The sequence below is a fragment of the Rattus norvegicus genome, chromosome 14 (genome assembly GCF_021556685.1).
Source record: "Rattus norvegicus strain SHRSP/BbbUtx chromosome 14, alternate assembly SHRSP_T2T, whole genome shotgun sequence".
NCBI classification, from domain to species: Eukaryota; Metazoa; Chordata; class Mammalia; order Rodentia; family Muridae; genus Rattus; species Rattus norvegicus.
In genome coordinates, this window is record NC_141547.1 from 93,520,752 (window position 1) to 93,809,109 (window position 288,358).

The 288,358-nt window shown below is 36.7% G+C and overlaps 2 pseudogenes; both read left to right on the forward strand.

Moving 5' to 3' along the window:
- The first annotated feature begins 176,256 nt into the window (after nt 1–176,256).
- LOC148001458 (E3 ubiquitin-protein ligase RNF115 pseudogene) lies at nt 176,257–183,601 on the forward strand (annotated as a pseudogene).
- A 23,229-nt stretch (nt 183,602–206,830) lies between these two features.
- On the forward strand, nt 206,831–206,936 carry LOC120096789 (small nucleolar RNA SNORA44; annotated as a pseudogene).
- The last annotated feature ends 81,422 nt before the right edge of the window (nt 206,937–288,358 follow it).

A 288,358-nucleotide genomic window follows, 5' to 3' on the forward strand; every position in this document is an offset into this window, starting at 1 on the left:
AATCAAGTGACCATAGGTGTGTGGGTTCAATTCTGGGTCTTCAATTCTATTCCATTGGTCTATCTGTCTGTCTCTGTACCAATACCATGCAGTTTTTATCACTATTGCTCTGTAATACTGCTTGAGTTCAGGGATAGTGATTCCCCCTGAAGTCCTTTTATTGTTGAGGATAGTTTTAGCTATCCTGGGTTTTTTGTTATTCCAGATGAATTTGCCAATTGTTCTGTCTAACTCTTTGAAGAATTGGATTGGTATTTTGATGGGGATTGCGTTGAATCTGTAGATTGCTTTTGGTAAAATGGCCATTTTTACTATATTAATCCTGCCAATCCATGAGCATGGGAGAACTTTCCATCTTCTGAGGTCTTCTTCAATTTCTTTCTTCAGTGTCTTGACGTTCTTATTGTACAAATCTTTTACTTGCTTGGTTAAAGTCACACCGAGGTACTATATATTATTTGGGTCTATTATGAAGGGTGTTGTTTCCCTAATTTCTTCCTCGGCTTGTTTCTCTTTTGTGTAGAGGAAGGCTACTGATTTATTCGAGTTAATTTTATACCCAGCCACTTTGCTGAAGTTGATTATCAGCTTTAGTAGTTCTCTGGTGGAACTTTTCGATCACTTAAATAAACTATCATATCATCTGCAAATAGTGATATTTTGACTTCTTCTTTTCCGATCTGTATCCCCTTGACCTCCTTTTGTTGTCTGATTGCTCTGGCTAGAACTTCAAGAACTATATTGAATAAATAGGGAGAAAGTGGGCAGCCTTGTGTAGTCCCTGATTTTAGTGGGATTGCTTCAAGTTTCTCTCCATTTAGTTTAATGTTAGCAACTGGTTTGCTGTATATGGCTTTTACTATGTTTAGGTATGGGCCTTGAATTCCTATTCTTTCCAGGACTTTTATCATGAAGGGGTTTGAATTTTGTCAAATGCTTTCTCAACATCTAATGAAATGATCATGTGGTTTTGTTCTTTCAGTTTGTTTATATAATGGATCATGTTGATGGTTTTCCATAAATTAAACCATCCCTGCATGCCTGGGATGAAGGGTACTTAATCATGGTGGATTATTGTTTTGATGTGCTCTTGGATTCGGTTTGCCAGACTTTATTGAGTATTTTTGCGTCGATATTCATAAGGGAAATTGGTCTGAAGTTCTCTTTCTTTGATTGGTCTTTGTGTGGTTTAGGTATAAGAGTAATTGTGGCTTCATAGAAGGAATTCGGTGGTGCTCCATCTGTTTCAATTTTGTGGAATAGTTTGGATAATATTGGTAAGAGGTCTTCAATGAAGGTCTGATAGAATTCTGCAATAATCCCATTTGGACCTGGGCTCTTTTTGGTTGGGAGACCTTTAATGACTGCTTCTATTTCCTTAGGAGTTATGGGGTTGTTTAACTGGTTTATCTGTTCGTGATTCAACTTTGGTACCTGGTATCTGTCCAGGAAATTGTCCATTTCCTGCAGATTTTCAAGATTTGTTGAATATAGGCTTTTGTAGTAAGATCTGATGATTTTTTGAATTTCCTCTGAATCTGTAGTTATGTCTCCCTTTTCATTTCTGATTTTGTTAATTTGGACACACTCTTTGTGTCCTCTCGTTAGTCTGGCTATGGGTTTATCTATCTTGTTGATTTTCTCAAAGAACCAACTTTTGGTTCTGTTGATTCTTTCTATGGTCCTTTTTGTTTCTACTTGGTTGATTTCAGCTCTGAGTTTGATTATTTCCTGCCTTCTACTTTTCCTGGGTGTGTTTGCTTCTTTTTGTTCTAGAGATTTTAGGTGTGCTGTCAAGCTGCTGACATATGTTCTTTCCTGTTTCTTTCTGCAGGCACTCAGCACTATGAGTTTTCCTCTTAGCACAGCTTTCATTGTGTCCCATAAGTTTGGGTATGTTGTACCTTCATTTTCATTAAATTCTAAAAAGTTTTTAATTTCTTTCTTTATTTCTTCCTTGACCAGGTTATCATTGAGTAGAGCATTGTTCAATTTCCACGTATATGTGGGGATTCTTCCCTTATTTTTATTGAAGACCAGTTTTAGGCCGTGGTGGTCTGATAACACGCATGGGATTATTTCTATCTTTCTGTACCTGTTGAGGCCCTTTTTTTGACCAATTATATGGTCAATTTTGGAGAAAGTACCAAGAGGAGCTGAGAAGAATGTATATCCTTTTGCTTTAGGATAGAATGTTGTATAAATATCTGTTAAGTCCATTTGGCTCATGACTTCTCTTAGTCTGTCTACGTCTCTGTTTAATTTCTGTTTCCATGATCTGTCCATTGATGAGAGTGGGGTGTTGAAATCTTCTACTATTATTGTGTGAGGTGCAATGTGTGTTTTGAGCTTTAGTAAGGTTTCTTTTACGTATGTAGGTGCCCTTGTATTTGGGGCATAGATATTAAGGATTGAGAGTTCATCTTGGTGGATTTTTCCTTTGATGAATATGAAGTGTCCTTCCTTATTTTTTGATGACTTTTAGTTGAAAATTGATTTTATTTGATATTAGAATGGCTACTCCAGCTTGCTACTTCCGATCATTTGCTTGGAAAGTTGTTTTCCAGCCTTTCACTCTGAGGTAGTGTCTGTCTTTGTCTCTGAGGTGTGTTTCCTGTAGGCAGCAGAATGCAGGGTCCTCGTTGCATATCCAGTTTGTTAATCTATATCTTTTTATTGGGGAGTTGAGGCCATTGATGTTGAGAGATATTAAGGAATAGTGATTATTGCTTCCTGTTATATTCATATTTGGATATGAAGTTATGTTTGTGTGCTTTTCTTCTCTTTGTTTTGTTGCCAAGACGATTAGTTTCTTGCTTCTTCTAGGGTATAGCTTGCCTCCTTATGTTGGGCTTTACCCTTTATTATCCTTTGTAGTGCTGGATTTGTAGAAAGATATTGTGTAAATTTGGTTTTGTCATGGAATATCTTGGTTTCTTTATCTATGTTAATTGAGAGTTTTGCAGGATACAGTAACCTGGGCTGGTATTTGTGTTCTCTTATGGTCTGTATGACATCTGTCCAGGATCTTCTGGCCTTCATAGTTTCTGGCGAAAAGTCTGGTGTGATTCTGATAGGTCTGCCTTTATATGTTACTTGACCTTTTTCCCTTACTGCTTTTAATATTCTTTCTTTATTTTGTGCATTTGCTGTTTTGACTATTATGTGACGGGAGGTGTTTCTTTTCTGGTCCAATCTCTTTGGAGTTCTGTAGGCTTCTTGTATGTCTCTGGGTATCTCTTTTTTTAGGTTAGGGAAGTTTTCTTCTATGATTTTGTTGAAGATATTTACTGGTCCTTTGAGCTGGGAGTCTTCACTCTCTTCTATACCTATTATCCTTAGGTTTGATCTTCTCATTGAGTCCTGCATTTCCTGTATGTTTTGGACCAGTAGCTTTTTCCACTTTACATTATCTTTGACAGTTGAGTCAATGATTTCTATGGAATCTTCTGCTCCTGATATTCTCTCTTCCATCTCTTGTATTCTGTTGGTGAAGCTCGTATCTACAGCTCATTGTCTCTTCTTTTGGTTTTCTATATCCAGGGTTGTTTCCATGTGTTCTTTTTTGATTGCTTCTATTTCCATTTTTAATTCCTTCAAATGTTTGATTGTGTTTTCTTGGAATTCTTTCAGGGATTTTTGCGACTCCTCTCTATGGGCTTCTACTTGTTTATTTATGATTTCCTGGATTTCTTTCAGGGATTTTTGTGACTCCTCTCTATGGGCTTCTCTTGTTTATATGATTTCCTGGAATTCTTTCAGGGATTTTTGCGATTCCTCTCTGTAGGCTTCTACTTGTTCTCTAAGGGAGTTCTTCACGTCTTTCTTGAAGTCCTCCAGCATCATGATCAAATATGATTTTGAAACTAGATCTTGCTTTTCTGGTGTGTTTGGATATTCCTTGTTTGTTTTGATGGGAGAATTGGGCTCCGATGGTGCCATGTAGTCTTGGTTTCTGTTACTTGGGTTCCTGCGCTTGCCTCTCATCTTCAGATTATCTCTAGTGTTACTTTGTTCTGCTATTTCTGACAGTGGCTAGACTGTCCTATAAGCCTGTGTGTCAGGAGTGCAGTTGACCTGTTTTCCTGTTTTCTTTCAGCCAGTTATGGGGACAGAGTGTTCTGCTTTCAGGCGTGTAGTTTTTCCTCACTACAAGTCTTCAGCTGTTCCTGTGGGCCTGTGTCTTGAGTTCACCAGGCAGGTCACTTGCTGCAGAAAAGTTGGTCTTACCTGTGGTTCCGAGGCTCAAGTTCGCTCGCGGAGTGATGCCCTCGAGCTCTCTGCGGCGGCAGCAACCTGGAAGATGAGCTTCAGTGCACCAGGTTTCCAGATGGTGTTTCGTGTTTTCCTCTGGCGTCCGATATGTGTGCAGAGTGCAGTCTCTTCTTTTTTCCGAGGTGTGTCTGCCTCTCTGAAGGTTTAGCTCTCCCTCCCATGGGATTTGGGTGCAGAGAACTGTTTATCTGGTCTGTTCCTTCAGGTTCCGGCAGTGTCTCAGGCGCAGGGGTCCTGCTGCCCCTGGGCCCTCCTCTGCGGGAACCCAGAGGCCTTATACAGTTTCTTCTTGGGCCAGGGATGTGGGCAGGGTGGGCAGTGTTGGTGGTCTCTTCCGCTCTGCAGCCTCACTAGTGCCCACCTGACCAGGTGGTGAGGTCTCTCTCCCATGGGGTCTGGGAGCAGAGAGCTGCTGCGGGCTGGGATCCGCGGGTGTGGGACTCCCGGTAAACACAGGAAGTGCCGGGTCCTAGAGGAATTCTGCCTCTGTGTGTCCGGAGTTCACCAGGCAGATCTCTTGCAGCAGAAAAGTTGGTCTTACATGTGGTCCCGAGGCTCAAGTTTGCTTGTGGGGTGCTGCCCACGAGCTCTCCGTGGCGGCAGCAACCAGGAAGCTGAACTCCATTTTTTAATAGGGTTGTTTGTCTCCCTGCAGTCTAACTTCTTGAGTTCTTTACATATTTTGGATATAAGCCCTCTATCAGTTGTAGGATTGGTAAAGATCTTTCCCCAATGTGTTGGTTGCCATTTTGTCCTAACAACAGTGTCCTTTGCCTTACAGAAGTTTGCAGTTCTATGAGGTCCCATTTGTTGATTCATGATCTTAGAGCATAAGTCATTGGTGTTTTGTTCAGGAAATTTTCCCCAGTGCCCATGTGTTTGAGACTCTTCCCCACTTTTTCTTCTATTAGTTTGAGTGTATCTGGTTCGATTTGGAGTTCTTGATCCACTTGGACTTATTATGCTTTGTACATGGTGATAAGAATGGATCGATTTGCATTCTTCTACATGCTGACCTTCAGTTGAACCAGCACCATTTGGTGAAAATGCCATCTTTCTTCCATTAGATGGTTTTAGCTCCTTTGTCAAAGATCAAGTGACTATAGGTGTGCAGGTTCATTTCTGGGTCTTCATTTCTATTCCACTGTTCTAACTGCCTGTCTCTGTACCAATACCATACAGTTTTTATGACTATTGCTCTGTAACACTGTTTGAAGTCAGGGATGGTGATTGTTCCAGAAGTTCTTTTATTGTTGAGTATATTTTTTGCTATCCTAGGCTTTTTGTTATTCCATATGAATTTGTAATTTGCTTTTTCTATCTTTATAAAGAATTGAGTAGGCATTTTGATGGGGATTGCATTGAACCTTTAGATTGCTTTTGGCAAAATGACCATCTTTACTATATTAATCCTGCCAATCCATGAACATGGGCGATCTTTCCATATACTGAGATTTTCCTAAATTTCTTTCCTCAGAGACTTGAAGTTCTTGTCACACCTATCTTTCACTTGCGTGGTTAAAGTCACACCAAGATATTTTATATTATTTGATACTATTTTTAAGGGTGTCGTTTCCCTAATTTCTTTCTCAGCCTTTTTATCCTTTGAGTAGAGGAAGGCTACTGATTTGTTTGAGTTAATTCTATTCCGGACACTTTGCTGAAGTTGTTTATCAGGTTAAGTAGTTCTGTGGTAGAACTTTTTATTGTTTGACTCTCTTTTGGTTTCATTGCAAGGAAATTATATTCTGGCTTTCTGTATGGTGTAGTTTCTCTTCTTGTGTTGTAGTTTTCCATCAATTATTTTTGTAGAGCTGGATTTGTAGAAAGATATTGTGTAAATTTGGTTTTGTCATGGAATATCTTGGATTCTCCATCTATGTTAATTGAGAGTTTTGCTGGATACAGTAAGTTGTGCTGGCATTTGTGTTCTCTTAGAGTCTGTATGACATCTATCCGGCATCTTCTGGCTTTCATAGTCTCTGATGAGAAGTCTGGTGTAATTCTTGTAGTTCTGCATTTATATGTCACTTGACCTTTTTCCCTTACTGCTTTAAATATTATTTCTTTGCTTTGTGCATTTAGTGTTTTAACTATTATGTGACGGGAGGAATTTTTGGGCATCTCTTTCTTTAGGTTAGGGAAGTTTTCCTCTATGATTTTGTTGAATATATTCACTTAACCTTTAAGTTGGGAGTCTTCACTTTCTTCTCTACTTATTATCCTTAGGTTTGATCTTCTCATTTTGTCCTGGATTTCCTGTATGTTTTGGAGCTTTTTTCATTTTACATTATCTTTTACAGTTATGTCGATGTTTTTATGGTATCTTCTGCCCCTGAGATTTTTCTCTTCTATATCTTGTATTCTGTTGGTGATGCTTGTTTCTATGGCTTCTTTTCTCTTCTTTAGGTTTTCTATATCCAGGGTTGTCTCCCTTTGTGCTTTCTTTATTGTTTCTATTTCCATTTTCAATTCCTTCACTTGTTTACTTGTGTTTTCCTGCATTTCTTTAAGGGAGTTCTTTATGTCTTTCTTAAAGTCCTCCAACATTATCAAAAAATGTGACTTTAAATCTAAATCTTGCTTTTCTGATGTGTTTTGATATCCAGTATTTTCTTTGGTGGGAAAACTGGGCTCTGATGATGCCAAGTAGTCTTAGTTTCTGTTGTTTAGTTTCCTGCGCTTGCCTCTAGCCATTGGGTTGTCTCTGTTGTTGGCTGGTCTTGCTGATTCTGAGAGTGACTTGATCCTGCTGTAGGCCTCTGTGTCAGCACTCCTTTAGAACTGTTTTACTCTTTCTTTCAGCCTTTTCTGAGAACAGGTGCTCTCATTTCAGGTGTATCAGTGCTCCTGGAGACTGTCTTTCAGCTCCAGACATGGGCAGGAATCAGAAGGGTCCTGTCCCTGATTGCTCGTAGGTCTTTGCACCCAGTGGGCACATTTGGCACTATGAGTTTCCCTCTTAGGTCTGGACTGTGGGCATAAGATAATCTCCTCTGACTTCTCAGGAGTATCCACACTTCTGAGGGTCCAGCTCTCTCCTCATTGGGATTTGGGTGCAGGGATCTGTTTGGCCAGTTCAGTTTGGTTCTGGGCACAGACCAGGACCACAGGTACTGCCAGATGTCTGTTCCTATATCCCTATGTCCAAAGGCACTGTGCAGTTTCCCCTTATACCAGGGATATGGGCAGAGTTGTGCAGAGTTGGCAGTCTGTCCTGCAGTCTCAGGATGTCTGAACTCTTTGGTGTTCAGCTCTCTTCCCCATGGGATTTGGGTCTACTTACTTATTTCAATGTTATATCTTAGTTACTCATAACCCATTTGTGCATCCCACTGTGACCTGCTTTCTTGGCCAAGAGCACAGGGCAAACTTTTTGTCACACTCCAAGGTGGCCTCTGTCTACTCTCTCTATGCTCTTCTAAACACTGGGCATCTCCTCCTTCCTCTCTTTACAGTCCCAAACCTGGGAACGCTAAAATACCAACTCTGTCCTTTGCAGCCATTAGCTTCTTGCATCTTTATTTACTAATCAGAACCAACTGCTGGCCAGTTCCCAGAAGCTACATGCAGATCCTTTCTTGCAAACAGTTTTTTTTTTTTTTTTTTGGATGGGGGGCGTAATTACCATTTGTAATACAAGCAGCTACAGATGATAAGACTCAAAGGCACACTTTATGGAGCAGCCAGTTACTTTTACTATTCACAGAGGTTCCACAACCTTCAGAACAGCATCACAAACAATCAAACACTCACAATACAAATCTATGAAAGACATTGAATATTGACACCATGACAATATTGACATATCAAAAATCAGAACACATATTTCTCATTAAAAGTAATTACAATTTTGTTAGCTCAAGTTCTCATTCACTGGTATGTAGTATATGAAATCTATTCATGCTCTTTTTTTCCTTTTGGGTTCTCTTTTTTTTTTCTTTTTTTCGGAGCTGGGGACCGAACCCAGGGCCTTGCGTTTGCTAGGCAAGCGCTCTACCACTGAGCTAAATCCCCAGCCCTCATGCTCTTTTTTTCAAAATTCCACACTATTGGTTATAATTTGTATGTAAATTGACAATAATTCCCTTTGTATTGCATTGGCATATCATTATATGCAATTATTTTCAATAGAAATGATAATAAGTTATACATCTCAATGTTCTGTCCTAACCATCACATTTAAAAATACTTTATTAATATGATCATATAGTTTGGGTTGATATACTGTGAAGTTGTGACTCTCAGAACTGACAGGAAGTTTTCATCCATACTTGTCTTAACAATATGGCTGTTTACAAAAAAAACCTGAACAAGAACAACAACAATAAGCATACTAATATGGAAGGAGGAACTCTCATGGGGCTCCATCCCTAGACAAAGAGCTATGGCTGCTAAAGATTGAGAAGAGCAGAAGTTATAGGCTCCTACAGGGATGAGTCCTCTATTTGGTTATGTAATATAAAATGGCCATCCCTGAAATCAAATACTTATGAGATGAGTCACACTAAATAGGTTGGGCAAGTTTTGTGTGTGTGTGTGTGTGTGTGTGTGTGTGTGTGTGTGTGTGTGTGTGTGTGTGTATGTGTATTTGAGTAGTGATGGGGTTTGTGAATGTAATATTTTAAAAAAGCCATGAGTTAGAGGGAGAATAAGATGGTTTATGAAAAGGATTTAAGGGAAAAAAAGGTGAGGGAAATTATGGATTATATTTTAATTTCCAAACATAAAAAAGTAAAGAAAGCAAATATTAGCCTATTAAGTAAATGACATTAAATATTAAAGAAAAAATAATCATTTATTTTTAAATATTTGTTTGTAATATGATTTTGTTCTAGTGTGCTCTTTTTCCCTTCCAGATTCACAGATTCTTTTCTAGGTTAACAGATTCCACTTAGTGCTGCCTGTATGTGTGTGGGCATAAGACCATCTACAGAATCATGGGAAGGGTTTCAGGGCTGCATGTATATCAGAGAGAATGTTATTAGATTTGTTCATGTATTCTTTTATTGATTAGTTGAGATCTTAATACCATCTACAATAAATTTAACTCTAGGCATTCATTATCTAGAGATGATAAAATAATCTTTTTCTTTACCAATTAAAATCCAAATGATGAAGAAAACTTAGCAAATCAGAAAACTGATCGTTTTTAGAAATTGGTATGCAAGTATTCTAACATTGCTTTGACACAAAAAGTAAACAGTAAAAAAAGCATAGAGAAATAAAAAGTAGGAAAAGAAAGATGAAGTTTGTCACAATATAGTCAGTAATATAAAGTTTCAATAATCCATCACTATGTCACTTATAACTGTTTAACAGCAGGATTCCCTGAAGACTAGCGAGGAGTTGTCTATTTGCTTAAATGTGTTCAGTACTCTTCTGAATAGCAGGGCACAGATGTTTTCAGATCTTCTGAACTTGTGTTTTTGTTCTGTAATGGCAAGTTTAAGTTGATCATATTCTTTGAAGGAGAGGAGTAATGAGGAAAACAAAAGCACATTCTGGGGACATGGATTCTCATTAATTTTACACGTTGGTAATGATAGAAATTGTCAGATAGTTTTCACTTCTCCTACTAAGCAATTAAGCTGCCAGAAGGAATGACAGTAATGTTTAAAACAGTCGCCCTATTTCTTCTTCTACTTCCTTCTCTTCTTCTTTTCCTCATCAGGGACTTTTTTCCACAGACAAAGTGGGATTAAAGCACCCGTTTAACCTCAAAAATGGGGACACACACAAAAAAATCGTAAGTAAACATCTGAAACAATATGTAAATCACATGCTTTTAAAATATATTCAATTATCTGACATATTTATTAAGTTAGTTCATGGTAAGAGTAACAAACATTTGCATATTCATAGGCTTTTATATAGAGGAAATGTAAAGAAAAGTGATGGGGACTGAGTATATTAAGGCATTTACCCTCAGTGGAAAAAAAATTAAGACTTCATTACACCAAAAGGATATATTTTACAAAGCATGATTTTGTGTAAATAAAAAGTTCCCATTGCAAAGATTGAAAATGTGTTTTCAGTAAAGCCAAGTGAATGGCAGTAAGAGCAGTTGAGAACCAAACTTCTAATTCAGATCATTGTAAAAACTGTATGTACTTTTCTACTTGTTTAGATAAGAGGAAAATAAAAAAAAACATTCTTTTTCTCATATTCACTTAAAAGACAATTGGGATCGTCTTACATAGACTTTGGAAAAGATGCATTATATTGTAAAAGAAGTTGGGAACAATTAAGAAGAGCGAGCACCGAGTGTGGAAAACACGGGAGACTATGTTGTAGTAGGTGCACACTGGTTAGCAGGAATCATGCAATATAGGAAAAAAAAAAAGGATGATGACATATCTAAAAGAAGAAAGCCACAAATTCACCAAAATTTATTTTCTTCTTACTTTTCTTCAAAATCACCATCACAAAAGCATGAACCTTAAGTATCGCTCAGAAAATACCATGTTACAATCAATAAAAAGAATGAGTAATAGTTAGTAGGTATCAAATAAACATTGCTTGATTTACCTAACTCAGTTTTTCAACTTTAAGTATTAAACATAAGTATACAAATGTATGTATTTAAGATATAGTATGATATAAGATAGACATTTCATCTGAATTATTGTTAACTACTTCAATTTTTATTCAATCATATTCATTTGACACTCTCTGTATAAAATATAATTATCATTAATAACTGCATTTTTGGTGACATTTATTTTAATAATGCTTATGCATAACTCTATTATTCAAACTAATTTCCCCAATTTAGAAAATATACATTGAGGAGATGACATTTTGAATATAATGGTGAGACTGGGCCACGGTTAGGGGACTTTTGCTACTCTTTCAGTAAAATAGATTCTGGTTTTCGGGAATCCAATGACATCAGACAGCTCATTATAGCCTATTATTCTAGTAACATGCCCTCTTCATAATGCAAATATACACATTTATACACATTTATACATATGTGTATACTTATGTGTATATGTATATATACATATATGTATGCATGTATATGTATTTCTGTATATGTATGCATATATACACATATATACATATATATGTGAGTAATCACACATAAACAATGAAAAATAAGTCTTTAACATGTTCTTGGTAGGAATTATTAATGAAAGGAGAAATGACAGGGCCTCCTTAAATTTCTTTTTCCTTGTTCTAGTTTTTGACTTCTTACTATTTTGTATATGATTCATGGAGTAAGCTAAGGCTAAAATATAGTGAAATTCCAATTAAGACTCAACAGTATGATCCATCTGGCATGCCTCACTGGCTTGTGAAGGCTGTTTTAATGTAACATTCCTTAATTAAACCATCAAAGATGGTATGTAAAATAGTCCCTAGTTGGAAATTTTACTTTAGAGAAATTGACAAATCCATAAATAAGAGGTTACTTTTACTTTTATAGAAATATTTGTTACGAATTGGGCATTATATTTCTGTACATCAGCCCACATTTAACTGGTATAGTCATACAGAAATTGAATTAGGATGGATTACCCACCCTCTGTGATTGTCAGTTTACATCTCCAAATGAGGCCAAGCAGTAGCTGTTCTTAAGGAGTTTACTAGATGAGATACCTGTAAAGCGTTTACCACATTAATAATTGTGACAGTATTAGGGCCATCATCTATATTGCACTTCCTTAACTGTGCATATAAGACAGCACTCAAGCAGGTCTTGCTTCTTTTTACATCCTGACAATTACCCGCTAGAACCAAGAGTATGAAGGTCTTATATACTGAGTGTTTTTCCTTATACGCTTATGTTACCTTGGAAAAGACATGTAACTGATGACTTCTTAGAGCAACTTTCTGGTCCTCTGTGGTCTGTTAAACATTGAGAACAGCTGGTACAAGAAATGATTTATAGAAGAGAATGAAGCAATGCTCTAGGAGTCTCAGGATTTGGGTTTGCGTAATGAAGAAATGCATTAGATTCTCATCATGTATTTTTTAAACCTATTTTTCCAGTAAGATTTGATGTGTTTTGTGAACAGTTATATTTTTATATTACAAAGGGTAAGACTTACATACTTTGCTTAGCTATGTTTTTATCCACAAATCTATACTTTAGCAATAATCTTTTAAATGTAATATACAAATTCCTAAATATGTTTTAGCTACTAAATCATGGATATTTTTAAAATAAGACACAGAAACTTTAAAATTTGGACCTAAACATTGAACACTTATTTTTTTATGAGGTTTAATTTTACATTTAATTTTAAATATGTATGAAAATAAACTTTGTAAGATTGTCCCAATCACATGCTGGTTCATTATATTCATAAAGTTGTTCATTGTCCCTGAGACCTTCAATTGTTTCTTGGAGACAAACTTGACATGGCCCCTTTGCTCTAGTGCTAAAGGCTTGAGATGCATAGAAGGAAGTAAAGTAATGAAAGAACAAAGTTTTCTATGACTCTTATATTTGAACCATGCTTTTTCATTCTAAGAAAGTGTTTCCTGGCAGATAAGAGCAATTCTTTGTCTTGTATTCTCAGAAGACCTATATTCTCTGCAGCAGATGGGAGTACCAAGCTCATTTACTTAACCAGGGCATTGTAGCAAAATTATAATATGTGATATTTAAGTGGAATATAGTTGATCATATATCTTACCATAAGATTTGATAAGGCACATCAGCAATCTATCCATAGCTGCATAATAGCAGCTACTATAACTTAGTCCTTTTATTCAAACAGAGGTGAAATATCCTATCTATGCTCTTCAGTAATAATTCTGTCAGTAATAGGATGTCTTTCCCCATGACCTTACATTCTCCAATATGAGATTTGATTATCACAGTTTGAGGACGGAAAGCTAAACCACAACTGTCATAAAATTAGCATCACTTTTAGTTTCATGTTCAACAATGGCTACATTTTTGTAATCACCAGCTTCAGAAAGTGGTTCATTGAGCATGGATATCAACATCATAATTCTAATAAACCTGCAAAATAATAGAATATCACTTTTCTTATCTGAGAATAACAATTTAACAGTGTTCTTTAACTGTACGTTAAGGTTCATTGGTGGACCATTTGTGCTTTTCTAATGTAGAGAAAATTTTAGTTCTTCTTTATTGTATAGGTCTTGAAATACGTAAGAAGCAAACAGCATGGAATGGGTGGAGACCGGATGGATGGCAAGTGCCTTCTGTAATGGGGACAATCACATGTTCATTTCTAGTCTCTTGACTATACTGATAACTATCCTGTGGTTTGGAAGGACAGAAATGAAACTGGTGTCTATGCACATGCAGTGCTCTAGCTTGGGACTCTATGTTCTTAAATCACATATTGCTATGGAGGGCACACAATCACAATGCAGGATTTAAAATATGAGCTTTACTACTCATATCTTGCTTCTCCTAGCCACGCTGTTTGCATTAATATCATGCATTTTTTTAAAAAAATACAATAGGATAGAAACTCTGGAATACATGTCAACTGTCAAATCTTCATTTTTTTCATGCCTAGTCAATTACAATGTTGTTTCTCTCCTTCAAAAAGCAGGCCCATGTTAGCTTTTCACATTTCCATCTTTTCTGCCTTGCTCTATGTCTTCCCACTGATGCCTGCTATCTCCTTTTTTATAATCCATCATAAACATGGTTGTAATAAAGTTCCTTCTATATACAACTTTGATCTGTCAGTAACTGTAAACAAAACAACAACAAAAACAAAAGAAAACACACACTACCTGAAATTTCCACATTTTCTGTATTATAAAGTCTATATTCTTGAATGTTCCTTAAGATTCTTGTAATTAACCACATGTAAATCTACCACCCTCATGTAGCATGGGAATAATGCACTATAAGTCCTTGCTTTCTATCCTGCAGCTTCCACATTCCTTTTGTTATTTGTTTCCAAACAAATCTTTTATGTCTTGTAAACTTTGTCATAAGATCCCTTGTGCCTCAGAAGTGTTATTTCTCAGTCAAGTGGGAATAGTCAGTCTTTCAAGTTCCGTGACATTAATTTCTTTACTAGTTTTATATTTAAGTCCTTAGGGTATGTATGTACCTTTCTACAGCTTCCTGTTTCTACCTAGAGAATCAGGTTTTCAACTCGTTTTTTCTTGTATTTCTTAGTGCCTCACAGTATATTTTGTTCATAAAAAACTACAGAAAAAAAAGTAGTTTTGGAAAGAAAAAAAATCACTTACTACCAAATAAATACTACCTTGCAAGTCATTTTTGTAGAAATTACAGATATATTCACGTGGTCAATTTAGTTTGCTTTCTAAATCCCTACTTCAGAATTTTATTGCTATAATTTCCTTCACTGTAGAGTCTGAATAAACTACTTCAAGATGCTCCCTTGTTGATTTTCACGCATATTAAAATTGGAGGACCACTTGTGCACTTTGGCATTTTTCAGAGACTTATTTTATAAACTAATTAAAATATTAACAGAGATGGTGTATCACAGAAGATATCATCACTAGGCCAGCTGACATTCTAATTGACATTTCCTGCCCCTACCCTCATTTGCACATATGAAGCATGTGGATAAGGCTGAATTATGAATGTGCAGTGCAGGAAAGGCTTTTCCAAAGTTATTTTATTAGGCTACTGAAATAAGTCCATTAAAATGCTAGGAAACTCCAGAATATTGCAATATGCCTTAGGAACTAAAAAATACTTCATTCTGTGACTTAAAATTGTGTGTGTGTGTGTGTGTGTGTGTGTGTGTGTGTGTGTGTGTTTGATGTCTGTCTTGGTCTTTATATATAGTTTTTACCTTTTTTTTTTTACAGATTTTAATCATGTTGATAACTTTACACAAATGAATAAATTCTTTACTGCTCTACAACCCAATGCCAAGCATGGGTAGATGTTTCACAATTTTACATCTTTTACTTATATCTAAATCTGGTAGAAATAATACATACTGTAGTCCTAAGTATACAGCAAGAGAATGAGGTTCTCTCCAGTGAGGGGAAAATGCTGGGCAAGTGCTCTCCCAGATTTGTTACTTTGCTTAATATCCCCATGAGCCCAGCTAATCCATAGAGAGTTTGAAACCACCCGACCGTGAATGACTCCATGCTTTACTTATCTTTAATAATTGAAATGTGTCCCCTTAGTCTAATAATTATGAAAAGCACTTAAGTGATTTTATTCATGAAATGCAGATTGGGCTTGGATATGAGAATATAATGTATATTTCATGATTAACCAGTTTATGGAAATAATGGCAAGTTATTTTCTCCTTTTGATTTGACAGATAACCCTGCTATTTTCTATCCTGTGAGAATGATCCTTGGAGGCCAAAAATGCAAACAGTACAGTCTTCTTTATATAGGTGACACTGAATTGCTCCTAACCTTTCTCCAGATTTTCCTGAAGTTATGACATGCTTTGTTGATTATGATGGCCAGATGAAGTAGACATTTGCTTGGCTTTCTTGGCTATCAAAAGAAATAGGTGAACAAGATTAAGATGCAAAGTAGTTCTTCCTTTCCTGACTGTATTTTAGCTTTAGAACTTTCATTTTAACTTCCTTTTTCTTCATCACCTTTGTTTTTAACTTTCTATGTACATTTATTTATTGATAAATATGCTACCTTTATAACTCCTATATACTATATACTATAAATACCTATATAACTTCATATGTATATATATGTATATACACATATATATGAAGTTAAAGAAAAGTAATATATTTCATATATATATGAAATTTCATATATAGTATATATAGTATTATATATTTCAGTGTCTTTACTAAAAACATCATTTCTGAGCAGCAAATATTGGGTGAGGAATCTGCATGAGGATTCCATGGGATAATGGGAAATGCTTACGATATAGCTGGCTTCTTAAAGGGATTTGTACTTCAGGATAATTAGCTACTCAGGTGATCTATGCACTCCAGTGTGCCGTCTAAAAATTTACAAAATCACATTCTAATCATCAACACCTGTAAATTAGGTTACCTCTGCTTTCTAATGTGACATTAAAAGGCAAATGTACTTTGCCAATCCTTGGTCCTATGTTGGACACCAATAGCTTGCTGCTCTAGCATTTGGTACTAGAAATTTTATCTATTTAACTTTGAATTATTTTATTTATTGTCAACTACTCCTACAGTAGCAAAATAAAAGTATGCTCATCCAATTTGATTTCATTAGACTTTGTGTACTTTTTACTGCCAAACCATGTACCAAGATCAGCATGCTTACATTTGGTAAGAGAACTTTAGAGTCTCCACTACAATATTGAAGATATTTTCAATATAAATTAACAATAAAACACAACTAATTAGGACTTATGCTGTCATAGTAACTAGACTAATTTAGAGCATTTACTCAGTTCATTAATTCTAAAAATGAAGCCGTAAGTCTTAGTATTTTTTATGAAATGATTGTTGTGCTCATTCACTCAGACAAACAACTTCTGAAAATACATTGTTACTGACTCCATATAAGCAACACAAATAAGACTTTTATTAAAAGAAACATTTTTGGACGGTAGATGTGTTACAGACTGGTATTCTGATTATGTATAAATTGTCTGTGAAATTTGGATATAATTTCATTTTTTTCTGTTTACAATTCTATACAGAAGTGGAATAACTTTTGTGTATTTTGATTTGCAATTTCGCTTACGTAAATCTTGAAGAGAAACAGCATCTTAAAGGACAGGATGCAGATGAAGATACTGCTTCTCAAACTCTGGAGCCTGAAGTATGTGAAATGCAGTGAAGAGTAGTTGGGAAAACACTGGCTGTGACAGAGAGCTTGCTGAAGTGACTATAGAGTAGCAATAGAAAGGTGCTCTTCTTAACCCCTCAAGTATGACAAGTTTCTGACACATTTATTAATATGCTAAGCTACATATCTAGCGATTGATCGATTTATCTATCTACCTACCTACCGTCTATCTATTTCTATCGTCTGTAGATCTCTTTCTCTCTCTAATCTGTCTTTCTATCATCGATGTACCATCTTTTTCTTTTTGAGCCAGTGAGTTTATGGAGGCATTTCCTTATAGTGGTGGCACCTGGCTCAGAACAGGAAGAGGGAATGGGTATTCCCCACACTGCCCAGATCTCTCAGAGTGGAGGTAATTTTTAGAAACAAGAATTCCTCTAACTTCTCTATAGGGCTTACATTTTCAAAATCTATTTTACTAAGGGTTCTCAAATATTTCGACCTTTCTTCTAGCCTCCCTTCTAAAGGTAAGGGAGGAAGGATGGTAAATAGGACAAAGGGATGTGGACTTGTTTAGAAATAATTCGTTGGGGCTATTCCAATCTATCTATCAAGATACCAGCACTCCAGTTCATTAGTGTCAGTATACCAACAGTCCAGTACAATACAAATCCGAAATAACCATGATCCTGAAAAAACCTCCAAGCCTATGCTGAATCAGCCCGAGTCAAAGAAAGGAAACAGGTACAGTCAGAATGCCAGGAGTTCTCTGCCGTGTGTCACTCAATGAAGTGAAGTTCAACATAGTTAGTAACACAGCTAGCTATGCAAGCATGTCATTACTGTTTATCAAATCCTACTTATATTCTCTCCAAGCATCATGTGTCCCCTACTGGATCTTGTCCCCGCAAAACATCATGTGCCTCTGCATCACATGAAATAACCAAAAACTTCCACTTCAATTCTACAATGCTATGCTACTTTGAAATGAGAAACCAAGTGACTCAAAGATGCCCTATCCTGAGCAATGCGTTTTGTCACACAGACCTTGACTAAGCATCTCAATGGCGAGTTAAACTTTCTCTACTGCTATTTCCTAATACAGAAACTAAGCCACACTGACCCTGACATATTAGGAGACCAAACCATGTTATGATCTGTGGGATGATTTCAAAATTTTTATTCTTTCCATTTTTTTCACTCCATCTCTTATTGATCATGATTTTGAGTAGTTATGGAATCTAGTATATCTTCATACTATTATGATTGTAGGTCCAGAGATCAAGTACAGGACCTTTAAATAAAAAAACATATTTTTATATCCATCATGCTCATAGAGTTCAGAACTAAATCTGGGCTAGTTTTAATTCACAGTGGCATTAATACCATTGTGTCATTATTTTTTCCTGCTTCTGATGAATGTGTTCTCCTAATAACACTCATTGTATTTTAGCAGAGTTCACAGATCATAAAAGTAATGCAGGTTATATAAAATTTGAAACATTCATTTCTTCTTGCCAGCATTGAAATATCTCCCTGTTAAAGTCTCTGAAGACATTATTGCAGTGATTAATCTTGATTTTTAACTTAATGCATTATAAAGTCACCATGGAAACAAAGCTTGAGTTTGTCTGTTGGAGATTATCTTGACTAGGTTATCTGGAGTGGGATAAACTGCTCATAGTGTGCATGCTATCATTGCATGGGCTTGGTTCCTCAACTAAATGAAAATGAGAAAATAAACTAAGCACAATCATTCAGTGTTTCATGCTTTCATGTGGGTGCCATGGGTCAACCAGGATAAAACCTTCTTTCATCAAAGGATTTTTGTCAGGTACTGTATTGAAGCAATGAGACAAGCACCTGATCTATTTATGTAATTGAAAGTCCATTTATTTTGCTTTTAAAATATATTTTTATTTTATATGCATTGTTGTCTTGCTTGCATTTATGTCCTTAAGAGGGTGTCAGATTTTAGAGGTACAGACAGTTGTGAGCTGCCATGTGGGTTCTGAGAATTGAACCTGGGTCTTCTAGACAGAATAGTCAGTGTTCTTAACTGCTGAGCCATCATTCCAGTCCCTTTTAGCTTTAATGAAAATATTTATTCATTAATGTAAATGGTGTTTTGTTAACATGTACATTTTCACAGCAGAAGAATGTCCTGGATCCTATGGAATTACAATTACAGACAGTAGTGAGCTACCACATGGGTGCTGGTAGTTCAACTGAGCACCTCTGCAAGAACAGCCAGTGCTCTTAACTGCTGAGACATCACTTAAGCTCTTATATATTTTAATTAAGATATATGAATTGCATCATTTACCCTCCTCTTTTCCATCCTATATCTCATGTAGCCACACCTCCCACATTAACATACCTCTTACCTCCAGTTTTTATTATTACTTATGCATGTAAAATAAAGTGAAACAAATACCTCGTGTACTGAGTCCCTTCAATGTTGCTATGTGCTTACATTTTTAGAAGTGATCACTCTTTCTTTAGGTTTTCTCTTTTATCAGTTGTGTCACCTATAGCTCTTCCGCCAGGGGTTGGGCCTCATGATATTCTCTCACGTGCATTACCATATCACTGTTTTTTGGAATTATTTCAGTCTTGTTTAGACTGCCATACTGTTAAGATTTCATGTGAATTGCTTCTTTGTCATACCTAAAAGGAACAACCTCCCAGCAGATTTTCTGATGTTCCTTCTCTTACGACCCCCTCACACCCTCTTCAATGGATGCTAAAGACTTGGGTATCAGAGCTACGTTGTAGATATGTCAATTTGAATTAAACATCCCACTCCATAATTTTCACAAGTTATGATTTCATGTAATGGTCTCCTAATGCTGTAAAAAAGAGAGAGAGAAGAGTTTTGAATGAGGGATGAATGTACAATTATCTCTGTGTATTAAGACAAGTATTTAGAATACAATTAGGAAAGATGTTTGTTTAAGAAATTGGCAGAAATTTCTCTAGATCCTCCAACCCACTAGCCATGTATAGTTGACTGAGTTTACAAACCATGCATGTTTTCATTCTTGTCAAGCAGTGCCTTGAGTTCAGTTCAAGAGCCAATGTTTTCACCAAAGTGTCAATAGTTCACCTTTACAGATAAAATGTTCATAGGCATCACAACCAAGAAAGACAAAAATATTTTCTTCCCTTAGCATCTTGGTATCTCGTTGTGATATTATGAAAGCTAGTTTTTAGAGAAGAGGCATTCAATTCAGTTCCAGCTCAAAATCTTGAAGTTAATATCTAAAGTGCAAAAATGTCTCAATAACAGGGACTTACGTTCATAGAGTGAAATTTCCATTTATATGTTCAACATGCAATGATCTAATCTAATGTCCATTCTTTCTCTTCTTTTCAAAAACTTTCATAATTATTATTAAATTAGTGTAATAGTTAAGGAAAACATTGTAGAGTTCCTCATGGAAAAAATAGATCTGTTACATTATCCAGATATGCCACACTCAAGTATATATCCAAAAGTAAAAATGAAATTATTATACTAAAACATGTCCTGTTCACCTTTGTTTATATGGGCACTAAATATTATTCTGTTATAAAAATAAAAATCTGTCCCTTAAGTGGATGCTATGTGAATGGAAATGGAGGCCATCATATTACCTGAAATAAGTCAGACATAGAAAAACATCCTACAAGTTAAAAAACAAAGTCAATAATCAGTCAGTAGTTTCTCTCTCTCTTCCCTTCTCTCTCTCTCTCTCTCTCTCTCTCTCTCTCTCTCTCTCTCGCTCTCTCTCTCTCTCTCTCTGGATACCTATCTCTCTCTCTAAACCTAAACCTATCTCTACTTCCCTCATACCATTTTGGTTTAGGAAAATATACCTATCAATATGAAACAAACAAAAATTCCAGAAAATCAGAGATTCAGCAATTTTAAAGAAAGTTACAACATAACAGAACACCACTTGAATAGGACTTGGGAATGTTGTAATTGTCAACTAAAGAGTCAGGGGATTATACAGAAAATACGTGGACAGAAATTGCCATGGAAGAGGTTCAAAATTTTATTTACAAAATAATTATTTTAAAATAAATGACTTACCTATGAAAAATATCCCCAGCCCTAAAGGAATACATACAGACAGAACTACAGGAAAGTAAAAGGATAGTAAATGATAAGAGGATGTTGGGTACACTGCTATAGAGTTATGTGTTACACCCACCACTGCACAGCACCCTGGATTAAAACAGTGGAAAGAATGTCATGTGTAAATGTTAGGTAGAAGAGAAAATAAGAAAAAGCATTTGAAAATATAAATATTTCATACATATATACACACTTACATGTATATGGCAGTGTGTACAGTATTTTTTCTAAGGCAGCTCAAAATCAAATTACAAAATGATTATGAATCTATTTTTATTATATGTATTTTATCATATGCATTATAAATACAAAGTATGAAGATCCATTTCGTCATACAAGTGACATAAAGAAAAGAAAAACTATACTGAGGAAAATATTTTTATGCAATTGAAGTGAAATGGACACAAATTCAGGTTAGCTCAAGGTAGTTACTATATTTGACGTGACATAGAAAGTAGTTGTAGGTTACATAGAAAAGAAATGAGTAGCGACTCATAATGTGCTATTAAACACCAATAGCTAAAAATAATGCAGAGGCAATGTAAAGAAGAAACAAAAATCCCATCAAGGAATCTGGAAATAATTGACGAAAATGTCAGCAGCAAGATGTGCCCATGTAAGAGCATCTGAGATTGGAGCACAGTTTAGAGAGGGGTTGGGGATATATTCTTAACCCACACAGCTCTGTAGGAGATCCACTTTAAGGGAATTTTAAACTTCACTAAAAATGAAAGGACTATAATCCATAAAAACAATAACCAGAGAAAGCAGGTTCAACTTTACCAAATCGAAAAAAAAATGGAGACTATATCCCAAAAATACTTTATAACCAATTGAAAAATGTACACTGTCAGATTGGTTAGATTTCAGACCACAAACTGAATAACAGAAGAAAGACCACTGAGTTGCAAACTCAAGTTATGTTTTCCTGAGTTTGATAGGGAGGAACAAAGGAAGATGAGTGGGAAAAAAAGAGAAAAAAATATTCTGAGGGAAAAAAGAAAAGCTAGGAAAGGAAGGAGGACTGAGTGGGCCCTCTGGCTGCAAACCCAGAGTAATGCACAGCAGATGCCATGGCACCCATTCCTAATGATGTCTCATTCTTGGGCCTGTAGTACCTCTCCATACAAAAACTGGTCCCTCCCACCTTAACTTTGAATTGTAAATACATAAAATATTTAATCAAAAACAAATAAAAAGTAAACATATGACTAGTAACCTATGTATTTGCCTTGAAATATGTAGTGAGCTCATTATTTGTTACTTCAATTTTGAAGACTTAGCAGATAGCCTTTTTGCCTCGGAATGAATTACAGCTTGATACTCACCATCAGTTGACTTACACAATTTAAATAACTTGGCAGATTAAGTGATATTTTAAACTGTAAATGGATTATCCTTTTAAGGAGATTGGGTGTATTTCTCTTAAAGGGTATATGTAAGTTGGTTCAATCATTGTATGTTCCAGAGTAACATATAATACTCCTCTTTCAACAGGTGAGACCCTTTTGCCCCAAATCTGTTCACAGATAAGTACATAAATTAATGGCATTTATCTGGTTGGATAAAACTAAAGATCTGAGAGTATGAGAGGAGGAAATTGTTTGGATTATCTGTGATGATCTGAAAAATTATAGCAGAGAGAGATAAGGGGGAGAGAGAGAGAGAGAGAGAGAGAGAGAGAGAGAGAGAGAGAGAGAGAGAGAGAGAGGAAGAAGGAGGAGGAGGAGAAGGAGGAGGAGGAAGAGGAGGAGGAGAAGGAGGAGGAAGAGGAGGAGAGGGAGAGAGGAAGGGGATCAGTGTCAGAGACAAGCAAGACCAATGACTTGAGATCTGGAGGCAATAAATGAGAAAATTGTGGAGAAATTAGAAACATGGTGAATTATTCTGTAAAGCAAGAACTTGTGACAGTTTTAATATGACCAATTGAAAATCAGTACAAAGTACATAAGAATTTACTATCATCTAATCTACAGTGTGATACGTATCTGAAATACATAGCATGCATGTTCATACAGATACTCGTGCATACATGTCTGTCATACCTGTATTTGCAGTGTTTTTAGTATTAAGTGATACTTAGTCTCGTAATTAAAGTGATTAGTTAAAGTAGACAAATATAGTGGAGTACTTTGTTGCAGAATATAATTGAAAAGAGGGTATAATAGTAAGAGTTAATTCTACTAATGATATAGAATCCTAAAGATGTTACAAAATAACAATGCAAATATTATAAACAGATTTTCATAATAAACACCATATCAAAATGTTGAAATAATAATAATAATAATAATAATAATAATAATAAGCATGATTGGCTATTTCAATATTAGGAAAGTGTCATAAACAGGGAGAAATAAAACACTAATTAAGAATACTAGCAGCTCTTCCAGAGGAATCAAGTCCAATTCCCAGCATGTATTGTAGGCTAACAACCATCTGTAATTCCAGCACCACAGGGATACAATTCTCTTTTCTGCCCTCTGAGAATACTTTATGTATGAATGCACAGATACTGATTGAAGCAAAAGGACAGACACATAAAATTAAGAAAAACAATCCTGTCATAATATATTTATAATAATATATATTTCATATCTATATCTATCTATCTATCTATCTATCTATCTATCTATCTATCTATCTATCTATCTATATCTATCTATATACATAAGTTCTGTTATCATTGTCCATAATTAAAAAATAATATTAAAGTTTTAGTTAGTTATAGATAAATTTATCTCTAGTATGGAGAACATGTACTAAATTGAATGACCACTGCTTATAATACTTGGAGGCAACAGAATTAGGAAAAGAAAAAATTTGTTATATGAAATTAAGAAGAGTTATTCAACTCAATCTTCAATAACTTAGTGAAGAGAATAGTGTATTTAAATCCATAGCTAACTTTGCAAAAATTAGTATGTATATAAAACTGTAATTTAAGAAAATATTAACATAAACATATAAAATTGAAATGTTATGTTTTGGCATATATTAGCCAAAATAAATATTCTAAAAATTTAGTGAAAAAATGAGTATTGATAAATGATTTTTTTTAATTACAAACAGAAGGCTTAAGCATAGCATTTATATGGAAATGTGTGCAAATTATTATTGTAAGAAATATTGCACAATGGATCAGCATGTGACAATAAGCCTAAGAGCTTGAGTATAGCAGTAAACAATGAACCGAAGAATTGTGGCCCATGAAAAATGACATAAACACAGCCAATTATATTAGGAACTCCAGAAGCAGACAGAGGTATGTTTAGAAATTGAGAGCATGTTGAGAATGGCACGGAAAACATAGCCCAGTTTATGTTGACAAACAGCAGAATAGTGATTTGAAAGTGAAACAGGCTCCTTCACATTGCTTCATATTGTTTCTAAATAATGACTTTATTTTTATTTTGTTATTGATTTTGTTTAGAATATAGAGTTATGTCTTCATGAAGGTGTTTTCATACATATGAATCCTTATACTATGTTCTCATTCACTGATCTCACTTAAAGCAGTCTCCTACAGCTGGTCCCTTTCCTTCCACTCCTCTCCCTCTTTCTTATTGCATATATTCCATTAACTTATTTCATTTTCTTCGTCCCTCACAATCCTAACTTTCGTTTTATCACACTGACAAGCATATCCAGAAACATACAGGCATGCATATACGCAAACACAAAGACATGCAGATGCAAATGCATATACACACGTGTGGTCATATGTATTTCAAATCTGGGTGTTCATATAAAAGAACATATGCAATATTTTTAATTCTTAATTTAAACTAAGGATTATTTACTTTATAAACTTTTCTGCCTAAGTCCTTAATTACAATTTTTCTTGGTAGCTGAATAAAATTCCATTGTGAATATGTACCCTATTTTCTTTATACATTTATCTTGCAACAGGCTGTTTTTTTTCTCCTGATATAGACGTGGAAGCATTGTGGTTGTTTGTTGAATTGGAGTCTTCTGGTAACAGATAAAAGTAGCAAACCAGGGGTTGGGAATTTAGCTCAGTGGTAGAGCGCTTGCCTAGGAAGCGCAAGGCCCTGGGTTCAGTCCCCAGCTCCGGAAAAAAAGGAAAAAAAAAGTAGCAAACCAGGGATAACAAGTCTCTAGGCAACATTCCTCCATGGCCTATGTTTCAGTTCCTGCCGCCAGGATCCTGCCTTGTGTTTCCATACTGACTTCCCTTCATAATACATTAACATTAAACAAAAATCACAAAAATATAAAAATTGTTTTACCCAATTATAATTTTGTCATGACACTTATCATAAAAGAGAAATCCATCTAGAGTAACCCCTACACTTATATAAGTAGTGACTTCACCAGTTGCACTCTCAGAAGCTGTGAGGATATGAGTTATCCTCTCTTATCACATATGCACCAGCGTTTATTTTCAGTTTTCAATTGATAATACTAACTAAAATAAAGTGAAATATCAAATATGTTTTCATTATCCAATGTCTTAAAATTTTGAATAGTTTTCATTAATTTGGTACCATTTATTTTTCTTTTTGGTGTTTAAGTTTTTCAATTCTTTGTATATCAAGGCTATCACTCCCCAGACCTAACTGGAAGTAATGTCATCTAGATTCTTTCTTTATTTTTTTTTATATTTTTATTGGATGCTTTTAATTTACATTTCAAAGTTATCCCCTTTTTCCCACCCAACCATCTGATCCTTACTGCCTCCCCACCCTGATATTCCCCTATGTAGGGGAGTCCAGCCTTGGAAGACCATGGGCTTCTCCTCCCATTGGTGCCCAATGAGCCCATCCTCTACTACATATGCAGTGGGAGACATAGGTCTCTCCATGTTTACTCGTTGGGTGGTGGTTTAGTCCCTGGAAGCTCTGATTGGTTGGTATTTTTGTTCTTATGGGGTTGCAAACCCCTTCAGCTCCTTCTCTAACTCCTCCAACCGTGACCCAGTTCTCAGTTCAATGGTTGGTTGATTGCATTCACCTCTGTATTTGTCATGCTCTGACAGAGCTTCTCAAGAGAAAGCTATATCAGGCTCCTGTCAGCATGCACCTCTTGGCATTAGCAATACTGTCTGGGTTTGGTGGCTGCCTGTATATGGGTTGGATCCTTAGGTATGGCAGGCCCTGAATGGCCATTCCTTCAGACTGTGCTCCAAATTTTGTCTCTGTCCTATGAATATTTTTGTTCTGCCTTCTAAGAAGGACAGAAGCATCCGCACTTTAGTAGCTCTTCTTCTTGAGCTTCATGGAGTCTGTAGATTGTATCTTGGGTAATCTGAGATTTTTGGCTATTTTCCACTTATCTGTGAGTGCATATGATGTATTTTTGTGTGACTGGGTTATCTCACTCAAGATGATATTTTCTAGTTCTATTCATTGGCTTATGATTTTCAAGAAGTCATTGTTTTTGTTAATTGAGTAGTACTCCATTGTGTAAATGTACCACATTTTCTGTATCCATTACTCTGTTGAAGGATATCTGGGATCTTTCCAGCATCTGGCTATTATAAATGAGGCTGATATGACATAGTGGAGCATGTGTCCTTATTATATGTTGGAACATCTTTTGTGTATGTGCCCAGCAGGTGTATAGCTGGGTCCTCAGGTAGTACTACACCCAATTATCTGAGGTACCTCCAGGCTGATTTCCAGAGTGTTTGTACCAGCTTACAATACTAGTAACAATGGAGGATTGTTCCTCTTGCTCCATATCCACACCAGCATCTGTCATCACCTGAACTTTTGATTTTAACCATTCTGACTGGGGAGAGGTGAAATCTCTGGGTCATTTTGACTTGCATTTCAATGATGACTAAGGATGTTGAACATTTCTTTAGGTACTTCTCAGCCTTTCGATATTCCTCAGCTGGGAATGCTTTGTTTAGCTCTGTATCTCATTTTATAATAGGGTTATTAGGGTCTCTGGAGTCTAAATTCTTAAGCTCTATGTATATATTGCATATTAGCCCTATATTGGATGTATGATTGGTAAAGATCTTTTCTAATCTGTTGGTGGCCATTTTGTTTTAATGACAGTTTCCTTTGCCTTACAGAAGATTTGCAATTTTATGAGGTTCCATTTGTCGATTATTGATTTTAGAGCATAAGCTATTGATATTCTGTTCAGGAAATTTTCCTCAGTGCCCATGTGTTCGAGGGTCTTCCCACTTTTTCTTTTATTAGTTTGAGTAGATCTGACTTTCTGGGGAGGTCCTTGATCCACTTGTATGTGAGCTTTGTACAGGGAGGTAAGAGTGCATGCTGACCTCCAGTTGAAACAGCACGATTTGTTGAAAATGTTATCTTTTTTCCATTGGATGGTTTTGACTCCTTTGTCAAAACTCAAGTGACCAAAGGTGTGCAGGTTCATTTCTGGTTTTTCAATTCTACTCCACTGGTCGATCTGCCTGTCTCTGATTATACCATACAGTTTTTATCACTATTGCTATATAATATTGATTGAGGTCCAGGATTGTGATTCCCCTAGAAGTTCTTTTATTGTTGTGGATAGATTTAGCTATCCTGTGTTTTTTGTTTTTATAAATGAATTTGCAAATTGTTCTTCCTAACTTCAAGAATAATTGATTTGGAATTTTGATAGGGATTGCATTGAATCTGTAGTTTGCTTTGGCAAAATGGCCATTTTTATTATATTAATCCTGCCAGTTCATGAGCATGGAAGGTCTTTCCATCTTCTGAGATCTTCTTCAATTTCTTTCTTTAGAGACTTGGAGTTCTTGTCATACAGATATTTCACTTGCTTTGTTAGAGTCACACCGAGGTATTTTATATTATTTGTGATTATTTTGAAGGGTGTCTTTTCACTAATTTATTTCTTAGTCTTTTTATTTCTTGAGTAGAGGAAGGATACTGATTTTTTGTATTAATTTTATACCCAGCCAATTTGCTGAAGTTGTTTTTCAGGCTTTGTAATTCTCTGATGGAACTTTGGGTCACTTAAGTATACTACCATATCACCTGACAATCAGTGATATTTTGACTTCATTTTCAATTTGTATCCCTTGAGCTCATTTCATTGTCTAACTGTTGTGTATAGGACTTCATATCCTATATTGAATAAGTAGGGAGAGAGTGGGCAACCTTGTCTACTCCCTGAATTTAGTGGGATTGTTTCAAGTTTCTCTCCAGTTAGTTTGGTGTTGACTACTTGTTTCTTGTATATTATTTTTACTATGTTTGAGTATGGGAAATGATTCCTTCATCTTTCCAAGACTTTTTGCATGAAGGGATGTTGAATTTTGTCCAATGCTTTCTCAGCATCTAATGAGAATATCGTATTTTATTTTTTCTTAGAGTTTGTTTATATAGTGGATTACCTTGATGGATTTCCATATATTGAACACTCCCTGCATCACTGGGATGAAGCCTACTTGATCATGATGGATGATTGTTTTTATTTGTACTTTGATTTGGTTTGCAAGAATTTTATTGAGTAGCTTGTGTTGATATACCTAAGGGAAATTCGTCTGAAGTTCTCTTTCTTTTAGGGGCCTTTGTGTAGCTTATGTATAAATACAATTGTTGCTTCATAGAAGGAATTAGGTAGTGTTCCTTCTGTTTTATTTTGTGTAATGGTTTGTACAGTATTAGTATTATATCTTCTATTAAGGTCTGATAGAATTCTCCACTAGACCTATCTGTTCTTGGGCTTTTCTTGGTTGAGAGACTTTTAATAATTTCTTCTATTTCTTTAGGAGTCATGGAACTATTTATATGGTTTATCTGGTTCTGATTTAAATTTGGTACCTGGTATCTGTCTAGTAAATTGTTCATTCATCCAGATTTTCCAGTTTTTTTAATATAGACTTTTGTAGTAGGATATGATGATATTGTAAATTTCCTGAGATTCTGGTGTTATGTCTGCCTTATCATTTCTGATTCTGTTAATTTGAATACTCTTTCTGTGGCCTCTGATTAGTCTGGCTAAGTGTTTATCTATCTTGTTGATTTTCTCAAAGAACCAACTTTGAATCTTTGTATAGTTCTTTTTGTTTCTACTTGGTTGATTTCAGCCCTGAGTTTAATTATTTCCTGCTGCCTACTCTTGGGTGTATTAGCTCCTTTTTGCCTGTAGAGCTTTTAAGTGCTCTGTCAATCTTCTAATGTATGCTCTTTCCAGTTTCTTTTTCAAGGCACTCAGAGCTATGAGTTTTTCTCTTAGCCTTGCTTTCATTGCATTCGATAATTTTGTGTATGTCATGGCTTCATTTTAAAGACTTTAATTTTTTCCTTATTTCTTCCTTGGTCAAGTTATCATTTTGTAGGGTGCTGTGATCTACCGGGTTTTTTTGTTTTGTTTTGTTTTTTTGCTTTGTTTTTTTTTATTATTATTATTGAATACCAGCCTCAGTCCATGTTGCATTGAAGCATGGGATTACTTTAATCTTCTTGTTTCTGTTGAGGCCTGTTTTGTGACCAATTATATGATTAATTTTGAAGAAGGTGCTATGTGGTGCTAAGAAGAAGGTATATTCTATTTTTTTAAGGATGAAATGTTCTATAGATATCTGTTAAATCCATTTGGTTAAAAACTTCTGTTAGTTTCTGTGTATCTTTGTTTAGTTATTGTTTCCATGATCTGTTCATTGCTGAAATCTGAGTGTTTAAGTCTCCCAGGATTTTTTTTTCCTTTTTCTTTTTTTTGGAGCTGGGGACCGAACCCAGGGCCTTGCACTTGCTAGGCAAGCGCTCTACCACTGAGCTAAATCCCCAACCCCAAGTCTCCCACTATTATTGTGTAAAGTGCAATGTGTACTTTGAGCTTAATAAGGTTTCTTTTATTAATGTAGATGCCTTACATTTGGAGCATAGATATTCAGGATTGAGATTTCATCTTTGTATATTTTTTTCTTTGATGTATATGAAGTGTCTTTCTTTACCTTTTCTCATAATTTTTAGTTTCAAGTCGATTTAATTTGATATTAGAATGGCTACTTCAGTTTGTTTTTAGGGACCATTTGCTTGGAAAATTGTTTTCCAGACTTTTACTCGGAGGTGGTTTCTGTATGCACTGAAGTGTGTTTCCTGTATGCAGCAAAATGCTGGATCTTTTTATGTATCCAGTCTGTTAGTCTATGATTTTATTGGGGACTTGAGTCCATTGATGGTAAGAAATATTAAGGAATAGTGATTGTTGTTTCCTGTTATTTTTGCTGTTAGAGGTAGAATTATGTTTGTGGGGATCTCTTCTTTTTGCTTTTGTTGCAAGGAGATTACTTTCTTGTTTTTTCTAGAGTGTAGTTTCCCTCCTTATGCTGGAGTTTTCCATTTATTATTCTTGGCAGGACTGGGTTTGTGGAAAGATATTGTCTAAGTTTTGTTTTGTCATGGAATATCTTGGTTTCTCCATCTATGTTAATTGAGAGTTTTGCTGGATACTATATTCTGAGCTGGCATTTGTGTTCTCTTTGGGTCTGTATGACATCTGCCAAGTATCTTTTGGCTTTCATAGTCTCTGGTGAGAAGTCTGGTGTAATTCTGACAGGTTTGCTTTTATTTGTTACTTGTCCTTTTCCCCTTACTGCTTTTGATAATCTTTTTGTTGTTGTTGTTGTTGTTGTCGTTTGTTTTGTTTTGTGCATTTGGTGTTTTGACTATTATGTGGCAGGAGAAATTTCTTTTCTGGTCCAATCTATGTGAAGTTCTGTAGACTTCTTGAATGCTTATGGGCATCTCCTTTTTAGGTTAGGGAAGTTTTCCTCTATAATTTTGTTGAAGATATTTCCTGGCTTTTTAAGTTGGGAATCTTCACTCTTCTATACCTATTATCCTTAGGTTTGATCTTCTCATTGTATTTTGCATTTACTGAATGTTTTGGATTAGAGCTTTTTGTGTTTTACATTTTCTTTGAGAGTTGTGTCAATGTTTTCTATGGTGTCTTCTGCTCCTGATATTTTCTCTTCTATCTCTTGTATTCTGTTGGTAATGCTTGCACCTATGATTCCAGATCTGTTTCCTAGGTTTTTCTATCTCCAGGGTTGTCTCCCTTTTTGATTTCTTTATTTTTTTTTTACTCCCATTTTTACATCCTGGATTGTTTTGTTCAATTTTTTCACCTGTTTGACTCTGTTTTCCTGAAATTCTTTAAGGGATTTTTGTGTTTACTCTTTACGTGCTTCTACTTGTTTGCCTGTATTGTCCTGTATTTTTTTTACGAGAATTATTTATGTCATTCTTAAAGTCCTCTATCCTCATCATGAGATGTGATTTTAAGTCAAAATCTTGCTTTTCCTGTGTGTTGCAATAACAAGTATTTTCTTTGGTAGGAGAACTGGGTTCTGATGATATCAGTTAGTTTTGGTTTACGTTGCTTAGGCCTCTTGCCATCTGGTTGTCTATGATATTTATTTACTTGTTACTATTTCTTTTGCTGAGCAGATTTTCTTTTATTTCATGTAATACCAATCACGAAATCTTGATGTTAATTCCATTGCAGACTTCATAAAACATTATAGATCATGCCCATATCTCCAAAAATTTCCTCTACAGATTTCAAATTTCTGAGGTTATTTAAAGTTCTAAACTCATTTGCAATGTTATTTTGTGCAATGTGAGAGGTACAAGTCTAGTTTCACTCTTTTATACGGTGTAACCTTATTTTCCCAGTGCCTTTTCTTAAGATATTGGCTTTTCTACAATGACTTTTGACTGTTTTGTCAACATGTAAATGGTTATAATTGTGCAAGCTAATTTCTAGGTCCTCTATTCTATTCCTCTGGTCAACAAGTCTATTTTTGTAACAATATCATGATATATTTGTTAGAATGATTCTGTAATATTATTTTGATCAAGTATTTTGATATCTATAACAGTATTTTTCTGCCTAGTTAAGATATCTATATCTATATCTCTCTCTATATATGGTGTTTTTCATTTCCACATGAATTTTTGAATTATCTAATTTTAGTACAGTGAATCACATCATTTGGGAGTTTATTTCTATATATACCACAATGAAAATCTTGGTAATAACCAGTGTTTGAAACATGAGTTATGCCTATTCAAATCATGAGGAGCTTTTTTATTGTCTAGTGTCTTCTTCAAATTATTTCTTCAATATATTAAGTTTCCTTCTATTCCTCTTTGCTTTCTTGGTTATCTTTATCTGTAAATACTTTTTGACAGTATAGTAAGTGGGGTTTCTTTGTAAGCAAGTTCATTAGTAGTACAGAGAAATACTATTGACTTTATAATATGATTTTGTATCATGCTATTTGCTTAAAATGTTTGTCAGTTCTAAAATTTTTCTGTTGGAGTATTTATGTCCTTTAAGTACATGATCATGTCATGTAAATTCAGAATAACTATATTTCTCTTTTTTATAATTTCATCATTTTTGTTCCATTCTCTTACATTATTGCTCTTGCTAAGTAGTCACATATTCAATTGGATAAGAATAGAAAGAAATGGATATGGCTACCTAAATTTTATTTTAAAATGTCCTCATATCTCCCATATTTTATAATCATTGGCTACAGGTTGTCATTCACAGCCTTTTTATCCTGAGATCTGCTTCTGCTCCTAGATTATTCAGGGATTTTTTTTAGAAAGATATGATGACATTTGTCAGAAGCCTTTTCTGTGTCATTTATACTCATGACATGTTTTATTTTTTAACTCTGCTCATAATGGTACATCTTATTTGCTAATTCATTTATATTGAACTAAACTTGGATCCCTGAGATGAAATCCATTTAGCCATAGCACATAGTCTTCTCAATGTATTCTTCAATTCAGTTTATGTGAATTCCATTGTGAATTTTGATGTCTCTATTCAATAACATAATTCTCTATTTTATCTTGTGCTTTTTTGTTCATGTGTTTGTGTGTAGTCATCTGCTTTTGGCACTTATAGAAGGTTATGTGGGAAGACTTGGAGAAGAGGACCCTCTACTTTTCTTTACGTTTCTCTTTAGCAACAGGAGACTTGAAAGTTAATAGCAAGCAAGTTTAGAGTTAGAAATATGGGTGAAGAACTCAGCACTCAGTCATATAAATATACTCTTCAAATCTAGTGCATTCTGAAGTCAATATTTGTTATTTCCAATAGCACCATTTTAAAATTGAGCTAACTGTAAAAATATTCTGATATTAACATTAAAAGCCATAAGGTTCATTTTATTCTTACTTCACAAGCTAACATGTATAGGTGTTTAGCTTGCCGAATCCAACAATTCCAATCAATCTTTCATTCTCTAATTCCATTGGATCTCAGCTTTTTCAAGTTGCTTATTGGTGTGTGCTAAGCAAAAAGAGCTGTCAGTAAAAGTTTGATACTTATATCAAATAATTAAATGTATGATTTATTATTTATTTATTTATTTATTTATTTATTTTTACACTTCAGATTTTTTTCCCCTTCTGGTCCACCCTCTGACTGTTCCAAATCCTATACCTCCTCCCCGTACCCCCTGTCTTCACAAGGATTTCCCCACCCCACCCACCCCACCAGAACTCTAAGCTTCCTGGGGCATCCAGTCTCTTGAAGTTAGGTGCATCTTCTCCGATTGAACCCAGACCTGGGAGTCCTCCACTATATATGTATTGGAGGCCTCATCTCAGCTGGTGTATGCTGCCTGGTTGGTGACCCAGTATGTGGGAGATCTCAGGAGTCCTGGTTAATCGAGACTGCTGTTTCTCTTACAGGGTTGCTCTCCTGTTCAGCTTTCTCCGGTTTTTCCCTAATTCAAGCAGAGGGGTCAGCAGCTTCTGTTATTGGCTGAGTTCACATATCTGCATCTGACTATTTCAGCTGCTTGTTGGGTCTTTTGGAGGGCAGTCACGATAGGTCTATTTCAGGATGATTACCGATAGTTCATTTCAAGGCAAAGACAGAACAACTGAGCTTAAAGTTATTGTCTTTAGAACAGTTTTTGAAAATATAGTATAAAGCTCTTATTTTCTATAACTTTAGGTAATTCTATAAATTAGATTAATGCATTTTTGAAAACACTTAAAATTTCCAAAGTTTTTCCATTAAATTTATGAAAAATGCATCATCATTATATCAAGACATTGGCTTTTTATTTAATTTTGTATATTTCTTTTAAAATAAATACTGATTTGATTCAACTAAATTAATATTCTTGTGTAATAATATTCGGTACATAAACAGTAAGTTTGTTGAAGACAATTTTTCATGCTTGGAATTTGGGTGATTGTTGTGAGGTATTTTTTAGCTCTGCTCTGTACAAGGGTTGTGCAAACCACTCTCAGACTATAGTGCAGAAAGAGAATCTCGAACTGAGTGTGTACTTTATACTACATTTTTGGTTTTGCTTTAAGAAAAGATACACTATGAAATGTTTTAAAAATCTAACTTTTTCTATTTATTTATTTCTTTAATTTGTAACTGTGAGTGCTTTACTTGTATTATGTCTGTACACCATATGTGTGCACAGGCTGAGCTGATAGAAGAGAATACTGAGTCCCTGGGTCTGCAGAAACAAAGTTGCTAGGAATTGAGCCCAGTTTATTTGTAAGAAAAAAAATACTCCTCTGTTCCATCTCCCAACACATGGAGATGCTAATGTGATGGGACTCAAAAGCAAACAAAATAAACAGAAGAAAATAAATATGGAGTTTTCCTAGAGTACTGTCTCCAATTCCAGCTCACAATTTGGGGCTTAAATTTTTTAATTATATATTTTTCTCTGTCAAGGCTCTATAGTCAATTGAGCCTTGGTCCTAGCTTTGTTAAATATTACAGTAATGAAAGAAATTGGGAGTAAATGTTTTAAATGATACCCTGAGAAAGTGATATTTCAATTGTTCACAACATAGTCATCATTACAGTCTGTGTCTCAAATATGTTATTAGAAAGGTGAAAATAAGTTGGATGAATTTGATTACATGATCTGTCAAAAACCTCATTAAAGCTTTCAACTGGTACTACCTTTGATACAATTTATTTCAGTTATCACCAAACAGGAAATATTCTTTTAAAAATATTTCTGTCAAGATGTCCTACTCTTTCTCTTCTCAAAGACTTATCCAGCCTTTGCTAGGAGTCACTGTGAAGAAAAATAAGGCAAAGGCCAGATCAAACCCAGACTCAATGAAAAGTCAAGAATTAGCCTAAAGACTCTTTGCTCTACTATTAGGTTTACAAAAGCTTACTAATCCTACCTGTTTACTTGACTTTATACAATTAGAGAAATAATTTAAAAGAGCAAAAAATTTAAATACTTATTTAAAAGCAGAGATAAAGAATACAGCTAAGAGTTGACAAAGAAAGAAATTATAAGAGAGTAAATGGCCAAGGGAGAACGAGGCCCCTGCTAACTGCATCAATAGCCCAGCTTCACTGATGGGTGAACACAAATTTGTCCTTTAACTTCAGTTAGTTCCTGAGCTGCTCAAAAATCAACCTTTTCAACTACAAAATGAGACAGGTAATGAATAGTAGTTCTGAGTTTTAAATAACTTAGATTATAAAGAGATCAGCATTACATCATGGAAAAAAATCTCTGAATAAAATATTGATTTACTTTCTAAACTCTAGATTCCATCTAATGTCTAATATAAATCTGATTATTCAGACACTATTTCAGAAATTGATCAATTTCCACTTTGCAAAAACATTGGCAAGAACTGTTCAAAACCACAGGTATCAATGAGGATGCAAATTCCACGAGAAGAGGGCATTTGGCCTGTGTCATATCCCTAATCAATGAGTAATAGCAAATATTGAAAGATGTTTGTAGGACATAAAAGAATTCACCTATGCTGTGGAACATACAAAAAATATCATCTATGTGAAAGATTCCTGCCAACTTGAATTTGGCATGGATCTGGGCTGGAACAAGATAATTTTCAGAGACAAATTCAGCACATGCTTAGATTTAGTACTAAGAACTCTGCCAAGGCGGGGACTAACCCAATCCATAGGGATGGCCAAGTGGAGTGCGGTAGAGAATATGTGCCACAGAAAGGAAGTCTCAGCAATACCCCACAGACACTTAGGCCAGATGTTGTTCTTGGCTGTAACAAGAAACGGTGCATCCTCCTCCATCACAAGCTGGGCAGCAGCCCGTCTTCCCTTCTGTATCTCCTTATCACTCATCCATTCTCATTGCTTTTTTCCCTCACCTTTACTCTTACATCATTACTCCTTCATTGCCCCACCCTTCTTCTTGTGTTTCCTTTCTTTCCTTTCTGGGCCTTATCTATTAACCATCTTTAAATAGAACATTAGAAAGAAAACTACTTGAGAAGAATTTTTAGCTGGTTTCATTGAGACAGATATATTTATGATTTCTATCTATTACTTCAATGAAATAGCATGACCAAAGCAACTTAGGGAGAAAGGGGAATATTTGACTCATGTTTCTATATAATAGTTCATCATTGAAGGCGGTCAGAACAGGAACTAAAACAGGGCAGGAATCTAAATGTAGGAGTTAATGCAGAAGCTATGAAAGGCTGCTGCTTACTGCTTAGCTCAGCCTCCTTATTTTATATATGGAACCCAGGATCTGCAGTGGCATCATCCACAATAAACTATACATTGCCCCTCAATCACTAAGTAAGAAAATGCCTGACAGATTTGTCTATATACTGACATTATGGAAAAATAGAATTTTTTTCTTTTAGAGTTTCAGAATCTTGAATGATTAATCCAAACGTTTAGGGTGGCACACCTAGATCTTTTAATATGGTCTATGTGTTTGTAAGTTCTTTTGTTTTTCAAAGACACTTTTTTTTTATTAACTTGAGTATTTCTTATTTACATTTTGAGTGTTATTCCCTTTCCCGGTTTCCGGGCAATCATCCCCCTAATCCCTCCCCCTCCCCTCTTTATGGGTGTTCCCCTCCCCATCGTCCCCCCATTACTGCCTTTCCCCCAACAATCTAGTTCACTGGGGGTTCAGTCTTAGCAGGACCCAGGGCTTCCCCTTCCACTGGTGCTCTTACTAGGATATTCATAGCTACCTATGAGGTCAGAGTCCAGGGTCAGTCCATGTATAGTCTTTGGGTAGTGGCTTAGTCCCTGGAAGCTCTGGTTGCTTGGCATTGTTGTACATATGGGGTCTCGAGCCCCTTCAAGCTCTTCAAGATCTTACTGGGGAGACGTGAATACATTTCTTTCTGCCCCAGGTAGATGGTTTCTTAGTTAAGATTTTAAATGCTCTGAATAGATGTTAAGGCAACTTTTTGAAAAACATTTAATTGGGGCCAACTTACAGTTTCAGAGGTTCAGTTCATTATCACCATGGTGGGAAGCATGTGACTTGCAGGCAGACATGGTGCTGAAGGAGCTGAAAGCTTCGCATTTTGAGCCAAAGACATTCAAAGGGGACTCTGTTCTGAAGGCAGCCAGGAGGAGGCTCTCTCTTCTGCAATGAACAGAGCGTGAAAATAGAACCTTAAAGCCCAGTCCAGACACTTACTTTTGCCAATAAGACCACAGCTACTCCAACAAAGCTACACTTCTTAATAGTGTCACTTCCCTTGGACCACGCATAATCAAACTGCCACTGTCCACCCCAGTTCCCAAAAGTAATTCAAAAAAATCTAGCATTGTGAACCAGTTAGTTTATTGAGGATACTTAGAGTAGTATGGGCAGCGGTTTACATCAATGAACATAGGTGACACAAAGGAAGTTTTATCAGCAGAAATCTTACACAGCATGAGGTCTGAAAGAGACTGAACACTACGTGTCTCAAGAATCTGATGTAACTGCAATCTTTTCCACCTGTCCTCTTTGTTCCCATAATAACAGTTCTGAAGTTTCATTATTTATGAACAAATGCTTAGGCCATAAACTTTGTTTCTCTCCCTGAATAGCTTGTAGCTTACACAACCTGTTTACTCTTGTCAATGTCTGCCACATCATTGGTCACCTTTCCTCAGTTTCATACGTCCAACTTCCTCAGAGTTGGGTGAATCTCCACTCTTTGATTCCCAGAACCCCAATCATTCTGTGAGAACTCCCCACCTTTTATTTCCTAACTCAGCTAGTAAGTCATCAAATGTTACTTGACAGGTAATGCTTCCACATAGTACAAAAGAGTTTCCTTCTACATGGAGGGTAACTTAGAGTGAGCTCTATGGGCTGATCTTCTCACCCTAGCAATAATTTTTATAACCTTAGGAAGGGGCATAATTAATATTGAAAATTTCTTTACAGAGGTCTATGAATTCAACATTAGCCAACTGAGTCTTTGGAGTGTTGTTCTTCCATCCAGCTGAGAATGTTTCAACTCAGAGGAAATAGTAATCCCGTATTCACATACAAACTCATCTGATGGGAGAATAATGATGCTATTAACTTTACACTAGCCATTGAGACCCGATTCAAGTCCTGGATGCATCACAAACATCAAACTCATGACATTTTATTGATCTGTTCTCTGAAGAAACATGGCTTGAGCAAACTGGAGAAGTTATTCTTAGAAATATTTCCAATAAGTTTACAGGTACAGGCTTCAAATCAATCAATCTATCATCTATCTATCTATCTCTCTATCTCTCTATCTATCTACCTATATATCTATATATCTATCCTCTATCTATCTATCTATCATCTACCTGTCTGTCTGTCTATCTATCATCTATCTATCTATTATTCATTCATTCATTCATTCACTTATTTGATTATTTATTTGGCTGCTACTGTACTTATAAGACCCTTCCAAACCTTCTCTTTCACATAGATAAATAACTATATTACCAAAACTATATATGAAAGCAAATCCAGAATTATAAATGTTGGGAGGATCATGAGCATGAGGCTCCTGCATCTGTCCTGGTGTCATTGAAACTAAAGCATGGAAGAGAAGATCCCAAATGTTATTCTGTAAGTAAGGTAGGAGAGAGGGGGCAGTGAAGAGGGGTGTTGATTGAATAAGTTTTTCATTGAGGAGTCCTCCAAATCTCACCACAGGAAAAGGGACTGCAGAACAATTTTCTTTTGGTATGAGAGTTGTCATCAGAATGGCAGCCTTTCTTTTGTATAGAAATTTTAAATATGAACTGTAAAACAGCAGTAGACCAAGCTCAAGACCTAAATTTTTTGGAGAGACCTTCCTTACTCTCTGTGCTATCTCTGAATTAAACTGGAAACTTGTTTATAGTGACAATATCCTTAGTTTCTCTTGCCTGTGATCTAGAAATTCTTGTCTCAATGTAATCCAGCCAGTGAGGCCCACCTTAGGAACCACCAAGTAATCTCATTTAAATTTCTTAAGAAGCCTTTACAGAAAACAGCTTGACAACTCATCCAATTTTATATTAAGTCTTGGTAAGCCATCTTCCCCTTCCTTTAAATGTCTGTTAACTTTCCATGCTTAAAATTCATTGTTCAAATTTCCTTTAATAACTCCAACTCTCATATTGACTAATCCTAACACTCATTTTCACAGTGAGGTCAAGGATCAGGAGTCACACAAAGGCATCAAGAAAAGAATCCCAAGTTGCTCCAGGTGACATGTGCAGCATTGTCCTTGTCTCTGCCTCTTCTCTTCGCCCAAGCCCATTCGAAAATTTCTGCATTGGAGTAGTATACCAACATGCTAGCTCATGACAATCTCACCCATGTCTTCTAGGATACATTTTTCCAAATGAAAAGATAATATAACCAAACACTAACAAGAAGAGGAAGTCTTTCTTCAGGGAAAATGTATAAAGGAGTCACAGTCACTTGCAAAAAGGAACCCAAGCAAACGATCCTTCTGGTATGGCTTCTGAGTAATAAGCTTCAGAATTTTCCATTTAGCCTGTGCTTACAATTTCTGAAGCAGGTCAGTTTCTTTGGAACTTAATAATAATGATTATGTTTTCTAAGTGCATATATATTTCATTTAAACACAGGTTTTATAGCTAAATATATATATCAATCAAAATGTTTAATCTTAATTGAATAGTTACTGATTTAGTGCTAAGTCAAAATCCAAGAAAACATACCCAATACTTTTATACCTCTCCCTTAGGGGTCACAAAATCCAGTGATTTACTTTTCCTGGTTTAATGGGATCGAGTAACTCAACACCTGGCTTTCAGACCTTTAATTGTTCACCATTTAACACAGAATCTATTGTTAGCATCATTAGAAGTGGCTTGCTTTGGTTAATAAGTTTACATTAATATCAGATTACTAGAACTTCAAGATATTTTACTTGTGAAACAGCTAATTTTTAAGCTGAAAAATAAATAATTGACTACACAGACAATGAAACAAGTATCAAGAGGGAAAAGGCAGTATACATTTTACAGTCTAAAGTGTTTAAAATGCCTAATGTTGGCAAAGGTTCTTTATTCTCTCATCAGTTATAGATGTTTATTGTTGTATCTTACTTTTGGTTTTCTTTTACAGTTAATGTCAGTCTTTTAAAATAAAATGAGATTCGTTATTTTCTGATCAAAACTATGGATTTCATATCATTTTCTTGAAAATTGTGATTAATTTAATTCGTCTATACTAATAGATTAAAAACAACTTCCACAGCACTAGAGCCAAGGTTTGAAGCATTCTTTAGATAGAAATTAGTGAAATTATATTTATCTGAAGACTTGAAGAAAGTACAGAAAGAGAATGTCAATTCCTCTGTTTCTACAGGGCAACAAGTCTTGGTATTTAACACATAATCAAAGGAAACACTTAAATAATCTCTCTGGTCCAATTAAAAGTTAGATAGAAAAAAAATAATGACCTTCACTAGTGAAGTTTTATAAAGACACATTTTTATAGATAGGCTTTGGTTTTGAAAAACAACACAAGGTAAATTAGTATAGTTTAGTAACAATGTTATTGTCATTGCTTCGAGGACAGTTTTCTTGCCATTGCAATTTCCAAAAAAAAGCATAAGGGTGCTGTTGCTAGACAGGCTGTAAGCAAGCTCCAGCAGGAAATCTCATACTAGCTTTTTCTATAGGGTGATAATCTACCTTCTGTTTATTGATTCTACTCTGTCCTACAAAGGACTGTCTGATGTGGGACAGCTTTCGTGTTTTGCCACTGAAATTAAAACCCAAATTGTAACAGAGGATGGGGGGGGGAAGCTGAGAGAGAGAGAGAGAGAGAGAGAGAGAGAGAGAGAGAGAGAGAGAAAGAAAGAGAGAGAGAGAGAACATATTCCTCCATGGAAGACTTTACAGACAGACAGTATCCTTCCTGGAGTGATGTCTTATTTTAATTCTCACATTATTTCCAGAATCTACAGAGAATTATTGAGGTTAACGTGCAAATGAATATAAGCACTACAAGCAACCCAACCTTCAACGAGGAATGTTAAGCCTTTCCTGTTGCAACTTAAAGTGAATTAAAAACAAGGACCAGACTTTCTCAACATGTGCCTTTCTTTCTGCTACAGAAACTGCATCTTATTATGAGTCGCTGAAGTATGTTCTCTAATAGGCTCCTTTTTCACAGTTCAGACTTTATCCCCCTCCAGGTCCAACCTCTGACTGTTCTGTATCCCATAACTTCTCACCCCCTTCTCCAAGAGGATGTTCCCACCCCCCCACACCCTCCCCACCAGACCTCTCTACTTCCTGGGACCTCAACTGACTTGACATCTTCTCTCACTAAGTCAAGACCCAGCAGTCCTCTGTTGTATATGCGTTGGGGACTTTATATGAGCCAGTTGGTGTATGCTGCCTGGTTGGTGTCTCAGGGTCTGAGCAATCTCGGGATTCAGATTATTTGAGACTGCTAGTCATCCAATAGGCCAACCCTCCTCCTCCTCAGCTTCTTCCAGCTTTTCTCTGATTCAACCACAAGGGTCACCAGCATCTATCCATATACTGGTTGGGTGTAAGTATCTGCATCTGATTCTTTCAGATGCTTGTTGTGCCATTTGGAGGGCAGTCATGATAAGCCCTAGTTTGTAAGCACACCATCCCATTAGTAATAGTGTGAGACCTTGAGGCCTGCCCTTGAGCAGGATCCCAATTTGGCCCTGTCATTGGACCTCCTTTTCCTCGGGCTTGAGTGAGGTAACTCAGACCCAAAAGGAGATGCATGGTATATACTTTCTAATAAGTGTATATTAGCCAAAAAAAGTACAGAATACCGAGGAGGATACAGTCCATAGAAGTCAAAAAGGTTGACAGGCTTACACAAGTCAGACTAATCACTGACATGTAGAGAGAGGGCTGGCAGCACATAACCACCTGGTCTGAGAGTTATTATGACTGTCTCAGTACATGCAGATGTGTAGAGGCAATATTTTCATACCACTCAAAAACTGTTCAAAATTATTTGATGTTTGCAATTTTGCCAAATTTGGGTATTATATGATTTTTCTCTATAGAGTATATAATTTGCTTTTTCCCCTTTCTTCCATGGTTTTCTCATGTACTTATTTAACTTTACTTTTCTCAAATTTATTGATATTACCTTTCTTAATTTTCCCTTCAGTTAAGGAAAAAATAAGTGAGAAAAATAGAAAGGGTGGGAGGGTCATGGCAACTTTGGGCTGTATGCCTTGAAGAAGTTGAGTGAGCCTTTGCACTGTATGTGTTATATGCACTATATGAAGGAGGTTAATTTTCACTTTAATTCTCTTAAGTATAAGATAATAATTTAATTACTAATAATCTGTTAAGTATATTTGAGATACATTTTATATACAAATCTGCTTTTTATAATTATTTAGCATATAATGTGATATTTATACGGACTTTTTAACAGCACAGCATAGACTCTTAAAGGCATCAAAACATTAATTTCTTATGTTTCACTCTACTTTTTTATATGCTTAAATTATATGTTTATTCATCTACATTCATATAAGGAGTAAAAGAAAACATATGTTTTATTCTCACAATGCTTTCAATATGTTGTAAGCCTTCTAAGTATAAGAGTGTACTAAAGGAGGACATTCATATTCTAAGAGTCGATAAAATTTTCAAATGTAACTCACAAAAAAATAAGAATTTTTCAGATGTAAGCTACAACAGATGAAAAACAATTACTAAGGAACCCAGAAAGTTGATATTTTATACTAATAAGTACTTATTAATTCTTGTGCAACCTGTGATGAAAATTTTTACAATTTTTGAAGAAGTCACAGTTTAACAATGCTGAAATCAAATGTTGCTATTAGGGAATAATATTGAACATTATAAAACCTTCTTTCTTTCTTTCTATCCCTTTTTTCCTTCTTTCTTTCTTTTCTTTCTTTCTTTTTCTCTCTCTCTCTTTCTTTCTCTCTTTTCCTTCTTTCTTTCTCTCTCTCCCTCTCTTTCTTTCTTTCTTTCTTTCTTTCTTTCTTTCTTTCCTTCTCTTTATAACCTGATCACTACCTCCCCACCCCCACAGTCACTTTCTTTTTTTTTTCCAAGCAAGCTCCAACAACTTTATTTTTTTCTCTTAGCCTTCTTTTTTTTTTTTTTTATTATTAACTTGAGTATTTCTTATATACATTTCGAGTGTTATTCCCTTTCCCAGTTTCCGGGCAAACATCCCCCTCCCCCCTCCCCTTTCTTATCGGTGTTCCCCTCCCCACCCTCCCCCCATTGTCCCCCTCCCCCCAACAGTCTAGTTCACTGGGGGTTCAGTCTTAGCAGGACCCAGGGCTTCCCCTTCCACTGGTGCTCTTACTAGGATATTCATTGCTACCTATGAGGTCAGAGTCCAGGGTCAGTCCATGTATAGTCTTTAGGTAGTGGCTTAGTCCCTGGAAGCTCTGGTTGCTTGGCATTGTTGTACATATGGGGTCTCGAGCCCCTTCAAGCTCTTCCAGTTCTTTCTCTGATTCCTTCAACGGGGGTCCTATTCTCAGTTCAGTGGTTTGCTGCTGGTATTCGCCTCTGTATTTGCTGTATTCTGGCTGTCTCTCAGGAGTGATCTACATCCGGCTCCTGTCGGTCTGCACTTCTTTGCTTCATCCATCTTGTCTAATTGGATGGCTGTATATGCATGGGCCACATGTGGGGCAGACCCTGAATGGGTGTTCCTTCCGTCTCTGTTTTAATCTTTGCCTCTCTCTTCCCTGCCAAGGGTATTCTTGTTCCCCTTTTAAAGAAGGAGTGAACCATTCACATTTTGATCATCTGTCTTGAGTTTCATTTGTTCTAGGCATTTAGGGTAATTCAAGCATTTGGGCTAATAGCAACTTATCAGTGAGTGCATACCATGTATGTCTTTCTGTGTTTGGGTTAGCTCACTCAGGATGATATTTTCCAGTTCCAGCCATTTGCCTACGAATTTCATAAAGTCGTTGTTTTTGATAGCTGAGTAATATTCCATTGTGTAGATGTACCACATTTTCTGTATCCATTCCTCTGTTGAAGGGCATCTGGGTTCTTTCCAGCTTCTGGCTATTATAAATAAGGCTGCAATGAACATAGTGGAGCACGTGTCTTTTTGATATGTTGGGGCATCTTTTGGGTATATGCCCAAGAGAGGTATAGCTGGATCCTCAGGCAGTTCAATGTCCAATTTTCTGAGGATCCTCCACACTGATTTCCAGAATGGTTGTACCAGTTTGCAATCCCACCAACAATGGAGGAGTGTTCCTCTTTCTCCACATCCTCGCCAGCATCTGTTGTCCCCTGAGTTTTTGATCTTAGCCATTCTCACTGGTGTGAGGTGAAATCTCAGGGTTGTTTTGATTTGCATTTCCCTTATGACTAAAGATGTTGAACATTTCTTTAGGTGTTTCTCCGCCATTCGGCATTCCTCAGCTGTGAATTCTTTGTTTAGCTCTGAGCCCCATTTTTTAATAGGGTTATTTGTTTCCCTGTGGTCTAACTTCTTGAGTTCTTTGTATATTTTGGATATAAGGCCTCTATCTGTTGTAGGATTGGTAAAGATCTTTTCCCAATCTGTTGGTTGCCGTTTTGTCCTAAACACAGTGTCCTTTGCCTTACAGAAGCTTTGCAGTTTTATGAGATCCCATTTGTCAATTCTTGATCTTAGAGCGTAAGCCATTGGTGTTTTGTTCAGGAATTTTTTTTTTCCAGTGCCCATGTGTTCCAGATGCTTCCCTAGTTTTTCTTCTATTAGTTTGAGTGTGTCTGCTTTGATGTGGAGATCCTTGATCCACTTGGACTTAAGCTTTGTACAGGGTGATAAGCATGGATCGATCTGCATTCTTCTACATGTTGACCTCCAGTTGAACCAGCACCATTTGCTGAAAATGCTATCTTTTTTCCATTGGATGGTTTTGGCTCCTTTGTCAAAAATCAAGTGACCATATGTGTGTGGGTTCATTTCTGGGTCTTCAATTCTATTCCATTGGTCTATCTGTCTGTCTCTGTACCAATACCATGCAGTTTTTATCACTATTGCTCTGTAATACTGCTTGAGTTCAGGGATAGTGATTCCCCCTGAAGTCCTTTCATTGTTGAGGATAGCTTTAGCTATCCTGGGTTTTTTGTTATTCCAGATGAATTTGCAAATTGTTCTGTCTAACTCTTTGAAGAATTGGATTGGTATTTTGATGGGGGATGGCATTGAATCTGTAGATCGCTTTTGGTAAAATGGCCATTTTTACTATATTAATCCTGCCAATCCATGAGCATGGGAGATCTTTCCATCTTCTGAGATCTTCTTCAATTTCCTTCTTCAGTGTCTTGAAGTTCTTATTGTACAGATCTTTTACTTGCTTTGTTAAAGTCACTCCGAGGTACTTTATATTATTTGGGTCTATTATGAAGGGTGTCGTTTCCCTAATTTCTTTCTCGGCTTAAGGTCAAGTAACATATAAAGGCAGACCTATCAGAATCACACCAGACTTCTCGCCAGAAACTATGAAGGCCAGAAGATCCTGGACTGATGTCATACAGACCCTAAGAGAACACAAATGCCAGCCCAGGTTACTGTATCCAGCAAAACTCTCAATTAACATAGATGGAGAAACCAAGATATTCCATGACAAAACCAAATTTACACAATATCTTTCTACAAATCCAGCACTACAAAGGATAATAAATGGTAAAGCCCAACATAAGGAGGCAAGCTATACCCTAGAAGAAGCAAGAAACTAATCGTCTTGGCAACAAAACAAAGAGAATGAAAGCACACAAACATAACCTCACATCCAAATATGAATATAACGGGAAGCAATAACCACTATTCCTTAATATCTCTCAACATCAATGGCCTCAACTCCCCAATAAAAAGAAATAGATTAACAAACTGGATACGCAATGAGGACCCTGCATTCTGCTGCCTACAGGAAACACACCTCAGAGACAAAGACAGACACTACCTCAGAGTGAAAGGCTGGAAAAAACTTTCCAAGCAAATGGTCAGAAGAAGCACAGTCACTTTCTTATCTCGTCTCTCCTTTCCTCTGAGAGGGTTGGGAGATCCCTACAGATTCTCCTCCCACCTTGGCACTTCAAGTTTCTGCGGGCTAGATGCATCCTCTTCCACTGAGGCAGAACAGGGCAACCCATTTAGGAATCAGAAACTCCAGAAAGGCAACAGCCTTAGGGACAGCCCTGCTCCAGTTGTTAGGGTACACGCATGAAAAAAGAGATGAACATCTGCTGCCTGAGATGCTGCACGTGAGCCAGAGTCCTACGTCTAGCCTGTGTGTGCCCTTTAGCTGGTGGTTAAGTCTCTGAGAGTTACTCTAGTGTCCAAATTAGTTGACTCTATTGGTCTCCCTACAGAGTTCCTATCTCCTTAGGAGCTCTCAATCTTTTCTCCAGTTACTCAATAAGACGTCCCTAGCTCAGTCCAAGGTTTGGGTGACAGTATCTGCATCTGTTTCAGTCAGCTGCTGGATGGAGCCTCTCAGAGGGCCTTCATGCTAGGCTCTGATCTAGAAGCATAACAAACTATTATTAGCAATGCCCGTGATTGGTGCTTTCTCATGGGCTGTGTCTCAAGTCAGTTATTAGTCGCCCATTCTTTTAGTCTCTGCTCCATCTTTGTCCCTGCATTTCTTATAGACAAGACAAATTTTGGATCAAAGGCTTTGTGGATACGTTGGTGTCCTTATTCCCCATTTTAAACTGTTCTTACTATAAAACTTAAAAGTACATGAGTGGAATAAGATCTTTCACATTATTTTTCCATTGGGATGAGCTAAAGAGAAAGAACTGTATGTGCTAGCAAGTATCATCAACATGTACAATTAATCATTTCTGATTCTATTTTGCTTGTTACTTTGAATTTCACATTGACTGTAAGTTCTTCATCTCTGTCTCTATTTGGAAATATTTTAAAGAAAACGCTGACAGAACTGTCCCACAGATGTCAGGCTGGGTATTCTGCTTCCTCTGATTCTGTTTATTTTAAAATATTCATTGTCACATTGATTAAATGGCTTTTGTTAGGATGCACACACCTCTGATTCCTATACTGACTCATATCCAAAATCCTGTGGTGACAGTGGAGTATGGCCGCTAGTCACAACAATAACACGCTTTTGGATATGGTTTTTGCTCAAATTTCTCAAAAGAACCTGGCAGGGCCACAAAGTTTTGATACTTCATCTCTAATAAGATATTTATGTAGTTTAGTGTATGCTGCTAATATTGTAAGAGATATAAACAAAGTATGTGTTTTGTAGTGATGGTCCATTGTTGTTAATGCTGTAGATAAAAGTACATTAACAAGACTGCTTCAAAACTGTGATGTATACAGGCCGAGCCTGGTGGACTGAATCACAATTTCCAGCATGATTCCTCCTAATGCCTTACTAACACGAGACCCAGTAGAATGAGAATTAATTATCCACACCTGAATTCACAGAGTAGAGAGAGTAAATTTTACTATGTTTATTTGGATTTTTTAATGTTAAGGGAATAGTTTTATTTCTGAATAAATGAGAAAACCTCGCCCTTAAACAATTCTTTGGGACACAATGACTTTAGTGCACCTTGATTAATAAACTAATTTTTTTTAAATGAGACCAGATTCACACTAATGTCCAGAAGAAAAATTTCTTTCTAAGATTACCTGTGTTGGTGGTAATGAGTTATAAGAGTGCCATTTGAAATATGCTATCCTTTTTGTGGGATACATTTAATAATACCTAGCAAAAACTTACTTCAAGGCAAAGGTTAAGTCTGAGGGCCACTGGAGGGATCGAGTTGACCTCTCTATAGTCAATGAGTTGTCTTCCTGTTACATTCAGCAATGGCAGCTTAAAGTCTGTTCTGTGAGACCATCTATTGTCCTGGCAACAGTTTGAGTGTTTGGGGGATTTCCATGAAACTTCTGACAACATCTCAACTTGATGTAACCCACTCTTATTGGAAGCTTCATTTGGGGACAAGTGATGGCCAACTGGGTCTCAGTCTCATTCAGTAGTTGGAGACCAAAGGGATTGCCTTCATATGTTCCAGTGAACTGAGTTTCCAAACCATCACTCAAATTCCTTTCAGTTCTAGCTCCCTGAATTTTCCCCAATCCTCTTCCCAACCTTCCGCTTACCTGGGAAGCTATAAACTAGGACTTCTTTGCTTAAAGATATATGTTGGCATCTATTCTATAAGTAGCATCTTCATTGGTCTCTTTAAAGTGACAAATATTAAAGACTCAGGGGTCTTCAGACTTTAAGTTGGCCCTGATGTGAGTTCATATGGGACCTTGGAACACATACCTCTAAATGGGACACCTCCAACAAATGCCTTCCCTGAGAGCCCAAGGAATCTCAGGGAAGAGAAGTCAGAAGGAGCATAAGAGCCAGAGGGAATGGAGGACACAAAGAAAAGAAAGTCCTCTAAACTAAATGAGCAAAATTCATATGAAATCAGAGAGACTAAAGCAGCAAGCACAGGTTCTTCAGGATTCTGCCCCAGATCATATACATACATACATACATACATACATACATACATACATACATACATACACGTGCACACACACACAAACATATATATATATATATAATTGCTTTTAGTTTATTATATTTATGGGTCTCCTGAGTTTGTGACTCGGTGGGTCTTTGATGCTTGTGCCTGCCCTTGGGATTCTTTTTCTCCTGTTGGTTTGCCTGTGTGACTTTGATATGTTGGTTTTTGTTTTTTCTATTGTATTTCATTCCGTTATGTTTTGTTATTGTCTCTGAAAACCCTGTTCTTTTCTAATGAGAGACAGAAAGGGAGTAGATCAAGATAGGAGGGAAGATGGAGTTCTATAAAGTAAAAATCTTTTTTAAAAGTTACAGATATTAAAGGAAAATAAATACCGAGGAAAATTCTGAGCTTAGTTAAATAAATTTTAAATAAAAGTAATAGAAATATTTTAATGTCCTAAAGTTTCTTACAGAAACACAAGTGTTGCTTGGATAGTTTGTTATTCAACATTAGGTTATGTTGATATGTGGAGGAGTCAAGGGACTGCTGTTTTAATTAGCTCTCCCTAGACTTGTGGAAGTTACTCTGTGCACTCTAATGAGACAAGTTCTATGTGTGATAGTGAAGGCCACTTTATTCTAAGCTCTAAAGACCATCACACATACCTTCAAAGGATTGAGATATCAAACATAAGAAAGAGCCAATTCAGTAGTAGATTCTGTGCTGCTTCCACAGTTTAACGGCTTCCACCTGACAGGAAGCAGTTAAACTGTCCTATCACTTAGGCAGGGAAACGTGTTCTGAGGGGTAGGCCCTAAACAGAAAGGTCTGACAAACACACACTGTGTCTCACTGCCATTTGGACTGTGCACCGCACTTTAAACTTTTTACCTTCTTTAAAACCAAATAGTATCCAAAACATGGTCTTGTTTCTCACAATTTTCCAGCCTAAGAATTTTAAGCTCCATACAAAAGCTTTTGTGGAACAGAATATAAGAACATATAAGATGAACTGTGATGTTTTGAAAAAGACTGTCTCTTAATACTGTATGAAGTTAAAATTGAAATTTCATATAGAAACAGTATATATATATATATATATATATATATATATTAGCTACTTTTTTCATGCTGTATCAAAACACTCTGCGAAAGTAACTTAAGAATGGTAGTATATATTTAAAGTATGCTTGAAAGAACAAGATTGTATAGTTCTAGGTCCCTTGTACGCACAGTCAGGAAGCAGTCCTCAAGAAATGTTTGTTCTCAGTTTGTTTCCCCCTTTTTTTGTCACTTCCAACTTAATACAAAGATTGAAGCTTGCTGCAGTAAAAAAATGAAAAGGGGCAGAATCAGTTCCTGCGCATACCCTGGTGGTTGTGTTTTTGCTAATTCCAGTTCCATCAGGTTAGTGGAACAAGTGATAATTTCTCTCAGCTGCTCCATGCTGCCCCCAATACTTTCTGACCCGCTGTCTGCCAGCCATTCAAACGCAGCAGCCTGTCAGGACAAGCCACCCTTACCCAAAGCTCTCTTGGCTGGTTTCCACCACATCAGGCATACACATCTCAATTCCCTGGAGGGTCCTGGGTATGTCCTGCCACCATATTCTCTTTTGTACTGAATTAAGTCACCATATGAAAGAACACATCACTCAATAACTAATCCAATTGATAAGATATAATTTGCCCATCTAGACAACACAAAATCCTGTACACATCCATCCCTTAAGAATAGTCATAACAACCTGTAACTATGCACAGAGAAGAATCTGCCGACATGCTCTCTCAGCTGCTTTTCTTCTTTGCTAAGTCCTCTTCTTCCTCTCTAAAACTTTTTTCCCACCCATCCTTCCTTCTCATACAATAACAGACCTCGTTCTATCCTGTACCTGCCTTCCTTCACCTGAATAATGCCATCAAACTACAAAACCTACTTCCTCTAAGATGGGTTATCCAGATTTAATTACACAGCATAGCTCATCTCTCACATGTATACTCAGAAGATGCTCTCTCCTGTGGTTCTAGATCCTATTAACCTTGAATACTGAAAATATCACTGGATGATCATGAGTTGGCAAATTTAAATATGGGAAGTCAAGGGAATGTGAACCTTACACATATGCCTCTGCCTAATAGACTGTATATGATTGTAAATGCTTAAATATGAATGAAGTCAAAATATCACTATTTGCAGATAATATGATGTAATTAAGTGACCCCAAACATCCCACCAGAGAAATCTTAAACTTGATAAACAATGTCAGCAATGTGGCTGGATATATAATTAACTCAAACAAATCAGTAGCCTTCCTCTACTCAAAGGATAAACAAGCTTAGAAAGAAATTAGGGAAACAATGCTCTTCACGATAGTCACAAGTAATATAAAATACATTGGTATGACTTTAATCAAGCAAGTGAAAAATCTCTACGACAAGAATTGCAAGTCACTGAAGAAGATATCAGAAGATGGAAAGACCTCCCATGCTCATGGATTGGTAGGATTACTGTTGTAAAAATGGCCATATTGCTGAAAGCAATCTACAAATTCAAGGTAATCCCAATCAAAATTTCAAGTCAATACTTCATAGACATAGAAAGACCAATTTGCAAATTCATTTGGAATATCAATAAATCCCAGGATAGTGAAAACTATTCTCAACAATAAAAGAATTTCTGGGGGAATAAGTATCCCTGATCTCAAGCTGTATTACAGAGCAAATGTGATAAAAACTGCATGGAATTAAAACAGACAGGCAGGTAGATCAATGGAATAGAATTGAAGACCCAGAAATGAACTTACACAACTATGATCACATGATCATTGCCAAAGGAGCTAAAACCATCCAGTGCAAAATAGACAGCCTTTTCAATTAATGGTGCTGGTTCAACTGGAGGTCAGGGTATAGAAGAATGCAAATTGTCCCATTCTAATCTCCTCATACAAACCTCATGTTCAAGCAAATCAAGGATCTACACATAAAACCAGATACACTGAAACTAAGAGAAGAGAGTGTGGGGAAGAGCCTCAAACACCATAGGCACAGGGTAAAATTCCCTGAACATAATACCTATGATATATGTTCTAATATCAACAATAGACAAATTGCAAAGCTTTGCAAATAAAATTGTAAAGCTTCTGTAAGGCAAAGGACATTGTCAATAAAACCAAAGAGCAACCAACTGACTGGGAAGAAATCTTTACCAATCCTACATCCGGTAGAGAGTTAATATCTAAAATATGCAAAGAATGCAAGAAGTTAGACTCCAGAAAACCAAATAACCCTATTAAAAATGGAGTACAAAGAATTCTAAGCTGAGGAATATCAAATGAATGAGATGTATGTAAAGAAATGTTCAACATCCTTAGTCACTAGGGAAATGCAAATCAAAACAACCCTGAGATTTCATCTTACACGAGTCAGAATGGCTAAGATCTAAAACTCAGGTGACAGCAGAGGCTGGTGAGGATGGAGACAAAAGACAACAGTCCTCCTTTTTTGGTAGAACTGCAAGCTGGTGCATCCACTCTGGAAATCACTCTGATGGTTCCTCAGAAAAACGGACATAGTACTACCTGATGACCCATATATCCTACTCATGAGCATATAGCCAAAAGATGCTCCAACATACAACAAAGACAGATGCTCCACTATGTTCATAGCAGCCTTATTTATAATAGCCAGAAGCTGGAAAGAACCCAGATGCCCTTCAACAGAGGAATGGATACAGAAAATGTGGTACATCTACACAATGGAGTAATACTCAGCTAACAAAAACAATGACTTCATGAAATTCATGGGCAAATGGAATGAACTAGAAAATATCATCCTGAGTGAGGTAACTCAATCACAGAAAAAAAGCACACTTAGTATGCACTCATTGATAAGTAGATATGAGCCAAATAGCTCAAATTACCCAAGATGCAATCCACAGACCACAGGAAGCTCAAGAAGGATGACCAAAATGTGGATGCTCCCACTTTTTCTTAAAAGGGGAAAAATATCCATAGGAGGGGGTGTGGAAGCAAAGTTTAGAGTAGTGTCTCAAAGAATGGCCATTCAGAGCCTGCTCCACATGTGACCCATATATATATATATATATATATATATATATATATATATATATATATATATATATATATATATATATGTATGTATGTATGTATATGTATATACACATACAGCCACCAAATCTAGATAAGATTGATGAAGCTTAAAAATGCATGCTGAAAGGGACTGGATAAAGATCTCTCCTGAGAGACACATCCAGAGGATGTCTAATACAGAGGTCAATGCTAGCAGCAAACCACTGAACCGAGAACAGGACCCCCTTGGGGGAAATTAGAGGAAAGATTGAAGGAGTTGAAGGAGCTTGCAAACCCATAAAAACAACAATGTCAACCAGCCAGAGCTTCCAGGGACTAAACCACTACTGGAAGACTATACTCGGACTGAATCATGGCTCCAAATGCATATGTAGCAGAGAAGAGCCTTGTTGAGGCACCAGTGGAAGGGGAAACCCCTTCCCCTGGGTTGGACCCCCAGCGCAGGGGAATATGGGAAGGGTGGCAGTAAAGGAGATGTATAGGGGGAATACCTGAATGGGAGAGGGGTAGGGGGAGAGGGAGGGAAGGGAATAGGGGTTTATGGACAGGAAACTGGGAAGGGGAAGACCATTTGAAATGTAAGTAAATAAATATATCTAATAAAAAATTAAAAATAAAAACCTTCCAATTCTCAAAAACCATGCTCCTGACCTTCGTGAAAATGAACTAAACCTCTGAAACTATAAACAAGGCCCAATTAAATGTTTTCTTTTCTAAGAATTGCTGTGATCATGGTGTCTCTTCACAGAAATAAATCACTAAGACAATGATTTGTGTGTGGGTGTAAATACATACATATATATACACATATATATGTGTGTGTATTTATATGTGAATATGTAAATATGTACATATATATGTACGTATCCATATGTGTGCATTTTATGTGTATCTATATGGTGTGTTGGAATATTTATATGATATATATATATGTATATATATATATATATATATCTTTTAGATAGAGTCTCATTATCTTACTTTGCCTTGCCTATGGCTCACTATATATAGACCAGGCTGACCTTGAGTTACAGAGATTCACTTTCTTATCCTCCTTGATTTTTGTTGTTATAGAAGTCAGGACTGAGCAGTGGGTAGTCTCTGAGATCCAGCAAGTCCCTTTTGTGAGATGGAATGGATCCTAGAATAATAACCAAGGGGAAGTAAGAGAAAGTGACAGAATCAAGATCTTGGAAAATACAGATCAGATGCCTCATAAGCAAAACTGGAAGGCAGGAAGGAATGAAAAAGACCAGCAGAGAAACTGAAAACCTCACCTTTTGAAGAAGGGATACACACACAGACACACACAGACACACACACACAGACACACACACACACACACATACACATCCACGTATGCACACATATACACACACACGTTTAGACACATAGACACACTCTAATTGGGGAGGAGTTAAAAGAGAAGGAAATGGAAAGAATATATCTTTACTGGACTAGGTATCCCTCCGTGTGTAACGGGACAGGGATAGAGCAGAACTGGCAGTATGCCTGTGCTTACCTGGGGGCTATGAGTCAGTTGTTTTGTATAATCTCAAGCTACTCACATTCCCGACACTGTCCCCTCTTTCCTCACTGTCCAAGCTGTGACATCTGCACCTAGGTGGGCTCTTCTTCATATCTGCACGTTTTGCTTGTTTGCTTTCTTCCCAGGCTGTTCTTTCTCAGTGCATTGAAGTTTCAAAGTCCAGCGAGGGGATGGACTTGAACTTTTCCAGGCTGAAATATCTACAAGCTGTTCTTCATTTTCTTCAGCATACCTTGCAGATGATAATGAGGCTTGCATAGAGTACAATAGAACATCAAGGAGAATATCAAGGAAACAGTGACCTGGCATTACAGAACAGCAAGGAAACCATCACGGGTTCACTTTTCTATTCTATCTGACTCAGTGAGAACTAAACATTCCTCAGTGGTGTATACATCACTCAGGACTAATATAACAGTCATAGTACTGGACTTTGTTCTCTAGTATCTAACTCACAATTTAGTGAGATGATTTGTATTAAAATAGAGGGCAACAATGCATTGTTTATAGCTAATACATAGGTTAAATGACATGTTGAATGTGCCATCCATATTATTCACTAAGCTCACTCAGAGCCCTTTAATGACAAAGCCAAGGCGTGAGACAGGAACAGGTGATATTAGAACTCTTAGGGGTTACACTCTACAACAATTAAAGTTAATAAACTTCTTAGAGAACTTAAATATCCCCATCCATATAGTAACACAACTTGCTTAAAAATGTCTACAAGTGAAAATTTCTCCATAAAAGCATAGGATTATGTCGGTGTCTTTACTGGCAAAGCACTACATTATCATACAAATAGACAAGCAAACCAGTGAGAAATCATTTTGGTGTGGATACTTCTTGTTTTGTGTTGTGTGTTTTGTTTTGTTAGAAGTTGCAATATACAGCACAGTTAAAAATAGAATATAAAATAAATTACTTTGGGGAAATATTATTTCTTGAGTGCCATGCAAGTTAATCCAACATCTTATACTTCAGCAAAAAATAAAATAAAATAAATGGAAACATTATAGCCTCGTAAATCAGTTAAATATTGGAGCAATGTTTTGGTTAATAGAAGATGATGTTACAGAAAGCCATTGTAATCAAAGATATTATTCATTACCAGAGAGGATAAAACAATTTTACAGATATTTTCAAAGAAAGCCAAGTAGTCATTTGCCATCTGGAAGGATGCTCCAACAATGGGAACGGAAGGTGCAACCACACCCAAGAACACACTGCTGACTGACAGTGAGGAGTGCAGAACAGATGGAGAGAGACAGAAATACATTTGTCTCGTTGACAGGACTAAGGTCTGGCAGAAAAGTGCAGGAGACATTCAAAGCCAGTTCATACTTGCTAGGATTGGAGAACTCTCAACCTTATCTTTCAGTTTTAGCGATACATTCATACATACGTACATACATACATACATACATACATACATACATACATACTACACATTAACTATTAATGCTGAGATGTTGGATAACATATATTGAAACAACACATGCTATGACACAAGTGTATGCAAACTTATCAGTCAAAGTAAAATATGGCAATGTAATAGCATAAGACAACAAACTGCCTTAACACCTGTCATCTGTGCTCGCTTGAAAATATGATCATGAAAATGTTTCTCAGCATCGTTATGCTGTGACATCACTTAGAGAGTGTGGTAACCACATACCACACTGCTATACCCATCTCCTTATTCATCACATCTGGAGGAAAGTATTTACACACTCAGGCTGCCATTTAGCAACCAAGTAAAATAGTTTTGTACTTCTAGGTAGATTCACCAAGATTATTATTCAGCATTTATCATAGAATGCTGAAATAGGAATGAATCTGGAGAAGAGAGGAAAAAATTATTGCATATATTCATTATGCCTTGCTTATCAGTCATCTGATATATACATATATTACATAAGTATGTATGTGCATGCATATAGGACTTTGCATAATATTTATGGTTTTAAATAGTTTTGTTTATGTGAGTACCATAGACACACACACTCATATACACCATACACAGAATACACAGAATGACCTTTGATATGTTTTTACATAGTATGTATGTGTACACACACATGTACACAAATTGTTCTGAACAAACACAAGAATATAAACAAACATGCTCATTGTATTTTATTATATATAATTTTTATACTAAAGGAAATTAATATAAGCTTCTGAGCTTGTGTAGCTTAAATATACTTAAAAAGAAACTATTTTAGTTATGCATTGTGACACCTACCCTAAATGTCAGGAAGTTGAGACAGGATGATAGTATGAGGCCAATGTCAGCAACATAATAAGATCTTATCTCACAAATAATAACAAAAAATAGGGGAAAAAGGCAAAGTCTGCAATTTTTGAAGATGTTATTCATCCGCTCCCTGACAACTCACATGATTTAGATGGTTGGTTTTGGAAAAGATATGAGTACACTTAGAATATATATATTTTTTTTCAGAAAAGAACAAACACAATAACTGATGGGAATTTAAATTTCTTGGTTATGCCTCAAACTTATCAAAGAAACCTAAATGGTGTGTGCTCTTTGAGAGATTCAGTTCTGGTCATGAGCACTGAAAAGAAGTATCCTAGTTCGTATGTGTAAAATAGTTTTCCTGGGATAATAATTTTTATCTGATTTTATTCCACACTAGCAGGCAAGTATTTTTCTTTTAAGTTGTGGTTGCATTCTGATGTAAATGTAGCCCATATGGTTGTAGAGACAGGAGAAACATTACCAATATCAAGATATCAAAAAAGGGAGGGGCTAACTAATACATATTCTTTCTCCCAAAAGGCTACGTGTGTACATTGTTATAGCACTTGTGCTCAGGCAGTTGATTCGGGATGATTGCCAGTTCCAGGAATCACTAGGCTACATCATGAGACTCTTAGACAGTACATCAAACCAAACAAGAAGCAAAGAGGGATTCAAACACAAACACACACACACACACACACACACACACTCACACACAAACACACACACACACACACCAATGTATATGTACACAAAGAGTTTAACCACATCTACCCCATGATTTCAAACTCATTTCAGTCTTTAGGATCTCAATTTAACTGTAAGTAATTACCCAGTGGGTTGCTAGGATGATACAGTGGATTAATTTGCTAAAATACTGGAACATTAGGCAGTGTCCATTGTTAGTCTGCATTTCTTAATGATATATGATTTCTACTACTTAAATAATCTTTTGAATCACAAAAGTAGAAAGATTTAAAGCAAGAAACATGCAGGCAACAATCGTACACAGAGGAAAGTAATTCCCACAGGGTAACAAAAGGGTAAAGGGGTAGACTTCTCTAACAAGAAGGAAATTAACTTCAGCTTGGCCATTCTAACAGAGTTTCAAGCATTTCTTTGTTTCTCTGTTACTAAGGAGGAGAGCTTTCTGGAATGACAAGGCGTACAAGGAAACATCAGCTACACAGTGGCAAGAGAATCTCAATGTTCTAACAGTGTGAAAAGCAACACCCTCCAGGCTTAGTGCATGTCAGGCTGTTGTGCACTAAATTGGAACTAATTCACACCTTTAGCAAATATTTAACAGGCACCTCATCCTAAGAAGCTGTGTTCAAAGAGCTAGGAAACAGAAATAAACAAGTAATATTCCCTCGGCTAATTATCACATCTTAAGGACCAGCAATGAAAGGGTTAGAAGACAATGAAGTGTGCCTGTGTTGACACATTCAGGGAAACACCTGATTTGAACCCAGAGGACATCTGAGTAAAGGGACAGATGTAGGACAGCACAAGATTCCCAGACAGGACAGATATAATATTTGTTAAGAAAATCAAATATAAGTATCCCCAGGGCAGCTTTGTCCCTAGACAATGTCAAATATTAAAGCATCTAAGGTAGTTGAAGACCAGAGAAGTGACTAACAGAGGTGAGAACATCAGCTCAAGTTGAAAGGAGTTGAGAACACTTGCAATATTTTTGACTTTCATTTGTATTGTGAAGGAAAGATCTTATAAGTTTTGGATGATTTTATACAAAAATTATGGAAAACAATACAATCTGCTATGTAGTTTTAAAAGAAACATTGACTGCTATATAGAGGATATAAGGGACTTGTATGTATATGTGTTTACACTCATATCTGCACATGTTGATGTACATGTGTTTAATATATGCTTAGCTATGTATGCATGCATGTGTGTACACATGTGTGTATGTTTATTCATGTGTGTCTGTGTGCATGCTTGTGAATGAATGCTTATATTTATATGTGTATTGGCATGTATGACAATTCATGTATCTGTTATTGATGTGTACGTCTTTTATCATGATAATGTCCAAGCTAAGACAAGGTTGTCTGCAGGAATAGTCTTCATTGGAATAAGTATGAATCGTGTACAGGTGGTATAATGGAGAAAAGAAAAATGATTAAAATTAAAAATAAAGATGATTTTGAAGCACAACATACCTTCTTCAAAACCACTGAATAATTCAGGAGAGCCTGAAACAACTGCCTAAGTAATAGTAAGCATGACAGCTATAGCATAAGAATTCCTGAAGGCAGTACAAATTTTGATGATGAACAGAACAAAAAATCACCTCTCTGCATATTTTCTATACCAAGGATATAACTGCATTGGTGTTGGTAATGCCAAGCTGTTTTTCTTTTTCTATATTAATCATTCCTTTACATCTCAAAAGATTTCCCACATCCTGGATACCCCTCTACAAACCCCCCATTCCACATCCGCCCTCTTTGCCCTCCCCTTTGCCTCTACCCACCCACCTATCCCCTTCTGCCAAACCACTCCAGTATCCACTACTGGGGCGTCAAACTTCCAAAGGACCAAGGGCCTCCACTCCCAATGATATCAGACAAGGCCGCCCTCTGCTACATATGTAATTGGAGCCATTGATCCCTCCCTGTAAAATCCTTGTTTGGTAGTCTAGTCCCTCTGAGTACTGGGTGGTCTGGTCAGCCAATATTGTTCTTTTGATGGGGTTGTAATCCCCCTCCACTTCTCCAGTTCTTCTGCCATTCCCCCACTGGGATCCATGAGCTCAATCTGATGGTTGGCTCCAAGCAACCACATCTGCATGGGTCAGGTGCTGGCAGAACCTCTCAAGGAATAGCCAGCCACACTAGGTCCTTTTATTAGTGTATTAAAAGTTTTTTATTGTGGATGTCTTTTCTTTCCATCATGCATCATATTCATAATTTATTTTTGCATTCCTAGCTTTATTACTTTTTCATTGGTTACTTTGTCTATTTACTTTTCACATGTTATCCCCTTTCTCGGTTTCATACTTTTTTTGTTGTTTTTGTTTGTTTGTTTGTTTGTTTGTTTGTTTTTAGGGAGTGGGATAATAATTTCTTGCTCAGCAAGTTTATTAGTGGCAGTTAGTAAACCTCCTGATCTCAGTGGTCCTCCTGCCTCAGTATGCTAAGTATGAGGATTACTGCTCTGAGCCACTATGCCTGAATATTTTTCCTTCCTTGTCTCTTTTCTGTTTCTCCCACTCAATGTATTGCAGTATTTTCTATCCCTTTTAAACATTACTTATAAGGAAGGAGAACTGTCTTACGTAAGTCTTATTGTTAGTCTCTGTACCATGAGAAGAACCCAATACAATAATTAGCTATTGGAAGGGAGGAAGGCAGAAGAACCATCATCTATAGAACTATCTTGAATATTGATAAAAGGCTATGAAAACAAAGCCAAATGCACTCTCAAGGGCTATGCTTAATAGTTCTCTACTACTTTAACAAATACTGGAGATCTAGTCTGTAAAGAGGCCATTTCTATTTTCTTTGAGTTTTGGAATTCCAGCCTATCGTTAGCCAGGTTCCTCAAGTTTTCTACACATAGGCAGGACAGCACATCTTAATGAGTGCCTATGGTGGTAGAGAACTGATACCGCTAAGTTGGACAATGAAGAGACTTTTTCTTAATATTGTAGACTATTTACCCAGTGTCCTTTGTGTCATCTAGTCATTAAATGAGCCATAATGCCTCAGTAGCTCTAAGTTACAGTTAGTAACTGTAAAAGGAATGAGAAAAAAATAGGAATAAAAATCCTCTTAAGAATTTTGTCAAAGTAATGAAGATATTAAGCCCCAATGTGTGTGTATATATATATATATATATATATATATATATATATATATATACATGTATATATATACATATATATATAATTTTCAGTTCATGTTATATGTTCATGCAATTAAGTAAAGATATAATATAATTAAAATTGAGGAACATTCGAACAACATTTTAGAAGGGCAATATTAACATTAGACCCTCTAGAATTCAGAACAGAAAATGTCATTAAAGGAGGAGAAATTATTTTTAAAACTATTTCATTAATTCATAGAGAATTTCACATAACATATTCTGGTCAAAATCACTCCCTTTATCTCCTACAACCCATCCCAGGATCCATCAACCCTCACCCTATTCCTGCACAATTCATGTCCTCTTTATTTTAATTTTAATTATTTTTTTTTAAATGTTTATTGGAAATTCATTTTTCACATAATATATCCTGATCATAGTTTTCTAAACCTTTTTCACCTCCCAGTTCCTTTCTACTGAACACTCTTCCTTTCTTTCTTTCATCAGAAAACAAATGGATAATAAATATATAATATAACACTTTAAAGTATACTAAGATAAAACAAAAACTAACACATTGCATTTACACAAGACAAACAAGCAGAATAAATAGAGACCAAGAGAAGGTCCTCATAAGAATCAGAGAGCTCCTCATAAGCACACTCAGGAATACCATTAAATCAGTAAACTGAAAGTCATAATATATACAGGGAGGACCTGGTTCAAGCCTGTGTAGGCCTTGTACATGTCTCAGTCTCTTTGATTTCATCATCAATCACCTTTATTTATAGGACCTTGTTCTCTTCGTGGTCTCCATCATTTCTTGCCCTTACATTCTTTCAGCCTCCTTTTCATATGGGTCAGTTTAACAGAGACATCTAATTTGGCTGTTATTCCATGGTTTCTTAATTCCATTGTAACCTGTTTGCCCAACAACTTACCAACAACTTAATTAGATATAACACAACCCAGGATGAGAAGTTTTATTTGGTGACAAGATATGGACAGTTGGGACTCTGTCTCCTCCAACCCCATTATTTGGTTATTTCATTTAAATTGTTTTTATATATGTTCATATGCATATATTTTAGGAAACTTTTAATGTATTAACTTTCCATACTAAATCTTAAATGGTCCTTAATCTTAGATCTTTCCCTGTATTCCCTTCCACCTTCCACTCTTACTCCTCTTACCAACTTGATCATCTTCTTTGAGCCATCCCCAATGACCTAAAACTATCCATTCCTTTTTCTGTTCCTAACAAGATGTTCTCTGCCCTCTAGTCCCTTACATTATGCCTGCCCTCTTTGATTCTATATATTTTAGATTGGTTATTTTTGACTTAACAACTATTATCCACTTATAAGCAACTTCATAGCATTTCTGGGTGTGGGTTACCTCACTTTGATGATGTTTTTGTAATTCCATTTATTTACCTGTGAATTTAAAATTTTCATTTTTGTTTCTATGGCTGAGTCCATCGCTTAAATGTACTATATTTTCTTTATTCATTCTTCTTGTCAGAAACATCTAAGTTGTTTCCAATTTCTAGCTATTTTAAATACAGCAGCAATGAATATGGTTGGGCAAACATCTCTGTGGAAGGAAGAAGTGTGTTAGGAGTATATGCTCAAGAGTTGTATAGCTAGATCTTGGAGCAGTTTGAGTCCCACCTCCCTTGGAAAACACCATGCTCATTTTCACAGAAGCTGTACCAGTTTGATCTTCCTCTTGCAGTTGAGGACATTCCCCCCCACTTCACATACTTGTTGGAGTGGACAGTCACTTGATTAATGTTCTTAGGCATTCTAACAGGGGTAGGATGAAATCTCAAAATAGTTTCTTTGCGTTATCCTAATAGTGATATTAACATAAGATATAACTGAGCTTAGAACAGGGGATATTCTCACAGGGTAGAGGAATATTTTAAAAAATGATTAATTATTTTTAAAAATTATTAATTAATAGAGACTTTTGATCAAATTTACTTTCTACTCCTCTCCTCAACTCCTCCCAGTTCTACCAACACTTCAATACGTCATGTTCCATTGAATTTTCTTTTCTATTTTATTTTAATGCATTTTCTATTTTAGTAATATTATTTTTTGTTAAATAAAACTGTTTCACTTTCCTGTATTGCTTAAAATTTTTGAGTAGACATGAGCTAATAATCATCAATGAACAAAGACTATTTAGCTGATGTCAAGTCCAAACATCAAGGCTTTGTTTTCACTTATGGACTTCATGAGCATTCATCATCTGCAGATGATGCGAGTTGGGAAAACATGGATCTTTTAAACATAATAGATATAAAATTATATATATATATATATATATATATATAATTTGATATGAACTGTATCAATACAGTTGTATTTGATATCAATTGTAAAGCATCTCTAATTCTTTCACTGTATGTAGCTTTCTGTGTTGTTCAATTAACAGAGAGAGGGGAGATACAGCAAAGTATACAGGGTGGGAGAAATAAAAAATTCAAATCTAAGTTCACTCAGTTAAATTACATCAACAGAAAATGTTTTAAAATTATTTTCCATAATAGGACACTGATACAATATTGACAACTTTGTAATCTGATGCATTTTGTTTTGACTGTGAGGAAACAATGTGTTAAATCTACCTATTTGGGTTGCTCTTATGAGGAACTGTTAATGCACAGAGGAAATATTTTCAATCACTCAATGGGAGGAAAAGATGGGCTGAACTAATGTGAGTGTATCAGGAAGTTCCTTCCTTTGGGAATGAATCTTGAGTGCTTAGTCATCAAAACTAATAAGAACTTGAGAATTGCACAATACCTCCCTGTCATCAGCCCGTGGTAGTGAAGAGGTCTTGAGGAATAGGAAAATTTCAAGATCTCTAGTAGGTTGAGCTGGGAGGTCGATCTTCAACTCCTTTATTTCCTTCTTTTCTTTATCAAGTACATCTTGGTTATACTTCAAGTTATGTCACAAGGAAAGCATGACAACATTGTCTACATTTCTACTTTTGACATACAACCAAAAATAGAACTTAGACATATGAAATAAATCAAGAGAGATATGAAATATGAAATAATATCTTGGGAGATCTCATTATATGTCAGTAAATGGCAAATGTAGGCACAAACTCAGTGAGGATATTGAGTAAATGCAAAATAATGCTCTGCAAGGCACCCAGTCACAGAAAGCAAACGCATGGCCCTACCTAGTCCTAACATGTTTAAGGCTGTCTATGTGTTCCCTGAATACATCTTTCTCACATCTAGCTGCCTATTTTTTTTCCTTTTTTGTTATTGGATTTTTTAAATTTACATTTCAAATGATATTCCCCTTCCCAATTTCCCTGACATTAGATCTATCCCATCCTCCTGCCCCTTCTAAAAGGGTGTTCACCTACCCATCAACCCTCCTCCTTCTCATCCTACCAACAGTCCCCTACACTGGGGGTCCAGGCTTGGCAGGAACAAGGGCTTCTCCTTCCATTGATGCCCAACAAAGCCATTCTCTGCTACATATGCAGTCCTGTACAGTCTTTGGGTAGAGGTTTAGTCCCTGGGAGCTCTGGTTGGTTGGCATTGTTGTTCTTGTGGGGTTGTAAGCCCCTTTGGCTCTTTCAATTATTTCTCTAATTCCTCCAACAGGGGTCCCGTTCTCAGTTCAGTGGTTTACTGCTAGCATTCGCCTCTGTATTTGACATGCTCTGGCTGTCTCTCTTAGGAGACATCTATATCCGGTTCCTGTCAGCATGCACTTCTTAGCTTTATCAAACCTATCTACTTTTGGGGGCTGTATATATATATGGTCCACATGTGGGGAAGATTCTGAGTGACCATTCCTCCAGTCTCTGCTCCAAACTGTGCTTCCACATCCCCTCCTATGGATAGTTTTGTTCCCTCTTTTAAGAAGGAATGAAGCAAATGGATTTTGGTCATCCTTCTTGAGGTTCATGTGGTCTGTGGATTGTCTTGGGTAATTCAAGCTTTTGGGGTAATAGCCACTTGTCAGTGAATGCATACTATGTGTGTTTTTCTGTGATTGTGTTACCTAACTCAGGATGATATTTTCTAGTTCATTCGATTTGCCTATGAATTTCACGAAGTCATTGTTTTTGATTGCTGAGTAGTATTCCATTGTGTAGATGCAACACGTTTTCTGTATCCATTCCTCTGTTGAAGGGCATCTGAGCTCTTTCCAGCTTCTGGCTATTACAATTAAGGCTGCTATGAACATAGTGGAGCATGTGTCTTTGTTGTATGTTGGAGCATCTTTTGGGTATATGCCCAGTAGAGGTGTAGCTGGTTCCTCAGGTAGTGGAATGTCCAATTGTCTGAATAACCTCCAGACTGATTTCCAGAGTGTTTTTACCAGTTTGGAATCCCACCAACAATGGAGGAGTGTTCCTCTTTCTCCACATCCTCGCCAGCATCTGCCATCACCTGAGTTTTTGCTCTTAGCCATTCTGACTGATGTAAGGTGGAATCTCAGGGTTGTTTTGATTTGCATTTGCCTGATGATTAAGGATGTTGAATATTTCTTTAGGTACTTCTCAGCCACTCAGTTTTCCTCAGCTGAGAATTATTTGTTTAGTTCTGTGCCCCCTTTTTTAATAGGGTTATTTGGCTCTCTGGAGTCCAACTTCTTGTGTTCTTAGTATATTTTTTATATTATCTCTCTAACAGATGTAGGATTGGTAAAGATCTTTTCCCCATTTGTTGGTTGCCATTTTGTCCTAATGACAGTGTCCTTTGCTTCACAGAAGCTTTGCAGTTTTATGAGGTCCCACTTGTCAATTCTTGATCTTAGAGCATAAGCCATTGGTGTTTTGTTCAGGAAAATTTCCCCAGTGTCCATGTGACTGAGACTTTTCCCCACTTTTTCTTCTATCAGTTTGAGTGTATCTGGTTTGATATGGAAGTCCATGATCCACTTGGACTTAAGCTTTGTACAGGGTGATAAGAATGGATTGATGTGCATTCTTCTACATGCTGACCTCCAGTTGAACCAGCAGTATTTGTTGAAAATGCTATCTGTTTTCCATTGAATGGTTTTAGTTCCTTTGTCAAAAATCAATTGACCATAGGTGTGTGGATTCATTTCTGGGTCTTTAATTCTATCCCATTGATCTGCCTGCCTGTCTCTGTACTAATACCATACAGTTTCTATCACTATTGCTCTGTAATAATGCTTAAGGTCAGGGATGGTGATTTCCCCAGAAGTTCTTTTATTGTTGAGGATAGTTTTTGCTATCCTGGGTTTTTTTCTTATTCCAAATGAATTTGCAAATTGTTCTAACTCTATGGAGAAATTAATTGGAATTTTGATGGGATTACATTGAATATGTAGATTGCTTTAGCAAGATGACCATTTTTACTATATTAATCCTGCTAATCCATGATCATGGGAGGTCTTTCCATCTTCTGAGACCTTTTGCAATTTCTTTTTCAGAGACTTGAAGTTCTTGTCCTACAGATCTTTCATTTGCTTGGTTAGAGTCACACAGAGGTATCTTACATTATCTGGAACTGTTGTGAAGTGTCTTTTCCCTAATTTCTTTTTCTTTCTTTCTTTTTTTTTTTTTTTTTGAGCAAGGGATCGAACCCAGGGCCTTGCTTGCGCTTCCTAGGCAAGCGCTCTACCACTGAGCTAAATCCCCAACCCCCTAATTTCTTTCTCAGCCTGTTTATCCTTTGAGTGGAGGAAGGCTACTGATTTGTTTGCATTAATTTTATACCCTGCCACTTTGCTGAAGTTGTTTATCAGGGTTAGTAGTTCTCTGGTAGAACTTTTGTGGTCACTTAAATGTACTATCATATCATCTGCAGATAGTGGTATTTTGACTTCTTCCTTTCCAATATGTATCCCTTTGACCTCGTTTTGTTGTCTGTTTGCTCTGGCTAGGACTTCAAGTTCTATATTGAATAAGTAGGCAGAGAGTGGGCAGTCTTTTCTAGTCCCTGATTTTAGCGGGATTGCTCCAAGTTTCTCTCCATTTACTTTTGTCTGTGTCATTCTGAAGACTGAATGAATGATTGAGATCAAGAAAAATAATAATGAACATTTTAATCCTCAGAAAGTAGACTGTGTCTGAACCATTCAAAAATAGTCACTAGAAAACTTTCCAGAATCTCCAGATCAAATATTATGACACCAGCAAATTACTCAATGAAATAATAAATTTGCTTATAAGTAAAATGAAAATAAGAAGAGAGATGGAAACTTGAGAAATACTCAGTCTAACATTGCCTACATTAAATAGAACCTAGGTTGTCTGAGAGATCAGCCAGTACTCTTAAATATTGAGCCCCCTATAAGCTAGAAAATGAATTAGCAAAAAGGCTAAATACTAAAAGATCAAAGGTTGATTCTCTGACTTGAGCTCCAGAATGAAAGGATAAGGTAGGATGAAAATCGGATTTTACATTTATAAGTCCTGTTTCATGCTTTTAAACTCTAGAAATAAAATAAAATCAGTTTATCTCACTGTTTATGATAACTTGTTATATAGAATTATGATGTGTACATGTTCATTTATCATAATTTGTCACCACCACCCCAACTTTGGTGCTAGAAATAGCATGTAGACCTTTGTATATGCTGAGCACAGGCTTTACCATGGAGATAAATTTCAGCCACTAGGACTGGTTTTAGCATTACCAGCTGCCTCTGTCCTCAGATATTTGAAAATATGGGCCTGCACAGGTATAGGTCTACATGTGAAGGAAGAGTTGAAGAAAATTAAAGGCAAAGAACATAGATACAAAATCAAAATGCACCCTTACATTCAATTTTATCTCTGAAAACTAAGTGAAATTCAAATATTATTAAATAATTGAATAGGAGACTATCTTTCCATTTTCATTTACTTGTCTGTAAGGAAATATTAATGAAAAAAAAAAGACAAGGAAGGTGTTGGTGATGATGTAGAAACCTACAAGAATTGCTTACACTACAGAACTATGTGTAAATAGTGAGCACTTAAAGACACTGACTGATGAACTAGATAACTTTGTGCTTAGTAATACCATACAGTGAGAGCAGCAGAAGTTTATCGATCTTAAATCTTGTGTATACAAAGAGAAAAAGACTTCTCAGCATAATAAGATTAATCCATTAATAAGCCAAACCTTGATCCATTTATCCTCATAATTCAAAAGTGAATTCAGATACTCTTGCGATGTACTTTGCTAACAGCAACTGCTGATTATCATGACATACCTGACATCTGAAATATTCATCCTAGATCTATTTGAAGGCCAATTTAAGGTAATTTTAAATGAAGATATGTTTCCTGCTAGTGCATTTGTGATGGTGAAAAGCATGGAGAAACTAAGTCATTATTCCTGAGAATTCTTATTAAACAGGCTTTATTTTGGGTATTAACACTTTTAAGTCAAGTGCTTTAACACATTAGTTTTCCTAAATATTCTCCCCTCCCATGTGCATATACATTATTTACTTCTCCCCATGTATTTTAGCACGTAATTTGCTGTTTTATAGGCGTAATTCAGCTTTTCACTAAATGAACTAAATGTTGATTGCTATAACAGTGGACTATGTGAAAATGAGAAATGGTAGTTTTTCATAGGCAGGAAGTTATCCTCAAAATGAACAGTTGTTAGCTCTGTAATTATCTGGTTAGATTTCATGACTGTGTAATAATTATAGTCTACTGTTTTCATCTCTAGCAATGATTTATAGCCTATTTTTCACTTTATTTACTTATTTATTGATATAAAGAGAAAGAATGGTGTATTCATTATGGAAAAATAGTTTTGTGGAAATAATGAGAATGGAACAAAGAGAATTATTCACAAAACTGAGATGGGTCTAGTATGATGAAAGCTCTATCATAACATGGCTTAATGATCTCATTGACTTGAAAAGCTTTAGTTTACATCCAACTAATGGACACAAGCTGGTGATCCCTATGGTTGAATTAGGGGAAAGTTGAAAGAAGCTGAGGAGGAGGGCGACCCTACAGCAAGACCAGTAGTGTCAACTAATCTGGATCCAAGGATCTCTCAGACATTGAGCCACCAGTCAGGCAGTTGATATACCAGTTGATATGAGGCCCCCAACACAAATACAGCAGAGGAATTCTGTGTCTGGACTCAGAGAAGATGCATGCAAACCTTGAGAGACTTGGATCCCCAGGGGGTTGGGAGGTCTGATGAGTGGGGCCCGGGGTGGAGACATCCTCTTAGAGACAGTGAATGTGTGTGGGATATAAACCAGGACGGAGATAAAGCCTGGACTGTAAAAAAAAATGAAACAATAAAATATAAAAAGAAAAAATCTATTGAGCATAAAAAATAAATATACTTGTTATCCTATAACAGGTCCAAATTTATCATTGGAATTGTTTTATCTTTCTACATACTGAGGGTATTCTACTCACAGTATACTTCCACATAAAACAATCTGTCTGTCGCCTTGTGTCCATTTGATTGTTTAATTGTTCCTATTGCAGCTACACATAAAATAATGCAATGAATGCATCCTTTAATTTAAAAAATATTTGTGTGTCTGTTTTGCCTGTGAGTGTGTGTGTGTGTGTGTGTGTGTGTGTGTCTGTCAGTGCCACAGATGTATATCTGGTGCCAATGGAAGCCAGAAAGCCCTATGAAAATGGAATTAGAGAGGAGTATGAACTTCCGTATGGATACTGGGAGTGGAAGCTAGGTCTTTGGGGAGAACAGGCAATGATCATGACCACTGATTCATCTGTCTAGTCCCCCAAAGCCCTCTCCCTCAAATATTGCATTCTTGACATTAGAAGTATTTCTTTGCATGTACTTCTTTGCATTTTTATCTTGAATTTTAGTAGATTGAAGAATGTGAGACATAATCTATATTAATAAACTGTGATAGTTTATTAGATCTTAAATAGAAAACAGCTAGGAGAAATACTTTAAGTATTAAACATATTTAGAAAAGACAAATCCAATGGTGAAATATATATACTACATAGCGGTATTTGTGGTCTTCAAACAACATGAGTAGAGGTGGGTGTGGTAAACAAAGAGCCCAACTGTTAATTCATCAAATATAGCCAATGCTTCTTAACCATTTCTTATAACAATAGCCATATCGTTTATAGTATTAGACAATTTATGGAGCTTATTTGTAAATTAAATGCAAGAATATCACTAACATGTCCTGATCAACTGAGACTGGACATGCAGCACAGCTGTGATACAATGCTTTCCACCAGGACATTTTCCAAGAAGGAAATATAAAACCGATATATTTTGTAATGACGTACACTCAAACAGCAGCAGAAACATTAAAGTATTAATAAAATCCTATGAAGTATTAATAAATCCAAAATATTTTAATGATATTTCAGAATACAAACCTTTTGTTTTAATGTAAGTGTATTTATATTTTTAATGACTGTGGTATCTTGTATCCCTGTCTCATTGGTCATGGCACACACATTTCATAGACATAAGCTTAAGCACATCTGATAATTTAGATAAAAAATGGTATTCTACTCACAGTGTACTTCCACATAAAACAATGTGTCTGTTGCCCTGTGTCCATTTGATTATTTATTGTTCCTATTGCAGAGCCTCTTTCTCTATCACCTCTCTTTCCTCAAAGTAATGGAACCAGGAATCTACCTACACAAATAGCTGTTGAACGCTTCTCAGTGTGTCAGTTGGATTTAACCCGTGTGACTTGCCTCCACTGTCTTTTTTTTTTTATTGGATATTTTATGTATGTTTTAAAATTTTTCAATAGATATATTTCTTTACTTACATTTCAAACGTTATTCCCTTTCCTGGTTTCCTGTCCACAAGCCCCCATTCCTGCCCTTCCCCCTCTCCCATACGGATATTCCCCCTATACATCCCCCTTATCCCTGCCCCCAATATTCCACTGCACTGGGAGTCCAACCTTGGCAGGACCAAGGTCTTTCCCTTTCCCTGGTGCCCCAACAAGGCCATCCTCTCCTACATATGCAGCAGGAGCCATGGGTCAGTCCATATGTAGTCTTTCGGTAGTGGTTTAGTCACTGGAAGCTCTGGTTGGTTGGCATTGTTGTTCATATGGGGTTATAAGCTCCTTCAACTCTTTCAGTCCTTCCTCTAATTCCACACAAGGGGTCCTGTTCTCAGGTTGGTGGTTTGCTGCTAGCATTGACCTCTGTATTGGAAATGATCTGGATGTGTCACTCAGGAGAGATCTATATCCGGTCCCATTCAGCATGCATTTTCTGGCTTCATCAATCTTATCTAGTTTTGGTGGCTGTATATATATATATATATATATATATATATATATATATATATATATATATATGTATGTATGTATGTATGTATGGGCCACATGTGGGTCAGGCTCTGAATGGCCATTCCTTGTGTCGCTGCTTTAAACTTTGCTTCCATATCCCCTCCTATGGATATTTTTTTCACCTTTTAAGAAGGAGTGGGAACATTGAAATTTTGGTCATCCTTCTTGAGCTTCCTGTGGTTTGTGGATTGCATCTTAGGTAATTCGAGCTTTTCTTTTTTTTTTTCCACTTATCAGTGAGTGCATACAAGGTGTGTTTTTCTGTGATTCGGTTACCTCACTCAGGATGATATTTTCTAGTTCATTCCATTTGCCTATGAATTTCATGAAGTCATTGTTTTTGATAGCTGAGTAGTACACTATTGTGTAGATGTATCACATTTTCTGTATCCATTCCTCTGTTGAAGGGCATCTGGGTTCTTTCAAGCAGCTGGCTATTATAAATAAGGCTGCGATGAACATAGGGGAGCACGTGTCTTTATTATATGTTGGGGCATCTTTTGGGTATATGCCCAAGAGATGTATACCTGGATCCTCATGCAGTTCAATGTCCAATTTTCTGAGGAACCTCCAGAATGATTTCCAGAATGGTTCAACCAGTCTGCAATCCCACCAACAATGGAGGAGTGTTCCTCTTTCTCATCATCCTCGCCAGCATCTGCTGTCACCTGAGATTTGATTGTAGTCATTCTCACTGGTGTGAGATGAAATCTCAGGGTTGTTTTGATTTGCATTTCCCTTATGACTAAAGATGTTGAACATTTCTTTAGGTGTTTCTCAGCCATTTGGCATTCCTCAGCTGTGAATTCTTTGTTTAGCTCTGAACCCCATTTTTAATAGGGTTATTTGTTTCCCTGCGGTCTAACTTCTTGAGTTCTTTGTATATTTTGGATATAAGGCCTCTATCTGTTGTAGGATTGGTAAAGATCTTTTCCCAATCTGTTGGTTGCTGTTTTGTCCTAACCACAGTGTCCTTTGCCTTACAGAAGCTTTGCAGTTTTATGAGATCCCATTTGTCGATTCTTGATCTTAGAGCGTAAGCCATTGGTGTTTTGTTCAGGAAATTTTTTCCAGTGCCCATGTGTTCCAGATGTTTCCCTAGTTTTTCTTCTATTAGTTTGAGTGTGTCTGGTTTGATGTGGAGGTCCTTGATCCACTTGGACTTAAGCTTTGTACAGGGTGATAAGCACGGATCGATCTGCATTCTTCTACATGTTGACCTCCAGTTGAACAAGCACCATTTGCTGAAAATGCTATCTCTTTTCCATTGGATGGTTTTGGCTCCTTTGTCAAAAATCAAGTGACCATAGGTGTGTGGGTTCATTTCTGGGTCTTCAATTATATTCCATTGGTCTATCTGTCTGTCTCTGTACCAATACCATGCAGTTTTTAATCACTATTGCTCTGGAATACTGCTTGAGTTCAGGGATAGTGATTCCCCCTGTAGTCCTTTTATTGTTGAGGATAGCTTTAGCTAACCTGGGTTTTTTGTTATTCCAGATGAATTTGCAAATTTTTCTGTCTAACTCTTTGAAGAATTGGATTGGTATTTTGATGGGGATTGCATTGAATCTGTAGATTGCTTTTGGTAAAATGGCCATTTTTACTATATTAATCCTGCCAATCCATGAGCATGGGAGATCTTTCCATCTTCTGAGGTCTTCTTCAATTTCTTTCCTCAGTGTCTTGAAGTTCTTATTGTACAGATCATTTACTTGCTTGGTTAAAGTCACACCGAGGTACTTTATATTATTTGGGTCTATTATGAAGGGTGTCATTTCCCTAATTTCTTTCTCGGCTTGTTTCTCTTTTGTATAGAGGAAGGCAACAGATTTATTTGAGTTAATTTTATACCCAGCCACTTTGCTGAAGTTGTTTATCAGCTTTAGTAGTTCTCTGGTGGAACTTTTGGGATCACTTAAATATACTATCATATCATCTGCAAATAGTGATATTTTGACCTCTTCTTTTCTGATCTGTATCCCCTTGATCTCCTTTTGTTGTCTGATTGCTCTGGCTAGAACTTCAAGAACTATATTGAATAAGTAGGGAGAGAGTGGGCAGCCTCGTCTAGTCCCTGATTTTAGTGGGATTGCTTCAAGTTTCTCTCCATTTAGTTTAATGTTAGCAACTCGTTTCCTGTATATGGCTTTTACTATGTTTAGGTATGGGCCTTGAATTCCTATTCTTTCCAGGACTTTTATCATGAAGGGGTGTTGAATTTTGTCAAATGCTTTCTCAGCATCTAATGAAATGATCATGTGGTTTTGTTCTTTCAGTTTGTTTATATAATGGATCACATTGATGGTTTTCCATATATTAAACCATCCCTGCATGCCTGGGATGAAGCCTACTTGATCATGGTGGATGACTGTTTGATGTGCTCTTGAATTTGGTTTGCCAGAATTTTATTGAGTATTTTTGCGTCGATATTCATAAGGGAAATTGGTCTGTAGTTCTCTTTCTTTGTTGTGTCTTTGTGTGATTTAGGTATAAGAGTAATTGTGGCTTCGTAGAAGGTATTCGGTAGTGATCCATCTGTTTCAATTTTTTGGAATAGTTTGGATAATATTGGTAAGAGGTCTTCTATGAAGGTTTGATAGAATTCTGCACTAAACCTGTCTGGAACTGGGCTCTTTTTGGTTGGGAGACCTTTAATGACTGCTTCTATTTCCTTAGGAGTTATGGGGTTGTTTAACTGGTTTATCTGTTCCTGATTTAACCTCAGTACCTGGTATCTGTCTAGGAAATTGTCCATTTCCTGAAGATTTTCAAGTTTTGTTGAATATAGGTTTTTATAGTAAGATCTGGTGATTTTTGGAATTTCCTCTGAATCTGTAGTTATGTCTCCCTTTTCATTTCCTATTTTGTTAATTTGGACGCACTCTCTGTGTCCTCTCGTTAGTCTGGCTAAGGGTTTATCTATCTTGTTGATTTTCTCAAGGAACCAACTTTTGGTTCTGTTGATTCTTTCTATGGTCCTTTTTGTTTCTACTTGGTTGATTTCAGCTCTGAGTTTGATTATTTCCTGCCTTCTACTCCTCCTGGGTGTATTTTGTTCTAGAGCTTTTAGGTGTGCTGTCAAGCTGCTGACATATGCTCTTTCCTGTTTCTTTCTGCAGGCACTCAGCGCTATGTGTTTTCCTCTTAGCACAGCTTTCATTGTGTCCCATAAGTTTGGGTATGTTGTACCTACATTTTCATTGAATACTAAAAAGTCTTTAATTGCTTTCTTTATTTCTTCATTGACCACGTTATCATTGAGTAGAGCATTGTTCAATTTCCAAGTATATGTGGGCATTCTTCCCTTATTGTTATTGAAGACCAGTTTTAGGCCGTGGTGGTCCGATAGCACGCATGGGATGATTTCTATCTTTCTGTACCTGTTGAGGCCCGTTTTTTGACCAATTATATGGTCAATTTTGGAGAAAGTACCATGAGGAGCTGAGAAGAAGGTATATCCTTTTGCTTTAGGATAGAATGTTCTATAAATATCCGTTAAGTCCATTTGGCTCATGACTTCTCTTAGTCTGTCTACATCTCTGTTTAATTTCTGTTTCCATGATCTGTCCATTGATGAGAGTGGGGTGTTGAAATCTCCCACTATTATTGTGTGAGGTGCAATGTGTGTTTTGAGCTTTAGTAAGGTTTCTTTTACGTATGTAGGTGCCCTTGTATTTGGGGCATAGATATTTAGGGTTGAGAGTTCATCTTGGTGGATTTTTCCTTTGATGAATATGAAGTGTCCTTCCTTATCTTTTTTGATGACTTTTAGTTGAAAATTGATTTTATTTGATATTAGAATGGCTACTCCAGCTTGCTTCTTCTGACCATTTGCTTGGAAAGTTGTTTTCCAGCCTTTCACTCTGAGGTAGTGTCTGTCTTGTCTCTGAGGTGTGTTTCCTGTAGGCAGCAGAATGCAGGGTCCTCGTTGCGTATCTAGTTTGTTAATTTATTTCTTTTTATTGGGGAGTTGAGGCCATTGATGTTGAGAGATATTAAGGAATAGTGATTATTGCTTCCCGTTATATTCATATTTGGATGTGAAGTTATGTTTGTGTGCTTTCATTCGCTTTGTTTTGTTGCCAAGACGATTAGTTTCTTGCTTCTTTTAGGGTATAGCTTGCCTCCTTATGTTGGGCTTTACCATTTATTATCCTTTGTAGTGCTGGATTTGTAGAAAGATATTGTGTAAATTTGGTTTTGTCATAGAATATCTTGGTTTCTCCATCTATGTTAATTGAGAGTTTTGCAGGATACAGTAACCTGGGCTGGCATTTGTGTTCTCTTAGGGTCTGTATGACATCAGTCCAGGATCTTCTGGCCTTCATAGTTTCTGGCGAGAAGTCTGGTGTGATTCTGATAGGTCTGCCTTTATATGTTACTTGACCGTTTTCCCTTACTGCTTTTAATAATCTTTCTTTATTTTGTGCGTTTTGTGTTTTGACAATTATGTGACGGGAGGTGTTTCTTTTCTGGTCCAATCTATTTGGAGTTCTGTAGGCTTCTTGTATGTCTATGGGTATCTCTTTTTTTAGGTTAGGGAAGTTTTCTTCTATGATTTTGTTGAAGATATTTACTGGTCCTTTGAGCTGGGAGTCTTCACTCTCTTCTATACCTATTATCCTTAGGTTTGATCTGCTCATTGAGTCCTGGATTTCCTGTATGTTTTGGACCAGTAGCTTTTTCCGCTTTACATTATCTTTGACAGTTGAGTCAACGAATACTATGGAATCTTCTGCTCCTGAGATTCTCTCTTCCATCTCTTGTATTCTGTTGGTGAAGCTTGTATCTACAGCTCCTTGTCTCGTCTTTTGGTTTTCTATATCCAGGGTTGTTTCCATGTGTTCTTTCTTGATTGCTTCTATTTCCATTTTTAATTCCTTCAACTGTTTGATTGTGTTTTCCTGGAATTCTTTCAGGGATTTTTGTGTCTCCTCTCTATGGGCTTCTACTTGTTTATTTATGTTTTCCTGGAATTCTTTCAGGGATTTTTGTGTCTCCTCTCTATGGGCTTCTACTTGTTTATGTTTTCCTGTGTTTCTCTAAGGGAGTTCTTCACGTCTTTCTTGAAGTCCTCCAGCATCATGATCAAATATGATTTTGAAACTAGATCTTGCTTTTCTGGTGTGTTTGGATATTCCATGTTTGTTTTGGTGGGAGAATTGGGCTCCGATGATGGCATGTAGTCCTGGTTTCTGTTGCTTGGGTTCCTGCGCTTGCCTCTTGCCATCAGATTATCTCTAGTGTTACTTTGTTCTGCTATTTCTGACAGTGGCTAGACTGTCCTATAAGCCTGTGTGTCAGGAGTGCTGTAGACCTGTTTTCCTCTCTTTCAGTCAGTTATGGGGACAGAGTGTTCTGCTTTCGGGCGTGTAGTTTTTCCTCTCTACAGGTCTTCAGCTGTTCCTGTGGGCCTGTGTCTTGAGGTCACCAGGCAGGTCACTTGCAGCAGAAAAGTTGGTCTTACCTGTGGTCCTGAGGCTCAAGTTCTCTCGCGGGGTGCTGCCCTCGGGCTCTCTGTGGCTGCAGCAACCAGGAAGATCTGCGCCGCCCTCTCCGGGAGCTTCAGTGCATCAGGGTTCCTGATGGCCTTTGGTGTTTTCCTCTGGCGTCCAAGATGTATGTGCAGAGAGCAGTCTCTTCTGGTTTCCCAGGCTTGTCTGCCTCTCTGAAGGTTTAGCTCTCCCTCCCACGGGATTTGGGTGCAGAGAACTGTTTATCGGGTCTGTTTCCTTCTGGTTCTGGTGGTGTCTCAGGCAGGGGTCCTGCCGCTCCTGGGCCCTCCCCCACGTGAGCCCAGAGGCCTTATACTGTTTCCTCTTGGGCCAGGGATGTGGGCAGGGGTGGGCAGTGTTGGTGGTCTCTTCCGCTCTGCAGCCTCAGGAGTGCCCACCTGACCAGGCGGTTGGGTCTCTCTCTCACGGGGTCTGGGAGCAGAGAGCCAAGTTTATATTAATCTTGACTTTTATTTTACACAACTCAAATATTTAAACCTTTACCAATTATCTTCTTCATTTCTTTTTTATTTTACTTTCCTCATTTTTTTTTGTTCAGTTTTGTTTTTCAGACTGGTTTTCACTTTGAATATAGGTTGATATGAATTTGGGGCAGTCCTCATACCTCATTGTCAGATAGACCGAGATAAGAAGTTTGAGTCATTACACACAGTTTAAACCAATTTTTGAAAACCTTATATTTATAACTTTGTATTAAAATATATTATTAAACTACTCTTATAATTGTCAGTAGATGTTACTATACCTTAAAAATTTGAATTGCAGCATTAGTTTATCATTGATATTTATTTTATTTCCTTTATGTAACACAATGAACTTTAAATTTTTCTCTTTGCCTATGCTAATGAGCATATCTAGTTTATGTAGCTGAACCAAAGACACTTGTTTCTCTGTGTAGTTTAGCCATAGATATAAGATTAAATTATTATGGGTTTTAGACATGGATTTGAGGGCATGGCTATGCTCTCTTAACAAAAATGTTTCTTCTTGTTCAATGGCCCACATTGATTTCTTTTTGTTTAAACTCATTACTATTCTTGTTTATATTACTGAATCACTTTCAGCACAATGGCTACTGCCTAATTTAAAACAAACAAAAGAAAAAGATAGTAGCTTTCTTATATACCAATGACCATCATAATGAAACACAAGTCAAAAAACCCCTTTCATAATTGTCTCAAGAATATTTTAAATAAATTTAATACAGGAAATGAAATTATTCTATAATAAAATGTAAAAGGATAAAACAATTTTTGATATAGACATCACATGATGAAAAATAATTTCCTATGTTCATGTATTCATAGAATTATTAATATTACAAACATTTTCCCTATACCAAAAACAATGCTCAGATTCAATGTAATCCCCAACAAAATTCCAATGCAGCTTTTACAGAAATTGAAAACAATCTTAAAATTCATATTGAAGTACAAAAATGAAGACATTCAAAATAATCCTGAAAATTATAGACACTTCTGAATTCCTATGATTTCAAGTTACAACACTGAACCATAGTACTAAAGAGGAATGATGCAAGAGTAAATATTGATAGGTTAGTTAGTGGAACAGGATCCAGTTTTCTGATATTAGCCCATCTTCCTATAGCCGACAAAAATGCATGCTTCTCTAAGAAATTACATCACTTTCAACAAATCCTGCCGAGGAACCAGAATATTTACCAGTGGAATAATGGGACAAGATCTTTATCTTTTTTCGCCACTGATCTCAGCTCTAAATGCATTAAGAACCTCAGCATAGGGCATAACATCCTGAATCTGCTAAATGCCAAAGTACAGATTGTGCACCAACTCACTAGCCTGAAGCATAGTGAAGTGTGAATTGCTGGTTTTCTTAGAGATTGAATTGTGACAATTGATATTTTACTGGAAGGTGTCTTATGAGAGTATGTTTTGTTGAAGCTGGTATGTGAGAGCAGGTTTGGCTGAAGCAGACTTGGGATAGGTTTTGCTGAGAGCAGTCATGTCGTATATATTTTTAAAGCTGTCTGTTGAGAGAGCGTGTAATGTTTTGCTGGAGCAGACACTTGAGAGGACATGTAAAGTTTAGAAAGAGTATAAGTATAACCCAACAGACAGTGAACAATGTTGTGGCATTGGTTCACCTTCCTTTTTTTTTCTGATATTTGTTGCAACTTTGTAAAAAGAAGCACACTAAAGGGCTTGGAATACCCATGGTAAAACTCATGGATCACATGACACTCAAGAGGAAGGAAGACCAAAGAGTGGATGCTTCAGTCTTACTTAGAAGGGAGAACAAAATAATCACGAGAAGTAGAGTGTGGGAGAGACATGGGAGGAAGAAAGGAGATGGAGATTTGCAGAGGGTCAGGAAATTGAAAAAGGTGGGTAGCAATGGGTGATGGGAAACTGGGGGTAGTACCCAGAAAGTACCAGATGCTAGGAAAGCAGTAACTTCCTGGGTAACTACGGAGATACCAGTTGAAATACCTCACAAAGGGGAGGGAGAACCTGTTAAGACCATATACAGAGGTTAGGCATAGACCTCCTGGGTTGAGGTATGGGCCACCTACTCATCTCCAAAATTTTAACCCAGAATTACTCCTGTCTAAAGGAACAGGGACTAAGAGTGGAGCAGAGACTGAGGGAAGGCTGTCTAGAGACTGCCCCACCTGGGGACTCATCACACATGCAACCACCAAACCCAGTCACTATTGCTGATGCTAAGAATTGCTTAGAGACAGGAGGCTGATACAGCTGTGTCCTGAGAGGCTCTGCTAGATCCTAACCAACACAGATGCAGATGCTCGAAGCCAACCATCGAATGATCACAGGAATCCCAATGGAGGACTTAGGGGAAAGACTAAAGGAGCTGAAAGGGCCTTATCTGGCATCAAGGGGAGAGGAGGCCATTGATCCAGTGAAGGTTTGATGCCTGGCGTAGGAGAATGTTAGGGCAGTGAGGCAGGAGTGGGTGGGTGGGTCAAGGAGCACCCTCATAGAAGCAGGATAAGGGGGGGGACAGGATAGCGGTTTGCAGAGGGGAAATCGGGGAAAGGGAGATAACATTTGAAATGTAAATAAATATATTATCAAAAAATAGAATTTCTGGTGGTACTTTGGCTATTTTTCCACTTTAGTATACTCCTGTCAAACCACTGCTATTGATTTACACTTAGTATTTTGCTAGTGGACTGGATTGCGAAACAAAGAAGATTGGAATCTCACAAAGGACTACTTCTAAACAGGTTCACATCGCCCTTGTCTCCTTAGCTACATCTCTCCCCTACAGATGGTCAGAAGACTATAGTGGAGGTTGCAGGATTTAAGAGCCCTTATTAAAGTAGGTTTTGAAAAATGCAAACCTACATGTTAGGACTCCAGTAGCACAGGAGATCAAATCATCAATAAGAAATGGAGCTTCAAGGAATTAAAATACATCTAAACAGAGAAGGAAACTCTCATTCAAGTAAAGACACACCCTGTAGAATAGGAAAATGTCTCCAGTCATATATTTCCCATGGGCTTAAGCTGTAGAACGAACTGAAATATTTAAGAAACCAAACACACAAAAAAATAGATAACTCAATTAAAATAGGTCAAGGGACTGAGCAAAGTCGTCATAAAAGACTAAGAAATATATATATATAAATTAGGGTCTGTCATTCTTTTACATCTTAGGAGTACAATATTCTCTTTTCTGCAGATAGTTTATTAAAAACACTTTGACATTTTATTGTACTCCATTCAGGTCAGCCAATCAAATGACAAGAAACATCTAATAGCATACAATATATTGTGAGACAGATTAGCCAATATACCAGTGTGTAATATTTCAGATCAGTTATTAGGAACCAAATATCAGATCTTTTCTCAGAAAGTAACGATATACTAATTTAAAATGGATTCTTATGAAACACAATTGCTACAAATATAGATAATCATTTCTGTAGGATTACAAATTCCATCAGATTGTGTATCCACATGCAGATAAAAGGGATGGGCAAATAAATAAATGAAGTATAATAGCTATTACTATAGCAGTGAAATGAAAATAATTACATTGTGTTCACATGTACAAATGATGCAGAAAACATTTTATAGTATGAAAAGATGATTTATTCATTGCTAATGAGAAATATCTGGTGTTCAGATACACACATACACACACAAATACTCACACAAGCACGCACACAAATATTAACAAAGGGCAATGTGCTTAAATAAAATCTGAACATGTTCAAACATGCTTGAACCCATACTATTTATTTCTCACAAAATATTTAAATGTAAAATTGTGGGATCATTATTAAAGGCATACATTTCTGTACCCCAAATGCTAGTGTAGAATGTAAATTGCTGAAACCCTCATAAAGGAGCCTCATTTTATAGAGAACAATAAACAGTTACCAGTCTAATTATAAAAATTATCTTCAAATAAACTAACTATATGAGATTTGAAAATAATGGTAAACTCCTTAGTAGCTTTTTTCTCTTTGTTATTCTAACCAACTGCCTAATATGGATAAATAAGAATTCAGCTACTTTTAAAATCTCATCATTTTTAACAGATCAGTTAAATAAGGCAAATACCATTTTTCACTTTCTTTTTAAATTTGCAGAATGGTTCTTTTCTACAGATGGTTTATCCTAGCAAATTTCATGTTCACACTGTGCTGTGTGTTTATGAGTTCCAGCTGTTAACTGGTAATATTATACTGCTACATCTATCGTGTGAAATATAATTGCTCATTATGTTCCCTAAAACATCAGCAATGTAGTTATTTTCAGCTTGAAACAAATTAAAATCTTATCAGCATCTTAAATTTCTACAGTTGTCTTCTTTTGATTAATGATAGAAAAGTGGTGATTTTTTTTCTGTGTAATTTTTTACTGATTTATCAAGAAAAAAAATCCTCAAGCTGATTAATCTTTTATTTTTCCTCATGTAACTCGCAGGTGTGTTAACAGTTCTGTCTCTGTGGAAATGTTGCTTTGTAACTGTTATACAAGGTGAGAAGACAGGATGCAATGAGGCAGTAGCAAAACTTCTGCTTTCCCACATTGGTGGTACGTATTCTGATTGAGCTGACCGAGGAGAGGGCAGTGGGATGGATTTACTGTGCACACAAGGGAGTACCAATGCTGATGACTGGTCCTCTGAGGTAGGGGAAGTTAGAGCTTTTGGTATATTTCTGGACAGTTTATGAATGTTTCCCATTCTGTTGGAAAGGGGAATTGATAATCTAGTTTTTCATTCCATAAAGACACTAAAGCTGGTTTCTCACATTATGTCTCTCAGCCTAAGTAATAAGCACATTACAAGTTAAATTATTTTATTTTTCTCTGATGGACAGGTAGACTCAGCCAATCACAGCAAACAGGGAATCACTGATGACCAAATGATCAGATTATGTCCATGGAAGGCTAGTGAAAGCTGCAACTGCTCAAGGGGCATGCAACATGCTCAATATACATGATGATATTTCTTTCTGTCTGTCCCCAGAATTGCTGACCAGAGGTCAATTTCCTTCTATGTCCAGAGGGTGGTTGTATTATTGAGATTTTCTTCAAATAAGCTCTGCTAACACAGTCAGATTTAATTATTGTTATTTTTCTTTTAACAATTATCTCAATAAACCAAATTTTAATATTAAGATAAGGTAAATGATAAACATTGATCAAAGCAATCAATAATTATTCTATAATCGTTAACTAGTAAAATAGATGATAATTTTATCTCTCAAAATCCCTATATGTATCCTGTGTGTCAAATACCTCTTGGTTTAGTTCTAAGTATAATTAAAAAAGAAAGGTTGGTAAAACAATGATAGAAAGAGTAAAAGGGAAAAAATGCTCAGTGAGGCAGGGTGTTGCAATAAGGTAGAGGGGAGGGGAGTACAGAGATTGACTACTGAAAAATGCTTGATATATATCAGATGAAAATTACTACTCTAGAATAGAGAAGCTTCCTGAATACATACACACACACACACACACACACACACACACACACACACACACACACATACAAAACACACAAACACAAACACACACTTATTTATGTATAAATACATATATTAAAATACCTTCGTGTGCAAACACAACACTGTTGAGGTGGTCAAGGGGTGCTTGTTGAAAGGAACCTAGTTTGCTAGGTCCTTAGGAAGAAGTCTTTCCAGCAACTGACCAATGCAGATATGGATGCTTGGAGCCAACCATCAGATGGAGCTCAGGGAGGCTGGTGGAGGGGCTGGCATAAGGACTGGAGGAACAGAGGAGGATTCCAACCCCATTATAAGAACAATGTAGGTTGCCCTAACCACCGGATCCTCCCAGTCTAGACCACCAACCAAGGAGTGTACCTGGAGAGATCCATGACTCCATATACATATGTAGAAGAGGATGACCTTGCCTGACAGCAATTAGAGGTGAGGCCCTCAGTCCCAGGAAGATTTGATACCCCAGAGTAGGGAGATGCAGGAGTGGTGGGGCAAGAGTGTGAGTGTGTGGTGGAGCACTCTCATACAGGCAGAGTGGAGGGATGAGGGATGGTGGCTGTGGGACAGGGGGCTGGTGGAGGGGTAACAAGAGAGGGGGATATCATTTGAGACTCAAACAAATGGAATAATTAATATAAAAAAGCTGTATAACTCTCGAAAACAAAAACAAAAACAAGCAAACAAAAACAAAACCCAATTCGGTGTGATTCTAACCAAGCAAGTGAATGATCTATATAACAAGAACTTCAAGTCTCTGAACAGAGAAATGAAAGAAGATCTCAAAAGATGGAAAGATCTCCCATGTTCATGGATTGGCAGGATTAATATAGTAAAAATGGTCATCTTGCCTAAAGCAATCTACAGATTCAATGCAATCCCCATCAAAATTCTAACTCAATTCTTTATGTATTTAAAAAAAGCAAAATTCATTTGGAATAACCAATAACCCAGGATAGCTTAAACTATCCTCAACAATAAAAGAACTTCTGGGGGAATCACCATCCCCAACCTCCAGCTGTATTACAGAGATAAAAACTATATGGTATCAGTACAGAAACAGGTGGGTAGAGCAATGGAATTAACCCACATACTTATGGTAACTTGATATTTGATAAAGGAGTTAAAACCATCCAGTAGGGGCAGGGAGGGCATTTTCAACACATGGTGCTGGTTCAATTGGAGGTGAGCAAGTAGAAGAATGGAAATCAATTGATTCTTATCACCTTGTACAAAGCTCAAGTCCAAGTGGATCAAGAACCTCCACATAAAACCAGATACACTGGAACTAACAGAAGAGAAAGAAGGGAAGAGCCTCAAACACATGGAAACTTGGGAAATTTTCCTGAAAAGAACACAAATGGCTTATGCTCTAAGATCAACAATAAACAAATGGGACATTATCAAATTGCAAAGCTTCTGTATGGCAAAGGAAACTGTCAATAGGACAAAAGGGCAACCAACAGATTTGGAGAAGATCTTTACAAATTCTACATCCAATAGAGGGCTAATGTCCAATACATACAAAAAACTCAAGAAGTTAGACTTTGGAGAATCAAGCAACTGTATTAAAATATCAGGTACAGAAGTGAACAAAGAATTCTCAAGTGAGGAATATCGAGTGGCCAGGAGCACCTAAAGAAATGTTTAACATTCTTAGTCATCAGAGAAATGCAAATCAAAACAACCCTGAGACTCTATCTCACACCAGTCAGAATGGCTAAGATCAAAAAACCAGGTGAAAAGCAGATGCTGGCAAGGATGTGGAGAAAGAGGAACACTCCTTCATTGTTGGTGGGATTACAAACTGGTACAACCACTGTAGAAATCAGTCTGGAGGTTCCTCAGAGAATTGAACATAGTATTATCTGAGGAACCAGCTATACAACTCCTGGACATACACCCAAAAGATGCTCTAACACATAACAAGGGCACACGCTCCACTGTGTTCATAGCAGCCTTATTTATAATAGCCAGAAGCTAGAAAGAACCCAGATATCCTTCAACAGAGGAATGGATACAGAACATGTGGTACATCTACACAATGCCCTTGTACTCAGCTGTGAAAAACAATGACTTTATGAAATTCTTAGGTAAATGGATGGAACTAGAAAATATCATCCCAAGTGAGGTAAACCAATCACAAAAGAGCACACATGGTATTCACTCATTGATAAGTGGATATTAGCCCAAAAGCTCAGTGTACCCAAGAAACAATTCAGAGAACACATGAAACTCAAAGAGATGGAAGACCAAAGTGTGGATCCTTCGGTCCTTAGAATTGGGAACAAAATACTCACAGAAGAAAGTCCAGAAACAAAGTGTAGCAGAGACTGAAGGAAAGGCCATCCAGAGATTGCCCCACCTCGGAATCCATCCCACATAAATACACCAAACCCAGACAATATTGCTGATGCCAAGAAGTGCATGCTAATAGTAGCCTGATATAGCTGTCTCCTGAGAGGCTATGCCAGAGCCTGACAAATACAGAGACAGATGCTCACAGCCATCTATTGGATTGAGAATAGGTTCCTCAATGGAGGAGTTAGAGAATGGACTGGAGTAGCTGAAGGGGTTTTCAATCCCATTGGGAAAAACAATAATACTGACCAACCAGACCCCCATGAGCTCTCAGGGAATAAAAAAAAACAACCAAAATGTACACATGGAGTAACCCTTGGCTCCAGCTGCATATGCAGCAGAGAATGACCTTGTTGGGCTTTAATTGGAGGACAGGTCTTTGTTCGTGTGAATGCTTTATGCTGCTGTGTAGGGGAATACCAGAGTGGGGAGGCAGGAATGAGTGAGTGGGGGAAATCATAGAATCAGGGGGAAAGGGTATGCGTTAGGGAAAACTGGGAGACGGAATAACATTTAAAATATAAATAAAAATATCCAATAAAAGAAAAGAAGAGCTCTGGTTCCTCAAATACACCTCTTGTTCATTACATCAAAAAAAAAAAAGAAAAGAAAAAAGAAAAGAAGAAAACAGTTTAAATGGAGGAACCCTGTAACAGAGCAGCAAACTAGACACTAAATCCTAACAAGTAAGGAGCACAGTGCCAGTACCAGGAATAGGTTGTCTCCTATGCATTGTTTGCTAATTAGTTTCCTTACTCCACCAGCCCTCACAAGCTATTCACAGTGCTATTGGTTAACTCCCAGAACTTTGTGGATTAGCCCCATTGCAGAAGATATCACCTATCTGGTTCATATGGAGAAAAAAAAATATTCCTGATTTGGAAAGTTCATCTATACTTGTAAGTGTTTATAGTACTGGCGGAGAAGAAAAGTCTTTCTAGCTATGAACCCTATCCGCTACGTTTACTACTAGTCTAGGAAGACTTGCTCGCTGGTGAAATAATAGCATGAGTGTCCTAGAATTAACCAACCACTTTCTGATCGGATTTTAGGCACCACATTAGGAAACTAAACTAATACCTGCTATCGTTAACATAACCAGGAACCTGTAGCTAGAACCTAATACCTATATTTTCTTAAATAGATATACCATTAAATGAACTCCCAATGAATCATTGCTATATCCATAGTTTAGGATTTCTATCAACCCTCATCAGAGAAGCTTCATTGTTCAGTAAATAGCAATTAAGTCAGAGACATAATACTAATCAAGATTCTGCATTGTTTATTTCTAAATCTACATCTACATTATAACCCCTCAAGCCAAGGCTCAGGGTCCATTGTTGAAGAGAGGAAAGAAATACTGAAATAGTCAGGGGCAGTGGATAGCTACAAGGAAACTCTGTTTTCTGAACACAGCAGGAAATTTGCACATAGGAACTCTGAGTAATCAATGCAACACTCAAGACTGCAACAAACTATAGCCAGGAAAGTCTCCAGCGTGGAGAAGGGAATTATGCCCAGATGCTATTGATAATTAATGCTTTCAGAAATAAGTCAGTGTCCTCTAAGGATGGGGTCCCTGCAAGGTAAACCATGCTCCAAAGGGTGGCTACAAACCTAAGAGCGTATGAACAATGAAAAGTTGACTGGAAGAAAAATGTAGAGAGCCATGAACTGAATAGAAAATGTGGAGGGAGTGAATATGATCAAATGCCATTTTTAAGGAACAATTTAAAATGTAATCTATGTTGCATTCTTAATACAATGGAAGAAATATCTATCAAGACATTGAAAGACTAGAAACAGTATTAGGTTTCCTCTATGGGGATATTAAATAAGTTTCCTGATTGGCAACAACAATATTATCACTATTCTTGTGATCAGTCAAGGAATTTCACTAAGTGCCCATATTATCTGGTTATCTGGGAGAAAACTGGCTCGTTACAAGTAAGAATAAGTGTTGTACTCCATAGATTTTTTTTAGGTGTTTGCTGTATCTTTTTCTGACTAATTTTCTGTCCATTGTTCATCTTTTACTAAAATACGAAATATTTAAAACAGGAATTTTGTGTCTTACTTTGTAGTCCCTTAAACTAGACACCCATCATAGAAGCAACAAATAGTTTTTCACCACAAATTGTCTCAAAAAGGAAAATAAATTATTTTCTCCAAAATCAATGGGAGCTATATTTCCCCATAACACTTTCTCTGTTCATACTCTACATAGTATTCATCATGTGTGTTCTCATTGTGTATTTTCAGATCTTTTACTCACTTAGACATAATATTATAAATATACATATATATTTATAGGATACACATACATAAATATGCATGTACATACCTTTATATGATACACATACATATATCTATGATCTTACTGTTTTTCCCTCACTATATAATATTTCATATTTAATCATCCTACAATTGCTCACAAATACAGAAATTAATCATTCCTTTAGACCTACTGAATAGAAATGTTTCAAAAATCTGTATTTTGTCACTTATTAACTGCCATGGTTTTCTTTCTATATGTAAAAAGATCATTTTATACACATAAATACACACACATAGATTATCACAGCTCTTACTTCCAGTGATCAGAAACCCTTAGTAGTTAAAATTAAAAAGTGCTTTTTAAAATAATTTTTCTTCACACTGACTGCACATGGAGAAATGCAACCTTTACCACAGGCACGACTGACTTTCTCATAATCATTTGACAAACTCCAAAGGAAAAGTATTGCATTACCAGTACCTTAGTAATTCAGGGTATTAATGTATATCAGAAATGCTAACTAAAGTACAAGAATGAACTTGAATGTTCTCTGTTAAAACAGTTCATTTCAGAACACTGAATATATTCATTAAGCCTCTTGTTCAATTAACTTCTGCATGAATTGCCAAGACCCTGTAATTACAGAGTGTTTGCTAAACTTGCTGCTAGCTCATGCCTAGAAAGACCAGGTGCCTCAAGTCAGCACTTCTGGGCCACCAATCAACCCTTCCTACCTGAAAGGCCATTTCAGATTTTCTCTAATTCTGCTGTGAGGTTATGTGACTTCTCTCAAAGGGACATATGCCTTAGGACAAGAAGCAAGAAGAAAAATGTCAGAAGCTGCTGGATTCTTGCACTACCTAACGCTTGGTTAGTGTTTCTGCAAAGTGCATAATGAGAAAGTAGAGAGAAACATTTCACTCTCCTGACCTTTTTAAACATTGTGTGAGATAAAGTGAATACACTTGGGGTGTGGGATTGTGCATTTTGTAAATTACATGCCCTTTTGCGCTATCAGACTGATGATTAAAATTCTAGGTCAACATAAATTGTTGCTTTTTAAACAGAGGCCTCTCTCTCTGTCTCTCTGTCTCTCTCTCTGTCTCTGTCTCTCTCTCTCTCTCTCTCTCTCTCTGTGTGTGTGTGTGTGTGTGTGTAGGTCTATGCACATGAGTACAGACATCCACAACTACCAGACATGAGCTATGGATCCCCAAAACTGGAATTGGGGTTATAGGTAATTTTACCCTGTTGGATGTAGATTCTGGGAAGCTAACTCTGTGCTCTGTAAAAGCTGTATATGCTTTTAACTTCTGAGTCATTTCTCCCATTCCTCTATTTTTTTAAATTAATACTCTTTGCTGTAAGATAGAATTGTTATAAAAGTTGTAAAGTGCACACAGCTCCTCCCTAAGCTTATTGTGTCACTTTTCCTTTTCAGAGTTGAGAATTGAACCCAAGTTTCTTTGCTCTAAATATGGATTCTACCACAGAGCTTTATGCAACCTTTCCCACTTAAACTTGCCTTAAAGCATCATTGGTGGAAGACCTCTGTTACTGGCATTGACCTTATTCTCCTCAGTCTCGAGGTTAGAGACAGAAGCACAAACCAAGTGTCCATAATACATGTTAGAAGATCTGTCGCTGGATATCAAACTGATAGATCACCTTTTAATCATTGAACTTGCTGAAAACATTAGCCTATTAACAACCTTAGTTGCATTTTTTTTTGTTGGAAGCTTTCATGAAGATTGCCAATATATACTTTTAGTGTCTGGTTATTCTCAGGTCTAGCCTGCTTGAGTTTTTTGAACCTCTTGGTCTTCTCGATTTATTTGTTTCTCAAATTTGGAATTTATTTGTGGGGATGTGATTTTCTCCTTTTTATTCTTTATATGATACATAAATTAAATGTGAAATATTTCTGGATATAATTTTCATTTGATTCTAATATTGTTGTATCCATTTCCATCTGAATGTTCTTGTAATAGCATGTGATCAATTTTAGATTGATGTGGTGCTTCAGAACAATGTGAATTTTTTCTTATTTTGTATTTGTTTGCTCTTTGCTAAAGGAAAAATGGTAAATATTCCTCTCTAATGAAAGACTAAAGCATTGCAAAACTAATTTATTTTAGATTCTGCATAACCTGATCTGTTTTCTGCTTACTTTTCTTTACAGACCAACTGGTTTGTAAACTTCAACATAAAGTAAAGCTTGAAATTACCCCTTTTGCCAAAGTCATTAACTTATATAACCTATGCACTCCCTTCTTATTTGTATCTTTGTTTAAATCTCTGAGCATATCTGATCTCAGAACAATAAAAGTCCATGATACTGGGTAAATTGTAAACCATAATCCTTAATTATCTTGTATGTCATCTATTTATCCTATGGAATGTGTTAATTTTTATCTCATGTTCTTCCTTCTAATGGCTTCCAGAATACATTATTAAAGTGTCTTTATTTTGTTTAGTAACTTAATAGAGTGAATCTTTCAGCTGTCTCCAAGTTTTTAAGAAAGGAACTTGGTATATGATAAGCAGAATAACTTTTCTTCTCTCTGTGTTGTGAAGGGAAATGAGTACCCAACAAAAGAAGTGCCATTTCCCTAAGTTGAAAACATATATTAGTGGCTCTTTGTAAGTGTAGACTCAGTAGAGTAAGCTATGTGTGTTTTCTCATGACATTTGTATCATGGCCATTATAGGACATGTGTCTTCTATTATAATTCAGAGAAAAAGTGAAGAATGCTTCAAGGGATGAAGTAAATGTTTCCCAATTATCTGTACTCAAAACTAGTCTAGTCTTGCTGCACTCATTTTGTGAACCCCAAAAGACCACTAAGGAGCCAATTTTGATGCAGTCTCACAAGGATCTTTATTACAGGCTTGAGCTTGGGCCAAACCACCACCTCTGATGCAGCAGAACAGGAGGGTAAGGCCCATAACTTTCAGTGGGACAAGGTTGTCTAGGAAATGACAAGCAAGCAAGATGTTTTCTAGCCTGGCACACATCTGATAGGGGGCTAGTATGGAGTTGTGGTGTTCTTTAACATAAATGGCTAGTGCTGGGAGCCAAACCATAAATTTCACTTCTGTGTTAATCCTAATTGGTAATTGCTAGGAATCAAAGTGTCAGCGGCAGGCTTGTAATCTGGAGGCACAGGTTTGTTGAAAAGTAACCAGGAAACTGGTGCTAGGGACCACCTTGTTGGATAAATCTAGTTCAACCTTAGGTCAGGTTCTCTAAGATGGAGACTGAACCCAAGATCTGGACCCTTTTCCCACCTTTCTCTGGTAACTAGAGGGCCCAATCATGGGGCTTCCTGGAGCTTGCCAGAGTCTAGGTATTGGAGGGACTGTTAGTGACTCTTCATGACTTAAAGCTGAACAGGCTAAGTCTCTCTATTGTTTAGCCAGGTCCTCTCTAACTTTGGCTATTGATTCTCCGACTACCCCTGAATGGTCAACATATAAACAATATTCTTCTTTGAAGGCTATATGTAGTCCTCCTGGTTAGATGTAGGCCCCTTTTGTTTTGTACCACCTCTGTCATGCAGGCTAGAGACTCTTGGATGAGAGAAATGTTATCTCATAACATAACCAGTATGATTCAGCTATTTTAGGCCTTGATGCATTTGGTGAGAAGAAAAGACTAGACCATCATATTCTAGAGGATTTCAGGGTTGTCATCCCCCTGTCTTTTTGGTGCCTCTGGGGCTTGTGTAGGGTTCCCATCAATGCATGGCAAGAGAGAATGTTGCATTTTCTCCTGCTGGTCTGGGTTGTCTTTAACTGCAAATGGGTCTGCAATTTTGGCATATGTGATGAATTCACATTGTATTCTCATTGACCTTCAGGGTAGTGAGTGTGGTCAAGATGAGAACATATGATTTTTTTTTAAATGTGGCTTAAATTATCTCTGGCTGGAGGGGGATCTGTTTCATAGAGCACACAGAGTTTAGGCCAAATGTGTTTATAATTCCATTGGACACCTTTGAGATCATCTAACAACGGGCAATCCTTAGACTAAGACACTGCCTGTATTTTAAGAACAATGGGGTGATGGTATCTTAAAAACGATTTCAAAAGGGGTGAGTCCCATCGAGGAAGGAGAATTTCATACCTGGTAAAGAGCAAAGGGTAGAAGAGTTACCAAGTCATGGCCAGTCTCTAAGGTCAACAAAGTTAAGGGCTCCTTTAGGGTTTTGCTTATTCTCTCTACCTATCCTGAACTCTGGGGTTTGTATGCACAACAAAGTTTCTGATCAATCCCCAAAATATTTGCTAAGCCCCTTTACCTGGGACAGAAAGGCTGGTGCATTGTCTGCCCATATCATCTGGAGAAACCCATAACTTGGCAGTATCTCCTCTAACAGCTTCTTGGTCACCTTGGATACAGTTTCATGCTTGCTGGGGAAAGTCTCAGTCCATCTTGAAAAGATATCTATAAATACCATTGAATACCTCTATCTACATTTTCCTGGTTTTACCTCTATGAAATTTGTCTCCCAGTGGGCTCTAGGTTTTGTGACTCTGAACCTACTTTTTCCATTGGTTCTTTCTCAAGAGGGCATATTCTTGGTCCTTAGCCCCCCGACCCTATTTCTCCTTCTCTGGAAGCCATCTCTTTTAGGCATCTCTCTGGTCCTCTGGTTTAGCCATGGCTGTTCTATTTAGCCTTGTCAGAATGGGAGTCTGCTGTTTCCACTCTTTTATTTGTCTTTATTCTCCTTTTCTGTCACTATCATTAAATCTCTTAAACCTCTGGGGTATTCTCTTAATATTTGGTGCTACCTGATTAATAAAGGCTAAAGGCTAGAGTTACTGATGCTTTTGCTTCTGGTAAATGCCTTGGCTAAATTATTGGGCTGTCATGTAGCTAGATGCCTTGAGATCTGCCAATAGAGCCTGTTAGTAAACCAAGAATCTTTTCAAACCTTCAATGATGTAGAAGTTCCAGTCTGGATGGGGTAAGAAAGCCAGCATCAATAGTTGCCTGGTTATTGCTGGGTTCTCCCAGGGAGCCAGGAGCCAGCTTCCTGGTCTCTCTCTGGATTCTGTCCCTCTTTTGTGTGGTGAAGAGAATCTGTAAAAACTATTGCAGTGGATTAATGGTTAAAGAGAACTGGCTCTAAGAGCCTAATTAAATCTGGGGGTTTTCTGAAGAGGAGTAGTTCTGGGTTTTCTAGTTGCTCTTCTTGTGATAAATCCACACCTTCCCCCACGGTGACACCGGAATCTGAAGTTGAAGCTGTGTTGTCATATAGGGGTTGATCACATGGTGAAGGTCAATCTCATCTGTACTCTAATCTTTGGGCAGAGGGGCTGGAGGGCAGATCCTGGAAGGATTTAGTCTAAAGCCCTCCTGGGTTGCCTGACACCCTAGCACAGCATATTGTCCTGTTTACTCTAGCTCTAAGTAAGATATGACACTGAATGCTTCAAAGCACATGGAAGGGAATAGCTGCTCTTCTCACTGTTCCTCTAGTTTAGTCATGGCTCTTCTTACTCCCTTTTGTCCCAAGTCCCGCCATGGCAGCTGTGGAAATTCTGTGCAAATCTTAACTGGCACTGCCCACTGCACAACCCTGCAGCAGGCCAAGAGGCTCCTGGAGGCCTAGGAACCAGCCTCAGCTTACCCACCCTTGTGGTCCTGGGACTCCTAGGCTTCTTCACGCATGAGGGAGAAAGTGTCAAGTCCTCTAGTACCAACATCATCAGTCAAAATCAAAGTTGCCCAGAAACAAGAAACATAAGAGTTAATAACAAACATGAACATAAGAGGATTAATAACCAAATTATAAGAGCCAAAGTGCTCAACCCTGAATGAAACGCTTAAGGTTTTCCAGTCCCTGACTGGTGAGGACATTTTGGCACACCTGCCCAGCTTCATCTGACCACAAAATACATTTTTTAGATTTCTTTCGAGAACAGAATTACAGAGCAGATTTCTTGCAGGCACCACACAGACCGATACACAGAATCACCATACCATTTGGACACAGGGACAGATTTACTGCAGCATCACATAAACATATCATCAGACTCAGATAGAAATTACCATTTATTGAGACTGCCTGGATCAAGAGTCCTGGAAGTCATAGGGAAAGGAATTCGTTCCTAGCCAGTGAACAATAGGAATTCTTTCCTAGCCAGTGAACAATAATGTTTTCCTGTTTCATGAATCCCAAAAGACAACCAAGGAACAGATTCCTATGCATCACACTAGGGTCTTAATTACAAGTTCAAGATTGGGCCCTACACATAGTAGAATGGGAGGGTGAAGCCCCAAGGTTCAGTGGTTTTACAGGGAATGGCAAGAAAGCAAGGGGTTTCTAGCCTGATACACATCTGTCTGGGGATCTATTATGCAATTTTGTTGACCCTTACCTCAATTGCTCTCTGCTCTGAGCCAAATCATAAACTTCTGTTTTCTTCCTGATTGGTAGTTGTTAGGAAGCGAAGTGCCAGGGAAAGGCTTATAACATGGAGGCAAGGATTGGTGGGAAGTAACCTATGCAGGCCTGTTAGTGAACAAGAATTCAATCTTAGGTCAGATTATCTATGATGGAGTCTAAACCCAAGATCTGATCTCTCAGTCTCACTTATCTTTCTCCTTATTTTATTTTGTTGTGTAGCAATAGCATTTGACATCAAAATTTTGGATCCAGCAGGTAAACTCATTAAGAAATGAGGTAAAGAACTCAAATTAGCTTCAGAATCTCAGGATTCCTTAAGCCAGGTCCGTTCTTCTCGATAGTACAAAAACAGCAAAAAGACTACCAAGAGTCACTTTCAGATCATCCAAGAAGCCTGCAAGGATCAAAGACAGCAAGACTGTTAAGAAGATACAAAGGTCAGCTGAGTTACCAGGAAAAGTTTCAGACCAACTAAGCCACTTAGACTGGACACTCTATAATAAGTTGAGGTACCTGCCTATAGGTTGTACAGTAAGGTTTATGCTTCCAGCTCTTTTGAGATGTCACCCATCCTAGGGTGAACTTCTCTGTCTTTTGAGTCATTACTGATTCTGTATGTAACCTTTCTACCATACTCTTACGTGTAACCTCTATAAAATTTATTGGTATACCAAGTTGAACATTGATGCAATATGTAATCATTACTTTCAGATACCATGGCTCTCCTTCTGAAATGAGGATGCTCATGGGTGTGACACTTACCCAGGACAACTGCTACACAACAATGGTTTAAAAACTACAGTGACAATGCAAAATTTGAGAGAGGAAGTAGTGATATAGAATTGACACTACCTCTATGTAAAAGGAATATAAGAATGGGTAGTGTTTCTATACTACAAAAGAACAGCAAATAACATAAATATTAACCAAAACATGGAAAATAATTACAAGGCACAAATACAACAGATGATTGGTGTCCAAAATTGCAACATTAATGATCAATAATACAAAATCTAAGTTTTGAGAAGAAACAAAATTCTGACTATATAACTCATGAAACAACATATAGAAAACGAAATGCACTAGAAAAATTCTAGACATCCTACAGCATTAAAAAGCTGAAAATTATAGAAACAATAACATCTGACCATGATCCTATCAATAGAAAGTAATCATATGGGAAAACTGATGTTTCATGGCATTGCAGGTTAGACATAACGTTACTTTGGAAGGGAATTTAGCAATTTCTAACAAAGAAAATATATTCTTACTATAATATGCAGCAATACCATTCACCAGCCTTTGCGAAACATGCTTAAAATATGTCTAAAGACATACTAGAATTGACATATATAGTAATTGCCTTCATCACACATAATTTGATAAAAAAAAAAAAACAAGATGTGGGTGAACAAAGGTGAACCACCTTCATAAAGTCCACTAAATTTGGCTTAGTCTGTAACAGACAAGGAACATTAATCCATCAGAAGACATGAAGGAAAGCAAGGTATATTTCTAAGAGGAAGAATCCAAACTGAAAAGCTCCTTACTACACTATTCCAAGAATAAGGTCCTTATAGAAGCAGAGCTATGGAGACAGCATCATACACAGTGGCCATCAGACCTTGAGGAAGAAGGAGGGGCTGTAAGACGAAGGAAGTAAAGAGGCAGATAGACCTGATCTTAAATGTCTGAGACTGTTTTTCTGAGCAAGAAGAGGCCACAAACTTACAGCAAGGTGAAGGCTGAATGCCTTTTGAGCAGTTGGGGAATATATATATAAATGTGTAGATAGCTACCAGGAAGGTATTTGTAGTTGTACCAGCTATTTGTAGTTGTTTGACTGGCAGCAGATTGGGCTTTATCCAATACCTAGATATATTATTTCTGCAAGTGGAGAAGAACAGTATTGATAGGGAAAATGACAAGCAATTCTTTATGAATGGAGACTCTTGCCCAACATGGCCTGACTCAATACCCTATGACACAAGGATGTTTTACCAAACGAGTGATTGGATATCACATAGGAGGATTTTAGTATAATACTACTGTTCTGGATGATATCATTGCGATGGATAAATGATATAAGTAGTTGATCTTTGAAATGAATAATGTATAATACCAAGAGCAAAATCCAATGTAAACTATGGCAATTAATAATTTCTCATAAGTTAAAGATGTGTCATATTTATAATAGAAAACAGAATGGGGAGTAAATATAAGTGAGATGTTTATATTCTTTCTGGTCAATTTTCTATAATGCTAATACTGATTTAAAAACAAAAATGTAATAGTAACTAAAGAAATGAAACAGTGAATACATGTGCTTGATGATTTTCCAAAGGAAAAAGTTCAGTTACTAGGACGTTTATCTGGTGATTCACAATATCCTAGATATCTAAATCCAGGGTTCTGACTCCCCTGGGCACTTATACTTATGTGGAACACACACACACACACACACACACACACACACACACACACACACACACACACACACACAAACACACACACACACAGAGAATTATACTACATAAATAAAAAATAAAATCTTTTCATTTAAAACATTTCATACATTTATCTTTAATCATTGATGTCCATTAAAAGTAAATCATATAGATAATATTATTAAAACTATCTGTATTAAAGAGGAATAAAATAATAGAGCATAAATAGAAAATTACTTTCTGATGAATGTATATTAATATTAGAGAAATGTTACAATGATTGGGAGGCAATTGAAGAAGTAATACTGTTAGCTATGTCTTGTTTTATGAGTTTTAGACAAATAGGTTTGTTAATTTATGAAGCTGTATATGTATAAAACTCAATTTTGTTAATATTGAATTCAAAAAATGATATAATTATGTCAAAGAAAATAAACTATGAGGTGAGTTTTAAAAATTATAATCTAGAGATAAATTTAAAATTGCTCTGTCTTTGATTGAGAGAATGAATGGAAACATATTTACCAGACTGTCCTTCACAGTGATTTACATGGCAACTTAGGTTACACTGTGATATCCTGCCTCAAAAACCTAACCCAAAACAAGAAAACTAATTAAACAGGACCTGAAAGTTCAGAACAGCATGATCAACAAAATTGACATAGATAAATAGAGATGTATAGATAATTACTTGCCTTCAAATATGATTTATGAACACAATTTAATCAGATATGAAGCCAATAACCCACATCAATGAGCACCTTAAGGCTTGTCTTTTCTTGGCTAATTAAGATATGACTTGTTATGGATATTAAAAAATATTTTAGTTGAGCAAATATATGATTTTTGACTTCAATGCTCTGCTTATATTTGATAGCTTCAATATTTACAGTAGTTACTGTACTGTTGCTAGCTCCCTGTTCTTGGAAAGAATTGCCTAGAGAAATGTTAGCTCAGACTTAAGACACAGAAGAGGGCCCAGCTCTTATCCAAGAGGAATTGATACATCTCTAGCAGGCAGCATATCTTGGCTATTTTCCCATGTGTCTTAGGGTTTAATTTCTAAGTAGAGACACTACGACCATGGAAACTCTTACAAAGGAAGATATTTAATTGGAGCCAGCTTACAGTTGAAAAGTTTAGTACATAATTGTCGTGGTGGGAAGTGTGGCAGCGTTCATGCAGACATGGTGCTGGAGAAGAGGCTGAGGAATTTACATCTCTGTCTGCAGACTGAAGGAGGAGACTGAGACCCTGTTCCTCCAGCAATGACAGATCTACTCCAGGAAGGTCAAAACTCCTAAAAGTACCACTCCCTATGAGTCTATGAAGGGGACATTTTCTTTAAAACTATCACACCATGCACAACTGTTGGATAAAAGATGCAAGACCTGAGGTTTCAATTGAGGCTACGCACTGTGGTAGACTTGGATCTTTGGTGACAGCTTCTAAAATGCAATTGCATAAAGCTATGAAGTAAAGTCTCTGTTGTAGTAGAGACTACAGGACATTGGAGATGTCATTTACTAGGACATGATTGAAGGAGATCTGTGGTCAGAAAGTAGAACAGAACCAAGATCTTTGCGAGTTTCAGGCAACAAAGATTGATAGTTGTTCCTACTAAGCCAGTTGAATCCTAGTTGGTTATATTATGAGCTCCAAATGCAGGACACAGAACCACAGAATTCGGTGTTTGTAGTGGTGGGTTTGGAACTTGTATTGGTGTGATTCTTCCTTATTATACCTGAGTTCTTCAATTTTTGAATGAGAAATGTTTACATTTTATGTTGGTCGTAAGCAATTTGTATTGAATTTCATTTTATTTCTGATAGGAGCACACACAGAAAATATTTTACTCCAACTTCAAATGTCCCCAAATTCTTTTGGTCTCAGTAAATTTTAAAAGAACATCTTTTCCGAGACTGAAGGCAATCTCTTAATTTCCCCATGGAAAGACAAAAAGAGTAAAGTAAATACTGCCAAGAGCCAATGACACAAAGGGTACATTATCTTTTCAAAAGGTAGTAAAGAAACACGGGAAGAAAATATTGGAACAAGTTTTCAGCAAGACTGAAAACCAGAACGGACGTAGCCCAGTCTTTTGACTGCAGCATCTCAATCTTTCAGAAGCCTGAACCACACAGCTGATGCTTCAATGTTTCCTTGCCCACTGTGAAGGAAGCCTGTCTCCAAATTCTTTATTTTATTTTCTTTTATTCTAGCTTTCTTGTACTAACAATTCCTTAGGCATTTTGCACAAGTTTTAAGACTAGAAGGGTAGAGTCTTGCCATGAAAATGATACTTTGTTTACTTCATTTTTCCATTTTGAGTCAGGCATCCCACCTATATTCAGCATAAGCCTTGGCTCCAACATTAATTTCATGGTGGTGTTTTTTTTTTCTCTTCAAGCTGAACATTTTCTATTTCATTTTGTTCTTCATTTTCCTGTTTATTATAGACCTGCATAATATTCATTATAGGCTGTCTTGAAATAGGTCCAGCCAAAAAAATATTGTCCAAAATATCTGAATTGAGCCACAAGCAAATTCTTATGACACAGTCAAAAACGTAGACTGGTAGAAACATTAATTGCCAAAATATCACAACAATGGTCTCCAGCCCAGGTGCTATATTGTTCCCCACTGAAATATTTGATCTCAGCCTCTATAATCCTCATTTATCTCAGTATTGTTTTCTTCAAAGCTCCTATTTGTATATCCCAACAAGCCTACTTATAGAATTTAACTACGTTTCAAGATCAAAGTCACAAGTTCTTCCATATTCTTCCAGAAAACAAACAAACAAACAAAACTACATAGTGCAATCTTCTGTTGTAGTTACTTTTTTTTCTTTTCTTTTTTTTTTCCGGAGCTGGGGATCGAACCCAGGGCCTTGTGCTTGCTAGGCAAGCACTCTACCACTGAGCTAAATCTCCAACCTTGTAGTGACTTTTTTTAATGGATATTTTTTCACTTATATTAAAGATGGTATTCCCTTTCCTGGTTTCCCAGACATAATCTCACAATTACACCCCCTCCCTTCCTCTACAAGTGTGTTCCCCTCCCCATCTACCCCCTTTCCTGACCCCACCACATTCCCCTACACTGGGGGATCCAGCCTTGGCAGGACCGAGGCCTTTTCTTTCAATTGGTGCCCAAACAAGGCCATCTTCTGCTACATATGCAGCTGGACCCTCGAGTCAGTCCATGTATAGTCTTTGGATAGTGGTTTAGTCCTTGGCAGCTCTGGTAGGTTGGCATTGCTGTTCTTATGGGGTTACAAGCTCCTTCAGCTCTTTCGATCCTTTCTGTAATTCCTCCAATGGGGACCCCGTTCTCAGTCCAATGTTTTGCTGCTTGCATTCTCTTCCATATTTGACATGCTCTGGCTGTGCTTCTCAGGAGGCAGCAAAATCAGGCCCCTGTCAACATACACTTCTTAGCTTTATCAATCTTATCTAGTTTTGATGGCTGTATGCCCATGTGGGGCAGGCTCTGAATGGTTGTTCCTTCAGTCTCTGCTCTAAACTTTGCCTCCAAATGCCCTCCTATGAATAATTTTGTTCCCCCTTCTAAGAAGGAGTAAAACATCTGCCCTTTGGTCATCCTTCTTCTTGAGCTTCATGTGTTTTGTGGATTGTATCTTGGGTAATTTGAACTTTTGGGCTAATACAACTTATCAGTGAGTGTGAACCATGTGTGTTTTTCGGTATTCGGGTTCCCTCACTCAGGCTGATATTTCCTAGTTCCATCCATTTGCCTACGAGTTTCATGAAGTCATTGTTTTTGATAGCTGAGTAGTATTCCATTATGTAAATATACCATATATTCTGTATCCATTCCTCTGTTAAAGGGCATCTGGGTTGTTTCCAGCTTCTGGCTATTACAAAGAAGGATGTTATGAACATGGAGGAATATGTGTCTTTATTGTATGTTGGAGCATCGTTTGGGTATATGCCCAGGAGAGGTACACATTGATCATCAAATAGTTCAATGTCCAATTTTCTGAGGAATCTCCAGACTCATTTCCAGAGCGGTTGTACTAGTTTGCAATCAGACCAAAAATGGAGGAGTGTTCCTCTTTCTCCACATCTTTGCCAGTATCTGTTGTCACCTGAGTTTTTGATCTTAGCCATTCTGACTGGTGGAAAACAGGGTTGTTTTGATTTGCATTTCTCTGATGACTGAGAATTTTGAATGCTTCTTTAGGTACTTCTCAGCCGTTCTTTATTCCTCATGTGAGAATTCTTTGTTTAGAACTCAACCCCTATTTTAATAGGGTTTTTAGGCTCTCTGGAGTCAAACTTCTTGAGTTCTTTTTATATTTTGGGTATTAGCCCTCTTTCAGATGTAGGGTTGGTAAAGATCTTTTCCCAATCTGTTAGTTGTCTTTAAGTCCTAATGACAGCATCCATTGCCTTACAGAAGCTTTGCAGTTTTATGAGGTCCCATTTGTTGATTCTTGATCTTATAACATAAGCTATTGGTGTTTTAAGAAAATATTCTCCAGGGTCCATGTGTTCCAAACTTTTCTCTATTTTCTCTATTTTTCTTCTATAAGTTTGAATGTATCTGGTTTGATGTGGAGGTCCTTGATCCACTTCAACTTAAGCTTTGTATGGGGCAATAAGAAAGGATTGATTTGTATTCTTCTAAATGCCGACCTCAAGTTGAATCAGTTGGATGGTTTTAACTCCTTTGTCAAAGATCAAGTGACCATAGTTCTGTGAGTTCATTTCTGTATATTCAATTCTATTCCACGGATCTACCTGCCTGTTTCAGTGCCAATACCATACAGATTTTTTTTTTATCACTATTGGTCTGTAATAGGTCACGGATGGTGAATCCCACAGAAGTTCTTTTATTGTTGAAGAGAGTTTTCACTATCCTGGGTTTTTGTTATTCCAAATGAATTTGTTAATTGCTTTTTATTACTCTAGGAAGAATTGACTTCAAATTTTGATGGGGATCCCATTGAATCTGCAGATTGCTTTTGGCAGGATGTCATTTTTACTATATTAATCCTGTCAATCCATGACCATGGAAGATCTTTCCATCTTCTGAGATCTTTATTTTCTTTCTTCAGAGACTTGAAGTTCTTGAAATACAGATCTTTCACTTGCTTGGTTAGAGTCACACCAAGGTACTTTTCATTATTTGGGACTATTGTGAAGGGTGTCATTTCCCTAATTTCTTTCTCAACCTTTTAATCCTTTGAGTAGAGGAAGGCTACTGATTTGTCTGAATTAATTGTATACCCAGCCACTTTGCTGAAGTTGCTTATCAGGCTTAGAAATTCTCTGGTGGAATTTTAGGGTCACTTAAGTATACTATCGTATCATCTGCAAATAGTGATATTTTGACTTCTTCTTTTCCGATCTGTATCCCCTTGACCTCCTTTTGTTGTCTGATTGCTCTGGCTAGAACTTCAAGAACTATATTGAATAAGTAGGGAGAGAGTGGGCAGCCTTGTCTAGTCCCTGATTTTAGTGGGATTGCTTCAAGTTTCTCTCCATTTAGTTTAATGTTAGCAACTGGTTTGCTGTATATGGCTTTTACTATGTTTAGGTATGGGCCTTGAATTCCTATTCTTTCCAGGACTTTTATCATGAAGGGGTGTTGAATTTTGTCAAATGCTTTCTCAGCATCTAATGAAATGATCATGTGGTTTTGTTCTTCCAGTTTGTTTATATAATGGATCACGTTGATGTTTTTCCGTATATTAAACCATCCCTGCATGCCTGGGATGAAGCCTACTTGATCATGATGGATGATCGTTTTGATCTGTTCTTGGATTCAGTTTGCAAGAATTTTATTAAGTATTTTTGTGTCGATATTCATAAAGTAATTTGGTCTGAAGTTCTCTTTCTTGGTTGTGTCTTTGTGTGGTTTAGATATAAGGGTAATAGTGGATTCATATATGGGATTGGTTGGTGCTCTGTCTATTTCTATTTTGTAGAATAGTTTGGACAATATAAGTTTGAAGTCTTCTAGGAAGGTCTGATAGAATGCTGCACTAAAGCTGTCTGTTCCAGGGCTCTTTTTGGTTTAGAAACTTTTATTAAACTCTTCTACATCTTTAGGAGTTATGGGATTGTTTGGATGGTTTATCTGATCCTGATTTAACTTTGGTACCTTGCAATTGTCTAGAAATTTGTCCATTTTATTCAGATTTCCCAGTTTTATTGAGTATCGGCTTTTGTAACAGGATATGATGATTTTTTTTTAATTTCCTCAATTTCTGCTGTTATGTCTCCCTTTTCACTTGTGATTTTTTAAATTTTGGATAAACTCTTTGTCTATAAAGAATGTATACATATGCCAAATGGGCATAAAAAAAGTTAGTAAAAGGCAGTCCTGGACCATCAACAGTTAGATATGGTAAATCACACCTAGTAGACTGGCAGCTATTGAAAAGAAGCAAAAATAAACAAAATCAAAATTAAGTGCAGGTTTCAATGAATATTGATGCGAACAAGAATGAATCTATAAGCTATGGCAAGGAAAAGCAAGCTGTTGTGTATTGGTTGCCTTAGTGGATAATGGTATCACTGCTATAGAGGATAGTATACCAGTGTCACTGAAACTGCAGTACCAGCTCAATGATTCCTCTTCCAAGGAGTTGAAATTAAGATTATTTTCTTTTTTATTAGTTATTTTTTATTTATATCTCTAATGTTATTTCCTTTCCCAGTTTCCCATACATAAGCCACAAGCATACACCTGAAGCCTCCTGCAGAAAAAAAAAACACAAATATTCCCTCTTTCCCATATTAAATACTTAAACAGGATCATGCCATATGCTAATATGTGGATCCATCCATCTCACCTAGGAATAAGTATGTCTAATTATATCGTGCCATAAACACTCAGAGAGTTCCTTGGCATCCAAATTTTAAAATTTAAAATTTAAATAAAAAAAAGAATTATTTAAATAATTGTATGGCATACATGGATATAACTCTCCCTTTTTTATTAAAAGATATTGTTTTAAAGCTTTATAATACCCATTTTACAATACCTTGTTTTTGAGAATTATAAGGAATCTCAATAATATGGGTAATGTCTACTTGTCAAATATAATTAGGATGTAACCCTCTTGGGTTAACTCCCAAATTGGAAGAGGAAATAAGTGGGTACACTGGGAACATTGACTATTTTGGCTGCTTTTTCTTTACTTACTTTATTGTGAAACCTCAAAGAATTAGCATTAAGATGTAGAGTTTTACATAGGCAGTACTATTTATCTATTGGAAGAACCATCAGTATTATATATAACTGTGGATACTTTCACCATAAGGGCTTTAGGGCAGAGGCTATATACACCTAACACATAGTAGGACTATTGGCCATCTCTTGAGGTACATAACCCAATGATATAGAGGAGAAGGCTCCTGAAAATTTATGGAAGGAATGCTAAAAGCAAATCTCTTACAAGCTTTTGGATCTAGTGGAATAGTAAAAGAAACAACCCTTTAAGTCAATAACTAACATGTGCCATTTTTTTTTTTTGTGGTATAGCTACAGGAGAAGGGAGACCAGGCTGAGTAGATCTCTAGATCTCTTGGCATCATAGTTTTGTTAATTTCTCTTAAATCTTGTGAGAATCTCCACTTTCTAGATCTTTGTTTAATCACAAAAAATCGGGTGTATTTCAGGAGGAAGTGGAAGGAACAATATCCTGTGCTAATTGATGAGCTGCCTCCAATTTTTCTTAGGACTGGGGCCACTGTGGAATCCACACCTGACCATTTAACTGCCAGGTGATGGGCAAGGTTTAATGTAAGGAGGATTATTAGCAGTGACCCTTAGAATAAGTTTCCCAAGGCTGTTTTATCATGAGGATGTTTAATTATAGTTAGCTCTTCACTTACATTATAAGATTTGCCTTGCAATTTTTGCCCAATCCTCTCCCTGTGATGAAACCTCGTTTCCTCATCATGTTTTTTACAGGCTGCGATGTTAGCACAGCTCTCATAACATTGAGTACACCTCATCCCCACAACTTGGTAGGTATTTGTTTTAAAACAAAATGCTAAAACCATCCCTCGTGTCCTTCCTCATCCTCTCTCATCTTGTTGCTTTTTTCAGGAGCTATAGCTCTCCCCACCACTCCATGTAAAGTGTGTAATGACTAATTACATTTTTAGTTGCTTCTCCTGTTGAAGCAGTTGCAACCAGAAAGTCTTGAAAAGTTTCAATAGTCACAAATAAATATTTTAATTTTCCCAAAACAGAAATAAGCAACATCTATTTGTCATAACTTAAAAGGTATAAGTCCTCGAGGATTAACACCATTACGTGATACAGGAAGAAATTGAGGACACTGAGGACTGGTATTTGCAATTTGACTTATATACCCAATTATTGTCTCCAGCTATTACTGTTTTGATGATATAAAGAATGAGATTTTTTGGCTAATTGTTCCTATGTAAGGCACATAAGGTATATGAATCTATTGTGGCATGGGCCTTCCTCACTAAGGACAATCTAGTCTGAGTTCTTAAATGGCCTATAAAGGAACAGTACATTCTATTAAATCAGTTGTATTAGCATACATACTTATAAAATTTGAGGGTTAGCAGTATCTAGAAAAGGAAAATTTTTAATCAATTGCAAACCAAACACTACACATTGGCTATTAGTATACGAACTGAAAGTATGGTTTTAACATTTTAAAAAAAGTGGCTACGGCACATAATTCAATAATCTGTGCTGAAGCAAGGGGAAATTCAAGAGAATAAACATGGTAATCCAACTATACATGTTGCCTTCTCATTAGATAAACCATCATTGAATATAATAAGTACATTTTCTATGGGTTGCATGCACAAAGTTACAGGAAATACAAAAGCATGCATAGAGAAAAATTACCAATTTTACCTGAAGTTTGTATATGTAATAGGCCAAATATCAGTATTCTGTAATTACCAATTTAATTGCTGTTTGGAATAAGGTATGTTTCATCAGATTATTTTTCAAAATACTTTCATGACTCTATACACTAATTCTGTATTAACACAATAGCAGCTTCATAATAGGGCATTAAAACATTTACTTGAAGAGGAAAAAATGAGTCCCCTTTTTGAAAGGACTATTGTGGGTACAAACAACCAATAATTGATCATAGTCTATATAATTAATGTATCTGTTGTTGACACATAGCTTTCTTTACTTTCTGCAAAGTTATTCCTCCCTCATCAGTTAATTGTCTAGGGGAATTAGAATTTGCATCTCCCTTAAGGATATTAAACAAAGGCTCAAGTCCTCCTGTGATAAGCTTAAGGTGAAGTCTTAACCAATTAACATATCTTTAGATGCTTTAAAAATAATTTAAACTATTTTGAATTTTCTGTGCCACAATTTGTTTAGGATATAACTGATGTTTCAAGTACTGTAAAGGATATTGCCTTTGAATCTTTTCTGGAGCAACAAGTACGCCCCAAATTTTCAAAGCGGTTGTATAAGAGCAAAGGCTTGTAATAAATCTCTTTCAGAGGGATCAGCTAAAAAAAATCCATATAATTAATAACATATACTGAAAGATTCAAAGTCCTAACTTCTTGTATTGAAGCAGAGACAAAATTTTTACATAATGTAGGGCCATAAGTGATTCTTTGTGGCAGAACTTTCCAATGATATCACTACATGGGCTTTCCAAAATTATAAGCAAGCTCACTAAATGAAAACCTTTCACAATCACCAGGATGTAAAGAAACAGCATAAAAACAACCCTCTAGTCTGGAGGTTCCTCAGAAAATTGGACATTGAACTGCCTGAGGATCCAGCTATACCTCTCTTGGGCATATACCCAAAAGGTGCCTCAACATATAAAAGAGACACATGCTCCACTATGTTCATCGCAGCCTTATTTATAATAGCCAGAAAATGGAAAGAACCCAGATGCCCTTCAACAGAGGAATGGATACAGAAAATGTGGTACATCTACACAATGGAATATTACTCAGCTATCAAAAACAACGAGTTTATGAAATTCGTAGGCAAATGGTTGGAACTGGAAAATATCATCCTGAGTGAGCTAACCCAATCACAGAAAGACATACATGGTATGCACTCATTGATAAGTGGCTATTTGCCCAAATGCTTGAATTACCCTAGATCCCTAGAACAAATGAAACTCAAGACGGATGATCAAAATGTGAATGCTTCACTCCTTCTTTAAATGAGGAAAAAGAATACCCTTGGCAGGGAAGGGAGAGGCAAAGATTAAAACAGAGACTGAAGGAACACCCATTCAGAGCCTGCCCCACATGTGGCCCATACATATACAGCCACCCAATTAGACAAGATGGATGAAGCAAAGAAGTGCAGACCGACAGGAGCTGGATGTAGATCGCTCCTGAGAGACACAGCCAGAATACAGCAAATACAGAGGCGAATGCCAGCAGCAAACCACTGAACTGAGAATAGGTCCCCTATTGAAGGAATCAGAGAAAGAACTGGAAGAGCTTGAAGGGGCTCGAGACCCCAAAAGTACAACAATGCCAAGCAACCAGAGCTTCCAGGGACTAAGCCACTACCTAAAGACTATACATGGACTGACACTGGACTCTGACCCCATAGGTAGCAATGAATATCCTAGTAAGAGCACCAGTGGAAGGGGAAGCCCTGGGTCCTGCTAAGACTGAACCCCCAGTGAACTAGTCTATGGGGGGAGGGCGGCAATGGGGGGAGGGTTGGGAGGGGAACACCCACAAGGAAGGGGAGGGGGGAGGGGGATGTTTGCCCGGAAACCGGGAAAGGGAATAACACTCGAAATGTATATAAGAAATACTCAAGTTAATAAAAAAAAAAAAAGGAAAAAAAAAAACCTCTAAATCTATAATAATTTTATACGTACTTCTTGAATTGGTAGTTGAAGCAAGCAACCAGACTGCAATGCTCTTACAAGTACCATAGCCTCATCAACCCTTTGTAAACCCTGTAGCAATCTCCACCTGTTTGATTTTTCTCTTAATTACAAATATGTGTGAGTTAGAATACTGAGCCTGTCTGTGATCGAACTGGAAACTCTTGCCAATGTAACACTGGCAATCTTTAACCACAATCTTCAAGTTTTCCTTGTAACACAAGAGCACAACCACAACTTTGGAAAGCAAAACTCAACCTCCAACAATCTAGTCTCCAAAATCCAGTCTCTCCAAAACACCAAGTCCATCCCTCATGCTAATTTTGACTGCCAATTCCCGTGTATGAACTCATGATGGTGCAGGCTCTAATACCTCAACATAGAGACATTGCCTTAAATTCTTTTATAAAAGTCTGGTTTCTAGGATAAGAATTATATAAAAATATTATCCCAATTTAGTCCTGTTTCCCTGGGTTGACTCATGCCACATGTTGTCTAGAATGACTCCATCTGAATTACCAGTTTTAAGCCAACTTTCTGTTACCAATGTTACAAATTTTTAACCACACACAATAACTTAAAAGCCAATAATCTATAACCAAGACATGTAGAACATATTTATATATTTAAAACCAATCAGAAACAAAAATGAAGTGGTAAAACATATCTTTAACATTTAGACCAAACACAATTTTTACTTTTTCTAGCTGTAATTTTAAGAAAATCATCTTGTCACCAGCTAAATCCAATAATCACAGCCAGGGATTTTTTGAAAAAGAGAAACAGCCATCAGCTCCTTTACCTTAGAAGCTGAGAAGCTTCTGACGTCTTCAGAGCAGCTGGTGCAGACACTCTGCCCCTAGGGAGTTTCTCCAGCTGACCTAGGCTCCTAGGTACAGATGCAGAGCTCCAAAGGCCGATTGAAACTGCTTTTTATTTATTTGTTTCTTTCTTGAAATGAGTTAAAACTAAATCAAGGGGTAAGGAACCAGCATTTAAAATTTTAACCACTTTTTTTCTTTTAAACATGAAACACAGAACAAAAGAAAAGAAAAGAAAAGAAAAGAAAAGAAAAGAAAAGAAAAGAAAAGAAAAGAAAAAAACATAAACTGACAGACATGGACAGCTTGGTGCACCAAGGACAGACAATAGACATAGAGGGAAAGAATTGGATGGTGTCTCACCAAAGGAACCTAGATGTCTTACCTAAAAGACCCAGAACCAGAAACAAGCATTTCTCCAATAGGAGTCAGCAAGGAGGCCTGACATCTCCGTCCCTAGGAGAGCTCCGAAAAAGCTTAAGCTCATTTTCCTTCTTTTGCCAAAGTATCTCTTGAGAGTTCAGGAGGACTGTTTTTCTCAATCCCATTCTCTCTCTTGTCTAGGGTGTAAACTCTCTCTAGTCAGGGTCCAAAGACTATAAGCATCTATGAGAATTGACTTTGCTTCTTTAGATTTTAGCATAACTCCTAAAGAACACATACACAAAAAGAGTTTACCATTACCTTGTCCCTTTTTCCAAGGTTTACTCACTGATAGCCCAAATCTTTACTTTTCTTTGCAGGTGCTTTCAATTTCCGTGGTGTCTTTCACTATATCTCACTTACTGGGGCTCTAATTTCATGGCCCATTCAGCCAATACTTTCCTTCACTTCAGTGGCTGACTCCTGGAATGGCCCTGTCAGAGATTCCTCACTTTCCAGATCTTCGTGGGTCCTCCACTTGGCGGTGCCAAAGAACTGAGAACTGGGCATAGTTCTGCAAGGTTTAAGAGAAAACAAATACTTGGGTCATTCGTGTTATGTGAATATCAAAGCTTTTACTGAGGTTAACAGAATATATGACCCAAGTTCACTGGATGGAGATTTCCAGGAAGCACAGTGGAAAAACAGCCTTATGCTCCCAGGAACAAAAAAACGAGTACAAAAAACAGGAACTGACTTAATAATGTTACCGCCTAGGTCTACTGCCAAGGTGTACCACCCAGGCCAAACACAAAGGTCAGGATGTTCCTTTGCTAGGAACAAAATGCTTCCACATTCATCAGCCAGGCTCAGCAGTGCTCAAACACTGACAGGACCCAGGAAGGTCTTACATCTTTGGGTAATGGTGAAGATCTTAAGGAGACATTATAAGGAGACATCCTTATAAGAAATATACATTTATAAGGATATATCATACAGAGATTGCTGAGGAAAGATGCAGGATGTTAATGATTAATACGTCTAGAATTCACATTCATAATTCAAGATGAAACAACTGGAAGAGGAAGATAATTATGTAGCACTGTAAATATATTTTTAAAGATTATTTGCTTTATATCCAGGTCAATGCCTCTCCTCCTTCTTGTCTTTCCAGTCCTCCTCTTTTACCTCACTCCCGACTACACTCCCTTTCTCCTTAAAGAAGTGGATGCCTCTCATGGAATTCACCATTCTTTGACATATCAATTTGTAGTAGGTCTAGGCTCATCTCCTATTGAGTGTACACAATACAGTTCAGTTAGGGGAAACAAGTCCAAAGGCAGGCAACACAGTCAGACACAGTACCTGCTCCAGTTGTCCAGGGTTCCCAAACAAAGACTAAGCTGTATATGTGTTACATGTGTGTAGGGGGTCTAGGTCCATCCAATGAAACCTGTTTGGTTGAGATTTAGTCTCTGTGAGCCCCTGTGAGTCTAAGTTCATTGACTCTATATGTTTGCTTTTGGTGTTCTTGACCTCTCTGGTTCCTTCAATCCTTCCTCGCCATCTTCCACAAGATTCCCCAAGCTCTTATTATTTCACTGTAGGTGTCTGTATCTGTTTCCATCAGGTACTAGATGATGTGTCTCAAAGAACAGTTATGCTAGGTTCCTGTCTGCAAATATAAGAAAATATCATTAATATATTTAGAACCACTGAATAGAAAAATCTGTTGAGTTTAAAATGTTTGTCTTAGAATCACATATAAATTCTTGTCATGAAAATGCATGTTATGTGCATGACTATGTATAGTCTTGAATTTTAGTATTTTTCTTATCTTGTTATATATTGTTTTTTTGACCAGAAACTTACTGTCTAGACAAGGATGGAGTCAAACTGTAACAAGCATCCTGCCTTTTCTTCAACACACGGATCACAAGAGTGTAGCAATATATCTTTTGACTATTTACCTTTTAAATTAGTGCTGTTTTTGATTCATCTTCCCTAAATATTATATGCAATATTAGAAAAAGCTTGTCTTTATTAGTGTTCGATTTCCCTGTAAAACTCATGATGTCCTTGTTATTAATAGTTAACTAGTATTCTATTGCTGTGAAGAGACACTAGGACCAGGTAACACTTGAAAAGAAAAACATCTAATAGTTTCTGGCTTATGGTGTCAGATGTTTAGTCCATTATCATTAGGAGGTAACCGTGCCAGCATATGGGCAGTTTTGATGAAGGAATAGGAGGTATGGCTTCTATATTCTATCTGTAGGCTGTAAGAAGTAAACATTGTGGGCCACCTTAGGCATAGCTTGAGCATATGAGACCATAGGGCTTTCCCCCACAGTGACACACTTCCTCCAACAAGACCATAACTACTACAACAACACCATACTTCCTAATAGTGCCAATCTCTACGGGCTGAGCATTAGAACATATGAGACTATGGTAACTAATCCTATTCAAATCACTCTAATATTTATTTCTATTGCATGTATTAACTTGCATTACTTGAAACTCTTGTGTTCATCATAAATATAGATTTTCCTCTTTCTTATATTCTTTGCAACATCCATTAGACTTCCTTCTTAAGCAGAGGAAAATGAGGATTCATAAATTGACATCACTTTTCTGTATGTAGAATTCAACCTTATGGCTTATACAACTCAAGAAATTTCCCTCTTTCCATTTCTTTTTTCACAGAGTTTTATGTATGATCTCTATGTTCAATACAGTCTGTTTCTATGAATTGAATTTAAGCTGTGTAGCATGGCTTTCTAAACAATAAATATGACACAAAAAATGTCTCATCTTTTAAGCATGACCAAGTTTGTGGATGACAGAAATCCTTTCATTGTGTTAGAAGCTTGAAATAATGAAAATGGAACTTTCCATGTAAGCCAGAAACTGAAGAAATCAAACTGAAATATATGAGGTGTAGACAAGTAGTGGAAAAATAAAACTATTTGTCTATCATGACAATTTACTCCTTAGCTGTTAGTAAATAATTCCCCAATCTTTCTGCCATTTTAATTCTTGCCATTAAAAAACATACTTTTATTTTGGTTAGGCTGTTGGTGCTAGAGTTCAAACCCAGGCCCACTTGTTTAAAGATAACTTTTACAATACTGAGTTATAGCACAACTCTGAAAATAGATAGATCCTGGTGTGTCACATTAAGAAGTGACATTGAATACATGTTTTATAAAAATACCTCTTGGAAGGTATCCTCTGCCCCACAATGCTCCCTCTGTAGTGATTGACTTAGTGGTACTCTATACATGGCCTTATCTGAGTTTGATTAAAAGGTGTCCATCTACAGAGTGGGGAAAAGTCAAGCACACAGAATGAGTGTATGTTGATAAATTTCCAGGTGGTCTTCTCTCTGCTGTTAACCATTGGTATGTTATAGTGTGATCCTTTTATCCCTCTATACCTTTGACCCAAAGTGGAGAAATACATAGTTCATACAACATTATTGTTTAAGTTAGTAAGGAGGACACATTACTATCAGGTAGCTCTAAGGACTCTGTATTTCCATAGCCAGTTTTTCATGCTATACTAGAATTAATTTATTTATAAAGGGATAGAGAACTGCCAGTGGTTGTTGTAATCTAAATACTTTTCCAAACATAGCAGCAGGTTTCATAGTTTATAATTATGTGTGTATTTATGACCTTATGTGTGAGTACATACACAGGTGAATACAGGTATGTAAGGAGTCAAGAAGAGGACATTATATCTCCCAGAGCTGGCTTACAGGCACTTACATGAGTACCCTGCATGGGTACTGGGAAGTGGATTTAGCTTCTCTACAAGAGCAATGCATGCTCCTTACCCCTGAACGTCTCTCCAGCTCATTGATCTATTACATATTGAAAAAAATTTCTCAAACTTGAACAACACTCATTGTATTACACAGTAAACAATTCATATAACAAGCTTTTGTCTTTTTAATTCATTTAAAAATATAAATTCAGTTTATATTTTCAGTACAAAATATTGGTGGAAATAACATAAGATTAAATTGTGTTATCCTTTGACAGTCATATCATAGTGCTCTACCTGTGGCAATTAATCCCAATTAAAATTAAGACTGTTTATCAGCAGTCTCTTCTGGAAATTACAAGTAATTTTCATAATTTAGGTTAAAGTTTGTATATTAATTAAATTACATTGGGTTTGGCTAATGGTTTAAATTTATTAAATTATTGATAATGAAATAATTATTCATCTCTCCGTTTCATGTAAATAGAAACAAGGATTCTTACTACAGACTGTGGGAACTTCTAGATCACTCTCCATGTCATAGTCCCTTCTCTTCTATATCTCCATCGGATGTGCTTAGTGGGTCCAGTCCTGATTACACTAACAGATTCCTCCTTTCAGTCTTTGACTGTTGGTATATCTTGTCCTGCAAACAACAATTCTCCAGGATCCATTGATTGACCACCTCATTTTCTACTTCTTTAGTAAAATTCTCAAATCTATTTTACACATTTTCTCCTAGGACCCAAACTGCCATACTACTACAAATATCTACAAAATAAAATGTCACACTATTCTGAATTCCTCATTATTGCAATGTAATTTTATCATTTTCTCCCACGTCTGCTTTCTCTTTTACTTCCCACCCCCCCTTATTTGTTCTCAAATTTGTGGCCTCTTTTATGATTATAATTTTTACACATAAATGCATAAATATATAATTACAACCTGCTGTATGCATTTTACCAGGTCCATTAAGGGGACCTGTATGCATCCTGCAACTTATACAAATTTATGATTATGAAGGTCACAGCTTAGACAGCTTAGTATGAAAATCCTTGTATTCATGAACAAATTCATTTTCTTTTTTTTTTTTTTTTTTTTGGTTCTTTTTTTCGGAGCTGGGGAACGAACCCAGGGCCTTGCGCTTCCTAGGCAAGCGCTCTACCACTGAGCTAAATCCCCAACCCCCACAAATTCATTTTCTTAAAGAACACACCTACCTTAGAGATATCAGTTTTACTTTCAACCATTTTCTACCTTGTCTTAAGTCAAAACTTATCTTCTTGTCTGTGCCTATTATGCTCTTCTGAAGCAGGTTCTGTGAATAAAGTCATATGATATATGTTACTTCATTGACTTAAAGTGTATGTTTACTGCTTGACTATGTGAATAACACTATTATCAATGTGTTTCTATAATGATATATTCTCTATTATGGGGTATGAACTTTGGAGTAGAAATCTGAGTAATATGACAATGTTTTTAATATACTCATGAGATATATCTCACTCTTTATCACGGGGACTAATGACAGAGATGAGAGGCTGAGTGGCTTTTGATTATGAATTTAATTTTTAAGTTTAATACTATCTATTCAATAACCAGTAATGATATAAACATCTGTTCATGAATTATTAATATAGTTTTATATTCTTAGGGATACATATATATTGAGGCACTAAACTTTTACTATGTTATTTGTCTTTTTGTTATTAGATTCGTCCTACATGATAAAACCCAGGACATGGGTAATCTTTTCAATTATTTCTTCTTTGTTAGCTCTTTTGTCACTTACAACCTTTCAAAGCATAGATCATATCAAATCAAAATCTGTAATTATTATTTTCTTGGAAATATTTTTATTTCATATCTCTACTACTAAGTCTGAATTCAGAAAGGTTTCACTAGTGTTTTTCTCAATGAGTTTTATGAACCTCTTTCTTTCATTTCCTCATTAATTTTGCATTTCATGAGATATTATGCCAGATATTGGCTTGTTCCAAAATTTTATTTTATTTTGTCCATTTGTACATGTGTACAGGGATTTTTTATGTTAATCATATATTTTGTACCCTGGCTTAAATAACTTTCTACTCCTAGTAAATTTTTACATTCCTTAATTTTCTGTATACCAGATATTTTCATCTCCAAATGAAAGAATCATCTTATATTCCAGTATAGAGTCCTCTTATTTATTTTCTTATTCTGCTATACTGGGTAAAACATCTGGGTAAAATGTTGAAAAGCAAGCAAGTAAAACAAACACCTTGGTCTAGCACTTGATATTATAAAGACTCTAATCTTCCATTATTAAATATATTATTTCGTTGTGGGGAGCGGGTGTGGTGGCAGTCTCAAGATGGCGCCCGGGACTGCAGCTAAGTCCCATGACTAGCACCTGACTTCCTCACCCACCTGAAACTAGCCACGTCCATGGTGAGAGCTGCCTGCACAGGCGCACTGTGATGTAAGATCAGGCCATGTGACATGGACCTATGAACTGAGATTACGCAGTCTGGACTGAGGAGGCGGAGGTGAGGGAGGATATAAGGGAGTGTGCTCGGGGACTGGGAAAGGGAGAGGAGGAAAAAGAAAAGAAAGATTGCTGCTTGCATGCAGAAAGAAAGGTTCCTGAATAAACTGCTTTGAGAAGAACGTCGTGGTGTCACTCCTTTTTGCGGGATGGAGACGGAGACAACATTTCGTGTCTAATATGAACTTCTTAGTAAACTTTTCAGAAGTGCCCTTTACCTTATGATATAAAAATTACTTCCCAGTTGACGAGGGTACAAATAAAGAATATGAATACTGTAAAAATTATTTATTCTTCACCTATTCAGATGTGTTTAAAATTTATTTTTGTGCATGCTGATATGCAGTATATTATCTAGCTTTGAGTGTAAAGTCAACCTCTTTCCCTGAGAAAAGTTTTGGTACATTGAAATGCATTCTTATTTTGCTCATTGCTAAGATGTGATTGCTAGTGTTTTCTGGGGGATTCTGCATTCATGTCCAAACAATATTTTCTTTCCCTCATAATATTTAAATGCATTTTTATAGTAATACTTGGCCCAAATGACAACTGGCAAATGTTGCTCCTATCTTTTCTTTCTCAAAGATTTCCATAAATAACATTTTTTAAAATTTTAACTGTCACTAGTATCTGATACTACTATTTTAACTGCATATAATTTGAGTACTTGATATGTTGACTGTATCATGGCACATTCTTTTTGTCAATTTATTTTTAAATCTGATTTTGCAGCTTGTGCTCTTTTATAATTTTCTATTGTCTCTCATGTGTATGCAGAATTGCTAAAGGTTTTTATGATTGTTTTAATTTATGAGACATATATAGTAATACTATTGTTCCAATTCTCTTTTTTCTAGTAATTTATTTATTTATGTTTTTATTCACTTAACATCACTAACACTGCCACTAGTCCTGGTTCCCCTTCATACAGTCCCTCTCCCTATGGCTCTTCCCATCTTTTCTGAGAGTGTGCAGGACTCCCTGAATATCTACCCCCAATACTGGCCCATGAAGTCTCTGCATGGCTAGATACATATTCTCCTACTGAGGCCAGAGAGAGAGCAGCCCAGATAAGGGCACCCATTCCACTGACAGGCAACAGCTTTAGGGACAATTCTCACTTTATTTATTGGGAGACCCACATACAGACCTAACTGACTTGTATATCTGCTACATATATGTGTTAGGAGAGGGCTAAGTCCAGCCTATGTATGCTCCTTGGTGGTTCAGTCTCTAAGAGACCCCAGTTGACTCTTTGGTCTTCCTATGGACTTCCTTGCCTTTTGAAGCCCTCAGTTCTTCTCCCAACTCTTCCAAAAGAGTCCCTGAGCTCAATCCAGTGTTTGATTGTGGGTATCTGCATTTGTTTCAGCCACTTCCTGGATGAAGCCTGTCAGATGACAGTTATGCTAGGCTCACATCTGCAAGTATAATAGAATATGATTAATAGTGTTAAGGATTGTTGCTCTCCATGGTTTGGGTCTCTAGTTGGGCAGGTTATTGGTTAGACATTATATCAGTTTCTGGTACTTGTGGGATTATTTCTGCTTTGTTTAATTTTTCAGTCTAGCTACAGCTAATCAATATCATTTAACTTATAACATAATTAGATTTATTATCCGTGTTTGCAATACTATGTGCATAATCTAATCTTTAAGTTGTCTCCCTGCTGTACTGCTTATTAGTACCTTCTTAATTCTTTCTATGAGATTAATATTGCCACAATGTCTCAAGTAATTCAATATGGAGCATCATTCCTTCCCTCATATATCTTGTGTCATAAGAAAACATTGTATTTTTCTATTTTAACCTCATCAGCCCCCAGTTTTATCACTCTATGTCCCACTGTCTCAAAATATTCTCTGATATCCTGATTGATACTTTCTTTGATATAGTTATATCATTTGTGCTAAATGAGTTTCTGAAATGATTTTCCTACTTAATTTTTTCACAGTATGTGTCACTTCTGTTAGGAGAGGGTTTGTCTCATTTAAAATATTGTAAGTTTACTTATGATTCCATAATGGACTGATATTTCTTCTGAAGAACGACTTTGGATGGGTTTTCCTAGTAGATGGGAATGAACATCTAGTTACTTGATGTAGGGCAACAATGACAGCCCAATGAGGTCTTCCACCCTAGGTATGGGTTGATGACACAGAGAGTTTGTCTTACTTGATGGAGCACATATGAGGAGCTACTTATAGAAACACAGAATAGAGTCAACAGTGGTTGCCCAGAATGAAAAATCAGGACAGTTCATGGAAAATGTTTATGGGACTTTATCTTATATTTCAAACCATCCAGTGGAAAAAAGACAGCTTTTTCAATAAATGGTGCTGACTCAGCTGGTAGTCAGCCTGTAGAAGAATGCAAATTGATGCATTCTTATCTCCTTGTGCAAAGCTCATGTTCAAGTGGATGAAGGACTTCCAAATAGAACAAGATATGTGGAATCTAATAGAAGAGAAAGGGGGGAAGAGTCTCAAACACATGGGCAAAAGGGAAAAAATCCTGAACCGAACACCTATGGCTTATGCTGTAAGATTACAGTCTACAAATGGGACTTCATAAAATTGCAAAGTTTTTATAAGAAAAAGACACTGTTGATAGAACAAAATGACAACTGACAGATTGGAAAAAGATTTTTAACAATCCTACATCTGATAGAGGGCTAATATCTGATATATATATATATATATATATATATATATATATATATATATATATATATATATAAAGAACTCTAGAGGTTAGACTCAGGAGCCCCAAAATAATGCTGTTAAAATTGGGGTAGAGAGTTAAATAAAGAATTCTCAACTGAGGAATCTCAAATGGCCAAGCAGAACCTAAAAAATGTTCAACATCCTTAGTTATCATGCAAATGCAAATCAAAAGGACCTTGAGATTCTACCTCACACAGGTTAGGATGGTTAAGATAAAAAACTCAGCTGCAAAAGATGCTTGTGAGGAACACTCCTCCATTGCTGGTGGGATTGCAAGCTGGTACAACTACTCTGGAAATATGTCTGGTGGTTCCTCAGGAAATTGAAAATAATACTACCTAAGGACCCACATGTACTATTCCTGAGCACATATCCAAACAATGCTTCAACATATAACAAGGGCACATGTTCTTCTATCTTCACAATGACTTCCTGAAATTCACAGACAAATAGATATAAGCAGAAAATATTATCCTGAGTGAGGTAACCCAGTCACAAAAGAACACACATGATATATACTCACTAATAAGTGGATATTAGGCAAACACTCAGAATACCCATGATACAACTTACAGACAATATGAAACTGAAGAAGAGGGATGACCAAAGTGTGGATGCATCAGTCATACTTAGAAGGAAAAAAATAATCATGAGACGTAGAGGGTGGGAGGGAATTGGGAGGAAGAGAGTAGCTGGGAGAGAGGGGCATGATCAGGTATGGGATGAGAAGGGGAGATGTAGAGTATCAGTAAATTTAACAGAAGTGTGTAACAATGGAGGATAGTGAAGTAGGGATAGCCACCAGAACATCATAAATACCGGGAAAGCCAGAGGCTCTAAGAACCCAAAGGAAGTGATAGCTGAAATTTCCAACAAACGGAAGAGAGAATTTGGAAAGACCATGTCCAGAGGTTAGGCATGGCCCCAAGTTGACAGATGGTGCCACCTGCACATCTCAAAAATTTTAACCAAGAACTGCTCTTATCCAAAGTAAATATAGGGACAAAGAGTGGTACAGAGACCGAAGGAAAGGTCATCCAGAGATTTTCCCACCTAAGGATTCATCCCATAGACAGATACCAAACCAAGACACTGTTTATGATGCCAAGAAGTGCTTTTGAGCTTGATATAGCTGTCTCCTGAAAGGCTTTGCCAGAGACTGACCAACACAGGTGAGGATGCTTGCATCGAACCATCAGACTTAGCACAGTGACCCCAGTGGAGGAGTTTGGGGAAGGACTGAAGGAGCTGAAGGTGTTTGCAACCCCGTAGAAAGAGCAATGATATTAATCAACCACAGCCCCTCAGTGCTTCCAGGGACTAAACTATCAACCAAAGTATACACATGGATGGACTTGTGAGTCCAGGTGCATGTGTAGCAGTGAATGGCCTATCTGACATCAATCAGAGGAGAGTCCCTTGGTCTTATGAAGGCTAGATGCTCCAGTGTAGGGGAATGCTAGGGAGGTGAGGTAGGAGTGGGTACGTGGGTAGGTGAGCACCCTCACAGAAGCAAGTGGGAGGGAGAATGGGATATGTTGTTTGCAGAGGGAAAACTGAAAAAGGTGATACTTTAAATGTAAATAAATACAATAATAATAATACATTATTTTTATTATTATTATTACCATTATCGTTATTATTACCACATCATGCATGGTCCATTTTTTTTGACTGATGATTGATGTATACTGTGCCATTTCCCTGTGTTTGGTGCTACACAAGAGCTCACACTTCTGGGTTTTACAAACATAAATCCCCTTGTCTTAAGGGATAACCATGTTGTTGATGCAATTTATGCATCTTTTTTAAAGAGGCTATGGCCTTTGACCATAATAATGGTACATGTGAAATATATAATTAGATCTTTTGAAACCTAGAACACTCTAAACACTTGACAGAGAGAAGAGTTATGATTGGCAGGGCTAAAGGAAAAAGATTAAAGTTGCCACTTCCAGTGTAAATGGTGATCCAAAAAACATTACATCCAGTGAAGGATCACGAAAGTTAGTACTGCCATTAATAAATTGAAAGATCCAATGTAGGCTATATGAAATACATATCATTTTCTCCTTTTTAATTCTCCTGTGGAAGAGACTGTTGACCATGGAGAATAACAGTTGCTATCACAGTCTTAATCAAGCAGGGACTTAAATTTTAACTGCTGTAAAAGTTATGATTTCTTTCTTTAGCAAATTAACACAACCTTTGGAATCTGGCAGTAGAAATTTATCTTGTCATTGTTATTGATTCCAGCTATAACTCTCCATAAGACCTATCAAACCCATTGTCTTCAGCTGGCATGGCTTGCAGTAAAATGTTAGTTTGCTACTGAAAGGGTACTTTATGTTTCCAGGCCCATGTTACCACTTACTACAAAAGAGTGCTGGTCACCCATCTCTTCCTTAAGGTAGAACATTTTTCTATTACATTGATAGCATTATTCTGATTGGACCAATTGATCTAGGTATACCAAACATGCTATACAAGGAATGTTATTGGTAAGACTAAATATTTTCAATGGTCTTCTTAGACAAACAAATTATGTAGGCCATTGTGATGATGTAATAGAAATAAATAAGCAAGGTGATATCCACAGGTGGAGGAACATCAATTATTCTTGGTATATTATCCAGAATTCTCTAAGTCATTTTTCCTATATTTCTCTATAGGAAAAATGTATATTTTGAAAGTGGTTACTACTATGGACTTGTAGTCTAAGAATGAAAGTTGGTACAGTAAAACGCTAGAACCTGCTAGCTGCTCAATCCACAATCTTAATCTGAATGCCTTGATAATTCCCAAAGTCATTATTCTTCAGTTTTGTTGAAAAGTTGAAGAAGCTGGATTCATATATCAATGAATATTTATAAAAACCATTGTCTAGAAATAGCATAGATGCACTCCTTGGCAGAAGCTGGATTCATATACCAATGAATATTTACAAAGCCATTGTCTAGAAATAGCATAGATTCACTCATTGGCAAAGCAGGGAGTTATTAGAAAAAGATGGCATTTCTGTTTCCTCAGTCCTCCTATATCCTTGCTAATGCTGGAAGGTGTGCCCCATACTAGGAGAGAGTTTTTTCCCTCCCAGTTAACATTTCTAAGAAATACCCTCATAGATCTGCTTATAGATATAGTCCTTACTTGATTTCAGATCCAATCACATTGATTAACTATCAAATATCACGTACTTGATCTCTGACCATATGTCATTTTAGCATGTGTAATTTCCCAATAAAAACAATAGCATATTGGTAATAATTACACCTTCCATTGTGTAACTATCTTATATACAAGTATACCACTTTTTCTCCAGAATACACATCGAAATACCTTGAGGAAGGCTTAGACTTTTAGTATCCCATAAAATCAGGATGATGATACAGATTTACAACATTCAAAAGATATGTCACATATAATGAACATATAGAACAAGGAAATACACAAGTATCTACTTAGTATGACTGTATACCACCACATTCTTAACAAAATAGGATCAAAACATTCATGATATTTTAATCCTTCTTTATATAACTGACCATGTGGTCTTATCTATTATCCATCTATCTTCTACTACTCCTTCTGTACTTACTTAACCTTTAGCAACTACATCATCAAGACTTCCACCTATCTGTCCAATGACTGGGCTGCGAACGTTAGATATTCAGTCTGAAGATTTTGCTTGCTCAGTCATTACCATATGGCTCTGAAGATTCTGCATAGTCACTGGGCTTCGGTCTATGTTGGACCATAAAGAACCTGGAGTCTAATGTTAGTGAAAGATGTCAGAGATAGTAACAACAAAAGGAGAACCAGCTATAAAACCATCCAGAGGTGAACTCATCCAGACAAGCAATTTTGAATTTTCTTGGACCTGTTTATACCAGGTCTGCCTATTGGAAGAATACTGCCTACTTTTGGGCTAGGCCTTCTCCCTTCAATTACCACAAATGAAATTATAGAGCCTTTGATATGGTTCAGATAGCTCAAATCCCTGAATCTCACTTGAATATCCTATGGTCATGAGTTCATCTTTTAACTATAATTTATTCACCATGCTGTGAAGACATCATTCTGAGGCAAAGGACACAAATTCTCTCTCTCTCTCTCTCTCTCTCTCTCTCTCTCTCTCTCTCTCTCTCTCTTCCTCTCTCTCTCTCTCTCTCTCTCTCTCTCTCTCTCTCTCTCTTCATTTCTTCAAGGCTTGTTAATTTTTGTCCAATATTTTGTAATGCCAATGAATAAACAAAAAGCCTCATGACCACTAGGTTATCTACAATAAAGCCACATCCCTAACAATGATTTAAAATTTAAATATTATCTTACATAATAATAGAGGTTTGACTAGAAATTTTCTCCTAGATATTATAATGTTACAGATGATGGATTTGATTCATTGCTATAATAGTTATTCTACTAAAACCAAGGCAAAGTTTTAAAAAAATCTCATTTATAGGAAATGCAAAATGTCTTGTGGTTTGGTAAATAATGTTTTCATCTTTAGTGTACTGAATTAAAAACTTATCTTAAAATTCACAGCTGAGGAATGCCGAATGGCTGAGAAACACCTAAAGAAATGTTCAACATCTTTAGTCATAAGGGAAATGCAAATCAAAACAACCCTGAGATTTCACCTCACACCAGTGAGAATGGCTAAGATAAAAAATTCAGGTGACAGCAGATGCTGGCGAGGATGTGGAGAAAGAGGAACACTCCTCCATTGTTGGTGGGATTGCAGACTGGTAAAACCATTCTGGAAATCAGTCTGGAGGTTCCTCAGAAAATTGGACATTGAACTGCCTGAGGATCCAGCTATACCTCTCTTGGGCATATACCCAAAAGATGCCTCAACATATAAAAGAGACACGTGCTCCACTATGTTCATCGCAGCCTTATTTATAATAGCCAGAAGCTGGAAAGAACCCAGATGCCCTTCAACAGAGGAATGGATACAGAAAATGTGGTACATCTACACAATGGAATATTACTCAGCTATCAAAAACAACGAGTTTATGAAATTCGTAGGCAAATGGTTGGAACTGGAAAATATCATCCTGAGTGAGCTAACCCAATCACAGAAAGACATACATGGTATGCACTCATTGATAAGTGGCTATAAGCCCAAATGCTTTAATTACCCTAGATGCCTAGAACAAATGAAACTCAAGACAGATGATCAAAATGTGAATGCTTCACTCCTTCTTTAAATGAGGAAAAAGAATACCCTTGGCAGGGAAGGGAGAGGCAAAGATTAAAACAGAGACTTAAGGAACACCCATTCAGAGCCTGCCCCACATGTGGCCCATACATATACAGCCATCCAATTAGACAAGATGGATGAAGCAAAGAAGTGCAGACCGACAGGAGCCGGATGTAGATCGCTCCTGAGAGACACAGCCAGAATACAGCAAATACAGAGGCGAATGCCAGCAGCAAACCACTGAACTGAGAACAGGACCCCTATTGAAGGAATCAGAGAAAGAACTGGAAGAGCTTGAAGGGGCTCGAGACCCCATATGTACAACAATGCCAAGCAACCAGAGCTTCCAGGGACTAAGCCACTACCTAAAGACTATACATGGACTGACCCTGGACTCTGACCCCATAGGTAGCAATGAATATCCTAGTAAGAGCACCAGTGGAAGGGGAAGCCCTGGGTCCTGCTAAGACTGAACCCCCAGTGAACTAGTCTATGGGGGGAGGGCGGCAATGGGGGGAGGGTTGGGAGGGGAACACCCATAAGGAAGGGGAGGGGGGAGGGGGATGTTTGCCCGGAAACCGGGAAAGGGAATAACACTCGAAATGTATATAAGAAATACTCAAGTTAATAAAAAATAAAAAAAAAACTTATCTTAAAGTGAAAAATTTAGAAAATATACATGTAATTAAGAGAACAGGAAGTAGATATTATTCATTAAGCTGAATCAATTCAAAATTATGTCATATATAGATTTTATTTTGAGTCAACATTTAATTTACTCCTGTATATGAATTTTTTCTTGTTATTACTACTTACAGAAGCTCAAAGAAAAATGATTCATAAATCCTGGAAATACCAAGAATATAACATATCTGCTTAAACTCAAATTTAATGATAGAACAAATTTAGCACAGTGATTCTATAATCCCTTATGTTTTATAATGGTTCTTACTATAAGACACACACATGTGCATGCACGCATGCACTCACACACACACATACAAACACAAACACACACCTACACACCTCACACAGACACAAACTCTCTTCAAAATTAAAACTATGTTGACCAACATAAGAATAGCTAAAATTACTTCATAAACTATCATTTGATCAATGATTTTAATATTTATCTTAAACTGTGCATAGAAGGGTTTTACTTTTAATATATGATATCATACATAAACAGTAATTTTTCTCCAATGCTGTACTAATAAAGTATTTGAAGAATCATTACATAAATCCTGAACGTGAAACTGGTTCCAAACAGCTCAAATTGTCCTCAATATCAGTGAATGAGAACCTCTAAAACCAAGGCTGCCATTTAGTGTCTCTTCACTGGATGCCTCCAGAGCAGGTTGTAGAAGAACATAATGTTTTGCACTAGTTCAAATCATGGAAAAATATAGTTTATTTAAAGACATGAAATATTATTTCTTCAAGAGAGAGGTACTCAAAATTAGCTAAAGTACTTTCTAAAATTCTAAGATGTACTTTATTAAAATTCTAAAATCAACCTCAATTTTTTTCTATAAATGGGAGAGTTTTGGAAGTGAGGGATACATAAATCTTGAGAAAAACTACATTATATGTTTTAAGGCCATCGAGCATCTTACTTTAAAGTTAATTTTTCTGTAAACACTCAGCACAATGAATTTGTCACACTTCTTAAGCAAAAATTTCATTTTACATAAATATGCAAATCAATGGTCATCTACACTGACCCAAATGATTGATATCAAGGTAAGAACACTAAACTGTTTTCTAAGAACAATTTGTTAAATTCATTAAATATAATTGTGTTTTATTTAATTTTATATATTATATGAATTAATATTGACACAATAAGGAGTTCTGTGAAGTGTTTCCGTAAATTTAACCCTATGTTAACATAACTTTCTATATTATGTGTCCTTGAGGAAGCTCTCTCTCTCTCTCTCTCTCTCTCTCTCTCTCTCTCTCTCTTCCGTGTTTTTGAATAACTACAATACTGATTCCAATAATAACTATACAGTTTTTCAATCCTACCAGCAACAGATGAGTGCTTACTCTGTTATACATCCTCTCCAGCATGCGCTGTTATTGCTTTTATGTATCTTGACCATTAACTGGTGTAAGATGAGATCACATTTTTTTTTGGTTCTTTTTTTTCGGAGCTGGGGACCGAACCCAGGGCCTTGCGCTTCCTAGGCAAGTGCTCTACCACTGAGCTAAATCCCCAACCCCACATTTTTTTTAAATTTGAATTTCCCTGGTGACAAAGAATGTTTAACCTTCAAGTGCTTCTTAACCATTAGTGTTTCCTCTTCTGTAACTTCTGTTTGGATCTGTATCCCAATTTTAAATTGAGTTATTTGTTTTCCTGATGTCCATTGTTTTAAGTCATATATATTATATTTTATTTTCTGTATCCATTCTTCTGTTGAGGGACATCTGGGTTATTTCCAGCTTCTGGCTATTAGTAATAAGGCTGCTATGAACATAGTGGAACATGTGTCCTTCTTGCATGTTGGAGCATCTTTTGGGTATATTCCCAGGAGTGGTATAACTGGGTCCTGAGGTAGTACTATGTCCACTTTTCTGAGGGACCTCCAGTCAAATTTCCAGAGAAGTTGAACCAGCTTGCAATCTGAATAAAAATGTAGGAGTATTCTTCTTTCTGTACATCCTTGCCAGCATCTGCTCTCACCTGAGTTTTTGACGTTAGCCAAGACTGGTTGATGTGGAATTTCAGGGTTATTTTTATTTGCTTTTCTTGGATGACTAAGGAGGCTGAACATTTCTTTCCTCCCTCCACCTGATTCCTATGATATTCAAGCATCCTTACTAGGGTCCTCCTTCATTGGTTTGGTGGCATGTATTGTGGGCATTCTATACTTTATGGCTAATAGCTACTTATTAGTGAGGATATGCCATGCTTGTCCTTTTGTGTCTCTGTTACCTTACTGAGGATGAAATTCTCAAGTTCCACCTATTTGGCTGAAAATTCATGATGTCTTTGTTTCTAATAGCTTAATACATTACCACTGTGCAGATGTGTCACATTTTCTGTATTCATTCTTTAATTGAGGAACATCTAGGTTGTTCTCAGTTTTTTGCTATTACAAATAAAGCTGCTATGAAAAGTTATGCCTGTGGGTCTTGAGGAAGAACTATACCAAGTTTTCTGAGAAACTGCTAAATTAATTTGCAAAGTGGATGTACAAGTTTTGACTTCTTTCAGGAATGATGAAATGTCTCTGTTGATCCACATCGTTACCAACATGTGCTGTCACTTGAATTTTAACTCTGTGACCCAGTTTTTCATTGGGATTTGGGGCTTGATGGTATTTAAATTCCTGAGTTCATTATAAAATTTGAATATTAACCTCTCTCATATAGGGTTGGTCAATATCCTTTCCTAATTTGTACACTGATGCTTTGTTCTATTCAGTGTTCTTTGTCTTACAGAACCTTTTTAGTTTCATGAGGTCCCATTTATCAATTGTTGATGTTAGCAACTGAGCCATTGGTGTTCTGTTCAGGGAGTTGTATCCTGTACCAAGAAGCTCAAGATTATTCCACACTTTCTTTTCTGTTAGATTTAGTGTTTCTGATTTTATGTTGAGGTCTTTGATTCACTTGGATTTGAGTTCTGTGTGGGTTGATAGATATGATCTATTTGCATTTATCTACATGCAGACATCCAGTTAGACCAGCAACATTTCTTTAAGATGCTTTCTTTTTTCTTTTTTTTCTATTTTATGGTTTTGCCTTCTTCCTCAAAAATCAAGTGCCCATAGGTATGTGGGTTTTATTGAGGTACTTCAATTCAATTCAGTTTATCAACCTGTCTGTCCTATACCAAATACCATTGACTTTCTATTACTATTATTCTGTAGTATATCGCTTGAGGTCAGGGAAGGCGATAGCTTCAGAATTTATTTTTTAATTGTTTAGGGTTTTTTTCTATCCTGTGTTCATTGTCTTTCCATATTTGGTTTGGAATTGTTCTGTCAAGATGTATAAAAATTGTGCTGGAATTTTGATGAGAATTGCACTCAATTTGTAAACTGCCCTTACTAAGATGGTTATTTTCATTACATTAATCCTACTGATACATAAGCATAGAAAATCTTTCCATCTTCTGATGTCTTCTTCGATTTCTTTCTTTAGGGACCTGATGTTCTTGTCATACAGATCTTTCACTTGTTTGGTTAAAATTACACCAAGATATTTTATATTGTTTGTGGCTATTTTAATGTGTATTTCCCTAATTTCTTTCTTGGCCTATTTATCATATGTATAAAGAATGGCTACTGATTTCTTTGACTTAATTTTATATGCTAAATGCATTTATTAGCTTTGGAGTTCTCTGGTTAAATTTCTGGGGTTGCTTGTATATACTCTCATATGATACAGAAATTGTGATACTTTGACATTTTCCTCTCCAATTTGTATCCCTTTGATCTCTTATAGTTCTTTTACTGTTCTTACTAAAACTACAAGTATTGTATTGAATAGACAGGGAGGGATTTTGCAGCCTTCTCTTCTCACTCAATTTAGTAGAATTGGTTAAAGTTTCTCTCCACTTAATTTGACATTAGCTATTGACTCCCTGTATATTGATTTGATTATGTTGAGCTATTTGTGTTGTATCTGGATCTTTCTAATACTTTTAACATGAACTAGTGTTGGTTGTTTTCAAAGGATTTTTCAGCGTTGAATGAAATGATAATGTGCTTTTTTTCATCTAGTTTCTTTATATGATGGATTACCTGTAGGATTTTTTTCTTCCATTTTTATTAAATTGGGTATTTCCGATTTACATTTCAAATATTATTCCCTTTCCCGGTTTCCTGTCCATCAGCCACCTAGCCCCTCCATCTCCCCTCTGTATGGGTGTTCCCCTCCCAATCCACCACCCATTACCACCCCCAAAAAGGGGGTCCAACCTTGGCAGAACCAAGGACTTCCCCTTCCACCAGTGGCCCAACAAGGCTATTCACTGCTACCTATGCAGTTGGAATTCAGGGTCAGTCCATGTATAGTCTTTGGGTAGTGGTTTAGTGCGTGGAAGCTCTGGTTGGCTGGCATTGTTGTTCTCGTGGGGTCACAAGCCCCTTCAGGTCTTTCAGTCCTTTCTCTAAATCCTCAAACTATTAGTTCAATGGTTTGCTGTTGGCATTCACCTCTGTATTTGACATGTTCTGGCTGTGTCTCTCAGGAGGGATCTGTATCCTATTCCTGTCAGCATGCACTTCTTAGCTTCATCGATCTTATCTAGTTTTGGTTGCTGTATATATATGGGCCACATGTGTGCCAGGCTCTGAATGGCCATTCCTTCATTTTCTGCTCTAAACTTTACTTCCCTATCCCCTCCTATGGATATTTTGGTTACCCTTTAAAGAAGGAGTGAAACATCCACATTTTTGTCATCCTTGAGTTTCATGTGGCCTGGGCATATTTGGGAATTAGATCATTTGGGCTAATAAACACTTACCAATGAGTGCATACCATGTGTGTCTGTAATTGGGTTACCTCACTTAGGATAATATTTTCTAGTTCCATCCATTTGCCTATGAATTTCATGAAGTCATTGTTTTTTGTAGCTGAGTAGCACACTATTGTGTAGATGTACCACATTTTCTGTATCCATTCCTCTGTTGAAGGGCATCTAGGACCTTTCTAGCTTCTGGCTATTATAAATAAGGCCGCTATGAACATAGTGGAATATATGTCCTTGTTGTGTGTTAGAGCCTCTTTTGGGTATATGCCCAGGAGAGGTATAGCTGGGACCTCAGGTAGGTCAATGTCAAATATTCTGAGGAACCTCCAGACTGATTTCCAGAGTGGTTGTACCAGTTTGCAAAACCTACAGCAATAGAGAATTGTTCCTCTTTCTCTACATCCTCACCAGCATCTACTGTCACCTGAGTATTTTATCTTATCTGGTGTTAGGTGGAATCTCAGGGTTGTTTTGATTTGGATCTCCCTGATGACTAAGGATGATGAACATTTCTTTAGGTGCTTCTCAGCCACTCAATATTCCTCAGCTGTGAATTCATTGTTTAGCTATGTACCTCATTTTTAATAGGGATATTGGCTCTCTGGAGTCAAACTTCTTTAGTTCTTAGTATATTTTGGATATTAGCCAACAATCAGTTGTATGATTGGTAGAGATCTTTTCCCAATCTGTTGGTTGCCCTTTTGTCCTAATAATAGTGTCTTTTGCTTTACAGAAGATTTGCAGGTTTATGGGATCCCATTTATCTATTCTTGATCATAGGGCATAAGCCATTGGTGTTCTGTCCAGGAAATTTTCTCCAGTGCCCATGTGTTCAAGATTCTTCCCCACTCTTTCTTCTATTAGATTGAGTGTATCTGGTTTGATGTGGAGGTTCTCAACTTAACCTTTGCACAGGCCAATGAGAATGGATCGATCTGCATTCTTCTACATGCTGACCTCCAGTTGATCCAGCATCATTTATTGAAAATGCTATCTATTTACCATTGGATGGCTTTGGCTCCTTTGTCAAAAATCAAGTGACCATAGCTGCATGGGTTCATTTCTGGGTCTTCAATTCTATTCCACTGGTCTATCTGCCTGTCTCTGTACCAATACCATACAGTTTTTATCACTGTTGCTCTATAATACTGCTTGAGGTCAGGGATGGTAATTCCCCCAGAAGTCCTTTTATTGTTGAGGATTGTTTTAGTTCTCTTGTGTTTTTTTGTTATTCCAGATGAATTTGCAAATTGTTCTTTTCAACTCTATAAAGAATTGGATTGGAATTTTGATGGGGATTGCATTGAATTTGTATATTGCTTTTGGCAAAATGGCCATTTTTACTATATTAATCCTGCAAATCCATGAGCATGGTAGGTCTCTCCATCTTCTGAGATCTTCTTCAATTTCTTTCTTCACAGACTTGAAGTTCTTATCACACAGACCTTTTACTTGTTTGGTTAAAGACACACCGATGTACTTTATATTACTTGGGCCTATTATGAAGGATGTCATTTCCCTAATTTCTTTCTCAGTCTTTTTATCTTTTGTGTAGAGGAAGGCTACTGATTTGTTTCAGTTTATTTTAAACCCAAACAAATATGCTGAAGTTTTTATCGGGCTTAGTAGTTCTCTGGTGGAACATTTAGTGTCAATTATACTATAACATCATCTGCAAATAGTGATATTTTGACTTCTTCCTTTCAAATTGGTGTCCCTTTGACTTCCTTTTGTTGTCTGATTGCTCTGGCTAGGACTAGAGAACTATACTGAATAAGTAGAGAGAGAGAGTGGGCATCTTGTCTAGTCCCTGATTTTAGTGGGATTGCTTCCAGTTTCTCTCATTTTAGTTTAATGTTAGCTACTGGTTTGCTGTATAAGGCTTTTACTATGTTTAGGTATGGGCCTTGGATTCCTGTTCTTTCCAGGACTTTTATCACAAAGGTTTATTGAATTTTGTCATATGCTTTCCAGCATCTAATGAAATGATCATGTGGTTTTTATCTTTGAGTTTGTTTATACCATGGATCACGTTGATGGTTTTCCGTATATTGAACCATCCCTGCATACCTGGGATGAAGCCAACTTGATCATGATGGAAGACTGTTTTGATGTGCTCTTGGATTTGGTTTGCAAGAATTTTTTTTTAGTATTTTTCTGTCGATATTCATAAGGGAAATTGTTGTGACGTTCTCTTTTCTTTATTGGGTCTTTGTGTAGTTTATGTATAAGAGTAATTGTAACTTCATAGAAGGAATTTGATAGTGCTCTGTCTGTTTTAATTTTGTGGACTAATTTGGACAGTATTGGTATGAGGTCTTCTATGAAGGTCTGATCTAATTCTGCACTAAACCCATCATGTCCTGGGCTGTTTTCAGTTGGGAGTGTTTAGTGACTACTTATGTTTCTTTAGGAGTTATGGGGTTGTTTAAATGGTTTAGCTGTTCCTGATTTAACTTTGGTAGTTGGTATTTGTCTAGAATATTGTTCGTTTCTTCCATATTTTCAAGTTTTGTTGAATATAGTCTTTTGTAGAAGGATCTGATGATTGTTTGAATTTCTTCTGATTCTGTTGTTATGTTTTCATTTCTGATTTTGTTAATTTGGACACCCTCTCTGTGTCCTCTAGTTAGTCTTGCTAAGGGTTTATCTATCTCGATTTTCTCAAAGAACCATGTTTTGGTTTTGTTGATTCTTTGTATGGTCCTTTTTATTTCCACTTGGTTGATTTCAGGCTGAGCTATATTATTTCCTACCTTCTACTCATCTCGAGTACATTTGCTTCTTTTTGTTCTAGAGCTTTTAGGTTGGACGAGCTGTTGGACTGGGTCAGCCTCAGGTGCAGGCAGAAACCAGAAGGGTCCTTTCCTAGAGTACTCCTGGTTTTGTGTGTGTTGAGGCCTACAGGTGAGTTGCTTGGAAGAGAGGAGTTTGTCTTACCTGTGCTGTTAGATGTGTCAGCACTCCTGGGGCTTTCAGCTCTGGGTGCAGGTAGAAACTGGAAGGGTCCTGCCCCTGACTACTCCTTGTTTCCTGTTTCCAGATGGCACAGAGAGCACTAGTTGGGTTCCTTTTGGGCCAAGAATGTGAGCAGAACTACTTGTCCTCTCAGAGTTCTCAGAAATGTCCATATTTCTGAGAGTCTGGCTCTCTACCGTATGGGATTTGGGTACAGAGAGCCGTTGGACCCATTCAGCTCTGGCTGCAGGCAGAAATGATCTTGCCCCGAGTTTTCCTAGGTTCCTGTGTCCAGAGGGTACCAGGCAGGTTCCTCTTGAGCCAGGAATGTGAGCAGAAGTGGCAGTCTCCCCTGAGCTCTCAGGATTATCTACAGAGTCTAGCACTCTTTCCCCAAAATTGTCCTTTTAATGAATATTGTTCTATTATACACATAGTCTCTGAAGGATGCACAATCTCCATTACTGTACCTGAGGGGTATTTTGAAGTTGATTATTATTACTGCTTCCAATAATCAGACAGCAGATCTGTTGTAATAAAAACAAAAATTAGGACACAACAAACAGAATTCAAGAAAGATCGCCCTTTTATGTATTCATTCATTCATTCACTCATTCAAATCCTTCACTCTGGGGTTGTTCAGACATATGGCATATAGTACAATACCTGATGATTACTTGAGGGAAATTTTTATTTTTTTGATCAACTGCATGGGAAAGGAAGTTTGGAGGTCTGGTGGGGTGAATAGGGCAGGAACACCATCCTGCAGACAGGTGAGGGTATGCACGGAGGATGTATCTGATGCGGAACAGTTGGAGGGTGGACCAGGAGGGGAACATAATCTGGAGTGTAAAAATAAATAAATATTAACTTGTCATTAAAGGTGGGTGGTTGTAAGCCAGTCAAGTTAGTTTTTATTTATAGTCTGAGAATGGGGGTATTATAAATCTAAGCCATATAAATCAAAGGTCGCACCCAGTTTGATAGCTCTAGATATTAAATTTCTGATGCAGCACTAATGCCCTCGTGGCAGGGTGTTATCTGCTTTTACATTTCCTTGGATCAGTCAATATTATTATATAGCTGAGGTTGAAGGCAGTGAGAAGTAATTTCTCATTCAATGTAAAGCCTTCTCTAGTGATTTGGTGGCTAGTGTTACCCACAAACTATGTGAGAGAGCAGTAGGAGGTAAAGAAACACAATCAGACCTTACAAATCCTTCTCAAAGTTTATGGTGGTTTGAAAGGTTACATAATTTGTCAACTGTAATTCACAGAGAGGCAACCTGTGGAAAAAGTCTGTATCTGCTCATTTCTATGGTGTTATTTTCCTTCTCAAATCCTCAAAGGCAATAAATAAGTTGAAGTCAGCACCTAGCTCAGTTGGAGACCCTTTGCTATCGTAAATGATATCCAGAGATTTGTTCTCAATATGGTGAACAAAAGCAGCTACCAAACCAATGTAATTTTTCCCTTTATCTTCATACTTTAAGATTCACGATTTGGTATAGATAGGAGTGCAAGGTGTGAAGTTGATTAATTATCTTCTTTTTTGTAAGCACTTTCAAAAAAGAGATGATTATAATGGAATAATTTTCCTCTGTCTCTTCATTCCTTAAATTCTTTATGATGTCTCTTGCTACTCTTGCATTGGAAATGATGAACCAATTTGGGGATTAGCACTACTAAGGACATGCTTGTCATGTTAATCTATTTAAACTTGGATGTCATTGTCAGGTTCCACATATGTGAGATCATCACATTGATTTATTGTATCAGTGAACAGAAAAACATTGCAAGCTTAGAATGCACCAATGTCTCGTCTTGTAGATGGCCGAGGTATATTTAAGAAAGCAATACACTGTTGAATTATACTTCGCTGAGCAGATTAGGTTTTGTAGTTTCAAAGTGACGATTCCCAATGCTTACTTCCTTGTGAAGAATTGAGAAAAAAAAAATAAGGCCTCAAGGCTAGAAAAGGCAATATAGGCAAATGAGGAAAGACATGGTTAAGGAAATTATCTTCTCTATTGAAAATTACACCAATTGATTGCCCAGTGCCAACTTGCTAGTCCTGAAAACATACATACTAGCAGCATTACACAGGTTGAGCAGGTTGTTTTTAGGAATATGTGAGTGTATATGTATACATATACATTTAATAAGAGTGTCAATAAGAGGATGAATTTGAGGAAAAACATTCAGGGGTACAAGGGAGGGATGGAAGAGAAAGTAGGGATAGGGAATTGAGATACATAAACTATGTCAATTTTTTTTAAATAAAGAAAAAGTTTTCTGATAGTGTTAGAAGTCTCAGCACTCAATGATCTTTATGTGTTATGCTCACATTTCCTTTTAAAATTTCCATCTACACAATGGAATATTACTCAGCTATCAAAAACAATGCCTTTATGAAATTCATAGGCAAATGTTTGGAACTGGAAAATATCATCCTGAGTGAGGTAACCCAATCACACGGTATGCACTCATTGATAAGTGGCTATTAGCCCAAATGCTTGAATTACCCTAGATGCATAGAACACATGAAACTCAAGACAGATGATCAAAATGTGAATGCTTCACACCTTCTTTAAAAGGGGAACAAGAGAGGCAAAGATTAAAACAGACACAGAAGGAACACCCATTCAGAGCCTGCCTCACATGTGGCCCATACATATACAGCCACCCAATTAGACAAGATGGATGAAGCAAAGAAGTGCAGGCCGACAGGAGCCGGATGTAGATCGCTCCTGAGAGACACAGCCAGAATACAGCAAATACAGAGGCGAATGCCAGCAGCAAACTACTGAACTGAGAATAGGACCCCCGTTGAAGGAATCAGAGAAAGAACTGGAAGAGCTTGAAGGGGCTCGAGACCCCAAAAGTACAACAATGCCAAGCAACCAGAGCTTGCAGGGACTAAGCCACTACCTAAAGACTATATACATGGACTGACCCTGGACTCTGACCTCATAGGTAGCAATGAATATCCTAGTAAGATCACCAGTGGAAGGGGAAGCCCTTGGTCCTGCTAAGACTGAACCCCCAGTGAACGTGATTTTTGGGGGGAGGGCGGCAATGGGGGGAGGATGGGGAGGGGAACACACATTAAGAAGGGGAGGGGGAGGGATTAGGGGGATGTTTGCCTGGAAACCGGGAAAGGGAATAACACTCGAAATGTAAATAAGAAATACTCAAGTTAATAAAAAAAAAAAAGAGAGAAGTTGGTCTGTAAATATTTTCTTTGATTGTCTCTTTATGTAGTTTAGGTTCAGAGTAACTGTGGCCTTATAAAAACAATTGGGAAATGTTCTTTCTGTTTCTACTTTGTGTAGTAGCTTGAGTAGTGTTCGTATTAATTCTTCTTTGAAAAATTGGTAAAATTCTACACTATTACCCTATGGCACTAAATATATATATATAATGGATTTGTATAGTGAAATAGACTATATGTATCACAATATGTATCACAAGTGACTGTTGTACACAGGATTAAATTGCCATTATTATCTTGATTTAACTTTGGTATACACTTAGAAAATAACTCATTTCCTTGATATTATTCAGTATGGTCTAATTTATGTTTTCAAACATGCCATTATGATTCTCTGGATTTCTTTGTTTCCTGTTATGTCTCTATTTTCATCTCGGATTTTGTTAATTTGGGCCTTTTGTCAATTTTTTTTTTAGGAAATTTGTCTAAAAGTAGTGTCTCTTATTGATTTTCTCAAAGCAACATCTTAATTTCACTTACTTGCATTGTTTTAGTTACTCTTTCTACTATATGGATTCAAGTCCTGGTATTGATTAATTGGTTATTTATTTTCATGTACTTTGTTGGACTGGTATTTTCCTATTGTTTAAGAGCTCTCAGATGTTCATTAGGTTACTAATATGAGATCTGCATTTTGTAAATATAGGCATTCAGTTCTCTAATCTTTCCTCTTAGGACTGTGACATTTTGCTTTGTAATTTTGAGTATGTTGTGTTTTTATTTTCAGCCTATTCTAAATCATTTTACATTTCTTTCTTAATTTTATTTTCAACCATTTTTCATAGAGTGATGAGTGGTTCAGTATCCATGTGGTTTTAAGCTTTCTTTTGTTGTTTATATACAACTTCAATCTGTAGTGGTTAGATAGAATACAGGGTTTTATTTCTTTTATTTTCTTATATGTATCGAAACTAGCTTTGTGTATGGGTATGAGGTCAATTTTGCAGATAGTTCTATTAGCAGTTGAGAACACACAAGTATGTGTGTGTGTTTGTGTTTCTGATGAAATATTCTATACATATCTATAATTTCATTATGATTTTATTGTCCCATTAAGAATTGACTGGATGACTTTTTTATTGGTCAGAGTAGGGTCTTAAAGTCACCTGTTAAAACTGTATGATGATAAGATATACTTGTGTTATGTTTATGGTTTTGAATTTTCATGTCTATGGTGGAATTAACATTGAAATGTCCTCTTGGATTTATTTATTTTTTGCTAAGTGTGCAATATTTGCCCTACAATTGTTGTTGTTGTCGTTGATCTTCTTCTTTTTTGGTTTAGTATCCATTTTGTCAGATAATTAAATGGCTGTTCCAGTTTTCTTCTTATGTCCATTTGCTTGGAATATTTTTTATATAATTTTACCCTGAGGTAATTTATATCTTTGATGTTAAATTGTGTTTTTTGGATTCAGAAGAATGGATTCCATTTATGAATCCATTCTGCCCCCTATACCTTTTAATTGGGGGAATTCAGACCATTGATGTTTAAAGTTATGAACTAATTGTGTATGTTAACTCTTGTTAGCTTATTGTGGTGTTGTGGGCCTCCTGGCATTTTGATTAGCTGATTGGGATCTTTATCTCTTGTTTTGCCTTGATACATCCAGCCTCTTCAGGTAAATATTTTCCTTATAGCATGTTCTGTGGAGCTGGATTTGTAGACATATGATGACTAAACAGTTTTATCATAGAATATATTTTTCTATCTATTGTGATAGAAAGTTCTACTTGGTATCGTCATCTGAACTGGCATCTGAGGTCTCTGAGAGTGTGAAGAGCATCCGTACATGCCCTTCTGGATTTAACTCTCACCATGGAAAAGCCAAGTATTATTTTAGTAGCTCTGATTTTATATTTTATTTGGTTTATATTTTATTTTCCATTACAACTTCTAATATTTCATTGTTTTTTTATTTTTTAGAGACTTTCTTTTCTCATGTACTCTGCTTGGTATATTGTATCTGTCTTGCAATTTGACTGTAACCTCCTTCTTTACATAGGGAAAATTGTCTTGTATGATTTTGCAAAGAATATTTTCTGTGCCTTTTACATGTGTTTCTTTTCCTTCCTGTATTCCTAGTATTCTTACATTTGCTATCATTGCCTGGATGTTGTGAGTCCATATTTTCTTTTTTAGACTACTATTTTTCTTTTCTCAGGTGTCTTTGTCTTCTATCTTGTCTTCAATACCTGAAATTCTCTCTTCCCTCCCTTTTAATCCTTTTGTTAATTCTTGCCTGTGAAGTTCCTATTTGTTTGTAAATATTTCATTTCCTGTTCTATCTCAATTTGTTTTTGTTGACTTTATTGACACTTTCAAGTCTAACCTGTCTTTTTTCCATTTCAACCATTCTTTGTTTTCATAGGTTTTATTAGTGGATATATTCATATCCTCTTTAAGGTCCTTGAACATATTTAATAATCGTTATTTTAAAGTCCTTATAGTGTTCTTCAACTATATTACATTTCTCAGGACTTACTGTAGTAGGGTTGCTGGTCTATAATGGAAACATATTGTCCTTGCTGTTACTGATTTTGTTTTTATGCTGGTGTCTATGGATCTGCATTCTGAAGGATTATAATTCTAGGTGCTGATTTCTCTCCTTATCTTTGTTTTGTGGGTGCTCTGTTTCTTTGTTTCTGACCCCTCTCTTGTTCTGTTCGTCATGTCTTTGGGTTGTCTTGTATAGAATATTTCTGATATCCATAAAGGTGTGGATTCTATAAGTCTTTGGGTAGGAACTGTTTCTGGGTATTATATATTAGGATATAACCCTAAGGGATGAGAATAAGATAGAAGGCATGGACTTGGGATAATACATAGGTGGAAGGAAAACTAGGTGTGCCACCAGAATTTGCCTAGATCTCTACGAATGAAGGAATGATAGATCACAACATATGGTCTGCTAGAAATATTGCAAAAAACCTAGGGCATTGGAATTGGAGGGCGGGAGGTAGAGTGGAAGATATCCTACCTGACTCCATGGCTATAATAGTGGGTAGGATTTCAGGGAATACATATGTATGGAAGTCAGAGACTGAGACAAAGAAAAGGTTGGAGTAAATGTTTGTCAAAGAAGGTCATCTGGAATTGAGGCAGAGTGAAGAGTCTATAGTTGGTGGCCTTCAATAGAGGAGGGGATACAACTAAGATGCTGTAAGTGGAGGATAGCACAGAGGATGAAGATCTCTTATCTGATTTATTAGAAGACATAATGAGGAGGATTTCAGGAAAGTGGAAAGTACCTCCTGGACTTGGAAGCAGAGAGAAAAGGATAGTGTATTAAGGCTGTATGAAAGATATGCACAATCTTCTGGAATGTAGTCTGTAGAAAAATTTTAACTCAACAACGTGGCTGTTGTGGCAAGAGATCACATCCAGTGAATTTATAGGTCTGTGTTATCTCTCTAGAATACAGATATTCTTTTAACCCTAAGAGAAAGAGGAAAGGAAATCTCTGAGTTCAAGACTAGGCTAGTATAGCGTAAGTTTCAGGTGAAGAAAAGCTTAGGTACTGGCATAGTTTTATATCTCAGTGTTCAGAAACAAAGACATGGAGATCTCTGATTTCTGTTCAGTTGGTTTAGTTGAATCAATGAATTGAAACGCAGTATTCATGATACTTCAGTTCATGGAAAGCAGTTTTACTAGGAGAGTTTTACAGAGACAGGCTTAAAAAAGAAGCTCAATATAGGTAAAGACACAATGAGCAAAAGAATGAGAATGAGCCAAAGTATTAGAACCGATTGCTAGAGTTAGTTTGAGGCAAAGCAGAATGATTCAATCAGAAGCTCAGAGAAGACAGTTTGAATCAATCAGCTTGGAGAGGAGTTTGAGCAAGTACAGCTGAGTTGAATCAGCTTGAAAGAGCTCATAAAGAAAATAAGAGCACATAAAGAGATAGAAAGGGCAATTTCTTCAGCAGTAATTCTCAGAAGTAGAAAATATTCTAGGCCTAGATTTAATTGTACCAGAGCAAGTAGCTTACCATACTCTGCCTACCTTAGCAGAGGGAAACAAATAAACATCTAAAACAACAATTGCATCAGGAATGAAAAGATACAGGTCTCAGAGAGCATGCAAAGACTGGTGTTCTGCTACAGACCTGATCTAAACATTGAGGGTTGTGTCTGCAAGATGGGTTAGAGGGTGAAGTTCTTTTTGATTCTTCTTGAATTAATCTTTGTGACTACACCTGGATATACCATGTTCTCTTACAGGGAACTTCCACAAAGAACATTTGTTGGTCATTTCTAATGTTAGGTTAGCAGAGGCCATGCAAGAAAAGCTGCTGTGGAGATGGCCCACTGTTTTGCAGAACTGTGACAGATGTACCTTGTAGACACACAGACCCTGTGGCTTCATGTCAGGACTGTGTATTTCTACTGATGTGGCTTCTGAAGTTTGTTATTGCTATATTCCTTATATTGCTGTGACTGGCATGGGAGGCATTCACTGCTTATAGCTTCATGAGATTACTTCCTGGTTGATAGCCCACTCTACTGGATAATTTTCCTGTAGAATAACATAAAGATGTACCTTCATAAAATAAACTTGTTCAGATGAATTAATGATTTTATGGTATTACTGATTTAATCTACATACTCTTAGGATCATAGAGTAGCTTAAAAAAAGTTTAAGGAGATGGTTTAAACTGTTTTGTTAGAAAGACATAATAAAGTTAGAATCAAGAGCAGAGTGTGACCCCTCCCTTACACAATAGTGACATCTTCATACATGAAAAAAGGAATGGAGTAATCTCCATGAATTTTAAGCATGTAATTGTAGTTGGAAAAGACAAGTTTGTGATCAAAGAAAACATTTCATTCTAGCATGAGTCTGAGTTACTTAATCTGTGATCTAGAGATATGGCCACAGGCTTCAGTGTATAGTACAAGAATTCAGGGTTGTGAATAAATTCTAAATAATTTTCTTATAAGAATAAGAATAGAGGACAGATGGTTAGCCAGTTTAGCCTAACAAGACTTTAATAATAAGATCTAGAATAGATAGTGATCTGTTTCTTGGTAAACGCAAATTGTCAAAAGCTAAGCATAGGGAAAGTGTGCTACAATGGACTGGCTTGTTTAAACGTTGTTAATCAATGAAAAAGGATTATTGCTTTGAGGAAATGATGAACTTGTCGAGAGAGATAGATGGGAAAGGTTTAGTTAGGTGTTCATTTAAAAAGAAAAAACATATAGTCAATAATCATGTCATTATTGCCTATTGTGTACTCATTTTTATCTGTTTTTGAACAATGTTTTTATGGTGATAGTTGTTTGAGAATATGTAACTTGTGTCTATGAGATAATCTTTTTCATACATAGAGAACTTTGATTAAGATGGTTTAAAAAGTCTAAGAGAAAAAAATTATAGACTGCTTATTGTATACATGTAAAGTTGTTGAAGCTTTGGACCATCCAGTCAGTGTATGAATGTTTATATGTCTGTATATCTGTTAATCTGTTTGTCTTTATGTATGTATGTTTGTACGTATGTATGTACGTAGGTATTATGTATGTATGTATTGTGTGAAATTCAACTTCGCTCCATCTACAAATGTGTATGTATATAGGCAAAGTTGCTGGAACATGTTTCTTGAAGTTGCGTTTAAACTTCAAGTACGTTCCTCTTTCTATTGTTGTCTACCCACATCCCCTGCTTGGATCACTGAACATATTGCCATGATAGGTCTTCAACCTTAGGTCTGTTTGTTAAATTCCTTAACAGAGTTCTTAGAGCAGAGATTTTAGTAGGCAAAGATTCTGTCTTTATACAAGTGTAGGATAGGTTAGTACATATTTTGTACAGAAAACTTTCAACTCTGACTAAATGCTTTCATCACATTTCCTATCAATAGCAAGACTTTGCAATTTTTACTTGTGGATATGAGAAAAAAATCTTTAGACATATGCATTGAAACTGTAAGAATAGGCAAATGGATGATGTGTTTGAATCTGTAAGTACCTTAGGAATCACTTCCATTTTACATGCAAATGGATTTTAGTTGATTGCAGGTTTTCAGAATAGTGTGCTTTTTAGGAAAAGATCATATGCTTTGGGCAAACCACAATACAGAGAAAAAAGATACACTATACATATAGTTGTGAAATTTGCCTTTGTCTGTAAATATTAATTTACACTAAGGCCTGTTCATTCAAGCCACCCATTGTTATTTCCTATTTTAGCAAGCTTATTTTTCTTAAAACAATTCTTTATTTTCCCATTAGATCTTTAACATCTTTTATCGTTATTTTGTGTTTTATATATGTTGCAGACATTCTAAAAGAACTTCAAAGTTTTCTGTGGGCATGGTTATTAAACAATTATTTTTATAGAAATAAAGCAAGTTAAATACTGTAAGCAAAAGTTAAAAATGATACTTCTTATAAAGGCCAAGTAGATGAAGCCAAGAATAATCAGCCAGTTGCCTGCATTTCTCTACAGGAAGGATTGCTGCTTAGAGCCAAAGCACACACGAGGTTTCCATCCTTTTGCCAAGAATTTTATATTTTCTTCCAGTCACCACTTAATCCTTTGTACCAAACCTCATCACCTTGCGGTTTCGTGTTGCATCCTTGTCTTCAAGCCAGAGCATGGAACTGGCAACAAGCATACATCCCAGGATAAAGATTTCATAGCAATCAGATGACAGTGCATAGAGTACTTTTTTCAGAAAATCATACACAGAGACCTGAAATGTCTTGAAAAGCCCATTATGTGTAATGCATGCCTATGTATCTTATATCACCACTGACTTAATTTTTAGATAGAATGGCTCAAGAACGTTCTCTTTATTTTGTTGACTAATATTTGTTAATTATCGATAAAAATCATCAGACATTTATTATTTATTCATAGGAAATGCTCAAAGTCTTTTAGTGACCATGCTTCATACAAAATTTGTACTGATGAGAGTGTCATCTCACATTTAAAGCTCATAGACAAGGGATACACCTGTCAGAGAAACTGACTCAGGCAGTCTTGTCTAATGTTGCACCTGGTACATTCAAAATCCCAGCTGTCTGAGAAAGGGTTGGCGGTGGGCATATGGGTTTTGGAGACACACTTTTGAATTACTTTCTACTTTATTTCAATAATTGCACCTCTAGCCATGCTTTCAATAAAGAAAAAAGTCAATACCATCACTAGAAATTTAAAAGGCATTGCCAAATTCTACTGATTTTATGAACACAGTGCAAATTGTTCCAGTTTTTACAGCAAAGGACAGGAATTATTGAAACATATAAGAAAGGCTTTGATAATCAGAAAAAGGCTATTTCCTGGAACCCACCTAAAATTATTTTCAAAACCCTTAGGATGACAAAAATCCATGGATGCTCAAGAAGCTTTGTAAAGGAACAGAGTATTTATATATTCTACATACATTTGCTAATGTAAATAAAATTCTCTCTAGGATACTTACATTAGTATTCTATAAGTGATATATGATGTGTTAGTATACTGTACTCTTTATGGAATTACATCATAATAAAAAATGAATGAAGATAAATTTAGCAGAAGGAAGATGGGACCTGTAATTGGTCTTACTTATCATACCCAGGAGTAAGAACTATGGATGTAGAAGAAATTTAGGGGGCCCAAAAGTGGAATAGTTGCTCAACTTCTTACCCACTTATATCTAGGGCACATATATTCTCAGATCATAAACTGCTCCTTGGATTATAATACCCATGTAGGGAGCTACAGATGCAGACAGATGGAGGACTGACTTCTAGTAGAACTGAAACATTGTATTCAGAAGCAGGTTGTCTATACCAAGGTGTGAAAGGTAAGTAAAGGCTGGAAAGAATATTTAGCCTATTTGTAAATAGGCTAAGCAAAGACATTAAACTACAATTTAAATTAGATTAGAGTTATGTAAATTTCCCTCTTCTTGTTCACTTTAAATCTCTCCCATGTCCCTGCCCCTCAGATTAATAGTCTTTTTCTTTGATTATTATTATTGCATAAACACATGTATATGTATGTAGAAATACATAGATTCACACTTTTGCATATGGTTCTTCAAGTTTTAAAAACATGGAAAGTAACTTCTTCATTCATTATACATTTATCTGGTTTATTATTAAGCTTTTTTCTTTTCCTTATTTCTTTTAATTTTTCTGATCTGCCCCTATTTCTTTATTTTTGTATACTCTATTTTAGTACTACATTGGCTTCATTTTATTAATGTTTATTAATATTTTATTAATAGTTATTCATATGATCTTATTTTCACCCATAATATTGAATAAAGTCTATGTTAAATTTTTTTAGCTTTTTTAATTATTTGTAATTCATTTGTTTGTTTTCTTTTTATTCATTCCTGTTCTCTCCTCTTTACTCTCTCCTTCTGTAGCTATGGTTGCCCTTTCTCCTTTTTACCCAATTTTTCTTCATCTTTCTCTGTATTCTTTGTAAACATATGAATATAAGTACATGCATATTTCCATTCTCATCTTAATTTTAGAGACATAGTTTATCCTACTATGATAAACTTTTGCTCTTTGAATTTTATAGTCATTGGGAACATAATACTGTCCTGAAATTAATTGTTAGTGAATCTCTATATTCTGTTTGGCTTGCTGTTTCTGACATACTATTTGCTTCCTGCTCAATGTGCTATAATGGGACTTGAGCTTACAAGATAAGGCTGTTCAGAGGTTAGAGAGATGACACTTCTCTTCAAGAGGACTCTGGCTTGATTCCCAATACCCACATGGTGGTTTATAGCCATTGTATCTCCAGTTCAAAGGCATCTAACATACTCTTTTGGCCTCCCCAAGAATGTACATAATTTGCAGGCATACATTCAGGCAAAACAAACTTACACACAAAATAAACAAAATTTTAAAAGTGTAGAGACCTTAATAATACGATCCTGTGATGCCTCTTACAAAGAAAATAACTAATAAAAATTTTGTAAAACATTGAAATTCAACATGTGTGTAAAAACAAGAAAAATTACTTCCCCAATGTATCAAATCTCCCTAACAGCTGGAAAAATAAAATAAATTTAAAATATTAAAAGTAAAATTTAATATGATGATTTCAAAGGTTTTCTTGGGAAATATAAAGGAACTGAAGGAAAATACAAACATAAACTCAATGAGGTCTCAGAATAGGAAAATGAGAAATGTACAGGAAAATAGAATCACAATGGATGAGAACATCCTCACAATGAATGAGAGGTCAACATGAAATGGAAAAATATCACCAAAAATTTTTGAGTTTTTGAAAAATAAAATTACAACCAGTAATGTTGGAAATGAACATATCAGTGTGTCAAATTAAAAACTAAACTGTATATATAGCTAATGGAAATAATAATATCAGGACTGAATTATTTGATTAATGAAAGAATGCATCTAGATTTGAATAGAGAAAAATAAGCAAGCACAACTAACTATCATGTACAAGAATTCTGGGAAGTGATAAAACGATCAAATTTATGAATCTGTTCAGTAGCAAGATGTGAGATAGATATTGGAGGCACGAAGAATATGTTCAGTGACACTGTAGAGGAAGACATTCCAGTCCAGAGAAAATACTATACATCGAACCACAAAAGGCATTTAGAATCCAAAATATATATGATAATGAAAGAACTTGTCCATGATATATTAAAACTCAGTTTTGAACTATACAAAGCAAAGGAACTGTATCTAAACGTGTAAGAAATGTATGTCCCAAGTTATGTAAAAATGCAGACATGTTAAATTAATACCAGGTCTTTTGTTAGTAATCCCCGAAGTCATGAAAGCACAGAATGATATAGGGGTGCAATTGTTCTCTACTTTAAAACAGATGTTTGTTATTTAATTTTCTGTTGCTGCAATAAAACACAATGCAGCTTACAATAGACATTTGTTGGTTATACGGTTCCCGAAGGATGGAAATCGCAAGGGAATGTGCCATTGTGGTTATGTAGACGTTTGGTAGCAGGCAACATTCAAGGCCGCAGAAGCCAGAAGGCGAGTCATCTTATAGTCACCCCAAAACAAATCACACAGAATGAACTGGTATTGGTAGAAGACCTTTGATCTCAAAGCGCATCACCCTTGGGCAGCTTCCTCTAGGAAGGCTACACTAAGTAAACCTCGCAAACAGGAATGCCAACTGCGAACTAAGTTCTCAAATTCCTAGTCCTGTTTGGGTCTTTTCTCATTCAAACCACCCAAATCTAAATTCTTCAATATTCGTATTACAGATGTACAAGTGTCTGGGACTTGAATCTATGCAGTGTTCAGACTGCGAAGTTGATAACTTGCTGACATTTCTGTGTCACTGAAATGCATACTGTCATGAAAGTTCTTGCAAGGAATTTCTAATAAAGGGATTTTTATTAGTATTCCAATTAAAAGGTTATTCCTAAAATTGAGTGAAAATGATGGCACCATTTACCAGAAGGTATGAGATATTTTTTAAAAAATGATAAAACTTTAAAGAAAAATTATAGCTGTTAGCTCTTACATTGAGGAGTCATAAAATTATTGCATAACTTAATAATGCTCAAATTTCTTACCAAAATAAGGAAAATCCAAACATGAAAATGAGTATACGGCAAGATACAATGACTATGTAGACAAATTATTATGACATGGAGCACTAAAAGAGCACTGTTCAGAAAGGCCCAAAGAAGCCATTATTGAAAAAATAAAATGTACTTAACCTTTTGCTAAATTAGCCTAAATAAAGAAAGGAAACACATGTTAAAGAAATAGGATTGGAAAGGAGCTTACTAGACATTCCAATTAAGTATAAGGAAAAATTGTGGGAGATAGCTTTACTAACATATTACAAAGCTAAAAGATCTAGACTAAGTGACTGCAGTATATTTCTAAAATGATACTTAGCCTAATTGTGGAATTTCAAAATAAGTCCGTTTTGTAAAATGACTACTTTTTTCTTTTTCTTTTTTTCTTCTTCTTTTTCTTTTTCTACTTTTAATGGATATTTTTAAAATTACATTTCAGATGTTATATCCTTTCCTATTTCTCCTCCAGAAACCCCACTATGCTATCTCCCCCTACTTCTATGAGGGTGCTTCCCCACCCACCCACCTACTCTCACACACCTCCTCAGACATTCTCCTACACTGGGGCACTGAGCCATCATAGGACCAAGGGACTCTCCAACCACTGATGCCCGACAAGTCCATCCTCTGCTACGTATACAGCTGGAGCCATAGGTCCATCCCAGTGTACGCTTGGGATGGTGGTTTAGACCCTGGGAGTTCTGGGGTAGGTCAGATTGGTTGATATTGTTCTTTCTATGGGGTAGGAAACCTCTTCAGCTCCTTCAGTCCTTTAACTCCTTCACCAGGGACCCAGTCCTCAGTTAAGTGGTTGGTTACGAGCATCTGTGTCTGTATTTGTCAGTCTCTGGAAGAACCTCTCAGGAGGCAGCTATATCAGGCTCCCATCAGCAAGCGCTTCTTGCATTAGCAATATTGTCTGGGCTTGGTGGCTGTATATAGGATGGACCCCAGGTGGGACAGTCTCTGCAAGGCCTTTCCTTCAGTCTCTGCATCATACTTTGTCTCCATATTTCCCCTGGTGAGTATTTTTGTTCCTCCTTCTAAGAAGTACTAAAGCATCCACACTTTGGTTTTCTTTCTTCTTGAGTTTCATGTGGTCTGTGAATTGTTATCTTGAGTATTCTGAGTTTTTTGGTTAATATCCACTTCTCAGTGAATGAATTTCATGTGTGTTCTTTTGTGATTGGGTTGCCTCACTCAGGATATTTTCTAGTTTCATCCACTTGTTTAAAAACAATGACTTCTCTTTGCATTCTGCTTACCACTCTTTTATAATTAGCCTGCATGTGTCTATCAGTAGCCTTGGTGACAGCCTTAAGTTTTATGTTTTAAGATCCTTCTATTAACATAAGAATTCCAGGAGGCCCCCAGCTCCGAAAAAAAGAACCAAAAAAAAAAAAAAAAAAGAATTCCAGGAGGCTTAGTTAAGTTTATGTGCTTATATCACATCACATTATGAATATTCATATCTGTATTGAACTTTTCCATTTCTTATTTATATACTTAAAATTAAATTACTTGAAATGGTTCAATAATTACTAATATTAATTTTACTACTTTAAATCACTTTCTACTACATGGTTTCATGATGAAGTTCCAATTAAGTCGATTGAAATAACTGGAAACACCACAGTTTATCATTTCAATTTCCTCACCGTTTCATCAACTTTCTTTTATTCTCCTTAAAAATCTAAGTAAGGTCCCCAAGTATTTCAGTTCTTTCTTGTCCAGTAGTAGTTAAAGTTACATTTGTATTATATCTTTAAATTTTTATTTAATAAATATCCATTAAATATTTCGGCTTTATGGTTTTATTTTCACTCACTTAAAAGTTATTTAAACCTTTAGAGTGTTTCCATTTGTCATTTGATGGTAGACTCTATCCCATTTTTTGACAATTTATTATTTATTTGTAAGTGAATTTCTAATAAATATTGAATATTAATGATTACTCAATTTATCAAATTAGTCATGGTTTAAATGCTACCCTCCTAAAGTTGGTAAGTTATATATCATAGTACCAATATCAATACTATATTTAATTTTTAAAATGCATAATTCTGTCTCTTGGCCAAACAATTAATTAGCCTATCAAGAATATCATGAAAAACTGGTTTCCGTAGATTTACTATGAACCCTGCCTAATTGTTATTGAAAAACTCATTTGGTATCCTCAAAATATTCATCATGATATTGTGGTTTTTTTTCTTTTTTTTTTTTTTTTGAGAGAGAGACTTGAAGTTCTTGTCAGACAGATTTTCACTTATTTGTTAGAGCTATAACAAGATACTTTATATTATTTATGACTACTGTGAAAGTTGTTCTTTCCCTAATTTCTGTCTCAGCCCCTTTATCATTTCTATTAAGGAAGGCTACAGGTTTATTTGAGTTAATTTTATATCCAGCCACTTTGTGAAGAAGTTTATCAGCTGTAGAAGTTCTCTCATAGAATTTTTGAGATTGTTTATGTACACTATCATATCATCTACAAATAGTTATACCTTGACTTCTTCATTGCCAGTTTGTATCCCCTTGATTACCCTTTCTTGTTTTATTGGTCTAGGTAGAACATTGTGTCGAATATTGAATAGATATGGGTAGAGTGTGCATCCTTTCTTGTCCCTGATTTTAGTGGCATTGCTTCAAGTATCTCTCCATTTAACTTGATATTGCCTGTTGGTTTGCTGTAATTACTTTTATTATGATTAGGTATGGGTCTTGAATACCTGATATCTCTAATACTTTTCCCTCGAAGTGGTTTTGTATTTTGTCATATGCTTTTGAAGCATCTAATAAGAAGACAATGCGATTTTTATTTTGAATTTGTTTCAACAGTGGATTATGTTGGTAAATTTCTTTATATTGAACCAACATTGCATTCCTGGGATGAAGCCTACTTGATCATGTTGAATGATGGTTTTGATGTGTTCTTTGATTCAGTTTGCTAGAATTTTCCTATTTTTTTAAATCACTATTCCTAAGGGAAATTGGTCTTAAGTTCTCGTTTTTGTTCTGTCTTGTGTGGTTTAAGTACCAGGGTAATTCGGGTTTCATAGAACGAATTATTGTTCCTTCTGTTTCTATTTTAGAAAATATTATGTTGACATTAGTTCTTCTTTGAAAGTCAGGTAGAATTCTGCATTAAAGCCATCTGGCCCTGGGCTGTTTTTTTTTTTTTTTTTTTTTTTTTTTTTTTTCAGAGCTGAGGACCAAACCCAGGGCCTTGCACTTGCTAGACAAGCGCTCTACCACTGGGCTATTTTGATTAGGAGGTTTTTAGTGACTTCTATTTCCTTAGAACACATGTTCTTGATTTGGTATGTAGTATCTGTGTAGAAAATCATCTATTTCATCTTTATTTACAAGTTTTGTTGAATACAGGTTTTGCAATAGGATTTGCTAATTTTTTTTTAAAATTTCCTCAGCTTCCATTGTTATGTCTCCCATTCCAATTCTCATTTTGTGAATTTGGATACTGGTTCTAGGACCGTTAGTGAATTTGGCTAAGAGTTTATGTATCTTATTGATTTTCTCAAAGAACCAGCTTTTGGTTTTGTTGATTCTTTGTATAGTTAGTTCTCTTTATTTTTTGTTTTTTTTTTTTCCTTTTCTTTTCTTTTCCATTGATTTCAGCCATGAGTTTGCCTATTTCCTGCCATCCACTACTCTTTGGGGTGTTAGTTTGTTTCTTATCTAAGGAACTCAGTTGTGTTGTTAAGCTCCTAGTGTAGGACATGTCTAATTTCTTTACCACTTAGTGCTATGAATTTTCCTCTTACCATTGCTTTCATTGTGTCCCATAATTTTTGGTAAGCTGTGCCTTAATTTGACTGATCTCCAGGAGGTCTTTTATTTCATTTTTTAATTTTTCCCTGACCAAGTTTTCGTTGAGTAGAGAGTTGTTCAGTTTCCATGGATATTGAGCTTTTCTTTTGTTCTTGCTGTTATTGAAGTCTAGCCTTAGTCCATGGTAGAATGCATCGGATTATTTCTTTTTCTTGTATCAGTTGAAGAATATATTATGACTGATTGCACGGTCAATTTTGGAGAAGGTACCATGAGATGCTGAAAAGAAGATATATTCTTTTGTTTTAGGGTAAAAGGTTATATATATATATATATATATATATATATGTTATATCTATTTGGCTCATAACCTCTATTAGTTTCACTTTGTCTCTTTACTTTCTGTTTCAATGACCTGTCCATTAGTTAGAGTGTTTTTTTTTGAAGTTTTCTACTGTTATTATATGACTTTCAAGTGTTTTTTGAGCTTTAATATAGTTTCTTTTATGAATGTGTATACCCTTGCATTTCACACGTAGATGTTCAGACTTGAGACTTTCTCATGAATTATTTTCATTGATGAATATGAAGTGTCCTTCCCCATCTCACTGGATAATGTCAGGATGAAATTTTATTTTATTGAATATTAGGATGGCAAGTCCTGCTTTTCTCTTGAGAACATTTGTTTAGAAAACCTTTATTAAAGTATGTTTCTTTTATGCAGGAAAATGCTGGATCCTGTTTTTATATCCAGTCTGTTATCTTATGTTGTTTTTTTCTAAATGGGGAATTGAATCTGTTGATACTGAGAAAAATCAAAGGCAGGGGAATTTTTCCATCCTGTTATGTCTGAGGTTTAAGGTAGTATTATGTTCCTGTAATTCTCTCCCTTATTTTGACATAATTCTGTTTGTTGTTTTTTATTGGATACTTTTTATTAACATTTCAAATGTTATCCCCTTTCCTGGTTTCTCAACGTAAACCTCCAATCACATCCCACCTCCCCATTCTTCTATGAGAGTGTTACACCACCCATTCTCCCACCCCTTCCCACATCCCAGCCTTGATATTACACTATACTGAGGTGGTCAAGGTTTGGTAGGACCAAGGGCTTCTCCATCCAGTGATACCCAACAAGGCCATCCTATGCTACCTATACAGCTGTAGTGATGGGCCTTTCCATGTGTACCCTATGGATGGTAGTTTAGTCCCTGGGAGCTCTGGTTGACTGTTAGTGTAGTTCTAATGGAGTTTCAAACTCCTTCAGCTCCTTCAGTCCTTTCTCTAACTATTCCAATGTGGACCACATTGTAAGTTTAATGGTTGGCTACTAGCATTCGACTCTGTATTTGTAATGTTCTGGCAGAGCCTTTCAGGAGACAGTTATCAGGCTCCTGTCAACATGCACTTCTTGGCATCAACAATATTGCCTGGGTTTGGTGGCTCTATGTATATGGGCTGGATTCCCCAGTGAGGCAGACTCAGAAAGGCCATTCCTTCAGTTTCTGCTCCTAACTTTGTCTCCATATCTCCTCCTATGGATATTTTCGTTTCCCCTTTTTAAGAAGAACTGAAGCATCCTTGATTTGGTTGTCCATCTTCTTAGGCTTCATGTGATCTGTGAATTTTATCTTGGATAATTCAAGCTTTTGGGCTAATATCCACATATCAGTGAGTGCATACATACCATGTGTGTTTTTTTGTGATTGGGTTACCTCACTCAGGATGATATTTTCCAGTTTCATCCATTTGCCTATGAATTTCATAAAGTTATTGGTTTTAATTGCTGAGAAATACTCCATTGTATAAATTTACCATATTTTCTCTATTCGTTCCTCTCTTGAAGGATATCTGGTTTCATTCTAGCTTTGGACTACTATAAATAAGGCTGCTATAAATATAATGGAGCATGTGCCCATGTTATATGTTGGGGCATCTTTTGGGTACGTGCTCAGGAGAGGTATAGCTGTGCCCTCAGGTAGTACTAGGTTAGATTTTCTGAGGAACCTCCAGACTGATTTCCAGAGTGGTTGTAGCAGCTTGCAATCCCACCAACAATGGGCAAATTTTCCTCTTTTTCCATGTCGTTTGCCAGCATTTGTCATCACCTGAGTTTTTGACCTTAGCCATTCTGACTGGTGTGAGGGGGAATCTCAGGGTTATTTGATTTGCATTTCCCTGATGACTGAGGATGTTGAACATTTCTTTAGGTACTTCTCACTCATTTGATATACCTCAGCTGAGAATTTGTGTATAACTCTGTATCCCATTTTTAATCGGGTTATTTGATTCTCTGCAGTCTAATTTTTTGAGTTCTTTGTATATAATGAATGTTAGACCTCTATTGGATGTAGGATTGGTAAACATTTTTTCCCAACCTGTTGGTTGCCATTTTGATTAAATGACAGATTCCTTTGCCGTACAGAAGCTTTGCAATTTTATGATATCCCATTTATCAATTCTTGATCTTAGAGCATAATACATTGGAATTCTATTCAGGAAATTTTCTGCAGTGACCATGTATTTGAGGCTCTTCCCTGCCTATGCTTCTATTCCTTTTAATGTATCTGTTTTTATGTGGCAGTCTTTGATCCACTTGAGCTTTGTACAAGGAGATAAGAATGGATCAATTTGCACTCTTATACATGCTGACCTGCAGTTGAACCAGCACCATTTGTTGAAAAGTGCTATCTTTTTACCACTTGTTGGTTTTAGCACTTTTGTCAAAGAGCAAGTGACCATTGGTATATTGATTCATTTCTAGGTCTTTAATACTATTGCATTGATCTACCTGCCTGTCTCTGTACCAATGCTATACAGTTGTTATCACCATTGCTCTGTTATACAGTTTGAGGTCAGGAATGGTGGTTTTCCCCAGAAGTTCTTTATTTTTTGAGAATAGTTTTTACTACCCTGTTTTTTTTATTCAAAATGAATTTTCAAATTGGTCTAACTCTATGAAGAAATGTGTTGGAATTTTGAGGGGAATTGCACTGAATCTGTAGAGTAATTTTTGGCAAGATGGCCATTTTTTCCATATTAATCCTGTCAATCCATGAGCATGGGAGATCTTTCCATCTTCTGAGATCTTCAATTATTTCTTCAGAGACATGAAGTTCTTGTCATACAAATCTTTCATTTGTTCTGTTAGAGTCACACCATAGTATTTTATATTATTTGTCACTATTATGAAGGGTGTCATTTCTCTAATTTTTTCTCAGCCTATTTATCCTTTGAGTAGAGAAAGGCTACTGATCTGTTTGAGTTAATTTTATATCCTGCTACTTTGCTGAAGTGGTTTATCATGTTTAGGAGTTATCTGGTAGAACTTTTGGGGTCACTTAAGATACTATCATATCATCTGCAAATAGTGATATTTTGATTTCTCCTTTCCAATTTGTATCTCTTTGACCTCCTTTTGTCTAATTTTCTGGCTAGGACATCCAATACTATATTGAATAGGTAGGGAGAGAGTGGGCAGCTTTTTCTAGTCCTTGATTTTAGTGGAATTGCTTCAAGTTACTCTCCAATTAGTTTGATGTTGGCTACTGGTTTGCTATATATTGCTTTTACTATGTTTAGGTATCGGCCTGAATTCCTGATCCTTCTAAGACTTTCAACATGAAGGGGTGTTGAATTTTTTCAAATGCTTTCTCAGTATCTAATGAGATGATCATGTGTTTTTCTCCTTTGAGCTTTTTTTAATATAGTGAATTTTGTTGATGCATTTCGTTATATTGAACTATTCCTGCATCCCTGCAATGAAGCCTACTTGATCATGATGAATGATCGTTTTTATGTGTTCTTGGATTCTGTTTGTGAGAATTTTACTGATTATTTTTGCAATGATATCATTTTTGCTGTCTCTGTCAGTGGCTTGACCTTCCTGTACGCATGTATGTGAACTCTCCTGGAGACCAACTTTTTCCCAGTGGGATCTAAGTACAGAGAACTGTGTCACAGGGTCAGCTCTGGGCACAGGCAGAAACTAGAAGCCTCCTGTCCCAGTCTGCATCTAAGTTCCTAAGACCAGAGGGATCCAGGTAGGTTCCTCTTGGGTCAGGAATGTAAGCAGAAATGGTGGTCTCCTCTATGCTCTCAGGATTGTCTGCACTTCTGAGAGTTCTGCTCTCTCCCCAGGGGATCTGTGTACTGAGAATTGTTGGACTGGTTCAGCTCTATGTACAGGCAGAAACCAGATAGATCTTGTCCCAGACTCCTCTTAGGTATCTATGTTCTGAGGGCTCCAGGTAGGTCCCTTTGAGCAGAAATGGTGGTATTACCTCTGCTCTGACACGCGTCAATACTTCTGCATAGTTTCTTTCAGCTCAGGGCCCAGGTGTAGACTAGAAGGATCTTGTCCCTGACTGCTCCTAGGTTCCTGTTCCCAGAGGGCTCCATGAGGGTTTCTTTTGGGTCTCGAATATGAGCAGAACTGGTAGTCTCTGCTGTGCTTTCAGGATTGTCACAGATCTTAGAGTCCAGCTTTCTTCCCCAGGGGATCTGGGTACAGAAAGCTGTGGGACTGAGTTATCTCTGTAATTCTTTCATTTAGGCTTTATTGTGAGATGATCAATATCTTTTTTCCCTTCTGATGTAGGTACCCTGTTTGTGTTGTAGTTTTCCTCTAGAATTGTATGTTGGGCTGGGTTGAAAGATAATGTTTGAATTGTTAGATTATTGTCCTTCCTATGTCTCATTCACATTCTACAGTATATTCTTAATCTCAATTATTTCCTTTTCATTTTTATAATGTATTAAAGGGGGAAAGATGATTTCTTATGCATGTAACTTTCACAGCTTTTTTACTGTATCTGTGTATATCTTTAGTTTTTACTGTCATTAATAACTATCAAAATTCTCTATCTGTTCTCAAATTTTATTTTAGTTTCTCTTGGACCATCCTGGAGATTAAACATATTTTGTATTTCTTTAAGATGGAAATATTCTCATATTTCATCTTGTTCTTATTATATAAAATTTATATCAAAATTTGTGAAAATATATAGTTTAAACATGACAAAACACATTTCCTTAATTTAAATAGATATTTTTGCATATAATACATCCTATTTATGGTTTCCATTTCTGTACTCCTTTAATTTCTGTTCTGCATCAGCTCCCATAAAGATTCATTCTTTCTCTTGTTAGAATACAAATAAAAATATAAAGGATACTAAATTAAAATGTAATAAGATTAAAGAAAATCAACATATTAGAATCATAAAAAAACAAATAATTAGAAAGAAAAGAATACGAGAATAAACACAAGAAATATACATAGATACAGATTCCCACATTCAGGAAAACCATACAGACCCACAAAAGGAAAAAAATATAATATATCTAAAATCGATCTGAAGAGTAAAACTACAAGAAAACAAAATTAAAAGTAAGATAGTATAAAATAGAAGTGAGTGAGCACTGACATGACATTATGAAACAACAATTTTTCAAAGATGCTCTTCCGTTTGTATTTGGTAGACTATCTAGGTGAACATGCAATGCATCCTTAGGAGTCGTCCATTTCCTCAGTGAGATTTCCTTGAAAAAAACCAAATCTTCACTTAAAGTAGTTACCAATTAGAGATGGTTTCTGGGATATAGATGGGGGCATGTGACGCTAGGACCCCACATGGTATGAATTTGTGCAATTTCTATGCATATTGTCTCAATCTCTGTGAATTCACATATCTCTGAACACTTTTGATTTAGAAGACTTTCTTTTACTAAGGATTGTTTGAATGAAAATAAAGATCATAGTATCATATTATTGAATACTTGATATGCAGTTGATGGTTAGAGATGTCGCCTTGTTGGAGAAGGTGTCACTGGGGTGAGTTTGAAGTGTTAAGAGACTGCTGCTGTTATCTGTATGTTTCTGTTTACTGAGGTCATACATTTGCATCCTATACACAGACTTAATGAGTGATTCCAGTAGGGTCTTGGAAGAGATTAAAGCAGATTATGTAATTTGTGAAAGCCTGCCACCAGAAGTTTCAGAAGGAAAGAATATTAGTAGCTGAACTAAAGATGATTTATGTGATATTTAGGAACATATGTGAATGCTTTCTACCCTTGTCATAAGACCATGTTCAAGGTTCCATTAATAAGTAATGAAGCAAAAATTTGATGGTTAAGATATTAAGAAAGCTTGATGTTGACTCTGTTATGCAGTTATTTGTAATCACTCTTATGCAGGTCTACAGTGAAAAAGAGAAAGTAGGGCAGAAAGAAATTCAGAACGTAAAATCTGAAGACAAAAGCACAGCAGGGAATTTAATGTTATAGTCAAGGCTTGGCTGAAAACAAATAAGGAGTTCAAGGAGATGCTCAACCCCATTGGAATAAAAGCAGCGATGCCTCAGGGAAAGACCACACCCAGCCAAGGTTGCAACTTGTGAAAGGAAAATGTCTAAAGAATTTTTTCCTAAAAAACAAAATACAAACAAAAACTATAAATGAAATTTATTGGAAATTAATTCAAGAGGGCAAGGCAACTAAACCTGACAGTATTTTCAGTTGTAGAATTATTTTACTGAAAATGAGGTTACCTAGAGTTCTTATTTTCCTATTTCTGTCTCTTTTGTTACTATTTTCACTAAGATATCAGGTACTACACTGAATCGAAATGGATAGAAAGAGAATCTTTGTTTTGTTTCTTTTTGTTGTTGTTGTTGTTTTTCTAGATTTGGTATAATTGGTTCAAGTTTTTTTCCATTTAGCATGATGTGGGTTCTAGGCTTGTTGTATATTACTTTTACTATGTTGAGACATTTCTCCTCTATCCCTAGATTGTCTCTTACTTTACTTTTGCAAGCTGCATCTGAGAAGCTTGACTTTGTTGTACTAATATCAAAATGAAAATCTAGTTAGGAAGTGGAGAATAAGAGATTATGAAGAACTCAAATCTAACTGGGATATCACTTCATTTTCCTATCCCAAGGCTCAGTAACTATTTTGAAGAGGGAGTGAATGATTGTAAGAACTAAAGAAAGTAGGTCTTTAGCACAACAGTGTTTGCAAGCATGACAGCACAGCTTCTTTTGTGAACTCATAGTTCCTGGGAATGAATGCAGAGGAAGTATATACTCTCAGACTAACAAAAATATCAGCATCAGTGTGGGATGGCTCCCTATGTTCTACTGCTATCCAGGGAGCTCTTGGCAATTGATGGCTGTTGGAGGTGAAGAATATTTTTGTTCAGGTATGATGGCCCAGGGAGGCTACTCATAGTCCAGTAAATGGTCACATAACTCTATATATGTAGGCAGTACTGACAGACTCAGTCAATGAGTTTTTACAGAAATGAAGAGAGGGACTATAAAGTTGGGAAGAAAAATGCAGGACAGTGAAATGGTATGAATTAGAGTAGAATTAATCTGGAAGTAGAGTTAATCCAAGAATATATGCCTATTTAGAACATTAAATAATATTAAATAGTCCTGTGCCCAAGTTGAACCTGTGACACACTCCTCAATACCCAGATCCTGTGGGAAGAGAGCTGGATTCTCAGAAGTGTAGACAATCCTGAGAGCACAGAAGACACCAGCACTTCTGCTCCAAAGGACATGACCAGAGGCCTCAGGATACAGGATCATAGGAGCAATCAGGTACGGGATCCTTCTGGTTTTTGCTTGTGCAATGAGCTAAAGCCAGTTTCCAAGAGCGCTTACACACCTGAGATCAAGTTAAGATCACCACTTCTGCTCCAATGGACCCACCTGGAATGCTCAGAGCACAGGAACCCAGGAACAGTCTGGGACAGGATCCTTCTGGTTTTCACCTGCACCTAGAGCTGGCCCGGTCACACAGCTCTCTGTACCCAAATCCTGTGGGAAGACAGCGGAACTCTCAGAAGTGCAGACAATCCTGAGAACAGAGGGGAGACTACCACTTCTGCTAATATTCCTGACCCAAAAAGGACCTGCCTTGATCTTTCTGGACATGGGAAACTAGGAGCAGACTGGGACAGGATGAGTTCAGCTCCTGCCTGCACTCAGAGCTGACCCTGTGACACTGCTATCTTTGGAATATCACTGGGAAAAGACAATGTCCAGGAGTGCAGACATACATGCTTAGAGGAGAGTCAAGCCACTGACTCAGACAGCAAGACCAGCTAACACCAAAGAGAACCAAATGGCAAAAGGCAAGCCCAGGAACCTAAGCAACAGAAACCAAGGCTACTTGGCATCATAAGATCTCAGTTCCCCCACAAAGAAAATACTGGATGTCCCAACACAGCAGAAAAGCAAGATTTGGATTTAAAATCACATCAGATGATGACAGAGAATTTTAATAAGGACATAAATAATCCCCTTAAAGAAATACAGGACAGGGCTGGAGAGATGGCTCAGCGGTTAAGAGCACGGACGGCTCTTCCAGAGGTCCTGAGTTCAAATCCCAGCAACCACATGGTGGCTCACAACCATCTATGATATGTCTGAAGCCCTCTTCTGGTATATCTGAAGACAGCTACAGTGTACTTATATATAATAAATAAATAAATCTTTAAAAAAAAGAAATACAGGACAATACAGGTAAACAAGTAGAAAACCTTAAAGAGGAAACACAAAAATCCCTTAAAAAATTACAGGAAAACACAACCAAACAGGTGAAGGAATTGAACAAAACCATCCAGGATCAAAAAATGGAAATAGAAACAATAAAGAAATCACAAAGGGAGACAACCCTGGAGATAGAAAACCTAGGGAAGAGATCAGCACTCATAGAAACAAGCATCACAAACAAAATGCAGGAGATAGAAGAGAGAATCTCACGGGCAGAAGATACCGTAATCATGGACACAACCATCAGAGAAAATATAAAACTCAAAAAGCAGCTAACCCAAAATATCCAGGAAATCCAGGCCACAATGAGAAGATCAAACCTAAGGATAATAGGTATAGAAGAGAGCAAAGATTCCCAACTTAAAGGGCCAGTAAATATCTACAACAAAATTTCTTTCATAATTTTTATGAATAAAGTCATAAAATAGTCTAAAATAAGAAATGCCTATGAACACACAAGAAGACTACAAAACTCCAAATACATTGGAACAGAAAAGAAATTCCTCCTGTCCCATTAAAGTCAAAACACCAAATGAACAAAACAAGGGAAGAATACTAAAAGCAGTAAGGGAAAAAGGTCAAGTAACATCTAAAGGCAGACCTATCAGAATTTCACCAGGCTTCTCAACAGAGACTATAAAAGCCAGAATATCCTGGGCAGATGTCATACAGAACGTAAGGGGAAAAAAAAGGCTAATATATCCAGCAAAACTCTCAATTAAAGTTGATGGAGAAACCAAGATATTCTATGAAAAAACGAAATTTACACAATATCTTTCCACAAACACAGCCTTACAAAGAATAATGTGTGGAAAACTCCAACAAATGGAGGAAAACAACACATTAGAAAAAACGAGAAAGTAATCTTCTTGCAACAAGCCAAAAATAAGAGAGCCACAAAAACATAATTCTACCTCTAACAACAAAAATAATAGGAAACAAAAATCACTATTCCTTAATATCTCTTAACATCAATAGACTCTATTCCCCAGTAAAAAGACATAGACTAACATACAGCATATATATAGAGGATCCAGCATTTTGCTGCATACAGGAAACACACAGCGGTGACAAAGACAGAAACTACCTCACAGTAAAAGGCTGGAAAACAATTTTCCAAGTAAATAGTCACAAGAAACAAACTGGAGTAGCCATTCTAATATCGAATATAATTGACTTTCAACCAACAGTTATAAAAAAAGATAAGGAAGGGTACTTCGTATTCATCAAAAGAAAAGACCACCAAGATGAACTCTCAAAATTGAATATCTATGTTCCAAAAGCAAGAGCACCTACATTCATAAAAGAAACCTTCCTAAAGCACAAAGCACATATTGCACCTCACACAATAGTAGTGGGAGACTTCAAGACCCCACTCTGAGCAATACACAGATCTTGGAAGCCGAAATTAAACAAAGACATAGAGAAACTAAGAGAAGTTATGAACCAAATGGATTTAACAGATACCCATACAGTATTTCATCCTAAAAGAAAAGAGTATGCCTTCTTCTCAGCACCTTAGGGTGCTGAGAAGCACCTTCTCCAAAATTGGCTACATAATCAGTCATAATACAGGCCTCAACAGATACAAGAAGACTGGAATAATCCCATGCATCCTATCAGATCACATTGGAAAATTTCCCGAATTGAACTCCAAAAAGTCCTTGGTCCTGCCAAGGCTCAACTCCTTCAGTGTAGCATAATGTCAGGGTGGGGAGGCAGGAAGAGGGGGTAGGAGGATGGGTGGGTTAACACCCTCATAGAAGTACAGGGAGGTAGGATGTGATAGGGTGTTTATGGATAGAAAACTGGGAAACTATTGAAACGTAAATAAAGAGTCTGATAAATATATTAAAAATAAATAATATTAAATATAGAGTCACACTGATATTAAGAAGTCTAACATTGTTTCAATATATATCACATTAAAATAATGTTGTTCAATGAAATGTACATAATGCTGTTTGTTTTACAAGCATTGGCATGGCCTACCAGCCACAGTACTGATTCCTTTTTAACACATACATTTACAGCATTGCATGAAACTTAGAAATTAAAATAAGTGTTTGGCAAGAACATTTGTTAGCAAAATTATAATGACACATTAAATTTAATAGGACAGCAAAATATTTAAAATTTTAGATGTATTCATCTTGACAGTTTAATTTTATCCTTTCAATAAATAAAAGACTTGTTTTTCTTCTAGTCTACATGATTATTGTATACTTTAAAAAATAAAATAAAGACTCAAATGAACCTAATTACTACAGAGCCTCACATAATATGATCATTTCTATTTAATTTACAGAACCCCGATGATTTTATTGCTTCAAACCTAATTATATCCAAGTTAATTATTACTGACTAATTCACATTTGTTTAAATATGGAGTTATCATTTAAGGTTATTTATACTGGAAACAAATATATTGTTATGTATAATATGAACTCTGGCAAAACTATGTTGATTTCTTTATGTGTCACAGTAACTACTGTCCTTTAGAATTTGCATGAACATAAGAAGTGTGTCTTTAGGGGTTGGGGATTTAGCTCAGTGGTAAAGAGCTTGCCTAGGAAGCACAAGGCCCTGGGTTCGGTCCCCAGCTCTGAAAAAAAGAACCAAAAAAAAATATGGTTTTAGAGTTATTCATACAATTTTTTGATATCCCATTACTTTCTTAACCAATATACAAGTAGTATCTATAATATAATAAAATTAAAATATTAATCCTATTACATAGAGTATGCAGTTATTCAAGTGAAGCAATCCATGATGTGAAATAATGATTTATTGCTTTTAAGAAATTAATAAAATTAACTCATGAATCCATAGAAAGTAAAACAAATATCATTTAGACATGTATAAAAAATCTTTTAAAAAAAGCCAGAAAAATCTCATCTGGAGTCTATGTCTCTTACAGTAAGAAATTAAGCAAAGAAGTGCAGGCCGACAGGAACCGGATGTAGATCTCTCCTGAGAGACACAGCCAGAATATAGTAAATACAGAGGCGAATGCCAGCAGCAAACCACTGAACTGAGAATGGGACCCCTGTTGAAGGAATCAGAGAAAGGACTGGAAGAGCTTGAAGGGGCTTGAGACCCCTTATGAACAACAATGCCAACCAACCAGAGCTTCCAGGGACTATGCCACTACCCAAAGACTATACATGGACTGACCCTGGGCTCCAACCTCATAGACAGCAATGAATATCCTAGTAAGAGCATCAGTGTAAGGGGAAGCCCTTGGTCCTGCCCAGGCTGAACCCCCAGTGAACATGATTGTTGGTGGTAGGGCGGTAATGGGGGGAGGATGGGGAAGGGAACACCCATATAAAAGGGGAGTGGGTGGGGCTAGGGTGATGTTGGCTCGGAAACCAGGAAAGGGAATAACAATTGAAATGTAAATAAGAAATAATCAAATTAATAAAAAAAAAGAAACTAAGCATTTTGGTATGTCTGCCTGGACTTCTGTCTTACACCAAATTCAATATAAAAAACTGAAATAGATTACATATTTCTTCCGTCTTGTGTATATATCATTACTAAACCTTACTGTGTATTTTTCTCCATTTTAATATCATTCAATAGTTTTCAATGCTATTTTTATTTTATCTGGTGTTTGTAGCTTTTCTTTATAGAATATTGACACATCATTAATGTTCTATGTAACTTTCCAAAGAAAAGATGATGTTGACAACATTGATGTTGATGATGATAATGTTGATTATTTTTTAGCTAACTTATGAAGTAGCAAATTTTCATATCTGGTCGTTTGGTTGGCTTTGTCAATTTGACACAAATTTAGACCTATCTGGGAAGAGGGAATCTTAAATGAACAAAAGTTTCCTATTGGCCGGAAAATAAGCAAGTGGTACATTTTCTTGACTGAAGTCCTCAGGAATCAATGGGGGTGACTTCGGCTGTGACTCACAGCACTTGGGATATTGATCCTGAAGTGGCCACCTCATGTAGCCAAGCAGGAACCCCGGTGGAGCAATAGGGAAACCAAGCCACCCACACCTACTTTCAATCCCAATTTATCATGTCTACAAGAAATGTAGGGAGAAAAGATGTAACTGAGAGAATGGCCAAACGAAACACAAATCCCATGGCCAAGCACCAATCCCTGACACTAGTAATGATACTCTGTTGTGCTTGCAGACAGTAGTCTAGAAAGCCTGTCTTCTCAGAGTCTCCTCCACTCAATAGCTGATGGCAATAAATGCAAAGACTCACAGCCAAACATTGGATGGAGTCTGGATTCCCTGAAGGGGATAGCAACCTCACTGGAAGACTAAAAGTTAACTAACCTGGACACTTGGGTCACTCAGAGACTGAAACAACAACCAAAGAGCAAACAAGGGCTGGTCCCAGGGCTCCTACACAGTGCAGTTAGCAGATGTGCAGTTTGGTCTTCATGTGGATCATGAACGACTGGAGTGGGGGATATCTGAAGAGCTGTTGCCTGTCTGAGGTATGTATTCTCCTTGCTATGCTGCCTTGTCTGGCTTCAGTGGGAGACGATGTGCCTAAATTATTAGAGTTTTAATGTATCAGGGTAAAGGGATAAGTGGTGGCTTCAGATGAGAAGGGGAGGGAATAGAAGCTATGAATTGTGAGAGGCATCCCTAGCTGTGAAGGCAGTGATTAGAATGTAAAATGAATAAACAAATAAAAAGAAGGGAAAATGAAAAAAGGAAGCAGTCTAAACAGGGCATGAGGAAAAAGCCAATAAGCAGCATTGTTCCTCAGCCTCTGCTTCAGTTCTCTGATCTAGTCCTGTTTTTTAGGATACAAAAAATTACCATGTGCATATAAATGTTAAACAATATTAAATATTTTAGTCAATTTAATATATTTAATTTATTCACATGCCAAATGCTATCTTCCTTCCCAGACCCCCTGTTTTGATGATAGGTTCAATGGTGAGAGTAGGGTGTTGAAGTCTCCCACGATTATTGTATGGGGTTCAATTTGTAATTTGGTCTTTTGTAATTTTTTTTAATGAAAGGTTATGCCCTTGAATTTGGGACATAAGTGTTTAGATTTGAGATGTCATCTTTGTGTATTTTTCCTTTGATGAATATGAAGTGTATTTCCCCATCTCTTTTTACTGCATTTGGTTGAATGTCAATTTTATTAGATATTAGAATGGGTCATGCAGCTTGTTTCTGATGTTGGTTTATTTGGAAAACCTTTCCCTCACTGCCCTTCATGATGACTTATTGTCTATCTGTGTTTTCTGTATGCAGCAGAATAATGTCTCTTGTTTAAGTATCCAGTCTGTTAGCCTGTGGTTTTTAATTGGGAAATTGAGTCTTTCTCAGCACAGAGATTTATTTGCCCCAGAGGGAAAAAGGGAATGGAATAAGATAAGAATATAAAGAGATAGAGGATGAGGGAGAAGTGGAAATAAATAAGGGAAAGAAGCTACAGGTATTTAGCCCAAAGAGACAAAGTACTGCCTCTAGAGAGGGAGGAGACAGAAGTGACACATAGAAAAGTCGCAGTTTACAAAGGTACAAGGGGAAACACTCTGTTAGATTGAAGTATTTAATTTTTTATTGGTTATTTTATTTATTTATTTACACTTCATGTTCTATCTCCTTTTCCAACACCCTTACCCCAGAAACCCTCATCCCTTCCTCCCTCCTACATGCTTCTGTGAGAGAATTCTCTCACCCACCTGCCCACTCCCATCTCACCACCCTAGAATTCTACACTGAGCCATTGAACCTCAGGTTCTTCCCTCCTATTGATGCCAGACAAGGGAATCCTCTGCATTATATGCAGCTGGAGCCATGGGTCCCTCCATGTACACTTTTTGGGAGTGTACACTCCCTGGGAGCTTTGGGAGGAATCTGGTTTCTTGAGATTTTTGTTCTTCCTATCGGGTTGAACATCCCTTTTGCTCCTTCAGTTCTTCTAACTATTCTATTGTGGTCCACAAGTTCAGTCCAATGGTTGACTGTGTGCATCTGCATCTGTATTGTTCAGGCACTGGCAGAGCCTCTCTTGGGATAGCCATACTGAATTCCTGGGTCTATGTATAGTCTTTCAGTAGTGGTTTAGTCCCTGGATGCTCTGGTTGGTTGATGTTGTTGTACTTATGGGGTTGCAAACTCATTCCACTCTTTCAATCCTTCCTCTAATCTGTCCTGTTCTCAGTTCAGTGGTTTGCTGCTAGCATTGACCTCTGTATTGGACATGATCTGGATGTGTCTCTCAGGTGAGATCTATATCTGGTCCTTTTCAGCACACATTTTTTTTACCTTCATCAATCTTATCTAGTTTTGGTGGACCACATGTGGGACATGTGCTGAATGGCCATTCCTCAAGTCGCTGCTCTAAACTTTGCTTCCATATTCCCTCCTATGGATATTTTTTCCCTTTCAAGAAGGAGTGGGAGCATCCACATTTTGGTCATTCTTCTTGAGCTTTCTCTGGTCTGTGGATTATCTTGGGTAATTCGAGCTTTTGGGCTAATATCCATTTATCAATGAGTGCATACCAGTGTGTTTTTCTGTGATTGGATTATTTCACTCAGGTTGATACTTTTCTAGTTCATTCCATTTGCCTATGAATTTCATGAAGTCATTGTTCTTGATAGCTGAGTAGTACACCATTGTGTAGATGTACCACACTTTTTGAATCCATTTCTCTGTTGAAGGGCATCTGGGTTCTTTCCAGCTTCTGGCTATTATAAATAAGGCTGCTATGAACACAGCGGAGAATGTGTCTTTGTTATATGTTGGGACATCTTTTGGGTATATACCCAAGAGAGTTACAGCTGGGTTCTCAGGTAGTGCAGTGTCCAATTTTCTGAGGAACCTCCAGACTGATTTCCAAAGAGGTTGTACCAGTTTGCAATCACACCAACAATGGAGGAGTGTTCCTCTTTCTCCACATCCTTGCCAGCATCTGCTGTCACCTGAGTTTTTTATCTTAGCCATTCTCACTGGTGTGAGGTGAAATCTCAGGGTTGTTTTGATTTGCATTTCCCTGATGACTAAGGATGTTGAACATTTCTTTAGATGCTTTTTGACCATTCGATATTTCTCAGCTGAGAATGTTTTGTTTAGCCCTGTACCCCATTTTTAATAGGGTTATTTGGCTCTCTGGAGTCTAACTTCTTGAATTCTTTGTATATTTTGGATATTAGACCTCTATTGTATATGGTATTTGTAAAGATCTTTTCCCAATCTGTTGGTTGGTGTTTGGTCCTAATGACAGTGTCTTTTGCCTTACAGAAGCTTTGTACTTTTTTTAGGTCTCATTTGTCGATTCTTGATCTTAGATCATAAGCCATTGGTGTTTTGGGGACTGCAATTCTTGTGTTAAGATTATGGAATTGGTATAAACTACTGATAGTTATAGAAAGGATGTCTGATGAAATGTATACCTTGTGCTCTTATCTATGGTTCTTTCCTTGGAAGCTTTTAATAGTGGACAAATCATGTCATTCTATTTTTCTTTTTGATTTTGTTTTAAGGAATAAATCATTAGCTCCACAAATTGTTTGTATGAATTTTTGCATTTGAAGAGAAGATTGTTAAACATGAATAAAGAATTTGTGCTACTTCAAATGTTTGATAGAATACATCAAAGATGCATTTCACAGTGAGGTTTTCAAATTTCAAATTAAATCTCTTGGTATAACTGTAATTTCATTGCCTATGTATCTTACTATTCTGTTTGGATATTTTTTTATCATTCTCATATTTTCCCTATATCTAAGTTATTCATTTTTATGTTAGTCATAGAATTTCTTTTTTAATATCATGTCTTTATATATTGTATATATTTATATCTATATCTATCTATCTATCTATTATATCTACTTTTCTTGACTTATGTTGAAGCTTCTTACCTTCTTGCAAATGTAGTTGTCATAACTTATACCTTTTCAAAAAACTATTTCCCTGGGATCAGCTTCACTGTTTTTCTTATTATGGATTTCATCACACTATGCTCTAACTGTTTCTCATCCCCGTTGCTTTGGTTTCGGGTGTTCACTTTTATCTATGCTATAACACTAAACACTACAGGTCAGGCTCTTTGTTAGGGATATTTTCATCTTTCGAACATCCTGAAAATTATGTTAATGGATTGACATATGAGAGATAATAATGTGGTTCCCAGAAGGATAATGACTGATAGAGCAACAAAATAAAGAGACACTGGAGATTTTGTGTCATCTAGGTATCAATTTAGCCCCCAAGATTTATGGAAGTAGAGGACATGAAAGTCAGTCAACTGACCAATGACTAGCTCAGTAATGATGGTATTGTCATAGTCCCTAAATCTGGTAATATAAAAATTGTGTGGAGCTCCATCTGGATGTTTTCAGAGCTCACCCTTTTCTGTCTCTTTGTCTCTCTTTGTATGTATGTATGTATGTATGTATGTATGTATGTATGTATGTATCTATCTATCTCTCTCTCCATCCCTGTATGTTTGTCTTTATTTTTTATCAGTTGTATTCTAAATAATATAATGATGATAATAATTATAATTTCTCAATATGCTTCCATGATACATTGATAAGGTTTTTCCCTCTATACACTGATCAAAAAAATCTAACATTATGCTATACTGAAAATCATTTGATCCACTGAAACATCCATAGCAAACACTAGAAACTATGAAGTAAGGACCAGAAGACCAGTCAGGAAATTGTACCTGGTAGTAGAAAGATATAAGCAACATTCAAAATGGAGTCCACAGCTGAATGAAATTCAATCTTTACCAGGGCAGATCGTGAAACAAGATTTGCTACGGTACTAATATAGTTGGACAAGAGTTAGAATTCAGCATTTTATTAAATACATAAATAATTCTTATCCATACAAAACTTTTGAAACACATGTTCTAATCTATATCATGATCAGGTAGTTCATAATATAGGAGCATACTGAATAAAAATAATATAATTACTGGAATTAAAAAATATATATTGTCCTTTTGCCTACTTAAAAATCTTTTCTAATATTGACAGAGAATTATTTTGGAATTCATAAAGGATGTTCAGTGATGCTATAAATCTGTCCTCACATGTACTTTTATTTTTTCTACTTAATTATTTGCTAAAATAATGATTTCTATAAAAAGATTCATGTAATAACAATAAAATTTTTTATTGTGTATTGCTTGAGGGGGAGAATGCTTCTAAGGAAATCTGGATTAATCCGTAGATAAACTTGGAAGTAAAAAACATAACACATCATACCAATAATGAAGAAACTCCCATAATGTTTTTAATCAAAATTGATATTTGTTACAAATTTATACTTAACAGAGTTGAGATCAGATATCATGAATATCAATCACAAAAAATAATATTCAGTTCATATATGGAATTAAATGATATCATCTATCTCAGCAAATGACCCGCTGTGATAACAAACAAATACTGGCGATAGTTCTAGAAATTGAAAAGTCCAAAATGTTGGTGTTTTACAATGTCATGCTTATGGAGAGTCTATTTCTCAATGGAACATGATCTTTATTAAAAGCTCACACATTTTATTGTTTTCTGTTTTTCTTTAGACTGGATTTAGTGTTTTTGTTTGTTTAGTTTTGTGGGGCTAGCCTATTAAGCATTTCTACAGTATTTCTCCTTGCACTACTAAGCATGGGTTACAAGCTCTTCCTTCTGAAACCAACTCTGCCACTCAATTTCCTCGACTTGAAACAATTAGGAATACCTGAAAACAAGGGATCTATAACGAGGATTTTCAACATCAGATGAGAAAATGAACACATCTCTTTCGTATTTTCTTGATTAATGATTGATTTGGAAACAACCCAGGTTTCCACAAGGCTGTACAAGTTCTGAGGAAGAGGTCCCAGTTTTTATAAAAGAACAAACTGAGCAAACCAGAGAGAAAAAGTTGTAATCAGTCTTTCTCCATGGTATATGCTTCATTTTGGCCTCTAGGTTTCCACCTTGACCTCAAATAAAATAGATTATTTATATAATAAATAGAAAGGAAACTAGGACAGAAACTGGTACTATGAGGGCAAGGTATTATATTCATGTACATGTAGCCTTGGATATTGCTGTAGGTGGCAAGTTGAGGATTCTAGAACTATGGGCCAAAAAAAAAAAAAATCCACTGAACACTCAATAGTTCATGAGCTGTTGTTGAAACTCAAAAGATAATGTTGAAGGATAGGCAGACAGAAGGATTCCTGGCATTTGAAGATTTAGAAGGAAATTTAAGAGTCCTTAAAAAGCAAGGTTGGATGATATCTTTATTTTTTTTTATTAACTTGAGTATTTCTTATATACATTTCTTTTTTTTTTATTAACTTGAGTATTTCTTATATACATTTCGAGTGTTATTCCCTTTCCCGGTTTCCGGGCAAACATCCCCCTCCCCCCTCCCCTTCCTGATGGGTGTTCCCCTCCCAACCCTCCCCCCATTGCCGCCCTCCCCCCATAGACTAGTTCACTGGGGGTTCAGTCTTAGCAGGACCCAGGGCTTCCCCTTCCACTGGTGCTCTTACTAGGATATTCATTGCTACCTGTGGGGTCAGAGTCCAGGGTCAGTCCATGTATAGTCTTTAGGTAGTGGCTTAGTCCCTGGAAGCTCTGGTTGCTTGGCATTGTTGTACTTTTGGGGTCTCGAGCCCCTTCAAGCTCTTCCAGTTCTTTCTCTGATTCCTTCAACAGGGGACCTATTCTCAGTTCAGTGGTTTGCTGCTGGCATTCGCCTCTGTATTTGCTGTATTCTGGCTGTGTCTCTCAGGAGCGATCTACATCCGGCTCCTGTCGGTCTGCACTTCTTTGCTTCATCCATCTTGTCTAATTGGGTGGCTGTATATGTATGGGCCACATGTGGGGCAGGCTCTGAATGGGTGTTCCTTCAGTTTCTGTTTTAATCTTTGCCTCTCCCTTCCCTGCCAAGGGTATTCTTTTTCCTCATTTAAAGAAGGAGTGAAGCATTCACATTTTGATCATCCATCTTGAGTTTCGTTTGTTCTAGGGATCTAGGGTAATTCAAGCATTTGGGCTAATAGCCACTTATCAATGAGTGCATACCATGTATCTCTTTCTGTGATTGGGTTAGCTCACTCTGGATGATATTTTCCAGTTCCAACCATTTGCTACGAATTTCATAAACTCGTTGTTTTTGATAGCTGAGTAATATTCCATTGTGTAGATGTACCACATTTTCTGTATCCATTCCTCTGTTGAAGGGCATCTGGGTTCTTTCCAGCTTCTGGCTATTATAAATAAGTCTGCAATGAACATAGTGGAGCACGTGTCTCTTTTATATGTTGAGGCATCTTTTGGGTATATGCCCAAGAGAGGTATAGCTGGATCCTCAGGCAGTTCAATGTCCAATTTTCTGAGGAACCTCCAGACTGATTTCCAGAATGGTTTTACCAGTCTGCAATCCCACCAACAATGCAGGAGTGTTCCTCTTTCTCCACATCCTCGCCAGCATCTGCTGTCACCTGAGTTTTTGAACTTAGCCATTCTCACTGGTGTGAGGTGAAATCTCAGGGTTGTTTTGATTTGCATTTCCCTTATGACTAAAGATGTTGAACATTTCTTTAGGTGTTTCTCAGCCATTCAGCATTCCTCAGCTGTGAATTCTTTGTTTAGCTCTGAACCCCAATTTTTAATAGGGTTATTTGTTTCCCTGCGGTCTAACTTCTTGAATTCTTTGTATATTTTGGATATAAGGCCTCTATCTGTTGTAGGATTGGTAAAGATCTTTTCCCAATCTGTTGGTTGCCGTTTTGTCCTAACCACAGTGTCCTTTGCCTTACAGAAGCTTTGCAGTTTTATGAGATCCCATTTGTCGATTCTTGATCTTAGAGCATAAGCCATTGGTGTTTTGTTCAGGAAATTTTTTCCAGTGCCTATGTGTTCCAGATGCTTCCCTAGTTTTTCTTCTATTAGTTTGAGTGTGTCTGGTTTGATGTGGAGGTCCTTGATCCACTTGGACTTAAGCTTTGTACAGGGTGATAAGCATGGATCGATCTGCATTCTTCTACATGTTGACCTCCAGTTGAACCAGCACCATTTGCTGAAAATGCTATCTTTTTTCCATTGGATGGTTTTGGCTCCTTTGTCAAAAATCAAGTGACCATAGGTGTGTGGGTTCATTTCTGGGTCTTCAATTCTATTCCATTGGTCTATCTGTCTGTCTCTGTACCAATACCATGCAGTTTTTATCACTATTGCTCTGTAATACTGCTTGAGTTCAGGGATAGTGATTCCCCCTGAAGTCCTTTTATTGTTGAGGATAGCTTTAGCTATCCTGGGTTTTTTGTTATTCCAGATGAATTTGCAAATTGTTCTGTCTAACTCTTTGAAGAATTGGATTGGTATTTTGAAGGGGATTGCATTGAATCTGTAGATTGCTTTTGGTAAAATGGCCATTTTTACTATATTAATCCTGCCAATCCATGAGCATGGGAGATCTTTCCATCTTCTGAGGTCTTCTTCAATTTGGATGATATCTTTAATTCATTTTTTATCCTGTTCTAGAAAAGTTTCATTTGAACATTCACCTCCAAGATCCGTAACTTCAGCATCTCCAGGTAGTTCCTTGGGTTTCAAGTAACAGACATAATCTTCTTCCTTTTGTGTGTTTCTTAAGTTCATCTTAAAGGGCTGTAGGCTTTGTTTTTTCAAAAACCTACTTTAATAAGGGTTCTTAAATGCTTCAACCTCCCTTGTAGACCCACACCCAAATGTAAGGTAGAAATGTAGTCAATAGGAGAAGGAAGATGTGGATCTATTTAGAAGCAGTTCTTAGGGAGCTTTGAATCTTTGTTGTAAAAATATAATTAGTGCAGTCCAAAACATCAAACACAAATCATCATGAGCAGTTCAGTCCAGTCAGCAAACAGCAAACATGAATCAGTAGCAGCAGGTCAGTCCAGAAGAAACCTCATGTCTCTGTTAAACTGAAATGACTGCTCTGAATTAGCAAAAAGCAGCCAGAGATGTTCTTTGCATGTATTTACAATGTGACAACAAGGGACGATCAGTGAAGACAAGCAAAGCAGCACAAGGTAAACCTGTACAATCACCTTGTTCACTGTCAGTTGAGTTCTACTTATACTCTTTCCAAATAAGATGTGTCTTCTCAAGTGTCTGCTTCAACAAAGTCTCTCACAGGTCTGCTTCAGCAAAACATCCTCTCATAAGTCATCTTCCAGAAAAACATCACATGATACAACTGAGTGTCCAATGAAACCAGAAATTTCCACCTCATATCCCACTTCTTGTTTTTTTAAATTACTTTTTTTCTTTAACATTAACAATCTACACACAATAGAAATAGTTACAAGAACAACAACAACAAAAAAAAAACAACTAGAACTTTACATTTTATATTAAAGAAATATCTTATGTACAATAAGGTCAAACAACCTTAAATTTCTCACAATATGAAATAATTAAAGAAAAAAAACCTTAAATTCCTATTCATACACATTAATGCCCTTCATTTTGTTTTTTTTCTAATCATAACCTATAACAACCTAACACCCTAGATGATAACAACCAAAACCATCCACCCCAGCATAAAGGGACCAGATGCTTCCTGCTGAATTGGGAAAATAATTCCTGTTTGGGGCCAAGAAAAAAATGAATGTTTAGAAAAAAAAGCTAGGTGTAACATTTGTTGTTAACAGTGTCTCTGTTTTCTAGTCTCTGTGTTGTTTGTCCAGTCTATGTGTTGTTATTCATTTCTCCCAAGTAATTACTACAAGCTCTTTGCCAATCTTAATTGATCATCCATAATTGCATAATCTCATCCTTTTTAAGACGTATTACAGTTTTGGCTAGATTTGTTGCTGAAAATGAATATACTCTTATACTCTTTTATAATTATTAGAAATCTTTCCTATATATGTCTTTAATTTGTTATTTTGTTTATGAGATAAGAAAACACTGCTGCCCTGCTGCCCAGGGCCACATTCCATAGTATTAGCTTCCCTTTTTATAATTACTCCGTGAATAAATTGAAGGCAAATATCCAAAATAAAATCAAATTTAGAAACAAAATGATCCACATATGCATCTTGAGTCTTCGTCCTACAAGAGATAACTCTTTCTGTTTCTGCTGTTAGACATCTTGGACTGCTTAAATTTGAATTTCTATGTAATGTTTAAAACAAATTACTTATCACATATAGACTTAATGCAAATGTAGGCCTCAGTCTATTAATATCTCCCATTAATTTCTGAAAAAAAACTTTTAGTTGTTCAAAATTGACCCCTACAGATCTCTACCTTTTGTGGTTGAATTTATTGTTGAATGATTTTATAACCAAAACAACTACTAGAATCTCCTCCTTGTATTTTTTTTTGTACTGAAATCTTCTGTCACCTGAGTGTTTGACTTAACCATCCTGAATGGTCTGAGGTGAAATCTCAGGGTCATTTGATTTTCATTTCTCTGATGACTAAGGATGTCGAACAGTTCTTTAGGTGCTTTTTGGCCATTTAATATTCCTCAGCTGAGAATTTTTGTTATGTTCTATACCCCACTTTTAGTAGGGTTATTTTGTTCTCTAGAGTCTAACTTCTTGAATTCTTTGTATATATTGGATATTAGCTCTCTATAGGATGTAGGATTTGTAAGGAAAGTTTGCCAAACTCTTGATTGTTGTTTTGTCTTATTGTCAGTGTCCTTAACCTTACAGAAGCTTTGCAATTTTAAGAGGTCCCATTTGTTGATCCTTGATCTTAGAGCAGAAGCCATTAGTGTTCTCTTCAGGAAATCTCCTGTGCCCTTATGTTTGAGGCTCTTCTCTACTTTAATCTTTTATTAGTGTCAGTGTATATGGTTTTATGTAGATTTAAGCTTTGTACAAGACAATAAGAATGGATCAATTTCCATACTTGTACATGCTGACTGCCAGCGGAACAAACACCATTTGTTGAAATGCTGTCTTTTTTCTTCTGGATGGTTACTGGATGGTTATAAGTCTTTGTCAAAAATCAAGTGAGCATGTGAATTCATTTTTGGGTTTTCTATTCAATTGCTTTGTTCTCTGTAATAATATCATCCAGTTTTTACCACTATTTCTCTGTAGTGCAGTTTGAGGTCAGGGATGTTGAATACCCCAGAAGTTCTTTTATTGTTTAGAATAGTTTTCATGGTCCTGAGCTTTTGTTATCCCAAATGAACTTGTAATTTGCTCTTTCTAACTCTAGAAAGAATTCAGTTGGAATTTTGATGGGGATTGAATTGAGTCTGTAGATTGCTTTTGGCAAGAGGGCCTTGAAGCAATCCTATTAAAATCAGGGACTGGACAAGGCTGCTCATTCTCTCCCTACCTATTCAATATAGTACTTGAAGTCTTAGCCAGAGCAATTAGACAACAAAAGAAATTCAAAGGGATACAAGTTGAAAAGGAAAACGTCAAAATATCATCATTTGCAGATGGTATGATACTTACCCCCAAAATTCCACGAGACAACTCCTAAACCTGATAAATAGCTTCAGCAAATTGAATGGCTTTAAAATTAAGTCAAAGAAATCAGTAGCCTTCCTCTACTCAAAGGATAAACAGGTTGAGAATTAAATTAAGGTAATAATACCCTTGACCATAGTCACAAATAATATAAAATACCTTGGTGTGACTGTAGCCAAGCAAGTGAAAGACCTGTATGACAAGGACTTCAAGACTCTGAAGAAAGAAATAAAAAAAATATCTCGGGTGATGGAAAGATCTCCCATGCTCATATATTGGCTTCCCTTATTTCATTGTGCTATAATTCCCAATCTCAGACAATTAGGCTGAACTCTGTTGTCCCATTCATCCTTTTTGCTTTCTAAGGAGTTCAACCTGTATTTATAAACTCCTGAGATTCATAACCAACTAGCAGTCTTCTTTAACCCAAGATAATTTAATGACCTTTCTAAATTTTGCATTTCATCTTTAATCTTTTTCAAAATCATATGCATGAAGACTATGAAGTGAAACAATAAACTTCCTCTGTGAGCAAGATAGCAGTCTACCCAACATCAACTGCTGCTATTTTGCCAACCTCCACAAATACATTTTGAACCCATCATAATATGCCTTCCTCTCTACGACTTTCAAAGAAGAATTACTCGTTACACATAAGCCACATTGAGCACCACCGTAGGCTTAGATTTTTCATCATCTACTTTAGTAAGTGTTCATAAATGCTTCACCCTCCCCTTGTAGCCCACTTATCAAATATAGGGAAGAAATGTGATCAATAGGAAAAGGGAGAAGTGCACTTCTTTACAAGTAAGTTTTTGGGGGTAATTCCAATCTTCATTTTAGGGATATCAGAATCCCAGTCCATAATATCAAACACAGAGCAGTAGCAGCTGTCCATTCCTATCAGCAAACAACAAGTATGCATCAGTAGCATTGCCGCCAAAGAGAAGAAACTGAGAAGTTTAACAAAATATGGTCTGAGTCACCTGAAGTACCAAGAAGCAGCCAGTGTTACATGAGAAGTTGTTTGTCATGTTCTTCCCTTACAGAGTCACAAACAAGGAAATAGCAGTGAACAGCAATGAAGTACTGTAAGGTTGAACAATGCCAGAGCATCATCAGCAGAGATCAGCAGAACACTGCATGGTAAAGCAATGCAAAAGCATAATCAGAGAAGATCGGTGAAGGGTTGCAAGGCAACCTAATGCAAGAGCCTCATTCACTCTCTGCTGGGTTCTATTTATACTCTTTCCAAACATCACATTGCATCCCAAGTATCTGCTTTAGGATAACATACTCATACAGGACATCATCCAGGAAAACATCACAAAACATAATTGAGTCTCTAAAGAAATCAGAAATTTCCACATTAGAGACCTGTTGGATATCACCAAGATATGTATACTGTACTGCACCCTTAGGGTTACCCTGTCAAGGTCCTCATTTTTGTGATACATAAGAATTGTAGCTGGGTAGGACTACTGGTTAATTCCCAACCTTGAAAACTTTTGTGGCATCTTCACGTTCTAAGTGATGAGGATATTATGTCAGATTCTATGAAGAGCCTCCTCTTGAAAATGCAAATTTTCTTAAGCAATGGGGACTTACTCTTCAGCTATGGGGTGAGTACAGACAAGAATAATGGTCTGTAAAGTCTTCAGCATCTGTTACCCAACCCTGACCAACAAATAAAAAGAACACTTTCCAGGCCCAGTTTTGGAATCCTTAGTAGACAGTCTACAGGTCTTGGATGGAGCATCGGCAACCCAGATGTGAAAATCTCATTTATATTTTATATGTATATTTGTATAACGACTTAATGTATTATAGGCAATTTTAGGTTGATAGGTAATAGTATGATTCCTATGATGTTTACGATATCTTTACTGTTATTTTCACTCCATCCTAATTAGAGCTCTTCTCTTTTTCTGTTGCCTTTATCATATCATTTGTACCATTCTATTCTATCTATTGTTCCAGCTCCCCCAATAATAGTACAATTTTACTTTCCTAGTTTTAGAGGTTACTTCTGGTTTTATAATTATATCTGAAGATCTGGAGTTAGAAATCTCCAATGAGAGAACCTGGTTTAGACTATTCAATATGACTTTTTAAAAAAGTCTATTTAAATAAAGTCATTATTTCATTTTTCTTTACAGTGGAATAATATTTAATAATATACCACATTTTCATTACCAATTTATAATTTGAAGGACATTAGGTTAGCTGTTGTAAAGAGCGAGTAACAATGAACATGGATGAACAAGCTTTTGTGAAATAGGATGTGAATTCTTTGGGTATCTGCTTATGAATGAGATAGGTGGCTGGCCAATCACCTCTCAGAACCCCTTCCATAATGGCCACCTCAGAAAGTTCCCACTTGAACAAATGCATCAAGCAAATGTACATGTAATGGCTCAGGGTGAGAAATCCAAGCCATGTATATCTAGGTCAATGGTGCTGGAGAAGGACTATGCTGCAATGCCTGTACCTTAGCCTGAAACCAAGCGTGTAGAAGAGTAACTTGAGTGGAACTTTGAAGCCTCTAGTAACTTTCAGTTTGAAGGCTCCAACAGCTACATGTTACCAAGTTTCGAGATCACTTCTACAAAAAAACCCAACAAGTTGGTGTTCCGTGTAATGTTCAAGTTTAACTGGAAGCCTGCAGAAAGCAATTTAAGGCAAACCATGAATGGATAATGGATAATGGATAATGGATAATGGATAATGGATAATGGATAATGGATAATGGATAATGGATAATGGATAATGGATAATGGACATTATGAGCAACCAGAATCCCCTGGCTTAAAATGTGGCAGGAATATACTTTCATAGGAATAAATGAGCATGGTTTTGGTTGGCCTTCTGATGACTTTCCTGGGTTCCAAAGTTCATATTGCTATGGTTTTGGAGAAGGCTATGCCTATGGCAGAGTTATCATTGAAGCTTACTACCAATCCTACTTGTATGCCAGAGGCAAGACTTCAGGAACAAATGCTGGGCTCATGCTTGCCCAGGAGGAATTACAGATAGAACCCTGTGAAGGGATGTGCATAAGAAATCATCTCTAGATTGTTGATTTCATCTTGCATCATGTGTGCAAAGACTCTGGTAATAGTGACCTTTGATCCAAGACTGAGTCTTGAGAATGGTGATAGTGCAGGCTGATAAATCAATTTTAGCACTAAGGACAGAAGGAGGAGATTGGTCTGAGGTACCTTGAGGAGGGCATGGACAGAGGAATCAAATGTACCAGTTCTATATCTGCACATCAGGTCTCTAGGGTGTGGTTAGAGAATGCCTGTTGTCTAACTGGGTTCCTCCAACATAAATTATTTTCTGCTGGTGTTGCCAACTGTAATGCCAACATCTGCCTTCTCTCAACTGTTAGCCAGAAAAAAATTACTTTGTAGACCATCAACCTTTGGCCAATTGTGACCCCTATGCAGTGACTGCCATCATCTGTACTTGCCTTCTCAATGAGACTAGCAACTAGCCTTTCCAATACTCAACTAAGTAGCCCAGAATTCCAGTTATATTGAACCTTTCCTAGTTTCTTAGCTTCATCTCACTTCAACTCTTTCCTATCCCAGTTGTCCATATTGTAATTCAAAGGATGGAATATAAAGGTCTTTCTGTTAATTATGCTTTTATTGGTCATAAAACAGAGGTCAAATATATGTTCTTTCTAACTGAGAAAACTACTTTTTATCCTATTTACTGAGTACCAAGTTTGAATGGAGAGATTGGTTTGAAGTGAGGCTTTCTTGAGGTAGGAGTTTGGTTGAAGTAATGAAAAGTTATCTGGGGCTCAGTCTGTTCATTACTGCTTAGGGTTTCCCTGCATACTCTTCAGGATCAGATGTTGGAGATGTAGCTGGTGGTATGGCACTGCTTGCCACCACCTGTCCCTATGTTAAGGTCTAGAAGATGGTTACTTATCCACACACAAGTTAGAAGTATGAATTGGGTGGTCAACATGAGCATTGTTAGTGATGGAGGTGGGTGGGTGTTGCTAGCATTAGCTTTTGGTGGGAATCACATGCCATTAAAGCAGGCCATTTGTCATATATATATATATATATATATATATATATATATATATATATATATATATATATACCAAAGGAAAACAAATTTAGAGTTTTGTCAAATTTGTAGAGTTTCTAACTTCAGAATTGCCTATTTGTTTCAATGTCTCCTTGCACTTTGCTCCTGGACAGGCCTGTATTTAAAACACTTATCATTTTGTATCCTAGTGTCTTCTTTCCCAGTAGAATATGCCTTTCATCTTTAAAGAGCCTATAGAGTTTTTTTTTCTTTTATAATAAACACATCCTATAAAAAAGGGGGGGTTGCTGAGAAATACACAGAAAGCCTGTATATTCTCCATGGTCTCCATGGTTGCTGGTCCAATTTATAGGTTCCTATATTTAACTATTGTTTTGGATCTCATCTAATGCTGAACTGTAGTTTGTAAAACAAAACAAACTTCTTCCCCTGAATGTTTTTTTGGTTAGCAACAAACTTCACACCAGGACAACATCTTGGCAGCTACTGTGATTTTTCTTATATGAAAACGGTTTTTCTATAAGCAGATGATTGAGTTCCTACACTTTTGGAAAAATAAACATTCTTCAGATTGCATATTTTTCAAAAATTTCTGCCATATTATTGTTTGGAAATATAGGGGGAAAGTAAATTTCATATCTATATTGGGTATTTTTTCTTGTCATCTTGACACAAACTAGAGCAACCATGGAAGTAACTAATGCTACGAATTGTCTCGACCAGATATGTTGGCATGTCTGTAGGGAGATTTTGTCACCTTCTAATTGATACAGTAGGGACCAGCCCTACTGTAAGTAGTAACACATCTAGGTAGAGAGGCCTGTGCTATATAAAGAAGCCGGCAGAGCATATGGCAAAGGAAACAAGAATTTTGCATCAATTTCTTCTTGACTTCCTGCCCTTACTTTCTTCAATGATAGACTAAGACCTGGAAGGTATAAGTTAAAAAAAAAAAACAACAAAAAATTTTTCTTTCAGAATTTGCTTTACTCAGTGTTAGCATAGCAAAACAAAATAAACCAGAATAATACAATTCCATGGATCTTTCATTAAATAAAGTATTCCCCTGATGTTCTCCTTCACTTGCAAGAAAAAGGGGAGAGCAATGCCATTAAATTATAGCTGTTGAAATTTTCTACCCATCAAGATAAAATCTAAAAGTTTTATACTCTATTTGTTTTGAAATGTTACCATATGCATTTGTTATTATTTGTTAATTATTAGTAGTTGAATTTCTTAAAATATTCATTTTCCTGATTCATTTCCTAAAGATATTTATCTGTTGATCATTTCTCTCCCATCATTGAAAATAAATTTCAGCAAATGTTAGTACACTTTAAGATGATGTTAATCATATTTAAAGATGTATGGTAATGCTACATTGTCTCCAAAAAGCTGTGGTAAATCTATGTTAAATCTTAATGATTTGGTGTTTCTGACATCAGAAGTGAAGAAATCACCAACTGGTGTTAACAGAAAACCAGCTACTTTCTAAGATATCTTTGTAGACAAACTTGAAATTCCTTAATTAATATCCTTCTTTTAAAACATACTTGAAAACTCATTTAAGAATAAGAATGAATTTACAGTTATTTGTGCCTATGATAGATTTTTGTAAAAGAGCAAGTTGACAAACAAAACAAACAAACAAACAATAAAAAAAAAACAACTAAAGAAACCCCGAAACAAACAAAATTCCTCAACTGTTCCTCTACTTACTCTGGTGTTTAGTTTGAAGCACCAATACAAATGTCTGGAGGCAGAGTGTAGCCTTCTGTGGTTTCTACTCAGCCAATGTTTATAATTTGGATGCAAAAAAATAGACTGAGAATTTCACTTCTATTCTCAGCACATTCCAGTTATTCATCTCTGGATCTTATGCCCTACCCCCTATGCACCCACAAATCCTAAAGATATTACTTAAAAAATGTAAGAACTGGTGGATGAGAGGATGGGAAAGAATGTTGTGCAATGCTATCTTCTAGACATGGCATTGGTTACTGTACTCATGAATTCAAAGCAGCTTTGGTTATTTGCATTAGGTAAATAGTACAAATCTCTAGCATACAATAGAGAGCAGTTCACTGTCTTAGTTGGGTTTTACTGATGTGAACAGACCCTGTGACCAAGGCAACTCTTTAGAGGAAACATTTAATTGTGGCTAGCTTATAGGTTCAGATGCTCTGTCAATTATCATCAAGGCAGCAACATGGCAGAATCCAGGAAGGCATGGTACATGAAGAGCTGAGAGTTCTCTATCTTCATATGAAGGTTGCTAGCAGAATAGCTGACTTCCAGGCAGCTAGGATGAGGCTCTTAACGCCCACACAGAGCCATACTTACTCCAACAAGATCACACCTACTCCAACAGGGACACACCTCATAATGTTAATTCCTGGGCTGATCATATATAAGCCATCACATTTCATTTCCTGATCCCCATAGACTTGTGAAAATATGAGACTCTGTGGAGCATATCTAAACATAGCATACGGTAAAATACGTTATGTCCAATTTCTAAACTCCCCATAGTCTGTAGCAGTCTAAACAATGTTAAAATTCCAAAGTTCAAAGTCTCTTCTGAGATTCATCTAATCATTTAATTGTACCTTCCAAGACAAGACAGTACACCAGCCGGATAAACTCCAAACTCTGCATTGCCATAGCTGATGTCAAAGCAGTCTTCAAATCTCCAACTCCGTTTTCATCTTCCTTGACTGCAACAAACTTCTTTTTCCTTGGTTGTTTCCACTTCCTGTTAGCAGCTTTCCTCAGCAGAAAGCATACAGACCTGGCATCTGGAACATCTTGGGGTCTTCAAGGCAACATCAGTGGCACTGCTTCTTGTTTTACTATCTGGCATCCACACATGATCTTCTGGGATTCTCAAAAGGTCTGGCATTGATTCTTCAGCTCTGCCCTTTGTTGCACTCTAAACTCAGGTTGATACACTCCATTGTTGCTGCTTGGTGACCAACCCATGAAACTGGAATCTCTAACACACTGGGGACTTCTACTCCAACTAGGCTTCACCCATAGCCTCTCATAGGCTCTCTTCTTTACCTTACCATCAGGTACACTCTTCAGACAAGGCAAAAGCAGTCACATTTTTCATCAAAATAATTCAAAGCAGTCTCTATGCCAAAAACTGAAATTTTTCTCCTCTGAAACCTCTTGAGCCAGGTCTGCACAGTTCAAATCACTCTCTGCAACAAAGCCTACTAGAATAATCCATAAATTCCCATTTAAAGCTTTTCCAGGCTTTGGAAATCTAACATCCCAAAATCACAATCTTCTAAACAAAAGCATGGTGAGGACTATCATAGCAATAACCCTCTCCTGGTACCAACTTCTGTATTAATTAGGATTTTATTGTTGCGGACACCATGACTGAGATAACTCTTAACAGTTACAGGGACAACATTTAATTGGGGCTACTTTACCGGTTCAGAGATTCAGTCTACTATCATCAAGGCAGGAAAATGGAAGCATCCAGGCAGGCATGGTGCAAGAGGATCTGAGAGTTCTGCATCTTAATCTGAAGGATTCTAGCAGAAGACTTACTTTCAGGCTTCTAGGATAAGAGTCTTAAAATCCAAAAGTACAGTGCCATGCCTAGTCCAACAAGGCCATAACTACTCCAACAAGGGTATAACTTTTTATTTTAGATATCATTAAATAATTTATCAACAATATAAAAGAAAAGGGAATGAGGTTCAGAGAGAAAACAGGCACAGTCAATGTAAGATCAGTAAATGCTTCCATAACTGAACTGAAGATTGATTTTAAAATATTGATAAATATACTGATAGTCTTTGTTGAATATCTACCACCGATTTCTGTTTTTCTGGACCTCCTCCTCCTCCCACATCTTCAACAAGGACTCATCATGTAGCCCTAGATATTTTGAAACTCTCAGTCCTCAAGCTTCAACTTCCTAAGAGCTGAGTTTATGGGGATATACCACCACTCCAAAGTCGGCTACTGAAAGATTATTTTTTCTTTTGTTTTAAACACAGTGATTGATGAACTGTATCATCAATTTAAAAAGAAAGCTGACTTGGATATTGGTGATATCTAGGATACACGGAGGCGACAAATATCTGCTGACAATTTGATTTGGACCAATATTTTCTTTCTCATTCAGTGTTCTAATGTTGCGAAGTGACACCATGGCCCTAGCACTCTCATAAAAGAAAACATTTAATTGGTCTTGCTTACAGTTTCAGAGTCCATTATCAGCATGGTAGAAAGCATGATGGCATGCAGGCAGACATGGTGCCAGAGAAAGAATTGAGAGTTCTACATCTAGATGTGAATGCGGTACAAGGAGAGGCCCTGGGTCTGGCTTGAGCTTCTCTTAGCAGTGCTTTCGTTGTGTCTCATAAGTTTGGATATGTTGTGCCTTCATTTTCATTAATTTCTTTCCTTATTAATTCCTTGACAAAAGCTTCACCTGTATATGGGATTTATGTTGTTTTGTTGTTATTGATCACCAGCCTTAGGCTGTGGAAGTTTACAGAGTACATGGGGTTAATTGAATGTTGTATCTCTTGAGGTTTGTTTTGTGTCCAATCATATGGTATTTTTTGAGAAGATACCAAGAGGTACTGAGAAGTAGGTATAGTCTTTTGTTTTAGGATGAAATGTTTTGTAGATATCTGTTAAATCTATTTGGTTTATAGCATCTTTTAGTTTTACTGTGTCTCTTTACTTTCTGTTTTCATGATCTGTCCATTGTGAGAGTGGAATATTGAAATCTACTATTTTTGTTTGAGGTTGAATGTGTACTTTGAGATTCAGTAACATTTCTTTTACAAATGTGGGTGCCCTTATATTTGGGGCTTAGGTGTCCAAAATTGAGCATTTATCTTGATGAATCTTCCCTTTGATGTTTATGAAGTGCTCTTCCCTATCACCATAGATGGGAAAGCTAAGATATTCCATGAAAAAACAAATTTAAACAATATCTTTATAGTAATCCATCTATGCTTAGGATACTGGAATGACATCTGCAATATAAGGAAGGTAACAACACCCAAGAAAACACAAGAAATTAAACATTTCAAAACAAGCACAAAAGAATAGATTTATATACACATAATACCACCCACAGCAACAAATATAACAGGAATAAACAATCATTTAATGTTAATAACTCTCAACATCAATGGACTCAATTCACCAATAAAAAGATACAGGTCAATAGAGAGTATATATAAACATGATCCAGCATTTTGCTACATACAAGAAACACACCTCACTGATAAAGACAGACACTACCTCAGAATAAAAGGCTGGAAAAAGGTTTTCCAAACAAATGATCCCAAGAAAGAGCTAGAGTTTCCATTCTAATATCCAATAAAAAGAGACTTGTATCCAAAATTTATCAAATGGAATGGGGAAGTACACTTTATATTTATTAAAGGAAAATTCCAACAAGAGGAAGTCTCAATTCTGAATATCCAAACCACAAATGTAAGTGCACCCTAATTCATAAAAAAAAGCATTACCAAAACTCAAAAGGCACGTTAAAGTCACACACTAATAGTGTGAGATTTCAGCATCACACTCTCACCAAGGGAATATGTCATTGATATGGAAACTCAGCAAAGACACAGTGAAACTAATAGAAGTTATGAAACAAAAGGACTTAATAGATTTCTCCAGAACATTTCATGCCAAAACAAGAGAATATACATACCTTCCTCTTAGCACCTCATGGAACCTTTCCCAAAATTGACCATAACATCGGTTATAAAACAAGGATCATCAGATACAAGAATGAAATAATCCTATGTACCCTATCAGATCACCAAAGATTAAGGGTAGAATTCAACAACAACAACAAAAAAAAAAACAACAACAAAAACCCCACATACACATGGAAATTGAACAACTCTCTAATCAATGATAACTCGGTCAGGGAGGAATTAAGAAAGAAATAAAAGACTTCCTTGAATTCAATGAAAATGATGACACAGCATACCCAGACTTAAGGAATACAATGAAAGACATGGTAAGAGGAAAAGTGCCTTCCTGAAGAAATTAGAGTGATCTCATACAAGCAAGTTAACAGTACACCAGAAAGCTATGAAAAGAAACATACCCATGAGGAGCAGATGACAGGAAATATTCAAACTCAGAGCTGAAATCAACCAGGTAGAATACAAAGCATCAACAAAACCAGAGCTGGTTCTTTGAGAAAATCAACAAAATAGCAAAACTAACTGAAGGGCAGAGAGTTAATTTATAAATTAACAAAATCAGAAATGAAAAGGGAGACATAACAAAAGAAATTGAGGAAATTCAAAAAATCATCAGAACCTACTCCAAAAGTATATATTGTACAAAACTGGAAAACTCTAGGTGAAATGGATGAAGACAGATACAAAGTACCGGGCAGTGGCACTTACTGCAGCCCAGGAGGTAGTGGTCTGGGAAGGGACCACCAGCCACATTTTCAGATATCCTCAGCAAAGGAGAAACATGGCAGAGGCCTCAGCATTGGGGGGGGGGAGCAGACACAGGCTTCACTGTGGCTGTCGCTAGGCACCATTTCTTCTACCATTTTTGTAAGGGCATGGTCAATCACAAACTACTGCTCTGGGACCATTTGGGTCACACAATGTTTTTACAAAATTTTAGACCATTATTAAGTAGCAATCCACTGGACCAAGACAATAGAGCCAATGAGAGAGGTCACCATACTCACACTGACATTTGGAGACCAAGATGCCCTCCAAGGTTGTCTATGACAAGAAGATACAGGTCTCCAAGGAAGTACTAGTCCTGACATGTCACCAGCTATTGAAGGAATTACACAACTGATCTTTGTAAGATTCTTTGCACATTCTGACGTTCCTGGGTGCCCACAACCCTTTTCTTGGAGCAAGATGCTGCACTCTAACCCTGGGGACTATGCCATTGTAACCCAGTTTCTAGGTCAGCTAGAAAATACAGGTCCCCCTCCTCCTGACAAGGAGAAGATCCTATCTCTCCTAAGAGTGATAGTAACTCAGGAACAAGTCAATATAGGTTTAGAATATGCAAAGATTACACAGGGGAGGAGAAAGTCGGCAGTTATCCTACAACCACTTCTTTCACAGAAGCTACATCATGTGGTGGTAGTTAGAACTGCATGACACATGCCCAGTATGTACAAAGAGCTTAAATGGTGAGGACACTACTCAGCAAACCCAGAGCTCTGAGCAAGCAGCAGATTTAGCAATGACAGGCAGCTACACGATTGACAGACTTTATGAAATTAAAGACCACACCTGAACCAGGTTTGCCTGTGTTAGTACTGTTATCATAGCTGTAAATTATATCAAAACTAAACAAACAAAATAGTAGGTGGATTTGGGGATCATGTAAGAAACCCCAGCTTATAATATTAATTCTATGAGTGTATTTCTTCTCTAAATTAAAGTTAGGACCTACAGATGGAATTGTATAGATAACCAAATGCATCTTGTTGCTGAATTGAATGATAGTTTCATAAGTGTGAAACTTAATTATGTCAGTTGTTCCTGCCTGAGTAGAATCAATTCTTTAAAGTTAAGGTAGGGTTCTGCTCTCATGTGGTATTGTAATGGATTCTCTACCTCCTCCTCCAATCTCTATCCTACCATTAGTGGATTTCCCAGCAAATACAGACAAGCCAGAGCCCCAAGGTCCTGTTTTATAAAGCCTTTTTTTCTTAATTGTACAAGGGTACAAGCACCTACTCTTGGCCCCATTAGCCAGGTAAGACTAATTCAGGAGTCTGAGACACTAATGCTCTTTTGTCGTGATCATCAGAGAGCAAATCAAGAAAATTAGACTGGTAAGGAAAGACGACCTGTCTCTATATACTTGTATTTTCTTATTTTAGTTGAGGAAACACAGTTTCCCTAAAGACCACCATACCACATATTACTTAGTCTTGGGTTGGTAGAAATCTGATTTTGATTTCTGTGTGAAATTAAATTGAGCAGCATATATATCAATGAGGGTGCAGAGGGTACTTGGAAGAGAATTGGGGACAAGAGATGCAAAGAAGGACGCCAAGAGTCTGATCAAGGCAACAATTTTATTTTTTCCCAAGGCTGAATTTATACCATAACAGGGATAACAGAGGGAGTGGGAAGTGTGAAACATTTACACAGGCCAAGGACATAGTTCTTGTGGTCACACAATCGTCTGACATTAACAGGATGTCAGAAAGTTCACAGGTTTGTCATATCTATTAGTCAGCAGGATTTTGGTTTTTCAGAAAGGTTACAGGTCATCACATTGGCCATCTTGAAGTCAGATACATTTCTCAGCAAGGTGAGAACTTTATCATATCATTATTCATCCTGGCCACCAGATTTTTATTACTCTTCTGCAGCTGGCTGGGGATTTTCCATGAACCCAGTCATACTTAACTCTAACTATACTATTAGCATCAATAATGGAGGTTTTAAGGGCATCACTCCCAACATATATAGACATGGAAAGACAGATATGGGAGATTTTTACTACTCATTGTTTATTGCGTTTCATAGTAGGAATCTTACAATAATTTTTTTCGTAAAGTAATTTCCTTCAAAAGTACAATAAATTCTTTCATAAAAATAGGATTATGACTGTACCTATACCAGTTCACAGTTTTGGTAATTCATTGTTATTTAGGAATTAAAATTGAATGTTTTCTTGTTGAAAAAAAATAAAAACAACAAAGTACCAAAGTTAAATCAAGACCAGAAAGGTATCTAAATAGTTCCATGAGCCCTAAGGAAAGATAAATAGTCATCAAAAATCTCTCAGTCAGAAAAAGCCCAGAGCCAGATGGTTTTAGTGCACAATTTTAACAGGACTCCAAGGTAGAGCTAATATCAGTACTATTCCACAATCTATTCCACAAAATAGAAACAGAAGGAATACTATCTAGATTATTCTATGAAGCCATAGTTCCTCTGATCCCTAAACCACACAAAGACATAACAAGGAAAACGATCAGACCAATCTTGCTGATGAATATCAAAGCAAAAGTACTGAATAAAATTCTAGCAAACTGAACCTAAGACTACATCAAAACCATTATGTACCACGGTCAAGTAGGCTTCATCCCAGGGAATACAAGGATGGTTCAATATACAAAAAATAATCTATCAATGTAATATATTGTATAAACAAACTCAAGGAAAAAAAGCCATATAATTATCTATTAGATGCTGAAAAGGCCTTTGACAAAATACAACATCCTTTCATGTTAAAAGTCCTGAAATGCTCAGGAATTCAATGCATGTGCCTAAACTTAATAAAAGAAATATGTAGAAAACCACCAGCTAACATCAAATTAAATAGAGAGAAACTAAAAGCATTCCCACTAAAATGCAGGACAAGACACTGCTGCCTACTCTTTCCCTATCTATTAAATATAGTATTCAATATTCTAGTCAGAGCAATTAGACAATAAAAAGAGATCAAGTGGATCCAAATTAGTATGAAAAAAGTCCAAGTATCGTGACATGCAGAAGATATAATAGTCTATATATGTGACCACCCACATTCCACCAGATAATTTCTACAGTTGATAAACAACTTCAGCAAAGTGGCAGGTTATAAAATTAACTCAAATGAAGCAGTACCATTCTTTATACAGTTGATAATTTGGCTAAGAAAGAAATTAGGGAAATAATCTTCACAAATAGCAACAAATAGTATAAAATATTTTTGTGTAATACTTAGCACGCAAGTGAAAGATCTGGATGATATGAAGAAAGAATCAAAGAAGTCCTCAGAAGATGGGGAGATCGTTCATTCTCATGGATTGGTAGGACTAACATAGTGAAACTGTCAATCTTACCAAAATCAGTCTACAGATCCAATCCATCAAAATGTGAACACAACTCTTCACAGATATGAAAAGAGCAATTATCTACTTCAAATGGATAAACAAAAACACCCAGAATGGTCAAAACAAATGTCAACAATAAAAGAAATTCTGGGGGGAATCATCATCTCTGATCTCATGCTGTATTACAAACCAATGGTGATTAAAACCCATATGGTACTTGTACAGAACCAGACAAGTTGATCAATGGAAAGGAATTGAAGACTCTGAAGTAAACCCACATACCTATGGATACTTAATCTTTGACAAGGATTGCCAAAAACTGGTAGTGGGAAAAAAAAGCATCTTCAATAAATTGTTCTGGTTTAACTGGTAGTCTATATGTCAGAGAATAAAAATAAAATCATATTTATCACTGTGCACAAAGCTCAAATCCAAGTTGATCAAGACCTCAACAAAAATCCAGGTACACTGGGAAAGTGGGAAAGAATCTCAGAACTCATTGTCAGAGTGGGGGTTTTCCTGAACAGAACATCCATATGTCAGACTCTAATGTCAACAATTGAAAATGGGGCCTTATAAAATTGTAAAGTTTATGTAGGGCAAAATACACCATCAGTAGGACAAACTGGCAACCTACAGATTGGGAAAAATAAAAACGTCACTACCTCTACATTTGATAAAGGGCTAATATACAAAATCCATGAAGAACTCATAAAGTTAATCTCTAAAACTCAAAGAACCCAATTTAAAAAATGGGGTACTAATCTAAGGAGAGAATTTAGAACAAAAGAATCTTGCATGGCCAAGAAGCACTTAAACAAATTTCAAAGTCCTTAGTCATCAGGAAAATGCAAATCAAAACGACCCTGAGATTCCGTCTTATACCAATCAGAATGGCTATGATTAAAAACTTAAGTGACAGCACATGCTGACTAGAATGTGGAGAAAAAGGAACACTTCTCCATTGCTGACAGAATTGCAAACTGGTACCATCTCTCTGGAAATCAATCTTGTGTTTCCTCAGAAAATTGGAAACTGTTCTACCCGAAGAACCACCTATACCACACTTGGGCATATACCCAAAAGATACCCTACCATACCCTAAGGACACCTTCTTCACCATGTTCATAGCAGCCTCTTTTGTAATAGCCAGAAGTTGGAAACAACCCAGATGTCCCTCAACTGAAGAATGCATACAGAAAATGTGGTTCACTTACACAATGGAATACTATTCAGCTATTAAAGACAAGGAAATCAGGGATTTGAAATGCAAATGGATAGAACTAGAAAATATCATCCTGAATGAGGTAACTCACACCTAAAATGACATACACGGTATATACTCAGTTTTTAGTGGATATTAGTCAAAAGGTACAGAACACCTAAGATTCAGCATATGGCCTGTAAGAAGTGTAACAAGTAGAAAGACCAGAGTCAGGATGTTTCAGTTCTACTTAGGAGGAAGGAAATAATCACAGAAGTCACAGGGAAGGAGGAACCTGTGTGGAAGAGGGGAGGGGAAGGAAAAGGGGGAACAGGATATGATATGTAGGGACAGTTGAGAAGCCCAATGGACAAAGAGATTGAATGGAGATAAGAAGCATCAGGGGTTGGGAGGTTGGGGGTTCCTTCTAGAAAGTACCTCAGATCTGGGAGATGAGAGACTCTAAGGACTTAATCAGGTAACCTTAGCCAAAATGCCCAACATTAGTATGAGGGAACTTGAAGAGTCCACCTCCAGTACATAAACAGGGCCTCAAGTAGAGGGACAGGTTTAGTATCCCAGAGTCAAAATTTCTGACCCAGAACTATTCTTGTCGAAAAGAACTGGAGTGACGAAAATGGATAAGAGACTGAAGGAAAGGCAGTTCAATGACTGGCTCAACTTGGGATCCATCTCAAGGGAATGCTCCAAGGCCTGACACTATTACTGATACTATAATGTGCTTATAGAGGGTAGCCCAGTCTGGCAGTCCTCTGAGAGTCCTTATCAGCAGCTGACTGAGACTGAAGCAGATACTTACACCCAACCATTGAACTAAAGTCGGGGACCCATGTGGTTGAATTAAGGAAAGGATTGAAGAAGGTGAAGGGGAGAGTGACCCCATAGGAAGATGAACAGTCTCAACTTACTCAGACACCAGGGAGCTTCCAGAGACAGAGTCACCAACCAGGAGCATACTGGGGCCTCTAGCACAATCATAGCAGCGGGCTGTCTGGTTAGGCCTTAGTGAGAGAAGATGCTTCTAACTCTTGAGAGACTTGAGGCCCCAGGGAAGGGAGAGGCCTGGTGACAGGGCACCGTTTCAGAGGCAACGTGGATGAGGAACTGTGGGAAAGGGTACAGAGAGGGGGCAAAAACTGTAATGTAAACCAATAAAGTAATAAAAATTGAAAAAAAGCTAAAAAGTCTTATTAAAAGATAAAAACAAACAAAAAGCAACTTCACTGTGGAAAAATTGAGAGAATGTTTATAGTGAGTCAAATAACTCAAATTCCAAAAGACAACTGAAAACTATTCACATTTCTGTTAGTCCTAGCCTTGAATAATTAGATTCATATATTTAATTTAGAGTATTTGCAGAGGGTAGAAATCTACAATGAGGACATTTTATCCAGATAAAAATTACTTTGCTGAACTTGATCTGGGGGAAAATAAAAAGGTAGCACATTAGGGATTTTAGGAGAATGTAATGGAAATTTCTAGTGTGAGGAAAAGCAGATGTCAGCTTCTAAAGCAGGTTATTTTCAATGAAGCCCCACCTTTTTAATTAATTAATTAATTAATTAATTAATTAACTTTACATCCTAATCAAGCTTCCATTCCATCTTCATCTCCTTGTCTTCTTCTCTCACCTCATTTTCTATTTCTCCCTTTCATGTCAAGAAAGGAGGGGCCTTCAATGCTAACATTTTGCTTGGCATAACAAGTTGAAATATGACTAGGTGTGTATTCTTTCATTTTCGCTAGACAAGGTATCCCAGTTACTAGAAAGAGAGAGATCCAAAGGCAGGATTCAGAATAAGAGGTAGCCCTTCTCCTGCTGTTATAAATCCGTGATTAAGAGCAATATGCACAACGGTTACATATGTAATGAGGGCCTAGGTCTGTCCCATGTCTGTTCTCTGACAGTTCAGGTACAGTTCAGTCTATGTAAGCCCCTCTGGCCCAGGTTAGTTGACTCTATAGGTTGTCTTATTGTGTCCTTGAACTCTTTAACTCTTCAATTTCTCCCCCACAGGATTTCCGAAGCTCCTCCTAATGTTTATCTGCTGGTCTCTATCTGTTTCCATTTATTGTTTAATAAAGCATCTCTGATAAAAGTTATACTGGACTCTTGCCTGCAAGAATGGCAGAATTAACTCTGTCAGGGGTGGACTGTCTCTCATAGCATGCATGTACACTAGGTCAGGCTTTCCTTCAATTTCTACTCCCTCTTTACCCTTGCACCTCTTATAAGAAGGACAATTGTGGTTTGAAGATTTTGTGACTGCCTCTGTGCCCCAATCCTTCCATTGTAAATCTTTTCTTGTTACTGAAGATGGTCCTTCCAAGTTCCGTATACCTCAGTGCTAGGAGTCTTAGCTAAGGTCACCCTCATAAATTCTCAGCAGTTTCTATTGACCCAGGTTTCTAGCTCATCCCAGAGATGCCCCCACCTCCAGACCTACCTTATAGTATGTTGGAGGGCCTTCACTTTTGTATAAATAAAATGAAAATTGTTTTGAACTTTCATATGGGGACTATTTTATAGCAAGTAGCTAAATTGATGTACAAATGCTTAAAATCTTTTTAGGAGCTGAAGTAGTTGAATATAGGCCCTGGGAGCATGAAGTAATACCACTTCAGGTCGCATCTACTGTGAAAGGCACTTAGAATAATGCCCCTAAGTTGCTCAGTGTCCTGATGGAGTACTAAGATATCTGAGTGTGTATCTCACAGCCACTTAAAAGTCTCATTATATGACCCCAGGGTTGGTCAAACTTTATAACTGGATGCCTGAAAAAAAAATCTGTCCCCAGGTATCCATATTAACATTTCAATCATGTGCTTATCTTTGCCTTCTGAGGTACTATTTCTGATCCATCGAATCTTTGTTTATTCCACAGAACAACAAAAGAAACCAGACTCTCATGCAAGCTTAATGATGTACAGGGATTTCCAATGCATGGGTAGCAGATTTATAAGACATATCAGGGTTTCTACGAGGTGATGATAGTTACTGGGAATTCTACATCATAAAACATTTCCTTGGGAAGTATTAAGCCATGTGTGATGGCTAAAATTAATTAGGTTGCTCCTAATCAACCAGATGGAAATTAAGGTGCATGGAAGATGAAGTTGCATGCTCTGTGGGGGCCATTACTCCCTGTCATGTGTCTGGTACATTGCAGATGCAAAGCTACTGAGGTGAGACTCTCTTAAAGACTCCCACTGTAATGTTACAACACAGCAATTCATCCAGAGCCCATTAAGATCTGCTCTTGTCACATTCATTCCAAAGGGTCCTGCTGTCTCACCTTTCCTTTAATGAAGGCATTCTCACATTAGGGATCACAAGATGTAAAACAATGCTTGATTTGACTCTTGTTGAACCTTTAAAGCCCCTGAACACTTAGAAGTTTCTCAGTTCCAAAATCTTAACTTCTGACATCACCCAAATAGTCCAGACTATGTAGCCTCACAGAGATTCAATCAAACATATTGCACACAATGAAATATAATTTAAATGACCAGATAATAATTGCTATAATGTGTGTATTTTCTAAAACTTATTCTCAGAGTTTTGTGTCATCATGTTTGATACTTACAATATTCCAATGAAGGAAGTAGATTTGAAAAGCATAAATATCTTCTGACTAGCATTTACGATTATTGTAACTCTGCCATTCTGACTTGTATTAAATTTTACATATAAACAGTAATACCATTTTGTCTGAATTAATTAATAATAGACTTATTCATTCCCACTTTCATACATTCCTCAAACTTAGAATCATTTGGTACACATGGTATCTCTGGTATTTGCCTGATCATATTTTTGCAGCATTTTTTTATTACATCCACTGAAAAGGAACAATCTGTCAGGCATAATTGTTGTGTAGAGAGGCAGAGAGGACTCGGATGTGAATGAGCTCAGAGTTGACCTGCACATATCACATGAGCAGTGAAGAAACAATACTACAAAGGTAGGACAACAGAGACAGCATCACCACAAAGAAGGCCAATCTGAGGAGACGGTAGGAATAAAATGGAAGAGAGGCTCCAGAAGGAAAAGGGTGAAGCTGAGCCTGCTCACAGCTGTATATCTAATCAGTGCTCTTTTCAAAGGATCCAGCGCTATTGCTGGGAAGAAGCCTGTGTAACGAGAGGAAGCCATTCTGTAGTTAAAAAAAAAAATCTTCAAATACAGCTGGGATGACAAATGCATTCTGTGAATGGTTGTTTTGATTTCTTTACCAAGAAGCCAAGAAGGGGAAAAAAGAATAACTGCACAGATTTTCAGAGGTCTTGAATTTCCAAGACTTGACACTGCTAACTTTGCTTTAAATTTACTTTTTTTTAAAGAAAAAAATGATGTTTTCTTCTTTCAACATCGTTCTTGCTCACGCTCAAATTGTCAGTGTCCATTATAAACAGGCGTCATTTCCTAGAGTAATGTCAAATCAACCTGACGTCTCCAAATAGAGCAGAGAAATGATGTGCAATCTTGTGTATGTGTTTGTGTATTTGTGGGTGGGAATGTACATATGTACATGCATCTATATTTACATTTGTAATACGTATGTATATGTATACACATAGAACTATGCATCATTGATTGTCCACTGAGAAGTTCAAAACTGGGAGGTCAAAAATATTCACAAAAAATGTTTACAGTTTTTCTTGTCATTCCCTAACAAATACAGTAAACATTTTCTCAGTATACGAAATATTAAAGGATATGCATGTGCTGGGTACAAGTACCATGCCATTTAACACATGCAGGTGGTTGCACAACAGAGGTTCCTAAGAGTCTCTAAGAATACAATACTGATGTCACCACATGTGAATGTGGAGAGACAGAGACAGAGAGAGACAGAGACACACAGAGAGAGACAGAGACAGAGAGAGACAGAGACACAGAGAGAGAGACAGAGAGAGAGACAGAGACACAGAGAGAGACAGAGAGAGACAGAGAGACAGAGACAGAGTGACACACACAGAGGGGAGAGAGTGGGGGCAGACAGACACAGACAGATAAAAACAGAGATAGAGGAAGAGATGAAGAGAGAGAGATTGGACTCATTTGATTTTTGAGTCTTCATGAATTTCAGAACTACAAAAAAGGTGGGTAGAGACTTGGGAGTTGGGAAGAGCTGACAGGTTACTTCTATTTTAAATGCTGCTTGGCTTTACTGGCAGAAAATGCTGATGCTGCAGTCTGAGTGTGAAGGCAAAAAAAAAAAACTCAAGACTCAGCTTGAATGTAGTGAGGGAAATGAATTTCTTTATAGTAAGGAAGGTCAGGTTTTTCTTTCTTCCTTTTCTTCTGTTTAGAATCTTATTTGAATGAGACTCATATCAGAGAGTGGAGGTGTTTGATCAGTTATCCATTTAACATTAATCTCAGTTGCAAACACATTCAAAGAAACACCCAGAATCATGTCTGATGCTAGATCATGTGGGCATTTGGGATTGCTTATATGTACATAGTAAAGCTTTACTTCAAATGTAGTTACTCAGAATCTGGGGCAGCATCCAGGGTTTGAAGTCACAATGTATAACTCAAGCTAACTGAGTCTCATCCCTTTGAAACTCCAAGTCAGGCCCACGTTTCGGAATGATTAAAATAGACTAACTTTCAAGTATTAGGATGTATCCTGAGCAATTATATCTCTCAAATATTGATTATAAAATAGAAAGTGGTATAAAAACTTTGGTAGCTTCTTACATATTCAAAAAGAGTAAAAGTAGCTACCAAGAGAGCAGAGTCAAGTAGCATGACTTGAATTCAATCTGTAGTGTCACGATCCAAAACCAAGCACAGTGACATACACTTAGGAGTCTATCTGTGGGGAGAAAAGACAGGTAGATCCATGGCTACTCTTGGGCAGCTATCATAATCAGTACGTTCTAGTTCGTCTCTGAAAAAAAGAAGATGCCTGCCCATGACTAACAAATTAAGTTTGCCTTCTGCCCCCACATGCATGTGGCATAGCACAACAACATCCACATGCACACTCACACACAAATACACAATTGGTACAAAAAATGAAAAGAAATAAACAGAAGGATTTCTTATAGCACAGTGGTTGCAGCTTATGCACTTGAGCCTAAACTGGATGACAGTTAAAAGAATGAAAATTCTGAAATATGGGTAACCCTAATTTCTCAGTATCATGAATCATACCTGTTAGGGCTGTCTACAATTTATCATATAATATGATGACTTAGGTGGTACTCTAAAGAAGCTGTTTTTTGAGGACTAAAGAGATGTCCATGTTCCAGGTCCTAGGGTTCTGCTGTTGTAAACACTTGGTTGATCTTTATATCTGCTAAGCATCATGGTTTGTTGTTATACCTTCTAGGAAGAAAGGTAAAAGTTTCTTTGCCATGCTCCTGCATGCCGTCTTCCTTTGGAATATGAATACACTTGTCTTTCTTTCATGGTTGGTTTTCCCTATGTCTCAGGTGAATAGATAATTCCCTAAAGGGAAGTTAGGTAGTGTCAAGTTTAAGTCTCTATCTTCTCTCCATGGGCAAGGGGTTGTCTCCTCCTCATCTTCCTCCTTCTTCTTCCTGATCCAGTTCCATTTTGAAGTCGAGTAGACCTTGGGTCAAATTTTGTGGAAGGGAGGCAAGCCAACAGAATCATTCAGAATAGTTAGCATGGCAGGGTCTGTACTATACTTTGTCCTGCTCCATGTGCTATCTTCTAAGGTGCAAAGCAAACAAATATCAATGACAATAACAGCAACAACAACAGCCACAAAGAAACATGTATATTTGGAATTGTGTCATGTGTTCTAAGAGTCTCTATTGCCATGTGATAATTTCAATGTGCTTTCTATATCTGATTAAGGTGGTAATTCCACATCTTCATTATGGGTTCTTTTGATTTTAAGAGTGACTTTACCTGAAGTATATACTTGTAGAAGGATTTTAATCTAGCAGCATGGCTGCTCTAGCGAGGGACAACATTCAATTGCCTTATACTTCTATTAGAACCAGTTGAAATGACACATCTTTAATTGCTCTCACATGAATACAATTTGTCATGCCCTTCATATACACATTTAATCCCCAACAAAGAAGATACAGTTATTTTTAGAAGAAAGTAGAATTTTTTTAAAGTGATGTCTTATTGAGGGGGGAAAAACATGGGGAGTAAAAGAAAGATCTGACAGAATGAATCAGGGAGAAGATATGCCCAGTTCTCACAAGAACAGACATGAAAGAGAGGCAACTTAGCAGAACATTAAATACATACATAAACACACACACATACATACTTATACACACATACACAAAGTGAGAGAGAGAGAGAGAAAGAGACAGAGAGAGACAGAGACAGAGACAAACAGTCAGACAGACGAGGCAGTTTTATTGGAACAGTTTTAAAGGGACAGGTTGTAAGTGAAAACAGAACAAGCCAAAGAATGACAAGAAGCCTGAAGGTTAGAACAGATTGCCAGAGTTAATTTGAGGCCAATCAGAAAAAATCAGTCATAAGCCAAAAGAAATCAGTTTGAATCAGTCATCTTTGAGAGGAGTTTGGGCCAAAACAGGTAAGCTGAAACAGGCACACTGAGATCAGAAAGAGCTAGTAAGGATGCATTTATTCAGCCATAAGTATCCGAGATAACAATTACTTTTTGGTGAATAAAAGTTACTTTTACATCTACTGGATTGTAAAATGAATTTACAGTTTTCCAAATAACACTGGCCACCAGGCAAAGGGAGCTAACACTTTCATATACGTGTCCATCTGTGAGACTCACATGAAGTAGTTTCAGTAACTTACAGCCAACTCTGGAAGAAGCAAATACCCCATCTAGGAATTCAATGTCATAGTGTTAAGTTGCTTTTGAAGCCATTGCCCTGATAATAGGCATCTTCAATAGTCACTAATGTGATCAGAATCCATGGGCAGGAGGCTAGAGACACTGGTCCACTGCAACTTAATGTCTGCTTTTTAGTCCTGGGGTTTTCTGACCTATTTTGTTCCACACTTATTGAACAACTTTTTAATGTTTTTATTTTCTTTGATTAGTGTTACATAATAATATAGACTTTCATACAAGTTCCATGTGGTAAATTACACTGCGGCTATCCTGAACTAAGGATCTTAACTGATAGCCCTCTTTGAAATGAAATTCATCCCAGTACTTACTGTGATTCCTCCATATCTATGTTACAAACTTCATATCTATGTTATCACTTGGCCTGAACAATATGAATTTGAGGAAAGGGGTTGTAGGGAACATCTAAACAGAATGTTGAAAGCCTAGTCCATACGGGTGATGAGACACTTTCTGACTCATACAGTCATTAAAACTGATTGACTTTGTGACATGTCAGGTTTAATATTTACTCCACAGTTATTATAACTATGAGTCTGCCACACTGAAGTTAATGTAAAGAAGGCCAAATCTGAGAAGAATTCTCCAAGGTTACGAGTGGTGGGAAGGCAACATCAGTTAGGCTGCTAGTCTAGCGGTCCCCATCTTCCTCCACACTATGTTCACAATGAGGAAACATAACAGAGAGAGCCGTCATATGGCTTCGAAATTAATAACTGAAGTATGGTAGTTTTAACGAGGATTCCTTAATTCATTTCTTCCAGAATTTATAGACATCAATTTGGTGAAATTTTGTTAATCATCTGCTCCTATTTTCTATTACCAACCCTTAGTATAAGTGTAAGTACAGCCGTGGTAGATTATTGTCTAGTATACCAGATTAACAAAATTTATGGCTGTTTTCTGTTCAGTTTGCTTTGGAATGTGTAAAGCCTCATGATGCTTCCATATAAAGAGATGTAATCATAACTGTGCATTATTCTAAATGGCTTATATTAAGTCCTGCCTTAATAAGATGGTAAAGTGATGGCTTTTGGTATTAAGAATGAAAATAAATAATGAATAATGGATATCTGTGTTGCCTTTATTTCCTAGTTTTTGTAAATTGAACAGACATGAAAAATGTTTAAAGAACTCTTCGCAATCACAGTTAAATGAAAACATTTGATGTACCACGAACACTGACAAATGGCTAATAAAAATATGGAAGATATATACAATGAAATATTATTATTCACAAGAATAATTAAATTAATAGATAAATGAATGACTCCAGAAGTAATTACTATGAATTAGCTAGCCCATATTTTCCCTTACACGCTACTATTTTTTTTTTATTAACTTGAGTATTTCTTATATACATTTCGAGTGTTATTCCCTTTCCCGGTTTCCGGGCAAACATCCCCATCCCCCCTCCCCTTCCTTATGGGTGTTCCCCTCCCAACCCTCCCCCCATTGCCGCCCTCCCCCCATAGACTAGTTCACTGGGGGTTCAGTCTTAGCAGGACCCAGGGCTTCCCCTTCCACTGGTGCTCTTACTAGGATATTCATTGCTACCTATGAGGTCAGAGTCCAGGGTCAGTCCATGTATAGTCTTTAGGTAGTGGCTTAGTCCCTGGAAGCTCTGGTTGCTTGGCATTGTTGTACATATGGGGTCTCGAGCCCCTTCAAGCTCTTCCAGTTCTTTCTCTGATTCCTTCAACAGGGGACCTATTCTCAGTTCAGTGGTTTGCTGCTGGCATTCGCCTCTGTATTTGCTGTATTCTGGCTGTGTCTCTCAGGAGCGATCTACATCCGGCTCCTGTCGGTCTGCACTTCTTTGCTTCATCCATCTTGTCTAATTGGGTGGCTGTATATGTATGGGCCACATGTGGGGCAGGCTCTGAATGGGTGTTCCTTAAGTCTCTGTTTTAATCTTTGCCTCTCCCTTCCCTGCCAAGGGTATTCTTTTTCCTCATTTAAAGAAGGAGTGAAGCATTCACATTTTGATCATCCGTCTTGAGTTTCGTTTGTTCTAGGGATCTAGGGTAATTCAAGCATTTGGGCTAATAGCCACTTATCAATGAGTGCATACCATGTATGTCTTTCTGTGATTGGGTTAGCTCACTCAGGATGATATTTTCCAGTTCCAACCATTTGCCTACGAATTTCATAAACTCGTTGTTTTTGATAGCTGAGTAATATTCCATTGTGTAGATGTACCACATTTTCTGTATCCATTCCTCTGTTGAAGGGCATCTGGGTTCTTTCCAGTTTCTGGCTATTATAAATAAGGCTGCGATGAACATAGTGGAGCACGTGTCTCTTTTATATGTTGAGGCATCTTTTGGGTATATGCCCAAGAGAGGTATAGCTGGATCCTCAGGCAGTTCAATGTCCAGTTTTCTGAGGAACCTCCAGACTGATTTCCAGAATGGTTGTACCAGTCTGCAATCCCACCAACAATGGAGGAGTGTTCCTCTTTCTCCACATCCTGGCCAGCATCTGCTGTCACCTGAGTTTTTGATCTTAGCCAATCGCACTGGTGTGAGGTGAAATCTCAGGGTTGTTTTGATTTGCATTTCCCTTATGACTAAAGATGTTTAACATTTCTTTAGGTGTTTCTCAGCCATTCGGCATTCCTCAGCTGTGAATTCTTTGTTTAGCTCTGAACCCCATTTTTTAATAGGGTTATTTGTTTCCCTGCGGTCTACCTTCTTGAGTTCTTTGTATATTTTGGATATAAGGCCTCTATCTGTTGTAGGATTGGTAAAGATCTTTTCCCAATCTGTTGGTTGCCGTTTTGTCCTAACCATAGTGTCCTTTGCCTTACAGAAGCTTTGCAGTTTTATGAGATCCCATTTGTCGATTCTTGATCTTAGAGCATAAGCCATTGGTGTTTTGTTCAGGAAATTTTTTCCAGTGCCCATGTGTTCCAGATGCTTCCCTAGTTTTTCTTCTATTAGTTTGAGTGTGTCTGGTTTGATGTGGAGGTCCTTGATCCACTTGGACTTAAGCTTTGTACAGGGTGATAAGCATGGATCGATCTGCATTCTTCTACATGTTGCCCTCCAGTTGAACCAGCACCATTTGCTGAAAATGCTATCTTTTTTCCATTGGATGGTTTTGGCTCCTTTGTCAAAAATCAAGTGACCATAGGTGTGTGGGTTCATTTCTGGGTCTTCAATTCTTTTCCATTGGTCTATCTGTCTGTCTCTGTACCAATACCATGCAGTTTTTATCACTATTGCTCTGTAATACTGCTTGAGTTCAGGGATAGTGATTCCCCCTGAAGTCCTTTTATTGTTGAGGATAGCTTTAGCTAACCTGGGTTTTTTGTTATTCCAGATGAATTTGCAAATTGTTCTGTCTAACTCTTTAAAGAATTGGATTGGTATTTTGATGGGGATTGCATTGAATCTGTAGATTGCTTTTGGTAAAATGGCCATTTTTACTATATTAATCCTGCCAATCCATGAGCATGGGAGATCTTTCCATCTTCTGAGGTCTTCTTCAATTTCTTTCCTCAGTGTCTTGAAGTTCTTATTGTACAGATCTTTTACTTGCTTGGTTAAAGTCACACCGAGGTACTTTATATTATTTGGGTCTATTATGAAGGGTGTCGTTTCCCTAATTTCTTTCTCGGCTTGTTTCTCTTTTGTATAGAGGAAGGCAACTGATTTATTTGAGTTAATTTTATACCCAGCCACTTTGCTGAAGTTGTTTATCAGCTTTAGTAGTTCTCTGGTGGAACTTTTGGGATCACTTAAATATACTATCATGTCATCTGCAAATAGTGATATTTTGACCTCTTCTTTTCCGATCTGTATCCCTTTGATCTCCTTTTGTTGTCTGATTGCTCTGGCTAGAACTTCAAGAACTATATTGAATAAGTAGGGAGCGAGTGGGCAGCCTTGTCTAGTCCCTGATTTTAGTGGGATTGCTTCAAGTTTCTCTCCATTTAGTTTAATGTTAGCAACTGGTTTGCTGTATATGGCTTTTACTATGTTTAGGTATGGGCCTTGAATTCCTATTCTTTCCAGGACTTTTATCATGAAGGGGTGTTGAATTTTGTCAAATGCTTTCTCAGCATCTAATGAAATGATCATGTGGTTCTGTTCTTTGAGTTTGTTTATATAATGGATCACGTTGATGGTTTTCCGTATATTAAACCATCCCTGCATGCCTGGGATGAAGCCTACTTGATCATGGTGGATGATTGTTTTGATGTGCTCTTGAATTCGGTTTGCCAGAATTTTATTGAGTATTTTTGTGTCGATATTCATAAGGGAAATTGGTCTGAAGTTCTCTTTCTTTGTTGTGTCTTTGTGTGGTTTAGGTATAAGAGTAATTGTGGCTTCGTAGAAGGAATTCGGTAGGGCTCCATCTGTTTCAATTTTGTGGAATAGTTTGGATAATATTGGTATGAGGTCTTCTATGAAGGTTTGATAGAATTCTGCACTAAACCCGTCTGGACCTGGGCTCTTTTTGGTTGGGAGACCTTTAATGACTGCTTCTATTTCCTTAGGAGTTATGGGGTTGTTTAACTGGTTTATCTGTTCCTGATTTAACTTCGATACCTGGTATCTGTCTAGGAAATTGTCCATTTCCTGAAGATTTTCAAATTTTGTTGAATATAGGTTTTTATAGTAAGATCTGATGATTTTTTGAATTTCCTCCGAATCTGTAGTTATGTCTCCCTTTTCATTTCTGATTTTGTTAATTTGGACACACTCTCTGTGTCCTCTCGTTAGTCTGGCTAAGGGTTTATCTATCTTGTTGATTTTCTCAAAGAACCAACTTTTGGTTCTGTTGATTCTTTCTATGGTCCTTTTTGTTTCTATTTGGTTGATTTCAGCTCTGAGTTTGATTATTTCCTGCCTTCTACTCCTCCTGGGTGTATTTGCTTCTTTTTGTTCTAGAGCTTTTAGGTGTGCTGTCAAGCTGCTGACATATGCTCTTTCCTGTTTCTTTCTGCAGGCACTCAGCGCTATGAGTTTTCCTCTTAGGACAGCTTTCATTGTGTCCCATAAGTTTGAGTATGTTGTATCTTCATTTTCATTAAATTCTAAAAAGTTTTTAATTTCTTTCTTTATTTCTTCCTTGACCAGGTTATCATTGAGTAGAGCATTGTTCAATTTCCACGTATATGTGGGCATTCTTCCCTTATTGTTATTGACGACCAGTTTTAGGCCGTGGTGGTCCGATAGCACGCATGGGATTATTTCTATCTTTCTGTACCTGTTGAGGCCCGTTTTTTGACCAATTATATGGTCAATTTTGGAGAAAGTACCATGAGGAGCTGAGAAGAAGGTATATCCTTTTGCTTCAGTGCACCAGGGTTCCAGATGGTCTTTGGCTTTTTCCTCTGGCGTCCGAGATGTGTGTGCAGGGAGCAGTCTCTTCTGGTTTCCCAGGCTTGTCTGCCTCTCTGAAGGTTTAGCTCTCCCTCCCACGGGATTTGGGTGCAGAGAACTGTTTATCTGGTCTGTTTCCTTCAGGGTCTGGTGGTGTCTCTGGCAGGGGTCCTGCCGCTCCCCCACTGGAGCCCAGAGGCCTTAAACAGTTTCCTCTTGGGCCAGGGATGTAGGCAGCGGTGAGCAGTGTTGGTGGTCTCTTCCGCTCTGCAGCCTCAGGAGTGCCCACCTGACCAGGCGGTTGGGTCTCTCTCTCACCGGGTCTGGGAGCAGAGAGCTGCTGCGGGCCGGGATCCGCGGGTCTACACGCTACTATTAAACGTATAGGTATGGAGGACTAAATTGGAATATCCAAGAAGTCAAGCAATTACTATAGGACATTAGGATGGGTGTCATGGGGGAAGAGGTCAAATGTTCAGCTCTAAAAAATGGACATTTGTAAGATATGCTTTGCAAACCTCCAGGATTATTGTTAAAGAGAGAACAGTTTTTAAGAGTCATGAACAGCCAATGCCTACATGAAAATAGTATTTAATTAATATCAAGCTGTTTCACACATGAAGTTAAAGTGACTTGGAATACTTGCACAAGACTTGCAAAAGAACATATCAGCCAAACTCTGAGAGTTGGCAGAAGAAGGTCCATATGAATTCATAACCCTAGTACTGTTGGCTACTGTTAGTTTCTGGGTGAAGAGAAATCAAGTTTCTTCTGTAATGTGGTTCTTGCAAGGCTACCTAAGGTTCTTAGAGACGGTCCTATATCTGTGTATATAATACAGCCCTAAAATGATTCACTGAGTTTAAAGATCGTATTTGATTATGAGGAAAAATATGATGCAGACACATGGAGAAATAATAGAGAAAAATCGGGGATTGACTTAAACAAAACACATTATATGCATAAATAAAATATAAATAATAAAATAATTTAAAAGAAAAAAATAAAATGAAAGCAAACTAGTAATCTTAGATGACTAGACAAGGCCATCAGTTAGGGAAATAGGATCCACAGGCAGGCAACTGATTCAGACAGAACCCCATCTTCAGTTGTTGGGAGAACCACACAAAGACCTAGCTGAACCTCTGCTACATATGTACAGGGGACTTAGGTCCTACCCATGCTTGCTCTTTTGTTACTGGGTCAGTCTCTGGGAGATTCCAAGTGTCTAGGTTAGGTGACACTTTTGGTCTACTTGTGGAGTCCCTATCCCCTTCAGGTCTCTCAATTCTTCCTCCAATTCTTCCACAAGATTCTGCAAGTTCTACCTAATGTTTGCCTATGAGTCTCTGCATCTGTTGCTCTCAGAGGTGGAGCTCTCAGAGGATAATTTTGCTAAGACCTGTCTATAAGCTGTGGGCTTATATATTTCTGGACCCACTTTAATAAGGGTTCTTAAATGCTTCAAATTTCCTTATAGTCCACTGATCAAACGTAGGAAGGAGGATCGGTTAATAGGAAAAGGGTGATGTAGAACTTTTTTAAACTAGTTGTTTGGAGTGATTCTAATCTTTGTTTTAACGAGTCTGCAGTGCAGTTCAGTAGTCTCAGGATACCAGCTGTGCAGTTCACTGCTATCACCAAGCATGGATCAATGGGAACAGTCAGGTCCAGAAGAAGCTATGAGGCTGTGGCAATTGGCGTGCATCCAGGGAAGTTGCGAGCACCTGCCTGAATGTCACCAGAAGCTCTTTGGTGAAGTCATTGGCAAAAACAAAAATAAAATACCAAACAAACAAAAACAAAAGCAAACAAACAAAAAGCAAAACAAAAAACAAAACAAAACAAAACAAAATAAAAAAAAAACAGAAACAAGGTGAACTAGTGTTAGATAATCATTAGCAAAGACCAGCCTCTGTAAAGACCAACCATGATCAGAATCAGTGAAACCCAATGATGACCAGAAAATAATTACGAGGCAAATTGGTGTAATAACCTTTTCAACTGTCTGCTTGGCTATACTTATACTCTTCCCAAATATCACATATCTCCTCAAGCAACCACTAGCGCAAAACAACACTTGCCCTTTTACCAGACCACTTAAAAAAAATCAAAAAAACAAAACAAAACAAAACAAAACAAAACCCAGCATGTGTCTGTTCTAAACAAAACATTATCTTATGTGTCAGCTTCCGCAAAACATCCTTTCACATATGTCTGCTTCAGCAAAATACTCTTTCACCTATATCTGTGTCAGGAAAACAATCATTCACTTGTCTTCCTCAGCAAAACATCATATGACATAACTGAGTTTACAAATAAATCAAAATTTTCTATTTTTGCAAGCATAAGAGAGTATCATTAATAGTGCCCATGGGATGGGTCTCAAGTTTAGACGGTCATTATTTGGCCATTCCACCATGTTCTGCTCCATCTTTGTCCCTGCATATTTTGTACACGCTCAGAACAAATTTTCAGTCAAATATTTGTGGCTTGGTGTTCTTATATCTCCACTGAAAATCCTGTCTGGCAAAAGAAAGTGGATCCTCACCCTTCTCAGAAAAGAAGGGGAGGTGGGAGAAACTATGTGAGTGAGGACCAGAAGGAGGGGGGTGTTTCAATTAGGATATAAAGTGAATATATTAATTAATCACTTAATTAATTAATAAAGAAGCTTAGATGTATGTAAGCATCTATAAATGAAAAAAAAAGTATATTTAATTCTCTGTATAACAAGACTATGCTAAGACTAAGACAGCTTGAATTTTTCACAAAATAGCAAAGACAAGGACAAACCTGAAACACCTAGATAACTCACAGGAGTCTGAATAAGTTGCATAAGACATGCAAATGTTGATACTTTGATATTATAAATTAATCAATAATGCATTAAGTTATCCAAGGTCAAAGTTCAAAGCATTACTTCAAGCTGAAATCAATGATAACCTCTTGAGTTTTTGATCTGTTCTTGGTAGCACGAGTTCTAGACTAAAAGAATGAAAACCCATACATAATAATGATTTATTTAAAAGTGTTGGATTTTGCCCAAATTTATCTAAATATTATGCAAATGTTTTTAAGTACCACACACATAATTGACCTTCTGGGTGTTTAACAATAATTAAAGACCATTGTTATTGTTGTCAAGAGGATTTAAAGGAATGGAATTTTGACATACTTATTTAATCATGATTAATAAAAACTACGGAGTCCTCAAAAAAGTTTTCAACCTCTGGTGAGTTAGATATTCTCTCTTTTTAAAATATTTTATTGGATATTTTATGTATTTCCATTTCAAATATTATCCCCTTCCCTGATTTTCCCCTTCTCCCATTCCCCCTTCCCCCTGCTTCTACGAAGAATCTTCCACTCCCACCCACTCACTTCCACTTCAACATCCTGACATTCTACTACACTGGGACATATTGAGTCTTCACAGGACCAAAGGGAGACTATGGAGTTCAAACAATAACCTGTGTACATTCTGCAAAGAGAAACATCAATATAGTGGGAAAAACCCCCAATCCTAGCAAGAAAAGAAGTTCAACATTGCCATATTTTATTCAAAACAGATAGAATATTTAGTAAAAAAAAAAAGAGAGAATGTCTTAAGGAGCCCAAGTCACTCTGAGAAATAACCTTAACATAAAAAAGAAAAAAGGAAGAAATACTATTTTAAAAACTACCTTTCATCAAGAGCCTTTTTATAAGAAAAATGTTTCTAAGATATAGATGTCATGATTTTTATTCAATTTCAACATTGCAGCATCTATGAGGAAGCAGCAAATGAAGGAAACAGGCTCACTATTGTTTTAATCTTCAAGGCAAGTGATGGTTAAATATATTCTCTCCATACATGGAAGTTACTTTTGAAGACCTTCCCACAGTTCTTATCATCATTCCAACAGATATGGCAGTAAGTGAAAAGGAATACTCGATTCAACAATCTTAAGTCTTAAAGACTAGACAGAAAAAAAGCAGTCTAATGGATACATAATCTTTTGAGACTATTGAAAAATACATATATCACTAGGTAATAGCCCATCCTTTTGGGCACACTTCTGAAAATCAACAAAGATATACTAACTTGTAGTTATATTATATAGAAAAATAGATGTTTTCATTCTTAATAATGATCTTATAATGATTTCTAAAATTATACTACTAGTTATTAAGCCTTTATAATAAGACAACTATATTAGGCTCCTATCGGTATGCACTTTTTATCATTTGCATAGTGTCTGTGTTTGGTGACTATATATGGGATGGACCCTCAGGTGGGGCAGTCTCTGGATAGCCTTTCCTTCAGTCTCTGTTCTACACTTTTCTCTGTATTTCTTCCTGTGAGTATTTTGTTCACCCTTCTAAGAAGGACCGAAACATCTACATTTTGCTCATTCTTCTCTTTGAGCTTCACGTTATCTATAAATTATACCTTGGGTATTCCAAGTTTTTGGGCTAATATCCACTTATCAGTGAGTGCATACCATATGTGATCTTTTGTGATTTGGTTACCTCCATCTAGTTCCAACCATTTGACTACTGATTACATGAAGTCATTGTTTTTAATAGCAGAGTAGAAATTAAAGACTTTTTAGAATTTTATGGAATTCTCTTATTAGGTTTTAAATCCTTATTTCCAACAGCCATTTAGGAAAGACTAAAATCTATTAGGTGATCTTCCTGGGATAATTTCACCATGTACTGTAAAACATGAAATGGGCTCTTTTCATACAAGATCAAAAGGGACTCCATTTTAGGAACAATTCCTGATCATAATATGCCTTTCCTAATATATATATCTTCCTTTGTATCCTTGGAATTTTTGGTAGCCAAGGCAAGAACTTTGCACGTTGTTTGGGAAGAAAAGGATTAAGCCAAGAGAGTGGGTTCTCAAGGAGTTCTCACCAAACCACCAAATAGGATGGACAAATTTGGGTTTAAAAATGACTTTCTCAATCCCTTGGAACAATCTCAGGTCAATGGATCTTTCTGAAGACCAGTGGGGCTTGATAATGGGCCGTTCTGACCTGCAGAATGTAGTCAATTTATCTTGACTCAGGGAGCAGAGGTCATCCATCTGTCTAGGAAAAAAGGCCTTGAATCTGTATCTATGCCTGGTTTTGGTTAGGACTGACATGTCTGGGTGCCATGGAGGCCCTGGGGCCAGTAGATATTCTCAGTCTTGATTTGGGGCAGATGTGAGCTCAGAGAACTAATAGATGCTCACTATTCCAGAGGAAAAGTTTATGTGTCACAGAGAGTTCTTTTTTATGAGTGTCACTTTTGTTTGTTTCTTGTTTCTGCCCAATAGAGAGGAAGAGTTACATTTGTGGTTTTATGTGTTTTATTTGTGTTTCTCCTTTCATGATGACTTTGTTCAGATGATTTTAATTACATATTAACAGTTGACAGGCACTCTCAACCTCTATATAATTGCTTCTCAGTCATTTTAAAGATGTTAAAACTATGGGGTGGTGGTGGTGGTAGTGGTGGTGGTGGTGGTGGTGGTGGTGGTGGTGGTGGTGGTGGTGGTGGTGGTGGTGTTTCTTAGCTGGCAAGCATCTAATTGGGATGCTACTATGGCTTTTTAGCATAATTGGTTTGTGCTGGAAGTCAGACCATAAATTTAACTTCTGCTACCCTCTGCATTGGTGGTTTTGAGTCAAGGGCAGTCTTCTAACCTAAGGGTGAAGATTTGTTGGGGGAGTAACCAGGGAACTTGAGTTAGACACAGCTCTTAATAGAGGAATAACCAAGAGACCTAGGTCTTGTTGCGGGGGTAAATTGGAAACTAATGCTAGGTACTGGCCTGGTAATTTACTTGAGTTCAAACTTAGGTCAGGTTCTCTAAAATTGTATTCTGTAAGATTTGGTTTCTCAAGAACTCATTTTTTAATCCAGAAAAATAAGTTCTTTCTGCTCTGGTACTTGGGCTTTTGTTCCATATGCAAATGTAAGGAAGCAGATGTGTGTCTGTGTAAGTATGTATGTTGACTAGATAGATTGTTGGGCTCAACAAATAAGTATGTATGTGTGAAACTCTGTATGGTTACATATATTTACTTGTGTAAAGTTCTTTCCTTCTGCCAGTGTTGCTCTCCTCTCCTGGTTCAATAGAAGTTTATTGCTCCAAACTTCTCTAGACTAGCAAGCTAGAGGAGAGGGCAAGAAGAAACCCTTAGAATTTAATCTTTTAGTTAGCCCCTTGATGTTAGGCTACAGGTGTTAATCACTCAAGCAAGAAATTTTTACTGCTCATAGCCATGGGATCTCCAACTGCATGCCAGAGTAACGGAGAGACTTTGACAGCCCAGGTTATCACAGTGCCTGCTGTTGCCACTCAGCTCTCCTATATGTTTTTCCCCTGGAGTTATGAGCTGCCTGTCCTTCTGTCCTGTGGTATTCACAACAAACTTTCCTTCTGCAGTGTGCACTTGGGCGGTTCTTGGAAGAGTGAGGAGACAGCCTGTCAGCCTCTGCTCATTAACCTAAGGACCATGTGACCAGTGAGGTGGCCATCTTGTGATTTGGTCTGCATTATTTGTTGGAAAAATGCCACAAGAAGATCACACTGGGATTTAGAAGTTTCTGGCTAATACTTAGCCAGGTAGCCTTTTGTGGCCAGATTGGTCTACAAAGAGAAACAGCATTTTGGAAAAGTGAAATACCTTTGTAACCTAACATGCAATTGGTTCAATAAAGACTTCAAATTTCAAAAAAAAAAAAAAGAAATTTTTAACCTCAGAATAAGCAAGAAAAAATTTTTATGTTATTTTAGAAGCCAGGAGCATCAGTAGTCTGTATAATTGCAGAGTTTAAAAGCCAGAGATCATCAGTCTTTAAAACTACATTTGGAGACCATCCGTCTTTAAAGCTATCTCTACATCCAATACTGGTTCCTGCTTCAACCCATTCCAGGACTGGCACCACATTATTTCCTTAATTATGCATTATTGATATTAGTGCTCCATGCTCTCTCTCTCTCTCTCTCTCTCTCTCTCTCTCTCTCTCTCTCTCTCTCTGTATGTGTGTGTGTGTGTGTGTGCGCGCATGTGTGTGTGTGTGCGCATAGGTTTGTGTGTGATTAAATTTGTTAGAGCTTTTTAATTCTATTTTCATTTATTCATTTAAAATTGTATTTATATTCATGTTCTAAAGTTGCGTTTACCAAAAGAAACAACTTTTTGCTGCAGATTTATATTTATTTTGATAATTTATAAAGTATTTTATTTATATTATTCTTACTATTTATGCATACAAAGAACTCATAGAGGATGCTAGCTTCCTATATTTCTAGATATCACTTTATTTCATTAAAACATTCACAAATTATATTTTTCTTACAATAGCTGTTTCAAAATATCTTACAGGAAGATATATTGATTAATTTATAGTATTTTAATTGTATATGGAAATGTTATATATAATCAAAAACATGTGCTTAACAGCTAGACCTTGTAGCACATACCTGTAATCCTACCATTCAGGAAATTATTGTAGTAAGATTATTAATTACATTTTTGAGTTGAGTCTGGACCGTATAATGAATATCAGGTATGATGGCGTGGATGAGAAATGTTTTCCTTAGAATGAAGTATTAACAATTGTTCTCTTGTTGACAGTTATATGTTGGCAGGTTATGGAATCTTCAGAGATTCAGGCTTCCTAGAGCAAATACAATCATCGAAAGTGAGTTTTGAGAGTTTATAACCTTGACCCACTTCTAGCTCAATGTTTGCTTTGTATTTACAGTTGAGATTTCTGTTTCCTGATCAGACTACTTATACCCTCCCCTGACATTATGTACGTTCTGTCTAGAATGGTAAGCCAAAATAAACTTTCCTCCATGGCTTTTGGTCATGGTATTTTAGGACAAGTACTTAATAGATCAAGCATCTCAGGTCCGAAAACTTCCCACTTCTTCCTCCTCTGTGCTGGGGCTGAAGGTGTATATGCCTAGCTTCTAGTTATTTATCATTTTAAATTAAATATTCATATAGATAGTTTCCAATGCTCCAATACTGAGCCTTATATTATTTTAAATCCAACGGTTCTCAACAGATTTATGAACTAAAAACATCTGTTATATTAATTTGTACATCTTTGGTGCCATTTTAGATACATTTCTTAGTAATTCAGTTCTAAATAAGGCAAACTAAATTAGCTTTCTAGATGGAGTTATTTAGTGGACCATATGTTAATATATCTTTCAATTAAATAATAGTTTTTATTTAAGTAGAGTAAAACCTGGTACTTCTTCCTTCAATTTTAATGAAATAACAGATTCAATTTATTTTTAAGTGATTTTTAATTCTCATATCAAACTATGCTAACCACATCGAGCACCATTTCCTGGTTTCATTATAAGAGTCCTGACCTTCGTGTATGTAATCTTCATCATAGAAGATATGGGATTTGCTTATGTAATTTTAAGGTATTTTAATTTTAATTTCATAATTTGAGGAACATTTTTGAGTATTTCAGAAAGTCCCCTAGCCTGTGATTACTGATGAAATTATAAACCACCATTGGGGGCTGGAGAGATGGCTCAGTGGTTAAGAGCATTGACTGCTCTTCCAGAGGTCCTGAGTTCAATTCCCAGCAACTACATGTTGGCTCACAACCATCAGTAAATGGATCTGATGCCCTCTTCTGGTGTGTCTGAAGACAGCGACAGTGTACTTATATACATAAAATAAATAGATCTTTAAAAAAAAGAGAACAAAACCAAACAAAGAAAAACATATTTAAAAAAAAAACCACCATTGGAACTTTATTGCTGGGAACCAAATTATCATGATGAAAATTATTGCTTAATCCTCATCACAATGTTTGATAAATTGTAAGGGTGGAGAAATGAAACTCTCACAGTGGTCATACAGTTTCTGTCAGGCACCTTGCAAACTTTTCTTCTCACTAATCTTTATTGCCAAAACTATAGCTTGATCATATTAGGCTAACAGAAAATATATGTGCCAAAAGAGGTATTTGAATCAGGAAATGATATCCTTCAAGTCTGTAGCCCTCTAAAGCCATACATTACTTTTACTCAGATATTCTACTTATTTATTTTAATGTATTAAAACTAATTCTAGTAATATGGGATTCTTGCCATTCCCAGAAGGTGGGAGAAGGTTAGGAATACCAGTAGAGATGTTTTTAATTGACTTCTTTTGTAAAATATGTTATTTCCTTTTCTAATATTTTCTTGCATATTAGCCAATTATAGTTGTGTATAGTTATGGCAAACAAGGTGGTATGGTAATAGAAATTGCAATGACCCAATAATGTTATGTAACATTTTGTTTTTGTCTCTCCTTAAAAATTTTACTGACTTATTAGAGCCCTTAATAACATAACTTTCAAATCATAAATTCCTCTTGTGTAAGCAGGATTTTGAATAACGTGAAAGAAAACTTCCCACAACTCTTGGTAACTGCTCTGTTAGCTTTTGTTGTTTTATTCAGGAAAACATGAGATTGTAATTTTATCAAATTGCTAAATGTCTATTTTGTACTATTTCTTCCTACATAATGTTTCTCTTGAAACAACTCAAAATATTCACAATTGCTTGGCCTTCTAATTAATTTCTCTAAGCTACTAGATCTATGCATATGTAGTATGCATATTTCTTACTTATCTAATTAGATTAAGAGCTTTCATTTCTTGTCCAATATTTTAACACAGTTTATAACATTAAAGATGGGAAGAAAAAAGAGAAATGTGTTCTTTACAGTCAGTTTCTTTTCTTTTTTCCTTTTGAATGGTTACTTTATTTGTTTACATTTCAAATGTTACCCCATTTCCCAGTTTTCCCTCCACAAACCTCCTATGCAATTCCCCCTCCCTGCTTCTATGAGATTGTTCCCCTATGAACCCACTTCAGTCTCAATGCTCTAGCCCACACTGGAGCATCAAGCTTTCACAGAACCAAGGGCCTCCCCTCCCATTGATGTCTGATACCATCATCCTCTTCTCCATATGCAGCTGAAGTCTTGGGTCCCTTTGTGGGTACTATTTGGTTGGGTGTTTAGTCTCTCGGAGCTCTGAGAGGTTTGGTTGGTTGATATTTTTCTTCCTATGGGAATGCAAACACTTTCAGCTCCTTCATGTCTTCCCCTAACTCCTCCGTTGGGATCCCCTTGCTCAGTCTGATGATTGGCTTTCAGCATTTGTATTTGTACTCACTAGGTTCTGGCAGAGCATCTCAGGAGACAACTATATCATGCTGCTCTCAGCAAGCACTTGTTGGAATCAGCCAATAGTGTCTGGGTTTGGTGTTTGCATTGGGACAGATCCCAAGGTGTGGCAGTCTCTGAATGGCCTTTCCTTCAGTCTCTGTTCCACTCTTTGTCCCTGTATTTTCTTTAGACAAGAGCAATTCTGAGTTAAAATTTTGGAGATGGGGGCGTGTCCCCATGCCTCACCATGTGTAACATTTGGATAAGGTCTCTACAGCTTTTCTTTCCGCTTTGTTGGTTGACAAGACCCATGCCACCACGGTAACAAGAACTGGGCCTGCAAAATTTAAGAAAAATAACATATACTTGGGTCATTTATGCTAAGAGAATGAAAAAGCTTTACTGAGGTTTACAGTGCATATACCCCAACCACAGGGTGGAAAACCCACTGGGAACCATAAGGGAGAAAAAAGTTTACATTTTCAGCAGGAAAACAGAAAATAAAACCAAGGACTGGCTTCAAAGGTGTTACAGCAGGGCCAAACAGCAAGGCCAGGAAGTCCCTTTCTAAAGAACAAAGTCTTTTACATGCATCAGCAAGGGTCAGCAGGGGGTAAAAACTAAGGGAACCCAGGAGGGTCTGACAGTTGGGTATTTCAGCTAATACCATCTCCATTGGGTCCTAGGAACTTCTTGCTTTCTTGGCATCTGGGACTTTCTGGAGGCGACACCCAGTTCACCCTCCACCATTGTTATAGACTTCTGTTCAATTTCCTGACTCTGTGTACATCTCTCTCATCTCCTCCCATACCTGAACGTACTCCCTTTTTACCCTTTCCCTCCTATCTTTTTCTCAAGTCCCTCCTTCCCTATACTTCCCATGATTATTTTGTTCTCCTTTCTAAGTAGGACTGAAGCCACCATACATTAGTCCTTTTTCTTCTTGACCTTCATATGATCTGTCAATTGTACTGTGGGTATTCCAAGCATTTTCCTCATATCCACTTATCAGTGAGTACATAGCATGTGTGTTCTTTTGTGACTCAGTCAGGATTATATTTTCTTTCTCCACCCACTTGTCTGCAAGTTTTTTGTTGTTAGATACATTTCTTTATTTACACTTCAAATATTATTCCCTTTGCCGGTTTCCTATCCATAAACCCCCTATCCCCTCCCAATCCCCCATAAAGGTACCGTTCCCAATTTCCTCCCCTTACCTTATGCCCCATGCCCCCCAGACATGAACCGTTGTTCTGTCTTCTCCTTTCTCTGGTGCCCCAACAAGGCAATCCTCTGCTACATATGCCATTGGAGCCTTGGATAAGTCCATGGGTCTTTGGGTAGTGGTAAAGTCCCTGTAAGCTCTGGTTGGTTGGCATTGTTGTTCTTATGGGATTACAAGCCCCTTCAGGTCTTCCAGTCCATTCTCTAATTCCTCCAATGGGAATCCCGTTCTCAGTTCAGTGGTTTGCTGCTGGCACTGACCTCTGTATTTAACATGCTCTGCTTGTGTCTCTCACAATGTATATATATATATATATATATATATATATATATATATATATATATATATATATATATATTTCTATTAGTCCTTCGGTCTCTGCTCTAAACTTTGCCTCCATATCTCCTCCTATGGATATTTTTGTTCCCCCTTTTAAGAAGGAATGAATCATCCACATTACAGTCATCCTTCTCAAGCTTCATGTGGTCTGTGGATTGCATCTTGGGTAATTCAAGCTTTTGGACTAATATCCGTTTATCAGTGAGTGAATACCATTGGTGTTTTTCTGTGATTTGGTTACCTCACTCAAGATGATGCTTTCTAATTCCAACAATTTGTCTATGAATTTCATGAAGTCATTGTTTTTGATCACTGAGTAGTACTCCATCATGGAGATGTACCACATTTTTGGAATCTGTTCCTCTTTTGAAGGGATCTTTCCAGTTTCTGGCTATTATAAATAAGGCTACTATGAACATAGTGGAACATGTGCCTTTGTTGAATGTTGGAGCATCTTTTGGGTATATGCCCAGGAGAGGTATAGCCAGGTCCTCAGGTAGCACACTGTCCAATTTTCTGAGGAACCTCCAGACTGATTTCAAGAGTGGTTGTACCAGTTTACAATCCCACCAACAGTGAAGTAGTGCTCCTCTTTCTCCACATCCTCCCTAGCATCAGCTGTCCCCTCCATTCTTTATCTTAGCTATTCTGACTGGATTGATGTGGAATCTCAAGGTTATTTTGATTTGCATTTCCCTGATGACTAATGAGTTTGAACATTTCTTTAGGTGCTTCTTAGCCATTCAGTATTCCTCAGCAAAGAATTCTATGTTTAGAATTTTTAATAGGTTTATTTGGCTCTCTGGAGTCTAATTTCTTGAGTTCTTCGTATATTTTGGATATTAGCCCTCTATCAGATGTAGGATTGGGAAAGATCTTTCCCCATTTGTTGATTGCCATTTTGTCCTAATGACAATGTTCTTTGCCTTACAGAAGCTTAGCAGTTTTATGAGGTTCCATTTGTTGATTCTTGATCTTAGAGCATAAGTCATGAGTATTTTGTTCAGGAGATTTTCTGCTGTGCCCAGTGCCTATGTGTTTGAGAAGCTTCCCCACTTTTTCTTCTATTAGTTTGAGTGTATATGGTTTGATGTGGAGGTCTTTGATTCACGTGGACTTAAACTTTGTACAGGGTGATAAGAATGGATCAATCTACATTTTTCTACATGCTGACCTACAATGGAACCAGTGCCATTTGTTGAAAATTCTATCTTTTTTCCATTGGATGGTTTTAGCTTCTTTGTTACAGATCAAATGATCATCCGTGTTTGGTTCATTTCAGGGTCTTCAATACTATTCCACTTATCTACCTGCCTGTCTCTGTACCAACAATACCATACAGTTTTTAAGAATATTGCTCTGTAATACTCCACGAGGTCAGGGATGATGATTGTTTTGTTAAATATAGTTTTTGCTATCCTGGGGTTTTTTGTTATTCCAAATGAATTTGCCAATTACTCTTTCTTTCTCTATGAAGAAGTGACTTGGAATTTTGATGGGGATTGCATTGAATCTGTAGATTGCTTTTGGCAAAATGGTCATTTTTACTATATTAATCCTGCCAATCCATGAACATGGGTGGTCTTTGCATCTTCTGAGATCTTCAATTTTTTTTCTTCAGAAACTTGAAGTTGTCATACAGATCTTTCCTGTGCTTGGTTAAAGTCACACCAAGTTGTTATATATTATTTGGGACTATTGTGAAGGGTGTCATTTCCCTTATTTCTTTCTCAGCCCATTTATCTTCTGAGTAGAAGAAGGCTACTGATTTGTTTGAGTTAATTGTACACACAGACACTTTGCTGAAATTGTCCATCAGGTTTTCTGGTGGAACTTTTGGAGTCACTTAAGTATACTATCATATTATCTCCAAATAGTGATATTTTGACTTCTTCCTTTCCAATTTGTATCCCTTTGACCTACCTTTTTTTTTTTTTTTTTTTGCATGATTGCTCTGGATAGGATTTCGAGCACTATATTGAATAAGTAGGGAGAGAGTGGGAAGCCTTATCTATTCTCAGATTTTAGTGGGATTGCTTCAAGTATTTCCACATTTAGTTTGATGCTAGCTACTGATTGGCTGTATATTGCTTTCATTATGTTTATTTATGTGCCTTGAATTCCTGATCTTTCTAGGACTTATATCGTGAAAGTGTGTTGAATTTTGGCAAACGCTTTACCATCGTCTAATGAAATTATCATGTGGTTTTTATTTTTGAGTTTGTTTATATAGTGGATTACATTGATAATTTTCCATATATTGAATCATCCCTGCATCCTTGGAATGAAGCCTACTTGATCATGATTGATGACCATTTTTATGTGTTCTTGGATTCTGTTTGCAAGAATTTTATTGAGTATTTTTGCATCGATATTCATAATGGAAATTGGTCTGAAGTTCTCTTTCTTTGTTTGGTCTTTGTGTGGTTTAGGTATAGGAGTAATTGTGGCTTCAGAGAAGGAATTTGGTAGTGCTCCCTCTTTTTCTATTTTGTGGAATAATTTGAACAGTATCAGTGCGAGGTCTTCTATCAATGTCTGATAGAATTCTGGTCTATACTCATCTGGTCCTGTGTTCCTTTTGTTTGGGAGACTTTTAATAACTGCTTCAATTTCTATAGGAGTTATGGGGTTGTTTAGATGGTTAATCTGTTCCTAATTTAACTTTGGTACCTGGCATTTTTAATAGAAAATTGTTCACTTCCTACATATTTTCCAGTTTTGTTGTATATAGACTTTTGTAGTATGATCTGTTTTTTTTTTTAATTTCCTCAGATTCTGTTGCTATGTCTCCCTTTTCATTTCTGATTTTGTTAATTTGGACACACTGCCTGTGCCTTGTCTGTGAGTTTTATGAAATCATTTTTTTAACAGCTTAGTAGTTCTCCTTTGTGTATATGTACCACATTCGGTATCCATTCCTCTGTTGAAGGACATCTGATTTTTTCGCAGCTTCTGGCTATTGTAAATAAGGCTGCCATTAACATAGTGAAGCATGCTTCCTTGTTATATGTTGGAGCATCTTTTGGGAATATGCCTAGGAGTGGTATAGCTCGGTCCTATGTTCAGTTTTCTGAAGAATCGAGAGACTGATATTCAGAGTGGTTGTACCAGTGTCATTTTCTTAATTATTTGCTTTTTTTGTTTGTGATCAGAATTTTTATTCCCTTTATGCACCTTAATTTTTGTTTGAAAATTTCATTTCCTATTCCTACTAATTTTGATAGATTTTTAAATGTATATATTTCTGTCACTCAGCCTTGGTTATTCCAGTATGGCTTTCCCTAATTGAGTGCCCAAAGAGGACCCTGACTAACTCAAAAGGAGACTGGGGCTCAACTTCTCTTGTTCTTTAGGTAGGTCCTATGTTTTTAATCACATTTTAAAATTTTGCACACTCATAAATGTTTTATTTTTTTACCACTAAAAAATATCTAAAATGCCATGTGGATGCATAGAAGTTTAGAAACTTATTTTGAAGTTTTTAAAGGACATCAACATATACTGTGAGATTTGTATTCATCTGATAAGCACTGCATTTATTTCACTGACTGCTACATAAAATATATAATGAAATTACTTGTTTCAACATCCATTGTCCTCTTCTTCCCACTATCAAATCTTTCAGTACCGGTTTGATTAAAGTTCCTTGCACGGACATGTGTGCGAGATTATTCACTAGCACATGTTCAACTTATCAGGGGCTTTACTGGAAAAGGTGAAATCATTTCTTCCTAGCAAGCATTAATTGACAATCGTCCCCCAGAGTTGTCTGTTTCCAATTCACTGGGAAGATAACTGCTGATACCTCATACAGGTCCTCTGTTTATAAGCACAGGTGGGGTCAATATTTTCTATTTGTTGTTTTTCTGTAAATGTCTCTGTTCTCTTACATTCTTTCTTCTTTCACTCTGCTGTTCTCTAAGCCATTCAAGGTAAAAACTCGGTGTTCTCTTTTTGGGTTCTGTGCTCCAATGCCAATTATTGGAGCCACTTTTTCCAGTTGTGGGTTTGTGCATTAACAACTGTCAACCGCAGTGAGAGGCTTCTGTGATGAAGACAGAGACAGTGCCTTTGAGTATCTGTGAGTATGAGTATGAGTATTTAAAAGGCATTTGAAATATAAATCTTTATCAAATATCAGTACTAAATTTTCCTTTAAGCCTATATCCTCCTTCACACATGAACATTTTTCTAGGTTTTGGTATTTTTTATTTATTAGTGTAATTAGATATTTAAATATTATACATCACATTTACTATAACATCTGCTTTTTTAAATTCTAGTCTATGAATTTTGATGTCCTCCTATGTTACATATACTCCTCTTTTCTGTTTGTTTATCTCCATTTTTGTTTGACTTTCTCTGAATATGATTTCTCCCGTACATATTTTGATGTTACCACTTTCATGTCTATAGAAACTGGTACATATGAAATGTATTCAAATAAATCAGTTGCTAATTCAAAAGAATCTTTCAATAGTATATTCATATTTGTGTAATTTCTCCATGTTGACTAATATAGTTGCCTTTTATGTTTTACCTGCTATTGGTTATTCCAGTCAAATAATTTATATTGATTAAAATTTTGTAACATGTAATTTATATATGTATATATATGTACATATTTAACTTTGCTATTTTTGCTATTTTTATGTTTTTTTCTAAAATATATTTTATTCCTTTGTGTTATTATAATTACATAGGCTAAGATCATATTATATACATGTATATTTCATTAACAAATTTTTAAATACTTTGCTTAAAATTTCTTCCAGATCTCTGCCATCTAGCCAAACTGCTTTTATTGTTATAGCATGTCGCCTTTGCTATAACAATATCCTTTACAGATTTTCCATGAGTAATTTTGTTGTAATACAACTACATTTTCTGAAATCCATCTTTATGATGAATTACTTCAGTGTTAGTCAAGATATTATTAGGCCTCGAGATTATCTATATATATTAAAAAGGAGATTTTAAATAAAGTTTTTTATACCCAACTTAGTCTTAGGCTTTATTGCTATGAAGGCCCATCATGAGCAAGGCAGCTCTTATAAAACACAACATTCAATTGGGGCTGGCTTACAATTTCAGAGGTTTAATCCATTATTATCAGGTGGGAACCATGGCAGCATTTATGAAGAAATAGTGCTGGAGCAGCCAGGAGTTCTAGATCTTGATTTGAATGCAGGTGGAAGGAGATTGGTTTCTTCAGGAAGCCAGTAGGAGGCTCCTATAGAACCGGAGCATAGGAGGTCTCAAAGCCTGATTACACAGTGATATACTTTCCCCTACATGAGCATACCCCCTCCAGTAAGGCATCACCTTGCAATAGTGCCCTTCACTATTGCCGAGCATTTAAACACACGAATTACTATTCAAACTACCATGGCTTATTTATTAATTTATCCTGTCAGTTCAAATCTTCACAAGAAGAATGAAGTAAAGTAGAAATGTATTTCACTGTTTCATACATTATTTTCATTGACTATATTCCAGCTTATAACCATTTTGAAATATACTTTTACCTTCTCTGAATATAATCTGCTCCTCTGCAGCTTCCTCGTTTCACGAGTCTATGCTTGAGTTGCAATCTTATTTGTATATCGTTTACTAATTCTAGTTAGTGCAGCCTAATTAACTCAAGGTTTAATTTTATCTTCTTTGCTTTATATCTGTATAATGTATCTGTGCAAGAAAAAAATTAGAAAAGTACAGATTCCAAGCGTGTAGACAGGCAGAGTTAGTCAATACCTGAAAGATAATACGTCACATGGACATCCCTGCTGAAATCCTCATATCCCTATTTTATGTGAGACCTTAACTCATCCTACATAACAGGGAACCAGCTTCAGAAAATTTTACACTCTCAAAAGTATAGAAAGGCATTTTCTTTTACTTACAACATCTTTCCTTTTAGCTACCACAAATTTCTCCTAAAAGAAATTATTTAAAATGTTAGTTTTATTTTTAGCTTTCAGTTGCTAAAATGAGTGTCAGGACCAAATAAAACACTTTAGGAACAGGATTCATTTCAGCTTACAGGTCACAGGGGACCCTCCATGAGAAATAACAGGGCATGAGTTCAACCATCATCTGAAGCAGAGACCATGTAAGAGTGCTGTATATTAGCTCTTTTCCAAGTTCATAATCAACTGCCTTTCCTATATCGTCCAGAACAATTTGCCTAGTGTTGGTACCTCCCATAGTTGGTGAGGTCCTCCTCCATCCATTAGCTATAAACCAATTATCCTAATACATATGCCATTGTTCAATATGACGAAAGAAATGCTTCCTTCTAGGTTCCATCTTTTAAGGAGTGTCTCAATGACAAGCAAGATTAGCAATTGCCATATTTATTTTTATTATATATTTGAAAATTATTGTTTGCATTGTGGTATTGTAAGAAAATGTTGTAAAGGAAAAATTCATAATGAAGAGAAAGCGGCTGCTCAAATTTTGAAGCTGGGAAGTTAATAATGAAGGTACCAACACTTCACATATATTATGAGGTTGTGATGGTGTACGTCAAAGATTCTGTGGACTTCAAAGTATATATGAACTTTCCTATGGCAGAGGGCAGAGTGGAATAGACTGTCAAAAATCCCATTTAGAAGGCTTATGAACACTAATCTCTCGTTTATATAGCATTTCCTTGGTTAGTTAGTTACTGTGAAAGGTAGAGCTGTGTTACTTAGTTAAATCTTTGGTCTTCATTCTATTTTAGTTGGACTTTTGTTTGTTTGTTTGCATTGATGTTGCTTGAGCTTGCTTTGAACTCTTTCTGTAGACTAGGCTTGACTTGACCTGGTCAAGACCTTGCATCATCCTGCTTCACCTTCTTCTGTTGCTGGCCTACTCTACTAAAACTGGCAATGGCCTGAATCTTTAAAGCTGTTGCATTGGAGACTAAGGTTGGAGGGAAATGATATTTTCTGCATCTTTTGCAAAGCTTTTAATCTAATGTATGTAAAGACCTGCATATACTGTTTGTGTGAACCTTTATTATCTATATTTTTCCTGCAATCTATGCAGTTGTTATACATGCCTCAGATTTGTTCATCTTCAATTGCTTTCATGACATATGAGATGGACATATGAGCAAGCAAAGTCCATATCAAACCTTAGTTTTACATTTTACTGCTAAATATACCATTGCTGAATAACTTTCAAGGCAGATGGTGTGGGTCCCTGTGAGCCTGTGCAATAGCTGAATTCTTTGTGTGAAGGCAAGAGTTAACATATATATATATATATATATATATATATATATATATATATATTCCATAGGAGTCACTTGTAAATCCTACCTGGAACAAGACTTTAAGAAATGATGAGGTATTTTCAGAGAGTCAGAACCACAGGGTAATTATATACATACACAGACACATATATGTATATGAATATGTATATATATTTAAAAACTTAACTTATTTAGTCACTTTTTTTCAAGTTTTAAGAAATATCTTGCTTAAATCAGTGCACCTCTTTGTATGCTTAATCTATCTTTACTTTCAAAATTGCCACTCACTTTCATAGCATAAACAGTAACCAAGCAAGAGAGCCAAAGGGTTTTCCTAAAATCTTAAATAGAAGACAAACAAGAGAGATCAGTAAATAAGCACAAATTGAATTCTTCACACATCTTCCTTCTCCTTCAGAGAATATGTCTTTTTGGGAATTTAGTATAAATCTGTGACTATAGAAGGTGCTTCCCAGAGAGAAATCTGCCTTGTGTTCTGAGACACTCTGCCAGCTGCAGGGAGTGCAGAACGTGAGCTCTTTGTCTGAGATAAGCCTTCCAGGAGCATACTTTTGAACCATGAAACTCTGCTTATTCTAGAAATCTCATTTCAATGGCTCCTTTCAGAAGAATATTTCCAGCATTCTTCAGAATAGGTAAGAAAAAAGTGTGGGCTCACCATCTTTACCAGAATCTGTTTGTGCAGAGCTTGCTACAAAGTGCTATTTAAAAAGCATTTGAAATTCTCCAGGTCTGTTTCATAAGCCAGATTATAATCATTATGGAAGAAAGACCATTGCCTTTTCATGTTATTTTTCTTGAAGTAGTCAAATTCAGGACCTTTAATAACATCTACTCTCAAAATAATTTCATCTGGTTTACATACTGCAGGGATACTTGTGAAATTGGGGAAATGAACTTCTCTTACAGAGTTTTGGAGAATATCACACATCATCTCTTCATGTGTATAGAAGATATTGTTTTCGTTGGTGAATCATTTGAAAATGATGGGGCAACATTTATCCTTTTTAATCAATCCTTTGTCTTGAGAGAATGTAAAAAGATGGCTGAGAATGTGAATAAGTACAGGAAATCATGATTTTTTTTCCTCTAAATTTCATTCATAGATGTAGAGGACTAGTTTAAATTTGAATGACAGTGAAGGTATCTGTGAAGCAGGAGAGACTACTTAGACATTAAGAAGAAGGAAGAGCTGCTTGCTGTATTCCAGAATGAAGGAGATTCTAACTTCCAGGAGCAATGCTCAACTAAAGTGCTCTAATAAGAGATTCATTTCAATGGTCTCAAATCCCTACAAGAGAAGGGTTAATGCAGACTCTCCCCCAGTTATCACACAAAGGTCAAATGAATGCTTATTAGGATGTAGAAGGATACTCAACTCAACAGGAAGCTAATCATACATGCAAGGCTGAATTATCAGTTAGATACAGATGTAGGAAGGATGTTGTATGCCACAAACCTTTAAGATCCAGTGCTTCTTGTTGTTCTAGAAAAGTACACAGTTTATAAATCATATTTTTCTGTCTGACATGATATAAATTGTCTAGACTCTTAGCTAAAGAAATACTTTAAAATGCATTAGCCATGGTTGTACATATTTCGAATCCTAGCACTTGTAATGTTGAGTCAGAAAGACTTGGATTTTATGGTCGTTCTTAGTTACATAGTGAGTTTGGAGTCAGAATGGGCTATATGTAATTTTGTAGAAAACAAAACAAAACAAAACACCAAACATATAAGCAACTTGGCAAATAAAACAAAAGAAGACAAAAAACAGGCAAAACCCCCAGCAAAAGAAAACAAAATACCCCCAAATCCATTGATAACTTTTACATAGCAAAATAAAATAAAAATCAAGCAAATTAGGGAGTACTCAATTTAGAGGAAAAGCTTTTCTATGTAAAGAGATGGGTTTTTTTTTAGATAACTCCACACCAATGTAAAATGAGTCTATATTATATGAAACAACAGTGTTTAGGCTTCAGAGATCATATTTTTACAAGAAGCTTTTGACCATATTTTGAGTTTGAAGACTAATGTGTCTATATGTACAACCACAACCTCCACCTTTTGAACAGACAGATTACTGACTTGTTTCTGAGAGAAGAAAGGTAGCCACCTTTAAGTTTATAGGATATGCACATTTAAGTTTATAGGGTATGAATCCATATTAAAATTGTAAATTGGGAAATTAGCCCCAAGAGCTTATCACTTACACCAAACAAATGAAAGTTTCTAACACATAGCCTGGCTCCCACCAAAGGTAGACACCCAGCATAGTGAAAACACAGCCTGCATGAGTGATTCAATACTAGCTTATCAGAGAACTATCAAGGTCCATGGGTTTACACTCAACTCAGCCCCCACTATGAAAGCAGCCTAGTTGGCAGCCATCTATCCATTCATCTACTCATTTGTTTGAACCTATCATTCTTGCTCTGACCTGGTTTTTCCCATTTACCTTGTGGTTAATGTCTCAACTCTGCAGCTTCATTCTCAATCCTTACTTCATTGCCTCGTAAGAAAATTCTTCCCGGAAATAGTGTGGGTTCATGTTCCTATCAACATAGACTCCTTTCTTTCGACCTCCTCATAAAATCTCTTTAATTATGCTATAGCCTATTTAACTTTTCTTTGAATTGTAACTATACATATAAGCATAAATATTTACTGTTTACCATGTGATATTTAATAAGGAAGTTAATATTAGTAATTAAGATTGAAATAAAAGAAATTCTATTAGCTTTAGCCATAATATCAAAGAAGGTGTGGTTATGTGGCAATTTCCTACTTTGTAAACCAGAATACCTTGTGGATTTACTGTTATTTGATCAATTCTGATATTATGGAAATGCAGACATGTTCATTTATATTCCTTACATGGTGTTCAGGACCATAGTTATTCTAATACTCAACAACATAAAGACTCGACAAAGAAAAAAGACTATATATCAATTTCCCTTATAAACACACGTGCAAAAATTCTCAATAAAAAAATTGCAAACTGATTTCCTGAATATATCAAAACATCATCAACAATATCAAGTAGGCTTTTTCTACGTGCAAAGATGCAAAGACAGTTCAACGTGCCTACATCAATAAATGTAATCCACTTTCTAATCAAAATGAAAAATGAAAACTGCAAATCACAGGATCATCTCATTAGATACAGAGAAAACCTTTGAATTCGACTAACCTTTCATGCTGACTGCTCAATAGAGATTAGGAATTTGAGGGACATATTTCTACACGAGAATGCAAATACACATCAAGTACACAGTAAACATCAATCTAAATGGAGAGAAACTTAAAGCACTTTCTCTAAAATCAGAACCAAGGTAAAGTTGAACACTCTCTTCATAACTATTCAACATAAGTCTTACCTACAGCAATAGGATAGCTGAAGAAGATCTAGGGATGAGAAACAGGAAAGGAAGAAGTCAAAGTAGCTTTATTTACAGATGTTAAGATTGACCCAAATAATATAAAGTACCTCGGTGTGATTTTAACCAAGCAAGTAAAAGATTTGTACAATAAGAACTTCAAGACTCTGAAGAAAGAAACTGAAGAAATCCTTAGAAGATGGAAAGATCTCCCATGCACATGGATGGGCAGGATTAATATAGTAAAAATGGCCATTTTACCAAAAGCGATCTACAGATTCAATGCAATCCCCATCAAAATACCAATCCAATTCTTCAAAGAGTTAGACAGAACAATTTGCAAATTCATCTGGAATAACAAAAAACCCAGGATAGCTAAAACTATCCTCAACAATAAAAGGACTTCAGGGGGAATCACTATCCCTGAACTCAAGCAGTATTACAGAGCAATAGTGATAAAAACTGCATGGTATTGGTACAGAGACAGACAGATAGACCAATGGAACAGAATTGAAGACCCAGAAATGAACCCACACACCTATGGGTACTTGATTTTTGACAAAGGACCCAAAATCATCAAATGTAAAAAAAGATAGCATTTTTAGCAAATGGTGCTGGTTCAACTGGAGGTCAACATGTAGAAGAATGCAGATCGATCCATGCTTATCACTCTGTACAAAGCTTAAGTCCAAGTGGATCAAGGACCTCCACATCAAACCAGACACACTCAAACTAATAGAAGAAAAACTAGGGAAGCATCTGGAACATATGGGCACTGGAAAACATTTCCTAAACAAAACACGAATGGCTTACGCTCTAAGATCAAGAATCGACAAATGGGATCTCATAAAACTGCAAAGCTTCTGTAAGGCAAAGGACACTGTGGTTAGGACAAAACGGCAACCAACAGATTGGGAAAAGATTTTTACCAATCCTACAACAGATAGAGGCCTTATATCCAAAATATACAAAGAACTCAAGAAGTTAGACTGCAGGGAAACAAATAACCCTATTAAAAATGGGGTTCAGAGCTAAACAAAGAATTCACAGCTGAGGAATGCCGAATGGCCGAGAAACACCTACAGAAATGTTCAACATCTTTAGTCATAACGGAAATGCAAATCAAAACAACCCTGAGATTTCACCTCACACCAGTGAGAATGGCTAAGATCAAAAACTCAGGTGACAGCAGATGCTGGCGAGGATGCAGAGAAAGAGGAACACTCCTGCATTGTTGGTGGGATTGCAGACTGGTACAACCATTCTGGAAATCAGTCTGGAGGATCCTCAGAAAATTGGATATTGAACTGCCTGAGGATCCAGCTATACCTCTCTTGGGCATATACCCAAAAGATGCCCCAACATATAAAAAAGACACGTGCTCCACTATGTTCATCACAGCTTTATTTATAATAGCCAGAAGCTGGAAAGAACCCAGATGCCCTTCAACAGAGAAATGGATACAGAAAATGTGGTACATCTACACAATGGAATATTACTCAGCTATCAAAAACAATGACTTTATGAAATTCGTAGGCAAATGGTTGGAACTGGAAAATATCATCCTGAGTGAGCTAACCCAATTACAGAAAAACACACATGGTATACACTCATTGATAAGTGGCTATAAGCCCAAATGCTTGAATTACCCTAGGTGCCTAGAAAAATGAAACTCAAGACAGATGATCAAAATGTGAATGCTTCACTCCTTCTTTAAAAGGGGAACAAGAATACCCTTGGCAGGGAATAGAGAGGCAAAGATTAAAACAGACACAGAAGGAACACCCATTCAGAGCCTGCCCCACATGTGGCCATACATATACAGCCATCCAATTAGACAAGATGGATGAAGCAAAGAAGTGCAGACCGACAGGAGCCGGATGTAGATCTCTCCCGAGAGACACAGCCAGAGTACAGCAAACACAGAGGCGTATGCCAGCAGCAAACCACTGAATTGAGAATAGGACCCCCGTTGAAGGAATCAGAGAAAGAACTGGAAGAGCTTGAAGGGGCTCGAGACCCCATATGTACAACAATGCCAAGCAACCAGAGCTTCCAGGGACTAAGCCACTACCTAAAGACTATACATGGACCGACCCTGGACTCTGACCTCACAGGTAGCAATGAATATCCTAGTAACAGCACCAGTGGAAGGGGAAGCCCTGGGTCCTGCTAAGACTGAACCCCCAGTGAACTAGACTGTTGGGGGGAGGGCGGCAATGGGGGGAGGATGGGGAGGGGAACACCCATAAAGTAGGGGAAGGGGGAGGGGGATGTTTGCCCGGAAACCGGGAAAGGGAATAATACTCGAAATGTATATAAGAAATACTCAAGTTAAAAAAAAAAAGATTGTACATATAAGTGCCCCTAACATCCCCAGTAAGAAATACCTATTACTAATAAAACACCTTCAGCAGTTAGTTAACAATTCTAAGCAAATGAAAGATTTGCATAATAATTAAACAAACAAAAATCTTTAAGACATTGTAAAAAGAAATAGAAGAACATACAAGAAGATGAAACTATCCCCCATGTTCATAAATCAATAGGACTAATACAGTAGAAATGGCCATCCTACCAAAGCTATCTACAAATTCAATGCAATGCCCATGAAAATCCCAATATAATTAGTCACCAATCTTGAGAGGACAATTTTCAGCTCCATATGGAAACACAACAACAAATAACAAAAACAAAAACAGAATAGCCAATAGAATCCTGCATAATAAAAATTCTACTGGAGAGATTACCATCCTCGACATTAAATCATAATATGGAGCTATAGTAATAAAAGTAGCTTGTTTTATGGCATAAAAACTCACATGTATCAATAGAATGCAAGATCCAGACATAAGTCCATATACCTCTGGAAAAAGAAGCTGGAAATACACACTGGGAAAACCCAAAATCAACAAACTAAACAAACAAATACCTTAGCATCTTCGACAACAGGTTGGGATCAAACTGACTGTAAGCATGTAAAAGAATGCAAAAAAGATCCATTCTGCTAAACCTGCACAAAACTTAACTCCAGATAGATCAAAGACCTGAGAGCCAATACTCTGAATCTAATAGGAGAGAAAATAGACTATTCTTGCATTCGTTGACACAAGAAAAGGCTTTTTGGAAAAAGACAACAATAGCACAGGTATGGGGATGAACAAATAATAGATGGGATTAAAGAAACTGAAAAGCTTCTCTGTGGCAAATGACACCGTCATTCAAAAAAAAAATAAGTGGCAGGCTATAGAATGGGGAAAGACTTTTAGCTACTACATATGTAATAGAAGGTTAATATGTAAAATATATGAAGAACTCAACAAAACTAGACATCAAGCAAGCAAGCAACGCAATTAAAAATTAGGTACAGATCTAAACAAAATACTCCAAAAGGAATCTTGAGTGGCTGAGAAGCCCTTAAAGAAATGTTCATCATACATACTCATCAGGAAAATGCAAATCAAAACTATATTGAAATTCTTATACCTATCAGAATGACTGAGATCAATCAAAACAAATGAAAGCTCAGGCTGGAAAAGATATACAGTAGTGGACCACTCATCTCTTGCTGGTAGAAGTGCAAACTTTGGCAGACACTGTGTAAATCAATACGTCAATTTCAAGAGAAGCTGGGAATAGATTTACCTAATGGTTCAGCTTTACTACTGTTGGGTTCATCCCTAAAGGACTCTATATCCTACTACTGAGACAATGGAACAACCATGCTAATCTCTACTCTATTGATAATAGTCAGGAGTTCTAAATAACCTATATGTTTATCAGTGGATGAATAGATAAAGAATATATGATATATTTACACTAGCAAATATTTCTTAACTCTTAAATAATTAAGAAAGGAAGAAATAGAGCTAGAAAAGTCATTTTGAATGAGATAACTCACATTCATAAAGCATATATAATACACATTCATGTTCATGCTATGCTAGCTTTTAACACTTTGGTAAGTGGACTACAGTCCATGTAAACCCAAAGGTTAGGTATAGAGTAGTCGTTCTCAACCTTCCTAATGCTGTGACCCTTTACTTCTGTTCAGGTTATGGTGACCGCTAAAAATTATTATTTTTGATACTTCATAACTGTAATTTTGCTACTTTTATGAATGATAATGTAAGTATTTTTCCAAGACCAAAGTTTGTCAAAGGAGGCATGTCCTACAAATTGAGACCTGCTTGTTTATACCAAGGGACTGAAAACAGGAAGGGTGCTATTCTATTACTTTATTTAAAGGTCATATGAGTACATTATATTGAAATCCTATCAGGCAAATAAAGTCTAAGAGCTCGCCAGATACACCATATTTACCAAGGGTCCCATTATTTTGCCTGGATTACATAAAGAGTACATCCGTCACAGCCAACAGTGAGGAAAAGTTCTCACAAACCTGTCCTTTGACCAGCTAGTGTGTTAATCAGGAGTCATCCAGACAACAAACCTCCAATATTTAAAAGGACTTCAGCGTGCCCTATTAAAGTGGCCTATTTGAAATATTTGAAATGACACCCATCTGCCCTCCTGTCCCCCAGTTTGCAGTCACCTTCAACCCTACCCTTAGCCCAACGACTTCTATGATCTCAACAGTTTAGTTCCTCCCCTTGGTTATGGTTCGGGTTAATCCAGGTTTCTCCCAAGCTTGTGCCCTTATCGCTTGATTCTACAGCCATGATACCAGAACCTCCATCAAGGGTCCTAACCCATGACACACAAGTTGTTTTTTGTTTTTGTTTCTGCTTTTGCTTTTCATCCCAGCCAGCTTCTGCTTCTAACTCTCTGTAAGATATCTTGGAAAGAAATTCCTTTACTTAGCTTGGACTTCTTTAATGCTTGATAAACATTCTGTACACCACATTTCTACATACATGGATATGTATATATTATGATGCATCTTGTGTGACCTAAGAGTTAACACACACACACACACACACACACACACACATACACACACACACACACACACACACACAAAATGAGCCCTTTTTCCCCTCAGCTCAGCCAACTATAAAAAGAAGTGAGACAGTGATCACATTGCTGCCAATGAAGCTGTCATAGCTGTTAATCTATTGCTATTAAGTAAATGCTAGTACCATGGCAAAACATAAATGTGTTGATCTCTGGTTCTGAAATGGTGTCTTCTCAGCACATTGCAGAATCCATCAGAACTCACAGGAAGAAAAAAATAGAAGTTGTAGGATTAGAAAGAGGAGTCCTGGCAATTAGTATACTATCTAGACCAGAACCATAAAGCCCTTCCTCCCAGAACCTGAAAGAATAGAAGCCACAATGAAAAGAGCAGCACGTTTTTAATGCTAGATACTTTTAGTGAAAGCTATTTGAGAAGAAAATGCCTTATTCACATATAGCTCCATTATTCTTTTTGCATTTTCTGTGATTTTTTTTTAGCTAAAGATAGTTTTCCCTAAATTCAAGTCTAGCTGATAGCAGTAAATTACAGCTCAAAAAATGAATATTATTGCTACCATTCTTTTTTCCCACTATTATTTTTTGAAAAAAATGACTTTGAAAAAACGTAAATGCACGATTGACAGCTACCAGGCTTAAGGATACCTGTGATTTCTGTCATCAGTGTATGTTCTCGAAGTTCTCAAAAGAGAATCTTTTTTGTTGCATTTGGTCATTCTTTGATCCAGGCTCATATATGTCCTTTAATTCCAACCATTCGTAGTAGAGTAGATGGTATTGTAAAGCCCTCTATATGGGGGCAAGTCTATTAAAACTTTATGGAAAATAATTTGTGATTTCAGTAAGCTTGTGTTTTTTTTCCATTTATATTCTACTTACTTTGATCATTACCACTACAGCAAAAAGTATGTTCATAAAAAAGTTGTTTGCACATTTAACTATAATTCTAGGGGCTCCTGATGCAAAATGAGATCTTTGTTCTAGATGTTATGCTTTAGCAAGGGGAGATAGACAGTGGATACAAAAAGATACACAAGTTGCCTATGTCTGAAAAATGTAAACAACACTGAAACAAAAAATTACTTATGTCAGATAGAAGAGAGGAATGGGTTTCAAATGAAGAGCTTGGATATAGAACATAAAGTTGAAGACTGTGAGTAAGCCAATCTGAATTATACCTACTAAAGACATTAGCAGAGTCAGATCAACCACAGCCAAACTATTAAGGTAAAGTATGCTTTGAATGTACCCTAGAAAGTAGAAAGGAACTGCGGTCAAGGAGAGGTGAAGCACTTGGAAAACGGCAAAAGATGACAAATCAGATTGGTGTCTAACTTCATAAACCATTTTATCATTTTGACACCTGCTCCATTCAAACAGCATGCCATTGGTTTTGATTTACATGTGAAATCCCACCAAGTGACTTCTGTGTTCAATGCTTGCTTTGTATCTGGTGGCACTGCCTTGGGGAGTTTTCAAAACTTTTGAAATCAGTATTAGGCAGAAGTTGATCGCTAAAATATCGAGAGGCTGCTTCTTGTCCAAGATTCTTCCTGTATTCCTCCTTTAACTGCTTTCTGCTGAAGTGATTGAATTCCTTCCCCTTGTGCTCTCGAATGGTCTTCTGACTGAGAATGATTTTAGAAACAAAATGTCAGTAGACTGCGGGTTGAAATCCAGGAAACTATAAGTTAAAGCAGATAGCTACCCCCCTTCTATTGTTTCTGTCAAATATTTAGTCACAGCAATGTACAGCATGATCAGCACTATTTCAAGGCTTTTTTTTAAATTGAATTTTTTAAAAAAAATTTCCATTTCAAATGTTATTAACTTTCCTGGTTTCCCAACCATATCCCATCCATGATCCCCCTGTTTCTATGAGAGTGTTCCCCCACCCCTTCCTGCTTTCCTGCCCTCACATTCTCCTACACTGGGGCATCGAGAGTTGGCCTTTCGAAAGCTTCTCCACGCATTGATGCCCAAGGCTATCCATTGCAACATATGCAGTTGGAGCCATGGGTATGTCCATGTGTACTCTTTAGGTAGTGGCTTAGTTCTTCAGGGCTCTGATTGGTTGGTGTTGCTGTTCTTATGGGGTTGCAAGCCCCTTCAGCTGCTTTAATCTTTCTTTAACTCCTCCCATGGGGACCCTGTTCTTAGTTCTATGGTTTGCTGCTAGCATTTGCCTCTGTGTATGCCGTGCTCTGGCAGAGTCTCTCAGGAGACAGCTAAATATCAGGCTCCTGTCAGCATGCACTTCTTGGCATCAGCTATATTTTCTGGGTTCAGTGGCTGTATGTATATAGGCTCTGAATGGCTATTCCTTCAGTCTCTGCTCCACACTTTGTCTCTATCCTCTATCTCCTCCTATGAATATTTTTGTTCCTGTTCTAAGAAGGAATGAAGCATCAGCCCTTTGGTCTTCTTCCTTCTTGAGCTTCATGTGGTCTGTAGATTGTATCTTGGGTAATCCGAGCTTTCGGACGAATATCCACTTATCAGTGAGTTCATACCATGTGTGATGTTTTTGGTTTTATTTTATTTTATTTTATTTTATTTTATTTTTGTGCGTGCGTGCGTGCGTGCGTGTGTGTGTGTGTGTGTGTGTGTGTGTGTGTCTGTGTGTGTGTGTGTGATTGGGTTACCTTACTCAGAATGATATTTTCTGCTTCCATCCATTTGCCTATGAATTTCATGAAGTCATTGTTTTTAATAGCTAAGTAGCACTTTATTGTATAAATGTATTATATTTTCTGTACCTATTCCTCTCTTGAGGGACATCTGGGTTTTTTTTTCCAGCTTCTGACTATAATAAATAGGGATTCTATGAACATAGTGGAGCATGTGTCTTTGCTTTATGTTGGAGCATCTCTTGGGAATATGCCCAGGAGAGCTATAGCTGGGTCCTTGGGTAGTGCAATGTCCAATTTTCTGAAGAACCTCCAAACTGATTTCCAGAGTGGTTGTATCAGTTTGTAATCCCACCAACATTGGAGATTATTCAATTTTCTCCACATCCTTGGCATTATCTGTTGTCACCTGAGTTTTTGATCTTAGGCATTCTGACTGTTGTGAGGTGGAATCTCTGGATTGTTTTGATTTGCATTTCCCTGATGTTGAACATTTCTTTAGGTGCTTCTCATCTATTTGAGAAGTCTTTGTTTAGCTCTGTACCCCATTTTTAATAGAGTTATTTGATTCTCTGGAGTCAAACATATATATATATATATATATATATATATATATATATATATATATATATATATATGATATTAGCCCTCTATGGAATGGAGGATTGGTAAAGATCTTTTCCCAATCTGTTTATTGCCGTTTTGTACTAATGACAGTTTCCTTTACCTACAGAAGCTTTGCAAATTTATGAAGTCCAACTTGTCTGCTCTTGATCTTAGAGCATAAGCCCTTGGTGTTCTGTTCAGGAAGCTTTCCCCAGTGCCCAAGTGTTTGAGGCTCTTCCCCACTTTTTTTTTCTATTAGTTTGAGTGTATCTGGTTTTATGTGGAGGTACTGCAAGGCTCTTATTAGACACCCAAGATACCATATTGGGATGAGATATGAATTCTAAAGTCAGGAATATTTCTTTATTACAGTTCAATACACTAAAAACAGGGGTCAAGTACTGATAAGAAAAATCAGTTGAACAACATCATTACACAGCATATCATAAAAATTACAAGCACATTATTTTAAGTATACAGGCAGTTAACAAACAAAACTAAACAAAACAAGAAAAAACACAAATCAGAAAACACTTTTCTTTCAAATCCTATAAACCTCTCTCTCTCTCTCTCTCTCTCTCTCTCTCTCTCTCTCTCTCTCCCCCTACCTTCCCTCCCTGTGATATGTGTGTGTGTGTATACATGTGAGTGTATGTGTGAGTATAAGTATGCATGTGCATAAGCATGTATTATGTATGCATTATGTATCTGTTATATAATGGTATATATGTAGAGTTCAGAGGACAGCTTGCAAGAGTTGGCTCTTTTCTTACACTATGTGGTACCCAGAAATTGAATTCCTCTTGTCATGCTTGGAATCATCTGTCCTTACTAACAGAATTATACTTCCTTGTCCTGACAGTTTCTTATTCATAAAATCTATACTCATTTTCTAATAATTACCTTCAAAATATATTTTAAGAGGTTGAGTTATGAGTTCAAGTGACAAAGTACTTGATATACAAGAATAAAGCACTGAGTTCATACCCAAGCACCCACATGAAAGCATAGAAGAGGGGTGCATGTCTGTAACTTTGGCATGGGTAACAGAGAGACAACTGGATTCTTAGAGTGCATCAGCTAATCAGTCTACTAAAATTGATTAGCTTCAGGATAAGAGTAGGGACTTTTGTCTCAAAAATAAAGCTGGCCAATGATTGAGGAAGGCACTCAACTCTAACTTCTGAATTTTACATGCACAGACAACATATGCATTTACATTTGTATGGCATGTGTACACACCCACAAAAATATGTATGGCATCAAGTATTTTGGAAATTAAATAGAATTTATACAAAACACACATGTTTTTTAGATTCTAGAAATATTTTACCCATCATCAATCTCAATTTTTAAGTTTTAAGTTCAAAATTTTACTGTCACTAACAACTACTACCAAACTGGGTTTTTAATTCAAACTATATATCCCTCTTCTATTAATTACATGTTATATTACCATACAACCAAGATAAAATAAAATTTTCACTTTAGAATAAATGAAGAAATTGCTTATTCTGAAGCAAATGTGAGATACTACAACTCAGATCAAGGTTTTGGTTTATATTCAATGACCAAAAAGATTTGTTCCCATTATAAAAGATTTGCCTAAACTTCTATAAGCAATGTACAAAGAAAGTCAGAAAGCAATACATGTGGCAGGCATGTTAGTGGGACATTAAAGAGATCTTTTATATTAAAAAAAGAAATGGCAATAGGTTTGAAATAATATCATATACTATGAATATTTATTAATTTACCTTTATTTTCCAGTCCTCTGTATTAAACCTATTGGTTTCCATGTACAAGGAACACATTACAAATTGTTGCCAGATCTCTTTTAAAATATATATCTCTAGGGTTGCTGAATGCTAAAGCCATGATAAAATAATCTGTAGAATTTTTGATACATACATGTTGATTTCAGAGAAATCTCATTCAAAAGAATGTAAGTGCATGTGATGTGACTATTTCTTTAGAAACATTAATCTAAGTTGCAATGTACTCATATGCCAAATCAACAGTAGAGGAACACATGGTGTCCTGAAAATTAAAAAGAGAAAGTTTGAAAATAAGCAGGTACATCCTTATACCTATGTGTTTTATTTAAATTTATTCATTGAATTTTTCCTATACTCGAGAATTTTTATGAACACGTCACTTAAGTATGGCCATATCTGCCCCCATTATAGCTTTCAAACACTACTCCATCTACCAAGTTTTGTCCACTCCAACGTCATGTCTGTTTATAACTCAATTAGTCCAGTTAGGGCTGCCCATTTGTGCATGAGTGTGGTTCGATTCACTGGAGCATTAGAATCCATTCACTGGTCCCCGGCTGCAAAAATTATCAAGTACAAATAGCTCCTTAGTAAGAGGTAAGGTCTAGAGATCATCTACCCAATCTGTGCTGGAATTTTGGCTAGCCTGACCCAGTATGGTTTTGTTTAGTTCATGAGGGTACTGCACATGTTATATCCTGAAGCCATCATTTCCCAGCCTCCTTTTTCCATTCTTCCTACCCTAACATTCTCTTTTCATACTCACTGTTGATGGTTTATAAGCCTTGGTTGTTTAAAATTATGATATAAACACCTCATTTGGGTCTATATAATTTTCATATGAAATATACATTTTTTCATAACATGATGATGCCCCATTTTGTCTCATAAAATCAGGACTAAAATGCTTTAATAATATTCATGAGAATAAAGCCCCATCAACTTCTTATTTGATTAGTATGCAACATAGAATTAACATATAACCAGCAAATGTTGGTGTGGTTCTAGAGAATGTAGAAATACCCAGAACTTAGAAACTATAGATATTCATTTCCCTTGGATTGAACAGTGCTTCAGCCATGTGACGTTGTACCTAAGAATTGTGTACAGAGACTTGCTTCACATGACAGCACTGTGGATCACTTCAAAATGGCACAGAGACCTCAGAGCTGTAGGGTATAAGTTTCTGTCTTGAAGGGCAAACTTGTCTAGAAAAAAATCTTGATGGCAGAATGTGTTCCTTCAGTGCAGAGCAGATAGCATTGTGTCTGAAAAGAGCTGAGTGCTTGAAATTTTCTTTGAGTGGAGTGTTGAAATCATGCAAACTGGAGTGGCAAATGAGGCAAAATGATTCTCCACATGTAGAAAAATCAGCAGAAGCTTTCAAACACACAAGTTATGAAACAACTCAGCTGGGGATCTTTCAGAGCCTTGTGTCACATTATTACTCCCAGTTCCGCAGATGTGGATTGGTTCCTACTGCAATGCTCTAAAACACAGTTGATCAGAGTTGTGGACAGTTGCATGGACCCTGGTGGCTCCTATGCCCTTTACCTTGAGCTTCAATTTAACCAAAGTATTAAAGCACTTGCAGCCTCTCTGTAGCAGTTCAGTGGGAGGAAAAAGCAAAATAAAATCCATGATTTCAGTCCCCACAATCAGGATTATAGTACTTATTTACTGGGATTTTATTTTTAATTATTTCAAGATTATAGTATAATTATACTGTTTCTCCCTTCTTTTTCCTTCCTCCAAATCTTTTCATGTATACCTCTTTCCTAACTTTTTCTAACCGATTTCCATGTTTTCCATTAATTGTTGTTATACACACACAAACACACACACACACACACACGCACATGCACACACATACACACACACCCACACACGCACATGAACCTGCACATGCACACACATACACACACAGATGTATACATATTTATACATATGTATATGTATTCCTTTTTTGATTTTTTTGTTTTTTTTTATTAACTTGAGTATTTCTTATATACATTTTGAGTGTTATTCCCTTTCCCGGTATCCGGGCAAACATCCCCCAGCCCCCTCCACTTCCTTATGGGTGTTCCCCTCCTAACCCTGCCCCCATTGCCGCCCTCCCCCAACCAGTCTAGTTCACTGGGGGTTCAGTCTTAGCAGGACCCAGGGCTTCCCCTTCCACTGGTGCTCTTACTAGGATATTCATTGCTACCTAGGAGGTCAGAGTCCAGGGTCAGTCCATGTATAGTCTTTAGGTAGTGGCTTAGTCCCTGGAAGCTCTGGTTGCTTGGCATTGTTGTACATATGAGGTCTCGAGCCCCTTCAAGCTCTTCCAGTTCTTTCTCTGATTCCTTCAATGGGGGTCCTATTCTCAGTTCAGTGGTTTGCTGCTGGCATTCGCCTCTGTATTTGCTGTATTCTGGCTGTGTCTCTCAGGAGCGATCTACATCCGGCTCCTGTAAGTCTGCACTTCTTTGCTTCATCCATCTTGTCTAATTGGGTGGCTGTATATGTATGGGCCACATGTGGGGCAGGCTCTGAATGGGTGTTCCTTCAGTCTCTGTTTTAATCTTTGCCTCTCTCTTCCCTGCCAAGGGTATTCTTGTTCCCCTTTTAAAGAAGGAGTGAAGCATTCACATTTTGATCATCCGTCTTGAGTTTCATTTGTTCTAGGCACCTAGGGTAATTCAAGCATTTGGGCTTATAGCCACTTATCAATGAGTGCATACCATGTATGTATTTCTGTGATTGGGTTAGCTCACTCAGGAAGATATTTTCCAGTTCCAACCATTTGCCTACGAATTTCATAAAGTCATTGTTTTTGATAGCTGAGTAATATTCCATTGTGTAGATGTACCACATTTTCTGTATCCATTTCTCTGTTGAAGGGCATCTGGGTTCTTTCCAGCTTCTGGCTATTATAAATAAGGCTGCAATGAACATTGTGGAGCATGTGTCTTTTTTATATGTTGGGGCATCTTTTGGGTATATGCCCAAGAGCGGTATAGCTGGATCCTCAGGCAGTTCAATGTCCAATTTTCTGAGGATCCTCCAGACTGATTTCCAGAATGGTTGTACCAGTATGCAATCCCACCAACAATGGAGGAGTGTTCCTCTTTCTCCGCATCCTCGTCAGCATCTGTTGTCACCTGAGTTTTTGATCTTAGCCATTCTCACTGGTGTGAGTGAAATCTCAGGGTTGTTTTGATTTGCATTTCCCTTATGACTAAAGATGTTGAACATTTCTTTAGGTGTTTCTCATCCATTCGTCATTCCTCATCTGTGAATTGTTTGTTTAGCTCTGAACCCCATTTTTTAATAGGGTTATTTGTTTCCCTGCAGTCTAACTTCTTGAGTTCTTTGTATATTTTGGATATAAGGCCTCTATCTGTTGTAGGATTGGTAAAGATCTTTTCCCAATCTGTTGGTTGCCGTTTTGTCCTAACCACAGTGTCCTTTGCCTTACAGAAGCTTTGCAGTTTTATGAGATACCATTTGTCGATTCTTGATCTTAGAGCGTAAGCCATTTGTGTTTTGTTTAGGAAATGTTTTCCAGTGCCCATGTGTTCCAGATGCTTCCCTAGTTTTTCTTCTATGAGTTTGAGTGTGTCTGGTTTGATGTGGAGGTCCTTGATCCACTTGGACTTAAGCTTTGTACAGAGTGATAAGCATGGATCGATCTGCATTCTTCTACATGTCGCCCTCCAGTTGAACCAGCACCATTTGCTGAAAATGCTATCTTTTTTCCATTTGATGGTTTTGGCTCCTTTGTCAAAAATCAAGTGACCATAGGTATGTGGGTTCATTTCTGGGTCTTCAATTCTATTCCATTGGTCTATCTGCCTGTCTCTGTACCAATACCATGCAGTTTTTATCACTATTGCTCTGTAATACTGCTTGAGTTCAGGGATAGTGATTCCCCCTGAAGTCCTTTTATTGTTGAGTATAGCTTTAGCTATCCTGGGTTTTTTGTTATTCCAGATGAATTTGCAAATTGTTCTGTCTAACTCTTTGAAGAATTGGATTGGTATTTTGATGGGGATTGCATTGAATCTGTAGATTGCTTTTGGTAAAATAGCCATTTTTATTATATTAATCCTGCCCATCCATGAGCATGGGAGATCTTTCCATCTTCTGAGGTCTTCTTCAATTTCCTTCTTCAGTGTCTTGAAGTTCTTATTGTACAGATCTTTTACTTGCTTGGTTAAAGTCACACCGAGGTACTTTATATTATTTGGGTCTATTATGAAGGGTGTCGTTTCCCTAATTTCTTTCTCGGCTTGTTTCTCTTTTGTATAGAGGAAGGCAACTGATTTATTTGAGTTAATTTTGTACCCAGCCACTTTGCTGAAGTTGTCTATCAGCTTTAGTAGTTCTCTGGTGGAACTTTTGGGATCACTTAAATATACTATCATATCATCTGCAAATAGTGATATTTTGACTTCTTCTTTTCCGATCTGTATCCCCTTGACCTCCTTTTGTTGTCTGATTGCTCTGGCTAGAATTTCAAGAACTATATTGAATAAGTGGGGAGAGAGTGGGCAGCCTTGTCTAGTCCCTGATTTTAGTGGGATTGCTTCAAGTTTCTCTCCATTTAGTTTAGTGTTAGCAACTGGTTTGCTGTATATGACTTTTACTATGTTCAGGTATGGGCCTTGAATTCCTATTCTTTCCAGGACTTTTATCATGAAGGGGTGTTGAATTTTGTCAAATGCTTTCTCAGCGTCTAATGAAATGATCATGTGGTTTTGTTCTTTCAGTTTGTTTATATAATGGATCATGTTGATGATTTTCCGTATATTAAACCATCCCTGCATGCCTGGGATGAAGCCTACTTGGTCATGGTGGATGATTGTTCTGATGTGCTCTTGGATTCGGTTTGCCAGAATTTTGTTGAGTATTTTTGTGTCGATATTCATAAGGGAAATTGGTCTGAAGTTCTCTTTCTTTTTGTGTCTTTGTGTGGTTTAGGTATAAGAGTAATTGTGGCTTCTTAGAAGGTATTCGGTAGTGATCCATCTGTGTCAGTTTTGTGGAATAGTTTGGATAATATTGGTATGAGGTCTTCTATGAAGGTTTGATAGAATTCTGCACTAAACCCGTCTGGACCTGGGCTCTTTTTGGTTGGGAGACCTTTATTGACTGCTTCTATTTCCTTAGGAGTTATGGGGTTGTTTAACTGGTTTATCTGTTCCTGATTTAACTTCGGTACCTGGTATCTGTGTAGGAAATTGTCCATTTCCTGCAGATTTTCAAGTTTCGTTGAATATAGGCTTTTATAGTAAGACCTGATGATTTTTTGAATTTCCTCTGAATCTGTTGTTATGTCTCCCTTTTCATTTCTGATTTTGTTAATTTGGACACACTCTCTGTGTCCTCTCGTTAGTCTGGCTAAGGGTTTATCTATCTTGTTGATTTTCTCAAAGAACCAACTTTTGGTTCTGTTGATTCTTTCTATGGTCCTTTTTGTTTCTACTTGGTTGATTTCCGTTCTGAGTTTGATTATTTCCTGCCTTCTACTCCTCCTGGGTGTATTTGCTTCTTTTTGTTCTAGAGCTTTTAGGTGTGCTGTCAAGCTGCTGACATATGCTCTTTCCTGTTTCTTTCTGCAGGCACTCAGCACTATGAGTTTTCCTCTTAGCACAGCTTTCATTGTGTCCCATAAGTTTGGGTATGTTGTATCTTCATTTTCATTAAATTCTAAAAAGTTTTTAATTTCTTTCTTTATTTCTTCCTTGACCAGGTTATCATTGAGTAGAGCATTGTTCAGTTTCCAAGTATATGTGGGCATTCTTCCTTGATTGTTATTGAAGACCAGTTTTAGGCCGTGGTGGTCCGATAGCACGCATGGGATTATTTCTATCTTTCTGTACCTGTTGAGGCCCGTTTTTTGACCAATTACATGGTCAGTTTTGGAGAAAGTACCATGAGGAGCTGAGAAGAAGGTATATCCTTTTGCTTTAGGATAGAATGTTCTATAAATATCCGTTAAGTCCATTTGGCTCATGACTTCTCTTAGTCTGTCTACATCTCTGTTTAATTTCTGTTTCCATGATCTGTCCATTGATGAGAGTGGGGTGTTGAAATCTCCCACTATTATTGTGTGAGGTGCAATGTGTGTTTTGAGCTTTAGTAAGGTTTCTTTTACATATGTAGGTGCCCTTGTATTTGGGGCATAGATATTTAGGATTGAAAGTTCATCATGGTGGATTTTTCCTTTGATGAATATGAAGTGTCCTTCCTTATCTTTTTTGATGACTTTTAGTTGAAACTTGATTTTATTTAATATTAGAATGGCTACTCCAGCTTGCTTCTTCTGACCATTTGCTTGGAAAATTGTTTTCCAGCCTTTCACTCTGAGGTAATGTCTGTCTTTGTCTCTGAGGTGTGTTTCCTGTAGGCAGCAGAATGCAGGGTCCTCGTTGCGTATCCAGTTTGTTAATCTATGTCTTTTTATTGGGGAGTTGAGGCCATTGATGTTGAGAGATATTAAGGAATAGTGATTATTGCTTCCCGTTATATTCATATTTAGATGTGAGGTTATGTTTGTGTGCTTTCATTCTCTTTGTTTTGTTGCCAAGACGATTAGTTTCTTGCTTCTTCTAGGGTATAGCTTGCCTCCTTATGTTGGGCTTTACCATTTATTATCCGTTGTAGTGCTGGATTTGTAGAAAGATATTGTGTAAATTTGGTTTTGTCATGGAATATCTTGGTTTCTTTATCTATGTTAATTGAGAGTTTTGCAGGATACAGTAACCTGGGCTGGCATTTGTGTTCTCTTAGGGTCTGTATGACATCAGTCCAGGATCTTCTGGCCTTCATAGTTTCTGGCGAAAAGTCTGGTGTGATTCTGATAGGTCTGCCTTTATATGTTACTTGACCTTTTTCCCTTACTGCTTTTAATATTCTTTCTTTATTTTGTGCGTTTGGTGTTTTGACTATTATGTGACTGGAGGTGTTTCTTTTCTGGTCCAATCTATTTGGAGTTCTGTAGGCTTCTTTTATGCCTATGGGTATCTCTTTTTTTAGGTTAGGGAAGTTTTCTTCTATGATTTTGTTGAAGATATTTACTGGTCCTTTGAGGTGGGAGTCTTCACTCTCTTCTATACCTATTATCCTTAGGTTTGATCTTCTCATTGAGTCCTGGATTTCCTGTATGTTTTGGACCAGTAGCTTTTTCCGCTTTACATTATCTTTGACAGTTGAGTCAATGATTTCTATGGAATCTTCTGCTCCTGAGATTCTCTCTTCTATCTCCTGTATTCTGTTGGTGAAGCTTGTATCTACAGCTCGTTGTCTCTTCTTTTGGTTTTCTATATCCAGGGTTGTTTCCATGTGTTCTTTCTTGATTGCTTCTATTTCCATTTTTAATTCCTTCAACTGTTTGATTGTGTTTTCCTGGAATTCTTTCAGGGATTTTTGTGACTCCTCTCTATGGGCTTCTACTTGTTTATTTATGATTTCCTGGAATTCTTTCAGGGATTTTTGTGTCTCCTCTCTATGGGCTTCTACTTGTTTTGAAAAGACCTCCGGAGAGGACCTTTCCCTCAGGAGGAGACCCCCAAGCGCCCAATGACCGAGCCGAGTCCACTCGGATGCAATCAGCAAGAGGGTTTATTGGAAAACACAGGTACCTGCGGGCACACAGTCTCTTCGGAGGACTTGTGTGCCCAGCAGCTCCAGCATGGAGCTTTTATAGGGTTTGGGGAAGCAGAAGCGGGCGTACAGAAGCAGATGCATAGTTACGGGGATTGGTGGATTTAAACGAGGCATATAGACATGTTCACATATGTTTGGTTATTTCACAAGATGAGGTAATAAGGTAAAGCTACACACATTGGCAGGTTTGAATCTCATTCGAATGAGGTTGTAACATGGTAAGAGTACGTGCGGGCTGGGACGTCCTGAATGTCGGGGGGCTAGGGACTTATCCCTTCCTGCCAGATCCGGTACTCCTAGTCTTTTCTGTATTCCTTTCCTTTTATGGTCTGTTAGTTTTAATGGTGACTCGGCCCTAGGTATCTGGGCGTGCCTGGGCTCGTTCAAGCCTGTTGCAACTCTGAGTTAAGACTCATGGGGTGGGTCTTTCATTTTAATTATGTTTTCCTGGAATTCTTTCAGGCATTTTTGTGATTCCTCTCTGTAGGCTTCTACTTGTTTATTAATGTTTTCCTGTGTTTCTCTAAGGGAGTTCTTCACGTCTTTCTTGAATCTTCCAGCATCATGATCAAATATGATTTTGAAACTAGATCTTGCTTTTCTGGTGTGTTTGGACATTTCATGTTTGTTTTGGTGGGAGAATTGGGCTCCGATGATGCCATGTAGTCTTGGTTTCTGTTGCTTGGGTTCCTGCGCTTGCCTCTCGCCATCAGATTATCTCTAGTGTTACTTTGTTCTGCTATTTCTGACAGTGGCTAGACTGTCCCTATAAGCCTGTGTGTCAGGAGTGCTGTAGACCTGTTTTACTGTTTTCTTTCAGCCAGTTATGGGGACAGAGTGTTCTGCTTTCCTGCGTGTAGTTTTTCCTCTGTACATGTCTTCAGCTGTTCCTGTGGGCCTGTGTCTTGAGTTCACCAGGCAGGTCACTTGCAGCATACAAGTTGGTCTTACCTGTGGTCCCAAGGCTCAAGTTCGCTCGCGGGGTGCTGCCCATGGGCTCTTTGCGGTGACAGCAACCAGGAAGACCCGTGCCGCCCTTTCTGGGAGCTTCAGTGCACCAGGGTTCCAGAGGCTTGTCTGCCTCTCTGAAGGTTTAGCTCTCCCTCCCATGGGATTTGGGTGCAGAGAACTGTTTATCCGGACTGTTTCCTTCAGGTTCCAGTGGTGTCTCAGGCAGGGGTCCTTCCGCTCCTGGGCCCTCCCCCACGGGAGCCCAGAGGCCTTATACAGTTTCCTCTTGGGCCAGGGATGTGGGCAGGGGTGGGCAGTGTTGGTGGTCTCTTCCGCTCTGCAGCCTCGGGAGTGCCCACGGGATCCGAGGGTGTGGGACTTCCGGTAAACTCAGGACGTGCCAGGTCCTAGAGGAATTCTGCCTCTGTGTGTCCCGATTTCACCAGGCAGCTTTCTTGCAGCAGACAAGTTGGTCTTACCTGTGGTCCCAAGGCTCAAGTTTGCTCGCGGGGTGCTGCCCACGGGCTCTCTGCGGCGGCAGCAACCAGTGTATTCCTAATAAGTAAAACTTGCTCAGATTGTGGTCAATGTAATGTAATTGTATGTATGTTTACAGGGCCTACAATTTAGCCTTGGATAACCAGTTAGTGTGCTCTTACCAACAGAAGAGAACTTTTCTGATCTCAGAACTTCTTAGTTCACTTTTTTCCTGGATTAGGGTTGAGGCCTTCATAAGCCTTCTTTCTAGAGTGTTCACATACTTATTCATATTATGCCTGTTAAACTAATGCATAGGCCGTCTTGTTTATTAGAATTCACTTTCCTCTAACATTTTCTGGAGACACAATTTCACAAAAAAATTTCTATTCTATTAATGTTATCCTTCCTCCTCTTCCACAATATCCCCTGAGCCTTAGCAACTGGGGTTGTGTTATAAATATATCTCTTCAGATTTGGTTCCCCAATGCATTTTTGTTTGATTGTGCTTTTGTGTACGGATCTTTGTATGTTACAAGGAGAAGTATCCTTGATGAGTTGCATTACCTTCATCTATGGTATGACAAAAATATTTAGAATGTTATAAGAGAATAGGCTGATTTAATAAACTGACAGTTGTAGATACTCTTGGAAGAACTATGACTTCACTAGTACTGGGCAGTAAGTGAGGTTTTCAGTACCAGGTAAGATTTCTTTCTGGTAGAGTAAGTCTTAGGTATGTAAGAGAGCTGTTGGTTACTGCCAAGCTGTGTATGCTATTACTACACCCTTGAACTTACTGTACCATGATGGCTGTAGTTGTGGTTCATAGTTTTGATATAGTGCAGAACTGTTGACTACTTCCTTCCTTTGCAAGCTTATATGGTACATTCTTGTGCCAAGAAAGCTACTCTTCAAGGAGGGAAATTTCGGTTTAGTTCTAGTACTTTGATCCAGAGAACGTGGAGGCAGATGTTAAGATTCTACTCTGTACCTTTACAGGTTGTTCTGAATGTTATTAAAGGATGGATATGTATAGGGCTTTGCATGTTTAGGTGGGCAATTATGTCTTATCACTTGGATCAGAGGTTGTGTTGTGTGTTTTTGCTTGTGAAGAATTAATTTTAAGAGGTTATGTGGCGACTGGGACACTAAGCTGCCACGGAGTTGAGATGTCTATTTCTGGCATGGTGGCAGCCTGCCTTGGGAACTGGATAGGTAGAGAGATTATTGCCAGGCTCAGAGAGAAGTCTATGGCAATGTTATATGAGATGGAGCAAAGCAGATGAGATGCTTCGCTGACTGAGTTTAAGATGTCTACTAGATATCTTGGGGCACTGTGGTGCCGAACCTAGAGCAGGATAAAAGATATTTTTATTTTTGTTTTTGTTTTTGTTTTTGTTTTAGTTGTTGTTGTTGTTTATAATTTTACAACAACAATCATTCACAAAGTAAAACTCAGCCACAAAATAAAAAACATGGTATGTTTCCTTTAACACAAAATACTCAGTGTGGTTAAATACATGAGCCATTAAGCAAGGCATTGGCTGCCAGGCAGGTAGTGAACAGAGGAAGGGAGAGAACTGTTATATATTGAGCACAGAATTTTAGTACTGGAGAATAAATTTTCTGGAATTTGATCATAGCGATACTTAAAGAACCAATGAGTATACCTAATTCAAAAAGCATGTTACAGACAAATCTATTTTGTATAACGACAAATAAGAACATTCATCATAAACTAGGTGTGTTCTTTTAGAGGAAAATTTGAATGAATAAAACCAAATAAAAGACTGTGGATAGGAATATTCACTGTTTTTTTTTTTTTCAGGTATGTCTTCTCCAAAAACTATATTCAGGTTCAATGTGACCCCAGCCAAAATTCTTATAAATTATGTTAGGGATATTCGACAGTAGATGCTAAAGTTCATGCAATAAATAAAAGTCATTAAAACATTGAAATGATAGTGCCTTAATTTAATACACATTATAAACATAAACTAATCAATGTGGCATTATATCAGAGATTAAATAGGCCAAATGTTATAGTTTACAAAATATTTATTCAAATATAAACTATTAATATTTGACCAATTTTCAATAATAATAATAACATAGAGAAATGATGGCAAATGTTTAAGGAGTGTTTCTGGAATAATTAGATATCCAAATGGTAAGGGAAAGACTGACTCCGAATCTGTGCCCTAAGTCTTTAAAAAAAGTTTATCCCAAAATTGATCATGCAGCTCAATGTAAAATTCAAACTATGGAAATCCTAGATGACAGGGGAACAGAAAAAAGAAAACAACAAACATGATTTTGCTGATGGGTAATTATATGTAAAAGTAGTAGCTGAATATATGAAAAAGGAAAGAACTGAACATTTTTGATCTTTGAGACTTTATCAAGAGATTAAAAAACAAACAATAACTTTAGAGAAAATAAGTGAACATAACAAATCTATTAAACATACAGAGGGAATAACTGAGCATTCTCAACAGTCAGCAATTAGGAACCTGCATTTGTTACTGATGGAATTTCAAATGATACAACTCCTTAAGAAAGCAGTTTAATTGTTTACCTACAAAGTATTCATTCCTGTTTACTTAATAAAATTTAAAAAAACATGACCATATAGACTTTTATAGAAGACAGTACCTAATTGACTAAGTACTCAAGTAATCGAGGTGCATATAAAAATTGACACAGTAAGACAATAGAATATAATTTTATACTATGAAGAAATGAGCAATAAAACCCTTGAGAATATGTAGATGAATCTTAACTTCATATTATTCTCATAAGACTAAAATCCACAGAAAAATATACCGTGTGATTCAAAACTTATACTGGATAGGGTAAACTATGAAAATAGTGGAAATTGCAGAGTGCGAGGGCTAGAAAAAGGGAGAAGTGAAAGAACAGAGTGCACAGGAATTTTAGGATAGTGAAAACATTCTGAATGATACTGCAAAGAAGGATACTTGTCATTGTATTTGTCCAAAGTCATAAATTATGTACCACCAAAACTGAATTTTAGCTATGGTCTAATTCATAATACCAGGTCGATGTAGGTCATAATGATGATGAAGCCCCAATTTATCGAAGGCACTGAAGTGGTGGTAATTTGAAGACTGACCAAGGAAGAATGTAGCAAAAATGTCACATCTCTCTCTTTTCTTTAATCTTTTCAATTAGCATAAACTCTTTTAAAAACAAAACCTAGAATGTCCCAGGTACCAAGGAAGTAGGTGGTTGCCAGGACCCAGTAGGGATAATGTTTACCAAAATACTCAACCAAGTGGACACAGAGCCTGTAGACCACCTCCAGTAGGCATGATGCTCAGTTGAGGGATAGAGCCACCAGAACCCAGTTTTTACATCAATATAAGCAAGTCATATAATCACTTACTGCTGTTTGTTTTACCGCTTAGTAAGAATGTTTTTCTATCTACATAAACACAAATGGTATTTATTTAAAGATGCACTGACATGTTCTGTGTCATTAATGCTTCTGTATTCTACATGTTGCATATCATTGTAGCCATTGACTATACATGAGTATTTCATCACAGTGGGCCATTTAAGAACATCTTGACTTGTATCTGCCACATAATAACATAACAAAACAAACAAACACACACACACACACACACACACACACACACACACACACACACACACACACATATATATATGCCATACACACACACATATATATATTTAATATATATACATATATGTATATATATAACAAATGCAAAACTACTATAAATCAATTAGGAACATTTTAACAGTATATTATTTTGAGTCAAAAATTACTGATAACAGTAATCACACATAAATTTTAGATGAAAATTTAGAGACATTAATATATATGTTCAGTAAGTTTGAATAGTTGGTGGATTCTTATTTAACCTTATTCTAAGCACAGCCTTAAGATATGAGTATAAGACATTTAATTTTTAATGCAAACTTTATTTTATGGAATAATAACTATAGTTTTAGAAACAATAGCAAGTTGCTTATTTATGTCTAAACCTTTGTGATAAGTTAATTTTCTCTTTTAGCTTAAGTCCTGGGAGCTTCTGGATAATTAAAACCTTGCCTGATTTTCCGTTATTTTCATTATGTTAAAATCAATTCTTATACTAAATATGAATATAAAATGACATAGATAATTCTTCAGCCACCAGGAGCTCATTGTTCAGAAAATAATGAACTTTATAGGTCTTAGAAAAAAGTTTTATAGAATGGCTAATTGGAATATATACTAAAGCTGTTAAGAATAAGAACACGAACAAGAACAAGAATGACTAAATTAGCAACTTTTGCATCAAGAACGGTTTATTTTAAGTAGAGCAGTTCAGTGATTTAAAGTTTGTATCTCTTTTATACTTCTTTTGTAGATGATCATTGAAATCCATACTGCACAATGTTCCTATGTGACACTGTAGAAATAGGAAGATGATATATCAAAATGTGTTGTTGTAAGAATGTGTGGATCTTGGTTCTTGTCCTCAGTGTACACCAGGAGGTAAGGATACACTCATAACCACTGTGAGACACTGATCGTGTGAAGTTTGTTCTGTTACCCATGCCCATCATTGATTCATTTCACTCTTTAGCATTAATTTGTATCCAATAAGTTGTGAATCATGACTAACCTGTCAAAGATATTATTCTCTTCATGAACAAATGGATCTGAAATAACTTCTGCCACTGGAGACTGTCACGACATAACAAAAACTTATTCAATTTGGTTGCATCTTTTGAAGTGAAATAATAGGTACAACCAGGGCTATTGGAAACTTGAGTTGATACTCACTGGTTCTCACTACATAAACGTAATTGTAAGAAAGGTAGCATTGTACAGCCAAGAAAGAAGAAACAGACAGGAACAACCCAAGTGTATAGTTTCTATTTCATTTTATTTCTCTTTATGTAAAATATGTGTAACATGCTTGCATGAATTCTGATGATCCAAACAAATGGAAGGCTGTTCAGTGCCTCTCATACTATCCAAATTGAAGGACTACTTTAGTGAAATTTCAATTCTGCAGCTGATTATTTTTCAAAAATAAAGTGATGAGGACAGGAAAAGCATTAGAAATAGAAAAGCTCAGTGATTATTCCTCAACTCACAGACATGAAATTACTTTTCAGCAATCCAGTAAAATGTCCTAGATGTTTTGCTCTAACTTTCCTTCCTCCTGTAACTACTGTTACTGAACGTTCTCTGAATGTTATGATTTTGCAAAATTCATAGTAAGTAAGGATGTCAAATAAGGTAAACTTGATGACAGAATTGCTAACGTATATAATGAATTTTTGGACCTATTTATTTTAATGTTTTTTGGTATAGATCAGTTGGATAAAGATTTGCAGTCATGTATTCTAGGTTATGCTAAATTGTTGCTTAATGAAATAATTCTTTAAAAGTAATGATTTAATCTAACACAGAAATAGAGCACATGAGAACATGTTTTACTACAAACTGTTAAAATAATAGCTACAGTAGTATCTAAAATTATTATTAATAATGTTTAATGACCAGGTTGGAAAGTTATGTAAACATTTTTAATACTCTGTTTAAGGACTTTATGGATTGCCAATCATTCAATAAAAATAATTCTTAATACAATTATGAAAATTTCAACATTTAAATAAGCATTTTTAAAATAGCCACATTTGCTTTCCAAAAATAACCTGAGGGCTGAGGTTATACTAAGAAAAAGACACAGCTTTAAAATGGTAGCCATGACCAAAAAAGTATATTCTTGAATTTTCAGTGTTGAGAATGCTAATATTTAAAAATTGAAATCCATCACTACATTAAGGTTAACAAGAAAGCTATATTAAGAATGGACACCATTGCTAAGTAACTTTGCTTTCTACAGAACCACAAGATGTATTGTTGGACACAGCTAGTCCAGCATAATGTATAGATTTTATATATTATATGGAGTCATTGGAAAAAAGCCATTTAATATTGGATAGGGTCTTCCCAAATAGTACAATGTTTTAAATATACTTGACATAGAACCATTTTTCTGGCAGTTAAAAAGATTGCAGAAAGAATTGTTAGTTGAGTCCAGTTTTCCAATAAGAAAATAAAGCCTTTATACCCAACACGAAAGAACAAGCTATATAATTTTCCAAATAATAGCAGCACAGTGTTTTAAACTCATTTGAAGCTGGGTCTAAGTCTTTAAGGCAGGCATAAGCCATTAGGAGTAAATGAATTCAAGAGCAGAATACAATGCAAAAGCTCTTCAATTAGTGTATTTTAATACTATTATTTCTATCTCTTTTTATGAATTTTTTGTAAATTAAGACTAGAATGGTTAAGGTATCTTTTAAGGAAACAGATATATAGGAATATTAAAGCTTTCTAGAGCTTCTACTCTATAATGATCGGCATCAATGGTGGAAATAAAAATGAAAGATTGCTATCACCTTAAGTATTCTCGATTGGTGATAGAAAGTTTTCTTGTATTAAGCAACGGGCATATATTATATTTCTGCCTAAGGTAGCCAACTGTGACCTCAAGAGATGTATACACAACTAACAAAGAATGAAACTAACGAACCATGTTAATGTTTATAATGCTCGTTATTCACTGAAAAGTGCAGAATGTGAGAATTCTACTGCAGAACACAAAATGGGTACGCAATTTTATATGAGCATATCGGATAATCAGAATCATGTTTCCTTTCTACTTTAGGAGACTCTTAAGAGAGCCTGAAAGAATCTGACAATGGAAACGGGCTTTTGTGTGAAAGAAAATTGTTTTATTGAATATTTAATTAATTGCCAATTGAATGATTTAACAGGAAGATTTAATACTGCTTCTTCTGGATTTGGCATATTGATTTCACTTTGTTTATAATCTGTGTTTAGATTCATGAAGAGCTTTGTATACCATATTTGTGGTATAAGCTAAAAAAATGAGACATGACAGACAAAAAAGTGACAAGCACTCACAAATCTGTACAATTGATACATTCTATAGCATTAGTAATGTCTATAGTATGTAAGTCTAAAACATATTTTGAAAATTGCTCCTAGTAAGAGCTATTGAATGACTTTGAACTTTTTCCTGTCAGCTGTCTAAATGATGGCAAGTGATCAAGTTTATTATAGTGCTCAAAAGATAATGATTTCTGACATAGGAATTGAGGTGGTGAAATGAAATACAATAAACTGTTATAAAATTTCAATTTCAAGCCATTATTTAAGCAGACTAGTAAAAGCTATAAGGTTAGAAAGAAGTTATGGTTTTCTCAGAGATTATAGTCTTTTGAAATTGTTGTTCTTAAAGCTAGATGAGGAGCAAAGACAATGCCTCTCATAGACATTTATAATAATGAATACCAATACATAAACATTTCAGTTTCTCTAAGTTCTTATAAAAAAAGAGATACAAGTCACTGTGATGCAAAATGCAAGTCAAAGGTAATGTAAGTCAAATGGAATGCAAAAATTAAGTTTAGAACTAGTGAATGGACACGCATGATAGTAAGTTCTTGGTAAGTGTTAAGTATATGGTTTTCTGATGGCATCACTAATTAAAATTCATTTGACTAGGAGAAGGAAATCTGTATTTACTAATACTGCCACAATGATTTTACATAATTATTTCATAAATTTATATATGTAAGAGTTTTTAAATGCCCATTCCACGGGGATTTCCCATGAATCTGAAAGAAAATGGCTTATTACAGAGTACTACAATCTAGATGAAGACAAGACAAAACAAAACAAACAACCAAACAAACAGAAACTATATTTTTCTATATCTGAGCAAGACCAACCCATTGCCCAAATCACAAATCAGTGCTAGATACAAAAGACAACTTCAGGCATCCCCCAACTGCTCTAAAAATCTGCCATACTATTGTAACAGCAAATAGAGTTCCAACCACTATGGTAACAAAGGTGGGCAAAGTATGTATATCAGAAGAGATAAGCAACCACCTAAATACAGATACCAAGATCCTGTTGTAAAAAGGTAGAAATACCATGGAATGTCAGAGAATATCATTTCCAAAAATGAGTGCCACAGTAATCTCCCCCAATGTTATTTATACTTGAACCCAAGTAACTCAGACAACATGAATTAGGCCAGAACTAAGTGAGGAATCTACAAACATTTAAGTAAATAAAACAATACAGGGTATTACTGACAATATAATTTAATAAAGATGAATCCTGAAAAAAACAAACTGATATTAAAATTGAAATGAGTAATTCAATGTTTCTAAGTATAAAGCTCTAGCAAAAGTCTCTCCAATAGAATGGATTAAGTAGAAGACAGGACATCAGGGTATTATGCAATGGTAGAATTAGATCACAGTGATTTAAAACAAAGAAACAAAAATGGTGTCAGAGAGAAAAGAAACTTTGGGATATTACGTAAAGGCAAACCTATGAATCCTAGATATAGAAAGTAGTAAAGTGATTCTGGTCAAAATTACTGAAAACATTTTCAATAGCATTACAGAAGAAAAATTTTAAATTTTGTCCACTCAATGCAAGAGGCTTATAGAATGCCAAGTAGACAGATTTAAAGAGAAAATCTCCAAGTCATATAATAGTCAATCCACTAATGCCAAGGACAGAGTATCAAAAGCTACAAAAAGAGAACTAAGTCAGATGTAAAGCAGAACTGTAAGAATGCCAGCTAAATTTTCATTAGAAACTTTGAAAGTAAGAAGTGTTTTGACTGATGTACTTATTAAAAGATGTACTACAGAAAGACCACAGATGATAAGTCAGATTAATATACTCAGCAAAACTATTAGTCAAAATTAAAAATAGAAAAAAAATCACTGGTAAAGGTAATTTTTGAACACCAAGACAGACTTACAGAGGATACTAAAGGAAATAACTTATGGAAAGCAATAAGTATATCCAAGAAATAACATAGTTAAATCCATGGCAATGTTAGTATAGTTTGATCACATGAATGCAGGACCATTATCACGTGACTCTAACTGCATTAGATACCCATGTTAAAACATCTCATGTTTTAAATAATCTGAAATATTCCCACATGATCATATTCTGAGTACTTCTCAAAATGACGATGCTGTCAGGCTACATGTGGAAACCTTTTGGAGGTGAGACCTTAGTGAAGAAGTTAGGTCACTATGGTATGCCTTAAAGGTTATCCCCTAAAATCTGATTATGTTAGTATTTCAATTCCTAGTCTGGTTATGCTTGAGGTAGCTTCCACTACATGCTCTGCATGTACTCTCCCACATAAAACTCTGATTCACAGCTTTCCTATCAAAAGAAGAAAACAAAGACCCTTAAATCAATAAAATTATATTAAACAATGCACATCTCTCCAGGAAAAGGTAGAAAAACAACAAACTGAACTTCAGAATATAAAGATAAAGGAAAACAGACTGATTTAGAGAACAGGAAACATCATTTTCCAGCCAGTGAGAACTATACCTAATGACCATAGATAATATTGTCTTAAAATAAAGGAATAAACAAAGTTATTACAAGAAAACAAAAACAGGAAACAGGCATCTGACATAATATAGTTCAAATAAAAGTGAATCAGAATACACTTTAAAAATTGCTACTTCATACTGTTCAAGAGCCCATTGGAAGGACATGGGTTCTAAACATATATGTATTGAATGCTTATTCCATGAGAGAAAAAAATGTATCTGGTATTGTAAACGTTATCAAAATCCCATGGCTAAGAATGATTTAGCCACAGAGCCCAAACGTACTGCTGTTTTGATATAGTACCACACCTCCATCTAAATATTTGTGTTTATGCCCACAACGTATACCCTTGCCTTAATCAGAGAAGCTCACACCAGTAAACAGATATGACTTGAGACTCGTAGGTATCAAAAGTGCATAGAATAACTGTTTAAATGCTCATCCCTAAACAATTACATCTCTTTTAAGATGTCAAGATCAGTGAAGAAGAGGGGGAAGAAACAAAGTAAGATCTGGGACATGACACGGATTGGAAAATATAGCTGTGGCTATTGCACTTCAGAAAATATTTTAATCCTGTTGCATTACCCTACACATTTTTGAGGTTTAAATTATATTCCCAGTGTTCCTGTAGTAAGAAAAGTTATTGGACCAGGTATAATTATTTGAATATGTTTAGCCCAAAGGGAGTGGTACTGTTAAGAGGTGTGCCCTTATTGGAGGAACCATGTTACCTTGGGGGTGGCTTGGAGGTTTCTTCTGATGCTGAGCTCTTCCAGTTGCAAAAGAGAGCTTTTTCCTAGCTGCTTGAGAATCATTGTCTTCAGATCAAGATGCAGAACTCTCAACATTTTCTCTAGTAATTGTCTGCATGTATTCTTCCTGCTATGGTGTTGATAGACTAAACATCCGAAAGAATAAGCTAGTCCCAATTTTAGTTTTATGAGTTGCATTGCAGATTGCTATCTCAGGGGTCCTGCATTCTCCCACTCCCTCTTCCCTCACCATCATCAGACCTGCAACTCCTCAACAATACAGACCTGCAGATACAGAATCATACTCTCCAAGGATATTAGAGACATCATCAGAGGCCTTCCACATCAGGATCATTGAGGTGAACATACCTCATAAATACCTACTACTACAGTAACACCTAGGAATGAAAGCTATCCATATGAAAAAGGTCCTCAAAAGAACACAGTCAACAAAATCCAGAGCAATGTTATACCTTCAAAGCATAGCTACACTACTACAGCCATTCCTGGATATCCTAACACATCCAAAGCACAAGAAAATAACATTAAATCCAATCTTACAAAGATGATAGATCTTTAAACAGGAAATGAATAAATCCCTAAAGGCTGGAAGAAGCTGAGGAGGAGGGCAACCCTATAGGAAGACCATCAGTCTCAACTAACCCAGACCCTTGAGATCTCTCAGACACTGAGCCACCAACAAGGCAGCAGACACTAGCTGGTACACGGCCCCCAACAGCGGAGTTCAGGATCAGGTGTGGAGAGGTGGAGGTTATTTCCAGGATGACAGAACTTGGGATAAGGGGTGCATGCAAAAAATAATCAATGGAATTGAGATTAGCTGTGACTCACTTGATTGTGGATCTAGAACCTGATGGAGCTAAATAGCAAACCAGTGGAGCTGGAGTGATTGAAATACTAAACCATCCACAAAACTGTCACCCCAAAATTTATTCTGTTTCAAAAATTTAGACATAGTGGATGGAGCAGAGACAGAGGGAATGGCTAATCAATAACTGGTCCAACTTGAGACACTCACACAGGAAAGCACCAATCCCTGACTCTATTATAGATACTCTCTTATGCTTGCAGACAGGAGTATGCTGTCCTCTGAGATGCTCAAACCAGCAGCTGACACAGAGAAGTATAGACACCCAAAGCCAAAGAGTGAATGGAGCTTGGGAACTCTTATGGAGGAATAGGAGGGAGGATTGTTGACCTGGAAGGGGATAGGAACTGCACAGGGAATCCAACAAAGTCAATTAAGTTGGAAGATTGGAGCTCTCAGAGACCAAAACACACAGCCATAGAATATTCACAGGCTGGAACTAGGCCTCTGTGTTGGTTTATATATGCTCTGTCCAGGGAGTGGCAGGATTAGAGGGTGTGGTCTTGGTGGAGTAGGTGTGTCACTATGAGCTACATGGAAGTGAGACTTCCACTATCCCTGTTCAGATGAAGATGTAGAACTCTCAGCTGTGCCTGAACCATGCTTGTCTACATGCTGCCATGCTCCAATCTTGATGATAATGAACTGAACTTCTGAACCTGTGAGCCAGCCCCAATTAAATGTTGTTAAGACTTGCCTTGGTCATGGTTCATGTTTACAAAAGTCAAACCCTAAGACAGAAGTTGGTACCAGGCACTGAGGGTATTGCTGCGATAAGACTGGCCATGCTTTTGTTTGGAAGAATGTGAATTTTGGGACATTGAATTTGGAAAGCTATGAAATGTTTTAAGAGGAGTTTAATGAGCTATTCTAGTAGGGATATGGACAATTTTGTTGCTGTGAGTGATTTCAACTGTATAGACCTGGCCCAAGAGGTTTCAGAGGTTTCAGGGGAGTATGTGGCTTAGAGACTGTTTTGAAGTATTTTGGTGAAGAGCATGGCTGCTTTTTGTCCTTGTCTGAAGAGTCTGCCTGAGTCTAAGGTGAAGACACTTAGACTAATTACACTGACAACAGAAGGAGCAGAAAAACACATTATAGACTTTGTTTTCTGGTTAAGTCTCATGAACAGAATAAGCACAGCAAGCTTAGAAAGGATATATATATATATATATATATATATATATATATATATATATATATATATATATTATGGTTTTAGTATTAAAGGGGCACCAGGAAATGAAATGGAACTGAATCCTGTGTAGTGAATATGGGGCTAGATCCCACCCCCATAAATTTAGGTTCTGATATATTAGTACAAGCTTTGAATACCATTAGGCAAAGACAAAAACATTTCTGAGTTCAAGTCTAGTCTAGAAGAAGGTAAGCAAAACTTAAACCCAGGATTGCTGGATCACACCTTTAAACCGAGTTTTTAGGAGACAGGCATGTGGATCTTTGAGTTCAAGGTCAATCTATAGGTCAAGGTTTAGGAAAGCCAAACTTAAACAGACAGGAAGTTGGAAAACAGAAAACTGGTAATAGAATAAGGGGCCCATGTTCCAGTTCCAGCAAGCAGTAGGACACAGCAACTTCAGCCATGTGGTTCTGGCTTTAGATTGAAAAATAGAAGGGACTAATGGGACAATGGATTCTGGTTAGCTAGAGCTAAGAAATTAGCAGTGATTAAGAAGAGAGCAACATCAATCAGGCGATGTCTTCTGGGAATATTTTTTGAGAGCACAAACAGCTATGTTCTAGAGATGGCTAAGATTATACCTCATGCTGCAGTTGGACTTGGTAATTGTAAGACTCACCCTGATATTCCTGGCTTTGAAGGCATGAAGGGGTCTTGTAGAACAGCTGAGTTTAGGCACTGTGAGAGGCCATGCAAGGCTATTGTTGAAGGTGCAGCCATCAGTTGTAGTTAATGACCCAGGACTGAAAGAGTCATGCAAAAGATTTGAGGGTTGGGACCACGAGGAGAGCCTAAGAGAGGTTATTGGTGAAGCCTTCTTGCAGTGGAAGACCCCAGTATATTGCAGATGCCAGTACCATGGGATGACCACCAAGAACAGCAATGGCAGTAGAGTGGAGTTGACCTGAGCTTTGAGTTCTACAATGGGCAGAGCTAGAAATGGGATGCTAGCTTTTTGGAGGAGCCCAGAAGATCATGTGTGAATTCCAGACATTGAAACAAAAAGCTCTAACAGTGAAATTGTCTTGGAGGCCCCTAGTTGTTCCATATGCCAGAGCTGTGGGATATCTTCAGAAGAAAGCTGCTATCAGGGAGTAAAACCAGACCAGGAGAAATAAGCTTGTTGCACTCAACAAAGATGAAAAGGGAGCTGGAGATCTGAAGACCCCATTGACATCAGACATGGAGATGCAGAATTTGGAGTTTGCCTGGCTGGTTTCCTGTCTTGCATTGGGAAATAGAGTTAAGCGATTAAATGAATCTCAGAAAAGACTTTGAACTTTGAACTTTTAACATTGCTGAGGCTGCTTATAGACTGTGGGGACTTTGGAAGTTGGACTAAATGTATTTTTTTTACTATGCTATGGGTAGGTATGTCACCCATGGACTCATGTGTTCGAACAAGCCTATGGGCACCAGGGAGTTGAATGTGATTAGAAGTGTTGCCTTGTTGGGGTAGGTGTGTCACTGTGAGCATAGTCTTAAGGTCCTCATTCTAGCCACCTAAAGTCAGTCTTCCACTAGTAGCCTTCAGATGCAGATGTGGAACTCTCAGCTCTGCCTACACCATGCCTGTTGAGCTGCCATGCTGTCTCCTTGATAATAATGGACATAACCTCTGAACCTGTAAGTCAGTCCCAAATAAATGTTGCCTTTTATAAGATTTGCCTTGGTCATGTCACTTGTTCACAACAATAAAACCCTAAGACAGCCTCCCTGCACATATCTAGCACATGTGCAGCTATGTCTTCATGGGGGTCCTGAAAAACTGGCATAAGGGTTATCCCAAAAGCCGTTGTCTATCTATGGATGTACTCTTCTAGCTGGGCTGCCTTGTCTGGCCTTAGTGGGAGAGGAAGAACCTGGCCTTGAAGATTTGAAGTGCCAGGGTACAGAGATATGCCAGGATACACCAACATGCTCAGAGGAGAAGGGCGTTGAGGGGTGAGGGAAAGATTGCCTGTGGGAGGTGACTGGGAGGAGGTCATGAGTGGAATGTAAATTGAGTAATTAAGAATCTGAAAATTAAACAAATAATAAAAAAGAGTTTTCTTCATCATAGTGTCTCTTCACAGAATGGAAACACTAAGATACTAAGTAAAGCAGATCCCAACTCAAAATATGCCAGGAGAAGATTTAAATGATTTGTGTGCAAGCCAAAGGGGATTCTGTTTTGGAACATGTTGAAAGTATAACAAACACAGAACATATTGACTCTCAAGAGAAATGCAAATCAGGCCATGTAGTTTAAACGATACTTTAATAAATATCTCAGAGTTTAAAATAAAAAAATAAGTGATTAAGACGGCAAAGTTCTGACAAAATTATATACATAGACAGCCATGAATAGGTCAATAGGCATTACGATAGGCATGAAGAAATAACGGCCCTCATCCACAATAGTGCCAAAGTGAAAAGGCCCAATTGGTACCCATGCATTCTCGACTTTATCTTCAATGCCATCCTTCGCAAGATATAATCAGAAGACTCCTGACATGACAACTATGTGACACAAGGGAAAATTCCCAGGGGGAACAGAATTAGGATAGTCAACGCTTGGGGCATTTGAGCTTTAGGGGTGATAAGCAGAAAACAAAGAAACGAAATAACATTTTTACAATCACCACTACACCCCTCAGGGATCGTCAATGCATAAGTAAAAGAATGACAAGAATATTGTACCTTACATCGCAACAAATCATAAAAGTCAATAATGAAGGATTAAAAGTGTAATATAAAATTGACAAAGAATATGTACAAACTGTGCAGGGAAAATAAGAAAACACCTAGAGATTTTCTGCTCAAAATAATCAATATTCAATACGCTCAAATTAAAGTTTTACTCACGAACATTACTCACCTAACCAGGAAACATAAAACTGTAGGCACACTGTCTGGACAAGCCTGTGATGTATTGACTTACACATGGGTGAGTTGGTAAATTCATACAGGCCCCGAGAGGAACAATTTTATAGCTCCATTGCACTCCATTTGTTATAGTTAATCTTGTAGACACATTTTACACACATGAGATGACATATGTAATTATCATGTGTGCTAGTATTTATACATTAAAACACTTAAGATACTAAGTGAATGTCTAGTATATCTGTATCATGTCTGTATAGCAAATTTTAATGTGCATCTAAAGCAAATAGAGTTAATGTTGAACACACTTATGAAAAACTATATGGCATCAATACATGTAACCAGTTTGTAAAAATTGTACTTTGATACTAATCAAGTTACCCATTAATTTACAGTATAGCTTCTGAAAAACTAGAAATGTTGGTTTTAATATGCTCATTCATAACACAATGAAAGCAGAACTATTTCCTTCTAAAATTTACTTGCAGTAAAACCGCTACAACTTAACTCGTCAGAGAATAATACAGAGTTTCTCCAGTGAAAGATAAGTTCTTTTGTTGCTTTATTTGGATTCATTTTGTGTTACAAAACTGAGTAATACGATAACACAACACTTCAGTTTTATTTTGAATTATTTTAAAAATAATCTATATATGTGTATTGCGACTATATCCATGTGAGTACAGTGCCTTAAAATTCATGAGGCAGGCATTAGATTTTAGGTGCTGGAGTTACAAATGGATGTGGGCTACCCAACGAGGATGCTGAAAACTAAACTCTCTTCATTTGCAAGTACAGTATGTTCCATTCACCTCGGAGCCAGCTTTCCAGTCTGAAGTCGTATAAAACAGTCTGCCATAGGCAAACATGATTATAGAAGAACGCAACATTTATTAGGATCATTTCTTTGTATCCAATTGCTAAAATATTAATAGACATACATAAAGATCCCAATATCAGGATAATTATATCATCAAAATAATATGTAATTTATTAAAGGCTTTCAGGATTTATAAATATTTAGTATTTTTATATTTGTGGGTATGTGTCAGTATGTACTCTGGTATAATTTAATTTATCATTTATATGATCTTCAAGACTTTTATTAAAGGGAAAATTAGGATAATTTTATTTGATCTGATAGAGTTACAAAACAAGATGGTAAACAAAATTATTCCTTCTTCAGGAGCACTCCTGACAATGAAAACTTCCATGTCTGAATTGTTAATCTTTGGAATTCCATGGACCAAATGTTTTCACATAGACAAAAGGAAAGGGAAGACTGAAATTCCAAAGTTGAAGCTCTCAATTAGTTTCTTCTCTGTCCAAAACTATAAGTATTTGTAAATCATCCCTTAAAATGATAACATATATAATTTATAAATTGATCAAAACCATTCCCTCCAATTTAAGGGACTGGGACAACAGTCTTCTTAAAATTACTTACTGCTTTCAGGGAGTAATTTATTACTTTTTTTGGGACCCAAAAAGAAATTGGAAAAATGGTTAAGTCAAAATAAAGCTAGCTGCCGTTATTTGTCGTCTAGTCTTTATGTTTTGGGAAAGTTTAGGGCTTAGCTGACATTCTGATGGGAACAGTCTGAAAGTCTAGAACAGCTGAGGTCATTGGGTATAAGAAGCAATTTTTGATGTTGATCTTGAAGCAAGTCTCTGGAAACAGCATCAGTTGATGCAAGGGGCTGGAAACAACAGGTCATTTCAGCATCCCCAAGGGGAAATCTTGACAGGGTTGTGCTCTTGGTATTTTATTTTGTAATATATGAACCTCACAACCAATATACAGTTCTATGAAGATTTAGGTTTGTGGCCATGCAGAGGAATCAGCAAACAATGTTACCTATCCTGTTTGGTCTTGAATTTTTTCTTTCCAGTTGTCAGCCAAGATATGCAGGAAGTAGTTCTCTATCAGAACTGATCCTTATTACATTGGAAGGAGTTCAAATCCTTTTTTTCCCTTTCTGATTAACACAAATACAGAGCTTTTCACCCAAAATAGCATATCTGTGGTACAGTAATGTGAAGTCATCAAAAGTATAGATTAATTTAATTTAGCAGCCTGTTTTTTTAGTTAGGTCTGCTGTACTTTGATCTCTCAAGTAGAGGATTTGTAATATCATTATAACCACCAAACTAGCCAATTTTATTTTTCATAATTAAAATGATTTAAAACAATTAAAAACATTATTATTTATTGATATAGGCTTTGTTGTGTGTAGCCCAGACTGCTCTAAATTTGTTAGTAGATTAGGGTAGTCCCAGACTCACAAGAAACCTATGTGCCCTTGCCTTTGTCTCCTAAGAATTGAACATTATTTATTTACCCATGTAGTTCTAAAAACATGCATATCAATATTCATTGATTTTTGCTTTCTATCCTTAAAAACATATATATCAACTTCCATTTGCTTCTTCCTTCTTTGGAGATTAATATATATGTGGGTAAATATTCTTATATTCCCCTTTCAAGTTACATATATTAATATTCTTTTTATATTTAAATTCATTTAAATTCCTTTCTATTTAATGTATAAATTTGTTCTCCAGCCAACATATATGTGTCATGTGCTTGCCTAAGCAGTAAAACTACTCCTGTGGAGCCCAGTTGTTTCAGTTAATGCTGACAAAATTTATTTTACTTTTTTATAGTTGTTTGATTGAGGGAGACATAAAGTCTTGCTTTATGCCCTCTGAATAGCAGAACTTTGTTTTACTGTATAGTAAGGGTTTTTGTCATCTGAGTGATTAAGCTGCATCTGCAAGGCAGTATAGAACAGCATTTGAAAAGACATGATAAAGCTTAAGCCTGCTGCCTGGTGTATTCTTTGGTTTGGTTTGGTTTAGGGAGGAGAGCTCTGTCTTATCCTATGCAATGAACCACAGAATCAAAAATATCATATTAGAACATATTTTGCCCTAATCCTGAACTCCACCTGGCTGGGAAACCTGTGCAGCTTTGCTAAGAAACCAATTCTCCCCACCACCTTATTTTAAAGGGATAGCATATATTTTCCATTTGGGAATCTCAAATTAATTTTTACATGATTTTTTTGCCTCATGTTGGGTGTCAATACAATGTACAAAAATTTAATCTCTACCAATCGTGGGTTTCTACCCCATCGTGATCAATCAATTCCTAAATAAAAGACACACACAATTTTTATATTTACAGTAAACCTTAAACAACACAAGAACTGGGCATGTATCTACCCATTTTCTTATTGATAACCCCAAATTATTACTTACTACTTACTATGCTCATTACTTCATGTGGGCTGCTCTTAATTCCAAATGCCAACCCTCAGGGCCACATTTTAACTCAGCTTTTCTCTCCTTCTAACCTTCTCATTGTGGTTTCTTTCTTAGTCCCAAGCTGGAAAAACATTAATGCTAATTATGTCTCATTTGTCAAGCTGTTGGCTGTCGATATCTTTACTCACTAAACAAAATATAACTGGAAGACAAGATTGCACAGTGTCACTTGTTTCTACATACAGACTCTTTTATCTCTAACACAACCAGATCATGGGGCCAAATATTAACATTAAAATGCAAGCAACATCAGGCCAACTCACTAAAATTACTTAATTGACACAGCAACAGACTAAAACACATCTTTTTTGGGGAAATCTAGGTAATTCCATTTTGACTCATTGAATTAATTTTTAACTGTGACAGTTAAACTATAAACGTCTTCATCTCAGTAACTGACAAAAACAAAACAACAACAACAACAAAAAAAACAAATCCAACCAAACAAAAACTCTACATATTTAAACTTTCCTATCCCGACATAAGTATATGGAAAATCACTCTATTTGAAATCTTATTTGTTTAATAAGCCATCTGTAATGATGTCATTTGTGGAAACTTCTATCGTAAGTTACAACACTGAAGAAGTTACTTTCTATTTTCAGTGAAGAAATACAGCAGTGGCAACAACTGGATAAATGAACTCATTAACAAGAATAAAGGCAAGCAGTGTAAAAGCTGTGTTTCTTTTTCCCTGTCCTTTCTCTGGACTGTCACCAGATATGTTACCCATACTTAAGGTGGGTCTCCCAACTAGTTATGCTGGTCACAAGACATCCCAGAACTAGCCATTGACTTGCCTTTTAGGTGATTCTAATCCAGGTAAGTTAACAATCATGATTTCCCACCACAAGTTCACTCCTTGTCAACTTGACATTCAGTCACATCTCCCTGTGTTACTTAATCTCCATTTTCAAAAACTATAGTCAGTTACATTGTAAATGTACTTTTGCAGTAAAGATAAACCAGGATATCAGAAAACCTTACCAAACTTTACCCTTAACATTGCAAAGTATCTTGCATAATTTTAACAGAGGAAAAAGTTATTAATACTATCTTCGAAGCTAACCACAAAACTGCATTCAGCCACTCAGAGTGTTGCCTGTGTATCTACGAAAATATTGGTCAATAGAATGAATCTATAGCTTAGAAACAAGCATACAAATAATTAATGTTCAGGAAGTACAAATTTATTTCCACGAGGAATAGTGATTGCACTAACATGATAGATTCCATAAGAGAATCCAGACAATACACATGGCACACAGAATTAATACAATGGAACTCAGAGTGCATTGTAAGCTACCACTATATCTTTCCCACATTTTACGTATCCAGTTGAGTTACCTACAAATGAGAATTTGAACAAATATTGTTGAAGCTTAAACTGATTAAAAAACACTTCATTTAACAAATACTATTTACAAATACTATTGTTACTCATATGTAAATATAGCATAACATAACAGAGTAATGCATTTCCCTTTGCAGATGAAAATTAACTGACTGCATGTAATCTCTTGGAATTAAAGCATTTAGTTACAGAATATCCTTAACGGCCAACTGATTGTGAGACTGTAAACACACTAATGGTAAAATCCAATTGTTACAAGAAGGTACCACCGATTTTATTTTCCTTGCAACCTGAAAAATCTACAATAATTTCTAAAGTGAGAAACATGAGCAACTCATGAAGAAAAACCCAAGTTAATAATCTTCCTTTTCAAATAGTTACAAATGTCTTAAATGGCATTTTCAAGGCCTTGGTTCCAGATCATGAGAACTTGGCATGGTTTTATGCCTACAACGGAACAACTGAAGCATTTCTTTCCTTTCTTCTGTGTGACAGAAATCCATAGAGTCACATCTTCATTTAAGTATGTCATTAACAGTGTGAGATATCATTTCTTCTTGTGCAGAAATTGTTGTGACTAAATTGTTGTGATGATAATGATGTGAAAAAGTCAAAGCGGACTGCAAATCAAAGCAACCAGTCACTCGACAAACTAAACAGTGGTCCAATAAATACTTGACAATTGTTTGACAATTTGAATTGTGCCACGGTGTAATTTAAAGACAGTGTTCTACTTCATTGGGATATCATAGTTGTGGGGAAAGTACTTTGCTGATATAATGCCATCCATTTAAAAATAAACTGATGATAGTTAAATAATCTTTTAAGATAATTCCTAGGACCATCTAAAATTTTCTGTTAAGAGACTGCACTTTCCTCCATTGAGAACAAATATCTTTATGTCTGGAGCAGATCCTTGTCTATAAAAGCAGAAAAAAGATGATTAATATTTCTTCAGGAGGAAACAATGTCGAGTAGTTACAAGAGCTGCTTATCCTAATAAGAACTAGCTCAGGCCTCTTTTTGTCATGAAATAATTACTGTTGCAAAGTACCAGCAGGTGTTGAAAGATCAGGATTAATTTGTGAGAGTTGAATGACATCATTTTCAAATGGCTTATTAAACACTAATTAGATTTCAAACAATGTGACTTTCCATAGACTTACGTTAGGATGGAAAGTTTAAACATCTATCTTTTTTTAATGACTGAGGTGAACAAGTTTACAGTTTAATTTTCCTGGGTGAAAATTTATCAAATGAATCAAAATGGAATTACCTAGATTCCGCCCCTCCACCATGAAGGTATGTCTCAGTCTCTACTTCTGTTCTCAGTGCTTAGTCAATTAAACAATTTTAATAAACAGTGCAAGTCTTTGATTTGCTTCTTAGGATTCAAAGCATGTAATTCATAAGATTTCAGATGCACCTTCAAGTTAGAATTTTTTTTGCCACACAGGGGATATTCTCAAAGGACAATAAATCTCAATGCTAACTGGTTAGTCATATGTTCTTATGAACTTGGGAACAAGTGTCTTTGATTCACTCAGTAGTGGTATTTTTTCTAATTAACTTCATTTAATTTTAAGTAGCAAAAGTAAAACTGCATAAAATACTTCAAAACACAAATGTATCAGTGAGAATGTTAACTACAATTCAACCATTTTTAACTAACAAAATAACCTTAACTGTATGCAACAAAGAAAAAAAGGTTTTCAAACACATTAATATGTACACAATGCACATACACAGACACAAAACATAATATCACATGGATGGTAAATGTACTATATTAGAATTTAACAAATTACTTAGTGACATAAAATAATATATACATAAAATGAGAATAAAATGACAAAGTACATAGAGGCATTTTATTTTTACTCTTCTATACTTGAAAAAAAATCATATAGAGCAAAATTTGCCCAAATGCCTTCTGAGGACCAGTATTGCTTTTTTAAAAAAATTGGTGTTCAGCCTAATGTTGGAATTCCACAAAAATTCTGCCTTAGGTTCCTCCCTAAGACCCTTGTACTTCTTTTCACAGTGATGAAGATTTCTCATCAAAGTCTCTGTTCTTCATTAAGGTGTACCTGGCATGGCTGTACAACTGTTCTGTGTTTTCTTCTCCCAGAGCTATATGTCACACACACTGGCTTTTTGCCTGTGTTCACTCATCATCAGCCTTCTTCCTATTAGAAGAACACGTTTCATCCTTTCTGTATCCCTCATTCTTTATTTGACTCCTGGCACATAGTGGTTATTCAGTACCTGTGCTTCAATTGGGTGATTATATAGGTCCTGGGGGTTGGGTTATGCACTTTTAATATACACAAATATATTTAAGATTGTTTGCCTAAAAATTGTAATTATGATATTTAATTAACAATAAAGGGAAATTAGAAATTTTGTGCTTCTATGGTTACTCATGATAACTCTGCTAGCTGTTATGATAAATGAATCAAGGAAAGGAATACTATTTTGAAAGTGGCATAAGCATGTGGGGCAGCCACTGGGTATGTACACTTGTCAGGAAGTTGAATGGCCTTGAAGAGGTTTTTATTTCTTGGAACCACTGTGTGTGAGGCAGGGAAATAAGTGCTGTGCTTTGGAGAATGATCTATCTGCCTGATGGGCAGTTTAGTGGTTATGTATAATAGCTAATGAAAGTTTAGAAGAATGCCCAGCTCCCTGCTGCAGGAGACAAACTGAAAAATCTGTCAGCTGGATATGTGGGCAAGAAATCAGCAGTCAGCAATGTCTCCCAGAATAACAGATAAAACCAAGCTAGCCTAGAAGGAGATATTCCAGCTCCTTGAGAATTGTTTCTTATCAGATTATACACATGTTCTTAAATGAAGTAGCATAGCATTTTTTTTTTTGCAAAGTCAACAGCACTGACTGGTAAATTTCAGTTCATTTCTTCTATTTCTCAATTAAATAATATATTTAACAGTTATCTATTTTGAGCACAAATCTAGAAAGACAGACAGAAACTGAGTGGCACTATTTCTAAAGTAACAAAATTTAGAATGAAAACAGAATAATGAGAAATAATCTAGTCATGACATTGTTGAAAGAAAAATAATACTTATATTTGGATCGTGAAAATATTAATATGCGTTGAAAATTTTTGTGGACAAAACATACATATCTTTCATTTTGACACATTTCAAAGAAAGGTAGTGGCTTAGAAGATCACAGGACAGTAATCTTTTTCTCCCCAATCAAAATATAATATTGTTGACTGAGTGTGATTCTGACTTCTGTATCTATTACTTAGATTAAATTTCATTAGTCACATGAACTATCCAACTGGTTGTGTCAAAGTCAATTCTAAAAGCTGACAGAATAACTGAGTGAAGTGAAAAAAGTCTTAGCAACAAGGGTCAATGCCCAAGATATCTCCTTAGTTCATATAAGAGAAATGTAGACTCACCTACAATTTAAAAATTAAAACATCTGAATGAAAAATATAAAATTAAAATGTATTGTTTTGTTTCAATTTTCTAGCAGACAATTGTGTGAGTGTTCAAGTATGAAAGCATATGTGTCAATGTGTGTGAGCATGTGTATGTGTGAGCATGTGGTTGTACATGTGTGAATGAGTGTGAGTATGGGAGGATGTTGTATAAGTATATATGTGAGCTAGTATTTGTGTTTGAGTGTGTATGTGTGTGTGTGAAAGAGAGTATGTTTATAAGTAAGATTGATGAATGTTAAAATGGACAATATGTTTTCTGAAACTCTAACAGCATTTTGAATTTTCTACTAAAATCCTTTGTGGTAGTATTATTTGTTGACATCTTGATTTGTTGAAGTCTAGACTTAGAAAACAGTTGAAACTCAAAAACAGCTAAGTCAAACTATCGAAAACTACTTTAGTAATACACATAATAAATATTTTCATAAAATAACAATAGGGCTTCCTATACATGGTAGAGAACACTTTCCAATGAAATTATGCTTTGAAAAATTTCAGTCTCCCACATCATATGCGACTTCCGCATTTAATGAGTTCAACTTAGTTGTCAGATTTATTGTAGGACTGGCCCTCTTATTCAAAGCTATGCACATCAGTTACTCCCCTAACCTGCTGAATGAAAGTAAAAGGGTTGTGCAATGTCATAATATCCTAACTGTCTCTTTTATTTTTTTTGCTGACACCATTGTTTTAGTTCCTCTGTATTTTGCAAATGAGAATTTTTTTTCTATCGTGAGTTAAATTTTTACTGGAAATTATCATTGTAAGATTAATAGTCTATTTTAAATTCTCTTTATTTCCTTTCAAGTTCCATGTTTCTTCATTTAAATTGAAAATTATGATATGACAAGGCACTAAACATTAACTTCAGTGTCTGTGAGAGCCTTCAGGGAAGCATTGTGTATTTTTGAGGTAGCTAAACCATATGTGCAATTAAATAATGATTACAGGTTAAAGAATTGTTTGAAACTAGAAAACAGGATATATTTTGGCCTATCAAATTGACACACATACATTATATATAAAAATTCTGGAAGGTATAAACGTATACTTTACTATTCATGTTTGAATCACAAAGGTTTGATTTAGCTTTTTGATATTGTCACTGTATTTCTGGATACAGTATTTGCTGGGCTAACCAAGTGCATCCTCTTGGGATAGCCTCAGATACAAACATTGTATTTTGTATGTGCTTAAACATAAAACACACTAGGAATTTCACAGTACTGGTACAAACATATAATTATTTCACTATTAATTTCATATTTATTGACAATCTAAATAATGAAAATTTAATAATTTGATTTTAAATTACTATTTCAAATAATTTTATATTATTTCATATTCTAAAATTCATAGATATTATTGATATGTTTGAAAGGAAGTGAAGGATTAGGTATGTTACAAGTTATACAAATGTATTTAAAGTTAATGCAATAAATTATTTGAGAAATTAAAAACATGAAATGATTAAGCATGAGAAGTAATACATAGGTCTCTTTGTTAGAACAGACTGGAGATGAACTGCATGTGAGAGAACAGTGAGTCACACATTCAAGCCTGTCAGAATGGAGTATTAGTAGTTTGAAGATCATTTCATAACACTACTCAGAAATGCATGCTCTAAAGACTTTTGTATTACCTTTTCCAAACCTAATACACATAATCAAAAAAACTTATACAGAAACCCACACACATATATGTAAAAACATAAATAAGCATACAGCCAAAGAAGAAAAATTATGCCAAATAATTTCTTTTTATTGGATTTTTTTTATTTACATTTCAAATGTTACCCCCTTTCCCGGTTTTCTATCCATAACCCCTTTATCCCATCCCTCCTCCCACTTCGTCTATGAGAGTGTTCCCCCACTGAACCACTCACTTCTTCCTGCCTTCCCACCTCCAGCCCTGACATTCTCCTACACTGTGGGATCCAACTTTGGTAGGACCAAGGGTTTATCCTCCCATTGGTGCCAAATACCCATCCTCTGCTACATGTACAGCTGGAGCCGTGGGTGTGTCGATGTGAACTCTCTGGTGGTGGTTTAGTCCCTAGGACCTCTGGTTGGTTGATATGATTATTTTTAAGGGGTTGCAAACCCCTTTAGCTCTTCCCATCTTTTCTCTAACTCCTCCAATGAGGACCCCTTTCTCAGTTCAATGGATGGCTACAAGCATTCAGCTCTGAATTTATCATGCTCTGGCAGAGACTCTCAGGAGACAGCAGTATTAGACTCCTGTCAGTATGCACTTCTCAGGATTAGCATCAGCAACATAGTCTGAGTTTGGTTTCTGTAGGTATATGGGGTGGATCCCCAGGTGGGGCAGGTTCTGCATGACCATTTCTTCAGTCTCTACTCCAAACTTTGTCTCCATATCTCCTCCTATGAATATTTTTGTTCCCCTTTTTAAGAAGGACTGAAGCGTCTGCACTTTGGTCTTCATTCTTCTTAAGTTTCATGTGGTCTGTAGATTATATCTAGGGTAATCCGAGCTTTTGGGCTAATATCCACCTCTCGGTGAATGTATAATGTGTGTGCATGTGTGTGTGCATGTGTGTGTGTATGTGTGTGTGTGTGTGTGTGTGTGTGTGTGTGTGTGTGTGTGTTTGATTGGGTTATCTCTCTCAGAATGATATTTTCTACTTCCGGCCATTTGCCAAATAAATTTCATGAAGTCATTGTTTTTAATGGCTGGGGATACTCCATTGTGTAGATGTACCACATTTTCTGTATCCATGTAGTATGATAAAAAGGTTACCACAGAAGTATAGGCCTAATATGTGAGTTAATTTATAAATTAAATAAAGAAATAAGTAAAGGCAATGGAGAAGATGGTTCAATGGTTAAAAGCACTGTCAGCTCTTTCAGAAGTACAGAGATTAATTTTCAACAATGACATGGTGACTCATAACAATCTATATTGAGATTTGGTGCCCCTTTTGGTCGCAGAAGGCAGAAGGTCATGCAGGCAGAATACTGTATACATAATGTATAAATAAGCCTTTAAAATTTTAAAAAATAAATAAAAACGCCCATAGCTGTTAAAGTTTACATTAATCTAATAAATTTGCAGAATAAATTTAAATAATAAGAAACTCAGACACATGTATTTAAATTATTCAGATAAATGCTTGAATTTTTAGATAATTTTTATTGATTCTTTGTGAATTTCAATCATACCCTCTGGTACTCTTCATGTTCCTATCCTCTCGTATCCATCTTCTGCCCTTACAACCTTCCAGCCAAAATAAATCGCAGAAGCAAACAACCCAATGAGGAAGAGGAGGACAAGTAGGAGGAGGAGAAGGAGAAGGAAGAGGAAGAAGAAAAAATAGAGCATGGGAAACATTGTGTTTTAGAAGCTGTAGTATTTCAGTGTGTCCCATAATATATATCCATCTGTCCACACATCTTCCCTTGCAAATGTTCATTGCAATGAGTCCCTGGTCTGGTTCGTGATCTTTGGATTCTGCCGCACCATCAATACTGAATTCTCAGCAGGATTTTTACTCCTTATCCTGTTGTTTTCCTGTGCCATGGAGATTCTACTGCTTTGGGACAGCAGGAATGGCTCTTCTGCACATCCAAACCATTAGTAGATAAGATAGATTTTAAGGTGGGTCAACTCAGAGCCATGGATCTAGACCTAGGTGTTAGCTGTACCATAAGGGTGCACTGCTTGCTAGGTCTTCTTTACCTGCACCATGAGGGTGAGTAATTTTGCTCTCATGCCCTAAGGGTGTTTCATCAGCACCTACACCTCCAAAGCCAAATGTTCGGTACTGCCTGGTCAAGGTTTGGAGCCCACTTTTCCAAGTGCTACAAAGCCTTTCAGACGATGGGACTGCTAGCTGTTCCACACTCTTGCCCTCAGGGCTGGCTTGCCTGCTCCCCCTCTACCAGGGTCAGGTTTACTATGTTGCCCACTTGATGTGCATGGCCTGCTCTTGGGAGTGCTACAGCTAACAAGAGAGGGACAGCACACCTGCTTTCATGATCTCTGTGCCAGTTATCCTGACGGTCACAGATGGTGGTGGTGGTACAGAAGATGTCACCCTTTTCATTCCTTTCTCAGTAGAAGAATGGTAGGGCAAGTTTTCCCCTCACTCTCTCTCCAGGGCTGGTTCACTTATTCAACCTAATCCAAGACTGCACTACTCTGCTGTCCAGGCAAGTTATATGACCAGCTCTCCCAAGTCATGCAGCTGGTAGGGGGCAGGGCTAGACCCCTGTAGCTCAGGCAGCTTTCACCTCTGCTGGAAGTGGTGAGGGGGTAGGGGACATCTCCTTTGCACTGGTGGCACCCCCAAAAATACAAGCAGCAGGGTCAACTCTCCCATACCTGCCTTCTGTGCTGACTCACCTGCATTCCTTGACACCAGGAACAGCTCTACTGTGCTCTCCAGGTAAAGCACAGGGCCTGCTATCCTCAGTGCTGCCAAAGTGGGAGATGAGGCCAGATTTTCCTCCAGATTGCTGCCTCTAGCAAAGGGCAGAGCCAGTAAAGCTCATCTACTGGACATCCACAAGGTACCGGTGAGAACAGGGAGGCCTCCGTGTTCTCTAGTGGTAATATGAGACACAGACATCAACACTAACAATGCCAGTGCACTGCACAAATTCACACATGAACTTCAGTGGCAGCTGGGGCTGGGACCTTGCTATGACTTCTGGTGGCAGAACTGGCCACTCTTAACTGCTATTTCTCTCCACTCTCTCCTCCCTTGAGTCATCAATTACATTTATTTTCATAACACACAAGCTGTTCCACCTCACTTTCTTTCCTGTTCCACCACCACAAACACACCATTATGGTTGCCTCCATTGGAAAGGGCCCTGGGTGAGTCTCTTTCCATGCTCCATGGCATGGTGACAAACAGGTTTCTTTGGCTTACCTGTGCCATTGGCTGAAGGGAAGATCTGGAGGTAGCATGATGCTCTGCAGTTCTCTGTCTTCCTCTGACTAGGCTGTGCTGCCTGGATTTGATTTGATTTGATTTTTATGATTCGTAGGCATAAAACATCTTTGGCTATCAAGCCACACATTAAGCTAGAATGCATAAAAAGACTGCCATCTGCTATGCCCCTGACTGCTATGAGAACACCACCACCAGCAAGGTGTCTTGTTGCCATTGCTGGAGGCAGTGGTAAATGAATTATTAATAATAAAATAAATTAACCAGCTAAAATATTGGCTATCTGACTTAATGTAGAACAGTGCATAATACATGGCAAAATATTCTAAATATTCTACACTCATAAACAACCATAGTCTCTAATATACCTTCAAGACTTAGTCATCCATGAAGACATGTGTGTATAAACACTCAAATATTTGCATATTCCAGATGATGCTCTTAATTCACATACACGAGAAACAAATCTATCATCTGGTGTGGTGTCACATCTGTGAATTGGTCTTGTTTGAATGATGAGGAGACCAGACTCTTTAGCATGTTGAAGACAAGACTGATCAAAATAAATTTATTTATCCTCTTAAATTCTTGAATAGTTTTATTCAAGATGTGTTTCTTTGTAAATTTAATAGCATTCACAAGTATAAGAGACATCTTTAAATATCAGTTACCCTTTCTAACAAAAGTTGAAACCTTTGACATATTTCTTATATTTATTCATGTGATTGGTGTATGTATGTATACATTTGTGCATGTATAGTTGTATTATGAAATTCACATTAATGACTACATATGTATCCATGTATGTTACATGCATATACATGTGTTTACTTCTACTTATAGATATGGACAGCATAGGTTAGTATATTTATACATGTGTATGAAATTGTGTATGTATACTTGTGTGTTTGTGTATGTGTTTACACATATGTATATGTGATATGTGATATGTGAGCATGTTCTTGTGTATGGACACTTGTATATAGTATATACAATGCGAACATATGTGTTTTCTTGTTGAAGGACAGCATTTAATGTACATGTGCCTATGGAACCAAAAAGAAGATTCTTAGTGTCCTCTTGCTCTATTTCTCTTCTTTATTGTTTTCAAACATAATCTCTCAATGAATCTGGAGATTGACATTTCAGCTAGATTGTTAGGGTGGAAAACTCAGTGAATCAGTCTGTGGAATTCCCTATCCCTCAGCTGTAGAAGTTGAGTTGAGACTTGCTTCCAGCCCCATGTTTCCAGAAATACTCAGATTCATATTACATTAACAAATAATTTGGCCATATAAACGTGACCTTCTCTGACTAGATGTTAAGTTAGAAGAACCAATTTCTTTTATTCTATATTCTGTCATGTGACAGGTTATCAATACTCAGGTACCATGCCTCTGTCTTGTCACATCGTCCAGGGTGACTCTCTCATGCTTGACAGCATTCCAGAATTTTTGTACTTCCAAGATGTCCATTCTTTTATTTCCTGCCAAAGCCATAGGCCATCAGATTAATTATTGACAGGTGTCACATCTGAGCAGACATTGCATATTCTCTTTACACTAAGCCCTTATGTTAGAGACAGAGGACCATATACTTGGAATTTTCTGTGCATTCCAGGATCTCAACTCTCTTGTGTTCTTGACTGACTTGCTGGCTTGTATCCACTAACCATTTCCCCAGACTCCTATGACTAATATCTTCATGTTCTTCAGGTTTGGTTACAGTCATCAAAGTTTGCCCCCAGAGTTTTGTTAACTTAAGCTATTCTAATTACACCAAGTTGTTAAAATCAGCACTCATGTATCATGTCCTACTTATGTGTATGTAAAAGATCAGAACTCAGGTAATACAACTTTTACACCAAAAATTTTATCTACTGGGTCATCTTACCAGAACAACGTTTATTTAACATTATGCAACGTCAAATATTTAAAACACATATGTAGACTTTCTGATTGAGTTTTACTTGCATTATTATAAATGCTTACCTTTTATAATCCAAAATGTCTTTCCTTTGGTTTTCATTATGAATATTTAACCTTGACTTACAATTTTCAGTAGAAAAATCTTCCTTTAAATGTCTCCAAAGTTTTTGTACCCAAAAAGGTAGTTTTGGGTCTCCCCTACTGCTATAAATAACTTTTCCTTCATACTTCTTTAAGTAATTCTGATGAACTCAGAGGTTCAAAAAACTGGGCTTAGGTGTATTTGTTTTCCTTTATGTTTGTACTCTACATGAAATGAATCAATATTTGTTCATATATACCCTGGAGCAATAGTACAATACTTGGCACAAGATACAGAGCATGATAAGAATTAAGATGAGTTTGAGAAGAACAGTTTCACAAGCATCCAATATGGGAAGTAAGACACAGAAGTGGCTGAGCATTTTGAGCAAGAAATGTATACAGTGCTCATCTCAATATGGCCATCTTTCTCGATATGATGTACAATGGCAGGACTTGTACCATAGTAACCTAACTCTAGATATGTGCAAAGATGCATTCATTTGAAATCCTCCATATTTGATGGGATGAGACAACTTTATGAATGGTAATCACAGAGGGAATGGGGATGCTTCAGATGATTAAATAAATAAAATGGAAATAAAATGTATTATAAGTGCTAAAAAGTAGCACATTGTTGGCTTACATGCTGGTTACAGTGACACAGACTGTTAGAATAGTTTTTAGTATGCCACACCATGCTTACACTTATTTTGGATTTAAGATAAAGAGTCGTACAATAGGTGAAATTTTACTCTCTCCTCTCTCCTCTCTCCTCTCTCCTCTCTCCTCTCTCCTCTCTCCTCTCTCCTCTCTCCTCTCTCCTCTCTCCTCTCTCCTCTCTCCTCTCTCCTCTCTCCTCTCTCCCCTCTCCTCTCTCCTCTCTCCCCTCTCCTTTCTCCTCTCACACCTCTCCCCTCTCCCCTCTCCCCTCTCCCCTCTCCCCTCTCCCCTCTCCCCTCTCCCCTCTCCCCTCTCTCCTCTCTCCTCTCTCCTCTCTCCTCTCTCCTCTCTCCTCTCTCCTCTCTCTCTGGATAAGGACATATCCACAGGAGAGTTAAGGAAAATGGATAACCTAGCAAGAAAGTTATGACTGTTAGAGAAATTTAGGGGGACAAAGGGCAGCTATGGGAAGGCTTGGTCATTAGAAGGAAGGGGAATCTTTGATAAATACAAGTTACTTAATCTGGCATGTCAATTAGGTTGAAAATATGAAAGTAATTGAGTGATGATGAGAAAAAGGAAAGACATATCCCAGGGAGATTCTGAAAGATATTAGAGTCCAAAGAAGTTACTTGTGACGCTTGCTACGTGTACTTCTGTGGCAGAAACAGAAATAATGGGATGAGAATCTATCACAACTCCTCCATGAACGAGTGACCAAAGGTTATCTGCAAGAGTAGACCATTATGGGCACCAGAAACCATACAAAAATGGAGATAATTTTGATTCCATATTAATATGTATAATTCTTGAGCTCTTTTTGGTGACTGTTGAAAAGGAATATATCTTAATTCATTATAAATCCTAAAGAAAAAGGACAATGTAATTCTCTGGGTGGGTGTAAATTCAGAAAATTCTAGGAGAAAAGGATTATATTTATCATAAGTGTAGGCAGTTATGTTCCCCAGAAGTGTATACTGTGTGGATTACTTTCTTACACTAAAAGTGTGTTGGAGGTACAGATTAATCTCCCAGCCAGGAGGAATCTAAGCAGCCATGTATGATACATGACTAGGTAAAAGTAATAGAGCTGGTCTAGAGTCTGTCATATTCTCCTCTTCCCCCCCTCCTCCTCCTCTTCCTCCTCCTTCTCTTCCTCTTCCTGTTCCTTCTACTTCTTCTTTTGCTGCTGTTGCTGCTGCTTTTAACACTGTTTATATTCTTAAAGCTAATTACAGTGTTCTAATATAGCCAGAAATTGGCATGAATGTTCGCCTGTTTCTTTTGATTACATGATAGGCTGTGCATCCTTATCAACCCCCAACTAAACCAATCTGGAGTGATAATATCATCATGGGCTTCGTTGTAGTACCACATAATGTCACAAAATGATTCCTTAAGAAATTCTAACAGACTATAGGACCTACTAAAACAATATTTCCCTTTTACACCACTATCCTTAGTGTTTTGCTTTTGATTAAATAATTTATACACGCAATAAAATATTTGCATGCTACTTTAGATTTAAATCTTCTTAGTTCAATAATGTGGAGATCAGACTATGGGTACTTACTGATCCTGATAACATTTTGTTAAAGAGTTAATATATATAAGAGTTAACGTATATATATATTATATAATATATATAATTAACCATTGATTAGTTTAAAGATTTGATAAGGTACCTAAAAGAACAGTAAAATCAACATTTAGTAAGTACAAAAAATAGTATCGTGCCAGGGTGGAAAATGCATGCCCTTAGGCCAGGAAGTTTTTGAATAAAATCCTAGGGCTATGAGTTATTTGCCTCACTGTAAATTATTTGACATGGAATATCTTAGGTACACTCACCTCCTCCAACATTGTATAGGTTATTGGCTCTCCTGTTGTATTCTATATACTGTGTAGGAAGACTCTAATGCAAAATTTATTTAATTAGTTTGAGGACAGTGTGAGGAGAAGCTCTAAGCAAATGGAAGCCTCTTCTCTGTTGTCTAGCATTTGTAATCCGGGAAGGTCCTATGCACGTTTAGGGAGAGAATTTTGAATAATACAGGTACATATTGCCAGATTAACATCCCAATAAAGATGTGCCTCTCAGCACATCAGCTTCATTGGGTGCCACCAACTACTTACTGATTCTAATTTGTCTGTTCTATAGATGTGACCTTATATTTGGTACTGTGAGTCAGAGAAAACATCCATTGATAGGTTGATTATAGGCCCCAGTGAGGAATCAAATGTTCCTGTTTTGTTGAATAGATAAAAGGAATCTGTCAAACTACCTTCTAAATACTTGTCTTTTTGCCCATAGATTACAGGGGCTGTCTGTAGAGACTCTCTTGTTTGCTGTATGGATGTAATACCTGTTAATTAAATGTTGATTGGCCTATAAGCTTAGGCAGAAAATAGAAGGTAAAATATTTGCTACAGAAATTGAATCTCGGGATAGAAGCACATGGGGATTGCACTGGGTCATGAAGAAAGACAGAAGCATGGAATCTGAACAATGATAACCAGTCACACGGCAGATATAGATTACAATAATGAGCTATTAAGTTAAGAGCATGCCTAGCTATAGGGCCTAGGTATTTGTAACTATTTTTGAGTATCAGAATCGTTATCCCAGGAGCTTCAAGTGTGAGAGCAACAATACCACACAATGACTGCCAGCTTTGAGTACAGAACAAAACTTCTTACAGTGGGTGGTGGTTATGACTGGAGAGTCAAAACTGTTTAAACTAATGGGAATAAATATTGTTGCTGTTATATGTTGACCCAATGCCTAGAAAAGAATTATGCACATATTTCCCAGTCTAGATTCAAAACTGTGAATAGGTGCACAGAAGATATACCCACAGACAGGAGTGAAATATTAGAATAAAACTTTTCTCTTTAAGCTTAAAATGACCACTAGCCACAGTAAAACAGAGAATACCTTGACCAGAAAGCCAATAATAGTCTTAATGTTTCTAAAAAAACAAAAATCTGTATTTGAAGTGGGCATGATGCTCAATGCTAATGAACAGCCTAGCATGTATAAGGACCTGGCTTTGATTCCTATCAAAAATATGTGACTTATAAATTTTGAATAGCATCCTTGAATTCTGTTTTGCCAGAGGAAGACTTTAGGCATAAGTTATCAATTTTTCTTTTTTAAACTTTTTTCTATGGCCCCATGTATATTCTTCAAAGTTTATTTTGAATGTAAGTCTGTGGTAGTTACTCTTTATTTACAAGACAGGATCTCACCATTACACTCAAGAATAGTAATGAGTTATAGTAGGACTTAATAAATCTGAAAACAAATACAGACTCAGAAGGAAAAACGTAACTTAAAGAAGATATTCTAAGGCAGAAATATCATATTCACTCAGTAACACAAATTTAAAATAAATGAACCACCCATACAAAGTACAAAAGTCTAAATATTGCTACTTTGAAAATAAACATGGATGGAGAAACATTAGTGGATGAAAATCATCTGTCATGAATATGTTTCATTTTTTCCAGAAGCAGGATATAAGTTATTTAGCATCATGCTTTTGAAGAGAAGGATTTTTTCCAGGAGGCTTTTCAGGTACAATAGATATACTGTAGGTTCTAATTGATTCACTACAGCCAGTAGCAATTAAATCAAAAGTTAAGGATTATATAGACATATATAAAATACTGTTGGATTTTTAGGAAATTTCTGATTCAAATATTAAACACAAAGAAAACAATAGTCAGTAGTTCATGCTGGAGATCTTAAATTGTACACCTTCTTAATGCAGTCATGGAAAGGAGAACTTTGTGAAAGAGGATAAGTAAGAAAACTGACGAATATTAATAGGCAGTCGCAGTTGTAACTATGAACAGTTCCATGAACTAGATACCATGAATATGTGGAACAGAATTTTGATGAGGGAAATAACTAAGCTTATGTCCTCAGAAAAGTTGAGGAGGAAGCAAGGGACTAAAGCAACTGTTGATCTTGCACTGGCCCACAGTGTCTTCCTGGATGAGAACTGAAGCTTTGTCTGCATTAGTTTTCTCCTGTATGGTGTTTCTTACATAAAATAAAGCCAAAGAAGAAATCAATGAGCAGAATAATAATGGGAAGAGTAGTAGACAAGGTAAATTGCCAATTTTGTAAGACACATAAAGACATTGTATGCCATTTTGTATGGTATATCATTTGGCACAGTAATAGTAAAATCAATGTCAATTAAAAGTTCTAAATTTATGAAAAAATAAGTAATATTAGTTTTCTGATTTGTGTCTTTTATATTCAATGTGTACATTATATATTTTATCATAACCTTTCTCTACCTAATTCCTTCCAGATTCTCCCCACCTCCTAACCCATCAAACTTTATGTTTTTTCTCTTCCTCCTTCTCTCTAAAAAGATCTCCAAAATGATAATCAACAAAGAAAAAAACAGTAACACAAACAAGTACCAAAAAGCCTATAAAATACAGAGTCCATTTTATATTTCACAACAGCTCTCAGTATGAAGCTTGCTCAGGAGTGTGATTGACATACCCAATTGTATTCCACTGGGGGGAAAATGATTTTCCTTTTCTGAGGAGGTACCAATTTCAAATAGCTCCTTGATTAGGGTTGGAAATTTGTGCCTATTTTCTAGTTTGATAGCTGGGATTTTGTGTGATTTCACATGATCACTATCTGGTCTTAATTTTTCAATTTTTCTTTATTATTCTTTACATTTTAGTCACACACACACACACACACACACACACACACACACACACACACCCCACCACCACCACCACCAAATTTATTCCAGTTCTTATTTATATAATTCATTTACAAATAAATTTACTACGCAGAGTATTAGAACCCATATTTATAGAATTTAATTCAGATCTTGTTATACTACAAGAAGTGGACAAAGACAGATTTACATAAAAATGTAGCATTACCTAATTCTTAAATTTGAATATTTTTCTAGAGTACTCGGATTTCTTAACAAATTCAGGTTTAAAATTTATGTCCTTGGGTCAGTTCAGATAATGGCTTTTTACTTCCTAATAGAAATTGTAATGATTCCTAGAGAAATGTCTCTTCACTAAGTTTTAGGAAGCTATTGATGCCAACTTTCTTCCCAAACAAGGTGTAAGATCATAAAAGTTTGCTTGGTTCCCATTTGAGCTAAGGCTAGAAATCCCAGAGACCCTTAAGGGATGGTAGGAACTTTACCTATTCCCTGGTCCCAGGCCCCTGTCACTAGCCATAGCTCCCCATAGATTCATGGCCATTAGTCATGTAAGGGCAATGCCTCAAGCCCCTTTACATGTAGAGGATGTGACCACTAGCTACTTAGGCTCAAGATGGATCTCCAGGTTAATGAGGAAGCTGAAGGCCTGAGGTTTAGTCAATAAGCTTTCCTTCCCAGACATCCCTCCCCTGCAAGAGGTATTTAATAATAGGCCCACTCTGAGAAGTGGAGTATGGTTCTACACATCCACTTCCCACCATGCCAATAAATGCCTTTACCATAGACTGCCTCTTTTGAACAGGATCCGCTGTGGGGAGCCATGAAGAAGTCCTTTGCCTATACAGCCATCATCTAATCTCCCAAAGAAGGCCTCTCTGCACTCCAAGCCACTATTGCCACCAAGCCTGGAGCTGTTAAGTCAAGGACTAACCCCCATTGACCAGCTGGATCTCTCCCCTTTAATTCCCTGTGCCTTGGCTAGATCCAGCCTGCAGGCCCTTACTCTATTCTCAGCTCTTCCTTGGATTCAGTGTTGCCTGGATGTCCAAGAACCCCAGAACCAGAAAGCCCCAGCCGCATCACAGGACCAATAGATGCTGGAGCCAGCACCAACTGTTCCATGCCCCGCACAGTCCTTCTCCACCCCTGAGTGGTGTCTTGGGGCTTCCCTACAGTCTGACACGCATTTGATGACAGTGTCTCGGTCAAGCCCTGTGACAGTGCAGATGCGGGACCTACAACACTACAATAAGGTATACTCCTGATAGTAACTCAGAGTATACAATTAAGGTGGGCATCAGTTATTTTCAGAACACTAAATGTTGAATATTTAGAGGTAGAACACATTTTGTAAAAGAAAGTTACTTGATAGTATTCTCATTAAAGGAGTTATTTTTCTTCAAAAGTAAAATCAATTTCTAAAAGAGTAATGAATCTGGTCTCTGTTTGCATAAAAACCTTTAATCTTAATAAAGATAAAATCAGGAGTATAGAAACACTATTTTGATTTTACCTACTTTCTTGGCAGAAAATATGATGTCTAAACACATACTTCCTAAAGAAAATAATCTTGCATATAAGCAATATTGGCCAGTGAATTTTCTTGAAATATATTATGTACTCTAATATAATTGCCCCAAATGATACATTTTGTTTGTTTACTTGTTTGACTTTTTACCAATATTTGACACCTTAAACTGAAATAGAGTGTAGCATTTAGCTAGTGAAAATTGTTTTAACTGAGTAACTTTGTAACAATGGATTTTACATAATGGATTGTACTTAGTACATATTCAATAAATGTTTCTCAGTTTTATCTGAACATAAATTTCAAAATCTATTACAAAAATTTATTACGGAATTTAAAAGTATGAAATTCGCTGAATACATTATTTTACCTGAATTATATCTTATTAGCTGTCATCTTTTTCCCTTTGCTTCATCACCGCAGCGGACACTTTAGTTCACTAAAAAAGAGGCATACAATTCTACTTATAATGGCATTACTGGCTGCTTAAGAATTGGGATAACCACTCAGACTCAGAATTCATGAGGGGTATGTTTCAGAGGCCCGAAGTTACCAAGTATAGATAAAAGGAAGCAGTCCCAATATTATAACCAGGAAAGATAATCAAAAGAGAAAGTAACTCTATGCCAGTACTTATTAATTCAGAAGTGTTCAAGTAGGTAACCTCATGCCATATGCAAATAGCAGTCTTAATAGAATCTTTTAAATTGTTTTATTTTAATTATGTGCCTTTCTGTCTGTCTGTCTGTCTGTCCGTCTGTATGTGTGTGTGTATTTATGTGTGTATTATATGTACATGTGTATCAGTACCCACAATGATCAGACAGACAATATTGTGTGATCTCTTGGAGTTGTAGGTACAGGTGTTTGTGAGTCACTTAACATAGGTACTGGGACCAAATTCTGTTTCTATGTAATAGCAGTAAGAGCTCTTAGCTGATGAGTCAACTTTTCTGTCCCAAGTCTGGACGAGGTTTAAATGTGAAACTTGACTTATGGGTTTCCCTAAGTGATACGCTTATTTAGCCTGTTTATTTCCTCTTTGAACCCTACTCTGGAAAACTAAAGGACCCTAAGCAGGTATTTATACTGTCATTGCTTTCTTGGTTATCATTTTATTCTTTGATCAACATGGCATTCCATAAGAAGATAGACTTACATGTTTCCCACCCAGTCTTTCTATGATACCAGAAAACATAGTGAGCTATTTATATGTAATTTAATATACAGAAACAATTCTGAGAAAAATATAATATGACTTTCAGTACATTCTCAGTTCTATCAAGATTTATGCTTATCAGAAAGGTTATTCTGATCATTAGGACACCCAAAAATGTGGTTACATTTTGTTCCTAAAAGACACGGTATTTCTCAAACAGGAATTACATTCATTTATTAGCTTTCTCAGTACCTCAGCTTCCAAATACATGAGATAGTAATGATGGTTGTGACTGCTCAGACAAATATGAGAGGGATCATTATAGTTATAATTAATGCTCTAATTATCATCATTGTTATAAAAGCATTAATTGAGCTGAAATTATGACATCTAAATAAGACATTTATCTCTAGATGCTTCAGTTTTACACAGAAATAAGTAATTATTTTACAGGCCATTAAGTTTAAGAATACATACATACAAGAGCATAACTATATAATTTATATTAAAGAGTAACAAAGGAATCATTTTCAGTACTTTAAATTTTACTTATTTAAATTGTGGAATTAGAAGTCCGAGTAATTTCCTGTGCATTAATTCTTAACATCATCAAAGAAGATCCAGGTAACATCAGGAAGCAGAATAAAAGTGATATCTGTACTATAGAAAAATAGACATGCATTTAATTTTCTAATAACAAGTTATATAAGTGAAAAAGACAGAAAGCAACAAGGGTAATATGAAATTAAAGAATTATAATACAAAATTATACTGAATTTTGCACAACAGGAACGAACACACAGCACAAAGTTTCAAGGTATGATTTAGTAGCCAGACTGAGAGCAGTTTTAATGGCTCTCTGCTGAGGTACACACAATGCTAAAATCAGGATATGACCACTGCAATTCTTTTTTTTTTTTTTAATCTTTGTTAACTTGAGTATTTCTTATTTACATTTTGATTGTTATTCTGCTTCCCGGTTTCCAGGCCAACATCCCCCTAACCCTTCCCCATCCTCTTCTATATGGGCTTCCCCTCCCCATCGTCCCCCCATTACCACCGCAATACTTAAGAGGAGCATGTGTGATATAATTGTGTGATATAATCTCTTTCCAATACCTCAGAGATGCCAGGTCTCTGGATGTTGGTCCTGAGGTCCCTGCTTCTCTACAGGCTGTTCCCAAGAGCACCAACTCATTCTTTTTTTGCAGCTCTCTCACATGATACCTGCCTCTGTGAGCCAGTGGTTACAAATTTGACAAGTTTCAAGACTGAAATATCTCTGATTATTTTTGAAGGCATAATTATTTTAACGTTAAGTGAAAACAGTTCTCATTTTTATAACTGGTTTTCTAAAATTTTGCTAGCCTTTATAGTTGTGATTTTTTTTTTGGAGCGTATGGTGATGTTTCAGTACATTTGAAGAGTACGTAGCAAAAACAATTTGAGTAATTACCATAGCCAAAGCACTGGCATGTATCACTCATAGCAAACATATTTAATATCTTTCATATCACATAGAAAAGAAGAGGGAGAGGGCATGGGAGAGGGAGGAACCGGGAGGGTAGATAACATTTGAAACATAAATACATAAACTATCCATGAAATAAAAAAAGAAAAAAGAAAAAATCCAGCCTTCTGGTTATTTTTAAATATTTGATGCGGTAAGAATATATAATTACTACGGTGCATTTAAAACAATCCAAAATAATAAAAATATTTTTCATGATTTTCTGAAGTCTCTAAAAATGTTTCTGAGAAATAAAATAAGATAAATTTTGAGTCGGATCTTTTTAACCAGGGCTCAGGAAAGACCTAGGAAGGAGAGAGAAATTGGGTATTGCCTAAACCATAGATAAGAAGGGTAAGATACTGTTATATTACACGTGGACCAGCTATACTTGAAGAGAACACACAGTACTTTTCAAAATAGTTGGAAAGTTTCCTTTTTATAAAGATTCGTGTCATTATATTGAATATTTGGACATTCCATGATCTTTCTCAAAGTTTGAGGTTCTGGAGCTTAAAGTAAATCTGTGACATCCATTATGCCACAGAACTAGGGATAAGCAGTTTTTTCTGGGTTATGGCACATTCAAGGCAAGCATTATTCTGCCTACCATGATCTCAAAACCCTTTTGGTTCTAATGATCCATTTTTTCCCAAGGCTTTTTTTTTTTTGCCAGTTCTGGATTTTGACTTAAATATTTATCTTACAAGTCCATTTTCTGATCAGTTCAGGAAAACAGACAGAAAAAAAAAGAGCTAAGGTTTTATTTGTTTTTCTCATTTCTTACTGGACTCATTAAAATGATGCCCGAACACGCAATCTGTTCTGTAACTAGCCTTTCTAAACCTTGCTGATTCCCTGTTTTATAGTTACATTTTCTCTGTTTAAATTCTCCAGACATTGAGGCTTATAGCGAGTCTCAAAGCAATTTCACTTGTTTCTATTTTCTTAGGAAAGATGGATTTTAAAAGTATATCTGTGTGGGTGTAGTGACCTGGATAGAACTTTTTCAAGCTTTCTTTTATTTATTAATTTAAAATTATAAATGATACCATGTACCTTTAGCAAATATTTCACAATTTTATTATTGCAACGTATTTTAATATCTTGAGTATCTCCTACCCCACAGTCAGAAATCTGACCCATAATGGTCCCTGTCTGAAAGAACTACAGGGATGGAAACAGAGAAAAGTCTAAGAAAAAGAAGGTCCAGTGACAGACCCAAAGTGGAGTCCAGCTCAAGGAAAGGCCCCAAGGCCTGACAGTATTACTGAGGCTATGGATCAGACCCAAAAAGGGACCTATCATGACTGCCCTCCGAAAGACCCAACAGGGAGCTGAAAGAGTCAGATGCTGATATTCACACCCAACCAATGAACAGAAGCTGCTGAACCCTGTGGTTGAATTAGGGAAAAGCTGGAAGAAGCTGAGGAGGAGGGCTATCCTGTAGGAGGACCAGCAGTCTCTATTTAACCTGGGCCCCACAAGAGCTCTCAGACACTGGATCACCAACCAGGCAGCATAAGCCAGCTGAGATGAGGCCTCCAACACATGTACAACAGAGGATGGCCAGGTCTGGGTTCAGTCAGAGAAGATGCACCTAACCCTCAAGAGACTGGAGGGCTCAGGGTGTTTAGAGGTCAGGTGGGGTAGACATGGATGGGGTGGGGATATCCTCGTGTAGACAGGGGTAGGTGTGTAGGAGGTATGACATTTGGACCAGTCAGAGGGTGGACCAGGAGGGGAATAAAATCTGGTGTGTAAAAAAAATACAATTAAATTAAATTAAAAAAAAACCTATACTGATTCAATAAGAACACTGTAGAGATATTCATAGAGAAGCATAAAACAGTCCATCTCCAACGCCTGGGATTAAATATATAGGAATATATGTATGGAGCTCTTATATTTCCATTAGTTTAAAAGCTGCTCAAATTATTAAATATTTCAGCAGCCGAAGTTCAAGTTCAATATTCATATATCCATTCTCACAAGAAGAAGCCGACACAGGTGAATTTTTCACATTCATTTGCAGAATTTCTTTGGTAGTCTCTTGATATAGATAACTTGACTGGCCTGTAAAGGACTGACGTTCTTTAAGTTACGTTTGAAGAAGTGAAAAATAAAATAAAATCTCCAGTTAGGAAATTATGGCTACTATACAGCCTGAAGATCCTACAAAGCATTAAATGTCAGTACGTGAAGAGCTTCCCACACTACAAACTCTAGTGGCATGTGGCTCTGGGTTTTGCTTCTCCTCCCTTGCTGCCTGTGGCTTGTATTACTCACCACCTGATCTTACCTGCCCTTGGGGGTTGGGAGTGAGTTGACACAAATTCAAAGACACAGATTCCTGTAGCTGGTGAAAAACTGTAGCAAGCTCTCTGAACACTGCTTCCAGCTAATTTAATACCCTAAACCTGTGCCCCCATTGGTCCCAAGAAAGCACATTTACTTTTTTCTCCCTCCCTCTCCTTTTTTTTGTTGTATATTTTATATAATTGCACATGAAATGTATTGCCCTTCCAGGTTTCCCCTCCAGAACACCCCTTCTCGATCATCCCTGACCCTGCTTTTATATCACTGCTCGTCCTGGCATTCCCCAACACTGGGGAAGCTAGCCTTCAAAGCACCAATAACATTGATGGCAGACAATACATCCTCTGATACATATGCAGCCGGAGCTATGGGTCCCTCCTTGTGTACCTTTGGTTGGTGGTTAATTACGGAGAGCTCGGGGTGGGGGTGGGGGTCTGGTTGGTTGATATTGTTGTTCTTCCTGTGGGGTTGCAAACCCCTTCAGCTGCTTCAGTTTTTTTTCTCCAACTCCTCGTTTGGGGTCCCAGTGCTCAGTCTGATGGTTAGCTGCAAGCAGTAAGGATCTTGCAGAGCCTGTCAGGAGACAGCTATATCAGGCTCCTGTCAGCAAGCATTCCTTGGCACCTGCAATAGTGACTGGGTTTGGTGGATGCATGTGGGATGGATTCCCAGTTGAGGCAGTCTCTGGATGGCCTTTTCTCTGTCTCTGCTCCACTCTTTGTCCCTGTATTTCCTTTAGACAGGTGCAATTCTAGGTTAAAATTTTGAGAAGGGTGAGTGATACCATCCCAAAACAAGGAGCCTTAACTAACCTATGGAAATGATTTCTAGAGCTTCATCCTCCCTTTGATGCTTTTCAGATAATCTTATTTCCATTGGGTCCTGGGAAGCTCTTGCTTTCCTGGCATCTGGGACTTGATGGTGGCTATGCCCAGTTTTGCTATCCTGGGGTTTTGTTATTCCAAATGATTTGCAAATTACTCCTTCTAACTCTGTGAAGAATTCAGTGCAATTTTGATGGGGATTGCATTGAATCTATAGATTGCTTTCAGGAAGATAATCGTTTTTACTATATTAATTCTGCCAATCTATGAGCACTAGATCCATCTTCTGAAGTCTTCTTTGATTTCTTTCTTCAGGGAACTGAAGTTCTTGTCTTGATTTGCTGGTATTATTTCAACCAGAAATCTTTGGTCTCTTAGCCAGTCCTCAATTGTGTCCTCCTACAGGAATGTTGGTGTCACAGGCAGTCCTCAATTATGTCCTCCTGTAGGAGATGCTTTTGCAGAATAATTTTGATATACAGACATGTTCATCATCCTTAGTGATCAGGGAAATGCAAATCAAAACGACCCTGAGATTGCACCTTACACAAATTAGAATGGCTAAGATAAAAATGGAAATAACAGCTAATGTTGGTGAGGATATGGAGAAAGAGGAACACTACTCCATTGCTGGTGGGACTGCGAGCTGGTAAAACAAATTTGAAAATCATTTGATATGACTACTAATGAACTCCTGGTTTGTGGGGTCTCTGGGTTACATGCTAAGAATAGGAAGAGAGAGTTGCCACATTTATGTAGGTCTCAAGTTTGAGTTTTCTAGGTTTCAAAAATGCTCCACCATCCCAGTCCTATGCCAATTATACCTATGGCATGGTCCATGTATCTAACCCACAATGATATTCTCTCGCTGTGGCATGATAGAGATCCTTTCCAAAAACCACAGAGATCCCTCCACACAAACCTTACAGGATAGGAGTTAGAACACTGAAATAAAGAGGCTAAGATTAACTGTTTCTGCTAGTCTTGCATTAAGGACAGAATAAACCAACATTGTTCATGAATAAATTTTCTTAAGAATCTCTAACCACAATTAATGGCTGTGTCTTCATGGTTCGTTAATTTTCTTCCATGAGAAGCAGGAAATCTAGTTATGGTGTGAGTTCTGAGTAGTGAAATTGCACTGAGTATAGCATTGATTTTTCACTGAATTCTACCCGTCCTGGTTGAGAGTATTCCATAGCATAATCTCTGGCATAATCCTGAAACCTGGTTCATCTTTGGAAAGCAGTGTTATAGGGCATTTCATTAGTTGTTTCTTCTAACTTTCAGGACAAAGCATTCCTTATTTTAGAGCATCTTTTGTCTTTAAACCGTTTAAATAATTACAAAGTGGTTTCTTTACTTTACAAATGGTCACCTACCCTCAGTTCTGAAGTGAATTTCTCAAGGGCCTTTGGCATGTACAGAGCAGGATGCCTGGTACTGATCTGACTACAGAATACTTTTACCACTGGCAAAAGCTACAGATGACACAATATTGGTGGTCCTGCCTTGCCTGCTCATCCATGTTTGTCACTTTCAATTTCTCTGACTCACCTGTGGATCTAAGTATTCTCCTAAAAACCCACTGACTTTCCATATTTCTTTTAAGAAACAGTTCACATCCCCACAAGTTAAAGAAGAGCTTTGTCTACACAGTGTTATCTTCTTACTACTATAACTTGTTTATCACTAAATATAAAATCTGTCTTTTATATCTTCCATTTGTGCCTTGTTTTAGCTATATTTCGAAATCTAGTTTTTAATCATTCTGACTTTATGATTCATAAATAAGATTATTTCATGAAAGAGCTATTGGTGGGTAGCATTGAAGAAAAGAGGGAGACTTGTAAAGACATGGGAGAGGCAGTGGTCTTCTCTGACTAGGAAAAAGGCTTAATGGCGTTGGAAAATTGACAATTCTGAATGTCCTAGAAAAGCATATAGACTGACTGTTGAAGAGTCTGTTGTACAAGAAGGGCTAATTGTGCTATTCATAAACACCAACGGTGGATAGTACCACAGTGTTAAACCCATCTGCTTAGAAGCTGTCTGCTTGGAGTCTACCTATAGTGCATCCTTCCAAATATATCATGATTTTCCCCAGATCAACCTTAGACTAAGCATCCTTTCATTGGGAAGGAGGCAGCCACTGAGTAAAATTAAGTTTAATTACATGAAATAAAGTTTCAGTAGAAGGAAGAGATTTGTTCCTATCTCAGGGCAAATCAATTTTGTGTGTTTCTCAAGACATAACAAGAATAGTTGGAGTGATCAAGTCTTACAAGTTTTCCATTTGTTTCTTTATTTATTCACTTTACATCCCATTGTCAGGATCTCAGATCCCCCTCTTTTCCCAGTCTCCTGTCATGTAACCCCACTTTTATGTTCTCCCAGTCTCCTCTGATAAAAGAAGCAGCCTTCCCTGGCTATTAACCCACACTGGCATTATCAGTCAAGTCACTACAGGGCTAGACACATCCTCTCCCACTAAGGACAAACAAGGCTGCCCAGCTTGGGTAATTGGACCTTCAGGCAGGTAACAGAGTCAAGGACATCCCCTGCTCCAGTTGTTCCAGGACCCACACGAATACCAAACTGCACACCTTCTATATGTGTGAAGGTGGGCTAGGTCCAGTCTATGTATGCTTCTTGGTTAGTGGTTCAGTTTCTGGGAGTCAAGGGGCTAGGATCACACAATGCTGGAATTACAGGCAGTTATGATTTAACCACAGTGGTTGCTAGAACCTGAATATCAGCTCTCTGTAAAAGAATTATGACCTCTTAACTAGTGTGTCATCTCTCAACACCCTCTATGTCAAAGAAAACAGGAATACATGAAAGCACATAGACTCCCTTTGTTGTAACTTCACTTGTACGTTATCATGTGATAAGCAGTTTTTCTGAATGGTTTCAATCCCTGCCACATGTTGTCCACTGAATAGAGAACTACAATGGTAAAACCAAATTTTCTCCTAAGTCATAGGTAAGCTTATGTTAGATTATATTAGAATCAGAGTTTAAAACAGTATCATCCACAGAGTACAGTGTTTAAAGTGTCTCCTGTGGTCTAGGCAAAGATTCTCTGTGCTACAGTACCATTTGATCAATACAATGGTCACTATGGGGACTTTGAATCATTCTGAAAAAAATAATGAAAGAAAGATAGAGGAATCTGAGACATTCATATTTTATTTTCACTGAAAATTCCACTGCAAAATAAATCAAATATTCCTGGGCATCTTTTGAGTCTTGGAAGACCAGAAAGGCTGTGAAGACAAAAGAAAGAAAAAGGAAGAAAGGAAAAAAATCACTATTATATTTTGTATAGACTATACTCT